Source organism: Beta vulgaris, chromosome 2 (genome assembly GCF_026745355.1).
Source record: "Beta vulgaris subsp. vulgaris cultivar EL10 chromosome 2, EL10.2, whole genome shotgun sequence".
Classification (NCBI taxonomy): Eukaryota; Viridiplantae; Streptophyta; class Magnoliopsida; order Caryophyllales; family Amaranthaceae; genus Beta; species Beta vulgaris.
This window is the reverse complement of record NC_079203.1, coordinates 55,138,003-55,424,980: the sequence shown is the minus strand read 5'-3', so window position 1 is coordinate 55,424,980 and position 286,978 is coordinate 55,138,003. Positions and strand designations below refer to the sequence as shown.

The following is a 286,978-nucleotide window of genomic DNA, read 5'->3' as shown; positions in this document are numbered from 1 at the left end:
TTTTGACTAATCAAAACTCTAAAAGTGGTCCAAACATCTTTTTTTGCTCCGAAACTCTAATTGCCAAACACTCCCATTATCTGTTACTCAATCTAATACTTTGTTCGTGATTTACTTGCCTACTACTTCCTCCGTTTCTTTTTACTTGCAACGTTTTGACTTTTACACTATTCACCAACTTTACTTCGTTTATGTTTGGTGATTTATAGGTAAGGAAAAACATATTCATGTGGGATCTTGTTAGATTCGTCTGAATGCATATTTTTCGAATATATACTTTTTATAATTTTTATTTATCGGTAATTAAACTTATTAATGGTTTAAATTATACATTGACAAGCGTGAAAGTCAAACTGTTGCAAGTAAAAAGAAATAGAGGATGTATTTGTTACTCAATCTAATACTTCCTCCGTTTCAAAATTAATACTCGCTATCAAATACGAAACGCAAGATTAGATTACCAAAACAACATGGTTAGCTACTTACAATAGCTTAGAACAGAATTCCAAAGCACATTTGATTATTTTAAAACATCTTCGTCCATGAAGTCTTACATAAGCAATATGATAATTGTGATTTGTTCTTCTTATTGAGGATTTACTTGTACTCTCAACTCTCGAGTACTTAGAATCAAAGGACTAAATCTTCCTAAGTAACATGATAATGGTGCAATGTTCAGCAAGTTCTCCATTCGCTAAATGCTGAAATGTAAGCTTGTTGAATTTCTCATACAATAAATCTAAAATGTCTTCTCCAAAATGACGCGAAATCAAGGATTCGGAAAAAGATCTCATGAATTTGCCTATGGCTTCAGCTCTCTCCCAATTGTCCTTAATTTCATTAGCAACATGATGTGCAATTGCACTTGTATTCTCGAGTTCAAATGAACCTTCAATTTTTAGTATGCTTTCAATTTCCTCTTTGCAAGGGCTATAATATGGGAAATTGAAGGTGTCTAGCTTCTCTTCCTTGATCAATCCCTGAATGATAAGCAAGAAAAATCGACGATTAGTTATACTTCTTCCGTTTCAATTTAGTTGTGACACTTTCGATTTCAAAAAGTTTCAATTTAGTTGTGACATTTTTATTTTGGGTAATAATTTTTCTTTATCTCTCTTCTAATAACGTAGGATTCTTTTATTTATTTTTTCTCTATTTCTCTCCTCTCCAAAAATGTATAAGAGTCCGTGATTTTAAAAGTGCTGCAATTAAATTGAACATAGGAAGGAAATTACTTGAGAAAGCAAAAGAGAAAAAAAATATTGTAGATGAAAATTAGCAACAATATCTCTACCCGTTTTGGCTATGATCGTAATGTTTTTTTAGTGCAAAATTGTGAAGGTATCTTCGTATCATTATTTATGATAATGCTACTTTATCCCAAGATACCTATTTTCTTGAAGGTGATATCTTTTGATATCAAAATTTGTAACCATAGATGTTAATTTGGTGTATCTTTACGAATGCACACCAAAAAAAAATTAACGTTGTCACCATTTAGTACTACTAACCAAACGGTACGAGATGCAATGGATTATATTCATACCTGAGAAACAAGACAAGTGATGGCTTGAGCAAAGATTTTGAGTTCCCATGGTTGCCAAGTTGTCCCGTTCGAGTCCGATGGCCGACCTCGAAAAGTCAAGAGCATACGACCCTTGGATAGTACTTCTTGAGAACGACACTTGAGGAATAAGGTGAAGTCTTGTTCGAATTGAGCCGAGTAAGCTTTTGCAACAATCTTAGGGCTTGTCTCGGATATGTAAATGTTCCCCTTGTTTATTGGTATACCTTCTTCACTATAGAGCTCTGATGGTGCCTTCACATGCCAAACATATTTCTCAGGTTTATAAAAGCAATGTGCACAGTACACACATGTTTTTTTTTTAAAAAAAACTATAAGGTAGAGTTTGAGCAATAAAAAATTAACGATTCATATATTCTCTATCCAAAATCCCTCATAATTTATCTCGTCAAAATCTACCCCTAAATTTTTTCTTTCACCAATATAAGCTCTTAATTTTAAAATGTATAGCTCATATACAAGTCTACCTTATAGAGTTTTAAACTCTAGAGAATCTGGACTTATCCAAGTAAGGGTGGCAAAATCATCTCCAAGGAAAGTAGATGTGGCAAACGAGTTGTTTGGATCGGATTTTAGTCCAAGTTAAATTGATTAGGAAAATTCAAAACAAATAATTGATTTTTGCCAATAATTATATATTTTTTAGGTATGGGTATAGTGATTCAAAAAAATATGATTTGGTTTCGCCAAATCTAAATTTAACTTATGTAGCTATAAATCTTCGTTTTACTTCAAATACTTTTGTCATGAGACATAGGTGGGAGTGGGACACCTGAACATTTCATTTTGATTTTTGTGTTAAAATTTGAAAAAGTTTTACGAATTAGTTGAGTTAGACACTTAGACACGATCGGACACAAGTACCTGAATGCGAGCAACATAGGATTTAACTAGACAAATATAAAACACCAAAAAGACCAATTAAGAAAACAAACCTGAGATAACCAGTGAAGGGTGTAATTTGCATGAACAAAATGCAAAGAATTCCTAGGAAAAAGTCTGCCATAATAAGATCCAGGAGTAGACATTAAGAAACAAAATGGTACACCATCTTTTCTTTTTAATTCCTCCATATTCAGCAAATCTTTAAACAACAAACCAAAATCATTTGAAGGAAGATCATTCAAGTAAATAATAATTTCAGGCACTTCACCATTTTCATCCCACTTTAATTCCTTGCATTTCTTTCCAACATTTTCTATCACCAATGCTACTAAAGCCAATGGAACAGGGCCCACTCCACAGCCCAAATCAGCCACTTTAAGGGCCTCATTTGGGCTTCCACCATCTGATATGAGAGATTGAATTCCACTTTCTAGCAAAGATTGGCCCATTAAACTCACTCCTTTCTGTTGCAGCAAGTTGATAAAATTAGGAAAATTTATAAAAAAAAACCTTTTAAATGTTCAATTTTGCGAGAATTTTTCTTTTTAAAGTATTTTTTGCGCAAAAAACCCACAAACTAGAATTTTATTACAACATGAAATATATTATCATTTTTCGCTGTGGTTTTTGAGATGCATAAGATAAGGGTGATGCTACCGTTAATGGAAATAGGGAGTTAAAAGAAAGATAGAAAGGTCATCGTTGGAATGTAGAAAAAATACACTACAAAATGGGAATAGGTCTCTTCTGACAAGAGAAAATTAAGTTTGTCGTTTCTTTTTACAAAAAAATGCTTCATAAGTTTTTTTTCGCAAAATTGAATCTTTAAAAGGTTTTTTTTTTGGCAAATTTTTATAAAATTAAGAAGTTAAATTGTTTTTCATAAGAATTTAATGTGAACGAAAAATAGTAAGTTTTTGTGTTACCTGTACGAAAGAATTCTGAGAATAGCTAAGTTCTCCATCACCTTCATTCATGTGAAGAAATTCTTGTAGCTCCATTCTTCTCTCTCTATTTTTTTTTTAGCCCCCCTTCAAGAGTTCAAGTATTTTGAAGTATTTTGGCCTTTGTTCAGCTAGAACTTCATCATTCATCATTCATAATTTATATCGACTATTTTCTGCTGCTACGTGTCACACAACAAAAGGAGAGATTTTGGAAAAAAATCAACTAACAAATCCTCCATTATGGTGATACTTTTCCTATTTGGTTCTTTGAAAATCAATTTTGTTGTTATGATTCAGCGATTAAGCTTACTGATCTAGACGAGATTCGATTCCAGATTTCGAATACGACTCCTATCGATTCCAGATTTCGAATATGACTCCTATAAAATTTTACTAATTAAGTTAGATGATATCTTGAAAATAAAAAATTGTAGTTGTACAATACATTTTCACAATGTATACTTCTAGAAAAAAATGTCACGTCAATCTCATTAGATAGGTCACACTCACATCACAATTGTGTATATAGTAGTATGTATTATGTATATATTTTTTTATTTTTATAAGGTAAGTTGAAATCTCGTGCAAGTATGGATGGAAATTGAGGTCCTCCTTGCATGGGATGGAACTTGATTTCAGGATCTCTTATATCATAGGTGATGTAAATTACACTAGGCTACTACGTGATGCTTAGTATATACGTATATATGTATGTATATATATGTATATGTGTATGTGACTATTTTAAATGGATAGTCTATCAACATACGGAATGATGTATATCTTGAGTGATACGACCAATTACTCATAAATAAACAAACAATTTTAAATATTTATTTATTAAATTCAATTCCTTCTCCTTTATAGGGTTTGTAATAGAGTTACATTAGCATATAGCATATTCATTGTAAATGTAATCTTTCGAGATTTGGATGTAAAAAAGGAAAACAATCAAAGAATCTTCATATATATTTGAGAAAGTAAGAAGAATTAAAGTAAAAGTATTTCAGGAGGGGAAGGAAGCAATAAATTTTTTATATATAAATACAAAGATATGTTAGGTCTTCGGGCCTGTTCTTCCTAGTTTATTTACAGTTCAGTTGTAATCAGTTCATTTCAGTTAAGCTCATTTCAATTCAGTTAAACTCCAATTATCATTTCTATTAATTATAATTTTAATTCATTTCAGTTGCAATCAGTTCGATTCAATTGTTTGATGTCGAGGAGAACATACCCTCCATTCTCTTACAACCGAAGCCCAAACAAACAAGTTGGTGAAGTTTGAACAATTGAACGCACGGTCGAACTTGGAAGTACATAGCTCTACATATTTTTGTGAGTATATGTGAGTCAAATTGTACAATTATATCGTCTATTGTAGACAGAGTATATAAAAAGGGAAATTTCGACAAATTATTGTATCTCAAAAAAAAGCAACATCCAAATTGCATAATTATTTTTATTATAAGAAGGGTAAAACTAATCACTTCATTTTCTTTTCTCATTTTAGAGAAACATTATGAAGTGTTGCTTTTTGTATGTGTTAGCCACTTCATTTTCTTTTCTAGTTTTGGGAAAACATTATAAATCAAAGTGATGTATTGTATATGTATGTACCTATTGATGGAACAGGGGTTCTAAGTGATAACGAGTATCAACTTGTCGAAGTGAAGCCCTCTAACTCTATATACAGTGACTACCAGTTAAATTTGTCTCATATACTACAAATCAGTTGATTATTACTTTATAAATAGAAAAATACTACATTAAGTATAAAAAATATATAATTTTAAAGAAAACAACATATGTAATTTCACATATAATAAAAAAAGTACTCCAATTACTCATATCCCACCTTTTCCTCTTGCTCCAATTACTCTTTTCGGTGTTGGTAAGCCCATTTTTTTTTAAAAAACTTTTATTTAGTTTTATTTACTAATTTGGGATTACTTATGAATAATCCTCAATATCTCTGTTCTTCCAGAGTTTTCTAATTTTGGGGTTCTTTATCTCCTTTTTTAGAGCTTGGTTGGAGTTCTTTCTCTCTCATTGGGAGAATATAGGGTTTGATTTCCATGAATTCTTCAAATGCCAAAATTTGTTGATTGTTTGTGATACAATTTTGCGACTAGTACAATTTACATGTGTACAAAGTGAGAGTGATATACTATGTCATATAAAAGGCAGTGTGATTTTACGAATAAATAAAGAGTACGCTACATCTTCAAAGTTATTCCATCATTATTGTGTCTTTTTTTCTCAGTCCAACATATATTGTACAGTAGATGTGGTATGTGTGACGTTCAAATAATAAAGTTTCATATCTTTCCTCTTGAAAAAAAATCATAATAAGGTTACGTTATTTTCGTTTAATCTGATATAAATTTTTATGATCTAATCTGATATAACATGATCTGTTCTTTTCTGATCTAATCTGAACTTTTCTAATTTGGTATGATCTAATTCGATCGACCTAGACTTTTTTAATGTGGTCTGATTCGATGTGAACTTTATTCTAATAAGGTAACTTATCAACAACGAAAGCAAAAACTAATATATATATATATAGCAAAATAAATAAAGTAAGATTGTGTTCTTCTCAACCTATTTAATTCAGCTAAAGCAAAAATAAGTTGACTTCAAGAAGGAAATTAAGTTTGATTATGCAAAAACAAGTTATGGACAAATAACACACCCACGCTAATAAAATTTCTTACTACATCTTAGACATCTATACTAATATATTAAAAGGCGTTCCTAAGAACGTATATGTGCCACGTGTCACCCTCCATCATCCAATAACATTATATCCACGTCTTTCTCATATAGTAAAAAAAAAAAGGAAAAAATTGTTTACGTAAAGATTCGAACCCATAACCTCAAGTATGAAAGTAAGAAATCCAACCATTACTCCACCATACCATTATTGATTTTGTAATCAAAATTAATGATGACATATGAATGGAAAACGTTTGAAATACATATAATGATGAATAAGATGACTTTTTTAAATGAGTATGAGAATACTTATTTAACTACTAATTAATTGTAGCAAAGAGAAAATCCGGGGCATCGCCCGTGCCTAAATACTAGTTATTTATATAAAACTTAGCCAACTAAGGCTATGTTCAGTTCACCTTATTTTTGCTTATTTCAGATCTAATCAGATCAGATCAGATCAGATCAGATCAGAAAAAATAAGTTCAGATCAGAAAAAATAAGTTCAGATCAGATCAGATCAGAAAAAATAAGTTCAGATCAGATCAGATCAGATCAGACCAGATCAGATAAGATCAGATCAGTTCAGATCATATCATGCTTATATTTAAAAACTCATTATTATTAAATATCTTTCACTACATATTAATAAAAATTATAATAATTGAATATTAATAAAGTACTCATTGAGACGAATCAAACAAGACCCCACATGACTATATTTTTTCTTATATATTGAGAAAAATCTAAAAGATTATCTCTAATTGTGAATAGTGTCAAGATTCTAAGTGAGAAAGATAAAAAAATACAAAGGGAGTATTATTATTTACTAGTACATTTGTTCAAAAGAATTATTATTGTTGTTGTTGTTGTACTTATTAATTATTAATATTGGTAATTATTATTAATCTTGTTGTTACCATTATAAATGTCATTGTTATTATTATATTAAGTTATTTTGTTGTTATTAAATAATAGAAAATTAAAAGCCACGTGTTAAGAACATAAGATTGATGCAAAAATAAGAAATATATAAAATATGATATCTCAAATTCATGACAACGAAACTACTAAGTTCGGATTACATTTCAAAATAAGCTAAGTGTGAGATACAAATTATAAATTTAGATTCGGTATACCTCTTCCTACCGAATTTCAAATCTCTCTAGCTATTTGAAGTTGCACGATATTTATTTATTTTTTGCTCAAGTCATAGTTTTTGTATATCTTATTCTATTTTATATGGAAAAAAAAGAGTTGAGTTTGCCGACTTCTCAAGTGTGAAACTTTTTTTTAAGGGAAAGTGTGAAAACATTGTATAAGTGCTCTTATAAAATAATGACTTGAGTTATATAATTATTTTTAGTAATACTAATAATTATGATTATAATTATTATTGGTGTGCTTATAATAATGATAATAATAATAATTATTATTATTAATAAAAGTTGTGTAAAAGTTGTAATAGAAATAAAATGATAATAATAGTAATACTATAAAGAAGATCTTATTAATGTATTGCATAATAATGATTTACAAAGTAATAATATAATAGTAATAATATATTTTATATAAGATAAGATCTTGTAAATCACATCAGTTCAGATCAAATCAGATCAGATCAGATCAGATCAGATCAGATCAGATCAGAAAAAATAAGTTCAGATCAGATCAGATCAGATCAGATAAGTTCAGATCAGAAAATTTCAGGTGAATCAAACATAGCCTAAATTAGATGACATACCACCACTCGAAATTAGTTAAACGAGAATCCTTTCAGAAAAATCAAAATTAACCTAGAAACCCTAATCCTTCCGATTCCCTTCCATCAAAAATCAAATTTAACCTAGTAACCCAAAAATTTTACCCGCCATAAATCTGAACTTCGAGGTTGGATAGATCACGTGAGTATCAGTGGCGGGAAGAAACCCTAAATCCTAATCTTTCCGATGACGTCTTTTCTCGACGAATTTCAAGCCAGTAAGTTTCGCTCTCTTCTTAGTTTTTCTTTTCAATCGAAACGTTTCTATTTCGTGTACGTATGAACCCTAATTCTTTTCTCGACGAATTTCAAGCTAGTAAGTTTTCTCTTTCTTTTCGTAGTTTGTTTCAATCGAAACGTTTTTATATATTTTTTATGAACCCTAGCTTTTTTGTTGAATTGTCCGATTGATCCCCGGAAATTCCATGTTCCTACTTTAATTCGTAAATTTGATGTGATTTATGGCGGATTTTTTCTAGAATGTTCAGAATTATGTGTAAATGTTTCCTGCGTTTGCTCGAAATTGATGGATTTTAAGGAAGATTGTTCATCTTGATTTAAGATTTATTATTGTGTTTTCTGTGTTGGATTACCAATTAACGGTTTGATGAATTGGCTGTTTCTCTTTACAAAGCTTTTGATGCAAAGAATTTGTGAGTGATATCTATTAGAAGTGTTGAGATTATTTTTCAACTGGTAGCTCACTAGTTTGATTCTACTTAATTGGGGAAAAATGAGATTGATTCTACTTCACGTGTTTAAAGAGATATATCAAGATAAATTGCTATTTCGAACAATTGTAGACTGGGGAATGGGGTTTGATTAATGATTAGTGCGGTGTGATATCTGCGAATAGGACTTTGCCTAAAAGAATGAAAATGATTTAAAAGATCAGAGGGGAGTGAGGAATTGAGGATTATCGGGAAGTGTGGGGGCGAAAACATGTATAACCCATCTGATGGACTGATTATTGAAAATAATATGACAGTTAGTAAAAAGAGAAGCTGCAAGTATTGCAATCAATACAACAAGTTAATTCTGTTCCAGCCCCAATTGAAGTTGAATGATATGTAAATGTAACCCTGTCCGACGCAAATTGACCAGATTTCTTAAGCGTTCTTTTAATTTAATGACAGTTAAATTGCTGGTGCTGCAATACCGCCTATGTGGATTTGGCTATTTACATACCACGCTCTGCAAAGATCTGTTTACTATTTGTATATGCTTTAAAATGTTGCTTGTGAACAAAATTAGCTTTAGGACAATTTATACCAGTTGCAGATTATGAATACAGGACAATTGAAACTTTACATAATCAGGTAATGCCTGTAGTATATCCCTAATCTCCCATCATTTGGTAAAATGTGTGTGTATCAGCTTATGTCCTTACCTGTCCGCATTATATCTTTCCCTTCTTTGTTATTTTATTGACATTGATATCTGTTCGTGGATTCTTTTGAATTAATTCCAACTTTTGTTTGTCCATTTTGAATATTTCAGATGTTTACCTAGTCACTAACCTGACTATATTTTTCCATACATTTACTTAGTCAAGTTCTTTGAATGATAGAGGAAATTAAAGCTCCATTATTCATGTTGTATCGGGGAAACTATAGTTGATTGAGCTTCATCTCTGGATCTAAACTTCAGTGGCTTCATATTCTGTTGCAGATCTTGAGTTGCTTCCAAATATTCTGCAAAAGAAGTATGCATTGCTACGTGATCTTGACAAAAGTTTACAAGGTGCATTTGCCAATTGTCTTTTTTTTTTTCATCGTCTTGCTTCTAGGCTTGAAATTATTGTCCCCTCTTCTCTAAAATAGTGTTTGCTCCATTTAGCACCCATGGTTTTTTTTCTGTGTGTTATGAGCACAACATCTCCTTTTCTTGAGCTAAGAAGATTTTTTTTCTTCTTTTTTTCCTTTTATTTGGGGGGATGGTTGTGGACTTGTCTTTACAGATATCCTGCGGCAGAATGGACAGCGCTTTGAGCAAGAATTAGACAATATCAAGCAGGGGTTGCTCTCTGGTTCTGTTACACCAGAGCCTTCTCGCATCAGATTCTCAGATGAAGCACTTGATGAGCAGAAGCACAGCATCAGGATTGCTGATGAAAAGGTTGCTTTAGCTATCCAGGCATATGATTTGGTATGGCACTAGGACTCATATCTCTTATCTTTCCCTTAATTAAGTGAAATAGTACATGCTATTGTTATGATGTTTGACTCTTTTGTCGATTTTCACACAATAGAACTAAAATTTTTCACTGCTTTCTTAACACCTTGATGTAGTTGGTTGCGTGAAAGTCTATTGTCATTCTGTAGAAAAGGATTGTTAGCTTCTATCTCAATTGACCGTTAGTAGGATCACATGACATATTAAGATTGCAGTTTGCAGGCACACTCAATGTCATATAGGTATGTGAAATTTATAACAATTAGTTTTTCCCTTTGGTATGTTCTCCTCCCCAAAAAGAACTTCTTCACTACTTTGTTAATATTTACTAATAAATTAGAATGATGTTCCTCTTAGTTGCCACATTTGCCTTTTGCAGTTCAGTTTTACAATCTTTGACCATATATTTTCACTAACCTATAGCATAAGAATATATTATCACGTGAAACTGAGTTCTCGCTAGATTCGTATCATTGTATATTTTCGTATAATCAACTAAAATTACAAAAGAAAACTATAATAATCTCTCCATATATCCATGATGATTTCTTCTCTTTTCTGATCTGCCTTATCAGTTATAACCCTATTTATAGAGAATCTGATTCAATTTCCCCCTCTCTTTACTCTAATTAGCTCTCTTGTCTTCCCCCTCAAACTACTACTAACTGAATCTACAATGCCCCTCCCCTTAGCCCAGCTCATTGCAAGATCCTATTAGCTTGTTGGTTTGGAGTTAAAATGCATACGTTCCTGATCAATATATGTCCAGCTGTTAACTAGGTTTTCTCTTTTTTGTGGATGACCTTTGGGGTAGTAGTTGAAAACATCTAGGATAGACGACGAAATGCAGGGCAATCCCCTTTATGTCTCATTTGTCATCTAAATATTTCTAATTTGGATGATCAAGATCCTTAAATAAGGGCGTTATCAGTTGCTCGAAACACAAGTATTCAGTTCTATCTCATCTTGTTTTAAATATATTTCAACTGAAAATTGTATTGTTTATATAATTTTATCTACTTTATTTCCTATAATCTCATATGCTATTAAATGTAAGGTAAATCTTTTTACAACCCCTACTTATTTTTCATTTTTGCAAGTTACTTGTCTAATGAAGTAGGATACTTTGTTATTATTATGTCTATCTATTAAATTAACTCATATCTTGTATTTATGTCGTTGAATAAATGAAGGGATAGCTGTCACTCAAGCAAAAAGCTAAATGTCAGAATAGGGGCACACGGTTAGTGTAAAGTTATACTTCCTCCGTTTTTTATTACTTTCATCGTTTCTTTTTCACGAGGACCAAGGTGAGGACTGAGGAGAGATAAAGAGAGATAAAGAGAGATAAAAAAGGAATCCCATGTGCTAGGAGAGAGAGAAAGGGAGAATATATTGCCAAAGATAGAAACGATGCAAGTAATAGAGAATTGCCTAAAATTGGAAATGATGCAAGTAAGAAAAAAACTGAGGAAGTATGTCAAGTGCGGTTGTTCTCCTCATGATTAAGGCTTTGTTCTCTTAACCTGGAATAATTCTAGATTTGTATGATGTGGTCTTGATTTGAACCTAGTTGTAGTTTTAAAATAGAACATTTGTCATAATTCGAGAAGAATAAGTAATACTGATCTGAAATAAGTTGAAGAGAAGAGGCCGTAAGGTGACATGAGGATTAATCTTTCCCATACACTTCATGTGAAGAATGTGAGAGCAAAGTGCAACTGGTGTAATCTCATCCTCTTGTTTGACGCATTCACATTGCTCTCTGAATCCTTTGAACTTGAAAGGGGGGGGGGGGGATTAATTTTCACAATGCAGAAGCAGTCTTTGTTCTTACTTCTCTCTGATGCTCACATGCCACTTTCCAATCTGACAATCCAAAATCTCGGACTTTGTCAAAGTCGAACATACAATTTTTAATGCTTGTCCATGACCCGGTGAACCTGATTCTAATACAAACTTTGTGCTTGAGAACGTTGTTATTTATTTTTGAATGGTAGCATTAAGGCTCTTTAGCCCATGTCCAAATTCCAGTCCAATTCAATGGGGAGATCGGAGACATAGCATCTTTCTCAATAAAAAAAATAAGAAGTTCCATTTTTAGGAACAGTAAATGAGAAAGGTGGTTGGTCCATTGAGAAATATTATTTTAGTTACTGCAACAACTATCCAACTTGGTTCCATTTATGGGCATTTATTAAAGCAATGACAACAAGGTGAACATGGAGATGTGGTAGTAATATTGATGTCTATTGTAAAAAGTTGAATTTACTGGAAGTTTTAGGCCTTTGGGGTACATAGTTTGCAAGACATTGCATAAGCCACCTATTCTCCACTTGTGCTAGAAGGGCAGCTAAAAGGCAGTAAAAGAAACCGAACAAATATTTGGTGAAGATGATGTCAATAAGTTAGTTATTGTAAAGGTTGTGTCAGTCAATTAGTTGTTAGAGCCCCTTAGTGGAATAGTTTTTGTAAAGCACATTCAGAAAAGAGAGAGAAATGAGTTATATGGAAGAGAAGTTCACCTCTCAAAAGTGAACCGTATCGTGCATTCAAACATTCAGTTACTAGAATCATCAATACAAACCTATTCTTAGCCTACTTTTGTTGTTATTGATTAATTGCTGTTCTAGTTGCTTGAATTGATAGCATAGTATAAATAGATGGGGGTGGAGTGGAGTGGGGATAGAAGGGGAAGAAGCACACGTGTCGACTAAGTAAAATGATACAAGGAGGGCCTCCTGCCTCTGCATGGAGAAGTGTGATGTTTTGCTACGGAAGGCCGTATCTTGAACTAGTTTTAAAGGGAATAAGTCTTTTCTGATTCCCTTACTCATTTTTGGCCTATTATTCTCTTGCTGTTTCCTTATGATCTTACAGCTTCTGACGTGCTTGTACCATCCAAGCCTCACCTCTCCATTCTTGTAAATGCCTTCTTTAGGTGGAGGCAAAGATTTTGAGAGCAGTATTTTGTGTCACATTTAGGCATGTTAGGGTCAGATTTACAAAGTACCCATCTTCTTAGTTCTGGAATTCTTTTTTGTACACCACTTTTTTTTCTGCCCTCATTCATAATCGCGATTTTGAACTGTATAATATAGGTGGATACACACATTCAACAGCTTGACCAATATCTAAAGACATCTGAAGAGGAGAGTCGACGTGGTACTCTGTTTTCCTTTTTCTCCCTTAGTAGATCTGGTAAATGTAGCATTCTCTGTGTTATTTCACTAGATTTACAAAAATGACCTTGCATTTTACAGAGAAAGAACTTGCATCTGCTGCTGCTTCATCTGATGCAAATGTTGATGGTAGCTCAAAATCTGGGAGGGGCAGTGAAGGTGGAAGGGGGGGACGTAAAAAGTAAACAACTTTACACTTAATGAATGTTCAATATATCTTGTTTTTAGCTAACTTTGAGTTTTTCTAACCTTCAGGCATTTCAGTTCCCCTTCGAAAAGTCAATTTCTTTTGCCTAAATGAGATGTCATCCATAACAGTGTTATTTTACCCTGAATCCCTGATGCCCTAAGATACACTGTATTTATTGTTTCTTTTTGTGAGATAAGTTTTTCCTCATGTTTTGTAGAGTTATTCTCTCTGAAAATAACTTTTCTTTGCAGAACTCGTCTTGCAGCATCAGCAGCTTCCACAGCTCCTGCAAATCCACCAAGCATGGACTTGGATGTACCAGTTGATCCCAATGAGCCCACTTATTGTCTCTGTAATCAAGTCAGCTATGGTGAAATGGTTGCTTGTGATCATCCTGATGTAAGTCTTTCTTCTTCCTTTTCTTTTTCCAAATATTATTAATTCTCGTGATATTCTTAACCATGATCTGACCAATGTTATTACGCTGCTCTTGCAGTGCAGGATCGAATGGTTCCATTTTGGGTGTGTTGGTTTGAAAGAGAAGCCAAAGGGGAAATGGTACTGTTCTGATTGTGCCGGAAAGCAGAAACGCCGTAAAGGTAAATAGTTGCTGCATTACACCAAAAAAACATGTGAACCCAGCATCAATGGTCATCATAAGTGATGAGAAACAGCAGATCTTATTTAAGGGATCTTGTACAGCTGTACTGGCTGATTAACTTGTAGGCTTAGCTTTTAGTTCAGGTATACTGGAAATCCTCTTCCCTACTCTCTATAGCTGCAATAGGCGATTCGTATTAATCTTATGAATGCTTAAAATCTTATTCTGTAATAATTTGTATCTTGACCCCCTTATGTAATCCTAATCTTGGTGGTTGTCACCTTGCTTTAGTGTATAAATTTTTTCTTCCAACTGTCACCTCTTTTATCAGTTGTAGTCTGATGTACACATTTGAGGGTTTTCTTTGAAAAAATTCCCAATAGCTTGTTCCTTGTGTAACTATTCGAGTTTGTATTGATACTATTTTGATCATTCAGAAGTTGGCATATACTACTAAGTACTAAGTGATAGTACTCTGAATTTTGATCGATGTATTAGATAGTCTTTCCGCGAGACTGTTTTATTATTTACTCCGTCCTAAAATATAATCCCTGTTTTTATTTTGGGAGTTAAAATTTAAATTTTTTGATTAAATACTCTCACTAATGTATATTAAAAAAACATACTCATGTTGGGTCTTGTTATATTCATCACAATGTGTATCATTATAATATCAATTTTTTTTTACTAATATGAAATAGAAGATATAATAGGTCAAAGGTACGTCTTGAAGATTGTGAAAAAAGAAACAGGAATTATATTTTGGGGGTGAAGGGAGTAGTATTTTAAAAGATATCTTTTTTTTATATATTTTATTTATGCTACTTCTTAAGTAATTTCACTAGCACATAGTGATTCAACTAGCACATAATAAGATAGACGGACTTTTGTAGATTAACTACATGTCCAATTAGAACCAACACTTCCTACAACTAATAGGTATTTTTCCCTTTTTTCAGGTAACCTATCAATAACGAACTGAGAAGTCTATGAGTTTTTTTGAACACGTGGAACATCTTTATATGATTTGAACTTTTTTTTTTTCCAAGTAAAGAAGAATTTTCGTAATACAATATTATACGATATATAAAAGAAATATGAAGACAAATCTAACTGAATGAAGCACATTTTTTTTTTCCAAGAATACTATGAAGTTCAATATATAATAATGTTGCACCCTCTGTTTACTAATGCTTTAACATATGGGCTTCAATGAGAGTATCTTTTAGAGGGTGTTTGGTATGAAAACTTTTGATGTAGGAAACGGATTCGAATAAGCGTTTCCATTTCTAATTGTTTGGTATGAGTGTTAAGTAACAAATACCGTTTCCAGAGGGAAACATAATCCCCCCATTTGTTAACCTTATCAAACTAGTGGAAACTGGAAACAAATCACGTTTCCTTCCTCAATCGTAAACCTCTCAATTGTTTCCATTCCACTAGGATACCAAACAACTATTAAAGGTAACGGTTATTATTTACATTTCTCCTCCTTATCAAAATCCTTTCCATTCCGTTTCCATTAGTCTTACCAAACACCCCCTTATTCTGCGAAAGTTTTGAAAAAGAATATCATGATTTGCTTTTGTAGACAACTCAAATGTAGTTTTTCACTATAAAAAAGAAAAATAATTTAGTAGTATTTTTTGTTTGGCTTTTTCATTTATTGTGGACTAAATTGGCAACACCAACCAAAATTTTTTATCGAACACTTTGTTAACAACCAATAGTTAAATAACCAATACAAATATCTAGTGTAACCGGGCAAGTAACATATTGCAGCTAATCGCTAACAACTAATTATCACACACCCCATAATCATGCAAACGACAAATTTTTTTGGTCCTACTACGAGGAGTTTCCCACCGCCTTAATTTAATTTCCTGCGGGAATTTGCATGGGTATCTCAAAAGGCAGCATCCCTTCCAGTTGAGATTTTTTCCATACCCAAGACTCGAATCCGAGACCTTGGTTAAGGAGCGAGAGACCCTTAACCACTCACGCGGTCACGCCAACCCCAATTGGTTTGCAAACAACAAAATTTGAGTGCATAGGCTACATTAAATATTAAAATATGTTTTCCCTCAAAAAAAAAAGTATTACAATATATTTAAGATTATAAAACTTCATTAACAATGCTAACCAAATTGTACCCAAAAGGTCACACAATAACAAGAAACCAATAATTTGTCACTAATTAACCAAATTATACATGCCATTAAGGTGGTATATCCTCCCAAATTAAGGACCTTTTTAGAGGCCCCCCCAAAATTCAGGATCCCACCAAGTGACGTTTATTACCCACTTAAGCTTATTATTAATGCATGCATTGCTGGATTTCCTTAATTAGACTTCAATTCTCATTTTAGTGCTCTTCTTTTTAGCCCCTTCTATTCTTCCTATATCTATTGAACAGTTTTTCTGTGCAACTTTTTAAGCTCATATTAGTTCCGATGAACCGACAGTTTTAGTGGCGACAACACATAAGACGACGGATTTTGAGGGCCGGCCTTGATTTCACGCGTGCCCTTAACAAGAGTATAACGCTAATTTACTCATAATATTTATATCCTTTATTGATAATCTAAGCTTTGTCCCCTCAAAAATAATCTAAGCCTTGTAGTATTTCATTGTCATTCTTATTGTGATTGTTATTACTACATAAAGTTGTTAGAACTGTTCCTTTTGGTGGTGGAACAAATTTGGGAGAACCACTTTCCTCGTGACGTGGCTTCTTATGTATTCATGGACAATTTGTCCCTTGATTAATCTAGCTTATGCTTTTCCCCTCAAAAAAAAAAAAGTTGTTAGAACTGTTAGTACAAAAAATGCTTCATCATGTGCTTGCAGTGACGGATCTTGAAAGATTTGCTATAGGGGGTCAGATTTTTCCACGATAACATATTATGATGCCGTGTAGCTTATTTTTGTATGCTGGGTTTTGGGCTTTGAACTACAGGGCTTAATCTTTTTTTAAAAAAAAACCTACAGGGTCAGGCCCAGGCCTGCCCAATGAAGATCTGCCATTGTGTGCTTGAGTCTAGGTAATTTTTTTGAGCGTATTTTGGGTGTAGCATGTTACTCCATAAGTTATTAAGTAACATGCGTAATGACATACGCTTCAACAACAAGAATGATATGGATTATATAAATAATGACATGAATCTCATGTTATTCTGTCATTTATTTCATGACATTTGAGTATTTTTTTTTTTTACAAAAGAAGCGGTGGTTTATAGGTTGTTACATCATAAATTATGGTGTAAACCGTGTAATAGTTACGCACAAAAATTTCTGGTTTTTTATTTATTAATTCACTTTAAAAACTTTTCCCTTTCTATTTATTTGGAGGCTTCTAGATGAGTAATGAAAAAGAAATATTCTTACAGATCCTTCAGGTAACAAATAGGCCTTAGATTACTATATTTAAGGTTCGTTCATTTGAACTTCTTTTGACTTATTTCATAAGTTCAGTTAGTTAAGAAGATAAACTTAGATAAATTCAGATAAAATAAGTTAATTTTTCATACAACTTATTAACAAGCAAATAAGATAAATTTCAAATAAAAGTAGTTTAAACATAATAAGCTTACATAAATTTAGATAAATTCAAATAGGTTTAGATAATTTGATTTCAAACAAAACCAGTTAAATTAAACTAATGTCATGCATGATAAAAGATTTATTAAAACCACATCTTAATCAATATGTAAAAATGGAGTTATTTATAGGGTACTCGATTACCTTGGAAGTTTAGCTTTCCTTTTATTTTGGATTGTTATGCTTGTTATGTTTTGGAGGTTCTGTTTTACACATCTACAAAAGGTAAAGGACAATGAGGAATCCGACACAGTGGCACTTTAACCAATTTGATTACGTCTATGGTGTACTATAATTCATGCTTATTGATGGTCATAATGAGATGAGAGAATTTAGCAAGACGTCTTATTTTTTCTACTAACGTTCTGTATTTTCATATCAAAATACTTCCGGTAAGGGTTGATACTTTATAGTATTTGTGCTGGTTGTGGGAGCACTGAGCAGCAGGTGATAGCCTAATGGTATTGGCATCACCTCCGATCCTAGAGGGGATCGAGTCTCACCCCTTGCAAGGAGGGATTCCCAATTTCCCTCCTTCCTTACAAGGGACTTCATCTTACCTTAACCAAAAAAAAAAATTGTACAGGTTGTGGAAAAGCTTTAATTTAATAATAATAGATAAAAGTATTTGTGCTAGTTGATACTTTTTTTTATACATATTTTTTGATACTTTTAAAATAACACGTTGTTATTAAACTAAGTAAGACTCGACCTAGACACCTAGTGTTAGTGGTTTCGTCTCAGGACTTCAAATTCATAAAATCAAATTTTTATTATGAGTCTATTTACCACGAGAGATAAATTTTAAAATTCACTGATCAAAAGATAAATTCATGACTCTTCAACTTGGTTATAGAAATCAAAATAGAAGTGTTGTTAATTAGGACTAAGGAATAGTATATTTGATTTTAAGATGAAAAGGACAAACAAGTCATGTGGGATCTTGTTAGATTCGTCTTGGTATGTATTTTATTAATATGTACTTTTTATAATTTTTACAAATACAAAACTAAAGATATATGTCCTTAAAATTTTACACTGACATGCGTAAAAAGTGTAAGGGCCTGTTCTCCCCGGCTTATTTTCAGTTCAGTTCAGTTCAATTCAGTTCAGTTCAGTTCAGTTCAGTTCAGCTCTTGACAATACTTTTACTCTCACATATCACTATTCATTTCAGTTCAGTTCAATTCAGTTCAGTTCAGATCAGTTCAGTTCAATTCATTTCAGTTCAGCTCAATTCAGTTTAGTTCAATTCAGTTCAGTTCAGTTCAATTCAGCTGTTTTATGCCGAAGAGAACAGACCCTAAATGTGTAGATTAAAATGAAACGGAAGGAGTATATAAGAGTCTCGAAGCAAAATTGCATAGGTTTAAGCAAACGTGAGTAGCCGCCGAGCATATAAAGCCAACATTACGCCTTGGAGTTGGAAGAAAAGGACAGTGGTCAAGCCAACTGCTAAGTGATAAAATCATCTTATTAGTGTCTACTAATTATCGTGATGTAAACAGAAAAAACAACTATGGGAATTGTGCGGTGTTCCTTATACTTTACCAGGAGTATGTATGAGGACCATAGCGTCAAAGTCTTAATCAAATGTATGAAATGAAATATTAATTTCTTGTTTTCGCTGATAATTTAGATAGATCATGTATCTCAGCATTAGGTGATAGCCTAATGGTATTGGTATCACTTTTGATTCCATAGATCCTATGATCGTGTTTCACCCTTGCAAGGAGAAATCCCCAATTTCCTCCTGCCCCTCCTTAAAAGGGAATTCATCTTACCTTTAAAAAATATATAGATCATGCATCTAGCAATTTTTCATATCATTCTCGACAGTCTATTGAAGTCACCTTAAGAATTTACGGCCTGTTTGGTTACTGGTCATAAACAGTGGTAATGGTAATTGAATTTAGTTTAAATTTGTAAAGAAGTTGTCATGTTAATGAGTAATGACCATGGGAATGAAACTTAATCACAAAACATGAGTTTTCCTTTCTAAATTTCCATTACCACCCAATACCATATTCTCAAGTGGTAATGTATAGTAATGAAATTTTAGGAAGAAAATTTTACCTGTTTGTGTTAACCTTAGTGGACATCAGGATTCCGCACTTGGAGGTAGTGAAATTTAATTTAAAGCAGTGGCGTCTATACCATTGTACAATTTCTCTGATTACACATCTTCAAAGAGTTTCATCTTTCTCGTAATTTTTCAGTATTATATATATCTTATTTGTTATTCTCAAGTACTTCAATTACACCCTATAATTCCAATAGTTGGCAAACCATAACTATATAATCCACACTTAAATCTCAAATGAAGATGTTACTTTTAAGAAGCTATATTCTTCATTAAAAAACTCTAGAAGCAAACATATTCATAATTTACTAAAATAATTAGTAAAACAAAAGACAACATAAATCTCAAGCATAAATCAAGATTATTTTATATATCATAAACAAAATGACAAGTTCCTAAATCCAAATAAATTCAACCACAAACATACTTTTTGTATCATCCTATAGTTAGTAGCTATATAGAGTGGCCTCCAATTACAATTGATTCCAAAAAGTGTTGGCTTTTTCTAAACTCTTAACATTAATTAATTAACAACCCAAAAAGAGATTAAGCATGCAAATTAATCATTATATTTTTAAGAGAATATGAATGAGATATGCTTAAAGACATGCGCCACACGACATAAGAAACTCCAATAAAAAGTTCTTTCCACAATACTCCCTCCGTTTTTTTAAATGTAACATATTGACTTTGGACACTATTCATCCAATATACTTTGATCATTAATTATTATTTATACATAAGAAAAAATATAATCATATGAGATCTTGTTTGATTCGTCACGATATACATTTTCCAAATAGATATTTTTTTATAATTTTTACTTTTTTTACAATTAGAGATATTATTAGTCAAAATTGTGCCTCGACGACAAATGTGAAAACTCCAATGTTACATCTAGAAAAACGGAGGGAGTATTTTATTTTTTTTCCTTTGCTTCCTTTTTGGTTGGTCATGAGTTGCTCCCTCTAAATCTTAGTTTGGTGGCTCCACTTTTCTCTCTTTTGTGTTCCCACACTCTTAAAAGAAGATATAATCCCCACAATATTTGACTAAGAAACACCAAACAGTCCCTTAAACCAAACTTCTCTATTTCACTGACAGTCAACCCGATCCATGTCAGTAATCGGATCATGAGATCATAACCGTCCAATTCATATCAGACACTGAAATTTTTGACTTTCACATAACTTACTTAATTACTTAATTTAATTAAGTACAATTAATAGTTTGTTTGCAATTTTGTTTACATTTTGTTGAAGAATTAAGCCAATTATCTTTCTCTTGGGGGCCACTTTTCTTGAGAGATAAACTCATGCTCACGAGTCATCATTCTGACAGACATGCTCTAGTAGTTTATGAACTAAACTTGGATTATATACATGTCCACACGATTACAAGATTGTTTTTGTATTATTTAATACATATGTTTAATTATTGTTTAATTTGGATTGAAGCAAACTGTTTTAAAACATATTAGTAAGAGTTACTAGATCTATACATAATTTACTACCTCTATCCAAAATCAGTTACGGCAAAATATAGTTCTCGTTTCTTTTTGTAGGTCTCCAATATGTATCTTTGACCATTGACGTCTCTAGTTATGCATTGATAAAATTATAAAAGTTGATATTATGAAACTACACATTGAGACGAATTTAAAAAGTTTTCGATTGAGTATTTTTTTTGTATATATCAATGAGAATATTTGGTCAAAGGTTTTAAAACTTGACCATGAAAAATGAAAAAGATACTATATATACTAGAGCGACAATCTATAATAACAAACCCTTATCCATACCAAGGATGTTTTCGTATAGTGGTTAAGATTGAGGTACTATGAAAGATATAGGTCACAAGTTCGAATCTCCCATCCCCTTCTTTGTACTACCTTGCCTCCGTTCCTATCTGTTCTTTTTATTTTGACTTTTTTCCTCTCTAAAAGAGATTTCAAATAGAAAGAACGAACTAATTAAAATATAGGGAATGTTTACTAATTTATATTTCAGTGAATGGATTGATTAGTGATTACCAAGTGTTGAGTTATACAATTTTCAAATTTTGTGTATATATATTTTTGTTTATCAGCTCTTCACATAGGAACAATTTCTTTTTCCAAATTAAGCAAATTAGTAGATACTTTGTTTCTGTTGTTATATACTTCCTCTATTTCTTTTTAAGTGACACATTTGCATAGTGTTTACTATTCACAGTTTAAACTTTAATTAGCTTTGGTGATTTACATTTTAGGAAAAACATAGTCATGTGAGATCTTGTTATCAACTTTTTATAATTTTTACTTATTAATAATTGAAGATATTAATGGTTAAAATAATGCATTGGCAAACGTGAAAACAAGAAATGTGTCACTTAAAAAGAAACGGAGGAAGTATACTTGTCTTGATGTTGGTAAATACTTCATTCGTCTATAAATAGTTGCACCATTTCATGTTTTCACGATTACCGATATATGTTTTCAATCATTCATATATTTGATTATCAATAAGTAAAAATTATTAAAAGTTGATATTAAGAAAAAATATGTTGAGACATATCTAACAAGATCCTACATGACCATATTTCTTCTACAATATAAATTACCGAAGACAATCAAAATGTAAAATATGAATAGTAAATACTATGCAAACTATGCAACTATTTTTCAACGGAGGAAGTATTAAATACTGACAATAAAGTTTGAAGAGATCACACATTACCACGTTAATCCAAGCAATCTCTCTATTTTGGTTAGACCCAAGACAATGGGTGTAGGAAAACAAGAGGATATATACTAATATCATGTACCCTAAGTCCCTAAGGTAAGCTATACCTAATATAATTATATCAAAAATTACTACTATTTTAATAATTTTATGTATAAATGTATATGCAATTCTAAGCACAAAGTGAAAAAATAATGCTAAAATGAAGGAACTTACCTTCTTGTCTGCTCGTAGACCAAAACGTTGAACACCGTCAACTAGCTTTTTTGTATGTCGCCGAATACACTTCCTACTTTCTCCATTTTTACCAAAAAAAAAGATGAACACAAAAAACCAAGGTGCATAAAATACAATAAACAACTTAGATCATGAGATCAAATCCCCATGAAAGCACTCACAGACTCACAGTCTTCTTTGCTCTTCTCTAAAATCAAAGTAGACTCATAATACTGTCTTGTCCTACCATAATTTTAGTATTATATTAAGTAACCCTTGTTATTATTTCATACATATTGTGTTAATTCCATCTTATTTATGCATCTTGTAACCTAAAGCTTGATAAAATCCTTTAGGTGAGGTTTATGATGGAAATTAGAGGAATAGCTAGGTAGCCGTTTGACTAAGGTTCTGTTTGGGAAAGCATTTTAGGTGACTTAATTGATAAGGTGCTACAATTTTAAGTCACCTTATCTGATTAGTGGTGTTTGGTGGAGGAACTTAAATAAAATTTAAGTCCAAAATTTGACTGAAATTGAGTTGGAGGAAAATATAGCGTCTGAGATCAGGTGCTAATTTTTTTTTTTTATCAGGTGCTAAATTTTTTTTATTTTTTTATTTTGTTTTTATCTTTTTAAGCCTAAAAAGATATTTCAGCTATAGTCATAAATAATTTTACCAAACAGGTTATGCAATCAACTAACTTATCAGTTTCAGCTGCTACCTAATCAATTTCAACTGCTACCTAATAAATTTCAGCCACCTTATCAGTTTCAACTCCATTTCAGTTAGTGTTGTCAAACATAGCCTAACATATTCTACCTTTTTATGCACGCGATACGTGCGACGATTATTTTGGACATGGACATGGCTGTTACTTAGTATTAGATCATATGTAATTGGCATATTATATGTAAGTAAAGCTTTTATTAGAGTTGTTTAATTGATAAAAATATAGAAATTTGTACTAAGAAGTTTTACTTTTCCTTGTACATGGTGTGATCGGTAAATTTACTTAATCTCTTTTAGATAAGTAGAAATATAAAACTCGAAAATTAGAGATCCTAATAGATATAGTCTGATCAACTAAACAATTTTCGTAATGAATGTAGTATCGACTTCAACAGCAAACGATTGCCTATAATATTTAGGAAAAAATCGAACCCATCAATGTCAATTATCAACCCATTTATTTTATAAGCTCTCAAAATTCGATAAATATAAACAGTTTCAACTTTGTAAAGTATCTTTCTATCAGTTCTTTAAACTTAGATTAACCTTACAAAGCAGTGAAAAGCGCCACATGATACAATTTTATCGACCATTTAGTTACTCCTTTTATTCTTAAAAAAATCATGTCCCTCACTACCTCCACCATCCCTATATAGAGGGATCTTAAGCCATTGGTAGCCTATTTTAAGGGGAACTCTTTATTAAAAAAAAAAAGTCGGAAAGACAATATACTAGTTGCATTGACATAAAGTTGTATTGCTTATTACACTATAAAAGCAAAACCCATGTAAGCCACCACTACCTATCTTACTTCTTTGGAGTTCAGAGCTGTCTAAACTAAAACTTAAAAGAGAGAAATCACCAAAAAGCTGAGAACAAGGATCAGAAAAATCTTTCTTGTTCCTTTTATATGCCCAAAAATAAACACACCCCTTAATAACTACTCCCTCCGTCTCATTTTATAGTTGTCGCGATAACATATTAACATGGAAGAGGGAATGCCAGGCTTTTGCATCCAAACAACACAAGCAACAAGGGCTAGGAGTGCTTCTTATGGTAGTGGTTGCGGCGGCGGTCCGCCTAGCAGCGGCACCAAGTGCGGACGGTGGAACCCGACGGCGGAACAAGTTAAGGTTCTTACAGACCTCTTTAGGGCGGGGCTCCGAACTCCAAGTACTGACCAGATTCAAAAGATATCAAATCAGTTGAGCTTTTATGGTAAGATTGAAAGTAAGAATGTTTTCTACTGGTTTCAAAACCATAAAGCTAGAGAAAGACAAAAACGACGTCGAGTTTCTAAGGATCATGATGCTCCTTGCTTTCAACTTGAGGAAGATCATCTTAAACCTGTTGCTCCTACTAAATGTAAGTTTTCTTAACATTAATAGACGGTCTAATTTTAATATAAAATAAATTAAACTAGTCATCGAAAAAAATTAACCTAGTCACTATTGAGCTAATTCTCTTTTTAATATTGGGCTTATCATAACCTAATTTTAATTTGAAAGTAGGTCGTCTCTTACGAGACAAAGTCTTTTTGTTTGATGCACTTATATGATCTTTGAAATAAACCTACTTTAGTTGGTCAACTATGGTAAAGTCCTTGTTAAAATTATAATTAATTACAACACGTAGCATTTTAACGCTATCAAAACTTCAACAAGATAGGAGTTTTGAACCATCATGAAATAAAGTGAAAAGTTATGAGTTGGTCAAGAATAATTTGGTTGTATCACGTAGGATTTACAATAGTTATTGCGAATCTCGCCTTAACTGAAAAAAAAATAATCATGCATAGTGTATGAGTATCACTTTAGGTCTAACTTGTATGCTATCAAACTTTTGCAGATTTTGGTGAGATAAATCAAATTCCATTTGAGCCTGAAAGAGCTATAGAAACACTTCAACTCTTCCCACTTCACTCATACCATGAACAAGAGTTCGATAAACTAAGGATGATCTCAGATGAATGCAAGGAGAATAATGCAACATTTGCTGCTTACACAATTGGAAGAGAAATAATGAATCACCCACCTTTAGATTTGCGCTTAAGTTTCTTTTAATTAGGCTAAGTTTACGTAGTTAATTGTTGTTATTAATTAGAATCACACTAACTAGCTAGCTAGATTAATGTTAATTAAAGAAATTAAGATATAAACATGAATATTTTCTTTAGAAAAAAGAGTAGCACCTATCCATATGATATGATCTGATATGATATGCTTTTTTTTTTTCCCTAAGTTTTAACTCGTGTATTATATTTAATATTTACCCACAATATTGTGATTAGTGCATGCATGCATGGTTATGGATTTTGGCGAAAAAGCGTGGACATTCTATATATCCTCTCTTTGATCCTATGACATTAACGAGTATACTTTTGTTCATTTATTGTTCTCTGTGTTTACTCTGTTGTTTGGATCATTTTTGGGTTTTGTATTTGATAGGTTGGGAATGCAAATTTGGTTTTTTCAAGAAGAAATGTTTTGTTTGGCTTGCATTTAAATATGTAGCTAGGTGCGCCAATCAATCATGGCCACTTAGGGGATGGTTTTATCAAACTTTGAACTTTTGACTTTCATGTATGAACATTGAACATGACATGAAGTAAACTTGAAAACAGTAACAACTTTATTTACATATGGGATACATAACTCATCATAGATAGATATTTATAAAGACTAATGAGTGAAAATAAGGCTATGTTTAGTTGACCTGAAATTTTCTGATCTGATCTTATCTGATCTGAACTTATTTTTGCTAATTTGATCTGATCTAAACTGATCTGATCTGATCTGATTTGATTTGATTACAAGATCTTATTTTTTAGATTTTTCTCAATATATAAGAAAAAATATAGTCATGTGGGGTCTTGTTTGATTCGTCTCAATGAGTACTTTATTAATATTCAATTATTATAATTTTTACTAATATGTTATGAAATATATTTAATAGTAATAATGATTTTTAAATATAAGCATGATCTGAACTGATCTGATCTGAACTTATTTTATCTGATCTGATCTGATCTGATCTGATTAGATCTGAAATAAGCAAAAATAAAGTGAATTGAACATATCCTAACTAGTATAATTTATCTATTTATATTACTTTTTGATAAGTTATTTCTAGTGAATTACTACAACTGTGTAGATATGTATTTTTTCTTGAAAATCGATTTGGATCACTTCACAGTGAACCATGTCTATAATAATTTATGAGCAACTGTTTTCTAAAAAAATTGTAGGAATTTTAATAATTATATCTGATAGAGTATAAACTATTCTTGGGACTCCAACCATCAGCTTAAACTTTTGGTTGAGTTGGTCCTTTGACATGGTATCAGAGCCGACATGACATAAAGGTCATGGGTTCAAATCTCATCCAACCCTCTTTTCTAAGTAAAATATTTAGCGCCAGGTATGAGGGAGTCATGTACTGCATCCACACTTCAAGTCTGGTGGGGTCTCGCGTGAAGGGGCGTGATAGAGTATAAAACTATTCTTGGGTTGAATTGGTCCTTTGACAATAATATCTATACTACCATTATATTCATGTTACGGATAATTCAAAATGATTGATTTAACTTGAGAACCTCTACAATGTTAGGAAAAGATATTAAACAACTCATAATTTTAATTATGATAGCAAAAAATTACAGAGACCAAATTAGTATGACTTCCAATTCAAGGTAAAAGGAAGGAAAATAGGGGTGTGAGTGCTATGTGTAAACTCAATTAATTATTGAAAACATAATTAATTCAATCGGGTTCAGTTAGGTTCAATTGATATTCTTTCAAGGTTCAACGCTTTGGTGACAGCTTGCTTTAAGGGACGGTCCATGAAGGATCGTTTTAGGTGCATATGTTCATTTGAAAGAAATTGATGATCTTTTATTTTGCATCTATTTACAGATACAAATATTTTATTAACTTTTACATGGATTTTGATTCATACGCATAATGTATAGAATGACAATTTCCTTTGTACCATCATAAGGATAGTGAAGGGAGAGGTTGGCAAGTCGCAAGTGACAGGTGAGACACACCACTATAAAGTAGCCATGAGGATGAGGAGGAAGGTACATGGGCAATGACAGCATTGGCTTGGGGGGTGCATCGGGTTGGCGAGAGGCGTGGGGTAGACGGATTGAAGGTGGAGGTCTTTGAAGGTTGGGAAGTTAGTGAGTGTATGTCCTTGGACATTAAACCACTTGCATCGACCCTTGAAAGGGTTTCGAGGATTTTGATTTGGCATGGGTGTTGCAGCGGGTTTGGGGTGTGAGGAGGTGCAAGGATAGTGAGAGCGGGCGTGGGTTGGGTTGGCTACAGCAGGGTAGATAGTAGGGGCAGGTGTGTGTTTGTCAAGATCAAGCTCACGAGGAATAAGTTTTTCATTAAGCTCCTCGAAGGTTAGGGGAACATCGTGAGCATGAATGGCTTCGATGATGGGCTTGTAATCTTTGTTGAGGCCATCAAGGAAATGGTCGGTAATATCTTCAGGGTCAAGGGGCACACCGAGGAGTGCAAGTTCATCTACAATGCATCAGATTTTGTGCATATGGTCCTTAATGGAACTAGAGCCTTTGGTGAGATTCTCATATTTGGGATTTGAGTTGTTTGATATGGTCTCGGGAAGGTTTAGCATAGGTGGGGGCAAGAATGTCCCAAGCTTCTTTTGAGGTGTAGGCACGAGATAAGAGAGCCAAATGATGGGGAGAGGGTGCCAACAAGAGCACGAAAAAGGAGTTTGTCTTGTCAAACCCACGTGATATAGGCGGGGTTGAGGATAGATTAACCACCATCATTGGTTATTTTGGAAGGGGAGGATTGGAGGAGCCATCCATAAATTGATGGAGGTCGTACCTTATGAGAAGGGCCTCAAGTTGAGCCTTCCAGATAATATAGTTTGTGGAGGTAAGGTTTTGTACAGGCGAGTGTGAGTCTTGTGCCATTGATTTTTCTTGTTTTAGTATAGATCTTGGTTTGTGATACCATGTAGAGAATGAATGAAGATAATCATATCATTGATGTACGGAAGCATTTAAATAGTACAACACTAGTAGAGCTACAAGATAGAAGTTGTTACAAAAGATAAGAAGAATAAAGAATAATATATACACTTTAGAGAATATGCTAACAACTAGTATAATGAGATAACTAGCAGTGGCAGATAATTAACAACATATAATATCTCATCTAAATAGTTACAAATGAGTATGGTTAACTCTTATCTTCACCACATAATACTTATCATATACCGTGCATATGATCTAATTTTCTAGAGTGACCTCGGGGCTAAAATTTAACACTAACTGGACCTCCATGAGAGCTTGGGGAGTTTGGGAGGTTGTGGTCGGAATGCTCAGGGTAGCTTGAAGGTGGTTGGAATTGAGTAGTACATATGGACATGGGTCGGATCTGGGACGAGTAAAACTAAGTGAGAACCAGTTCTAGATACATAAATGTTGATTTCAACTTAGACCCACTACATTTGAAAGAATATTAACACTTACCCAGGCCAAGTTAAATGGTAAGATTCTCTCTCCTTCTTTCTTTCGAACTTTGCTCTTAAGCCTGTTTTAACCGGAATTTTGAACAAAGGGCGTAAAGACGAGTCCACTAGATCCAGTGAGTGTCAAGGTTAAATTAGGTTTAGATTATTACTAGTATCCCATAATTTTATAACTCACGTCTTTTTCTGCGTCGACTTCTATAAATTATTAAGGGAAAATTCCTCAGGTACCCCTGAGGTTTGGCGTAATTCCCAAATTACCCCCCACATTTGGGGGATTCCTCAGATACCCCCGAGGTTTGTGTTTGTGCTCAAGATACCCTTACTATGGATGGAAACCTAACGTCGTTAGGTTTTCCTCTCCTTCTCTCCAGTTTTCTTTTTCTCTCTCCACCTATCATCCTCCATTGATGAACATGGAAGCTTTCTCTCTCCTCCCACCCCACTCTAAATCCCTAACCACCCAACCCCCACCACCGGGCTTCCCCCCACCACACCCCTCCCCTACCCCCGCAACCCCCTCCCCACCCTCCCATCACCCCAGCACCCCCCTCCCCCACCCCAGCCTGCCCCCTCCCCCAATCCGTCGCGAGAACCCCACCCCTCCCCCACCCCACCCCTCAAAATAGACGCCAGAACCCTGTCGAAATCGACCCCACCCCTTCCCCACCCAGTCGAACCTATGACCAGTTCACTTTGGTTGATGAGCAGTGGCGAAATCGATCTTCTTCAGTCGCAGATTTGGGATTTGCGAAAAAACAGAGGAGAGAGAGAGATTGCAAAAATGGGGGTTGCGACTGGCGGGGGTGGGGGCTGCGGGGGTGGGGGAGGGTGGGGGGAAGGGGAAGTGGTGGGGGTTGGGTGGTTAGGGCTTTAGAGTGGGTTGGGAGGAGAGAGAAAGCTTCCATGTTCATCAATGGAGGATGATGGGTGGAGAAGGAAAGGAAAACCTAACGGCGTTAGGTTTCCATCCATAGTAAGGGTATCTTGAGCACAAACACAAACCTCGGGGGTATCTGAGGAATTCCCCAAATGTGGGGGGTAATTTGGGAATTACGCCAAACCTCAGGGGTACCTGAGGAATTTTCCCAATTATTAAAGGAAAAGACAAAAAAAGGGACATTTTTTTATTGATAATCAAACCCTATATCAATTCGCAATCCCCAATCTCAGTCTCACGCATCTTCCACTTATATTCAACCAAGTACCTAATACATTTCTTATTCTAGCATTTGACGTTTAGCAATGTCGACATTACCAATTTCAACTTTTTGTAGTTCCTAAGACGAACAATAATTCGCTGAGAAAATTCTTTCAGATCGATTGACTTAATTTTGTTGCTTTTAAGTCATTGTCCGTCGATGTTAGGGTAAGATTAACTTGGATTCATAACCCTTAACAAATTGAATTTCGAGTTTTAGGTGATCTTGGGGTGCCAAAACACCAAGACCTCAAGTACATATACTAAAGTATTAAAGACTAGGCTAAATTGTATTGAGTATTTTTATCATAAAGTATTATATTAATAAATGATTTTTTTCTTACCCGGGACATAGTACGGGTCTAATAACTAGTTAAGAAAGAAAAGACGGAAAATTGGGAGGAAAACAATAAGTGAACCTTACAAGATGGAATATTTGACTATAACCATTGTGTAGCAGTATTTCGACTTCTAAAACAATATAGGTTATATTTTTTAAAAAAATTTAAAAGATAGTTAGTTCAATAAATTGGCAAAATAGAAAGAGTTCTTACGAAATTTTCAAATTTTTTATTTTCTGCATCTCCCTTATCAACCCATATATCTTTCATTCCAATAATATTAATTAGTCTTATATGCACGCGATGCGTTTGAAAACATGTAAAATTCTTCATATATAATAGATAAACATATGATTTTCTTGTTTTTATAGTTATAGCAGGTAGTTAACCTTCTTTTTTTTCTTTTTCTGTTTTTTTGTGTCCTCTATGTGTTACCTCATATAATAAAGATTTTTGGTTAATAATCCATTAATCTATAACTAATGGGTGAGTGGAGTATGTTGAAGCATTTTCTTCTGTAATGTTTAACCTTCTATCTAACCTCTAAACTGTTGTGCCCGGCACTCCGGCAGGCTAGTAACCTAGCAGAAGTTGGTATCCGTACCAATTACCTTTCCTAATTAAAAAAAACCTAATGGGTCAAATATATATGTTCGATTGCGCAAATCCCTCAATGGCTTGGGTCATTTTAAACAAGCCAATTTGCAATTAGGCTCAGCCCATCAATAAACATGTGGGTCAACCTCTTTACACATTTGAAAAAAAAGCTTCGAACCCAAAAACAATACTAAAAAGAGACGGAGAGAAAAAAAAGAACAGCAAAGCATCAACTCCAAAAACACGAACATCAAATCTGGGCAGAAAAAAAAGCACAGATTGTTGAACAAGAAAACCCCAGAAGAGAGAGAAAAAAGTGAGTTGCATATCAAAGAAGAATTAAAACTGCTGCTATTATCAGTGAAATTATAGTGTAAAAACTCGAAAAATGGATGTGATAAAAACGCAGCAAATATCTTCTAGAGCAATTGAGAAAGTGGTTGTTCATCCATTAGTGCTTCTTAGCATCGTCGATCACTACAATCGTGTTGCGCGTGATTCGAAGAAGCGTGTTGTCGGTGTTTTGCTTGGTAGCTCTTATAAAGGCACTGTCGATGTTACCAACAGTTATGCAGGTAATTTCTGGATCTATAGTTTTGATTTTAATTTGATTTATGTGCTGTTTTTGTAGTTTGCTGTATTCTAGGGTTTTGTATATTTAGGGTTTGAATTTTTGTGTGTTTCTATTTGTTAGGGTTTTAAGATACTTAACTGTGATGTTACGCGTCTGAATTTGATTTTGAAGTTTTGTTCGAGTGAGTTTTTAGTGGAATATGAATTTCGGAAGAAATTTTGATTTCTGTTTGCTCATGGTTTGATTGAGGAGTCTGAAAGGGATGGTATTGAGGTCTTGTTTGGTGAAATCCGTGTTAATTTTGGGGAGTTTGTGAAAGATGTGAGTTCAATTTGATGATATGAGGTGGTTGTTTCTAGTTTGTTAGGGTTTTAAGATACTGAACTGCGATGTATTGCGTCTGAATTTTTAGTCTTGATTTTGAAGTTTCGTTTGAGTGAGTTTTTGGTGGAATATGAATTCTTGAAGAAATTTTGATTTCTGTTCCTCTTGGTTGATTGAGGAGTTTGAAAGGGATGTTATTGAGCTCTCTTTGTATGGAATTCGTGATAATTTTGGGGAGTATGTGAAAGATGTGACTGTAATTTGATGGTATGATGTGGTTGTTTGTAGTTGACCATGTTTAGTTTGAGTAAAACTATCTTACTTCTAAAATTTGGATCGTAAGATTGTTAGCCAGCAGCTATAGATAAAACCTTATTAAGCATGAGAAACTGAGAACTATTCGGTGACAGTTATTCTATCAAAGCATATATCAGGCTATACTCACTTTGCTTGGTGTCTTGTGGGGTTGTATGATATGAGAAGTTTGGATCTCGTAGAGGTTTTAACCAAAGACCTTTATCCTTGGAATTGCAGTTTGGCGATGGAAAACAGTGTATGTAGAATTAATATTTCAAATGCTTATGCTGAATATCTTTGTGAAGTTAAAGCCATGTTTTCCTGAATCCTGATCTTAGATATTAGCACTTGACGAAGATTGCGAAGAGTATGTTTATGGTCTATCAGGAGTACCTAGGATTACAATTATGACGTACTTGGCTTGTGTCTTATGTGGCTCCATTATATGGTGGGCACTCATTGATTTTATTTGTTTAGTGAAGAATGCTTTTTCTCAAGGTCTTTATGGTACAGCCTCTTTACTTGTCAATAGGCATGTTTAATGACCTGTTGACATTCTGAATGCACACTGTCATCCTTTTAGTATCGCTGGTTGTTGTTGTCTCTGGGTAGATTTACTTGCCACATCTCAGGATGCTTGGATTGGTGTATATAGATGTGTCTGTGTGCATCTTGTTGCTTTAAAGCCTAAACTTTTAGGCTGATGAAAAAGATCCGTGTTTGGTTCAAAAAGTTGCACACACACACGCATGCAAGAAATCGTTCTCATCCTTCGTATATTAAGAATTTTATGCTCCTTCTGGTCAGAATATTCTCTAACTCATTAAGAGCGTTTCAGTTTTACATGCTTTCATTTGAGAGAGTCATGCCAAAACCTTTTGTTATCCAATTGTATTACATATATAGTGCACATCAGATACAGGTTATCTTTGTAAAAAGTAGTTGCGGTAGCATTCAGAATGTGTTAGTGGTTTTGCAGTATCAGCTGTTAACTTATTCATGTATGGTTTGTAACTCTGCTTGGTGAATTTGACCTCCCAAGGAGGAAGCGAGGTTGTGTTTTCTGCCTTAATTTTCCCGAGCTTATGTAACTTATTGGAACTTGTTTTGTAAGGTGTTAGAACTTATTGGAATCTATTTGAACTTACTAGAACTTATAAGATTTTATTGGAACTTATTGGACTTGAAGATCAAGAGAATGCCCCCTGAATCCGCTTCTCATCCCTCTCCTTTTTCTGTATGTCTTGCTCTGACATTTGAATGAAAATAATGCAGTTCCCTTTGAGGAAGAGGAGAAGGACCCTAGCATTTGGTTTCTTGACCACAACTATCACGAATCTATGTTTTCCATGTTCAGGAGGATAAACGGTAATGTTCTCTCAAGAAACATAACTTGCATCTCGTCTTCTAAGACTGTACAGTTTTAACTTAGTTTCATCTTTTTTTAATGTTCAGCAAAGGAGCATGTTGTGGGTTGGTATAGCACTGGTCCTAAGCTACGTGAGAATGATCTGGACGTTCATAGATTATTTACCGAGTAAGATGTTACTCCCTCTGCTCTCTTATAGTTGTTGTAGGTGCTTTCTGAATGCATTTTCAAGAGTATTATGTTAAGGGTGTCTTGATGAAAAGTAAGCCTATATGATTTACCCAAAAGTAACTGATGAATTGTCACTCAAATGATACCGGATGAGTATAGGAAATGACTAATTCCAAACCATCCAAGTTGGATTCTGGGAAAAGTATCTGATAAATGAGGGAGTATTTTGTTCTTGGAGCTCAAATTGATGTTCATAGTTAATTGGTTACGTAGAAAACATCTATTTGGATATCTGCTCTATAATTTTTTGTACGGGGCTTGCTCATACGTGGAAGCACCTTCTAAGCTAAGGATTTTATGGCTGATGCATAGTTGATTAGACGATGACTGAAATATCTTATGGTCAACGTGGCCATAATTAGATGAGTATTACACATACTTGAAAAGAATCTCTTCATGCAACTATTGGTAAGCATTAGTTCTCTTCTTAGTTGGCTGTAACACTGACATGCAAGCAGGGATAGGAATTTTGTATGGTTAAGCAACAGTTTCAGTGAATTAGCGTACTGCTGTATTATTGTACCCGTTTCACTAAGTCTTTTGGTTTTCATCCTGAGAAAGTGATCTACTTTTGCAATTAGGTATCCTTGCTTCTGTGGTGTCTTCGTGTTCTGTAAATGGACTGCAATATCATGCATGTGTCTTTGTACAATTTAATTAAGCAAGCTTTATCTGCTTCTCCTGATCTAACCCTAGCTCTACTTATTTATTGGGGTGTTATAGCTATGTTCCAAATCCTGTTTTGGTTATCATTGATGTACAACCAGAAGAGCTGGGAATACCAACCAAGGCTTATTATGCTGTTGAGGAGGTAAAAGAGGTAAGGTTTTAATTTTGCTTTCCGCTGCTGTCTGGTTGGCATTTGATCCTGATTCGTAACTGAGCCTAGAATTAGACATAAATTAGTGTCATATCATTCTTAGGAAAAAAATGGTAGGTATCTAATGTCAAAGTAGATAAATTTTCTCGGATGATATTTTAAATAGGAAATAGTTCTCACTTCTTAGAAGTATAATTAGCATGTTACATACGAACTTAAAATGGTACCTATATAGTGGATTCCAACGTTTTCATGGTTAAATGTTGAAAATCTGAATAATCCCCCAGTATCTAATTTAGAGTTAACATTTGCAGAATGCAACACAGAAGAGCCAGAAGGTATTTGTACATGTTCCCTCTGAAATTGCTGCCCATGAAGTAGAAGAAATAGGTATGTTCTCTCACTAGACATGTATGTTTGTTTTCTATAGCAACATTCTCGTGCTGGAGAAGAACGTTGCTTGTCATTTACAGCAAGAATTTGGAGTATCTGACTAATTTATGTGCTCTATTGTGTGCATAGACCTTGCCTTCATGTAACTTGTATATTCTTGCAGGAGTGGAGCACTTGCTTAGAGATGTGAAGGACACTACAATCAGTACTCTAGCGACAGAGGTAGTACTTTAACACTTGGCTATTTTTTGGCTTGCAATTTTCCTCGATTTGGATAAACGAAAGGGACTTATAAGTGTTCAGATAATAATATATATTTTTAATTTTTTGTTGGATAAAAAGTAACCCTTATTGTTTTATGTCCAGGTGACTGGTAAACTTGCAGCTCTCAAAGGGCTTGATGCCCGTCTGCGAGAGATCCGCAGTTATCTTGATCTTGTTATAGATGGGAAACTCCCACTCAACCATGAAATACTGTACCATTTGCAGGTTTGTTCATCTATAGTTTTATAATGATATTTATTTTGTCAATGATAATTGTGGTGCTTTCTGCCATTACTTATATGAAGGTTGTGGGTGTGTAGCTTTGTCGCTTGTCAAACTTTTAGAATATTAGAGACATAATCACAGATCGAAGGCTGGGGCCTGGGGTGGGGTTGCTAACATGTTGAGGCATGAGAAGTAATTATGAGGTTAAGTAATATGTGCCCACATTGAATAATTTTACTTGAAAAAGATTCTTTAAAATGAATCCCTTTTTGCTCAATAGGGAGCCAACTGCGTACTCTGCAAACAAAAATTGAGGAACATTCTCTAATCCTCTCCCATGGCAAGCTTCACAAGAAGAGTCAATGAACAATGAAAATGTCGTACCAAATATAGGGTTGCACATTGCTGTGATTCTACATTGTCTGAGGAGTGAGGACAACTGCCTACTATGATTTTATTTCAAATTTCTGTCCTCCAAGTCACGTTTTCACTCTCATGTTGTTTACCCTTGTTCAGTTTGTATTTCATATGTTAGTTATAAGCTTTTCTTGCTAGCAAATGTTATTAGTTTTCTGTAGGTTGTCTCCTACCTTCTCCTTAATTGAGTGTGTAGTCCTTCATTACTAAGTTTGATGCTATAAGATTTCTTGCTAACATAACTTATTGTTGTTTTTTGTGTAGGATGTGTTCAACCTTCTTCCTAACCTTAGTGTGCTTGAGTTAGTCAAGGCTTTTGCTGGTATGCAAAATAATCTTCTATGTCTTTCCTGGATTTTGTATGATTCTGTCCATTGTTTATGATTCTGTGTGTGCTTTTTTGCAGTCAAAACGAATGACATGATGCTGGTAATATATCTGTCTTCTCTTATCCGAAGTGTGATCGCCCTCCACAACTTGATCAACAACAAGGTGAGACTTATGTCCTAATGTCTACAGGAGAATATAGTATATGGCAATGTTTTTGGTGATTGTTTTATTAGTCTTTACTTCTAGCCAGATAGGAAATTGGTCTAATTAGTATATCCCCTAGAATATTACTGCAATACTAATAGCATCTCTCACTGTTGTTGGACACTGGATATCATCACTGTGCAAATATTGGTGGATTGAGAGAGGCGTTCCAAGTGGAGCCCTAGGCTTCTTTAAATATATTTTTAATTAAATATCTGGATGGTATACAGTATACACATAATTTTGGGAGTCCAAGCGGGTGTAAACTTAAACTCTCCTGCTCGGCATATTTGCACTTGGTGATGTCTAGCTTCTTGCTTGGTTGACTTTTTAAAGCAATTTACTTATTTTTCTAGAAAGCAAATGTTATGGACTCACTTGTTCCTGCCTTCGCAACTAATCAACAGGAAAATAACAACAGGAAAAGAGAGAGATAACAGAGAAAAACACCAACTTTTGTATTACTACAATAATGGAAATCACAGTATTCGAGTCACTGGATGAACTCCTTAAGGACTACAAGAGAATTACTTAACTTCTGGATTAAAAAAAAATGAGATTTCTCTCCCTCTTATTCATAGGATCACTAGATATTTTTACTGCCCAATAGTACTGTTCCTTCTGCCCAAAAGTACTGCCATCTCCCCTGCCCTTCTGCCATTCCCTGGTGCCTCTAACAGAAAATCTTCTAATCCCCAACGTTATTCTCCACGTCAGCCTTCTCCCCATCTTTTTCCACCTCATCATTTCCATTCTCTCCTCCTGTAGGTAATAACCCAGAATTACCCCTATTCTTCTGATTTCGTCTAGAATAGGTGAACAATATTGGTGGCCTAGGTGGATGTATGACAGCAAATTGAGATAGTGTAAGTCATTGTGGCTAATTTTGAATGTTTGCTGTTTGGGGAAGGACTAGTGGCTATTAATGAATCAAATTGTCTATGAAAACGTAGTGGATGATTAACTTACTTTATTTTATTTCCCTTCCCGGTAAGATGGTTTGGTTGGAATGAGATATTGCACCTCCAAATCCAACTACTGTTCGTGCTTTTATCATCAATTGTTTGCTGGGGGTCTCAAACTTCCAGCTGGGTTTATGACCTAGCACAGATGTTTCTTAGGTTTCTCATATTAAAAAGAGAAGCTGAGGGCATGGAGGTGTTGGAGGATAAGGTGTTGAGGATTGTTGCATCAAAAGTTAGTTTGTCTGCTTCTCTTAAGAAACCTTAGTTTACGATTAAGCTAGTTATGTGCCAGACACCAAGTTTGATTCCAATACACGACATTATGTAGAAGGGATTACACTTTGAGAATACACCTTATTGGGCTGCCACTAGCATACACTGATTGTGCTAAACATATCCTGAAACCACATTTCTGGGCAATCCTGTACATTCTCTGTTACCATTTAGCCTCAAAGCTCCAAGAATTGCATTATGATCAAAGCCAATTCATGTGAGTCAAACCTGTTTGCTGAATGAAAGAATAGATGTTCCATGTTTCCACCTTTACCTCACATAAAAGCACATTTCGGGTCACAATTGTTCAATGGAAAATCTACCATTTTTCAGTAACACTGCTCTCGGGCTAGCTTTATTGAAGCAATTCAAGTTTTCAACAGCATATAAGCTTGATTAATGGAAAATCTACCATTTTCAATAACTGCTGCTTCCCTGTTAAAGGCTCCCAATGATCTCGAATAACCACAATCGTCCTCATTACATATGACAAAGTATTTCAGATCTTGGGATCCCTCACATTCTGATGATTGATATAATAACAATGGACTGTTATATGAAAAGCCCATCTTTTTTCATTTCACATACCAATCAGAATAGCTTCACAATTGCAGCTCCATTCCAGGATTTTTTGAATGAGGTAAACTCAAACCTCCACTTCCAGCACCCTTAGGACTTCAAACAAACTCCCAACAAGTGGGGACGCTCTCTGAAACTTTATCCCCAGCCCAAAGAAAGACCCTACAAATGGTCGCCCTGTTTTTCAAGTCTCTCTGTAGGATAACAGATGAATGAGCCCAAAAGGAGTGAGTACAAAAGATAAAGGATTTTATCCACCTCTGCTCTGCATCATTTGGCATCAATCAGTTCAGTGAACTCAACACAAATGGAGTAACTAACAGCGTGAATACATGCTAAGATTCATGAAATGAACTCATCGGGAAATCTTGGTTTTCCTATCGCTGATAAGTCTTACCCTCTAAAGCTAGTTCGTCTACTTCTCTGTTCATAGATTGATCTTCTTGTCATCGTTGACAATTAATATCCTTAAAGTTTGTTTTTCTGCTCTCATATACAGTTTAGATCTTAGGGAATGGTGTGGTGAGGTGAGGTGAGAATGTGGTTTCTGCCTGGATGTCTCTGGTGAGTCATCTGGCTCTACAATGTCTAGTTTGACCATTATAGCTTTCTATCTACTTGATCTTTAGGGAATTAGTGCGTTGAGCTTCTGGCTTCACCTTGGATGTCTCCGAGTCATTGGCTCTGGCCCTACAGTGTGTTGGTTTGACTAGTTTTTGAGATGGTTAACTGTAGGTTGTTCCTAGTTCCAACTTTAGCTGGGCCAACTGGGAATTTGGGGTCTAGTATGAAAGCATTGCATGTGTCATCTGCTAGCCGAAATGTAATGAAGAGCAGAAACTATGTTTAGAGTTACTCATATCACATAAACCAAGATATATGGTGTGTTTCAGAATGCTCACTTAATCATATTATTTGTTTGCTGTGACAATGCAGATGCTTAACAAGGAGCACGAGAAGGCAGAAGACTCAAAACCAGTAGCTGTACCTGCTGCTGCAGGAAGCTAAGCTCAAGACTTGTAGCTTAGGTGATGGGCTTCAGGGAGGGTACAGATTTCGTGCATTAAAGCATTTTGTTTTCTCAATGTTTTCTTGCATTAATTGCTATATTTAGAATTTGGCATGAGAATTTGCTTTAATGCACCAAGCCTTTGCTTTGCAGAGTTTGGACTTTGTAAGGCAGTTCTATGCATTGCATTCGTTGAATTTGCTTTAAAGATGCCATTTTTTTTCGTTTATATCATTAGACCTAATACTCTTGATATCTTTGCATCTCATTCTGGGGAAGACGTGGTTGTTTGATTCAACATAGGAAGTGATATTTCCAAGGGGATTTTTTTTTGGCTGTGTTTATGTAGTTACATTTCCTTTAGAGTGAAAAAAAGGTTGTGGTGGATCCTGGAAAGTATTAAATTTCTTGAGGTTGGGGGTATAAGGTATTGAGCTTCCTTTATTTTGCAGAAAGTAGAACTTGCAACATAGTTTCTGTTTTCAGACTTCACTTGCTACTTTTCAACGACTTCCTCTCCTTCATTTTATAAGTTAACACAAATAAGCATCCCATTGTTAAGGATGGTTTCATAGAAGAAAGAGGGTTAAATGAATTTCATCGTATTATTACTACATATATTTTTTGTTAACTTAGAAACAGATGAGGTGTGATGTATGTCCTTGTTGGTCCACACAAATTGGTAGAATGTATTGCTACACTCTCCTATTGTGTGTGAGTTATATAAATGTGAACATTCATGAATATGTATGGAAGTAATTAACAGTCTGGAGATCATACGAAAAGAAAAATGAAATGAAAGAAGTATATGCTAAATAGGTGGAATGTGGGGATATGTACAAGAAACATAGTTTCGATTGGTATCAGCAGAATATGAACCTCCGAAGATGCCATTCTATGCCACTAGTGTGCTTTTAAATGGTATTTTATGGATCTGGGATGAATCCCATGGGATTGTTGGCTGATCCCTGAAGATAGCCTTAGAATGTTTATACAACTCGTTATATGTATTCCTTATTCCACTCTAATATAGGTACAAATAGCCATAATATGCCTGTTTTGATGCAAAACGACTTTCTAATGGTATTCTATTACCTTAAGATGCTTCTTGACGATTCTTTTCATCCAAGCTCCGAGAATGTTTGGAAGCGTGAATATTAACTTTCAAATTTTGCTATTTTAAGGTTTAATTATCGGCTTTTTTGGGCACGTTGATGTTTTTTGTCTGTCATTCTCAAGAGCCTCAAAATGCACTAAGATGAAAGTCAGGTATATGAGACTCCTTACATTGACTCAAAATAATTCTTACAGCTTGTTTTTACCGCTCAGCTCAAAAAAAGGTTATGAAGCCTTCCATATACCTGTTGTCCTGAATAATTAAGTTTCAGATAAGCTCTTATGAACCTTGTTAGCATTCCATGGGGTCTGTTTTTCGAGCTCGATAATGTGAAAGCGTGAATTATAACTTTCAAATTTGGCTATTTTTTAAGCTATTATTTTGATTTTTTTTAGGACTTTTAAAGGTGATATGGGAGGTCTTGGGATGATTCTCGGGTGGTTCGGACCTTTTAATTTTCCTTAACATGTCTTCTACACCAGATTTCGTATATCTCGCATTATGCTTCAAAAAATCCCTCAAAGCCACCACATGCTCGTTTGTATGCCCAATTTAGCTTCTAAATGGTCGTATATGAGCTATGATTCATCGCATGGAGATTTTCGTCGGCCGTTCAAATTGACTATTTTGGAGTTGTATTGGACTTCTCCTAGGCTTATGATGTATCTTGTGCGCGAGACATTTTCAAGGGTCTAGGTACGCATTATAGAGAAAAAAATTATATTCGTATGAGAATCTCAATAGATTCATCTTAATATGTATTTTACAAATCTAATTTTTATAATATGGAATCCGATGTACTTGCTAGTAAGTGATTGGAAATAAATAATAAAGAAAGTCTGATCTAGTATTCATTTTTCAACAAGAATAAGTAAGAAATAAGTTCCTAAAACAAGAGAACATAGCCAAAGTGTGGAAACAGATGATCCAATGACAAGCTGGTATTGTCGGTAGGACTTCACAGACGGCTGGTTTCCAACTTCCACTTCCTTCATTAGCTTCAGTCGCTTTCCCCATAACATATATGGAAAGCTAAATATTTTGGTACGATGAAATTATGATAATTTCACATCATCGAAAAAACCTTCTATGAGAAACTTTTTTTTTTGACAACGAGAAAGCGTACATAATTAAAAGAGGAAGTACAGTCTAATGCTAACATAATCCAAGAGGAAGCACAGTCTAATGCTAATACAATCCAAACTGAAACAAACGAGCAAATTTTTTTTCTTCTTTCTGGTGTATAGAGACCAAAGGTTTGATACTTTTAAGTTGGGTCAACAACCCAACAAGATAACTAATAATCCCTACAAATTCATAAGTGACCAAGGAAGCATAATAACTTGGAAAACTCCCATATAAGATTCTAAGTTAAGTTAAGATCTAACAAATTACAAAATCACATTGGAAACCTTTTTGTAAGGGGTGAGAATTGGACTCCTATCGATCACAGAAATTAAAAGAGGACCTTATAATATAGAACTACTAGGTCAACCTTTATTCTCAAGGAGTATTAATTTGTGAATACGCGTATAAGCAAATCTATTCTAAATTTAATACTTCTCTATTTCTTATTATAAATTAGTTTGTTGATTCTAATGATACCCGGCAAATTATGGATTACGCTTTGCGCGTTATATGTCCTATTCAAATAGGAGTAAACAATAGTAATGAAAAATTTAGTTATCAAAGCTAAAATCAAACTTAGTTCTCACTTAGACAATTATTTGCTACATGGATTGTTTCATGCAAAGAAAATATCAATTTCAATTTATACACTATTTCTGTTCTTTTTTGTTCTTTCCACTTTTCTTTTTGGGTTTTTTGTTGTTGTTATTCCCACTTTTACTTTTACCTTTCCTGTGCGATTCCAATCCTTGGTTCTCTCCGACAACAATAAGGAAGAACAATAAAATACAGATGAAACGAGGTAGTAAACTTTTAAAATAACGTTACGACTACATAACTTATTAATCAATTTCTCTCTCTAGTCAGTATGACCAAAAATTGCTCTAGTGAAAGAATTCTCTGTCCTTCTATCATCCCTACTTTTTTGTGAAAAAAATTCCCAATTTTTGAATAATACTTGTGAGTTCTAATAGACAATTAGCCTTTTCTTTTTATATTGAGAGTTTCATAATTGTAATGCAATAATAACATTTTGTTTGTGCATTATCATGAAAAACATTACTATCTTTCATTCACTCTCTCTCTATCATTCAACCGCAATGTTGGGCCTGAAAAGGATGAGCCATATCCCGAACCCACGTGCACCTCCCAGTCAGTGGGCCCTCCTTTGTCCAACATAACGCTAGAAAAGACATGGGCCCACCAGGCCCACTACCACTGCTAATTCATACCTTCTAAGATCTGCCAAAAACAAAGGCATAGGCCCATATTAATATATTATTGAATTGTATTAGCAATACTCAGATGCATAGATAGCTATTAGCTGGGAGTGTGGGACCTTTGAAATATGAGAGAGAGATAAAGACATGTGTGTTCCATAAAAATGGATGACATGGATCCCTGATTATTCACACGTTCAGAACCAAAACTTGAGGTTGACCAATTGAACATTAGAAATGAAATGATACTACTTTCTTTTTAGTATTCGCGTCATACTTCCTCCGTTTCGAAATACTCCTTCCGTTTGATAATATAATGCTTGGATTTTATTTTGAGTGTCTTAAAATATTGTTCTTATTTCTATTTTTAATTGCACAATAAAACTATATAGCTATCATTTATTTGCTCCTTAGAAATAGTTTTTTCTTTATTCATTGAACCTAAGGTTAAATCAGTCATATATTTAATGCTCTTTCACCTATTATGCACCATTCTTTCTCCTAGAATCAGTTTTTTTTTTTCCCACAACATCAATTGCTTATCATTCAGGTTTCACTTTTCTCAATTCTCGTAAAAAATGCGAAATAAACACTATAATATGGGACGAAGGGAGTACTTGACACGGTTTGACTTTTTTATTATTCACACTCTCTTTTGACTATGTTTTGTGAATTTTACGTAAAACAAATTATAGTTAGTAGGAATTGAGATCTTGTCATACTCGTCTCGGCATATACTTTCATGATATTACTTTTTATAATTTTCATTTATAGGTAATTAGAGTTATTAATGGTTAAAATCATGCATTCGAAATCATGTCGAGAGAAGCGTGTCAAGTATTTTGAAACAGACAAAATATGTGTTAAACATGTAATCTATGAAAGATAAATTATACTCTAATCGCTTAGTTGTCTAACCCGACGATCTGTGTAATAAAGAACGGAAGAAGTAGTATTAATAATGAGAATAAACCCTAATTTTAAATAAAAGACCAATACTAGAAAACAATCGAGTACACTTTCCCCAAGGCCTAACCTCCCTCAAAAAAAAAAATAGACGTTCCCTCCAAAATCCAATTACACTGGTAGTTTGTTTAATTAAAACGATCTGTGATTTATGCAAATTGAGTTTAGCAAGAAGATTAATTGGGCAACACTAGTACTTGATTGAAAGAATATACTACTCCTATTTTCTCTCTCCTCTGTTTCTTCTTCTTCTTCTTCCTTATAGCTCAAGCTCTCAACTTTCTCATCAATGGATCACTCAAAAACCTTTAATCGTTAAAACCCACTAATAAAATAAGCTTAATGAAACAATGCCCAGAAAAAATGAACCATCTTTACACTATTTTATTGCTTTTTTCTCTCTACCCACCATTACTTTCCTCTGTTTCAGCTGTTTTTCCTCCTTTGAATGGAAAAACTAAAGATGCCCACAAATTGTTGAGCTTCAAATTCTCTCTCCTCAACCCAGAAATCCTTGAAAATTGGCAAGAAAATTCTGACCCATGTCAATTTTCTGGTGTTATTTGCAACAATTCAAGGGTTTCTTCCTTAAATTTCACATCTTTCTCTCTTTCTACTAATTTTTCCTCTGTTTCAACTTACCTTTTCTCTATTGACCTTTTAACTTCTCTTTCTCTCTCCTCCTCTAATATTTCTGGTTCTCTTCAACCTTTCTCTCTCTGCTCTTCTTTTCTTTCAGAAATTGACCTTTCTTTGAACTTCATTTCTGGGTCTTTTTCTGATTTGTCTGAGTTTTCTTCATGTTCTTCACTCACAAGTTTGAATCTTTCCTACAATTTATTGGAATCTTCCAAGAATTTGGGGGATTCTCATTTTGGGATTTCACTCAAAACATTGGATGTTTCTGGAAATCACTTATCTGGAGATCAACTTCTTCCATGGATGTTATCTCAAGGTTGTGAGAAGTTGAGTCACTTGGGTTTGAAAAGGAACAAACTTGAGGGGAGTTTTTCTCTCTCAAACTGTTCAAATTTGGAGTATTTGGATGTTTCCTTCAATAATATCTCAAGTCCTATGCCTAATTTTGGGAAATTTTGCCCTAAATTGAAGCATCTTGATTTGTCTTCCAATAAATTTGTTGGAAACATTGAGATTGCATTTGTTGGATGTAACAGTTTGAGTTCCTTGAATGTGTCTAATAATCAGCTCACTGGTGAAATTCCCTCATTACCCTCTTCAAGTATGGAGTTTCTCTACTTGAGCAACAACCACTTTCAAGGTATGATCCCTCAGAGTTTTGCAGATGATGTTTGCTCAACTTTGGTGGAGTTGGATCTTTCTTTTAACAATCTATCTAGAATGATTCCCACTAGCTTTGAATCTTGCACCTTGTTAGAAGTTTTTGATGTTTCTAACAATGGTTTTTCTGGGGATTTGCCTGTTGATATGTTTTTGGAAATGAAGAACTTGAAGAGATTAAACCTGGGTTTTAATCAATTTGAGGGTACTTTGCCTGATTCTTTCTCTATGCTTAGTAGCTTAGAATCCTTGGATTTGAGCTCTAATAGCATTGCTGGGAAAATCCCATCTGGGATCTGTCGAACACCGGAAGGAAAACTCAGCAACTTGAAAGAACTTTACCTTCAAAACAACTTATTCATTGGCCATATACCACCCACTTTAGGTAATTGCTCTCAGCTTGTTTCTCTTGATCTTAGCTTCAATTACCTCACTGGCAGAATCCCAACTAGCTTGGGTTCTTTAACTCAGCTTAAAGACTTGATTATGTGGATGAACAAGCTTGATGGGGATATCCCATCCGAGCTTATGTACAATCAAGCACTTGAAAATTTGATTTTAGACTACAATGAGTTGACTGGTAGCATCCCCTCTGGCCTGTCCAACTGCACAAACTTGAACTGTATTTCGTTGTCGAGCAACAAGTTGGGTGGAACAATACCATCTTGGATTGGTAACTTGAATAATCTAGCCATTTTGAAGCTTTCAAACAACTCATTTCATGGCGAAATTCCACCTGAGTTGGGTGATTGCAAGAGCTTGTTATGGTTGGATTTGAATAGCAATTTGTTGAGTGGGAGTATTCCTCCTGCCTTACCCAAACATTCAGGCACTATTGGACTTGATGTTCGGAAGAAGTACTGGTACTTGAGGAATTATGGAGGAACCGGGTGCCAGGGCACTGGGAATTTGCTCGAATTTTCTGGGATAAGGCCGGATGCTGTTTATAGAATCCCTACCATGTGCAAATTCCAGCAAATCTACCTAGGTCATACTAGGCCAAACTTTAATAACAACGGGTCCATGATTTTCTTAGACCTGTCTTATAACAATCTCCAGGGTAGTATCCCAAAGGAGCTCGGCACAATGTTCTATCTGTGGATATTGAATTTGGGTCATAACAATCTGTCTGGTGAAATCCCTGAAGATCTTGCAGGGATGAAGAACATTGGTGTTATGTATCTTTCTCACAACCATCTGTCCGGCCCCATCCCGCCATCTTTGGGCAGCCTTTCTTCCTTGACGGATATGGATTTGTCATACAACGAGCTCTCCGGTATGATTCCTGCTACAGCACAATTCGAGACATTCCCGCCTTCTAGATTCCTCTATAACCCTGGCCTCTGTGGGTATCCCTTGCCAACTTGTGATAGACACGCAGGTGCGAATTCATCTCAGCATCAAAAACATGGGAAGAGGAAGGGTTTCCTTGCAGGGAGTGTAGCAATGGGGTTATTCTTCTCTCTTTTCTGCATATTTGGGTTGATCATAGTGGCCATTGAGGTGAAAAAAAGGAGGAAAAAGAACTTTTTGCAGGATAGTTATATGGATTATGGTACTCACTCACATTCAGGCAACTACACAACTTCTGCTTGGAAATTTACCAGTAAACGTGAGGCATTAAGCATCAACCTCGCAACATTTGAGAATCCCCTTCAGAAGCTAACTTTTGCTGATCTTCTAGAAGCCACAAATGGGTTCCATGATGACAGTTTGATAGGCCAGGGAGGGTTTGGTGATGTCTATAAAGCAGTGCTCAAAGATGGGACTGTGGTTGCTATCAAGAAGCTTATACAGATAAGTGGGCAAGGAGATAGAGAGTTCACTGCCGAAATGGAAACCATTGGTAAAATCAAGCACAGAAACCTAGTGCCTCTCTTAGGATACTGCAAAGTGGGAGAAGAACGATTGTTAGTTTACGACTTCATGAAATATGGATCCCTTGAAGATGTCTTACACGGGTCAAAAAAAGCTGGAATCAAGCTGAATTGGGCTACAAGGAGAAAAATTGCGATGGGGGCAGCTCGAGGTTTAGCATTTCTACATCATAATTGCATCCCACACATTATTCACCGGGATATGAAATCAAGTAATGTTTTGGTCGATGAAAAATTGGAAGCAAGGGTATCTGATTTCGGAATGGCTAGACTTATGAGTGCGATGGATACTCATTTGAGTGTTAGCACATTGGCTGGTACACCAGGATACGTCCCACCAGAGTACTACCAAAGCTTTAGATGTTCAGCCAAGGGAGACGTGTATAGTTATGGTGTTGTTTTGCTGGAGTTGCTTACAGGGAAACATCCTACACATTCACCTGATTTTGGTGAGCATAATAATCTTGTCGGGTGGGTCAAGATGCATGCTAAATTGAGAATAACTGATGTATTTGATCCTGAATTATTAAAGGAGGACCCAAATTTGGAAATGGAGCTCTTGCAGCATTTGAATGTTGCCTGTGCTTGCTTGGATGATAGATCATCAAAACGGCCTACAATGGTACAGGTCATGACGATGTTTAAGGAAATACAAGCTGGTTCGGGGATTGAATCTGTGTCCACCATTACTGCAGATGTTGGAAGTTTTAGCTCCTCTGTTGATGTGCTGGATATGAGTATAGAAGAAGTCCCTGAATCTGAAGGAAATTAGTAGTAAGTAGCAATGCCATTTTCTCCCCATAAATTCATTGTAAATTCGCCAAGGATCAGAAGAAAAGAAGGAAGGTGAAGGTGGTGTTGAGGTTTCACAAATCTTTCCTAATTCACTGTAAAATGTTGTAAGCAAAAGTTCTGTCTGTATCTTATAGTGTATGAAGTATATGTAAGTGTTTAGGGTTTTTTGCTTGTTAGTAGATCTGTGACCTTAGTTAGATAGTGATCAAGTGTAGCTTAGTATTTGGAAAAACATGTACACCCCAGTGGTTGGTATGGAGGGCAGATAGGTGGTTAGAATCCGGAAAAAGAAAAGAAAAAAATTTAATAAAATACTTATGTTCAGGTTGGTTTGGTTCATTTCGGATTTCAGGTAAATTTGTCATTTTCGGGTCAAAATCAATTCTCCGGTTGGATAATTCATATTAAATCGGAGAAATTTTTAGGTCTATTTATTTAGGTATAAGATTCCACCAAAAATACGTCTATAATGTGACACCGAAAGTCACATTCTAGAGTTTTAAGTATCTCTATTAGGGAAAGTGCTATTAATGACTAGTTAAAATTAAAATGATCTTCCAATTTAGTCTTAACTAAATTCGGAGTTGGTGAGCAAGCTTTGAAGACTTGCATTATCCCACTTTCATCCACTCAAACCAGCACCATAGTGAAGAGAGTGAAGTCAGAGAACATACTGTATTAATATTGGTAGTCGGATGGATCAAAAATCTGGGAAAGTATTGGTAAGAGCAAGCCATTCTCGCTGATCCTGCCAATTATAAGCTCATTGCCACTTTCGAGACTCGGGAGTAGAAATCATCCCAAGTACACTTCTCCTATTGCCAATTGGTTTTAGGATGGAGTACGATTAGTCATATGTGAAAATTGTCCCCTCCAGATTAAGGGAAAAGGAACACATATTCATACAAAACAACAAGCCAACCCTTAAACAATACTACTATAACAATATAAGCGAAACCCGAACACCAATTAGTCTTACGGAAATGTTGTAGGTAAAGAAGTTACATCATAATATCCCTTCCTCCTCCTTTGTGATTGATAATCAATTCTCCCTGAAAAACGCGTACTCGGCCTTATTTAACATCCTACTTGTAACATTTTGCACTTGAATGTCTGGAGAAGCCTAACGCCACCGAGACTTAAGTTTGTTCCGTGGCTTTTGTGGAAAGATAGGCTGCCAACAAATAGGATGTTGTGTATTGGGAAAATTCTTCCTCCCCCCCCCCCTGTGCAACAGTCATGAGGGATCCTCATTTCACGTAATAAGGGGTTGCTACCATGCTAATCTTGTGTGGAAAATGTCCGGCGTCTCCCATTGATTGGACGGACAATGAGCAGCAAGACTGGATTATAGACAGTAGCATGTGTAATGTGTTACACAAAGAATCAAGGCAGTGTTTGGGCTACTTTATTCCCCTTCATTTTGAAATATGGCAAAATAGAAACTGTTTCGTGTTTGAAAAGAAATCCATTCCACAACCGGATCATACTATTAGAAAAGCTATTTATGTAGCCCGTGATTTCTCCAATTCTTATAAGTCAGTTAATATCGAACCAAAGTAACTTGAACACCGTATCTTCAGAGGCCTCCACTTTTTTTAGATTCATGTTGATGCTTCTTTCCTTGCAAAGAGCTCTTTAACAGGAATGGAGGAGTAATGCGAAATTATATAGAACAGTGGATTGGGGGCACTCAAAAGGCCATATATGCAAAAGATGTCCTCATGGCTGAACTTCTAGCAATCTTGGAGGGATTACGTTATGCTCAGAAGGAATTTCTCAACAATATCATTATCGTTTCGGACAACAAACAGGCCATTTCTTTGATGAACAAGGATAGTGTTGCACGAGATTTCTACTGTCATGTGCTAAATGAACGCAGGGGAGTGGCAAAAGATGTTTCAACCTTTCCAGTTCGTGTTCGAGAAGGAGCAAAATAGGGTGGCAGACGAATTGGCGAAAGATTGTAGGAAAAATGCTAGTATGCTGAATGAAACTAGAGACATTCCCTTTACCCCTAGTTTTGTGAAACTCTTGTAGAGTTGATTGTATGAGGCTATTTCATGGCCATGACTGATTTGTTTTAATGTTAGCCTCTTTCACCTAAAAAAAAATATGCTCCTATATAGAATGAACTATGATTAGCAGAAGTAGTGTAGTTTAAAATATCAACCTCTTTCACCAAAAACTCAACCTCTTTCACCAAAAAAATCAACCTCGTTCACCAAAAAAAATCAACCTTTTTCTGGTTGCTGCCTTGCGTGGTGATGATATATGTATGATCATGAAACTTGGTGAAGGCATTCTAAAAAGTTGTGGTGGTTTCAGTTGCAGGAGTAGTGGGAGCAAATTTTGGGGGCATGGTGCAATCCACTGCAGGTCTCTTCGTAATGAAGGCTGAAAATAAACATTGAAAGTTGAAGCAGAAGGTATTGCACATACCTACATTGCCTGTAATTGCTTTGCCCGGTTTCTTCATCGCTGGTTTCAGGCAATAGCATGCCAGAGCTCCTCCTAGAGACAAAGTGGTAAGATTAGGAGATAAAAATGTCAAAGATAATCATCCAACCAAGCCTTCGTAAAATGCACACATTCACAAGTTTTGTACATAACTATGAGCAGATAACCATAGTAGTCTACTTAGCAGTTAGCTCAATGTAAAATAGTTTGCACGTTAGTCTTTCAAAAGCAATCTATAGTCTTGTATAGTTGGCAAGTCTCTGTCTCTTCACCTTATTTTTCATTTATTTCATGAAAGATAAGTTAAGATAATGGCTAAGAAAAATTCATACAAGGACTAAGAAGTTTAGATGAGGACTGGTAACTTCATATTAGAGAGATTCGGGCGACGAAAACACTATCTATTGTGGTCCTCTCCAGATTAGTATTGATCAGCAAAAATTGGATTATTTCTGTGACAATCAGTTGGAAAAAATAACGCCTTATTGAAGATTATAATAGGATTTTTATTGGAAATTGATCGTTTTGAAGGTATTTTCAACCATGGGAGTGACAGCCTATTATAATTAATTTCCATGGTTGAAAGTATTTGGCTGTCCATCAATGAGCTAGTTTCCTTGTGAGAGAAGAAGATTGGCAAAAACTTGAGAAAATTCACATTACAGAGGATGAAGTTCTTCAGAACATCCAAGGTCACTGGAGTGAGTTATACTATGCTTCCAATATGTTTAAAGTCCACAAAATAATTCTCTGACTTTTGTTATCTGTTGTGCAGAGTCACCATTTCCGCAAAATATACATTTCTCAGTCTGAGTCAAGGGGATGATTGGCTAGTTTTGAGAACGATTCTTCAATTGATGTAGATGTGGCCGAGCTTTACCCAGAAGTGAAGTACACCCCATTGGATGAATGTCTTGATCAATATGCTTGAGGGTTCTGCTAATCCATTTTCAGCTTGCTGAACACATTTTTTTTCCTTCTTTTTTTGGGTCTTTTCTAGTAGAAAGGATAGGGTTTGCTTATCCGAAACTTCCATTTAAATGATTGCTCAAACATTCATGTACGGTGAATGAGAATTAAAAAATTTATGCAAACTTTCTCCAGATTCTTACAGCAAACACAATTTTATACAACCGCCTTAACTCACTTAGCAGAAGCTGGTCTGATTGCTTAACTCTTCCTACTGGACAGAACAGTTTGTATTGACAGACATAATATAAGAATGTGACTTTCATCTGTAATATAAGCACCAGTTTCTTTTGGCATTGTAACTTCATAAAACCATTTTGATGAAACAGAGACGAATTGCAGGATCAGGAACATGCTGTTATTTAAGTTATAACCAAATATACTCAAAGCTCATTGAAACAGACAGTATTGAAGATATGAATATCAAATGCTTTTGTATTCCGGCGTATCAGTCAAAATTGCTGTATTTGTTCCTAAGATTACAACTGTTTTTCTGCCTTCTACGTACAATGTTACATACAACAAACTAGTAAGCCTATGCATTGCTTTGTTTGAGCTTGAATTAGGGTTCTTCATCTCCACTCTAGGCTGAACTACTACCGCAGATTGGCTCCAAAACTTGCAAACGATTTTATGAGTGTATAGGCTACAACCCAGCCAAATTGTGAAGCAAAACTCTTCTGAAAATCATACATCTACTCCCAAATTATCTAATGCAACCAATTTCACCATCTTCAACAATCCTATAACAATTATCCTTCCATTAAACTAACTCTGTAATGTAAAGTACACGAGAATCAAAATAAAAAATAACAACTAAATGGAGAACATCTTCATCGCTAAACAAGACAGAGAGATCGGTATAGGGGATTAGGGCCCAAACCCAGTGGATCTACCAAATCGCCCCCCTCTTACTGGTTTATCGATGAATTGTTTCTTCATTTAGCCTCACTCTAACTCTATAGACTTCAAATGTCATGTATGATGTATCCTCAACCAATAATCTCGATACCCTTTAAAACCCTAAAAAACAAAATCAACCATTACATTGGTAAAACCAAATCAATAATCATCTCAAAACTAAATATCCATAGTCATTTGATCTCCATCATCATTAGGAAGAACTGATTGCTCAAACTCAGCATCCATTATAACCCCATCCATTATATGCACCACCACCTTACCTTTCTTAATATCAATTCGTTCCGCCCTAACCCTATTAACAACCAAAACACCATCAAAACCCTTAGAAATATACAATGTAAACCCAGATACTGAATCATAAGATAAATCTTTCCCACGAGGAAGTAAACCTGCATAAATCTTTCGAGGAATCGCCGAAAAACCTAGTACATGAGAAACAGTTGCATACACATTATCCCACTCTTCCCTTGAAAAACTTTGATTTGCCCTTAATCTCAAATCACGTTCAAAGGCCTTTTCAGAGGGCACAAATACAGTAAATGCAAGATCATTAGGTAACATCTCAATCATCATTTCCCCAAATTTACCCAATTTTTCACCCTTTGAATATCTTCCCTCCATTTTTGAGGATTCAACAATTTTCCCAGTTGATAAATCAGGTAACGTAAACATTGACATAATCACAACAATCATACAACATAATGATACAAGCATTAGCATGATCAAAATTAACTGATTGAATACTTTCCCTATCTTCATATATCTTCAATGGGAACTAAAATCACCTCAATTACAGTAAAAATTAACTTAATTGAGTGCTAAAATTGGTAAATTTAAGCTCCTAAGAAAAATCACAATCAATAATAAACTGAAAAAAATGGTTTCTTTTTTGGATAAATAATACTATACCTGAGTTTGATACAGAAACTGAGCAAAAATAAGTCCAGTTTCTCTCTTCTCCTCGAATTTTGTGAAGGATTTGAAGCATGAAGAAGAGTTTAAAGACTTTGTCTTGAATTTCTGAAGAAAGTGATGTTAAACACGTTCTTCTTCATTATAATTCATAGTATGCGCCGCAAATAAGGAGAAGCAAGAACATCATAAGTTTAATTACATGGGCTTCTAACTCAAACCCAACTTTCTTAGCCATCTAAATTTGGGTACTTCATTTGGTTTTGACACAAAAGATTAGTTAAAAAGACCAAAAAGACTTGGGCTATAGGTTAATTATCCATGATAGCTTCATCAAGGAGATTAGAGGGTTTCATACATAACTAGTTTTTGGCTCGAAATAACTGACTCGGAGTCTTAGACCGTGTTAATATCTATACTAATATATTAAAAGATGTACATCAATAAGTAATTGTGTCATGTGGCGCTATCCTTTAAAGTGTTAACTTCATGTACTCCCCATAGAATAACAAAAGGTTAGAAAATGCATGGTATAAAATTTGATCCTATGACCTCAAGCTTGTATACTAAAGTCTTAACTACTAAACCAAATAATATTTGGTGTTATAATTTCAATGTAAAATAATATTAAATATGGTTGTTGTTTATTTTAGTAGTATGTAATATTGATTTTATGTTTTAAACTCATGTAATATACAAATTTAAAAAGTAACAAATTATGTAGATGATGTTACTTTTTAGTGAAAATTTAAATTATTCCCCGATATAAAGTACGTCTTACAATATTATTTTAGTTTTATCATGGCTTTTCACATTTGTTAATGAACATTTAATCCTTAAGATTTCTATGGTAAACTTTGTTAATAAACATGAGAGACTGAGGCAAAGTCCTATTATCAATTTATGGGGTATAAACTATTTGTTGATAGGCATAAGACTATTAATTTATGGGATTAAATTGATAAATATATGACTTAATTTGATACATGTTACTGGAAAATTTATATAATTTGAGTAACTGATAAATGCCTAAGTTAAACTAATTGATTACGAGGTTAGACTAATATTTGTCTCAAAAATATTTTGGACTGATACGGTTTTACACAAGATTTTTCCTATGATGTATTATCCCTTGAAGGTGTCGTATATTTGTGTGTATGAGGAAATTTCGGTAAGAAAGCTTCTTCATGTAATAAATGACAAAGTGTTGTAACTCTAATTTTCAAGTGAGCAAACAAAAGAGAGTTATATTCAATCTTTAATGCTTTTATATTGTGCCCCTTAAGCTTTTACAAGGTGACTTTAACTACTTCTTACTTCTCACCTAAACGAGTAATTCTTACCAAAAAAAAAAAATTTGACAATAAGTACACACAAGAAATAAAAAAATAACCCATGAATTTTTTAATTTTTTTTGAAAGGAAATAACCCATGAATTTTGACGAGTGACAACAAGTTATCTCATAGCATAGAACATACTTAGGGCCTGTTCTCTTCGGCATAAAACAACTGAACTGAACTGGACTGATTGGAGCTGAACTGAACTGAGCTGAACTGAATTGAATTGAATTGAATGTAATAAATATATAAATAATATTTAAACATAATAATATTTAAACAATAATAATAATACTTAATAGTAATGATATAAAAATAAATAATAATAATAATAATAATAAGAGTAATTAGTAAAATAAATTATACCAACATAATAATAATATTTAACAAAATGGTTATAAAAGAATGGGGCTGAACTGAACTGATTGGAGCTGAATTGAACTGAACTGAGCTGAACTGATTGGAGCTGAACTGAATTGAACTGAACTGAACTGAACTGAAAATAAGCTGGGGAGAACAGGCCCTAAGTGACATAACTATTTATCACTTCACACAAAACTCTTATCTTTATTTCAAAGAATCACAAGTCATAACTATTTACAAAAATTATTAAAAAGGACGGTCTAATTTTAATACTTCCTTCGTTTCATATTACTCGCTACACTTCTCAATTCAAGGACTCCTAGGCAATTTTTGGAGAAGAGAGAGGTAGAGAGTAAAAAGAAAAGGAACCCATGTGGAGGAGAGAGATAGAGAGAGTTTATTGCCCAAAAAAGAAGTGTAGCAAGTAATGTGAAACTTACCATAATGAAAAGTGTAGCGAGTATTGTGAAACAGGGGAAGTATGAACTACATTCGTGAGAATAGTGTGAACTACATTTAATAAGAAAACCTTGCACTTAAAAGGATATTTTAATTTTCTTTTAGACCAATAAGTAGGCAAGGGAAGGAGTTCAGGGAAAATTTCCACCTTTATAAATCACAACTGATGGTCAGAGTGAAATTTGTGAATAGTGTAATATATCAAAGTGTAACAATTAAAATAAAACGGAGGGAGTAGAAACCTAAAAGTTTGGGCACTTCCCGTAAAGATAATCCCTTGTTTCTAGATCATTTAAATTCGAAACGTTTTACAATCTATATGAAGTAGACAAAATAATCCACAAGGTTCTCCATTATGAAATTAGTCAGGACCATTTTGCTAAATCAATTACATCCATCTCCACCAATTCTAATTCCACTGCAATTAGTAAACAATTATTGTTTCCAACTTTCCATTTAATAACACTCGAAACATTCCTTTGAAAATACTAGGATGTTGCATGCCATTCTATTAAGTTTTGCAGGAGATGACAAGAACATACAATCAATAGAAACTGAATTTGTGCACGCGCTACATACAAAATTCGATGAGTTTTTCTATTTTAGATTATGTAACAGATTCTATCATTTTATATAGGTCTTATAGGTACCACCATAATTGCCAAAAAGAGAAACGAATGTATGTACTAAACACCAACGAGTTTGTAAGAACTTGGCTAGCTTTATTCAGGTAGTCTGCCACAGATGTTGAATTTGGACGGCCCAGATGAGATAACAAATGCACGTAACAAAAGTTCTAGAATCTCCAGAGTCATCTCTTGCTCTATTATCTCTTGATTCAGCGAGTTATCCATGACTAGCACAGTAATACCATAATGATACTTTCTTCTTTCTTGCTTGTGAATGAAATGCACCCTTAAGCTTTGTGAGTTTGTTCCTATGTTGTTGATCATCTCCTTTGTTTCTTGGAACAATATCCATCCACCTAAATAATAAAAAGAAAGAGAGGAGAAGAACATACGATTGAGCTGATTCACTTGGTTGCAGGGAAGCAACTTCAATCATAAAGAACAGAAATTTCTAGAAACATTTGAACACAAGAAGGTAACAAACAATTTGCAATTTTTACCTATTCGGAAGATTGCTGAAAAGGAAAGTCGAGTGCAGGAGATCATATGTCCGCAGATAAGTGTTAAAAGATTCACACCAATCATGATAAACTCCAATCAATCCTCGATCAAATATTATGGGAAGTGTATCCACAACATGGAATGGGACAACATTCATCACCCACAACGGCATATTAATAAGTATAATAAGAAAGAAAAGGCAAACAAGAATCTAGTAAGTACATTACATATAGAGGATGAACAACAACTATACTTGAGCACCAAGATATAAATTTTTGGCACTTTTTCTGTCAACTCAATGCAATTGATGCAAACAGCGTTCCAGTACCATAGCCTAGTTCTTCTTATATATGTACGGTGTACGCTAAGAATCGTACTTCATATGTTGAGAAATTAACTAAAATCTCTGCTGCTGTTTTGTGAAATACTCCATGTTGGCAAACATAAAATTAGGATTTATCATCCGCATCCAGAAAGGCAGTTTCATGTCCTCCAAAGTCCACTAACTGATGAGGACATTATCATTCAGCATCTGTGTCAAAAAAACAACTCAAATAATTTAAAGATGATTTTTTTCTAGAATCTTTAATTTGCGATTGAAACAAAGAAGTGAAATCAAGAAAATACCTTATTCTTCTCCTCAATTGAAATATGTTAATCAATAACCTTGCTGCCGTTTTCTCATCCACGACGGGAAGAAGGTGTAACGACCTGATAATGTAAAAGTTAGGCGGCTCGGTGAAGTTGTTTAATACAACCCGCATATTTAACTTCCCATTTTCCCAAGAAAATTCGACCGTGTCTCCTGGCGGTCGTTAACGAACCTTTTTCTAACCAACCCAAAACCACCGTCTGCACGCTATCGGTAGACGTGGCCTAAAGACGTAGGATATCACGTAATTTTTGTTATACTGCGGATCAAATCCTGGGATATCGAACGAACCATATTGATAGAATCTGTGGCGCACACGGAAGTTTTGATGGACCCGAATAGTATCATAAAATTGTATTTTCATTGATAATTAATTGTACAAGTGTGTTTGTGAGAACTCATGTCTCTAATTCACCTTGGTAGAACCCTTTGTTTCTACCTTTCCTAATATCGTGTGTGGAGGTCACTTGTTTGGCTCCCTTTTCAACTCATGCAAATATTACATATTTATAGTTGTTGTATCTTAGCTTCTAGGTTTTTCTTTCAAGTACAAATATATTAGATTTTTCACAAGTTAATTCTAAATACACCATTAGATATTTTTCTCACATTTTTCATCAAATATTTAGAATTTTCTAGATTAATTTCTAACACTACCCCTAATCTTGAAAATTCTTGTCCTTTATCATGCTTCTTCCAAAGGTATCTTCAAAGTCTTGTTGATGCACTTGTCATCAACTATCTCCAAACTTGATTCTTAAAATTTTATTCTCGTCCTCGTCGGTGCCTACGTCACCAACCACCTTGATCTTTCATTTACTACTTTAGTGGTGGTGTGGTACCCTTGTTACCAACTATCCTACCTTTGTTTCTTCATCACATTTTCTTGATCTTCAATATTTTGTGTTGGTACCATGTTACCAACTTACTCCCTACTCTGAACTTTTTCATTTTTCTTCCTCACGTATCTTTATCCAATTTCATTTTTAACTTTCTCTTTAACTTTTTTTTTTCTTCTATTTCTTTTCATTTTGTTTTTTCCTTCTTCTTCTTAATTCCCAACTATTGGTGCTCTTGTCACCAATATTCTCCAATTTTTTATTCTTTCCTTTTCATCCAATGTTAATTTCACTTGTTTATATTCATGTCATCAACCATCCAACTTATCGTACATTTTAATCTTCAACATTTCTCAAAAGTTATCTCATCCTTTTCTTTTCTTTTTCTTTTTCTTTTCTCTCCATGATCATATTTTAATTTCCGAACATATCTTTCATTTTTTTTGTTCTCCTAAAACTCTTTTATTTCATCTCCATACCTTTTGAATTATCTTCTTTGAAATTTTGTATTAGATACTTACATTGAGTCCTCCAAATCTCTTTTTACAAGCTTGATTTCCATCTCTCGGGCCTTCGATCTTCTTCGTAATCATTTTGTGTTGCTCCGATACCATGATAGAATCCGTGGCGCACACGAAAGTTTTGATGGACCCAAATAGTATCATAAAATTGTATTTTCATTGAAAAAAGGTTATATTATTTGTATTAATATATTAATACTTGATGATGATTATATAATAACAATAATATCTAAGAAGTAAATCAATATTACTATTTTAATAATTAGATTTAATAATATAATAATATTTAGTAACTAAAAATAATGATTGGATTAGACCGCGAAAATTGCATCATAAACCGTTTTTACGCGATTTGATTGGTTTATGGGCTAAAAAACGTGGGTTATTTGCGCTTTGACCTAAACCATGTTCCTCCTAATAATAATACTAATAATAATGAGTAAAGCTATAATAAACAAAATAATATATAATAATAATAATAATAATTAATAGTAATGATATAAAAATAAATAATAATAATAATAATAAGAGTAATTAGTAAAATAAATTATACCAACATAATAATAATATTTAACAAAATGGTTATAATAGAATGGAGCTGAACTGAACTGAACTGAGTTGAACTGAACTGAATTGAACTGATTGGAGCTGAACTGAATTGAACTGATTGGAGCTGAACTGAACTGAACTGAAAATAAGCTGGGGAGAACAGGTTCTTAGGGCTTGTTCTCTTCGGCATAAAATAGTTGAACTGAACTGAAATGAATAGTGATATATGAGAGTAAAAGTATTATCCAGAGTTGAAAGAAATTGAACTGAACTGAAAATAAGTTGGAGAGAACAGACCCTTATTCTATAAGACACCACATTAATAGTACGATTCTTAAAGGAGGAGGGAGTCACATATAAGAAAATTGATCCTAATAACTTGCCCTTACAACCAACACTAGGGGAACATGTTCTTACAAAATTTTGACTACCATGATTTTTTTTTTTTGGGATTTTTTTGAAAAAAAGGTGATGTATCGTCGAACTTTCCCAACGCCTTTTTTGCTTTGAGGATTTAAAACATGTAGACCATCACCATACATGCTGCAGGTTGTTGAGAAAGAAATGTAATTACTACCAGTGGATCATGCATCATGGACATGTTGTGGCCCATATTGAGGCTGTACGAACTTCTTGTCCTTTATTATTTTCCCCTCATTGGGTCAAACTGTTTGCTACCTAAGTGATATATAGTACTAACAGCTTTCTCTTTTTCATGGGCCAAAGCCCAATAAATAGTACATATAATAATAATTAAATGTAAAGGTATTATTATGTCCCCCAACTAACTAAATTGCAATTATATATCAATAATTACTCGTTTCTTTTGTTTTTAAAATGGAGAAATGGAAATTCAATAGTAGTTCTCACCTAATTTATTTCTTAATTTCTAAAATTGGCCCTCTCTCTCAATCTCGTAGGTGAGTGTGGTTGTTGCAATTTCTTTTGTGTAATCGTAATAAAAAAATTTGATAGAGTAAATATAATTTCGAAGAATAGATAAAAATAAAATCAATTTATTTATTTTTTCTCAATTGAAACTTACCTTGCCTATAATCTAAAATAATTTGCGAAAACATTATAAAACTTGTGTTAAGGGTGTTACGAGCCAAATTGAAACCGAGCATGGGGTTGCTCCGCTTGGCTCAACTCGTAATACTTTTACTCGAGCACAGTAATGAGCTTTTTTTATCTTATTTTTTTTAGTTCAACTTACTTTAAAACTCAACTTAAGTTAAAATATTATATTACATATGTTTTGAAAATAGGTTTAGACTAGTTACTTTGAGTTTTTCACAAGTATTATGCATAATTTAAGTATAACTTTTCATTTAATTTTTATAATATAAAAAATAATATAATTGAAACATATTTTGAGCCTGTTCACAAACTTTTTGAATCGTACTTTGCTATGTTCAACTCTAGAAAATTTCGAGTTGAGCTCGAATAGTTTTGCGAGCCACCTAGACTCACTTACTCAGTTGTGCACTACACCGATAGAGAAAAATAGATTGTTGTAATATTGACGCATTATACTCTTGGTGCAATACATGGGTAGAAAAAAGTTATTATAGGGGTTGTTTGGCAATTGGTTGTTGTCTGTTTTAGTTGGCTTGTTTGACTGACTAAAAGCATTGGCCATATGTATTGGCTTTTCGAGTTGGCTGTTCAAACCAACTGTTTGCAAAAGTATTTGGTAAAATTAGTTGTGTCTGTTGGCTGTTTATTAGATAGTTTGTGGGCCAACAAGCTAAAAGTTAACCCAAAAAGCTACTCCAGACAACTTTTTCATTTTGCCATAAAAGCCCGCTTTCAGCCAACTAAAAAGCCAATAACCTAACATTTTTTGACTGATTGTCCAAATTAAAAAAAGCCAAAAACCAACGGAAAAAATCATTTACCAAACATCACCATAATATTGATATATGATACTCTTGTTTCTATTGTAATTGGATTGAGTTTGGATGATGATTAAGTTGAGTGCAATGAGTTGACTCACAACTCTCATCCAAACCAACCATAAATTTATGAAGTTAGCCTACTTTTTCATCATCCTTAACAGTGAATTAAGCACATGGAAAACTCCTTTTAAAATTCGTATCATATTATTATTGGACATTTCTTTACAACTTTTTGATGGTATTGGACAATTCTTTATGATATGAAATCTAGCAAAAACTTTGGTCTAAATTGGAAGATCTGAATTTGTACATATATCTTTTCCACTATAGTATATAGTTAAATCCTATGGCGACAAGTTGCAATTTTTGGGCCCCCACAAACCCATAAAACACTATGATTAAATGCCCACCTTGACGGGTGGTGAAAGTCCAAGGCCCACCTCTTTCTCCCTCTCTTCCCAACCTTAGGGCCAAACTTTTTACTTAATTAAAATATCTATTGGTTGCTAAGGAAAAGTCCTATTTGTACGAAACATTTAATTGGATGACAAAAATAAAATAAAATTAATTGGATGACATAAGGTGAATCATATTAAAAGGATGAAATAAAAGGGGGAAATTTAGTGGATGTAGACTTATAATAATTTATTACAAAGAAGAGGTGCTTAATTAATGTTTTGTATTATGGGGTGAGTGGTGACATGCTTTTTTTTAATTAAATATCTATTCTTTAATAAATAATAATTAGCCTATTTGATTTTTTGGTCAAATTCATAAAAAAATTTAACCGTGAAATTCTCAATCGTATGAATATTAAATGAATTAACTCTCAACGGATCGTCTACGTGCTAGGCATATTTTTTCCATTCGTCTTATTGAATAGTTGTAATATTTTAAGTTTGTTAATTTTAACTAATACGTAAAAAAATATTCCTTTTCTCAGCAAAAGATTTGAACGTTCTTTGAGACATGTAGTTTAAGGTGATAATTGTGGTTATTAAATATTATTTTATTAAAAAAATAAATGTGATAGGTGTTGATAAAGTGTTTTTAATTAGAGGAGAAAAACAATTAAGTAACTTTTGCTAAAGGTAGGATAGGTCAAAGAAGTGTAATAACAATGAAACCATACTAAAATTCGAAGGGTTTTTGTTTAGATTATTCTAAGACAGAGAGAGTATTAATGGCCATACAGATGCATTCAAAAGTGTGAAGTTTACAATAATCTTAAAAATATATAGTAATTGCTATAAAATAACATATAGAATATTTTATAATTGTTATCTTTAATATATCTTTTATATAGTGGTGTAGCCCATAGCAATTCACAATCACACACCTCAAATCAAAACTTATTTTGTCGATAACATATAGTCATGACAATATATATGCATTGTACTTTTCCTGTAATTAAAAGCATCCATTTATTGTGGAAAACTGTAAAGCAAGCACTTCAAATGATCTAAAGAGGCTAGATTACTTTCACTAGAAATAATTATCGGATGATAGTCGTGACAGAATTCCCTAGATTTGGACCAAATCCAAGAAAAGGAAGCTTTATTTTTTTAATTTTTTGGTGCGAAAGCAAAAGGGGCTTTATGCGATACTTGCATTATCCATTTATTATTGTAATTACATATTTACAAAAGAAGAAGACACCCACCATAATGCTGTGTAATTATTGATTAGAATCAAATTTATATTTATCACGTGATTTTTATCATCAAGTGGGATTGAATGTATCCTTTTTTTTTTTTTTTTTTTGTCTTTCAACTTGTATAAGTTGATTATGTTAAGAGTGATAAGACTGCGCTTGTGTTTATTGGGAAATTTTGCTTATGTTGGTCTAGACTTGGAAGTAAGTTAGTTTCGTTTGTTGTTGTTGAGTATTGGTGGTGAATAAAGTTGTATCCTAATATTTTTATGAAAGATAACTTGAACAGAGAGATAGAGAGAAATTAATATCAAATAAAGTAATTAGATGAGTTTAATTAGTCCATGCATGTGGTCTCAAGATCAAGCCTTAGCTTATCATGAACTTTTTTTTTTTCCATCTATGTTGTATACGTTAGTCTAATCATAGCTTGTGAGTGACTACTGTGGTTTGAGGATGAAATGGATGAATGATGATATTCATGGCATGAGGTACAATGTGCCTGCGCCGCCCCACACATGCTCGCTAGAGGTCGGCCTGAGCGCATGTTGCTCACCCGGTCGTCGGCGATCCTGCGCCCCATCCCCTAGTTTAAAAAGTAGTTTAGGTCCCCCTTCCTCGGTTCGCATACTTCGTTGTCCCCTTCCCCAATCTCCCCAGTATCCCCTTCCCCAATTTGTGTTTGTCGGCCGAGAACGTCGTCCTCGCGCCGCCTCCGCTTGAGCGCCAGTACTGTCGTCGGAGTCCAAGGGCTTGTCGTGAGTGTTAGGCAGTGTCGTTGCTTGGAAGGAAGTCGTCATTTGAACCAGGTATCGTCTCGCGCGGCGGGGTAAGGTTTAGTGCTAGTTTATTTTGCCTTTGATTGTTAAGGTAAGTGAAAGTTGTCGAAGGCGTTGTGTTATGAATCTAGTGATCGATTCTTTAGCTTGTTTAGTGTTTGTTCTCTATTTTAGCCTCAGTTCAGGTTTATCCAGATCCAATTGTCTTTGTCATTTTGTATATGGTTGTGTTTGGGTGCTAGTTAGTGGAGATCGATGGGCATTAGAAGGTTCCTGGTTTCCTATGACAAGAAAAGATCTCGGGAACCTGGTCAATAGATCGAGACATTGCTCCTGGAGTTGGCCATAGTTTGGTTTATGTAGCTTTAGGAGGTTCGAGTGTTGTAGGGATGGTAGTAGGGAGGGTCAATTAGGAGACCCTCCCCATCCCCGATCAAGTGAGACGGGATGGGTCTAGGTTTGGCGGAGATGAGATCGGGATTAAAATCGTACCTGTAATGGGTGGTTGAGCAGGTATGAATTTTATGCTATACAACCCCCACACCCGCCCTCCCCATCCTGCCCCGCATATTTATTATTAAAATTTTATTTATATACTTATATTATTTATAATTTTATCTTGCAAAAGATAAATATGTGGGTATGACACGGGTATGAAAAGGGTACCCATGCGAGTGATAGGACATGGATGAATTAGGTACAACACGAGTATGAAACAAGTGCGGGTATCCATGCGGGTGGTGGAGCGGAGATGAGTTTAAATATGTAATTGGTGGGGCGGGGATGGGTCTGGAGATTTCCCCCGTAATGGGTGGTGGGGCAGGGGTGGAGATGAGAATTTTATGCGGGTGTGGGTGCGGGTGTGGAGGTACCATACTCCGCACCCGCCTCTCCCAATTTTCATCCCTAAGTGTTGGGTAAGATGAGAGGAGGTTCTCAATTTAGATATGTTGTGTGTCGATCTTCTAGTTTAGGGATTGCAAGGTTGGATCATCGGATCCGTTAGTTGGGTGAATTCCATCAATATAATTCACCTTAATTAAGTTCTCGTGATGATTTCAGGAGTCATCACATTTCAAAAATGCATCTTGTGGGATTGGGAGACCCTCCAATTTGATTTAGGATAAGTTTCAACCTCCATGCATTATGAGTTTCAGTCTAGTGCGACTAAAATTTGGATACCCTCGCAGCAGGGTCAAAAGTACTTCACCAAAGGACGTGACTTCTTTGTTAGTTAAATCAATAATATTCCAAGAGGATGTTTATGTTCAATTATCATGGGATTTATCATTTAGTGGACATTGGGGTCTACTAGATAAGTTGCGGCAATCTATCTCTGAAGATCGTATAGGTCTCGTATCTTAACATGTTCTCTCTCACATCAAGTTTTTTCTCTCCAAGACATATAACGCAACCGCACCCAGCATGCACCTACTGTCGCTAAAGACAAGTTTCACTTGGATTGGACAAATAATAGATTGTTTTAGTCGATCCAGCTAAAAGAGCTACAATTCAAAGCTTGAAAACATAACACCAGCTTCTTCAAAAGCAAAACTATGTAGTCTACCTCGAAAGCAAAGTGTGCATTTTACTTTAGAGGATAACGGCAAAAATCAGTACGTAAACTAAACAACAAAACTACAACATGAAGTACGTACAACATGATTTCAGCAAGCCAAACGCCAACTAGCTAAGCAAGTAGTACTTTGTCTTAGGCTGCTACTACAACAACAAAAACAAATCCGACATATATTCATGGGTCATCAGTCGATGAGACGTGCTGACAGCTGCTTCTGATCCACTAGCTGAGATATTGCTACGGTGCTGCAAGCTTGCATGCATGCATGTATCATGTATTTGCATTTTCCTGTACATTTACTCCATTTGTTTTTACCATTAACAACCATCTATGGTGGGTATATATACCAACTTTTGTTAATGGCTGCTATAATATGTGCTAAATTCGACTAACTTTGTTACTATAATTCTAATATGCCAACTACTTTTGTTAATTGCTAAAATATGTGCTAAATTCGATGGAAAGTTTGCATGATCGAGCAAACTTAGAATGGTTGCACAATTGTGCAAAGTTTTGAACGGTCATATGGAAACTTGAAACCGTCACAATGGTTGGCGATTTTGAGCTAGTTTTATATATTGTTATTTCTACCGGAGAAACTTAAATTGATAAAACCGTTAATTTATTCTATGACATGCATGCATGGATGTTACTTGTTAGGGTGTATTAATGAAGAGCACAACATTTCACTGTTTCTTTAAAAAGTAGAGACCATGAGGCATACGTGGAAAAGGATAGGAGTTAGCTTAAGTGGGTAGAGTGTTCCCCCTTGGCCCTTGAGGTCAGGGGTTCGATCCTTACCCCTGGCATTATGTTGGGGTATTTCTTTAATTTAGCATGCTATGCATGCCTTACCAGTGGGCTGACTTAATTTCCCAATCTAAAAAAAAATGAGGCATACGTGGAATTTGTGGAAAGAAGTATTTCGAACTCTCTTAACCTCATTAATTAGCTAAAAAATATTTCGAACCTCAACAAACTTATCAAGCCGAATTTAGCTATGCTTGGCTCATGAAGTTTTGAGGCGAAATTCATTAGCGAGATCAACTCATGAACACACCTAATTACATTTCTTGTTACTTACCAAATCTTTTGCCAAACACTTTTAGATGATCTAGTAAGTTTACACCTTCAACTTGCCAAAAAAGGATTAAAGTTTGATGTATTAGTATAGTCTTATCTATGGTCAGTAAGGAGTTCGATCAGATGCATGCCCCCACAGGCCATAGATGCTAAATTGGCTGGTTATATATGGCAGTGCCAGTGCATGTCCTCTAAGGTAAAATTATTGAGAAATTGAGATCGATAAAATGGGATAAGTACCAAGTGACATACACCCACAAACAATTGAAGAGAGAAAAAAAGTTATATGAAACTGAGAAGCAAAAATCATAGAAAGTAATTGCAGAAATCAGTTGTTGGAGTAACATCTGACCCCAGTTGATAAATGGTTTTTAGCATCATCATATATGGACCACTAATGTCATTTATCGGATGATAAGGTTGATGCATGCATAGTACATGCATGCACCTAAATATTTTGTTGTTGATGCCATTAGAGTAAGTAAAGGCCATACTTTAATGATTTGATATGGCATATGTATGTGTTTGGCATTATGTTCTAATGTCCAGTGATTTGTGTTCCTTTTGTCCTCTCAGTCTCTTGAGTACCAGAACTTTTTTCTACCTTAACTAACGAGTGTCAGAAATAACAGTTACTTTCTCCGTTTTTCTAATTGCTAGCTACATTGTGTTTTGTACAAGATTTTAGGTAAGGTATGTTACTATGAATTTTTTCGGATGGTACTTTTTAACCCATTTAATATATGAAGAGGAAAAGTGAAAAAAACAGTACTTGGTTGAAAAAGTGAAAAATAATAAAAAAAATTATTACTTTTTGGTGAGTCAAATACTCTGAATAAGAAATGTTTAAACAATATAGCAAATTAGCAATTATAAAGAAACAACAATTTAAAAAAATATAGCAATAAAAAAGCGGAGGGAGTACTACTTCATACTTTCCCGTCCTGTACACAATCTTTCTCTATATAAAAAAGGAATATTTGGTGATCAACATTGTCCACTGTAGGTTATAGTACTTTCGATTTTCCCACCACATGTTATTTTTGCACAATTTTCCCGCCTTGTTTTGGTTAACGTTTATAAATTTACCATCAAATCATGTCTTTTCCGTCAATTTTTTCTTATGGACGATTATACCCTTCGTTAATTCAACAACTATTTCCCAAATAACCACGTCCGATCCCCCCCCATATAAACTCAACAAACCCACATCTGCATCCAAATTTTATGGTTTACATATCAAATTGCATTTAATCTGAGGTTTGCAATAGGTAGATTTTGAGCTGTTTGATGAAGTTTGCAAGGAAAAAAAAAAATTGAATTTAAGAGTACGAATTGTGTTACTTATCACAATCTAGGTTTTTTTCTATGTAAATTGATGAATAATTGCAATTGAGTTGGAATTTTTACTTAATAAAAAGAATTTAAGCAACAAAAACTATAGTAAAAATTAGCTCACAAAAACTAAAAATATAAAAAATAATGCTCCTCATTTACAACTTTTTAGAAAATTAATATAACAATGATAATAATTAAAAAGGATCTTAGCATGTGGTTGAAAGTAGTAGTAGTAGTAACTAGTAATTATACTATTTTTGCCATTATCTTGATTATTGTTGTTGTTGTTCTCATTATTATTATTATTATTATTATTATTATTATTATTATTATTATTATTATTATTATTATTATTATTATTATTATTAAAAAAATATTCAACAATTCTTTTTCTCCCTTAATAAGGTTTTGCAATTGCAATCATGCATAAACATTGTTATCTCAAATTGACCATGTTAAAGAAAATGAGAAAAGAATGGAGCGTGTCCATATATTGATATATAATACCATGCATGGATACTTGAATGGATAGAATAGCCAAAGTTCTCCTCAAGTACAACCTAAAATATCACTATCTTATGATCATATACATAGTCAAATAGTCCAATATATTGGTGATTATTTCAAAATAGATTTTATTATCTTATTATCTTAGATAGATTAAGGTTCTCCCTTGAAATAAACTACTCTTAATTTTCTTTGTACTTTATAATATTTATATATATGAAATTTTTTGAAAACTTTGATGTTCAACCCTTTTGGTCAATATACTCATACTTAAAACAGATTATCCAAACTGCATTCCTGATCATATTCAGAGAAAGAAAAAGGAAAAATTGATTCCTAAAAAATTTGCATAGTATTTATATTCCATGCATGCATAGTCCGCATATAAGACTAGTTACATAAATGTTCGCATAATGGATATTTTACATAAAACATTTTCACGTCGCCACAAACATTAAAGGACCTTATGGTAGGTTTTTTCCCCTTGCTTAGGCCTTAGGTATCAACATCATTCTTTCCCTAATTGCGTCCATTGTACCTGCCATAGGAAAATTCCCTAATTGCCTTAGACCTTTCATCTATGTCAGGAGTTATGAGAAGATGTCAATACGTCGAATAATTTATACATAATAGGCAATTTGGAAAACAATAATTAAGAAAAGGGACAAACTAATCACACGTAGTGTTAGGTGACACTCGACTATCATGCTCGCTCATTCCTAGCTTGTTTAGTTTGTTTTTCCTTTGTTTTGATAATCACAGTTATAGTTACATTAAACAGGATTATGCAGCTCATTTAGTGTAGCTTACCATATATCCAAATGAACCATTCTGTCTTCAAGTGGCTATATAGTGATATATAATTAGTAAAATACATAAGACAAACTTACAATATATAGTAAGGTTGGGGTAGGATAGCTTTCCATTTTTTAACGGGTGACTCCTTACTATTCTTAAAATTACCTTTTAACGTCTTAAAATAAGTTATTGTAAATCAGCATCAACTAACTAACTGATATAATTAACATTTTTGGAAACTGACCTTGCGACAAGGGAATTATGTGGTACAAATTAAATACTCAATTAGATTCAAAAACCAATTTTTTTGCAAATTATTTTCTTCAAACCAATCCCCTATGAAGAACATCATCACTATATCTAGATTGGGTTAACTTGGATCGAGCAAGCTAATTCCACTTACATAATTTTGCGTCTGTTGATCTGCGTCGATTACAAACATGAATTTTGTCGTATAATATTCCCATAATTTTAAAAATAGGTTACTTCAAAGGATTTTTCTTATAAGTAGTGTGCCTTCGGACTCCTTTTCAAGTTTCTTGAACTTGAAAAAGGAGGAATCACGTCACGCTGCACAAGCCCTGTGCGCCACAAATTAGCTCAAGATGGGACTGAAAGGAAATGACACGTTCGTTTTTATGATGTCTCCCGTACTTCAAATATCTTGAGTGATCGATATGAGCAACATGTTATACGTATGTACCAGTACCATATTCTTTTCATTAAATTCGTATAGTTGTATGCTTATCTTATTATACTTGCATGTTCTTTCGAGCTAGCCTAACTAGAGGATATTGGACGTGAAAGGTGCAATTAGCTTGCTAAGAGAATTGCACGCACAGTCGATGTGGTGAACTAGAGCATTAGAGGGAATTGTGTGATTAACATTTTTCCTAGCTTTATGTTTAGGTATAAAAAATCCCTTAAAACTTAATGGACTGGTTTATAAATGGAATCTTATGCTATTATTGCGTTACCATAATATAAACAATAATTAGCTTAGACTAATTATCCCTAATCAGGAAAGAAGAGAATATGCCTGGCAATATAATTTACATGTATGATGTTTGGTCTAATTATTCTTATATATTGTACTAGATATCAATAAAAAGTAATGGAGGATATGGACTTATTATCAACTGGTTTATTATTGAGCATTTGAGCTCAGCATTTTGAAAATAAACTTTACGTTTGTTGAAATACTTCATAATTAATTCATATTTGTCTTTTAGTTCAACTAACAAGAAATGAAATTAGGAGCTTACAATAAATATTCATGACTTAACAATGCCAGGCCTAGTCAAACACATATTTTTCTTTCGTTTTCGAAGGACGACTATTCTCACTTTCATGTACACGTGAACACGTCTTTCAATACACATTTTTTAACTTAAATATCTTTCATTATTATATATTATTAAAAATTATAACGATTGAATATTGATAAAATACCAATTGAGACGAATCAAACAAAACCCTGCATTGAGAAGATTCTCTCTAATTATAAATAGTGTCAAGATTTCAAATGAGAAAGATTAAAAAAAAAGAAAAAAAGGGAGGGAGTACTGCTTATACTTGAAGCTAAAGCATAATTTCTAGAGCATATACTTCCAATTAAAGTGTACTGTCATCTTTAATTTTAAAGAAATTTTCTATCATCAAATACGATTAAGAGTGTGAGTGGAATTTCTTCTATTTCTTGGGTGAATATTGTGTATAATCTTTGAGGTGATATGTAACTCAAAAGTTTCTTTTTTCATGTTTCACCTCTATGTTCCTCTTTGTTTAACTTGTCCCTGTAACTTTTTATTAATTTAGGAAAATAAGGTGAGTAGCATTTATCTAATATGTCATTTTATTGGAAATGAACTAATTAGGGTCGGAAAAGATAATTTTCATTAATTGAAAGTCATAAGACATTTATAAATATTAAAGGAAAAGAAACAAATCTAGCTAGTTTGATGATCAAATACAATTATAAAAGGATCTTTTTGTTTTTCGAGGGGAATTATAAAAGGATCCTAGTAGAAAGCAAGCCTGAAATCCCAATTCATTTCAACTCCACATCTATCCAAAAATCCCTAGAAAAGCAGATATGTTGTCTCAGGTAGTCATTTTCTCTTCCAATACTTTTTTGGACTAATATTATATATATATATAAGCAATATAATATTTTTATCGATGAAAGTTGAATGACTTTTACTAATTGAAACTGATTTTTAATTATTAAACTAAATAATTAGTGGTTGTTGATTCTTTATATATTATTAATTATATGTGGTTAAATGACTTTTATTGATTAAAAGTGATTGAAACTGATTTTTGTTAAATAGAAATTTAGGATTCCAATCATCATATATCAATTTCAAAGAGAAATTCTAAATGAAAGGCTCATAATATAACCAAGGAGGATTTAGGGTGTGTTTGGTTGGAAGGAAAGTGTTTTCCAGCTAAAATATTTTTCCTCACTTTCTTCTATTAGCTTTGGATTGGATCAGGGAGGGAAAAACATGCGATGAACGCGCCATTTTCCAATCAAGGGTGGAACTAGTTTTACTTTCCCTAGAGAAGCAAGAGAAATCACACGTTAATTCCCTCATGTTATCAAATTAGAGGTGATCAACATGGACCGGGATAAAAAATGGACGAGTTTTGGGCACGATTTTCCGGCCCGCAATTCGAGCCTGACCCGATTTTGGGGGGAAATACTAGCAGCAACGAAATACTTAAATATGAAAAAATAGGCTAAATTTTGGCACAACACGAAAAGCCCGCTTGGCCTGTTCCGAATTAGCAAGAATTTCGACTCGAGACTCGGCACGGCCTGGCGCTCTTTTCGCTAAATTCCGGCCCGACTTGGTTCATAATCACCTCTATATTAAACCATACACATTGTAAACAAAGAAAAAACAAGATCCAAAAAAAGTTGCTTTTCTTGTAACCAATCAAAGGAAAATTATTCTAAATTTGAGTTTTTCTCTTAATTTTCATGGAAAAGCACTTTTCATCAGAAATGTTTTCCGTACAACTAATTGAGTTATATGACTCATTATCTCCAATCAAGCTAAGGTCGTTGGTCAAGTATAATCGTGTGTAAACCTAATGAAAACAGAGGTAATCGATCAGCTTGAATCACTTGTTATAAATTCATTTCAGTTAAAGAGAATGCACCCTCAACAGAAGAATGGTAGAACCTTATATATTCCACTACTAATATTATATCACACTTATATAGAAGTAATAAAATCAATTCCTAACAAGTAACCATTTTGTTTCTATTAGATCATAATACTTCTTTATGACTTCTCACTATTTTATCTTGTTTGAAAACCATGCAAACTCATAGGCTATTATACAACAACATGTTAGGCACAAAGAGTAATCACTAATGATAAGAAGATACTCCAAACAAAAAGACATAAAATTTTCCAAATGAAAGCCACTAAAAAGACTAGTTTTTTCAACAAAACATGCATGCAAAAACTACAAATTTTCCAACTTCCAAGAATAATAAGGAAGAAGTTGTTAAAGTAAAGCTATCACTATCATCCATCATCCATCATCCATCAGTAAGCAGCTTACCACATCTATGTAATTTGTAAGCATCTGGCCGGTGGGGATGACGAGCTACCAAGTACAGATGCTGCTAGCTACGTACCTAGCTAACTATCTAAAATTTAGTTCAAAGAATATGAAACCAAATACTATGAACATTGAACAATAATCCAAATTTTCTTTTACATAAACATGTACAAATTAACTTATTTTCCTTGTTTTTTTTTAGTGACTTAGGCCGTCATGCATGCAGGTAATTAAGATCGTGCAAGTAATGCTTTCAAACGTCAAAAAAAAAAAAAAATTACAGGTAAAAGCTAGCTAGTTTAGTAGTAGTATTAGTAGTTGATTAGAGAGTAATTAATATATTAGGTTCCACGAATGTGCTTGTCTTTGATTCTTCTCTAATTCACTGAATTGCTGGCTTAGCTACCTCGTTAGGTTCATCGTTCATTAATATATATAAATTTGTCTTAGGTCGTCAACCTATTTATTTTGTTTATTATATATAGGTGGGGGTATGAACCTGCTTTCCTACCAATATCAATATTAATTAATATAAGTGCGCTGTTAATTTTGTATATAATAGAGTATGTTGGAATGGACATCTTTTGTGGGGTTTGGTCTTGTTCTTCTGGACTTATTTTCCGTTCAGTTCAGTTCAAGTACTTTATGCAGTTCAGTTCAAGTACTCTCTGCAATTCAGTTTTTCTCAGAATCTTAGTCCAGTTTAATTTAGTTTAGTTTCTTTCAATAAAAAAAACGAAACCTTTGAAGTGATGGATATGGTTGAATTAGTTTTGCGCGCGGTGCATATTAATAATACATTGTGCAAAGTGGTATGAGATTTAGGGGCAAAAACATCTGTAAATGGCTATATTTAGACATCTTACAAATGGAGAATTAATCAAGTAGCATTGTCTTTTCATATGTAGACAACCCGCTTCCCCCTAAAAATGACAAAAACCACAATCATGAACAATAATGTGGATACCTTAGCTAAAGCGAAAAAATAAGGATTTCTTGGTCCTTTTGCAAGGCGTTCTAGCCATCTAACCTGACTTAAAATGAAAAAGGCATCGAAATTCCAGGTGCAATAGATAATACTAGAATTTTTTGCACGCGATGCGTGCTTGAATTTTTTTTCAAAACAGAAACTCGATTTTCTTCGGCATAAAAGTCAAAATTTGAACATTTTAGAAAAAAAAAGTTATATATCATTGTAGATTTCAGAAAATGTCATTGCGAACATAATAATATTCTAGAAATACGCGAATATTGTTAATCTAATCATGACCTATTAAGTTATTAGCGTTTTAAATTTATTTTAGTTTTTCCCTCTTTTGTGAGGAGCTTCTCTTCTGAGTTATAAAAAATTTATTAGATCGTAGTATTGTGTAGTTATAATCGAATCCGCGCAACCTGTATGATATATGGCACGAAAAATATTTTTTTTTCTTGATTGTGGCTGTGGGAACTGGATATCGTAACTTCTTTTTGAGGGAAAAAAAAGGAGGAATACAGTTTGCCAAATATATCCAGCTCTTAAATTTAGCAAAGTCAAAAATACAAACACTATTTTGTAATTTAGAAAGAGAAGGGGGCAAAATTGGCATTTCAAAAGAGGACACCATTGCTCCCCCCTTCCCTTATATAATAGAGATATGTTACAACCATGTTAGCTTTAAGCTTATTTAGAACTAAGCTTGTCTAGGTCTTTCATCGTGAGAGGTCAAAATGGTCTCTGATAAGGGCACGTTTGATATTTCGCACAAAAGACAAAATACATACGTTGAACTTTAGTACCAACTTATACCAAAATTTAGTAAAATTGGTATCAATACCAAAATGTCTCTTATTTTGGTACCTAGTGTAAATGAACTTTGGTATCAACTTTGAGTTTTGGTACTAATTATAATTACGTTGGCACCAATTATACTTACTTTGGTATCAACTTTGAACTTTGGTATCACTAATACCTCCTTTGGTATAGTAATTTAGTATCGACTTTAAATTTTGGTATCACTAATGCCGCCTTTGATACAATAACTCTAACTTTGGTACCTATGAGAGGTCATTTTGACCTCTAATGATGAGATGCCAAGTGTTTCTCTTTAGAACTCTCGCGTCGTACGTACTTAATAACTCATATGTATATACCTCCATATAAGAAAGGATGTTCACTACAAAAATTAGAGCATTATAGAAACAAATTATGGCAACAAAAATTTGAATTGTTGATAGATAGCAACATATATTATTTTTTTTGTTACCTATTATAAAGTGACCTTTTTTACTCTAATCTTTCAATAAATAAAAGCAACATATTTTTGATTTGTTGCTATTGGAAACTAATTTTTTTTTACTATTTGTTGCTAGATAGCATCGTATTTTCAATTTGTTATCATATAACAACAAACTACGACAACAAATATCTGGTTTGTTGTCATTAGAAACAATTAATTTTACTATTTGTTATTAGATGGCATCATATTTGCAATTTGTTGTCATTTAGAAACAAATTACGACAACCAACTATGGCTCTGTTGACATTAGGAACAATTAATTTTACTAACGGTTACTAGATGGTATCATATTTCCAATTTGTTGCCATTTAGCAACAAATTACGACAACCAATATTTCATTCGTTGATCACATTAGAAACAATTAATTTTATGATTTGTTGATAGATAACATCATATTTTCATTATTTTTCTATTTAGAAACAAATATGGAAATAGATATTTGATTTGTTATCGTTGGAAACAATATATTTTATTATTTATTGCTGAAATAACATCAGGTTTTCCTTAAAATATGTCCCACATCGAAGAAAGATTAGCCAAACTACCACTTTATATGTCAAGAAGTTTCATACACTATTATCAATTTCTACTAGTATCAGTATGCAAATATCATTCAGAATTATAAGTGGACTGATTCTCCTTCTCTTTATTGATTTGCATAAATGTATTTATCATATTATTAAACAATTAACAAAAAAATATAAGGTTAACCTACGTTGTATGACGAGTGCATTAGTCAAAGTGTAACTCTATAACAATTAAAAGTTTGTTTCTATTTTTAGCAACCAATATCAATAATTTGTTACTAATGTCTAGCAAAAAAACATTAATAATTTGTTGCGATATTAGCAACAATCATTTATAACTCGTTACTAGAGTTGGCAACAAATGTGCCAAATATAGAAACCAACATGGCAACAATATTTCAAGGGATGCTATGTGGCAACGAAAATGTTTTAGATTTTGTAGCTAAAATCATATGGAAACAAGCCTTTTAGCAACAACTATTTTTTGTTTCCAAATTGTTGCTAACGCGAGTTAGCAACAAATTTCTCATGAATAGCAACAAGTTTTAACTGTTGCTAAATTGATTTATTTTTGTAGTGGTTATTGCTATCAAGCTAAACATGGCCTAGTGGTAAGGAAAGAAACTTCTAACCTCAAGGTTGGGAGTTCGATCCCCACTAGGAGCACTTTAGGATTCCCCTTAACAGCATCCCTCACTCTCAAAGTGTTTCCCCGTAAACCTAGACCGACTTAACCTGCGAGAGGTTTCGATCTGGCAAGGTCCTTCATCTTAGTCAAGACTTAGGATTTGCTAAAGTCTCTAATTCTCGAAGATTAGTGATCCTTCTGTTTCATTGCCTATTAGCAAAATGATCATATAAATTCTTGGCTATCAATATGCCTCCAGTGTTACTCTGACCCCTCCATTTACCTCAAAAAAGGGGTGTCGTATCGTGTCGTGTCTGATACTATACTTTATTTGGATACTTCGTTTTAAACTAAGAACCTGACTTTTTTCTACAAAGTAGCCGAATCGGACACTTAGACACCCGTATCCGAGTAGACACTCAATCTGTGTCTGAGTAACATAGTATGCCTCTTACATATCAACTTTCTTTCTTTCAGTAGTAGAGAGCACTCTGAGATATTGCTTGGTAATATATCTAGAGAGCGTAGGATTTTATGTAAAGCTTAGCAACTTAGAGATACATTTATGTGTTTTAGGATTTTAGTTATTTTTACCAGAATGAAATAATTTCGAAAGAGCAGAGCCGACGTCATCACAAAAAAAAAATTAGCAGGTACCCGGTTGTCGGTTGACAATAATAATCGGAATGTGACCCGACCTGCTTTTTCAGAATTAGGTGACCGGCCCATCAAAATAATATTTTTAAGAAAAACTACCCGTTTTTTCCTAACTGGTCAACGAGACGGGGTAAGCGGGTTTTTTGAACAGTCGTATGACATAATTACTTTGTGCACAATTTTGACCATCAATAAATTTAAGTAAGTAATAGCAAAAATAACTAAAAGTTAATGTGTTAAATGTATGCCTTGAAACAAATTTAACAAGATATATAATTGTATATCTTTATATATACTTCCTCTAGTTTTTCTAATTGCACCATTTGATTTTTGCACAAATTTTGAGAAAATAGGAGAGTGAAGAAAATTAGACCAATTTATCCACTTATTTGTGTTAATTTTTAGATTATATGAAAATGGGCCTGGGTAACCAATAAGGAGGAGGAGTGTTAATTTTTAGATTATATGAAAATGGGCCTGGGTAACCAATAAGGAGGAGGAGAGTTTAGCCCACTTACAAGTTAGGAGGTTCCATCCCAAAACCAATTGGTGATAGGAGGGGTAACTTCCTAGTCTTATAAAGTGGTTTATTCTCTCCTCTTTTCTCCAATGTGGGACACTCACAAGTGGGCGTTTAATGGGTTTCAACACACCCCCTCACTTGTGAGTGTCTTTAGAATTTAGAGTTAACTGGAAAAGTAATCAGAAATAATCCTCTTAGGGGCTGGACATCTTGTCGAGGGAAACCTTTACCCAGTTACTTGATTAGAAGCCCAGTTTAGAAGAGACCCACAACCCGGGCTTTGTTACCATGTTAATTTTTAGATTATATGAAAATGGGTCTGGGTAACCCAATAAGGAGGAGGAGAGTTTAGCACACTTACAAGTTAGGAGGTTCCATCCTAAAACCAATTGGTGATAAGAGGAGTAACTCATAATCTTATGAAGTGGATTATTCTATCGTCTTTTTTCCAATGTGGGACACTCACAAGTGGGCATTCAATGGGTTTCAACAATTTGGCAATTTATTAGGTTGAGAGATAGGTAAAATGAGAGTTAAATGGTAAAATAGATCCAAAAACTTTGCCAAAAATAAAAATGGTGTAATTAAAAGAAAACACCCTAAACTGAAAATAGTGCAATTAGAGAAATACAGGAAGTATTATATTAGTGAGACTAATATAAAATCAAAAATTACAAGTTACACGTTGCAAAACGCAAATGAAAAGTGTAATTGGGGACGAGAGAGTATATTATTTCCTTTTAAGTTAAAACGAGACACTTTTAAAATCAAAAGAGATCGCTTTAAAACAAAAAAAAAAAAACTTTTTACTTTAAATAGATCACTTCTATATAAGTCAAAGTTGGCTCGTTTATGATAATTAGTTACCGTATCTAATAGGTAAATTTTTACCTTAAAGGATCTTATAACTTATTTAGGAAAAAATAAATTACTACACATTCGTCTCATATAGGAATTTGCATAATCTTTGCAATGTCATAATCTCCAATTGATACAAAACTCTATGCAACTTTTCTCTTTTATCTGTATATTATTAATTAAATAATTAATAAAATATTGCTGATGTCCAACCTAAGAGTATGTTTGGACAAAATGGCTGATCCAAACACCAAACTTGTCCTTATATTACTACTAGAAAAGGAAATCTATTTGAAACCTAAGAATTTTTCCTTTTTATACTTCCTTCGTTTTTTTTATATGTTACACTTTTCAAATCACGGACTCCTAGGTAATTTTTGGAGAGGAGAGAGATAGATAGAAAAAAAACAAAATGGTCTCATGTGAACATGTGATAGGAGAGAGATAGAGAGAAGTTATTACCTAAAACAAAAGTGTAACATCTAATTCAAAATTTCCTAAAATAGAAAATGTAACATCTAAAAAAAACAGAGGAAGTATATATATATATATATATATATATATATATATATATATATATATATATATATATATATATATATATATATATATATATATATAGGTTTAAGTTCATATGAGAACCACCCTTATGGTGAGAACCGTGAGAACCGCTTATTTTTCCTCATTTTACGAAGATTTTGATCATTTCATACCATTCTTGCTCATTTTTTGTTTCGTTTATTTTATGGTTTTGCTCATTTAACAATTTTGTGCTCACTCATTAACGTTTTTGCTCATTTTACGTTTTGCTCATTTTACTTTTTTTTTCATTGAACTTTTTTATGCTCATTTTACATTTTTGTACATTTTACGTTTTTGATAACTTAATGTGTTCTACTCATTTTATGTTTCTGCTCATTTATTACTTTTTTTTGCTCATTTTAGAATGTTTTTGCTCATTTTAAGTGGTTCTCACGGTTCTCACCATAAGAGGGTTCTCACTAGAACCCAACCCTATATATATATATATATATATATATATATATATATATATTTGTGCAATATATCTTTCCACAAGATGTATAGTTCACCCTACCTGCCTAGTGGCGGGATAAACTACCTATAACCAGGGTGCAGTTTTGGACGGGACAGGACCGGATCGAAAGGACCGGACCAGAAAATTCAGTCCGGTCTCCGGTCCATGAAAACTTAGGATTTTGAGATCGAACTGCATCGGAATTTCTTTTTTGTAAAATAGGTTTGAAGGTTAAAAAAAATTAAAACTTAGAAAAGTTAGAAAGTTATAACTCATCATTATTACTTTTAAGATTATTACTTTTAGTATTGTTAGTTTTTAATCATCGAATTTATTAATATATTTTTAAACCTTAGGAAAAAAAGATTTTTTGAATAAAAAAATACAAATTCCTGTCCAATCGGGCCAAAACTGGACTGGACCGGTGCACACCCTACCTATAAGACAAAAACATGTTATCTACATTTTTGAGTTAGAATTCAGTTATTACTAAAATTCACACACTTTACTTTGATCGTATTTTTTACTAAAAATAGTCGTAAAAATGTTGTTAAATTTATTTCAATAAATATTTTCATAATACCAGCTTTTTATAACTTTTACAAATACATAAATTAGAAATATCAGCAATCAAAATTACGCGTTAACAAATATAAAAATCAACGTGTTGCACTTACCTAGAACCCATCTTTGTAACTTTGTATAAAGATTTTCCTCCTCAAATTAAGTACTAGTACAATAATCCTTTATGTTGCCAAGTGCCAACAATTAGTCAACTATTCTCTCTAATTTGTTAAAGTTCCCGCTAAAAAAGGGGATATTGCTGGTCTTGAACTGTCATACAAGTGGCACACCTTAATCCAAAGTTTATAAGACTATTAAACCCAAAAATTCATTTCAATAAGTAACAAAGTCAAATAATAAATTAATCATATCCTCATAGTATTTGCAACATGATACTTAGATTGCTTACTACTGTATATTCTTTACTATAAACTTAAAAATTAAGGTCACGCCGACATATCAGAAATGGCGGTTTTTATGGGTATTTATAGAAAGATTCGATTAACCGACTTTTTTGAGACAAGATTTGCAATCTCTAAGTATAAGTTTAGCTAATAATTACTTCAACTTGAACATTGTTAATTCATCTTATAGTACAAGACAGTTAGGATTTAGAGATTAAATGAGGTTTAACTGTTAATAGATTCCAATAATACGGACATTTAATTTATGGGGATTTCAAGAATGACAACTAAGTTACAGAACGTATGTAAAATAGTCGGCGCAACTCATTTTTACCAGTATTTGGTCGTATACATATGTATGTAATATGTTCTGTCAAAATTAAACATTCATTGCATAAGAGAAATGTGTTGTTATTTTTGATACAGAGTATGTAGTTTGTACATTTTTCTTCAATTGTTGGAATATAGTAAAGATTTATACTAGGAGTAGTATATTTTATTTTGTCAAGCTTAAGAGAAAAAGTTAAAAGTGGTAGTTCATTGTATTTGAAGCTTTTAAATTCAATTCAAACTTGTCAAGCCGAAATTGAGTTTGAGTTCAAGATTATCAAGTGAACGTTGTGGTTGTTTGGTATATTGGAAATTATGTAGGTAATAGAAATTATGATGATTTTCGGATTTGGGTAGTTGTTTGATTGATAGAAAATGGGAAAAATTGGAGCAATGAAAATTTATGGGAATTTGGAATTCCTACAAAATATAGGAATTTATTTACCTATCCTTCTCTTGATCACTCACAATTCCTATATAAATTCATGTGAATTAAAACTTCCTTTATGACTAACAAACAATTTAGACTAATTTATAGGAATTTCATAAGGGAATTAATTCCCCCACAAATTATAAATTTCTATGGGAATTTAATTCCCATTGCGACCAAACAAGCACTTATTTAACAATTGTTATAGAATAATGTATATATTGTCATTGGTTTTTAGCCTATCTTACACAACAAACTCCTCTCATGCCAAAAAATTCAATATGATACTCTCATCAATTGTGTAAAATGTCACCTTATAAGTATACTCGGCCTTTAATCCTTTATGCTCACAAAACCATGTGCCTACAATATATTTCAACAGTTGAGCATCTTGTGATTGTCTAACTTCCTAATATATGGATTCCTCCTTCTACAAGGAACCTACTTTAGATATTGGGTATATACAGACTTTTTGTATCAAATTTGACATAGCTAATACCAAAAAAAAAAAAAAAAAATCACAAGAAAAACACATGTGCATCAGTGCATGTAAGTATTGTGCCACATTGAACATAAGTAGATGAATAAACAACTTAATAAGTTTGAGCAGTTACTCCTTCTATTGCCAATTTTAGGATATAACCTCCTTTAGGTTTGTAAGTCTTCCAAAGTAATCTCCATTAATGGGTGTTGCGGCTGCTGCCTATTTAACGTTTAACTAAATTTAACATAGTATTAAAGCCTAGGTTACACCAAACTATTCCGAGTTAAGATTATGGATAATTCACATGTGAGAGTGTGTGTTGAGCACCCATCAACAACATATATTTGCATGTAAGGGATGTACTACATTGAATATCGGGAAAAGAATAAACAACTAATTTATCATATATTACCTCCGTTTTTTTAAGCTACACATTTTTTACTTTAACATTGTTCATATACTTTTGATCATTATTTGTGATTTATACATAAATAAAGTTGTATAGCATCTTCTTATATTTTTTACGTGTATGTAATAATTAAAGATATTAATAGTCAAATTAAAGTTTTGTATTAGTAAGAGTGAAAGTCGAACTATGTAGATTAAAATTAAAAGAAACAAACTTCCTAAATTCCAAAACATTTACGTCCCGTTTGGTTCGTGATACTATATGGTAGTAATAGTAATGGTTTCTAGTATAAATTTGTGAAGGCATTCCTATGTCAACATCCATGGTAATGCTACTTTATTCCAAAATACCTATTTTCTTCCTAAAATTTCATTACCATCCATTACCACTCGAAAAGATGGTACTGAGTGCTAATGACAATTTATAAAAATAAAAATAAAAAAAAAATCGTGTTTTGACATCAAATTTCATTAATATGGATAATAACTTGGAAATATCTTCATAAATTTACACTAAAAACCATTACAATTACCACTATTTAATATCACTAATCAAACGAGTTGTTAGTGTCACAATCTCCTGTCTTTCCCTGAGTCAAATTCCTTGAAAGATAAAGATGAAGAATAGATTCAAAATATCAATATCACATTCCAATCATCAACACTATGAAGTATGAGTTATTCTAGTATTTGAACTCTATAAATATGACTCCTTGTTAGAAGATACACATGCTAGCTAGAAAGCCGCAAAACGAGCCACCATTTGAAGTACAAATGGGAACTCAATTTCAACATGTGGAAAAACACCTTAAAATTCTAAAACTACTCCCTAATTAAGCAAGTACAATACATATTTTTGTCACATCTACTAGAGCGAAAGTATCAAAGTTGATAACATTTCCTCTCAAAACCAAGTAGAACTCAGCCTAATGATAAATATTTGACCTCATGACTTTAAGATTATGGGATCAAATCTCACTATGGCTCTTTGGAATTGGAGGACACGGCCTAATTGAAATTGGAAGTTGGTTTTCCTTACCATCCCCTTTCCTTCCAAGAAATCTGACCTATGAACCTGGCTGGATGTATTTATAATTTATACGAAATACCTATTTAGTAGGATCCTTCATCTTTCCAACTTAAAAAAATGTTGATAATCTACACAAATCCCAAGTAAGGATACTATGGTATCTCGCAGATCACGTAGTATCGACGGCAAGTCGTGTGAAAGAGCGCGTATAAATCACGGTAAAAAGATAAAAACTGGAGTTAAACACAACCTTTTTGGTCCTATAAAGAAGAGAATGTAAGTCACGGTGTCTTCACGTGAGTGAGGTGAATCCTACTTACTTAGATTCGTTTGCATGGGGATTACTGAGATGGCGGATATCTGCGATATGCAGGGTGAGTAAGAAGAATTGCACAATCCCAAGAAATTGTTACTACTACTAATCTACTATACTAATACTACTTGAAATTTAATTTCTTTGGTCCAATAATATCTCCGTAAATGTATGAATACCATATCATATTAGTGAGAGATTTTTGGATTGAGTTTGACCAATGCCACGACTTGCAAATATTTTGACAAATCAAGATATTGGTGGTTTAGACTTTAGATGATACTATCTTATTTTGCACTACTTAATCTTCAAAGTATTAGCATATTGCAACGTTTTCTTTTGAGAGTTTTATATTGATCGTAACGATTTTATTTGATTATATATTTTATATCTATCCCTCTCTTAATTATCATACAGGTTCAAATTTTTTAAAATATGTGGGAGTCCAATGGTTGGAGCTTCCACCTCCTAACCTCATGGACGGGAGTTCGACTCTCATCAACCTCATATTTAGGGCGTTTGTGTGGATATTTGCTTCTGGGTATAAATTCCTAGTTTTCGAGGGATCGCCTTCTTACCCCCTAACTCATGAGGGTTGAACTTGCTTGGACTAGTAAATTACCGAATAAAAAATATACTTCCTCCGTTTCAAAATAGATGGTACATTGTTGACTAAAACGCTTGTCGAGGCACTACTTTGACTACTAATATCTTTAATTATGTATTAGAGTAAAGTATAAAATTTTGATTTTCTGAAAATATACATTAAGACAAATCCAACAACATATTACACTAAAACATTTGATTTTACCTAATAGTAAATAATGCATGGTCAAACCTCATTCATGAATAGTGGAAAAGTCAACTATGTAGCATCTATTTTGAAATGGAGGAAGTATAAAGATCCAATTTTTTTGATACAAACAAAATAATAATGACACTGACGACATTCTTACTGTCTTTTAAATAAAAAAGAAAAGTGAATGCTTCTCCAAAACATACATGTTGTATTTTTAAAAGAATATAAATTACTTTTTTTTTATACATGTCTTATTACTACAAAAGTTTGAGCATTATAGAAATTAATTTTGGCAACAAATTATAAATCTGCTGATTAATAGCAAAATAGATTATCTTTATGTTGCCTATTATAAAGTGACATTTTTTTCTGTAATTTTCGATCAAATAAAAAAGCAACATATTTTTGATTTGTTGCTATTAGGAACCAATTATTTTTACTATTTTTTGCTAGATGTCCACCAAAGTTTCAATTTGTTGCCATTTAACAACAAACTAAGACAACAAATATTTGATTTTTGACACGAGAAACAAGTAATTTTACTTTTGTTGCTAAGTGGCATCATATTTGCAATTTGTTGTCATTTAACAACAAACTACGACAACCAATATTTGATTATGTTGACGTTAGAAACAATTAATTTGACTGTTTGTTGGTAGATGACATCATATTTCTGATTTGTTGCCATTTAGCAACAAACTACAATAGCCTATATTTTATTTGTTGTCATTTACTATTTATTGATGGATGTCATCATATTTTAAATTTATTGCCATTTAGAAACAGATATGGACAAATATATATGATTTGTTACCATTTAAAACAATATATTTATTGTTTGTTGTTGAAATAACTTCATACTTCTTCTTGAATTGTGTCCCACATTGAATAAAGATGAGTCAAAATATAACCTTATAAGCTAAAGGAGTTTCACATACTATTATCAATTGTTATTAGTATGTAATATCTTTAAACTTGCAAGGGCCTGTTCTCATTACTATTAGTTATAATTTAATTCAATTCAGTTCAGTTGTTTTACGAGTGTGCGATATGAAAACAAAATAATTTTGAATTCTGTAGCTAAAATCATATGACCACAAACTTTTTAGCAACAACTATATATTTTTTTTTCTAATTCATTGCCAACTCAATTTGGCAACAAATTTCTTCTAAATAGCAACAATTTTTAACAGTTGCTAGATTGATTTATTTTTGTAATGTATTGTTGTTCATTCTTTGCAACTAGAAATTTAAATTTAATGCTTTTTTTATGGATATAAAAACTATCATCTTATACTCCTTCTGTCCCAAAATGTTACTACATTTGCTTTTTCACAGTTTACGAGATGCAAATTCAAACACTAATTATCTTAAGTTACATATATGAAAAAAAAATAAAAATTATATATTTGAAAAATACAAATTGGGACGAATCAAATAAGATCCAACAAAACTATGTTTTTTCTTATGTATATCAACTAACAAACAATCAAATTACCAAGTGAATAATACCAACGGTCAAAATGTAGCAATATTTTTGAAACAGAGGGAGTATGTCTCTATGCATCCCAGTGCATCTTAAAAAAAGAAGTGAAAGTATTGGGTCAGACCGTCTGACCAAATACTTTCTGTCAGACGGGCTGACCCAGTGACCTCAAAACACCCTCTCCTTTGGCCTTTCACAAAGCTCAATCATCACCATTTTCCCAACATTTTTCACCTCCCCAAAACCCCTAACTTTCCCACATTCTCTCTCCTCCATAACAACCCAAAAAAATGGGACTCAAAAAACGCAGCAAAAAACCCACCCTCACCGACGTCGGAGACTCGCCGTCGGTGGGCCCATTTCCTTATAATGTGCTAATTTCATAGAGTACTATATTTTCTTCACTTCACAAAACTGGAAAGGATGTTGTGAGATGGGTCGAGTCTTCTATGGCTTTGAACACTCCCTGATGCTCCTCGACCAATCAAAGCATTGAAGTTATCAGTCGCCAACTCAAGCTCTTTCTGTTAAAACTTTGTAGGAACACCTGTTGGGCCCACGTTTTGCAACTGGGCGCTGGAGTGCATATCATTTGAACGAAAACAGAAGTGGAGTTAGGCTGCCAAATTGGGGTTGACTAGTTCAAAGCAAATTGAAAAGTGGTGGTTAGACAGTTGAGAGATATGGGGGATTTTGCTGACATGGCCCTTATATAGAGGAACAACTCTAAATTCAGTTGGGAATATTTTCGGGTATAAATATGTAAACAATTGTAAACCTAGTTTCCTTATGCCAATTCTCTTCTCTCTCAGCACACAAAATACATTCAAACTCTCCCTCTACTATTCTCTCTCTTGTTGCTGCTAAGTAATATTAACTTCATATTGTACTTGATTATTGTATTGACGTCGTTGGCATACTAGTGGATTGGTGATCAAGAGCATCACCCGCGGTTTTTCCCATCATTTGGGTTTTCCGCGTCAACAATTCGTTTGTCTTTTTGTTGTTTTATTTATTTTACGTATTTCGTCTATTCATTAATATTGACCATCATAGTATAGAGATCTCGTTGTTGGTTCCCTTTTCCTTTTGCGTACTTAGTACAAAATTGGCATAAACAATTTGGCGCCCACCGTGGGGCCACAGCAAGATCTCTATACATCCTTTGGCAATCACGTTTTTTCGTTTCATCTTATCTACGTAAGTTTTCCGTACTTTTCCATCCTTTCGTGTTTTCAATGGCAGGACAATGGGTCACCACCCAAGAGGTCATCGATGAGCTCAACCGCGTCAAGGCGGAGATGGCGATATTGAAAGAAAGTTATGTCGCGTCCTGTATGGAGAATCAAAGCCTGAAATCTGCTCAAAAGTCCAAAGGCTCTAAGCGCCGCAACATAGACGACGCCGTCATCGGGCATGACGCCGTCATCGGGCGTGACGCCGACATCGAGCAGCGTCTTCAGCGACTAGAAGACATGATCGCCAAAATCCCCGGCGTCCCTCGTCCTATGGAGAAAGCGACGCCAGACAGCTATGCGGACTCACCTTTTGCTGATTTTATTGCCATGGTCGAGGTTCCAAAGCGGTTCTCCGTCCCAACCATGAAGATGTACGACGGCACTACAGATCCAAATGACCACGTCGCCCAATACAAACAACTGATGATGACCATCTCAATACCTCGTAGCATGCGCGAGGCATGCATGTGTAAAGGATTTGGATCGACGTTGACTGGGCCAGCCCTGCAGTGGTTCATCCACCTTGGCAACGTTTAACAGGGAAAAGGTGTCGATTCCAAATTGCGACGTTAAGACGGCTATTGAAGCTTTTCGACGGGGACTGGATGAAGACTCAGATTTGTACAAAGAGCTTACCAAGTATCCCTGTCCAACGTTCGAGGATGCTCAAGCCAAAGCTTCGGCCCAGATCCGATTGGAGGAAGACATGCAGTCAAGAAAGGAATTTTATGACGTCGACAGCAGGAAGTCGACGCCAAACGAAGAAAGTTTGTGGCGTCCAAAGCCTTATGATCGTCCACAACAAGTTTATAGCGTCCGTCAAATTCATCAAGCCAACGATTGGAAAAACGATCCTAACTGGACGTCGTCCAAAAAGTGACGTCGACGACTCGACGTCAACAATTGCGACGGCGTCTGGCAAGTGGACGTCGTCAATTATTTCATATCTCAAGGAGACAGGTACAGGGACGAGGATTAGTTGACAATTAACTTTGACACAATCGAACACCACAATGTTCACATTCACCTGACGCCATCATCAGCGTCAATGACGCCATCATCAGCGTCAATGACGCCATCATCAGCGTCAATGACGCCATCATCAGCGTCAATGACGCCATCATCAGCGTCAATGACGCCATCATCAGCGTCAATAACGCCATCGTCGGCGTCGACGACGTCATCACAGTTGACACCGACCCTTATTATGACGGTGACAGTTTTAAGCTGGGGCATCAAGGTTCGACGGCGTTCAGGTGAATACGACGTGACTTCTATACAAAAAGGGACACACACCTTAAGAAGTCATCACAACAACATACAAAACACCACACGCAATTAATTAGAAGAGGCAATTTAGCCCTTCTTAACAATTAACACTGCAAGTGGTTTCAAACATCAAAGGTACCTACACACATACGTATACACATTCATACAAACATAAGGGCCCTACACTTGACGACATATCCTGGATGACAACGTTTGGTTTTAAAACTAAACCTCTAGTCACGATGGAAAAGTCATACACATACGTACATACATACTTACAAACATACATTTGGATTACACACAATAAACATATGCAACGACTTTTACACACAAAAACTAACGCTGAAAACGAATTTATCTCCATGGCATCTTTGTTCTTTACAACAGGGGCATATTCAGCAGTTGTCGCCGTCTCAGCAGCGACAGTGACGCCGTCATGAAGCAGGTCGTCGAGAGTTTTTAACATCCCGGAGTTTATGAACGTCGTCTTCTGGCGTCCATGACGCCGTCTCACGTCCCCTTGACGATTTTGGCGTCATCAAGGATGACGTCGGCAGTAGTTATCGCAACAGCAGCGACGACGACAGACGACATGGTGTTCTCTAATGACGACGTCGACGTCCAAAATGAACAAACATGAAGTCTTGGGGCATGTAATTGTTGCCACTTCCTCAAGCGGTTGGGCAAGTGTCATCAATTAGGGGCAATTGTTGGGCCCACGTTTTGCAACTGGGCGCTGGAGTGCATATCATTTGAACGAAAACAGAAGTGGAGTTAGGCTGCCAAATTGGGGTTGACTAGTTCAAAGCAAATTGAAAAGTGGTGGTTAGACAGTTGAGAGATATGGGGGATTTTGCTGACATGGCCCTTATATAGAGGAACAACTCTAAATTCAGTTGGGAATATTTTCGGGTATAAATATGTAAACAATTGTAAACCTAGTTTCCTTATGCCAATTCTCTTCTCTCTCAGCACACAAAATACATTCAAACTCTCCCTCTACTATTCTCTCTCTTGTTGCTGCTAAGTAATATTAACTTCATATTGTACTTGATTATTGTATTGACGTCGTTGGCATACTAGTGGATTGGTGATCAAGAGCATCACCCGCGGTTTTTCCCATCATTTGGGTTTTCCGCGTCAACAATTCGTTTGTCTTTTTGTTGTTTTATTTATTTTACGTATTTCGTCTATTCATTAATATTGACCATCATAGTATAGAGATCTCGTTGTTGGTTCCCTTTTCCTTTTGCGTACTTAGTACAAAATTGGCATAAACAACACCTGCCACTTTTCGTAGGAAGCTGCAGGGGACTGATAGTTCCCTTGACATCACATGTTTCTGTGGCAAGATATGAGCTGATCCTTTGGATCGTCTTCTGATTAGCCATATGAAGATGGCAAAGATAAAAGAACTCCCAGGTGCGTCCAAGGTATAACGCAGATACAGTAATCAAGGACTTTGTGGCAGAAGAGGAATGAAGAAGAAGGAGAAAGTGAGAGAAAGCAGAGGTTAGTGTTGTCTTTACTGTTGTTTTGACTTTGTTTTTCTCATTGGACTTTGTTTTCTTCTTCAGTGACTTTGTTTTTTTTTTTTTTTTTCAGTTGGACTTTGTTTTCTTTCAGTTGGACTTTGTTTTTTTTCAGTTGGACTACCTGAAAAAAATGAAGACTACCTGAAAAAGAATGAAGACTACCTGAAAAAGAATGAAGACTACCTGAAAAAGAATAAAGACCAACTGAAATCTAAAGTAAGTCTAACTGAAGTACAAAAACCAACTTAAAAAAAAAGAAGACTAACTGAAAAAAAACAAAGACTACCTGAAAAAAAATTAAGACTAACTGAAAAAAAATTAGAACCACCTGAAAGTCGTCCGACCAAAGATTATGGTCGGATGAGTCCGACACAATACGTTCTAAAAAAAAAAGACAAAACAACTCCATCCAATACCCAAAAATAAAAAACTAACAAAAAAAATGATTGAAAGAAAACCTGTCAAATATAGAGAGTATTAACTCAAAGAGTCAGCTCCTTCAACTCTAAACAACAAATCAAAATTCATCTACCGCGTCAGCAACACAAGGGACCCACACATTATACCTCTCCATCATCCCTATAAATACCATACTCTACTCTTCTTCATTTCCTCACTTCTCACTCACTTCCTCTCTCTACTCCATAAAACCCCCTTTTTTTTCCCACAAAAAAATAAAATAAAAATGACTTGCTCAGAATTATTACAATCTTCATCTTCAACCTCTGTCAAAATCATCTCAAAATCAACTGTTTTTCCTGCAATTCCTTCCACCATGGAAGACCTTAAACTTTCAGTTTCAGACCTTCCTATGCTTTCATGTCATTACATTCAAAAAGGAAATTTATTCACTCGTCCAAATCTTAATTCATCAACTTTAATCTCTCTCCTCAAAGATTCTTTGTCTACAACTTTAACTCATTTTCCTGCACTTGCTGGTAGATTTATAACTGATTCACTCGGTTATATTTATATCACTTGTAATGATTCTGGAGTTGACTTCGTTCATGCTGTTGCGAAGAATGTTTATATCCGTGATATTCTCTCTCCTACTGACGTTCCTAACGTCGTTAAAGAGTTTTTCACTTATGATCGTGTTGTTAGTTATAAAGGTCATTTTCAACCGTTAATGGCGGTTCAGGTTACTGAGCTTGGTGATGGTGTTTTTATTAGTTGTTCTGTTAATCATTCTGTTACTGATGGAACTTCTTTCTGGAATTTCTTCAATACTTTTGCTGAAGTTTGTAGAGGAGTTAAAAGAATTACGAAATCGCCGGATTTTTGCCGGAATTCGGTGATTATTTCGCCGGCGATTTTGAAGGTTCCAGAAGGTGGACCTGTGGTTACGTTTGATACAAAAGCGCCGATTAGAGAGAGAATTTTCAGTTTTAGTAGAGAAGCGATTTTGGAATTGAAATCGAAGGTGAATAATCGGAAATTCTCGATTTCTGCGGTTGAATTGATCGGAAAACAGAGTAATGATCCATGGAATAGTAACAAAGACGCGAAAATGGCGTCGAAACTTGAGAATTGGATACGAAACGCCGTTGCCGTTTCGAAACCTCAAAGCTTAATCGAAACGGAATCAATGGCGGCAGTTGAGATTTCCTCATTTCAATCCCTAAGCGCGTTGCTTTGGCGGTGTGTTACACGCGCTAGGAAATTGAACCCGGAGAAAACGACGACGTTTCGGATGGCGGTTAATTGTCGTCATAGGTTAGAACCGAAGCTAAATCCACTTTACTTCGGAAATGCGATCCAAAGCATACCAACATTTGCTTCGGCAGATGATGTTTTATCTAATGACTTAAGGTGGGCCGCGGAGCAATTGAATAAAAATGTGAAGGATCATGGAAACGACACCGTTAGGAAGTATGTGGCTGAGTGGGAGAGTAACCCGAGGACTTTTCCTTTGGGTAATTTTGATGGGGCGATGATTACAATGGGTAGTTCGCCCCGTTTTCCGATGTTTGATAATGATTTCGGGTGGGGGAGACCCGTTGCAGTGCGAAGTGGGTGGGCGAATAAATTTGACGGTAAGATATCCGCCTTCCCGGGTCGGGAAGGCGGAGGAAGTGTTGATCTTGAGGTAGTTTTGGCACCCGAGACGATGGCGGGTCTTGAATCCGACCCGGAATTTATGCAATATGTATCAAGTTATTAGGCCTATATAATGGAACAATATAGTGTGGTGGGGTTGTAAATTTGATTTGACCTTGAAGACCATGATCGCCAATGGGTCAATTGGTGGTGAGAAATTGAGAGATGAGGCCTTTTTAATTTTTACTTAATTTTTTTTTTACCTTATTTAAGTTCTTCTTTCTTAACTTTCTATTGTGCTATAATTCTAATTCTAATTGCAATCTTACTTTTACCATGTGTTACTCTCTTCGTTTTTTTTCAATTACGAAATTGTGTTTTACACAAGATTTTAGACGATGTTACTATTAAGCTATTTGAATGATTTTTTTTTTACCCCTTTAATATAAAATAAGGGAAAAGTGAAAAAAAAAATGTTATTTTTTTTGTCGGAGTTAAGTACTCCAAATACAGAAAGGTTAAATAATGTAACAATTAAAATGAAACAGTCGTTTTCCCTACCCTTAGTTATTGTATGGATTCTTATATGACGGTTTGTATGAGCGTTTAATATGGTAATTTCAACCATCTTATTCACCAAAAAAATAAAATAATCATTTAGTTTAAGAAAAATGTAGCAATTTACAAAAAGAACAGAGGAATTATTTATTTACTAAATTATACTTTTTTTAGTTTCTTTAAAACTTGTATTGATCAACCTTGATCATGGTTAAATTTTGAAGATTTGATTACTTTAATTTCATGTCATTAGATAAAGTTGACTTAATACTTTCTGTAATGATTGAGACTTTATTATTACTAATTTGGAAAGATAGTGGAAGAGGAGAAAATGTGCGAAATTGTTTGACAAACGGACAAAACCTATGATTATTTAAGGTCAGAATATATAATCAATCATGAGATGATTGATTTACAGTTGAAAATTAAAGAAAATAAATTTGTTCCCTCTTAAATTGGAGCTGTCAGTTGAAAATATGAGTATTTAATACACGTTGCTAATAACAAAAACACTGATTTAGTGATAACTTTAGTCTGTCAGATGCTCTATGTTTAAGATATGATATAGAATTTGATTATTTGCCAACATAAATTTATGCTGGAAAAATGTAATAATGCTATAATTATAGTCAACACAACATAGGAATTTAGATAATGGAGGGAGTTAATGGAATAATGAATGCCACACTGTCTCCCTAAATCAAGAATCAGTACCTAATACCTTCCTCCATTAAAAAGATAACAAAGGACAATCACTACCTTCCTATTATTTATAATTAGAGTTATTAGATAATTGTCAACAATAAACAATCAAATTGATCTACAGCAAATATTAACATAAATTCTACATACAATCTATTAATTAAACCTGATACACACCACTCCAATAATATAGTGATGTGAGGAAAAGTTGGTAGCTCAATGGAGTACCGTCCCGAATTCCAGGATATTGCCATGGTTCGAATTCTCATCCCAACAATATATTAGGTAATTTACTTCTGCGTTATTTAGCGTTTTACCCAGCCTCTGAGCTAGTGTACCTTGCAGACTAGTAGTTTAACAGGAGTTGGTCTTCAGACCAATTATCTTTCCTAATATAAAAAATAAAAAAAAAAGTGGTGTGATGGTGTCCCGATTATAATTATATTTTTTTTAATAAGATAAGGGGAAACCTTGACAAATTAAGGGGAATAAATGAAATCCCAACTTGCCAAGGGTGAAAATCAATCCCAAAGCTTCCCAAGTAGGATAAGGAGCAGACACAAGCACACGTTGTATACACTAGAAATTGGAAAATATGACACTCACGATGAAGAGATTCACATTTATCCTTTGATGAATCAATCGCCTCCGCCCTCCACTTAGGAAGTGTCATTCTATTTCTACCCATCTTAACCATCTAGAGCACCATTAGAACCACTGCAGCTAGATGAGAACCATCGAAACCACTACAACGATTCGACGTACGAGCCTGAGTACGAACCATTATAACCATATGCGATGTCGATAAAAACTATCTCATCGCTACCGAGGATTGGAATGTTCAACAACTCCCAGATATTTTGTGTTACATTCCTGTAGGGCTCATGCAGTAGAGTTAGTAACTACCATCAGGTAACAGGTTAGTGCCAAAAATAAATTGAGGGGACCAACTTGTCCATATGTGCAATAAAATCAAGTGATCAGACTGATCACTTTGTCAAGACTTCCTAAGTTCTCAAGACCTAAACAAAAGCCTTTAATATTGGAGTTACATGTCTTAATTAATTGAAAATGATGTCATGTCGTGCATCTAAGAATATAGGATGTGAACCCAAACAAGGGTTCACATGGCACCGAACCAGGTGGATGCTTCAACCTGGCACAGAAAAAACACACCACAACACGAATACAATGCAGGCACTCATGAAATTTAATCTTATACATGCCTGATACACATTTTTGGATGGTCAAAATCATGAAATTTAATCCTATACACGACGGCGCAGCACAATAGAACTTAGAGGTTAGAGCCGGCCTAGCATAGGCACGAGCCAGTAAGTGCCCGACTGCCTGGACCATGTCATGGCTCCGCCTGGCACAAGCACAATACAATGCCATCTTTACTGCTTACTAGGTGATGCTCACCTATTATTCGCCTAAAAACAACTTGGAAGCACATACTGACTACTGAGCTGGAACAAAGATCATGCTTCATATATGTTAGAAAATTGGCCTGTAAACACTACATTATGCATAAGAGGATGGCACATTCAAGCAACAAATGCTGAAGATTCACATTAACAATAATAAAGAACGACTACATTCAAGCAATGTGTAAAAAGAAAAAAAAAGGTCTCTATATCTACACTTCCAAATTACAGAAAGAGCGTAAATTCTTGACGATAATTTGCATCTCACAATAATGTAATATAAGACTGCAATGACTCTTCCTATTAAGAGGGTGACTTCTAACGTGACTCTTCTCATATAGGAGTGTGATTGTTTTACCTCGAAACTTATTCTTTAAATCTATCTCAATTAGACGCTTACAAATCATGTATAAATCCCAAGACATCAAGAATTTTCCAAGATGAAACATCTCTTCATTAGATCCAGAGTTGTTGTCAATTCATATTAGACGACTAGACAGTAATCACATAGGAGTATGGACAAGCCACAGAAAAACAACATCCCTAAAGTTTACATCTGTCAAGTGAAACTGACATGCATGTATAACCACTTTCAGTTGAGGAAGTTTCAAAGTAACTCTTGTTCATAAAAGCACAAGGAAAATCAGTGCAACAAACCTGTGCACTATGTATGAAGTTCTGTTTCTCACAGCAATTTTACTTCTGAATTGACAAAGCATGTTCCACTTGAAAGAGGCCCACCATCCACATAAAGAGACCTCAGAGCCAGCAGCGCACAAATCCAAACAGAAAAACTCCACACTCCAACCATTTAAAGATAAAGTAGGAAAAAATGCATGTTCTCTGGACTCTAATAATATGATGATAGATACTACTAATGTAGAAAAGGATAAACTGAAAGAAGTAAATTAGTAACAGTCAAAGAGTAGCATTCATGCATTTCATGACATTTAGCTCTGAGTTAGTGTGTTGTAAGCAACTAAGAACTTGTGACTTTTGAGAGTGAAGTGTCTAAACTTCAACTGTTCAACATGCAGATCCCATTTCTAATCCCCAATTCATTGTTACCACGAGTATCTAAACTAGAAAGCAACTCATCTATTGAGAGCGGCTAGGTTCATCGCTTGGATCAACTTAATAGAGCGTTTGAATTGACGGAAAACATAGGTTTTTTCATTTTCCTTACTTTGTAAAGGGTGGAATATAAAGGGTGAAAAAATTGTTCTCCTAAGGATGGAAAATATTTTCCGTTTAAAGGACGGAATGTTGTTTTCTTCTCGATTCCTTACCTTTCCTTATCCTAATTATCCTCTTGCAACATTTCTATCTTTCTCTTCCTCTCTGACTTTCTTGTGAGCAACTAAACAAAGAAAAACAAATTCACAATAGAGTTTTCCTTTAGAAAAGCATTCTCCACTAGAAACATGTTCTAGTTAAGCCAAACAAACCTCAATCTACATATCTCAACGCTTTTAATTGTATATCCAACAACTTTAACAGTATATAGAACTTCAGCTGTTTTTTGAAATATGGATCTCATTATCGATCCATCAGTATACTGAACTACTTTTAATTGTATATACGATGATTTAACTATATTTTTAAAGTATGATTTATGCTTGTTTCACATATACAGTTGATCAACTTAATCTTACTAGGGAAAATTTAAGTTTATATGCAAATATCAAATACCAAAAATTATCCATTATTAGTAACCCCTAGTTTATATGTGAATATCAAATACCAAAAATTATCCATTATTAGTAACCCCTCTCCCCCCTCTCTCTCTAAGTCCGATGCATGAGGCCATAAACTGACCCTGCCTCCCCCTCCCCCCCCCCCCCCCCCCCCTTTTTCTTTTTTGCAAGGGGAAGGTAATGTGGGGATCTGGATTTCCTACCTAAGTTCACCATCACAAGGCTGGGCAGAATGTTTAAAGGGTCACAACATATATTGAGAGATAGGAAATGTCTCATTTCTATGTTTGGTTTATCCTACCATCATTATCTCACCCTCTTGGTAAAGGGATATGGACTCTCTGCAGTGAGGTCTCTTTCTACAGTTTCTTCACGTTTTCAAGCTACACTTGGTCCTTCCTACCATTTTTACATTTTCCCAATAACCTAGCACAAACCTCACATCACAGAGTCCATTGCCCTTCACCATAAGGCCAAGTGCTAAGTCCAAATCACCTTTCAATTGTTTACCTCTTGCCTGTGGGCAAGGGACTCTGTGCTGTAATGTCGTTTTCTTTGCTCAACACTTCAACACCCAAAAAGATCCGATAACAACTATGAGCAGGAAGTAGGAAAGTCCAGGGAACAACCTTCAAGATGTGGCTCCATATATAACTAACTTGATAGTAAGGTTCTCACTACAACAAATTCCAATATAAAGTGTTCACATGAACCATTTCCTTGGAAAAAGAGACAGCTTCTATTTCAGGCCCCACCTTGAAACAGAAAAAGCTGATTGAATAGAACCAACAAAAGTAGATTTTGGTCTTAATTTAGGGTCCATACTCCATAGTTCGATCGCAAATCACGGTTAATAAAATCATCAACAGCAAATCAATCACAACTAGGAAACTGGTTTAGAGAACCTCACTGGAGCCACACTAAACGAGAGATTCATTTTCAAACTTTAAGAGCAAGTTCATAAACACACTGCAAGAGACACAGCATATTAGTAGAGCCACCTTCAAATGAGAATCACAATCAATGAAGGAGCATGAAAATCAAGAGTCGAATGATTGTAAGTATCCTGCATGTTCTCGCTAAAAATCTACTCACAGCATGTCCCCCCTCTTAACTTCAACTCTACCTCCACGTGCTACTCTACTCCCAAAAGAACAATTCAATCGAGCGAATTTCAAGAGTTATAGCTTCATAATTTGCATGTTAAGGAAATTAAATTTTAGGCAATTCAGAATAGCCCAATCCTCTCTTCCCTTCATCGAAACTTTATAATCAAGTTTATGCAACAAAGTAGTGCTTTAAAGCCCAAACGTAGAACCAATTAGCAAGGCCCGTCAACTTATTTGCTTCAACTACAATAATGAAAATCTGAAATCATTTAAAACAGAAGAAAATTCTTCCCCATGCTTTTAGCCATGCTGAGAGCCAATTCAGACATAATAAAGCTAATATGAGCAAACAAGATGTTCGTAATTTCACTCACCAATCGAAGAAAAAGAATTAAAAGCCCAAGCTCATACACTAACACAAGCCCCATTTTATGCTGTTAAACCATCAGTCCGACCTTGATCAATATGCTCATTCAATCAACCCTTTTATCATAAGACACAATAAATGCCTGAAAGACCTTGAGCTCCTAAAGATACATACAATATCTACCCACTAAATCCTGCTAGCCAACAAGCATCAAAATCATGATGAATGTAGTTTCATTTAATCACCACAATACCCTATGAATTAGACGGAATCAATTCACATTGTACACTGAAAATTCAGTGCACATTTCATAATCCCATCATAGTACTCAATAACTGATAAACATTTCCATTCTCCATCAACACATTCAACAACCACAAATCCTTTCAAATACATCAAACACATTGTTAATACTTAATAGCATATCAAAATTGAAAACTTTGGCATACATTACACTACACTAAATACAACTAGATGATAAAACAAGATTTCTTTGATTAATATTATCATTAAGACAACACATACAAGTAAAACTATGTACAATGTACATACATATAAGGTCCCATAAACACCTTCAATTGTTTCATACAACATACTCAAAGCAGTAAAACAACAACAACAAAACAACAACAACAACAATAATATTAATAATAACTAGCTAGTATTGAACAAGCAAACTTACCCATATAATAACTCTAAAATTCACCACGGTAATCACTGAAATCATCTTTAGGAGTATTACTAAGATAATTATCCTCAACTCTCTCAGCTATCTTTTGTTCTTCATACTTCAACCCTTCATCTAAAGCAATCCCACCAAGCACCCCAGCAATCGCACCAACTCCCAACCCGGTACCGAAACCGGCACCCGGCCTCATCCTCTGCTCGTACTGATTAAACTCCACCGGAGCAGACGGTGCCCCGTAAACCCGGGCCCCACTTGGAGGCGGGTAATACCCTGAATAATAACCCGTAGAAGAATACGGGTACGCCGGAGGAACAGGCGATGCTGACCTGGAATTATTGTACGGAAAAGGAGGGGCAGAAGAGTAATAATACCCATGATCAAGGGTATGTTGTGGTAGAAGTTGTTCTTTGATAGAAAGTTTTAATCGGATCTTACCCTGAACCCGACCCGAAGGACGGAGAAGCTCAAAAGTTCGGGTTAAGTTTGGATTTTCGGGTTCGGGTAAGGTTGCGAGACGAACTTGAAGAGAACCCACAAAAGGTTTGGGGGTTTCCGACGTTATAGAGTGGAAGATTTCTAGAGAGAGAAAAGCGTCGGAAAGAGAGGAGTTTATTGGGAGGATGAAACGTTGGTTCCAAACGGGTTTAGTGTTGCATGAATCGTCGGATTTGGTTGTGAGTTTGTTGTCTGGGTTAACCCAGAAAATGACGTAGGGTTTGAGATTGCCGTTTTTCCAGTTGACGTTTTTGAGGTGTTTGCCGGAAATAATGGTGATTTCGAGGTTGAAACTTGATGACGGTGGTGGCGCTGGTGGTGGTGGTAGGTGGGAGTGGGAGGGAGAAGGACGTGACATCGCCATGAGTGGAAGAGATTTTGGAGGAGAGAGAAAGTGACGTGGGATTGGGGTCAACGAAATGATGAATGACTAATGTTGAGTTTTTGGATAAAGAGGAACACGTTGTGGAATTTGAGGATCGTAGATTCGTAGGCCGTCCCCGAGCTGATCAAATGAGTCCGGCGCAAATTTTTCCCGGGTTTGGACAGAATTTTTTGGCTCGGTTTTGGTCCCACAAGTAAGCCGAGTAAATGCACTAAAAGTTCGACTCTGTCCGGTGGGTGAAAGCCCGGGTTGCATACCTGATCTGAATTTATTGGTTTTGATACGGGTTTTGGATAATTAAAAAAGACTTTTTAGTCAAAATTTCGATCGGTCTCGATTTCTGGCCCAAAATACTTGTTTTTTACTCGAAATGATGGGTTTTGGCACAAAAAATTGCACAAAATTTTGGCTCAGCTCGACGCGTTATCACCTCTGACAGTATATATGTTCGATTGATCGATGATAATTATAGAGTCATTTTGTTTGGATTGCTAAGATGAATTCCCCTATCGGATCGGAACTTCGCACAGGTCAATTCGACTTGGATTAACAGATTAGAAAACATTGAGAGTAATAGGGGAGGATGGAAAATCTTTCCTCAAAGTGCCCCTGGTGGTTGAAGGTACAATTTTTACGAGTAGGTCAAGCTTAACTTGGGAAGTATGAAGTAAGTACAAGTAGTATTTTGGTAACTATTTTTCCTAGTCGTGTGCTTCATAGGTTAGCTAGTTGTATTGAGGTGAAGTTAACGGATGTCAAGTCCACACGAGACTTTTCTATTTTTTTATTATTTTTAATCAACACATTGCCTCACAAAATCACATGATCAACGTCTGTGGACTAATCAATAAGCTCAACCGTAAAGACGAACAACATCTAGTACATAATTAACATAAACCTGAAGCACAAGGACAAACTAGAATATATACACGAGAAAATCAAGCAGCAAGTTCTTTGAGAGATGTTAACCGTATACCAGATAATTAGTCGAAATATTGATGCAACATCAATCAAGCACCTAACAACACCAAGTAAAGTAAATGCACTGTCTCGAATAAAATTCCTCATATGAGAGACATCCAGTAGACAATTTAAGTTCATGTCCATCTCTAATCTATAAGAAATTTTCGAATTCTCAGACTATTCACCTATCTTTTGCTACTGATAATCTCTTTTGGAACTTAGTATCTATTATGAATTTGAAGGGGTAATATTATTGAGTAATAAGGGACATTTTAAAACAATAGCTTATGAACAATAGAAATTGACTTATTATTTCAAGAGTATCCATAATCAAAGTGGTCTATTTCAGAACAAAGAGACTAACCCCCTCGACTTGATTAAGAACATCAGCATGGTTCACTATGCGCGCAAACTATTGCTTTCGTTAGAGAAAAGTCATACGAATACAAACTTAGTGAAGATTCATCGTAAAACCCACTGTCAATAGGTGGTGAGTTAAGTAGCTCAGTACCATGTCTTTTCATTCTCCAACCTCTCGAATATTGAAATATACACTAGGATACTAATATGGAAAATGACTCGCTGGAATCCATAAAACCCAATTGCTACACAATTACACAAATATAGGATATTCATACAAAAAAAGTTTACAAGTAACAAAAAAAAAGTAGCTTAACACGACATACAACATGAACTGGACACGAAACTATGTTATCCTCCTCGACAATATTTCAACACGTTAAATTAAACGAGTCAACACAACAAATATATATATGACACAAACACGAACTTTATCAACTCACATGAACTTTTCTTATAAAATAAATTGCCTATCCAGAGTGGATCAACGGTGGACAGGAGGAAAAAATTAGAAATTAACGAGCGAAGCAAATCAATGGAGAATACCTCACTTCCAGTTCCAGATACCTCTCATCCAGGCCCGTTTATGAGATTTCGGAGCCTAAGGGAGAACCTACATATTAGGGCCCTAATTAGGTCCAAGTTTTTTGAAGGTTTGATTTTTGGTTCAGACAAAAAAAAAAAAAATTGGTCTGTATTTTTAAAATTTTTGATTTTTAGTCCAAATCGCGAATAATTTCGTTTTTCGGCTTTTACATAATTTTTATGGAAAATTAATTTTACAATATTTTTATGTATTTTTTATGGATATTATATCAAAAAAATATTTTTATATTATTAATAGCTATATTTTTTATATATTAGAGATAATGGAGAGGTGACAGAGGAATATAGATTTGGTGTAGAAGATGAAGGCAGTGCCGGACCCATTCAAATATACGAGTAACAAATTGAAGGTACTATTGGAGCTCGAACCCGAAAACTCAAACCCGAATTACTGCAACAACTCTTCGACGAACGCAAAAGCTTCAAATATAATCACACAAGAGGAGAGAGAAAAATGATTAGAGTCAAAGTCTAAATTTGATCATGTGTCGAGAAAATCACTAATCGCACCTCACTAATCGCTCCATCATAAACCGAATTATGCTTCTTCGATGAGCCATAAATCTTCAAGAAATAAGCACAGGTTAAAATCAATAGATCAAAATCATCCGACGAGTTTTACGCATTAAATTAAACCAGATCATAGAATTATGCTTCGATAATTCTCCCAAGACTTATAGTCACAAGGTTAAAAACAATAGATCAAACTCATCGGACGAAAAATATCTTTGGGCATCAAATCATAGAAGAATCGTTCCCCCAAATCATCAACAAGCGAGCGAATTTATGCAGTAGTAGAACTCGAACATCGACATCGAAATTCACTCAACGCATAAATTATTGAAAAACCCTATAACAGTGAAACACAAAAATCCAACACGAAGAGATAAGAGCACGAGGGGGCCGGGGTCGTATTTATAGTAGCGTAAAGTCGGTTATTTGACGCGTTTTTTTTTTTTTGCCAGCTACACATTTTTTTTTTGTTTCTCTTCTTTTTTAGTTTGACACGTTTAGTCGTTAAGAATAATACTTCATATATATTTGACGTGATTTCGGTGACTTAAATAGTTTTAAAACCGACTTTTGTATTTTTATTTTCAAGGTGTCTTTTATTTTTTATTTATTTTTATTACTAGCTTACAAGATGTGGGCCCACTGAGCTGTCGTTTTGGACTTTGATGGTATTAACTAGTAACTAGTGCGTGGCAAGGACATTGCTTCGGGTTGAAAGTAGAGAACTTCGGAAGCTTACTTAAGGCCTCAGAATGCTTCAAACTAGGGATAAGGAAAAAGCTTGGGAATAGGAGAAATATTAATATCTTCTATATTATAGGTACTTCTTTAAAATAATAAGCATGGTTGGAACCTTTTTTTCATATTATATACATATTATTTATTTATACCACTCAGCCTCGTCGATGTCAAACACCGGCCACCGACTCCGACATCGACGCAACCAGCCTCGAGCCTCGCGCAATCCCATGCACGCTCGAACAACGCCGACCTTTTCGCACCACACCGTTGCACCTCGCGCGACCACATCGACCGTCGAACGTTCGCACACTACGCTCGCACACACCACGTTCGCACACCTTGGCCGACCTTGCCCTCGACTTCGCACAACCCCCTGCTCGAACAACGCACACAACACACACCCCAATCATCGTCGAAGGCTCACACAATTCGCTCGCTCGCACAACACACTCAAAGCCACATGCCACGCTCGTCGCACAACACACTCGACTTCGAACCCTTGCTCGCGCAAACCTCGTCGCACAAGCCCTCGACGCTCGCGCTCGATCTGCCGGCTCGCCTCGAACACTGCACGCATACACTCGAGCACTCAGTGCTTGCTTGCACAACCTTCTCGCACGTCTCGCACACCCAACCTCGTCGAAGGCGAAGTAATTCAGATGGAAGACAAGGGAGAAGGAGAGAGAGGAGAGAGAATTTGAGAGGGAAAAAGAAAAACGGTTGAGAGAAAGAGAATAGGGTTTCTAATTTTTTTAATCTTTCCTTTTTCTTCTTTCCTATTTATAGGGTGGCCTTCCTAAGTCTAATAGGATTTGATTTAATTTATTTATTCCAAAATTAAAATAAAGCAAACTATAATATAACACAAATTATTATAATAGACGGTCTAATTTTAATATAAAATTAGACAATGCAAACCTACGTTCTCCTAAGAAGCCCATTCAATTTCTCTCTAACCTAACACTTTTTTAGGTATCTTGCACCATCCTAGTCGTCCATTCTCTTCTCCTTCTTTTATTTCCCTTCTAAATTTTGAATTAGAACAAACAATTTTTAAAAATAGTCCGTCAGTCTTACAAAATGGATTAAGCTAGTCACTAAATGGATTAAATCAGTCACTAAATGAATTAAAGAATGTTATTATTGAATAGATTAAACTGGTCACTAAATAGATTAAAATGGTCACTAAATAGATTAAAGTAGTCACTATATTAAGAAAAATGATCTATTCTCTTCTTAATATTGGGCTTGGGCCGCGCCTACTTTTAAATTAAAAGTAGACGGTCTCTTACAAGACCAACTGATAATATAATTAGATATACTAAATAGGTTGCATAATTCAGTTATAATTGCGAGCTTCCCAAACTATATTTTTTATTTTTTGTAAATAATACTAAAATACTTTTCGATTATATTCTGGATATTTTCTTATTTATAAAGAATACTAACTCCAAAAATACGGAGTATTACAGTTTTTTTTACAAAGGTATATTTTTAATAATAATATAACGACGAACACATGTTATCTATAGTTATTTAAAGACGAATTGCAAAATACTTTAATAATAATGATTATTACTGTTAACCTTATTTGACCATGATTATAATATTTTTAAATAATAATATAATCACCAGCTAATAATAATATGAATAATCAAATAATAGACAATAATACAAGTATAATATTGAAGTACTTTTATTAAAAATTGTAATAATAATATAATCATCTAATAGTAATATGAATAATAAAATAATAGACAATAATACAAGTATAATACGAATCATTGTGGTACTTTAATTAAAATTCTAATAATAACATAATCAGCTAATAGTGATATGAATAATAAAATAATGGACAATAATACAAATATTTATCGATCATTGACTATTTGGACCTTATTATACCTTATTGAAACTTATTGGACCTTATTAGGCCTGGTTGGAACTTATTGCACCTAATTGGACCTTATTAGACCTGATTGGAACTTATTGCCCTGATTGGACCTGATTGCAACTTATTTGAAATACTAAGTATTCTTATTCTTTTTCTTTTTCTTCTTCTTCTTCTTCTTCTTATTATTATTATTATTATTATTATTGTTTCTATATATTATTTTGTTTATTATTATAGCTTTACTCATTATTATTACTATTATTATTAAGAGGAACATGATTTAGGTCAAAGCACAAATAAACCCACGTTTTTTAGCCCATAACCAATCAAATCGCGTCAAAACGATTTATGATGCAATTTTCGCGGTCCGACCCAATCATTATTTTTATTACTAAATATTACTCCCTCTGTTTTTTTTATCATTCTCACTTTTCTATGCGCGTCTCCCAATGCACCTCTTTGAGCTTAAATATCTTTCATTATATATTAGTAAAAATTATAACGATTGAATATTAATAATGTACTAATTGAGACGAATCAAACAAGACCCCACATGACTATGTTTTTTCTTATAAATTGTGAAATAATTAGAAGATTCTCTCTAAGTATGAATAGTGCCAAGATTCTAAGTGAGAAAGATAAAAAAACAGAGGGAGTATTATATTATTAAATCTAATTATTAAAATAGTAATATTAATTTAATTCTTAGATATTATTGTTATTATATCATCATCAAGTATTAATATATTAATACAAATAATATAAAATAATAATTATTAATTATCATTATTATTATTAATTTATGATTATTAATATTATTTATTTATAACTATCATTTAAAAATATCAAAAATAGTATTTTTTTTATTATTATTTATTATTATTACTTATCATTATAATTATTATTTAATATTCATATTAAAATTATTTAAATATTATATATTTATTACCTTCTATTCAATTCAATTTAATTCAATTCAATTCAGTTCAGTTCAGCTCCAATCAGTTCAGTTTAATTCATCTCCAATCAATTTAGTTTAATTCATCTCCAATCAATTCAGTTCAGTTCAATTCAGTTATTTTATGCCGAAGAGAAGAGACCATTATTCATAAACATTCGGACGCCTTAAAGACAATTCTTCAATCGTGTATAAAATACAAATAGTATCTCAAAATATCTTAGGAGAATGGGGCACTTTACCCAAGACGATATACACTTTTACTTGAACGCAACAAACACGCGCGCTCTCTCTCTCTCTCCTCCAATCTCCATCCAAAATTATAGAATTGACGCAGAAATGCAACTACCGAAAGCGAACTTCATTTCGCTACATCCAAAGTCAAGATCTTAGTCCTTCTTCAGTCCCCCATTTTTTCTTCTCTTCTCTTCTCACCTGATCAATCAATAATCTCTTTCTCTCCGATCATAATTTCTCGATCATGTCTGATGCTCTCATCAATGGCCTCGCCGGCGCCGGCGGTGGTATCATCGCTCAACTCATCACTTATCCCTTACAAACTGTACTTTCTCTCTCCTCTTTTCTCTAATTTTTACTCTTTTTTCTCTCGATTAATTTTGAAGTATCGTTGTTTTGTTTGAATTTTGAAATTAGGTTAATACTCGGCAGCAAACGGATCGAGATCCTAACAACGCGAAGACTAAAATTGGAACTCTTGAACAAATGTGTCAGGTGAAAACCTAAGTACTTTATTCGTTTCGAATTACTCGTTACACTTTTTAATTATGTAGTTTTCTGGAGATGTATACATTAAGACAAATTTAACAATATACTACCTCCGTTTCTTACCTAATGCAACCCTTTTCTTATTTGGAATAGTTACAATAAGTGCAAACAAGCGCTAAATGGTATAAAAAGTTTAATATTATTACAAATATGTCATAAAAAAGCAAGGAGGGACCTGAGACCATAACTTTTTTATTTCATCACTTGAATTACTCTACCTGATTATCTGAAAATATATAGTGAGATGAATGCAATATTATATTACATTATAACATTTGATTATCTAAGTAGTAAATAATGCATGGTCAAATCTTATAGATGAATGGTAACGAGTAATTTGAAACGGAGGAAGTATATCTTTTCGTATTTTTTTTTTTTTTAATTTTTGTTGTGATGAGATTTGGTGATGGTTTAGGTTGTGAAACATGAAGGATGGGGGAGACTGTATGGAGGATTAACTCCGTCTTTAGTTGGTACTGCCGCTTCTCAGGTGATTTTTCTTGTTTTTTTTTTGTTTTGTTTCTGTTGGTAGTAGTTGCTGGTACTGTGAGATAGTGAAATTGCGTTCTGATATTGTTTTGATGCAATAGTGATACAAATTTGGCTTGTTGAAGAACTAATTTGTTTGTATTACTTGAAAAATCTATGCACAACAATTACTCTTTTCGTCCGAATGTGATGGTTATATTGCTTCATATCCTTTCAAGCAAGAATTGTCTGTTGAAATATTACCTGCTCATAAATTGGTTCATTGATCCACACACACTCTCTCTAGTATTAGTGCATTATTCCCTTCGTTTCAAAATAATTGAAAGAGATCATTTTGGTGCAAGTTTTTGGGAACGTGGGTGGGTGCTCATGTGGTATAGGGCTCAATTGAAGTGAAAAGGTAGAGAGCAAAAGATGTCCAAATAAATTGGGACAGAAGGAGAATAGGATAGTGACTAACTAATAGACAAGGTAGACACATACATTATGAAAAAGGCTTAATAGAGCTGGCCTTAGTACAATACTGAATAAAATGGTACCAAGCATAATTTTTAATAGGCTGGACTTAGTTGGAAATTGGAATGGACTCGGGCTGGAATCATCCTTCAACAGAAATAAAAGCTAGATATTAACTGTATTATTATTTGCGAATGTATGGAGTATATGGAATTGCTGTAGCAGTTTGTGGCACTCGGTTTGTCGTGAACTTTCCATGAATGGAGATTGCTTATGTGCGGAATAACATTATCTCAGGCACCTATTTTCTACCTCTCTTTTTCCGATTTTGGGTTCTGGGTTGGGGCTAGTGAAAATTTACTGGGCTCAAATCTGTTACCTGCATTCCAAAACCGAACCTAGAAAATTAATAGAGAGTCTTGTAATTGATTATATCTCATCAGCTGATTCTTGGAAGTTTGATTTGTCTCAACTCCAGAGCTTTTGTCCCCAGTGGTTAATCATAATCTTATATGACCCATATGCTAGTTAAGAGCGGTTGTTACTTGTTGTTCTTTTAATATGCAAAGCATCTTTAATCGAATTAGTGACTATGATATGCATTCTGGCTACTTACCCCTTCATTTAACGGGATTAGTCTACAACCTTTGCAGGGAAATCAGCTAGCTTTGAGGTCATTTTGTATCTTGTTGACTCCTTTTTCTGTAATTGAGTTTAGAGAAGTACTTCTGTTGCCGGTTGTTTAATGATACTCATGAAAATCTTTCTAATACGAAAACTTGGCTCAATCTGGAATATGTGGGGCAACTAGCAAGTACTTGTGGAATTATTCAAGAGACTACAAAACCTTTGCCGAACTTTTGAGTTAGCTATTCTTTATGAGTTTAAGATAAAATATGAGAAAGCATAAAGATTCAACTGTTTGAGAAATGTTTAAGTTCTGTAGGGCTTTTTCCCCTCAAAAAAAAAAAAAAAAAAGTTATGTAGGGCTTTAGCCGTTTGACTTTTTACATAGACTGTGGTCTGATGGGTGATTTACTCAAAATCTATATCATTTGTAGAACCTGCAAGTCTGCAACTTAAACATTTAATGGAGTATGGCAGTAATTACTTCTTTATGGCTGAAATCAATGAATCTATTAGAAAGTAGAATTACCAACTTTTACACGAATTTTCAAGTGGATGAGATCGGTCGTTCCAGGGTAATTGAGAAAAATATGTTTGCACTTAGAAGTGAATATAGCAAATTGGTACTCGCGGTTGGTTCCATTTATATCTCCTGTTGGCCTCTTCAACCATATATGTAATTGAATAAAACCATCATACCCCTAAAATCTCCTCCTTGCCTCTTTAAGCCAGCCTTGTGCGCAAAGTTATTCCTGTAGGGGTAGAAGGTAATGTTGGAGAAAAGTTAGTGAACCTGGTACTTAAGCTTGTCTAACGGGTTTCATTTGGTCTTTGACTTTTGTTTTGGATGGTTATGAAGTTGTTTGTTGATTTGTTTTCTGGATCCTCATTTGATATTTTTATGATACAGGGTGTTTATTATTATTTCTATCAAATATTCAGGAACAAGGCTGAAGGTATTGCACTTGAACGCAGGAAGAGAGGGCTTGGGGATGGCTCAGTTGGCATGTTCTCATCATTGGTCGTGGCGGCTATGTCTGGGTGATTACTTCTCCAATTTTTTTATTCTGTTGCAGTTATTAACTTTTTTGTGTTGTTTTTGTTCTTTGAGGCATAGTCAGAGTATTAGTTGTCCAATCTAAGTAAAGGCTCTCTATTCTTTTAGGATACGTTACAGTTTGCTTTTGGAGCATTTATTTTCGTTTCTACCATGTTATGGTTGTGGCCATTTGCAAGTAACTAGATAGAAGATTTGGTTATAACGAATATCAGAAATCAGGTGGTATCTTATATTTGACATCTCCAAGATTTTAATGGGAAGTCGTTGAAGAGTTGAGTCTTTTGATGATTACCTTTACATTCTAGAGGCTCAATGGCTCTTGACTCTTGAGCACTTTCTGCTTTACTGGAATTAAATGCAAGGCTTGCATAGGTGGCTAGTTGTAAGGAGGGAAGATTAAGCTGAGTGAAACACAAAGGTTGATAAAAAGATGATAGCACTTGGTACCAATAATCAATTGGACATGCATATCTCATGGTATCTTCATGCTTATACTCTATAAAATATTCTGTTGGAAACTTAAGTTAAATCAGTACCTTTGACTTGGGGGTGTTTGATACGGAAGTAGTTTAATGATTAGCCAGATGAACTTAACTTTACTCTTCTGACGATAGTGATTTTTATTTAGACCTAATATCGAACGAACTACCCATTAGAGAAGCCTCAGTATGAAGCATTATTGGTGGAAGTTCTTATTGACGACTTAGCCTAGGAATTGTGTGGGAACTGGCAATTATCTAAGAAAGAAGGGTTCATAGATGATCTTTTTGTATCATTAACTCATTTATACTCACACACACACACTATAATTTCATTGTTTTTGTTGTGTTGTATGGCAGGTTCTCTTCACCTTATTTTTTCTTAACTTTTCTTATTTATTCTGAACTTTTCTTTCTTAGCTTTCTTATTTTTTCTGAACTTTTCTTATTTTCTTTTGAACGTTTTTCTGAAATTAAGCAAAAATAAGGTGAAGAGAATAGTCAATTAGGTTTTGCATTTTGTTCTTGTCTTTTTTTTTCCTGTCATCTTGTACGTATATATCTGCCTATGGCCTCAGCATGCCCTATTGCCCTCACCATCTCTACTTTACTACAATAAGGTGCACTACATATTTCTTTCGGAGAGCTTACCTTTGTTAGATAATAACTAGTTGGTTGTTTTTGACTTAGGTTGTCTGTGCTAGTTATATAATAATATAATAAGCTAATTAATGCTGTATTACAGTTTATACAATTAGTGTAATTTTAATTTCTATATACTTAGTTGTTTGATAGAGCTTGATTTATTACTCCTATTCTTTTACCCATACTTACTGTATTTCATCTTTTGTTTCTTTTTGTCTCCATGCTTTTAGGTGTACGAATGTGTTGTTGACAAATCCCATATGGTTAGTTGTAACCCGCATGCAGGTAAGAAGCTGGGAATCGACAAGCAATAAGAAAGGTTATTTTATCTGCTACTTAGTGCATAGTTCCTTTTTTAATTTTTTTTCTTCACTCACATTTTTGTTTGGCCCACCAGCTAATTTGGTGGTGGTATTGCTTTTGTTTTTATGGTGAACCTGTTCTGCTACTTCTAAAATTCCTCTTCTACTGGAACAGACCTGTTCATTTGGACATTTTGATATATTTGGTTACTAGTAAATGATTAATGGGCTCTGGACCTGGTACTGCTGCAGTGCTGCTCCATTTCTGTTGTCTTGGTTTGGTGAAAACAAAATCTGCTGATTCAGTTTTGAAAACCGAACACTCTTTTCTAAGGATCCCATTTCTTTGCCAGAGGGCTTAGTTACAGCTCTGAGTAACTCCTTGTCTCATCGATCCGACAAGTAAGGCACAAGTCCCACAAATATTAATCCCTTTCTTTATTATACTTATTCCACCCTTCTAACAGTTCCAGATTTCAGTCCGCTCAAATCCACTAATCCACTTTGAAGATCAAATTTTGATTCTGTTGTATGCTCTCCCTCATTCTCTTTCCCCTCTTGTATGTAACTGAGGTCCCATCAGGTCTGGCAACTATGTACACCCATCAGTTTTTATATTAAGCCAGCTGCTCAATAAGCTCCGTTTCATACTTTAGATTTTTGAACGTCAAAAATGAGTGGAGAAATGACCCTTCAACACGTAGACAATAATCTGCTTACTTGTTTTCCGAATGTTATGGCTTAATTTTTGGGAATGTTTCTTTGTCAATCTGTGGCATGCTGCTGTTATAGCTTTTCATTACCCCTTTTTCCGTTTTTCTCCACCTCTTTTGCCGACTGTCAACGAGTGCACTATATGATAACCAACTTCAAGTGTTTAACTTGAGGCACATTTTGAGGTGGTGTGGGACGAGGGAATTTATGATCACTTTCTTGGACGGGAAGGTTATATAAGTGAGAGAATGGAGGAAATAAGAGAGAGAAGAATTAGAAAAAGGATAAAACCAAAAAATGATAGGGGAAAATAGGCAAATAAGTGAAGATTAGGGTATTGAACCCGCCACCTCTCAGGTCACGTCAAAGAGAGGGATATTATGTGAACACCACCATTGAACGATGTGTATCTCTCAAGAAACTATAGACAGACATTTATATTTATAGCTCAATTTTGGTTACCTTGTGTTTTATAAAAACTTGTTTGGGTGCAGCTTAGTTCAGTGTGGATCTGGTATTACTGTTAACTCTTTTCATAAATCATACTCCAGCAACTTTCGAAACTCAAGTTGAACGAATGATATTTTGATTATGGAGATTCTGGATTAAAATGTTTTGATATACATGATGCTAATCTTCCCAGTTTTGTTTTACTTTCCACAGACGCATACTAAGGTTTCCAAGAAAGGACATCCCAGTCAAGCTATAAGATCTTCTGAAGACAATCTAGTAGCAATTGAGCCACCTGCGTATGGAACTAGCAATGCAGTATTTAATTTCCATCCTTAGTTACTCTCTTATTTTCTTTATTTGTACTTCTATTAATTATGTTAAATCCTATAATTGTCATGTGATTATGTATTTGGTCAAGTTTGAACGACTGAAATTTAACTTTTACTAAGAGTGTTATTGTTCTTAAGGCACCTTATGCCATGCAAAGTTAAAGTTCTCTCATCAATCATCATTGGGCATGCATCTGATAGCCTTTTGTTTTAATTTCGGGAAACTTGAGGAGCCTTGGTTCCAAGTGAATCATAGAGAAATGTATTTACAATTTTGCATCTTTGTTAGAGAACTTCCAAAATATCGTATATTTTCGTGCCATACCCTTGTTAGACTTCCTAGAATGACGCATGATCCATGTTTGATGCTGCACATTGTATTTGTAGGGTCAGTTGAGTAAATATTCTGGACATTGCTTTTGGTCTTTGTTCTTTATGTGCTCTTGGAAGTATTAGGTACACTTGATCAAGTTTTATGGAACATTTCATGGAACAGTCTTGGAAAGTTCACCTACTGGAGATGATGTGAATAGCTGCATAAGAGAATTTATCTGTTAGCAATACTTGGTAGAAGGCATAAAGATGAGAGAAGTAAATTCTAGATAAGGTTGTGTGAGTGTCAAATATTGAGTTGTCTAATATGCTAGGAACTTCATTTTCTTTTTCTTAGTTCCCAACCTGAAACTGGACCATGTAGCTAATCTTGGTCTACTCAGCTGTTGTCTTAGGAGTGTATATAATAATTCAAATATAATTACTTATTGCTCATACATGGCTTGATAAACATTAAATCAAGAGGACCATGTGCTTAATGACTGGAATTTATCATGTCAATGGTGACTTCGTCTTTGTGACCACACTCAGCGAAGTAGACTAGAACATTGTTTTAATATCTGAATGTCTAAATCTTAAATAACTTCTTCAGTGTAAGTTTTTGCATGAAACCTTTGTGGATAATAACAATCTCAGTTCCCATGGACGGCATAGGATAACAGAGAATGGTAAACTTGCCAAGTACAGGGGACGTAAATTTTAATTGTAGACACACATAAATCCCAGGCTTCGTTTTATCATTTGCTTGCCAGAAAGCTTCTTCCAAGTTGATATGTTCTGGGAGTGTAAATATATGAAATGGTTATTGTATCGTTTTTCTAAGTAGGACTGACCTCATGTTCAGGCTCCTTGTTTCTATCTCTAACTAGCAGTGTTTTTAGATACAAGAAGTGTTCGATGAAGCTGGGTTCTTAGGCTTCTGGAAAGGCGTGGTTCCAACATTGATTATGGTATGTACTCTCAAGCGTGTTGATTCTTTAATAAGGTATATAATTGATTATCTGTAACATGTCTGCAGGTAAGTAATCCCTCCATACAGTTCATGCTGTATGAGACCCTATTGAAAAAGCTGAGGCAGAGGCGCGCGATGAACAAAAATGGTAGCAATGGAGTCACTGCTCTAGAGGTTCGTACTTAAATGAGTTTAGAAGTTTTGCATCACCATCTTCTGAGCATCAAATTCCTTGACATGCTCTCTTCATGCTTGTTTTGAAACATGTATACCTCCTCTTCCAGGCTCCAGCCTTTCTTGTTTTCTGGTATTTTCTTTAACTTAGTCAAATTGTTTGTCTTTGCGCTGGTAGATATTTTTACTCGGGGCTCTAGCAAAGCTTGGAGCTACTGTCGTGACATACCCTCTTTTGGTGGTGAAGGTAAGCATCTGTGAAAAGCTGTAACTTAGAAAGTTGTTGCCAGTGAATCATGTATTGTATCTTCTACTTTCTAAGTTTATATTAAATATATTTTGAGCTAGTTGGAAGTACCAGAGTACAATATTTGTATTGAACACTCTATGTAGCTTCATTTATAGTGGGTTCCCTAGAATTCAACCTGAGTGGTTTGTGAATAATATTCAGAATTGATCTTTTGATCCATATGTTTTACAATCAGCTTATACACAGAAATAAGTGCCCATCTTTGTTGATTTTGGCTGTATCTTAAGTTTGGCATTATTCAAACCACCCTTCATATAGTAGTTTGATTTTATCCTTTAACGTGATATACAATTTCTTGAGATGCGACTTTATTTCGCTTGTCTCTGCTGGGAACTGGATATGTATAGCTTTCAAGTCCTAGATATAGATCAGTTTGAAGCAAGATAATTAGGGTTTTGCAAGGAGTTTTGCTCAGATTGCAAGCAGAAGTTTCAATATACGAACATAAATTGCAGGAAAGAAAGTGATGTAGTTGCTTTTGACTGTAGAATGCAGCCTGTTTGTTAGAGCAAATGTGATGATCAGGCGGCTATGCCTGATCCCTCCATTTCCTTTCCCTACTATGGACCTTGCTGTATTATGATATTATGCCCCAGATCTCGAGTTGTTTATAAATGTTATTAATTGTCTATTTTATCCTTCTTGCAGTCAAGGCTTCAAGCAAAGCAAGTTGCTGGCACAGACAAGAAGCATCACTATAAAGGTATGCAGACAAGTTCTTGGGTTGAAGTGCCCAATTACCAGTGTAAATAGCTAGTGTTTCTTGTGGGATGAGATCCCGATATCCCCTCATCTCACAGGGGATGTGCCTAAAGGCCAGTAAATCTCTTAACCATAAAAAATTCACCTAAGGTGCTGTATATCAAGCAAGGAGATCCAGAAAGTTCTGATGTACCATGTTTGTAGCCTCTCTCCTAAACCAACCTATGTTGCTCTGGCTTTGTGCCATAGCATGGGTATGTCTGTATGTGTTCAAGGTGTCCGTATCCCCTTGAGATAGAGTTTCTTCAATCACGACCATGTATAATTGTTATTGGAATGAATAGCTTTGACGGGAATTACAAAGAAGTGAAAAAATTTAAGAAAATGGAGTGTTTTATCAGCAACCAGGTGTCATTCTCCGGCTTCCAGTGATCCTCAGTCAAACATTGTCACATCATTTGATTTTCTCTTTTACCTCATTGCACTCACCTACCTTCACTTGCCACACCGCACAGGCGCACTTCAGCCGCATCCTCTCCCTTTGAGCGAAGAATCGTTTGGTCTAATTGAAGTCGATAAAGACAATTCCTTTCCTTAGTTTGTTCTCACCAACAAAAGCTGGATAAAAAGATAGCAATGATACTGTCGCCACACACTGGGAAAATTTTATAGATCTTTTAATTGTAGACCTGACCCCCCTCTTAACTTTTCCCATGTAACTATGTGATTCTCATTATGGTCATACCTTTGTCATAAATTAAAACTGTTGTGGGGAGGGGGGAGGAAGGGATTGGTGTGGTGGTGGTGGCTGTGAGGGTTGTCTTGTTAGGGAAAGGCTTTTATTGCATTAGGGTTGGGGAGGGAAAGGAAGGTGACCTTGTGGGAGATGGGAGTTTGGATGTTTAGAAGCTCTTACTCTGCATGCTCCCCCTTGGCTGGTGGTATGGTTTAATTGGTAGAGTGGTGAACTGGTGATCTTAGTATTGGGTCATTGCGATTACAGGTTGGATGTCTTGTTGCTTAAACAGTATGATAGTATCTTGTGCCTGGACCGGTGGCTCACTTCTTCAAATTCGTGGAAAATAGGACCAGAACATGCTACTGAAAGGCTATTGAGACACAACTAAACCAAACATAGATGGTCTGTCAAAAATGTACAGTGGGTAGGTTGGGCAGTTCTATTGATCTAGTATGCATCATTCGTGGACATTAGTTTAGTTGGTGGCTCTCCTAGGGTTCCCAAATTTAGTAATATTGCATCCTCGAAAACAATGTACAGTTGGGGGAAAAAAGCTCCCATACTCGATCAGGCCAATCCAACTTGGAAGGCTTTTTTATAACCATAAAATCACCATATAGCAACGGTTACCATATTTGCTTGACATCACTTCCACAACCTTTCTGTACCAAAGAACAAATATTGCAGTGTTACCTCTTAAGGTAATATTCCTGTGTCCACTTGTAAACATCCTTAACTCCTCAATGAAATGGTAGCATACTAGCAGCCAACAGTGACCATTGGGACTTTATATTCCAGCTAAATACACCATGTAAAGCCACGCTCGCTTGGAACTCCTAGTTTATATTGACTGATAAAGATCTGCACAATGAAAGAGGTAGCGCTGTAATCGTAAATATATGCAGAGTAGTTTCAAGCGCCATAGTAGATTCACGTCAACGTTGAAGATTTATGTGTGAGGTCTAGTTTAGCAGTGCATGATACGTACATAATATACCTTATATTTATGAAGATGCTTATTGAGTGCCGACTTCATTGCACCCATTGGACATCAAGTCAACAATAGGGAGGGAATTCAATTAACACAATTTCGAAACTTTTTGAGTCTTGCATTTTGGATTATATCCTTGATTCCTTGTCTATAATAGGGAAAAAAAGACAAGTAGTATTGACTATTGATATTTCATTTTTTTACTCAAGGCCACCAGCATAGCAATGCTTGGGGAGGCGTACTTTGTTATGCCTCGATAATTGCTTTCCCCTTTTGCATTTACGACTGCGTTGCTAGTTCAGGCTAAGGCCACATTATAATTGTATTGCCTTACCTCTAATATCTCAGGTACCGTTGACGCAATCATGAAGATAATTCATTTTGAGGGTTTGTACGGATTTTACAAAGGGATGAGCACAAAGATTGTACAAAGTGTTCTTGGAGCTGCTATTCTTTTTATGATTAAGGAGGAACTTGTGAAAGGAGCACGCCTATTACTTTCAAGAAATGATTCTTTGTTAAAGGCTCGTCAATTATAGGTTTGATTCTTTTTCACCATATAAGTGTATCTTTCTGGTGGCAAATAAAAAAGTGAAGTCAAGTTCATTGTTGAGCTGAGCGAAAGTATGGCTTTAACCATGAGATGTACTCCAATGGAGGATGCAAGTCTTCAGAAGTGCAGTTTCTCTCTTTAATGGCCGACTATTCTGTTTAACCAATATGGCAAACAGGCTATTACTCGTAGAAGTGTTTTAAATTTAGATGGCAGGGATTATCGAAAATGATTCGTGTTCCTTGCCATTGTCGACGCCAATTCTAAATTGCTGATCACTGGAGTAGCAAGACGATGACCTCGGTGCCAAAATCTGCTGTTCCTCTACCTTATCTGAAAGCAAAACTCAAAAGTTACAATCGTGATTCGTGTATGTAATGTGAATCCTTCTTAACTTTGTCTTAGTCGCTTCATAGAACTTTGATTGTAATTAAAGACACGGTCTATAGTTTCCATTATGATTTCTGATTACTCCATATATCGTCAATTGACTCCTCTCATTACTTCAATAGTTCAATTGCAGCTATACATTCAGTTCTACTCCAACTTAGCCTAAAACTTCGACATTCTAGCGATAACCTCATCACTCCTAGTTTTGAGTTTTTGACTAATATAAGCCTCAACTCTAGTCCAGTCTTGTCCACCAATACAATATCATCCGTAAACCAATGTACATCACATAATCTCATCATGGATAGGTCCAGGGGCGGATCTAGCGTGGGTTCAGTGGGTTCAACTGAACCCACGCAAAATCCTGAAAAAAAAAAAGAAAGAAAAACTAGCGAAAAATCGAAAAACAATATTAATATATAAATATTCTGCGCGCTGATTTTTTGATTGGAAATATTTGGCTCAATGGTCAGATAGCCGCATTTAGATTCCTGCTACTATGTGGACGCGGGATCGATTTCTGTCAAGAGCATTTTTCTTCATCTCTTTCTTATTTTTCTTTTCTTGTTTTAGTGGGCAGCTCCTGCATTTGCCTCCTACTGCTTTTCATTCATGCGACTTTAATTTTTGTAGGTTTTTTTCTTTTTTCTTTTTTTTTTAATTTGAGTTTTCCTTTAAGGGCATGTTTGGCAAAACTAGCGGTTCTAGTAGCTGTTAGCGGTTGTAGTAGCTGTAGCTGTTGGGGGTAGCTGCTAGCTGTCTACTAGTAGCTGTCAGCGGTCAGTGATTAAATTAGTTGTTTAATTAGAAGTGTTTGGCAAAAGTAGCTGTTGGAATTATAAAAGATAAAAAAAAACATTGGTTAATAATTCTACCTTATGCTATTATATAGGGTTTATTTCGTAGACCGCTACCTCTAAACCTCAAACGTTACTTGTAGTAACGTTCCACAACCGCTACTTATAATCTACTTCAACTGCTACCCGCTACTACAACCACTACCTTACCAAACACTCATAATTTTCTTAAGTAGCGTTTCAATCTTGTCCAACCGCTAACCGCTACCTCAAACGCTATTGCCAAACAGGGCCTAAGTCTTATGAAATATATTTTTCTCATTTTGTTCATTTTATGTTATGAAAATCTAGCTAAACAATCTCAACTTTTACCTATCATTTGAAAATAATTTCGACTTTGAATTGTTACGAGAAATTCCCAAAAAAAATATGTTATCTTGTCAAACAATTTGGACTCTTTATTGAAACTTAATATGTCTAACCGCTATAAGTAGCTTTTACATTTCTTACACTATTTTTACAAGTTATAACAGCTAGAAGTGTGTTATTCCTCCTTTATTTTTCTACACAAAACATATCCAAAATGGTTAAAGAATGCAAGAAAAGTAAGGGCATGGATTATTTTTGAGAAAGTTCCTGGATAAAACAATGTTGGGATTATTTTCAAAAAGTGTTTGAAAGTTGAGAAGTTGGGTTAGTGTTAATTACTAATATTGCATGGGATAACTTTTCCATTTAACGAATGGATGATAAACAAATTATAATGAGTCATAATTGATTTTACTACTTTTAAAATGTAATTTTTGATTGTAATTTAAATTTTGGACAAGTGTAATGCAACTTTTAACTAATTTATCTTGTTTTTTTTTCGAATGATTTCGAACCCACGTGGGTCAATTCCTGGATCCGCCACTGGATAGGTCTCTTTAATTTATAATTATTGCAAATAAGATATGACGTAATGCAAATATTTGATTTAGTCCTCTATATCGAGATTATCTTTTATTCCTCCACATATATTGACGTTTGTTTTCACATTCCTGTATATTAATAGCTGTGTGATTTAGTAAATACAATAGGTTGTGTCTTGTGTTGTATGGCTTATTTTGATTTGTCTGATTATATATCGTTTTCTGTAATACTTTTTGTAAATGTCGTTTAGCCTTTAATTAATGAAATTTCTCTTTAAAAAAAAACTAGCAGATAGCTGATGCCGAGCCATACTCTCTCTAATCTCGCCGGGCCGGACCTAGCCTAGCCTGACTAGTGGCTAACGGACTACTAGGCTTTTTTTTGCATTTTCTTTTGATATGGGTTTGTTTTCTTTTGAAATGTCTAGATATTCCCTCAAAAAAAAGAAATGTCTAGATATTTTTTTTTTGGAAAAAAAAACAGAAATAAGAAAATAGTAATAATCCTGTCTAAAAATAAACAAATAGTAATAATATTTTTTTTGGGACCGACTCCGTTAACGTGTGCTTAGGTAATCGAAACGCGCCGGATTTAACCCTCTGTAAATGAACCCTAATTCACAACAATTTCGCGTCCGCATCCTTTTTTTTTGTCTTGTATAAATATAGTAGCAGTCTCTATCCACCTCTTATCATCTCATTTTGGAATTCGGAAACGGCTGCGGTCTGAATGCAAATTTCTCATTTTCTCTCTCCAATCACTTCCTCTCCATCTGAGCTTTCTTTTGGATAATTTTCGGCGATTTCCCCTTATACGAATTTCTCAATCTTGAACATCATTTCGAAGATTTTTCTGGAAAATTTATTACAATTTGACATTTGTTATCTCACCTCTTCATCTAGGGATTTGGATTTGTTAATTTACCAATCGATTGACTTTTTATCGCCATTTTTTGGTTAAATTTCCAAGAAATCGATTGTTAGGGTTTCGTTTTCGAATATTTGATAATTGTGTAAGCGATGGAGAACTCTAAGAGGCAAGAATCGATGAATTACGACAATATTAACGGCGACGACGATTTTTTCCGACGATCTAACGACGATGAGATCGTTGATTCGGAAGAAGCGAGTACAACCGTCGGATCTATCACTGGAAATCAAACGGCTAATGGTGAGAGTAGCGGATCGTCAAGTTTGGCGGATCGATTGAGCGAGATATTAGTAGATGAAGGAAATGGCGATCTTCTGCTTCAACAAAGTGACAGGGAGAACAATTTTTTGCAGTGGCTTCAGGCTTTAGATGTGCAACACATGGGAGCTTGTCGTGCCGACGAACGATTGAAGCCTTTGTTGAAGGCGAATGCTTCAACTGGTGCTGCTGAAGATCGCCTTCTTTCTCATCTTAGTCAGGTGCTGTTTTTTTTTCAATTGAAATGTAAGAGTATGGTAATAATTGCTGGATTTTTTAATTTTGTTTAGTTTGCTAAATGTTGTTGTATTTTTTGATGAACAGCACTTTGAAACTTCTGAAGTTGGACTGCTTGCGAGGTGTTTATGTGTTCCGCTTGTGTCCATTCGTGTGGGGAAGGTGGTCAAGCAAGGGTCAATGCTGTGTCCGACTTCTAATAGGTATATTGATTAAGTTATAGAAATATTGATGTTGTTGATTTGTGACATTGTGTGACTGAGATTAAGAGTGTTGAAAATTTGCTTGACTTTTTGGTTCTTGTTATTTTATCTTCTTGTTAGTTGAATTTCGCTGATAATTTGACTGAAATAATGATTTTGATTTTGACTGGATATTACCTAGAAGTGATAACAAAGTAAGGAAGGTGGAGAACATTGAGATGATATCTATGGAGTGGTCTTTGGATTATATATTTGATTCGGATTGTATGATTTTGCGTAATGATTCTTGAACATGTATGTCATATTTGTTTCGTACTTTCATTTTGTAATGGATGTTTTCTAGGCTTTTTTTTTGTTGTTACATTTGGTCTAATATAATGGTAGTATATGTGTCCTGTTAAAAACATGCTCAATTTCATGATCTAGGTTGTCTAGTATAACCAACGTATGGAGTGTGTTTGTCTTAAGTGTGATGATGTTATTTTGTGTAGAACCAACGTCTGGAGTGTGTTTGTCTTTGTTTATGTTCATATGTTTGATGTCTATGGATGCATGTGGAAGTTTTCATGTTTTTACAGGATTCTTGAGGTTTTCATGGGATCAACATGTTCGAATTACGCCCATGTATAAGTTGAAATCCAGGTTTAGTAGTGTCTTTGAGATTGTATTCCTACATGCTCTTTATCAATCGACAGGAACTGTAAATAGTAAAGTAATTTGTAATGCAGGGCTGTTTTTGATTGTATCTTGAATAGCTGGGTGTTTTTTTTTTTGTGAAATAAGTTTTTAGAATCAAGTTGTTTGTTAGGCATATGGACCAATGCCTTCTCATTAGCATAGGGGTTTTGGCATAGTATTGTTTGTGATTATACACAGTGGCTTAGTAATTTTTGGTCCAAACTTTTAAGTGTGAGATTTTGAAAAACCAGAGGTGGATGCTTGGATGGTCACTATATGTAAACTAACGCATCTAATAGTATCTGAAATTGATATACTATGCTACTTTATATGTTTGGTACTTTTTTTTTTAATCTTTCGTAATCATTTTATGCACGTCTCATGATCATTTGGTTTCTATCTTAATGACTTTACTTCTTGTGTTTGTATGATGCAAATGGTGTCTATGCCTGCAAGAACAGGGGTTGATAAATTGACTCCCCCTACCCTACCCCGCCCAAACTATACCCTTATCTGAGGTATTGGTGCAATAATTATGATCTGATAGAACTTTGGCCAGTTGGTGTGGTTGGGAATGATTTTATATGGTTATATAATATACGTGGGGATTCTAATCCTATATTTTATTGATGATGACAATGTTCATCCTTCCAAATGAAAATGTCTTTTCGCTTGTAGGTAAATTGGACGTTCTATATTGATCTCTGAATTAAGAAGAAATGAAGGTAGTTTCATACCCTGACGTTATATATAATATGCTTCGTCTGCACTCCGTATCAGGACCCTTTTTTCTTTTGATCCTGTATCATCTTTGAGATTCTTGTTTTCTTTTGGGCAATTTTGTGGAATTGTCTTATATATAGTATCAATTATTAATTTTATCAATTTCGGTTTCTTTATTGATATTACAAACTTTTACAATTACCTTGGTGTCCTTGATACTGTCTACCAGGTGTTATTGCCTGTAGACCTTGTGCGCTCTTGAATTTGTCAATGTTGCTTTAGAGAGCATTGATAGTTGTAGCCTTGTAGGTAATTTTGAAGTGTCCCTGGATTAATCTCTTAGGAACTAATCGTAGTAAGCCTTTTTCTACTATTTATATGAGAAAAATTGCAATTAGTAACCGCTGGTCTGTTTTATTTTTAAGCTCATTTTGTCAGCGTTGTTTTCATAATTTCTTTTAGTCTCCTATGAAGACCAGAGATTACGTCACATTATACATAAGACTACTTTCCGTGTCACATCTATCTCTTGCTAGAACATTTTTTTTTGCTGTGCATGAAGTCCCAATATTAGCAATAGTAAATAGTGGATAAGTAGCAGTAGTAATTGCTGGTTGAATTAATATGAAATTTCACAATTTTATCGTATTAAAATGGGTAATATTCTGATTCAGTTTGATAAAAATCTTGTACTTCTTGACGCATAGCGAATACTTTCATTTTCCATGCTGTGATTATGTATCAGAATCTACTTGTTATAATGTTCATTTGTCTCGTGTTTGATTTTACTGTCTGGATTCTTGGTCTTGTGTTATCTGTGTCTTTTTTTCTAGATCTGGAACTTTTTTTTATTGAAGCTCAGTATGCTTTACCTTGTCACAGGGGAAGTTTAAACCTTACTCTTCTTCCATCATCTGATTTGCGTCTCTCATTTGTTGGGGACAATGGGGAGACTGAAAGACTAGCAACTTTGAGTGATACTTCTGAGTGTTCTGCTGTGATAGTTGAGGAAATATCTGCAGATCAGTCTGGTCGTTCGTTTATAATGAAGCTTCCTGATGGAGAAGCCTTCTATTTCTGGTGCTCTGAGAAATCAATGCTACTTGGAAATGACTTGCTTTTGAAGGTATTTTGGATTGCTTTTGTTTGGTTTTTGTTGTTCAGAATTTGTGCAACTATAGTATTAAATTCATAAAGGATGAAGATTTTTTTTTCGTTCGTTAAATGCTCTGTTCCAATGCGGATAATATGGTTTCCCATTTCATTGCCGAATCAGATGAAGGATTTGCTGAAGGGGAAACCAACATTGGCTGAACTAACTGGCATTAGTGAATCACGTCTTGAATGCTTTGCAACTCATCTACGTTCCTATCTTGTTGGATCAAGTGTCAACAATTTTAGAGCTTCTTCCAAGGCTTTGTCTACTCCCTGGGCCGACACAAGAGCAGATAATGATGAAATAGGTCAAAACACCGAGTCTTCCTCAACATCTGTGAGGCTAATGCGTACCAGACAGTGTAGTGGTCCAATGAAAGGGCACACACAGTATCAAGGCAGCCTTAGTCCACGGCCCAGTTTATTCAAAGAAGGCTCACCAAGGGTTCTTACATCCATGAGGAGTACCTCGAGAGAGAAAATAAGGCGACGTGGCGATCTCTTTCTTCCTGTTGGCAGCTCATTGGTGACTGAAGCTGTGCTAGATATTTCTGAGAAGGGCATGCTGACAGAATCTTTCACGACCAACACAGCATCTCCATTGGGCTTTTTGGAATCACTTGGGAACAGCAGCTTTCCGGAGTCTCTAAATGTAACTGCACAAATCCCTCCCATTGGGTCTTTTTTCTCTCCGTACTACTGTTGGTGCCCTCCTCGCACCTCTCCAACTGTGGCATCGATTGCAAATCTCCCCACCTCATTTTCTGAACCTTTCTCCCTACCGCCGCTCTCCACTCTTTTACCTGCGACAGGAACCCACAGCATGCTTCCACAATTTCCCCCACTTGACCTGGTAAGTGGGTCGTCTCTAGAATTTCCTTCCTTGCTGTCCGATCCTTTGACACGGCTTTCCTTCTCCAAGCAAAGCACGCAGCTTCCAACCTTTACGCCGCTAATGTGTGACCCCATTGTGCACATTCCTGTTGTTGACTTTTGCTCTTCAGGCCAAGGCTACTTGGTGAGTGCTGGGCCTGGTATTGCCTCCAGCATTCCGCCATTATATCCCAATTTGGTGGGCCCGATAATGACTGAGAATGAATCAATGTTGGAGAAAGGTGCCAGAGAGACCTTGAGGCTGTTGATTGGAGGCTCAAGCAGCCAACCCTCTGCCTCACTAATGAGTGTTTTCCCTTCTGTTCTGAATGACAAGGAAAATCAAGGTGTCGTAGTTACTGGAAGCCGAGGTCTCTACAGTGGAATCAGCGATGTCAATGCCATGGTTAACAGCTTTGCAGCGGTGGGATTATCTTCAGTTTCTGGAAGATCGTCAAGAGCTGTTAGCTTGAAGATCAACTCCACTTCTTCAGGTGCTGTTGAGCATACATATGGCAGTCTAGATCTTCAGGATTCTGCTTTCATGTCCACTGAGGAGGAAAATGATTGATTATGGTCCATTTTGCTTTATTTCTTTTGTATTCCTTTTTTCCTGGCCAAGAAAATATGGTTAAAAGAAAAAAAGACCTGTAGATATAACTAGCAGCTGTTAGGTTTTGCCGATCTACAATGTAAGTATGTAAGTCTCTTGTTCAACCCATTTTGTTGGCAATCATTAATGTGAATGAATGTATATCATTTTGTACTTCAATTTTGTGTTCTGTTCTCTGATTTTGCATCACCTCTCAATATTTTTGTGAAGATTATATAGAATGTTTTCGCCCTTGAAAAATTATGAAGTACTACAAATTATGTTACATGACTGCCCATAATATTTAGACCTAAGCTGTTATTTTTCAGTAATTACATATGTTAATAGAACTATGAATGTGATAGGTTTACATGATTATTGATAAAAGATGGTAGCCACGAAGACATAAAGGTGGTGAGCAAGAGTGTATAAATATATAAGAAGTAATAAACTATTTGTTAAATAAAATTTAATCGGGCTATTTTTAGATATGGGGGTTCAAAATAGAGGGGTGAAAAGAGGGTGTATATATTAATTTTGAAAATTGAAAATCTGACAATTACTCAATAAATGATAAATGAAGTGGATTTTTCGAGTCAAAATTGAAGCAGGCCAAATTCAAAACTATAATTTCAATTTCAGGTGTCCAAAACCCATCACAAAAAACTAAAAATCGAAGTAGACCCGAAAAAGTTGGCCGAGCTTTCATACGGTTTTTCGGGGTAAATCAACCTTAATTAGCCCTAGTGATTTGAATGAGAGCTGTTAGTAAACCATTTTCAGTCTTCTAATGGAGTATTGAATTTCAATAGAAAAGAATAGTAAACATTTCTTCCATTGATAATTGATTGGTTGTACTTGTATGATGCTTTAAATCTATGTATTAGTGCTTAGAATTAAATATAGTGCTTCTTAGTAACGCAATATAGCACTACCATGCCGTCATGCGTGGTGGATTCGTAGTCCATTGTCTTGTTAGTTCAGATCCTTCCGTAAGCAAACTTGCACATAAATATGTTCCGATACTCGGGATAGATTTGTTTATGTCACAATTATTTAGCAAAATTTACTCCAAAACAACCCCATTGTCCCTTTGTTGAACAATTAAATATGCTTGCTCTTTAGCAGGGGCGAAGCTAGTCTTGGTTGTGGAGAGGTGCAAGCTTAACAAAGAATTCTTAACACGATTGTGGAGAGGAGCTAGATTACCAATAAAAAAATATACCATTGATTAATTTCCTACGCTTCATAGGAATTGTCATTACCTTGAAAATTCTATTTCTCGTGAATTTCCTATTTCCTGCATACTAAACAACTATTCTATTTTATACTTCCTAAAAAATTTCAATGTAATTTTAGGTGAATCAAACGAGCTCGTATTCTTGCAAAAAGTTGCAACATTGCACACTCAATTACCGGTATAAATGCGAATCATTATATATATTGGACCATTCTCCTAATTAACTTCTTTTTTTTGGTGAGTACCATACTCCTAACTCAGTGTGAACAATTATGATTGTTGAAAGTTCTGTTGTGAATCCCTTTCTATAGCACACTTGTAAATTTTAATTATAGATGGGAGACCTCTTTTATAGATGTAAAGATAAAAGGTCCTTATTATTGACAATAGCTCATTGTGCAAGTACAAATTTACATTATTGATTTATGTAGTGCATAACACATTAATACTACATACTCATTAGAGATACTTGGTAATTAAGAAAAAAATTCTGAGTTGGATTTCATTTAGCATCAAAATATGCTTATAACGGTATTTTATTCAATAAGTTTATAAAGCTTTTTCTAGTATCTTGCTTTGCTCCTTTATTTTTACTAATCTAAGTATTGGTTTATTTCGAAAGCTACTTCAACAAATAAGTTTTAGCAATTTATATCGGACAACTAGTCGTGATAAAAAAAAAAAACTTCTAACATATACTTTTGCCGAACAAACACTTTCATTTTCTATCGTTGTCTTTCATTAGCATGTATAAAAGTAAAACAATCCTAAGTATTGTTCTATCATTCATACCAATTGTGACTTGTAAAAATGGATGTACAATATTTACCACCATTGTTGACTAATGCTGTATATACTCTCTTTGTCCACAAGAGAATTGATTGATTATTTTTTAAAGTCTCCATAAAACACATGTTACCATTAATAATCTAAATAAAAAAATCATATTTTGAAAATACACATCGAAATATATTATGAAAATTGAATTAAAAAAACCAAGGAACTTTTTTATAATTTATTTGAAAACGGAGGAAAAAAGAATGTAGTGATGATGGTATTTTTGTTGAATTCATATGTATAGCATATCAATCAACTATATCACGAACGAATTGTGAGATAAAATTTACGAAAATTTAAGATCAAGCTAATATTTAAATTCTAGCTGCCTTTCTCTCGCTAATAAACCCCTAGTCTTTCTTTAGCTAGGTAAGGACTGCCACAAATTATACTTCTATGTACTATTTTTCCTAGTTTTCGTCAATTATAATCCTCTTTTTTATCTTCGTGTTGGAGAGTTTTTTACTCAATTATTAGGGTTTTTTGTCTCCACTAGTGGGAGTTTAGAGTTTGATCTGTTATTCTCCTCTTATGGGAGTTTGAAATTCAGTTTTTACGGGTTGTTGCAAAGATATAGTTTATTGATGGTTTGTTGTACAAATTTGCAATGACTATTGAATTTCCGTACGCTATCTAATCTACCCAGACTAATAAAGAGATTCCTTCTCAAAACTATGTCAGAATGATAGACACTCCCACAGAAAGCTGCATAATTCAGCAAACATAAGGGGAGGTATGTTGTATTGTCAAATATGATTTATTACTGTCGTAGATGAACTTTATTTAATTAAATTAGGTTTTGTTTCAACTTTTTATATTATTGACTATAGATGTCGTATGTCTTTCAATTAATAAAAACTATCTTTTTCATTAGAGAAAAAAAAGACTATATTTGTCACGTTTTTATGATTTCAAAAGCTTTATTACTATGTACTACTCGTCTACCCCCGGTCTTCATTAGTTTAGCCGTATTCCTTTTAAGATGTCCCTTATTAGTTTATTCATTTCTTTAGTTTCTATTTTTGGAATGAGACCACTAGCTTTCCATTAAACATATATTCAATTTTAACATAAAATAATAATTTCTCTTTTTTTTTATACCCCACAACATGCTAAAACGTTATTAAAAAGACGAATAAACTAATAAAAATCGGAGGGAATATAAGCGATAAACAAATCCCTCACCTCCTTTCATGCAAAGCTTAGTATACGATAGTCGATACCAAGGAAAGGATAGCCATTGTCAGCTGCAGCCTCGCTGCCTCAGGCTATGTTATGTTATCCAGTGATAATTGTCAGCTGTTGCCTCTCTGCTCTTACCCATATGATACTTGATTAATTAATAAATGTCAGATAAACAATTTGTTAGTGGCAGATTCCGATGATATAATTTTGGGGGAACTACAAATAAGGTTGTTACTGTATTATAAAAACCATTTGTGTTCATCTATACTAATATATTAAAAGGCGTGCGTAAATCAGGAACGGTGTCACGTGGCGCTTTCTCTAGAGCGTTTTAGTTCATGTAATCCATGTACAATGAAAAAAATTAGAAATTGCATAGTATAGGTTTTGATCCCATGACCTCAAGTTCATGTACTAAAGTTTTAACCACTAGACCAAGTTGTACTTAGTGATATCATATCAAAGTACAATATTAATAAATGAATTTTTTCTTACCCGGGGCATAGCCCGGGCCTAATAACTAGTTTATTTTTAATTAGTTGTCATCTAAGGATAGTTTTGTAGGTAAAGTATCTATATCCATAAAATTGATTAAAAGATTAGCATAAGAAGTTTTGGTTCTGTGACCTCTTACTTATAATGTCATGATATTATCAATTTATTACCAAGCTAAGCTACATTTCTTATACTTCCTCCATTGCATAATACATGCATCATTTTTCATTTTGGCACTTTTCATCAACCAACTTCGATAATCTTTTTCTCAAAATTATGTAAGAAGAAATATAGTCAAGTGAGATCTTGTTAAATTCGTCTCAATGCAAGGATTTCAAATATCAATCTTTCTACAATTTTAACCTATACACAATCAAAGATATTATTGTCGAAAGAAGAGTATTGAAGTGCGTGAAAAAACAAATAGTGCATGTATTGTGAGGCGGAAATAGTGTGTAACACTATAACAACCAAGTTTCAATTTCTTAGTCTCTATGCCTTTGTTTGATTTCTAAATAATAAAATGTGAGCAAGAATATTTTTTAAAGGAAAAGGGACAATATTAAGACACCTTTTGATTTTTCGGACAAAGCTAACACCTATTCGTTAGGTAAGTTATCCATATGAAACACAAAGTATTATTAAAGTCTACTTTATATGAGTAAATACTTAGTGGATATATAAATTTTTTTTCATTGCAACAAAAAGATACAAATTTTTCCTAAGTCTTCCATATTATCTCCTAAACGACTCAAAAATATAATCATTTCCAACCATCAATCTTTATCATCCTCCTATATATTTTTTTTTTTTTGTCCTACTACGAAATATTTCCCACCGCTTTGGACGAGTGGACTAATCTTTCGTAACAGTTTGCATGGGTACCTCAAAGGACAACATCCCTCCCAACTAAGATTTTTGTCATACCCAAGACTCGAACACGAAATATTAGTTAAGAAGCGAGAGAACCTTAACCACTCACGCCAAGTCCAGTCGGTAAACTCCTTCCCAAACATCAATCTTTATCATCCTCCTATATAGAAGTATTACTACTTACCTTTGTATTGTTGGTTTCAAGAAGGGTGCAGGTGCTTTATAATCATCACTATACTTAACAAACTCTTTTACACTTTATGCTTTGAAAAAGGAAGCAAGTTGCTAACTTCTCAGTTTTAATTAATTAATCTTATTACTGTCCTTAAGATGCTTATAATCTAAGCGTTGTTTGTTGACTTGTGGAACAAAACCTGATATTGCTGAACCCACCCACCCCCTGTTTTCTTCCAAATTTAGTAGGAGAATTTTTAAGGTACTTTTAGCAGAAACAATGTTTTTATTTTGTTTAATAGATGAAAAACAAATTTAACTTGTACAAATAATTAGTGACGCATGTGCATAAATTAATGGAGTAATGGACTAATGCACAAACACCAAAATGAAAGAACAAATAATGGACTATACATGACTTATATGTATTTTTGTGAAATGCTATTTTTTAAAATATTAAATCTCTATGTACGAATTATAACAACCAACAACCTCATTTGTCTTATATATATCAATTTTTCCAAAAAGACATAGATTCTTTGGATTAGGATAAGTTTCAGTTTTCCATTTTCCTTGTTTAATTAGATTCCAAAACTTCACTATAACAAAAATAAGTTCACAAAATGTACCCTTATTTTTTTTTCCAAGATGCTAATCTAACTGTTAAATTGAGAATTGGAAATTCCAATAATTCCTAAATTAACTTGATAGTAGTGGCTTGGGATCTAAATGATTTTCTTTAAATCACACACTATCCTAACTTGGTATAATAATCGAGGTGAAAGTTTATAGTTTGATGAAATAAAAAGGAAAAACGTCTCAGTCGTTATAATGACCTAAATAAGTTTCGTTCTATTACATTTTTTATGTCAGTTTAAGGCTTGTTTGTATTATTCTAAGGTATCAAAATATGCATATGTTTCATCAGTTTATGTTTGTTTATATATCAGCTTATGCCTTTTTTTTGCAGTAGCTTAATTAGGAGTTTAAGACATATATTTAGACTCGTTAATGGAAGAAAGATTTGACAACTTACAAATCCAATGGAGGTTCCATCTTAAAACAATTAGCCATAAGAGGAATAACTTCTCAAACTTGTTAAGTTGTTTATTCCGATCCCCTTCTTATGTACATTATAGGACAATACTTACACCAGGGCCAGATTTTGGCATGTTGCATAAATGTATACAGCATAGGGCCACGTTTTGTAGGGGCCAATATTGAGCTTAATCCCGGCCGGAAAACATGTGATTTTTTTCTCAGTTACAATGAATATTGTTTTTTCTCTCTTATGTTATTTATACCTCTTTACCAAAATTTCCCAAATCACGCTTTCACTTACAATAGAAACCTCATTTTATTATAAGAACAGGACCACGAGAATCTAAAAAACCACCTTGCTTACACCAATATATATTTGTTGCTACTTGCTCGTGGGATCTCAATAAGTCATAGACCGTTTCCCAACTTTCTCGCATTACGAAAATGGGGTTGAGTTGGATCGTGAATCTCTATGGTCCAAAAACTTTACAATATTTGTATTCAACTCGAGCGATTTAATTTAAACATCAACTGCAATGATCGATGTCGGATGAACGTGGAACAACATTAAAATAGATTACAACAATTAGCATTAGATAAAGGTTAATTGTTCAACTCATAAAAAAACATGGGTTGCGCTGATACAAGCTTAGTACTAAATTAAAGTGTACGATTTTAAATTGCTTATTAATGGTGGTTTGTATATTGCAATGTCATTGATCAACCACTGCATAATCCTCGGACAAGAATACGTTATTGTAGACCATATAACTTATTTCTGCATAAATTTTTAAACAAGATAGTTAGGAGCGCAATTTTTAAGAAAATAAGAAGACGGACAAAATAAGAGGGATTCAATAATAAGGAAAAAATTAAGGTATCTGGTGAATGACTTTTATGTGGATTTATCAACAAAAAACTGGTAAATAATGGATCTTTGATTACTTGAAACCTAAATTTTCAATCTAAAATTGGGTTTAGTAGCTTTTTTTTTGTTTGCTTTTAACTTTTACATTCAATTTGCTTCCATTGACAACCATTACTAACAAATATTTTAGCAAATACTCCTTCCGTTTCCTAAAGATCTTCCCTCTTTCCGTTTAAGGGTGTTTCCAAAAGATTTTCCCTCTTTTGCTTTATTCCTTATTTGGCAAAACAAATTTTCCTATTTACCCTCTCATGTCACTATCATATGGTCTACCATTACATTATTAATTCAATTTTACTCCCCTTCTCTCTCCTACTTTAACACCTTTTTATTTGTTTATTTATCTTCACCCCTTTCTCTCTCCTACTTTACTCACACCATGCCCCACACAACTTGATTTTCCTTGGTATCTGTAGGAACAGTAAGTTGGAAGATCTTTAGGAAATGGAGGGAGTACTTTTTTGGACAAAAAATAATTAAACAACCAATAAACCAGCTGAATGAATTAGGGAATTTAAATAGCCCACAGTAAATTGCCGAACACCCCCCACAAATAGCATCCATTGCCCGATAAGTAATTAATTATGTGAAACTGACAAATAAGACAACTTTCATTATTTATGAAACGATACAAGTATATATTCAGAACCTAAGTTATGGCAACCAAAGTTTGGTCTTATAGTAGTTTGTATCTCACAACAACTTTGAACTTGACTACACTTAGGCTATGTTAAGTTCACCTTATTTTTGCTTATTTCAGATCTAATCAGATCAGATCAGATCAGTTCAGATTATGCTTATATTTAAAAATCACTATATCTTTCATTACATATTAGTAAAAATTATAGTAATTGAATATTAATAAAGTACTCATTGAGACGATCAAACAAGACCCACATGACTATATTTTTCTTATATATTGAGAAAAATCTAAAAGATAAGATCTTGTTATCAGATCAGTTCAGATCAGATCAGATCAGAAAAAATAAGTTCAGATCAGATCAGATAAGTTCAGATCAGAAAATTTCAGGTGAACTAAACATAGCCTTATTAAACTAAGCTAGAAGACTTAAATGAGACTTCTCTTTACCCTTACCTAAAACATCACCGGATTGATAACCTATGCGAATTTCTAATCCAACGTACCACTTCTTCTTATTAAACAAAAAGAAGTTGGAACCAAAAATTATATATGTAAGAGCTAGGAAATACAATATTACTCCCTTCGTCTCATAATATAGTGATTACTTCATTTTTGGTAGTTCAAACTTCAAACATAATATAGTACGTACTTCATTTTTACTCCCTCCGTCACATAGTATTACAAACCTACAATGTTCGATGTAAAACAACCACTTACAAGCAAGCTATTATTTTCAAGAATTCCTAATAAAAAGTGCAAACTTTCAGTTTTTATTTATAAAATCATTAAACTCACAACAAATCCTAAGGACAACATAAGTTCTGATGTCTAGAGAGAGAGAGAGAGAGAGGAGAGGAGAGAGACCAAGAACATCAATGGACTGTTGTTTCAAGGAGAAAATCCAAACCCCATCAACCCATAGCCTTAAGAACCTGCTTCGTGAAATTCTGCCATTGTCAATCACCATCTCCGACATTGCACAAGTCTTCAGAAGTCATGGAGCCATAGCAAATGTAAGCATACCAACCTTCCAAAAATACCCAACTCACAAATTTGCCTTTGTCCAATTTTATTTCCCTCAATCCTTAGCAACAGCAGTAAGAGATGAAAATGGGAGAATAATAGAAAACAAAGCCATCTCTGTCTTCCCAGCCAAGAAAGATATGGGTACCAGTCAAACCAAACAAAGCTATTCATTCCCACATGCTTCAAACAAACATCATGCAAAGCCACTGTATGTGAAACAAAATGCACAAAGAGAAGCCCAAATGTCACTACGTGACAATCGTTCCTTCAAGGAAATAGCATCATCACCTAACCCAACAACAGATCAAGCCAAAACCAAAACCACAAACAACCACCCACAACCAACCTTGAACCAAGCCACTCTCAACAACAGCCAACCAAAACCAATCACCTCCATACCTAAACCATCAAAATTCAGAATTATGAACTCAAGAGCACTGGGAGAAGACACAGAAAACATACGCAAGTCATTAAAAGAAATAGAAATTGACAGTGACATTGCTGCAGCATTGAAAGGAAGCAAATGCGAGGAAAATGTTGAAATGTTGCAAAGAAGCGCAATTGCAATAGCAGCATCATCACAAACCTCAGAGTCACTTCTCAACACAATTTTATCTGAGGGGGTCAATTGCCTCACAATCAAACCAATGGGTGGCATGCAACACCTTCTGATTTTCGAAACATTTGAGGATAAAAAAAGAATGATGGAAAGCAAATGGCTCATGCAATGGTTTATGGTCATTACAAATGTCAATGATCAAAGCGCCACACTATGGAGAGAAACATGGGTAACTATTTACGGGGTCCCTCTCATAGCGTGGGGCTATGAAAACTTTTATAACATTGGATGTGTGCTTGGGAGAGTCATTTCAGTTGATTATAAAGGTTTTGAATATGCACAAGTCCTCATATATACTGATTGTCTATTCGACATAAGCTGTAAATTATCCATGGAGATAGATGGGAAAAACTATGAAGTGTTTGTCTCCGAAAAAAAGATGCAATGGCATGGAGTGCATCAAGATGGAAGGTCAAAGCCCAGTTACAACACTCAGCAAAATCCAAAAGCCACATCACCAGGTACGCCCACATCTAACGAAAAATCACCTCCACATGACGATACAAACAAAAATCATCCTGTCTCTAACGGCAAAAATCAGCCAGATGAACAGTCACTCTTGGGTGAAAATGTTTCTTTTCCCTATGAATTGCCCCCACATGTGACCTTTCCAACCACCCCAATAATGAGTGGGGGATTTAATGACGCAATACCCAATGTCAGCCCTTGGTATCCCAATCATTTAATGTCAGAAAGGTCAAATCCCAATCCATCATCCCCCCATCCTATCCAGCCGCCTTTCACAATCACCAGTGAAAACACATGTCAAAAAAACCCACCAAAAAGGCCTACCCACATTAGCCCAATAAACAATTACAACACTACCAACATTCAGATCAATCTCTCACCCTCAAAACAAAACACATCAAGCCCTATCCCTCTAAAAAACAATTTTGGACCCTTGATGCGCCACAAGAGGCCCAACTCTTCATCCACTTCCACTGGAGATTCATCAATTAGCTCTGGCCCGCTCTTCCCTCCTGGATTCGAGGATCGCATACCCATTCAGTTCAAAGTAGCCCAAATTCAAAAAAGAAAAAAGAAGCTGCAAAAAAAGAGAAAATTGAAACACATGGCGAAATGCAAAAAGTGTGAACCACTCACCACATCTCCCACAGAAAGCAACACTAATTCCATACAATCTGATGATATTATTGCAATGGCTAAGGTTCTTGGCCTATCATACAACGGTACTATGAGTGAACTGAGAGAAAGAATTGAGCAGATCCTTGAGAGTCAAAAGCAAAATTGGGCAACCAATAATGCTTAATTTCACTTGCGCTCACTTCAAAACAAAACATATAATGTCTGCGATCTCTTGGAATATAAGGGGACTTGGAGCCCGAGTTAAAAAAACCGCTCTCAGGAAACTAATCTCAACTCATGATCCAGCCTTCATATTTATTCAAGAATCAAAATTGGAGGATGTATCAACAAAGACCATCCAAACCTTCTGGAAGTCTCCTGAGATCAACTGGACCTTTTCTCCTTCAATGGGGAACTCAGGTGGACTAATATCGATATGGAACTCCAAGCAGTTCACTGTTCACTCAGTGTCAACCCATCGCCACTGGATAGCCCTAAAGGGCTTCTTTCCAAAGCTAAATTTTGATTGCATACTAATCAATGTCTACTGCCCATGCTCAATCAACGAAAGAGCTACTGTTTGGGAAGAGATCTCAGAACACTGGTCCGCAAATTCACTCCCATCTCTCATCATGGGAGACTTTAATGATATATTAAAGCCATCCGAAAGAGGGAGCTATTCAATCTCCTCTTGTAGCTCTGACAATTTCTGGAAATTTGTGCAGGATTTACACCTAATGGAAATCAAATCTTCGACAGGTGGATTCACATGGTTCAGGGGAAATTCAAAGAGTATCCTCGATAGAGTCTTCATCAATCCGGAATGGCTCTCAATCTTTCCATCACTAAATGTAACCCTCCTCCGTCGTGGTATCTCAGACCACTGCCCATTACTTGTGAACTCCAAGCAGAAAAATGGAGGCCCGAAACCTTTTAGGTTTCAAAACTGCTGGCTCTCTGATCCAAAGTGTCTGAATATTGTGAAAGACTCATGGCCCAAATCCTCCATCTCAATGGTCGAAAAACTGAGAGTAATCAAACAAAAATTAAAGCAGTGGAATTGTGAAAGCTTTGGGAATATTGACTCCAACATAGCAAGGCTGGAATCAACTATTCAAGGCTTTGATGATAAAGCCAATCAGAGAAATCTGAACTCAGATGAACTAGACGAGAAGAAAGTGGCACAATCAGACCTCTGGCTATGGATGAAGAGGAAGGAAATGTATTGGGCTCAACACTCCAGAATCTCATGGCTGAAATATGGAGATCGAAATACGAAATACTTCCACATTATAGCTTCAAACAAAAGAAGGAAAAACTCAATATCATCTGTCGAAGTCGATGGCTGCACTGTAGATGAACCCTCAAAAATCAGAGCAGAAGCTAGAGAGTTTTTCAAGAAAATCTTCGAAGAAGAGTGCGTAAACAGACCGGTTTTCGAGGGGCTCAATTTCAAGCATCTCTCAAAGGACCAAGCCTCATCATTGATACAGCCATTCTCAAACAATGAAATAGATGAAGCGGTGTCATCATGCGACGCAGACAAAGCTCCCGGTCCCGACGGCTTCAACTTCAAGTTTGTCAAAAGCGCATGGGATGTGATTAAAAGTGATATGTATGAAATGGTCAATGAATTCTACACATCGTCGCTGCTCCCTCAAGGATGCAATACAGCATATATAGCCTTGATTCCCAAAATTGACGAGCCAAAAGAATTCAAACACTACCGACCAATCAGCATGGTTGGCTGCATATATAAAGTAATAGCCAAATTGATGGCTAAGAGGCTCCAAAGTGTCATGAGTACTCTTGTTGGCCCCCTTCAATCAAGTTACATCAAAGATAGGCAGATTCTCGACGGAGCAATGATCGCCAGTGAATTAATTGATTCTTGCAAAAGCAAGAACATTGAAGCTGCTCTTCTAAAACTTGATTTTCACAAGGCATACGACAGTGTTTCTTGGAGTTTCCTTGAATGGATACTGGTTCAAATGAAATTCCCCCTTAAGTGGCGCACTTGGATCATGTCGTGTATCACTACTGCATCAGCGTCTATATTGGTGAACGGAACTCCTAGCAAGCCATTCAAACTTCATCGAGGATTGCGTCAAGGTGACCCATTGTCCCCATTCTTATTTGTGCTTGTGAGTGAAGCACTAAACTTGATCATCGAGAAGGCAACAAGTCTGAAACTATGGAATGGTGTCGGCATTCCTCAAAGTGATGTCAAAATCACTCACTTACAATATGCAGACGATACGCTCATTTTTTGTGACGCCAATCTCTCATCGCTCATGAATATAAAAAGAATGCTAATACTATTTCAATTAGCTTCGGGGCTTCATGTGAACTTTCATAAAAGTTCTCTCATTGGATTGAACACTTCACAATCATGGATTCAAGATTCGGCCGCATCTCTTCTTTGCAAAATTGGATCAATTCCTTTCACATATTTGGGTTTTCCTATTGGTGGGAAGATAGCGAGTGCTCATCTTTGGGATCCTATTCTCACTAAAATCTCAAAAAGGCTTGCCTCATGGAAGGGAAAGATGCTATCAATTGGGGGAAGGCTCACTCTTATCAAGTCATCACTTACAAGTCTCCCACTTTACTACATGTCAATATATCCCATCCCCAAAGGTGTAATCCAAAAAATCATTGCACTCGCTAGAAGATTTCTATGGAACGGTGATGAAAACAAAAAAGGGCTCCCCTTGGTTTCGTGGCAAACAATGCAGCTCCCCAAGAGCCTAGGTGGTCTAAGCATTGGTAACTTGGCCCACAAAAACTTGGCATTATTATTCAAGTGGATATGGAGGCTTCTTGATAACCCCTCTCAGCTTTGGTGCAAAGTTATTCGATCCAAGTACAAATACTCTCCTCATTTCACCATAGCGAATCTTTCCATCCCTACAAAAGGTGGTCCGTGGAAGCATCTTTGTGCAGCTCTCCTGAAGCATCCGGGTGCAAAGTCAGTGGCTCTGAAAGGCGTTAGAAAAACTGTGGGCAGTGGAGTAAATTGTTATTTCTGGCACGACACTTGGTTGGGGTCATCACCTCTAAAGATTATCTTCCCAAGACTCTTCCTTCTGGCAATTTCTCCGGATGCAAAAGTAGACTCGCAAGGTTTTTGGGAGGGCATCACCTGGGTATGGACTTTCATGTGGAAGCGAGAGTTGAGGACTCGTGACTATCTTGAAAAATCTCAATTAGATAAAATGTTGTTGGATGTGTGCCTTGCATATAATGGGGAGGACAGATTAGCATGGGCTTTTAATTCATCGGGTAAATTCTCGACAAAATCTTTCTCGTATGAGTTAGATAAACTAAGCCCGATCCCCCATAACGATGCAATAAAGGGTGTGTGGAAAGGGCTGGTTCCACATAGAATTGAAGTTTTTGTATGGATGGCGTTGATGGAGAAACTAAACACTCGGCAAAAGCTAACTCACCTTGGCATAATTTCGGAAAGTCAAAACATATGCCCTCTATGCTCGAGCTCTTCTGAATGCTCCAATCACCTATTACTTCACTGCCCTTTTGCAAGCACTATATGGAATTGGTGGTGCGGACTATGGAGTGTGAAATGGGTATTCCCATACTCATTGAAAGAAGCATTCACTCAATGGCATTGTCCCAAGAGAGGCTCCTTCTTCAAAAAGGTATGGCTTTCATGCTTTTTTATTATTGCATGGTCGATTTGGAAAGAGCGTAATGCTCGAATATTTGAGAATGTCTCGTGCTCACTTGAAAACATTCAAGATATGATTCTGTTAAGGCTTGGATGGTGGATAAAAGGATGGTGTGATAAGTTTCCACACAATCCAAATGAGATTCAACGAAACCCACAATGCCTTGAATGGAATGAAAATCTCTCGGATGTGCGTGCCCCCTCAACCTCCTTATCTGCGTGTGAATGGTGTCCTCCAGCAGTGAACCACCTTAAGTGGAATGTTGATGCATCAGTAAACCCTCACCTCTCGTCTTCAGCTATTGGTGGTGTTCTTCGTAATCACAAAGGCATTTTTCTATGTGTCTTCTCCTCCCCCATTCCTCATATGGAAATAAACTGCGCTGAAATTCTGGCCATTCACCGTGCCTTAAAAATCTCAATGGCATGTGAGATCACGAAGAAAAGCAAGCTTATTCTGGAATCGGACTCATGCAATGCCGTGAATTGGTGCAACAGCGATGTAGGGGGACCTTGGAACTTGAGCCATCACCTGAACTTCATCCGAAACGCGCGTATGAAAGACCTTGATATTCAGATAACTCACAAGAAAAGGGAATCAAACGTAGTGGCTGATGCCCTAGCCAAGCAAGGCCTTATCAGACAAAACGAATTCATCGCTTGGCTATAGAGAGTAAAATGGCTGGCAGGAAGACAATCAAGAGTCATAAAGCCCCATGGCTGTACTCGAGAATCAATGGAAGCCGCTAGATGGTTGATCCCCTCTCTCTGTAACAGTATTGAAATCACACTCATATTCATGCTGAGCACCTTTTAATATGTCCATGCAGTAGCTAGTTGATGTATTCTTAAAGTGGAACTTGGTACGGTATTTCTCTAGATTATTGATGTAATAGCCAGAGGTGTAGAGCATTCCTTTAAATCGGGTGTACCTAGTACTATAAAAGTTTCCCTTTCTGAAGGGAATACCTGGTTTATTGATAGAGGGCTCTTACCTCTTTTATTAATGAAATGAATCTCTGAATTATCAAAAAAAAAAATCCTAAGGACAACACTATTGGGTTAAAAATTCTAATTAAAACCTTAAATGGTTAATAATTCTAATTACAAATAAACCTTATTGAATAGGTAAAAGATTCTCAATAGATTGATCCTGCAGTATGTAATAATCATTTTTTTAGGGCAAAATTCCTTAAGTGGTTTGTATAATCAAGTGGTCCTTCACCTAATAGCTAATGATATTGATAATTAATAAAATAACATGGTTCTGTTTAAGAATAATTAGGAGCAGCCTCCAATAGATCTACTACTAATTAATACCGTATAGATTCCATATTAGATGCTTTGTTTCGCTTTCGTGCATGTCTCATTTGTTTCGGTTCTTTCTTTGTCCTAGATTTGGCGCAGATTAGGCCTTACTCCTTACATAGTTACATAACTTACATTAGATCATTAGGGACATTTGGGACAATACTAAGCAATTAATTAAATAATTCACTTTAGTTTGTTTCATTTTTTAATTGCAACATAGTGTTCCATTTAACTTTTTTGACTTTCTTCAAAAAAGCTGTGTTTAAATAACTAAATAAGCTAAGATAAACTAATTAAGACAAACGATAAAAGCAAATTTCAATGGGAGTTTTTGGCAATTAAAGTTTTGGAGCAAAAAGAGAGTTTTAGACCATTTTTAGAGTTTTGACTAGTCAAAAACTCTTAAAAGAGTGTTTGGTAAAATAGAGTTTTAGAGAGGGTTTTGGAATGAAAACTCTCAAAATGAAAAAGCTCCTAACAGGAGCTTATGACTTTTTTTGCCTCTAGTAATACTACTACACATTGTATTAAAATGTCTATGAATGTCATTTTACTCAAACAAATGGCAATAAACTTTTAGCAACCAGTTAATTGTTACCAATCTATTATGCATGCCTTGTCAAAAGAAGCAAGAAGTTGTTGGCTAAACATTGAAGCGGGCACATACAACTTTTATCATACACAAGTCTACCTTGATCATAGCACATCGAAGGCTTTTTTTTTTTCTCATTTCAAATAAGACTTCTTCATTTCTTGTTTAAAACTTTAACGTTTTAGGGTCTAAAGTTTCCTTTTCTTTCTTTTTAAAAGAAAAAACGGAAAGTATGGATCGAATATGGTTTACATGGCTCATTCGAGCACTATCATTTTTGAAAAAGAGAAAGGGTGAAATTGGATTTCTAATAATAGTCATAAGTACCTGAATTTCCAAACCATATATCAAAAGTAATTAAAGTCATGACAAATGTAGTACATAAAGGTTATACTCTTTTTAACTTCCTCAAATAAGTTTCAGCGAAAAGAAGTTAATTTTAAGAAAGATGAGTTGAATTCAACAAAAATAAATTGAGGGAAATATGATATAAATTATATTTATCTGGCTAACATTTATTTTAAGGATAAAATAAACTCGCAGAAATCCTGAAATTTCAAATCCTTTTGCAAAATAAAACATATACTATTAAGAAAGTATATAGTATTATGAAGGGGAAAGTGTAGCAGAATTATTATTATTATTATTATTGGCTTAGTAAGTGTGTATACTATTAATACTCAATTTCTATTTTATAAGGGAAGAGGAGGAGGATTGCAAACCCCCCAAAAGAAAAACAATTCTCAACTTCACTAAAAAAACACACAAAAAAAAACAACATTATCAAGTTTATAATTTTTCAAATCCCTATTTTTTTTTTGGAAAATTGGAATTTAATAATCCAACCTTTAACCGATCTTCTTAAAACAGTCCCACATATAAGTTATTTTTGAATAACCCAACCTTTTGATGATATCTTCTCAAAATGGTCCCAGGTGACTTGTGACCTGAACATCAGGTAATTTTTACCCCCTCCTCCTACTCATTTCTCTCTCTTCCCCCTTCACCTCCTTGGTTCAGTTTGACCCCTCAGATCTCTTCCACCGGCCGCCGCGCTATCGACCCTTTCCCTCTTCGTCGCCGCTTTTCTGTTTCTCCAGTCTCTCTCCTTCTCGAGATTCGTCCGTCTTCGTCGGTCGTTCAATCACCTGCATCCTTCCACTCGACCCCGCACTAGCCACTAGGCTCCGGCCCAGCCACCAGGCCCCTACCCCATCTCTCTCTTTGTCGTCGCTTCTCTCTCTTTGTCATCGCTTCTCTCTCTTCTCGAATTGCGTGTACGATCGTCGTCAATAGTGGTGGTGTCTGGAAACCTCAGGGAGAGGAGAGGGTATAAAAGAGATGTAGGGAGAGAAAAGGGGAGGGATGTCGGGGGTACGGGGCAAAGGGAAAGGGGGGAGGGTGGCGGGTAGGCTACCAGCGAAGGGTGGGGGATTACAGGGGGTTTATGTGGGGGTGGGAATCGGGTGGGGGCTGGGGTGGGGGTGGATTCAGGGTTTGCAGCAGGCTGGGTTAGGGTGGGAACAGGTGGGGGCTGGGGTGGGGGTGGATTTAGGATTTGCAGCGGGCTGGGTGGGGGTGGGTTGCTGCGAACTAGGGTGCGGGTGGCAGTGGGGCTGCAATGACTTAGGGTGGTGGGGTGGGTGGGTGGGGATGCAGCGGCTTTGGGTGGGGTGGGGATGCAGCGGCTTTGGGTGGGGTGGGGCTGCATCGGCTTGGGATGGGGTGGATGTAAGGGGGTGGGGTGGGGTGGGGTCGCAGGAGGTAGGGTAAGGGGTGGGAGTAATGGTGACTAGGTGGTGGTGGTTGTGGAGGAGAAGAGGTATAGGTGGGAGAAATTGGAATGACCAACGAGAGTGTGACACGTGTTATAATTGACCTGTTATACAGGTTCCAACAGGTCAAGGACCATTATGAGAAGATAGCACCAAAAGATTGGATCGTTCAAAAATAACTCATAAGTGGGACTGTTTTAAGAAGACCGCTTAAAGGTTGGATTATTAAAATCTAATTTTCCTTTTTTTTTTTTGTAAAATACGGAAACATAAATTAAACGTTAATGGCTATAAGCCTTAGTACAATTTCGCCCCATAAGTTCATAGGTTTCTATAACTAGATTTCCATCGCAACAACAATATTTAATTTACCTTAGGACCCCTCTCCTTAGTGAACCCATTTTGGTTCGTTGAAATCCAATCAGGGATGATAGGCTTTAGTCTTTGGACAATGATTTTTGCGACAACTTTATTGATCGTGTTACAAAGGTTAATTGGTCTTAATTGCTTAATTGTGACAACTTTATCTATAGATTGTATTAAATCCCTAATTTAATAGCACAACTCCTTCTCTATGATTAACTATTACACATAATTTTGTAATTTTTTTGAATAAAGTACAGAACACCCTAGACAAACTAAGGGTTTCGTCTTCTCTCTTCCATAACCTTTTTCCTCTTTTACCTGCTTCCAATTTACCTATTGTATGTTTATGCAAAACTTTATATGCTTTTACACGTTTCACGTGTATGTACACAATTAAAACAAGAGTTATGAGTTTTTTCTCACTAAAAACCGATATTAGTTTGTTTTGGTAGGTATTAATAAGTAAAATTAGCATTTGCACTAATAAGAAAACACTAGGATCTTTGGGAATAAAAATTGAACTTGTGAGATTAGCATCAATAAGTAAGAATAAGTTCTAAAGCAAAACCAGTAATGTTTACTTAAGATTAATATGATTTTAGATTGAAAATAATAGGACCATAAAGTATCCAATTTATTCGAACATCTTAAAAGCAGATAGAGTATAATCTATTAAATTATGTCTATAACATTCGCCAGTAAGTACACAACAATTGCTCCCCATTTGCACCAAGGTGCATTTCGTATTGATAAATGATAAGAGTCCATATGCCTGACTGACATAATATTCGCAATTTCCAAGCAAATATTTCCACTCTAAAAGAAATAAAATATTTCCCACTAGTAATAATAATCTAAAATTTGTTGACTTTTTTGTTTATTCACTTAATTACGCCATTATGGACCTAGCTAATTGCTTGTTCAATCGTCACTATCTACTTCACAGACTGTAATCATATTCATTTTTAAGTGTGTGAACTATATGAAGTTTTCCTCTTCTGCTATGCATGGCTTTAATTATGAAGAATAATGGTAAACATCTTACGGTAGATGTGTTGGATATAAGTTTTCGTGTAATAAATGTGACGTAGGAAGGTTAGCGGATAAGTTCGATAAGGAAGTTCGACAAAAAAGCCTGAAATGATTTCCACTAATTGGGCCGATGGAGTCCGATTGCTTATTGTGATACCTTTTTGGAAGCGGAACGGCCCAACGAGTCAAACTCACCGCTATGCCATGACCTACCTATAGACTTTTTAAGCCATCTGAGTTCGTTTAAGGCCCGACATCAGCATTTTAATTATTTTCGAATTTTATTATTTCCTTAAGTTCGTATTAGGGTTTTGTTTTAAGTATTTAAACATTATTAGGTCATTGTTAGGAGGCAGTTTTTTGACTTTTAATAATGTTACGGAATTTATACTCTTTTTTGGTGGATTCCGAAATTTTTACAGATTTATTGCTTGTAAATCTGCCTGTTTTTGATCGAGATTAGCGCTTGTTTTTTTTCCATAATTTCCGACTGCGTCAAAATGGTATTTGTATATATGATATACATATTGTTTGTGTTTTTTTCCTCTGATTTGTTATACGAAAAACAAACAATGTTTTTACATACACAAACAATATTTGTTACACAAAAACTTATACCTAACTTATCTACTCGTTAGATTTTTATCAAACGTCCATAATTTTGGTAAAAACATCTGCACCACGACTTTATGATGTGATCACCAGCGGAATTATTTCGGACCAGTTGTTTTTTTTTTCATGTACTTATAAAGTTAGGCTATTTGGATTTTGGAGCATTGGAAATTTTAAAAGTCATTATTCCATAGCATATTCTCCCTGTTTGGCACTTTTTTAAATAAGAGTAATGTTTTAATTTTGGTTTTTGTTTCCAACAAAAAAAGTAAAATTTTGCAACCTTTTAATTGTCAACATTCACTTTCTAGGTTAATTAGGATATAAAATTTTCACTTAGTAAACATATTTTTTATGAATTAGATACTATTTGCAAATATTCGAGTTGTTCTTCTTAAAAAAGAAAGAAAAATCTAAGGAAGAGATAAGACAGTAAAATTCATTTTAGAATATCACTAAGTAAACAAAACTAATCAAAATAAAAGTTGAAGTTTTTAAGTTATTACTAACCAGACAATTATACTTATCACATGTTCCTTTTAGTCACTTGAGAATGTTCAATTTTAAGATCTTTAATGCTCCTGTCAAAAAAAAAAAAAAAAGATCTTTAATGCTAAATAAACACCAAAAATATAAGTTTAACTAAGTTTCAATATATTGTAACCATAACCATGTCTTGGCCTAATGGTTAAGATTGAAGTGCTATGAACGATAGGTCACAGGTTCGAATCCTCCCTTCCCTTTTTTGTACTTTGTACTGCCTGATTCTCAGTAATAATAGCCTGTAGGATTAGTAATATTTAGTTTGTCCTACTTGAATTTCGATAGAGATACCAACCAAAATCCTTTCGTTTTGTGATTGCAAATTAAATAAAGAAAAAGAAGAAAGTTCCAAAATGGTTAAATTCATCACCCTAGTTTACACCTCCACCTTCACCAGGACCCACTGCTTAATTCCACCAAAACCATGACCAATAATGCATCTGAACATATCTTTCGCTATTGAAGTCTAAATTCTTAAACATGAAACCCAAAATTTGGAACCTTAGACATAAAGTACAAAACTTGACATATATTTTTGTTGAAATCTCATACAAAATCTAAGACTTCAAGTCCACTATTTAAGACTTGTGAGTCGTGACACTAGTAGCAGGTGGGAAAGTATTCTCTCATATCCCGGTATTAGACAACTTGTCTCGTATCATGATATTTGCAATTAAATACAATATAATATAAGATAATATTCAATTGATATGATAAGATGCAACAAATATGAGTCCGGATCCTTTACAATGGAAACTCTAGGGTCCGGATCCTCTAGAGTTTTATGAAAACTCTACAAAGTAGAGTTGAATCCTGATCATATATTATAAAATCAAGGGCTCATGATTAGTGGGAAAGGAAAAGATATGGGCAGGATATTCGGGGGAAAATAGGGGGGATTTTTGGGAAAGAAAATACAAGCCTTTGATTTCTTAATCAACGACTGATATTTCACGAACTCTACCGTGTAGAGTTATTTTCAAACTCTAGAGGATCTCAACACGAAACTCTACAAGGTAGAATTGTATATGAACCATACATTTTAAAATCAAAAGCTCATATTGGTGGAAGGAAAAGATTTAGAAGTGGATTTCAATGAGATAAAATAGGGGGAATTTTGGAAAGAGGATATATGAATCATTGATTTTTTATTCAATGGTTAATATTGCTTAAACTCTACCTTGTAGAGTTATTTTACAACTCTAGAGGATCCAAACACAGCAGGTATATGATATATTAGTCAATCAATATGATTAGATTATGTCAAGATATGATATACTAGTCATCTAATATATCAACCAACTTTCAAGTAACAAACCCCGAGCAAAAATATATAATTTTTTTATATATAATTTAGACAATTTCTCCAATATCGAATATGGGAATATCAGTGCTCGTTTATTGGTACGACGCCTCACCCCATATCTTTACCATTATAAGCTCTAATAAATTAAAATAAGTAAAAATCAGTTATCGATATGTTAGCATAATTCTATGTAGTTTTCACTTCATCTACAGAAAAAAAAAAACAAAAGTAGTTTTCACTATTTACTTTATAGCAATGATTAGAGTATATCATAATTTTCAAAATTTTCTATATTTTAACTAATTTAGTACATAAGTGGTCCCTATTTACTATATTCTGGACTATTGACCACCCAAAAACCCCTTCAATACTATAATTAGTCGGAGTTTGTTAAACGTCGTCTCCAAATTACTTAAAATCGCTCCAACTACCATGTGAATGTATCATTATGTCCTTACTTTTATTTTTTTGGTTTTTACTTTAACTCCTCCCACCTACCATCCTCACCATTAATCATCTTCTCTCTCATCTTCACCATTCATTCACTTTTCAGTTTTCATCATTCTCATCCTTCACTCTCAATCACACACAAGAGCCACCACCACCACCTAAACCTAAAAAATGTCAGACGACTCGTCGGAAAATCCAAGGCCACATAAGAAGTTTGTCCTCAAGCCTCATACGGCGGCAACAGTTTACAGGGCTACGAAGGCAATACGCCGACAAGAAGTTGAGGAGGCAGAGGCGGCGACAGTTATAGGTGTGCATGGGACGGGCCAGCACGATTTGGGCCTGTTCCGGTCCGACCCGTTGTCCGCGGGGTCTGTCACGGTTAAGAAATTTTATTTCAGGCTCGCACCGGCACGAGCCCACGTGGGCGGGCCCGCGGGTCGAAAGCCTTTCCTTTCTTTTTTAGCCTAAAACTGTCAATAATACAAAAAAACCACATAAAACATGGGCTAGACCCGTAGGAGGCACGAGCCCGTCCCGCGGACAAAATTTGAAAATTTTAAGCCCGACTCGGCACGACCCGCCATTTCTCCAAGCCCGCGGGCCGAGCCCGTGAACAGGCCCCGCCCATGCCTAGGTTTAGCGGCAGCAACGGAGACGACGACAACAAAGGCAGCGACAACGTCTCAGTAATTTTTTTTTTTTAAAAAGGCTTGAACGCGTGGGATAACGCGTGACCTGCACGTTTGTATCAAGGACACAATGCTGGCTTAGATGTTGTGTCAACGTCTGAGCCAAACATTTTCCCCATGGACATAAAATCCAGGCCAGACGTTGTGTCCTTGGGACAAACGTGCATGCCACACGTTAGGCCCGTGAAATTCGTAATTTTTTTTTTACCTATTCCGAGGATATTGTAGTCGTTGGTGGCGATGGCGTCGGGTTGGAGGTACTGATGGGTGGTTAGTGATTTTAGGTAATGGAGAGATAGTGTGTTGTAAAATGATAAAGTGAAAACTAGAAATCCTAAAATTAAGTAAAATGGTAAAATCAATCCAAGATATAATGATACATTTAAGAAGAGTCGGGACGATTTTAAGTAATTTCTAAACAACAAATAAAAGTTTAGTAATTAGCCACGTCTTTCGAGCAGGACAAAATAAATAAGTAATGACTCTCTTCGTTTTATCTTTTTCTTTCTTTCTTTCCCTTCTTCCTCCTCCTTATTTTGCGAGAAATCTGAAATACTTCCTCCGTTTCTTTTTACTTGCAACGGTTTGACTTTTACACTATTCACCAACTCTACTTAGTTTATGTTTGGTGATTTATAGTTAAGGAAAAACATATTCATGTGGGATCTTGTTAGATTCGTGTGAATGTATATTTTCCGAATATATACTTTTTATAATTTGTATTTATCGGTAATTAAAGTTATTGATGGTTAAAATTATGCATTGGCAAGCGTGAAAGTCAAACTGTTGCAAGTAAAAAGAAACAGAGGAAGTATATAAGTATTCGATACTAAGAATAAATTTGAAAAAAGATCTAAATTTTAGAATGCAAAAATATTTCTCCAGATAGAGAGAGAAAGTGAAAGAGAGAGACAGAAATTTAATAGTGTGTGACTACCACTACTACCAGTCTACCACCACTAGCTCAAGCTACGTCTCTTTCATCATCCATTTTTCTGGAAAATCTATGCTTAACTTCTTCAATTTTCTCTCTCCTCTCTATCCTTTTCTCTCTCATCTTCAACCTCTCTTCATCATCTTCATCTTCTTCATCATCTTAACTTTACTCTGAATCTACTTGTTTTTTGTTTTTTATGAGTAAGTTCAGAAGTTGTGGTTATGAGCTTTAGTACAAATTCGTCCCAAATATTCAAGAGGTAACTAGACGGAGTGGAGATAATTCTAGCGAATTCATTCCAATTCGATTTCTCTGTTTCAATTGAAAAAATTTCTAGGGTTTTGATTTCAAATCTTACTTTTTAGGTAATTTGATTGATTTGTTGTTGTTGTTGTTGTAACTTCGATTCTATATGTTGAATAATCGAAGAAGTATGTCAGATGAAATATTGGAATGCATCTTACCGTATATTCAGGATCCTCGTGATCGTGCTTCAATTTCATCAGTTTGTAGGCAATGGTTTGAGTTAGATCGATTGACGAGACGTCATGTAACAATTGCTCTTTGTTATACAACTACACCTCAACGACTCCATGATCGATTTCCGAACATTGAGTCGTTGAAGCTCAAGGGAAAACCAAGAGCTGCTATGTTTAATTTGATACCAGAAGATTGGGGAGGTTATGTTAGACCTTGGATTGATATATTGGCGAGTTTTCCTCGGCTTAAATCGCTTCATTTTAGACGAATGATTGTTACAGATGCAGATCTTGAGATGATTGCGTCTATTAAAGGTCAGATGTTGCAATCATTGAAGCTCGATAAGTGTTCTAACTTCTCTACAGATGGTCTTTTGCACATTACTCGGTCTTGTTGGTATATTTCTCATCTTTGCTGCTTTTGGTTTAATTTGTTAATTTATATATTTGTATTGTGAAATTGGAATTTAAATCTGAATTAGTTGTGATTGTGAATGAGAAGAATGCGGGTTTTGACTTTGGATGGGAGCAGGTTGTGGTTCTTAAGTGTATTATACTTTTTGAGAAAATGGTTTGTTATTTCCTCCGTAACATAATAATTGCAGCGGATTAATATTTTATAGCTCACAAATAATACCCATTTGTTGCCGTTATTATGTTACGGAGGAAGTAACATTTTAGTTTGGTGTGTGCCTTGTTTTAGGAAGAAATGGATGACTGTCAATTTGTTTGGGTATTGGCAAGTCTTTTTGATGGTCTGAGTTTGCTAGATGGAGTTGTATTGGGGAAACTCTGCATAAGTCTTAGCAATATACATATGTCGTCTATTAGGGCTCAGCTTGTTTTTGTAATTATGGATCATAGTATCTCAATTATTAAGTTGAAATAGTCAAGAACTTATTGTTAATCTTGTGAAGGAAATATCTTGCCGATATCGATGAGAATGCTTAATTGCTTATCTATTCCCTACTTAACTTTATTTTCTTCATCAATTTTTATTGCCATCCAAAACTAATTTAGAGGTGACATTGAGTAGTAATGAAAATCTAGGAAGAAAAATCCATGTTTTAAGATCCAGCTCATTATTATGGGCATTGGTGTGAGACTTCCTTACAATTTTATAAATTTATTACTCCCATCATTTATTACCGGCTACCAAATAAGTCGTAAAGTCTTGATACATATTATGTATATTGATCAAAAAACTATTAGGCCACAAATTTGGCAATATACACACACGTAGGGCACGTTGATCTCCAAGATTAGCCTATCATCCCTCTTTCTTGTGTTGTTGGAGTGCTGAATTTAAAATTGTTCCTTTTGCGACTCATTATATATATTTTTTTCTTTTCCTTTTTTTTCCTTGGGGGGGGGGGGAGACTATTTCTGTAACTGCTTCAGGCTATTGTTTGGTAGCTGTGTTTTAGCACTTTGTATGCAAAACATGCATTTTAATCGTATTGTGATTGTTTTGATAAGTTCAATAGTCAGGTTGCATTCACAAGGGATTTTAGCTTATGTGGATGTTCCCTCATTTTTTGCTCAAGCCAATATGCTATTTAACTGTAATCAAAGGCCAAGCAAAGGTGAAAGGAGAGTTCTAGGATAACTAGTGAACTTATGCTTTCACGAAAGCGATCTATTGGCTGGGGGTAATAGAAAGTTAAAACTATGATGATGAGTATTCACTTAGTAGAACCTAAAGGGTTTAGGTTATTGGCAAGAACCCACATAAATTTCTGCTGTCATGTGTTGATTATAGCTGTAGATCTTGGGCAGATAATTTGATCTTTAGGTCATTCTTGTTAGTGAGAAATTGATTAGTTGAGAGGATGCCTTTTGGTGACTAGATAGGAATCTACTGTTCTTATTTGATTTGAGACATTTGCAAGGTTGTTCTGATCGCCACTCCCTTTTTTTCTCTCCTAACTTGTATGCTTTATAAAATAGGTGAATCCCCAGCCTATATCAAAGCTTTGGTCATTCAACACCAAGAAACAATATAAGTTCAGTTCAATAGTATTGATTATGATATCTAGAGGATGATAGATTTGGTTCATAGAATGACCAGGGTGCGAGAGTTAAAAGCCTAGGACCAAAGAACGATGGGAGACGGCTTTCTGTAGATTGTAATTGCTTCTTTTAAAGGTCATAACTCAGAAGTAATTGATTAAGATGTTGCCCTTTCTTTCACCATGCTATACTTTATGGAAAAAGGATTAGATAGTGGACAGTAGAGCTATAAATGCTTTGCTCAGAATATTCTATTTATAGTTTGTGGTTCCTTCCTGGATTTGTTTTCTCTTTTATATTTATGTACCTATTTTATTCCCATGAAAAAATGTTAAGACCATGGTTACATTCCCATATTTTTACGTTTTCTTTTTGTAAGATGTTATTTTTTGGGGCAGTTTAAAGTGCAATCTTTGATTACTTTTATCCTATCTAAACTTCCTCCACTCGATTATATTGCAATTGGGGTTTGGCACACACATTAAGGAGCCCATACGATGAGGAGAGAGATAGGAGAGCTAAAGAAGAATTTTTTGCCAAATGTAGCCCTTTAAAGTGGTCACTTTGTTAATTGCAGCCCTTTCATTTCAATCTCTTCCATTGCAACCTCAAATAATCCACACACTTTTAAGTTGCAGCCCAAATCCAACCTATCTTCACGCCTTTTGGGCTGCAACTCAAAAGTGTTTGGTCTATTTGAGGCTGCAATTGAAAATATTGAAATGAAAGAGCTGCAGTTAACAAAGTGGACACTTTAAAGGGCTGCATTTGGCAAAAGATCCGCTAAAGAAAGAGAAACAAAAGAGACCTGCCTGATAGGATAGAGAGAACCTATTACCAAATAAGCTAATGATGCAATTATTATGGAACTTCTTAAAATGGAAATTGATGCAATCATAATGGCACGTAGGAAGTATGCTATGTAATATGTACCTGTCGTCGTGTCTAATTGCTTCTTTCTGAAATTGTTACTTTTTGCTGACCTTGAGACCGATGAGTTGTATGAACTTATTGCTTTACCTCCGATGTAGGAATCTGAGAACTCTATTTCTTGAAGACAGTACTGTCGCTGAATTAAATAGTGAATGGCTTCATCAGCTGGCGCTACACAACAAGGTTCTTGAAACTTTGAACTTCTATGTGACTTTTATGGAGAAAATCAAAGTTGAAGATCTTGAACTACTTGCCAGAAATTGTCCTTTAGTTTCTGCAAAAATTGGCGAAACAGATCTCTCCCATCTTGGAAACTTCTTTCGTACAGCGACAAGATTGCAAGAGTTCTCTGGTGGTTCTTTCAATGAAGATTTAAGTCACTACAGTAACATTGTATTCCCTGCGCAGATGACCTCATTGGGTCCCATGTTCTTGGTAGAAACTCATGTGCCTGTACTTTATCCTGTTTCGAAGTTGTTGCGGAAGTTGGATCTTGTTTACGCATCACTTAATTGTGAGGGACATTGTGATCTTATACGTAGATGTCAAAGTTTAGAAGTTCTGGAGGTATAATAATCTACATTTTTGGTGTTTTTACGCATGCTTTTATACTAGAACTTTCTGATGGACTTATTCTTGTTTCTCCTAGTTGATTTTATATAGGACTTTTTTGGTTTCTTGTCATTTAGTTGACTTCTTTCTGAGGAGTGTTTCATATCTTGGTATTCAGATTGTGCATTCATAATTTGAAATCCCTGACTTTTTGTTAACTAGTTGGAATAAGTGTCGAGAAGTTCTGAAATCGATACACACATATGTGCTCTGACTCTGACTAAACAGAACTTTATTTTCGCTCCCAAGTTCCTGGCTCTTACTATTTCTTCTTCTCACGTGCTCTTTGTTTTGCTTAACAGACAACAAATGCTATTGGTGATGAGGGTTTGGAGGTTGTATCTTTGACGTGCAAGAGACTGAAGAGACTTCGTATTGAACGAGGGATAGAAGAACAAGGCAACGCCGATTCAGGCGTGGTTACACAAACGGGATTAATTGCTGTGGCACAGGGATGCCCCGACTTAGAATATCTAGCAGTTTATGTGACCGATATAACAAATGAAGCCCTGGAATGTGTCGGCACAAACTTAAAGTTTCTGAAGGATTTCCGTCTTGTATTGCTTGACAGAGAAGAGATAATTACTGATCTTCCACTTGATAATGGAGTGCGAGCTCTTCTACGTGGTTGTCATAACATGCAACGGTTTGCCTTATACCTCCGACAGGGTGGTTTGACAGACATTGGTCTCAGTTATATTGGACAGTTTGGTCGAAATGTAAGGTGGATGCTTTTAGGTTTTGCTGGAGAAACTGATGCCGGCCTTTTGGAATTCTCTAGGGGCTGCCCTAGCCTTGAGAAACTTGAAATGCGGGCTTGTTGCTTTACAGAACGTGCACTGGCAACTGCTGCAACACAACTAACTTCTTTGAGGTACATGTGGGTGCAAGGTTACCGAGCATCACAAATTGGCATCGTTGATATCCTAGCAATGGCTCGACCATATTGGAATATTGAGCTGATTCCAGGAGACCAATATGATCAAAATAGTGAAAATGATGGCGAGCCTGCTAGGGTTGACCATCCGTCTCACATTGTTGCTTATTACTCCCTTGCCGGGCAGAGAACAGACCATCCAGAGACAGTTTACCCTTTGGCACTGCCGGATCTCTAGAGCTTGTATATATTTCCACCTCTTCTTTACGATCGGGATCTTCTTCTCTTACACACACTCTGTTCCACCTCTTGTCCATACAGTTTTGATATTCTTTATTTGGAGATTGGAAGACAGGTTTTGGTTGTTCAGACCTTTCGTTTTTTTTCAATTACATTTTTCGGACAATAAGGTTGTTTCTGAGCTTTGTATTCTTGTTGGTTGGCTTCTTGTAGTTTCTAGGTCTCGTATACACTTTGTCTTGCATCCCCTGGTTTGGCATGTTGCCTTGGACCTTGGTCGAGCAAATAATGTTGAAGTTGCCTCTTGTATGCCAGATGATCATAAAAGTGCCATTGAGATGTTGCAGCTTCTTCATGTATACTTGGTGAAACTCGTCATACATATACTTGGGATGGTTTGACCTTTTTATCATTTACACATTCATACAAATACCCCAAGGTTCAAATATGAGGATGATGAGAGTCGAATTTCCGACAATAAGGTTGGAAGGGGAGAGTTCCAATGATTGGGCTCTCCCATGATTCTCCCCTTACGATGTTTGACAGAAATTAAAACGATTCCGCAAATATCCTTAGTCTTGTAGGAACCTAATGAGAATGAGAATATAACCTATGCCTCAAACCTATGAAATCAAGGGAAAGCTGAGACACTAAAATGTAGGGAAATTCGTCCTCATTCGGTTTGTTTTGGTCAGCTTTCTACGTCTTATTATTTCTGAGGTTGATGATCCTCCCGCCTAGAAAAAGGAGCCATATGTGAATCGAACAATGTTTCACCTCAAAGATTGGGAACTACTATTCTTCCCTCTCGATTATTCTCTTCTTTTCTGGTTATTGCCAATTGTTTGTCATATGAGACGAGTCACTCTTTCTATCTTACACTATGAGCTTTGCTGGTGGGATGTCTGACATCTCGAAATATTAAGCATCTAATCACCCACATAATGGGGAAGTTGAAACTGTAAGTTGGCTGGTGAAAAAGACAAGAAACAGCATAATGCTTCTAGTAACTAAATCTCGAGAAAGTGTTGGTAACTTATAGAGTTATAGTGAGATGTCAAAATAATATCGCATAAGGATATCAAAGTCATTTCATAAGTTGGAGAGGTATCAAAGTAACTACAAGATGGTATCAAAGCTCGGTTAAATTGCTAACAATTTGGTATCAAGTAAGAGTTACTTTGGTATTGGTCTCATGGGAACTCTATTTTGGAACCAATTTGACTGAGCTTTGGTATTAGTTTATACTTACTTTGGTACCTTCAGCTTATAAAATTACCTTGGTACTCTTGTGAGATCCATTTTTGGCATCTCACTATGAGACGCCAATCCAAGCTCCTAAATTTCATAGCTTTAACTTTCACTTGCATCGAAATCAAGAACGAACAGCATACTGCTGAATTAGAAGCTTCTCAAACCCTAGCCTTTTTCTTTTTTTACTCTAGAGACCATAGTCTCGAGCTAATTTAGTAGTTCAAGGACCTATTGTTTGGTAAAAGACGACTATTTGGAGAATAGTTCTCCAACAAACAAGTGGAAAGGAGACGATAAGCAGTTTACTTGGATGTGATCCATACTATTCCTCTTCTATGATCAATCATTAGAGAACAAGTTCTCTATTTAAGTTATGTTCTCTCTAACTCGTTTATAAACTTGTTATTATATATATAATATGAATTTTTAAGTTAGATTAGACTAAATGTTTTATTTAAAAATTACTGTCTTATAAAAGATTCACACAAAGACGAGTATTTAAAGCTTCTCCTTCAGAGGAAGTTATCTTTAAGGGAGAAACTATGCGGTGTTTTGGATTTGTGTTGTACTCCCTAGTTAGAGACCCTATGGGAGTATGTTAATCAAGAGGCATTTTCTTCACCCTATTTTTCTACTAGACTTATTTAATTTGAACTCATATAAATCTATTGAAACTAAACTTTACTTTTATTGAATCTCATAGGGAGTAGGGACTTATCTTATGAGGTATTAGAATATGTTGAAACTTATTTGAACAAATCTGAACTTGTCGGAATATGTTTGAACCTTAATCTTATCTTTTCAAATTGAAAAAAAAGCACCTCAGTAAAGCTGAAATACTATTAACTCTAAGGTAGATAAGTAATTATAAAGTACATCATATATGGGTATGGCTGTTCAGAAAATGTAGGAGCAAACATCTTAAAATGATATGAAAGCATGTTTAGATTAAATGTTATAACAGACGTGAGAAAGAAACAAATAATCGAACGTAAAACAAAAAAAAAACCGCATAACAGATTTATATGGTCCACCAATTGGCTATGTCTATGGGGAGAGAGAATATTTTATTATGTGAGGAAAACCAGATTACAGAAGAAATAAGACTTAATTCGTGGTATGATACAACTAAGTTTAAAAACCTAATTATACCCCGCATCAGAAAACACGTTTCTGCGTAAAATCGGCCACCGTCCGATCGAGTGGTACTTTTCCCAAACTCAATTTGCACGCGGGCCCGATTCGGCAACCACGCCCGATCGTAGTTCGCTAAGGTGCCTGATTGGGCTCCCCACAAATACAAACTGCTGAGACTTTTGTCTCGGGCCCGATCGGGCGGCCCTGCGAACACCCCTACTTCGTCCTCATTTCGTTGAACAGATTCACGTTCCAAAAAGGAAAATATATAGATAAAAAAAGAAACCAAGGAGTTTTACTTGAAATTAACTGAATACATACACTTGTGCACAAGTTTTCCTGTGTATTTGTAATGAAAATCAGAGTTTAGTATTTCATACAGCTGTTGTTTCATGCCTTCATCCAATGATTTAAGTATGCACTTATATTATTTGGAGACAGTATGGACCAAGAATAGGGTAAACCCTGCCTAAATGAGGAAACCTTTATTCAAACTTCTTTTAAGTAATGAATTTGATTTGATATCTATTGTCTAAAAGCGTATCTAGAAGTTGTTGGACTTGAAATTTCCAGGGTGTAACCATGTTAGCAATAATATAATTGTCAATTATTGCTCAACTATATATTTTGTGTATTTTGTTGAGAGTTAGTTGCTACCTCCATTAACATTATTAAGCTTTTTTGAGATAATATTTATACTAGTCAACCAACAATGTAATTGGTTGCTTAGATATTGGGACCAATCAACAAACACTAATTTTGTGATTAGTGCTTGATTAGGACATAATTACTCTGCTTCAACAACGTGCATTGCAGGTTGTACACATCCAACTTCAATAAGTTGACTTACTATTAAGGTTGTAATTAAACTTAATTCACTAGGTGTAAGTGTTTTAATGAACATTTTTATTAACTATTGTCATAACAAGTGTAGAAAGTACTTTTAACTATTATCATAACTATTGTCATAAAAGTACCCAGATTAGCAGAATTAAAAAAAAAGAAAGAACTAGTGTTTTAGTTTATTCTTTGTTTAGAAAGAGCATAATCGATTTTCCATTAAGTGTGTTCTTGAAAGCTTATGTATAGTCATAGTCTACTTTAAAAAGTTTTCATCAATGTTAGAATAAAGTTTAAAGATGGGTGACATTTTGTGCTTTATTATTTTCCCATGTATGTGCAATTCACAATTACATGAATTATTAAAAGAACAGAAGAGCCATATAAATTAAGCAGGTGTCTGGCAATTAGAGTTTTGGAGTAAAAAGAGAGTTTTGGATCACTTTTAGAGTTTTGACTAATCAAAAAGTCTAAAAGGAGCGTTTGGTAAAAGAGAGTTTTGGAATAAAAACTATCAAAATGAAAAAAGCTTCTAATAGGAGCTTTTTCTTTAAGGATTAGGTAAAAATATGTTTAATGACTTTTATGCCTCTAATAATAATAATACCCATGTGTATTAAAATGTCTATAAATGTCACTTCACACAAACAAATGGCAATAAACTTTTAACAATCAGTTAATTTTTACCAAACACATTTATAAAAAGAAGTTGTCAAATCAGCAGTCAAATCTGTTTAACAAAAAATTAAAATTCTAATCTCTAACCGCTAAACTCTGAATTCTATTTGCCAAACATGACTGTAAACTATAAAGTGGGAGTTTTGTCCTTTACCTTGGAAAAAAAGTTGATGAGAAATAGAATAAACTGTACTGGATTAGTTTGTAATGGGGAACTTTAAAGTTCACCAAAAAAAAAAGTTCACCAAAAAAAAAAAAAAAAGTTCACCAAAAAAAATGGGGAACTTTAATCTCTTAGCTTGTTTTGCAGAAAAATCAAATCTTTTTGTCTATACCTTTTTTCTTTCTTTTTTCTCCTCCTATTGTTTGAGTCTTTGAGGATTTTAATGCTCTTTTTATTTTGGCTGCTTACTTGAAAAGTGAATCACATGAACATTATAATGAAGTCATATTGCTGTTATAATATGTGATGGCAACTTCAATAACAACACTCACAGCATCCAAAAACTCATGCAATATTGACAGTAGTGGCACCTTAGGGAACATAGTAGGATTCCAATTATTTGTAATTCTAGAATAACTTCGACTATGAGGATGTCTTCTTTTTTTTTTTTGATAATTTTTGCATTACTATTGAACTCAAGTCCATGGCCAGAGGCTCATAATACATTCATATTCAGGCTCGAATAGTCATTGCCCACTACTAAAAAATACCAAAATACAATCAAATACAGTGAGATCATACCAAGTACACTAACATTCATCTGGGCTTAGAGCCACGCTACAAAATCTGAGCCTCTTGAGAGTCCTTGCTTCGCTAGCGCATCTGCAACGAAGTTGGTGCTCCTTTTTTTGTGCGCAATTGAGATAGAAAGGCCTCGCTCCGCGGCAGATCTGATGAAGTTTAAGATAAAGTTGAGATTCCAAGGCCCACCCTGATCTTCCGAGCACCACTTGACTGCGTTATGGGAGTCTGATTCAATCTCAATGTGATGGTGCTTGAAACTATTATTGTTGAGTGAGATCTGAATGGCACGGTGAATGGCTAGGACCTCGGCGGAATTGATTTCCATGGGAGGAATTGGACAGGAGAATACGCACACAAAATTACCTTGCTCATTGCGAAGAACTCCCCCTATTGCCGATCTTGAAATCCTTGGATTATAGGAGGCATCTACATTCCATTTTAAGATGGATGGAGGTGGGGGAGTCCAGAGGGGTGCAGTCTTTGGAACCGCTCGCGAAATAGGGTTGGTCTCATGCCACATAAGACATGATGGGTTCCTTAGGACTTCATTCACAGAGTATGGGAAGGGCATACCCCAAGGCTTAATCCACCAACACAGCCGAACAAGAATGAGGTTTTGGATTTCTGAGGAGGAGCACGAAATTTGGTTAAAAGTTCTTTCATTTCTTTCTTTCCACAAGGACCATATGATTACCATGAAACTTGCTTGCCAAACATTCTTGAAGAATTTATTTTTTGTTGGGAAGGCCCATTGTGTGAGAGCCGGCTCAAGGTGTGTCGGCCATACCCATTTGAGGTTCCATAAGTTGCACCACCATTGCCAAATAGACTTTGAGAAGGGGCAGTGGATTAGTAGGTGGGACACATTTTCCTGTGAAGAGTTGCATAGTGAGCAAATATTTTGTTCATGTGGGATGATATTCCTGCGAACTAGCTGATCCTTTGTGTTTATCTTCCCTAAAAGAGCGAGCCACACGAAAATTTCGATTCGGTGTGGAACCAGATTTTTCCAGATTTTTTTTGCGACCAAAGCAAGACGAGGCTCATGAACTTTTGCCAATTCTTCATAAACTGATTTGACAGAAAAAATTCCAGCTTTGTGGGGGGTCCATATCAGTGTGTCTTTAGAGTGAGGTGAGAGAGAAACTTGGCGGAGGAGGTGTGAGAGGGAGGTCCATTCAACCTCATCTTGTGGTCTGAAGGATCTAGCCCACGGTAGATCCCATTGCCATATATCATCAATCCAGAAGCCCATTGAGGCGATAGTAGCTAGAGGGCGGCCCGAAATCCGAAAAAGCCTTGGGAAAATTGTTTTTAGGGGAGCATTTGATAACCATACACTGTGCCAGAAGTAAGTGATGTCGCCGCTGCCCACTTTGACTCTCGACCCAGTTTTTAAGAGCTTCATAACAGATGGGTTTTTAAGAAGGTGGTTACAGATCGCTTTCCAAGGCCCTCCGTGACTGATTGGCTGGATGTCAACCATGGAGGTGGTGAGAGGATATTTGTATTTCTCCTGAATAAGAGATCTCCAGAGGGAGTTGGGCTCGCAGCAATAACGCCAAACCCATTTGAGGAGTAGGCCCAGATTCCGGTCACGCAGATTGCTCACATTAAGACCTCCAAATAACTTCGGGAGTTGTACCACCTCCCATTTGACCAAAGCTCCTCCTTTCTTTTCCATACCACCCTGCCATAGGAATTTCCTTTGGATTCTATTGATTTTCTCTACTACCCCGGATGGAATGGGGAATAGGGACATATAGTACATTGGAAGACTTGACAATGAAGATTTGATCAATGTGAGCCTACCCCCGATTGATAGGAGCTTACCTTTCCACGTGGCTAATTTCGCATTCATTCTCTCAATTAGAGGATCCCATAATCTGAGTCAAGATGTACCTCCACCCACAGGGAGACCTAAGTAAGTGAGTGGAAACTTGCCCACTTTGCAAAATAAGCTTGCTGCCGCCATGTTCAACCACGATTCATGGATGTTGATTCCGAGAATCTCACTTTTATGGAAGTTTATTTTTAACCCCGAGGCTAATTGAAATAGTAGCAAGGTATTTCGGATGTTGAGAAGGGATTCCATGTTAGGAGAGGAGAAGATAATTGTGTCGTCAGCGTATTGGAGGTGAGTCAAGGTGGAACCTCCATTAGAGATTTCGATCCCCTTCCACTTATTCAGTTCCGTGGATTTCTTTATCATCAAATTCAGCACCTCCACAACTAGTACAAAGAGGAAAGGAGAGAGGGGATCTCCTTGTCGGAGACCCCTCTGCAGTTTGAAAGGAGTCGTCGGGCTGCCGTTGAGTAGTACCGAGGCCGCTGCTGAGGTGACACAAGCAGAGATCCATGAACACCAACGAGGGGGAAAGCCCATTTGCTTGAGAGTCCATTCCAGAAAAGCCCAAGACACACTATCGAAAGCCTTGTGGAAATCAATTTTGAGAAAGATTGCTTTTTTGTTTAAGCGCTTGCACGAGTCGAAGAGTTCTCCTGCAATCAGAGCGCCATCCAGTATTTGTCGATCTTCGATAAAAGAGGATTGGTAAGGGCTCACCAGGAGGCTCATCACCTGTTTCAATCTCTGAGTTAAGAGTTTTGCAATTATCTTGTAGATACTCCCCACCATGGATATGGGCCTATAATCCTTAAACCCTTTAGGGTTTTTTATCTTTGCAATCAGTGTGATGAATGCCATATTGCTTCCTTTGGGAAGTTTCCCTGATTTCCAAAATTCCTGCACAATTGAGAAAATGTCAGTTTTAATAATATCCCATGCTGCCTTTATGAAACCGAAGTTGTAACCGTCAGGCCCAGGGGCCTTTTTGGAACTACAAGCTGCCACTGCACTCTCAATTTCCTCAAGGGAGAAAGGAGCAATAAGCTTTTCCGCATGGACCACTGTAAGTTTAGGAAAATCGAGGCCTGAGAAAACAGGTTTAGGAAAAGGATCTTCTTTAAAAAGAGCTTTAAAGAAGTCGACTGCTTCTTTTTTTATTGATTCTGGATTGGAAATTTTTTCGCCATTGAGAAGAAGTGAGGATATGTTGTTTTTACACCTCCTGACAGATGCACACATATGAAAGAATTTGGTATTTTTATCCCCGAGCTTTAACCATTGAGTGCGGGATTTTTGTGCCCAAAGTGACTCCTTCTTTTTATGCCATTCCCATAGATCCCATTGGGCCCGAGCTCTTTCCTTTATTTCAAGTTCTGACAGATCACGCGAATTGGCTATGTTGTCCCACTTATGAACCTCCAGCTCAAGGGAAGAAATATTGTCATCTATGTTGCCGAAGACCTGTTTATTCCATAAAACAAGCTCTTTCTTCACTGCTTTGAGTTTATCCATTATGGGCTGTCCTTTTCCATCATTCCAAGTCTTCCCAACTAGCTCCAAACATCCTTTATGAGAAATCCAGGCATCAATAAATCTAAAGGGTTTGGGCCCCCAATCGGTTTCATGAGAACGGGCAAGAATTGGGCAATGATCGGACAAGGTTCTTTTGAGTATGGAAATTTTCAAGTTTGGAAATATTGTAACCCATTCAGTTTGGACAAAACACCTATCTAGTTTACTCTTTGATGCCCCTCTAAACCAAGTAAACCATCCATCAATTTCCATCAGTTGCAGGTCTGAGATGAAAGTTTTGAAAGCTAGGGATCCGATAGGATCAATGATTTTGCTTCCTCTATCATTCCTGTCCAGTACTTCATTAAAATCTCCCATGATTAAGCATGGGAGGTTTGTATTTGAGCAATGATTTGCAATGTCTTTCCAGGTCTCCGCCCTCATAGCTCCATCACATGGGTTGTAGACATTTACTAGCATACAATGAAAATTTTCAGTAATAAGGGTGCCTTCTATTGCAATCCAACTTCTTTCCACCCGAGAATTCAATTTGGTAAAGAGGGAAAAAACATATGAGGATGTCTTCTTAAATGATCTTAAATGACTGATTATTTGTTTAATAGGTTATTTTTCCAGTTTCTTTTTCTTTCCCAATTTTCGTTTGTTCTTTCTGGCTAACTAAGTCTAAGTAGAAGCTTGACGCATTCTGTTTCAACCTTGTTAAATTATATTGAGAAGACACTCCCAACGACCCGTACTTGAGTAATGGATACGATCAAAAAAAGAGTAAGGGCATTTTTTTTTTCGACATAAAACAACTGAACTGAATTGAACCGAAATGAATTAAATTATAACTAATAGAAATGATAATTGGAGCTGAACTAAACTGAATTGATTGCAATTCAACTGAACTGTATTGAATTGAATTGAACTGATTGCAACTTAACTGAACTAAATTAAACTGAACTTAATTAAAAATAAGATGGGGAGAACACACTCTAATTCATAAATCATAATGATATTTATATGAGACAACCATATATAGTTGGAATTATTCCTTTTAAGTGAGTGATAAAACTTCCATATATGATTTGAGTGGAGAGGGAAGCTACCAATAGTCAAATAAAGACCACTTTCTTTTTATCCCATTCTTAGCCTTAGATTGTCAGAATAACTCTTATATCAGCTTTTTAACACACACAGCTCTTAGAAAGTATAGCATTTCCCATAACTTTTAACATATAATTAAGTCCACAAATCTATAGCTTAGATGCCTATATCTTTCTTTTTTGTTTTTGATACTAATACATGATTCTCTTCCAAGAACCGTGACATTTAATTCAACATATGAATCTTAACCCTTTTGATAGTCATGAAATAGTAATAAGGTTTTGCTCTCTTCGACATAAAACATCTTAACAAAACCGAGTTGAGCTGAAATGAATAGTGATATGTGAGAGTAAAAACATTGTCCAAAGCTGAACTGGACTGAATTAAACTTGTTAGAACAGACAGTACACAATGACAGAAGAGAAAGATTTCAAGACTGTGCCGTCGTAGGAGACCACTGACTTGAAAACAATTACGGCCCGACAACGATGGTAATCGATCTGGCCGGAACGCTCCCCAAGGTTAACACAGTAGCTTAGACTGCCACCACTAGCAGAATAAGCTATGGAGAAAAATACGAAACCCAGGAAAGAGAAGGAAGAGAAGAGAGTGTTTTTTTTTGTGTCTCTTAAACCGATCAGAAGCACTGATTTTATAGGAGAAAATCAGGCCAAAACGGAAGATTTTAATTGAGCGCGGTCCAGGTGGGCGGCGCACATGTTATAGCAAGCTCAAACCAAACATGACATCCAACCACAAAAGCATCTCAAGTACCAACTCAATAATAGGAAGGAGGGAATATATAAACAAGGAGACATTCCCTCCCACAAGCAATGTGCGACAATAGAATAAAAGAAGCTAAGGCTTCTCAAGTCTTAACTCTAACAAAAATGAACTAAACTGAACTAAACTAAACTGAACTGAAAATAAGTTGGGAGAACATATCCTAACTTGAATAAGAATCTTGAAGAAATCGAATGTTTTTTTATTATCTTGTCGGGGGATCAACCCAAGTAATTTCTTTTATTATGTGAAAAAAGATAAATTAATTTTCATGCCGAAAGTTGTTGTAATAAGATTCAATTCTTTCCTTATCTCTATCTTGCACCTTATAATTCTTGAATGCGACATTACTAGATATTCAGAGTGCAAAGAGATGAAATTATTCCAATTTCCATGCCCAAAGTAGGAATCAATAAGGTACAATTCAAGATAATGGAATATATATATACTACTACTATTAAGCTTCCTAGGCCATTTGAAAAGAATAGTCAAGATCTCATTCTATATATAATGGAGATAATGGAGATGCTTTGTTCCTACAATAGTGTCAAATGTGTAGACTTGATTTATTTGCTAAATATTATAAATGTGCAATATTTTTTAACAAGAATATAGAAAGCAATTCATTATGTTCTCATAAACCATTTTATGGGTTATAGAATAAAATTTATAATTAGGTTGTGGTGGGGGTGTAAAGTGAGTATGTTTTGACCATTCTCTATAAATGGATTTGATCTAATCTTTAAATTTGTTCCTAAACTGCCCCTTTTTAGTAAAGAAAGCTCCATAATACCTCTAAATTTTATTTTGACTAGGTATAAGATTATTGCATGTGGGTAAAAATCAAAAACAAAAAAAGTTGTCTTTTCGAGAGGTGGGAAAATCATATCCTTATCTCTAGAATGTAAAAAAAAAAAAAGTGCACTTCGAATAAGCTTGTGATTCTCTTGTCATGGAAGAAACTCTTCTTTGTGTATGATTAATCTATGGTAAAAACATGGCAAATTACTTGATTGTTATCCTTCATGTTACTTTAGAGTTAATATATATTTTTTATTTTTTTGATTAGGAAATTAAGTCAGTCCAAAGGCTAACTTCTACAAGGCTACTAGCCTGTAGAAAACACCAACTCATTGGCTGGTAAGGCATGCATATCATGCTAAGGAAATATGCCAGCATAATGCCGGGGGTAAGGATCGAAATACTGACCTCAAGGCCAAGGGGAGCGCTCTACCCACTTGAGCTAACTCCTATCCTTTTAGAGTTAATATATTGGCTTATTATCATTATTATTAATAGAGCTGGTTGGTAAAAAGGTAAAAAATAATTAGGGATCTTTTGGGATGTCCTTGCTATAAGAACTTCTATTTACCAAGGTGCTTTGGTTTATAGTGGAATTCAGAGTCACCCCAATGACTAAGTGATGCTGATGAAGGTGTTTGGTCACTTTGGCCATGTTAGATCCACTGAAATCTAATGAATGGCTGAAAGGTTTTTTACACCTAGTAGAAGAGAAAAAGCAAGCAATCAGATTCAAAGGAATTACTCTTGAAGGTGACTTCCTTTAGTCAGCTAATTTGGCTGCAGCTTTTTTGGTGTGACATGGCTGATTATCCTACTTGTCTAGATTCTTCTTTATAAGAAGAAAAAAAAAAAAAAAGAAGCATATCCACCTTAAACCATGTCCATATGGCGAACAAGCACTTTAAAATTTATATAGGTGCATGATAATATTTGTGATTTGCGAAATATGACTCGTATTATAGGCAACGGTAGAATATAGGGATATTTTGAAAAGTTTAGCGATGATTTTAACTGTTAAGTTTCTTTCGAACAAAATTACCTGTGATATTCACTGTTTACATATGACAATGATAAAATAGGAGTTTTACACAAGTAGTATACCTTTTTTTTAGTGAAACATAAGTAGTATACTATCTGTGGTTATTGCTTCATTTGGTAGGGTATATATCAATATAATATAATGATTGGTGGAAACTTAGTCACCTTGGTTCTTGTTGATATGTTAGTATTCTACCCTACTAATTGTGGATAAGTTTTCAAATCTAAGGATTGATTAAGAAAATATGGAGAATGATAAAACACTAATTAAACTAAGCATGATTAGTATAACAAATTTAGCTTTGCAGGTGAATGGATTTTCAGAAGCTGAAGAAAACTGAGTTATTCATTCTCACAAGACAACCCATCTAAGGATTGATAATATAACACTCAGAAATATCAACTTTCATACTGAGTAATGACCTAAGATCACTAGATTATCATAACTAAGTAACCTTCAAAAGGAAATCATAATTCAAAATATACATTGTACCCTTCAAAAGATTCAGATTGTTTTCACATTCTGTTAAAATGTCTACAAACTATATAATATACTGGATTGAGTTTGAGACATGATGATGCACTACCACACAAGAACCATGAGAGAATAGCTTAGCTTAGTTTAGCTTAGCTTAGCTTAGCGCGCTTACTCTAATGTGATCCTACATAGGCCGAGGCTCCTTGGTAGCTGTTGCTGTACAGATTCTGGCGTCCATGAGTGGAATCAAATACCATAAATGCTTCACCATTATTCGAGTTACTCCAATCTAGTAACATCTTCGGCATGATATTGAATGATTTTTGAAGCAATGGAAATGAAGCTGTGGAGTGTTCTAAGATCGATCTAGGCTTTTGATCATCGGATTCTGAAATGGGTAGCACAGTATTATCTGAAAGATTATCAGTTGTTATATCATGAATGCTAGGTCTTCTTTTATCCTTTCCTCCAGAACTCTGCCTTAAGAAGTACTTTTGAGCATGGCTAGCAACTTGAGTTGGTGTCTTTGAAATCACAAAATTTCGCGATATGTTTCTCCAATCCCCTTTGCCATGTTTCTGAAGACCAAGTAGAAATCGCCTGTAAAATTTCAAGTTAATTCAACTTTACAATTGCAATCTTATACAACTAAAAACACTAAAAACCCATAAGTTCATATAATTATCTAGCTAAGAATAATGCTATACAATTAAGGTCAATTTTATTACACTATCATTAGAACATCACCTACTACTCTTAGTAATCTTACAATCTCAGAGTACTCAGTAAAAGGTCTTATATCCTAACAAATTATTTCATACCCTGCACACGCCTAGATAGTGCACACGCCTAGATAGTGCACACGCCTAGATAGTGCACACGCCAGTACATACAGCATGATTCTCATCATACAGACGTGTAACAGTTAATGAACAAACATCAGCAAACATAAACAAACAATGATATACATCAATCAAAAACTATATTCATGAAACAGAAATCTTACTTGTGTTCATCTTCAGTCCAAGGAACACCCTTCTTCCTTTCTTGCTCGTGAGGCCTGACCATAGAAGCAGACCTTTTGCGAAAGTGGTCTAATCGTGTATTATCAACCCACTCCAATGTGAAAGGAGAGGCAAGATAACCAGGTATAGGAACTAATCCAGCTTCAATATCAGTAACATCTTCTAACAACTCTTGATATTGTTTCACTACATCTAACACAGATTTACCAGGTATCATATCAGCAATTCTTGAAAATCTATCTGGTGTATGATCATCAAATATTGCAAGTGCTTTCTCAAATTGCTTGTTTTCATCTTTAGTCCATATTACACTTTTACACTCACCAGGAAATAACCAATTATAACTTGAGTTTGAGAATAATGAAGTTGGATATATTGCACCCATTTCTCTTACTAAAGAACAAAAAAAAAAAAAAACTTGAGTTTTTTTTTTTTTTTTAGATTATTGAGAGAATTCTCATGAATGGGTGAATTTAAAGGAGAGGATAAAAAATAGGAACAGAGGAGAAGAAGAAAATGAAGTTTCAGAAAGACCCAAATTGAAAAAATATTGGAATCAATTTAGAGAGAATCAGAATAATCTTCATTAAATCAAATTGAAGAATCATATATACATACTACTAGTTTTTACTACTATAAAGACCTAAACTTTATTAAGTTTTTAAGAGAAGAATCAAAGAGAACCCATAAAATAAAATTCGAAAAAGCCACCGACTTTGTCCTTCACAGCACTAAAAAAAAAATGTACGAGCTAGTGCAGACCCTACCAATTACTGCTACCTTACAACTTGCACTTCCCACTGGAGGATTTGAGGAAGAAAAAAAAGCAAAGAGAAGAACAATAATCCAGAACCCAGAATTTTTGTTTTTATTCTTGGGTGATAATTTATGAGGAAAGTTATTATTGTTATCAAATTTTAGTGGGTGTTTTTAGAGAGTATAATTAATTGGAGTGTTAGAAAGAAGTGGGAGATAGAAAGCTTTGACCTTTGTTTTTGGGGGTTGAAAATGAGGATGATAGGGAGGAAAGGCCGAAAGGGTAAGGGAGAACAGTTGGTTAAATAGAGAAGATATAGTTCGTGTGTTTCTTGTTAATTTACTCACTTCATTTGGGAGAGAATCGAAGAGGAAGTGCGGAATTATAATAGATAAATTGAAAAAAAAGATAGAGAAACTTAGATGTGAAAGAGATAAAATAGAAAATGGATTAAAATATTTAAATGTGGATGTTATTGGTGGAAAAAGAGGATATTACGTGTTGGTTTATCTGGTGTAATAGAAATGGAGTGATTTTTCGTCAAGAATTTTGCTCTCATGCTAAGGTTAGTATGATGGTTAGAGCTTATGTTCACAAAGTTAGGCTTCAAGGAGCCACGATTGATGATTATGATGCTTATTTTTTGCTGCGTCATTCTCAAAATTTAATTTGGATATTTCTTCTCCTAAGTCAAATTAAAGGCTAGAGATAAGATTCGTAGGTGCTCTCCTCCGCCGAATTATTATAAAGTTAATTTTGATGGTTCGACAAGTTTCTTTTGGTTTTGTTATTCATGATTCTTAAGGAAAGGTTTTGTTATATATGTTGTGTTGGTGCTCTTGATATGCCAGTCTCTATTTTTGTTGCTGAAGCGAGGGGGTTGAGAGAAAGTATTAGAGGGCCATTTCTTTGGGGATTAGGAATATCATCATTGAGCCTGAGGGTGATAATTTGGTTGCCATTCAATCTATCAAATATATTTGGAAAATTCTTTGGCCTATTAATGCTATTATTTTAGATGCAGATGAAGATTTGAAGATGTTCGAAGATGTTCAAATTTGGCATGTGTTTCGAGAGGCTAATACTGCTGCGGATTGGTTGGCTCATATGAGTCACTCGACGACTAATTTTACTTATCGGTTTGATGTTTCTAATATCCCTTTCTTTTTAATCATCCGACATGATGCTTTAGTGTGGCTCATCTCTTGGAAACCACCCTAGTTATTTATTAGAGAATAGATAGAACAAGTTACCAAGAGTAGAAAAAGCAACAACGTGTAAAATTACATGCAACATCATCTGCCTACCCATTATTCAATGCACTACTTTGTTTCTTACTACCTCAGTTTCTTTTAATGGTTACACTTGACATTTTATACTATTCACAAATTTCACACGCACTTTGACCATCGTTTGTGACTTATACGTGAATAAAAACATAATCGTGTGGGATCTTGTTATATTCATATTAACATGTATTTTGTTAATATATATGTACTTTTTATAATTTTTACAAATACAAAAATAAAGATATATGTTCTCAAAGTTTCATATTGACATGCGTGAAAAGTGTAAGTGTAACAATTAAAAAGAAACGAAGGGAGTAATATTTTTAATTATATATAAGTCAAAATTATAAAATTTTGATATTATGAAATTATGCGTTAAAACGAATCAAGTTTTCTACATTTATAAGAGAATATGAGAAGCGATTGGTATATGAATAATGGATCTCTTATAAATTGAACCTTAATTAGATTAATGATCGGAATTCGGTATAAGGTTTATTCTCACAAAATAATTGTTTAAGGTTTGTTTTCTTATATTTCATCGCTTCTTAATACATGCAACATATTTATTTTTGTATCGACAAATTCTTATACAAAAAAGGTTTATTTTATTATTTTAAACACATGGGTTACGTTTCTTTCACACTCTCTCAAATTATATGTCATTTGTCAATGTTGCATGTACTAAAAAATAAATGGAGAGCGAGCATATAACAAAAATATCAATGGTACAAAGAACTTGGTTTAGAAATCATGAAACCGTAGAAACTAATGTTCGACTATTATTACAGTGAAGAGTTTCTCAATATCTTCATACCAAACAACCAAACCTGCTTCGTGGAGGTAGTTGCGAACTCACATTGTGACTTGGAGTCATAAATTCGAACCCTATTATTTACTTGTGTTTAGGATCAGGGTTTTATATCCCCCTACTATCAAACATTGACCTGTATAGTTGGATTGAATGATCTTAACGAGATGTTCGTTCAGTAGAATTCTTCTTCTCATCAAGGGTTACCAATAGGGCCCAAAAATTAATATCTTTCATACCAAACATAAAGGAGAGAGGGGAAGTGGGGGGAGGGTTTGGGAAAGGAAAAAAGATTAATTGCTGATTGGGTTGTAGAAAAAGAAGCTGACATGTTACCTATAAAAGAAAAGGGTGTGAAAACTGTGGACTCTATGGTGGCTTATTGGCTCATCATGATTGGTGGCTTCAGTTTCAGTAGGTCTGTAATATTTACCGAAAGACAACTCCCCACTAAATCCAACTTGCAAGCAGTGCGGTTTCCTTAACGATGGTCGATGGCTAGATCTACAAGCTTGAGATATTTATAAACTTGATTTTTTTTAAAGGATTTATAAACTTGTTTGATTATAGTAAAATATTTTAATAAAAAAAACTCGTATATAAAAGAAGAGAAGTATTTTAGTTATTTCAGGATCAAAGAAAATAGAAAATACATTAAATAAATTATTGTGATTTTTTTATTTCACTTAGAGTGAAGGTATTATTTTTCTAATTTTCATTTACGATACGTTATATTATCACGAGGGAGATAAGTTCTAAGGATGATCATGTTCAACAATACAAAAATTATACTTAAAATAAAACTAAGAGTTAAGACTAATCAAATTCAATAAGTTAAGTTCAAATTGGCATTCCTAAATATTTTACTCTATGGAACTCACAACTCATGTCGCTTTAGAAGAGAATTAATGGCTAGATCATTATTAGTTACTTCCTCGATTTACATGCATGTGTTTTATTTACCTTATTTCTCTCATAGTCTCATGTGAAGTTATTTATATTCAGCTTAACTTATTATCAGAACTTATTAGCTTTAAAAATTATTAACTCTAATACTAAATATCATTATTTTGAATTTATTGACCCTGGACTTATTGGCCTTTTTTCTTTAGGATTTCCATCACTCAAAAAATTACTCTTCAGTTATGGAAAAACAATTTTTCAGCTTTCTACAAATCAGACCAAAGGAAGAAATATAACAAATCTTATTAACTAGGCAAAATTAGACCTCAACACCACAAACTATGGCTCTAACTTTGACTAATAGTCAAACACCGTAAACTATAGGTCAGGATGCAATGCATGTCACAAATGATGTTGTAGCCTGTAGGTACCTTTTCACGATACCCTTTAACCATTCTCAGAACAATCTTCAGATCAGATTTCTTCGTGAAGAAGAAGAGTTTTAGAGAAATAAATCTTGATATTGGCTACTAGTTACCAGCGTGAAAAAGTAACTCCAACGTCATTAATGATACGCACTGCACCAGGTCAATAAGTTCACATTGTTTTAATTTGACTACTAGTCGAAGTTTGTAGGATTGAGGGTTTGTTCTCCCCAGCTTATTTTCAGTTCAGTTCAATCCAGTTCAGTTCAATCCAGTTTTGGAGAATATTACTATTCATTTCAATTCAGTCCAATTCAGTTGTTTTATACCGAAGAGAATAGGAGTGCACCCGACTCATAATTAATGTTAATGAGATTAATTTTGCCTATATTATATAGAAGAAATATCTTTCCTCTCACATCTCAATTAAATAGTGTCTTAACATGAACAGTACATGTGTCATGTTATAACTAATGACAATTCGACAACTCAACCAGCATGCCACTATGCTAATACTCTTTAACAGGTAATTAAGCTGACCCATGGTTCTTGGTCGGTCCACATTAAACAAGCAGTTGTTTGTCATTATAGTTGCAAGACCTACTAATTTAATCTATTTAACTATTAATACAACTTTTAGCGATGTTTGATGCATGCTATTGCCACTCTTTCTCTCACTTAGAATTGAGATTTCAGCCAATCCATGCAATTCCTCCAATGAATAATTACAAGGTTTATTATTTTAAGAAAATTTTATACTTTTATATACTTTTTTCCCCTTTTTTACGGAATTAAAAACTAACAAACTTTCATACTTTATTCTTAAAATAGATTGGTCCCTCCATTTATGATTCCTAACCTAATACTATTTGATTGTTCAGCCACATGCATGCAGTATAAAATTAACTCATAATACAAACATCAATGTTCATGTAATTTTGTTTTACTAAATTTTTCTCATTTTTTAAAGTTCATCTTTTCTTGTTGTGACCTGTTTCTGACTCCTTATTCGTCTCTAATTGTACGGAAGTTATAGTCGTTCATGGCATATTCTTTGATTCTAGGTCACTTTCTGTTAAGTGTAGTATATTAACAGTTTTATATCTTTATTTATATTGTTTTTCTATTGGATAATGCTCTCTCTGTTTCAAAATATAATGCACGTACGATGTCGGGGGTCGAACTTTAACCGTTAATTACTCTCAATATATATTGATAGAAATTTTTTAAAAATAATTTTATTATAGTATTTTTCAAGACGAATCCAATGGTATAATTTTTATAATTTTTATTTATCGTATTTGAGTATATTTGTAGTCAAAGTAAATTTTCGTAAAGCGTGAAATTCATGCAATGGTTATCTATTAATTAAGAATCACAATTATTCTATTAGAGTTTATATGTCTCATAAGTGATAACCACGTCTCTAAATGGCATTCACATTGTTTTTTAATTATTAGATAAACTTCTAACTTCTAAGCAATGTAATAAAGTTGGTAGTAGGGTATCTTCCAAATTTTAATGCATTAAAAAAGTAAAAGGTACTGTCAGTTATTTTTCACCATAAAACTGATCAACTTGGACTATTGGACCAAAACTACGAACACCAATCAATTATTCTTTCTCTTCGATTTGTTGTTTTAGAAGGTGTTCTAGAGGTATGATTGTCGTGATTATTGTAGGTGTTTGATTATATCTTTTGCCTCAAATTGGGTCATTTTAGATCTGCCATAATACGTGGAGGTGAAGTTGAGCGCTAATTCTCAAATCTAAGGTGAAAGGTCCATTGTAGATAGGGATGGAAATGGATCGGGTTCGGAGAAGGTGGAGCTTCACCCGCATCCGTCCGGTCCACCCACATCCATCCATCATCCGCTAAGCCATCACCCACATCCATCCATCCGTCATTCACGGGGTGAACGGGTGGGTCGGGTGGTTAGTGTTAGATGTGTGATCAAAGAGAGAACCGGATATCCACTCCAAGGCACGGAAACTACGCTTTCCTATTAGTTTAATTTCGCCCCTCTAGGATCACCGGGTTAACACGAAATAACTAATGAGATACAATGGAGAGAAACAATCCACTTAGATGATCTTCTAAGTGGATCAACAAGAACTTGTGTTTTTGTGTTTGTGAAGAACACTCTAGAGAAGATTGCAAGTTTTCTCTAAAGCTAAGCAAGAAGTATTTGAGAGAGTATAGAATAGAAAATTCTGATTTTCTTCTAACCCTTCACTCATAGGAATCCCAAGGTTTATATAGGAAGAATAAACCTTTCATTGACTAGAGTAGTTAATCCCATAACCCCCATGTTAATCACCCATCAAAGGCCTTTAATCAGCTGATTTAAGGACCTTAAAGGTCATTAAAATGAGGCCATAACATCACAACGGACATAAAACCGTCAAGGCATCTTTTCGCATTCCAAGGCAGAAGACACGTCGCGACTCGCGAAAAAGCTCGCGAGTCGCGAGGCGCTGGTCGCGACCCGCGACACCTGTCGCGACTCGCGACGGTCCACTGGTCGCGACTCGCGACTCCTGTCGCGACTCGCGGCCAGTCTTCTGTCTCCCTTGGTTTATCAATGCGTTTTGCCACTTGATGCACTCTAGTCTTTTGCATACTAGACCTCCTCCTCTTCTAGTACATACCCTTATGAGTTTCAAACCCATTACCCTATAAATGTTCCAACAATCCTCCTCCCATTTATAGGGTAATGTTGAAAAATTTTTCAACTTGCTATAAATCGCAAACACACATGTTCATGCATCATGGAAATATCTAACGATTGAATTTCCATTTAGTAAAAGTAATCTTTACAATAATTTAGATCATAATGATAGACAAAGCTTTGAATCATATAACCATTACAAATTATTGAAGTTACTAATACACATAAACATAAACTAGGTTCTTAAAACCTCCGACACCTATGAAGCCTTGGTGTCCATATCCATTCATAAGCATTCCAAGTCAAGCCTAAGACTTGATGAAGCGGCCAAACTTCTAGCTTACATAGGTAAATCTTTCCGGACATGCTCCTACAATTGAGCACCTTATCAAAGATTTATTAAGAATAAAATTCAACCTCTTTATCATTGTAGCAACAAGCACTAACCTCGGGATGTATTAAACAAGTGCTCCCAACCTCTTAGAGAAGTACTATCCTCCTTGAATTTGAGATCTAACGTTGTATTAGACATCAAATGGAGTTTTCCTTCACCATAGGTTGATCAATAGGCTTAAGACCCATCCCTTTGTTCATTTTGTTCACTAGTTCCCTTGACAACGGTTTTGTAAACGTATCCGCCAAGTTCAAACTAGACCGAACAAAATTAATAGTTATACAACTATTCCTTATCATTTCCCGCACATAGCTATGTCTAACTCCAATGTGCCTTGACTTGCCATTGTAGACTTCACTATATGCTTTAGCTATGGTTGATGCACTATCACAATGGATAGCAAGCGGTGACATTGGTTTCACCCATAAGTCCACCTCACTCAACACATTCCTTAGCCATTCCGCTTCTTGGCAACAAGAAGCCAAAGCAATGAATTCCGATGCCATAGTGGAATCCGTTATACATGTTTGCTTCTTGGAAGCCCATGAAATGGCACCTCCTCCAAGAAGAAACACCCAACCACTAGTGGATGAATAATCTTCCTTATTCGAAATCCAACTAGCATCCGAGTAACCTTCTAAGATAGAAGGTTCTCTATTGTATGTTATGACATAATCCAAGGTCTTATTCAAGTACCTTAACACTCTTCTCAATGCTTGCCAATGCAACATACTAGGATTACTAGTATACCTACTGAGCTTGCCAATAGCAAAGGCTATATCCGGCCGAGTGCTAGTCATAGCATACATCAAGCTTCCAATTAAGCTTGCATACTCCAATTTCGAGTGCTAGTCATAGCATACATCAAGCTTCCAATTAAGCTTGCATACTCCAATTGTGAAATTGGAGTACCACTACTCGGAACCAAGTGAATACTAGGATCCATAGGAGTAGCAAAATGAGTCGAATTTGACTCATTATACCTCTTGACCACTTTCTCAATATAATGAGATTGTGATAAAGAAAACGACCCTTTCCCTCTTATTATTCTAATACCTAGAATAACATCCGCTTCACCCAAATCTTTCATGGAGAAGCTAGAGGAAAGGAAGACTTTGGTCTTTTCCACTTGTTCCAAATCAGTCCCAAAAATAAGCATATCATCAACATATAAGCAAATTATAACTCCTTTACCGTTATTATCAAATTTGCTATATACACACTTATCGGACTGATTTATTTTGAACCCACTAGACAACACAACTTCATCAAATTTTTGATGCCATTGCTTAGGTGCTTGTTTAAGACCATACAAAGATCTAACCAATTTACAAACTTTAGTTTCTTGACCTTTAACCACAAACCCTTCAGGTTGATTCATGTACACTTCCTCCTCCAATTCACCATTAAGAAAAGCAGTTTTTACATCCATTTGGTGAATTACTAGACCATGAATCGCAGCTAATGCTATCAATAGTCTAATAGTAGCTATTCTAGCTACTGGAGCATAAGTATCAAAGTAATCGATACCATATCTTTGCCTAAAACCTTGGACCACTAACCGGGCCTTATGTTTTAGTATGGTTCCATCGATTTTCTTTTTCCTTACAAAAATCCATTTACAACCTAGGGGTTTGCAACCGGGAGGTAAATTAGCTAAAATCCAAGTGTGATTACCCATTATAGAATCCATTTCATCATTCACTGCCTCTTTCCAGAAAGCAGAATCATGAGACTTCATAGCCTCATCAAAGGACCTAGGATCCTCCTCCATATTGTAACAATATGAAATTTGAGTCGAAATTGACTCCCTTGACCCTTCAACTAAATATAGTTGAAAATCCGGTCCAAAAGATTTCTCTTTTCTAATTCGTTTACTTTTCCTAATTTCCGGTGTTGTAGTATCATGATCATTTGCAATGTCATCTACAACATTGGAACTAGTACTAGGTAACATGTCCTTTGGTCTTGGAATCGATGAGAATCTAGTCTCATCAAATATTGCATCCCTTGACTCTATCACGGAGTGAATAGAGACAAAGTCATTGGGCTCAATGACATAAAACCTATAGGCTTTGCTATGTACCGCATAGCCTATAAAAATGCAATCAATTCCTTTTTCACCTAAAGTTTTCCTTTTAGGTTCCGTCAATTTGACAATTGCCCTACAACCCCATACCTTAAGGTAATTGAGATTAGGCTTTTTATTACACCAAAGTTCATAAGGGGTAGTCTTATTCCTTTTATTAGGAACTCGATTTAAATGTAACATGCAGTTAAAATTGCATCACCCCAAAAACCGTCATTAAGACCCGAATTAGAAAGCATGGTATTAACCATTTCTTTTAGGACCCTATTTTTCCTTTCCGCTATACCATTACTTTGAGGTGAGTATGGGGCGGTTGTTTCATGAATTACACCAATGGAACTAAAATAACTTGGATTATAATATTCACCACCCCTATCCGTTCGAAGTCTTTTAATCTTTTGATTAAGTTGGAGTTCCACTTCGATTTTAAAGGTCTTAAACTTTTCTAGTGCTTCATCTTTAGTAAATAATAAATATATGTAACAAAACCTTGAAAAATCATCAATAAAAGTTACAATATATTTTTTATTTCCTAAAGAAGGTGAACTATGAAAGTCACACAAGTCACTATGCACCAATTCAAGCAATACCGTTTGTCTAGTCACACTAGGATAAGGATTTTTTGTAATTTTATTTAGCACGCAAGTGTGACACTTCTCTAACTTTAAATCGAAAGGAGGTATCAACCCCATTTTAGACATGTCATATAATCTACGATAATTCACATGACATAAACGATTGTGCCATAGAGAAGAAACATCAAGCATGTAAATAGAACTAGTACCAATTTTATTATCAATACTAAATTTAAACATTCCATTACAAAAGAAACCTTGTCCAACAAAAATACCACCCTTGGAAAGTACAAATTTATCCGACTCAAAAACAACTTTAAAACCATACTTATTCAAGAGACCTCCTGACACAAGATTCTTCCTAACTTCCGGTACATACACAACATCCCGGAGAGTTAAAGTCTTTCCCGAGGTTAACAATATTCTACTTGGCCTATCCTCTAGCCTTTACCGTAGAATCATTCCCCATATACAAGATTGGACCATCATCCAAATCTTTCAAAGACTTGAAGAAATCCTTGTTATTGCACACATGTCTAGAGGCTCCCGAATCTATCCACCAAGAATCATCAACCTGCACACACATAATTTCAGAAATCATAGCAACAAAATGCATTTCTTCAATTACATTAACATGTGCATTGTTACCTTGGTTTTGAACAACACTAGGTTGTGTGTTCTTTGTCTTCTTCTTGTTGTTAGAAGGACAATCCCTCTTAAGATGAGGACCATTGCATATCCAACAAGAGAGGGTCTTCCTCTTCTTGTTTGCAACATTGGTTTTGTTATTGTTGTTGTTGTTGTTGTTGGATTTCTTGGTCTTACTAGACCCACCAACCTCTACCAAATTAACGGTAGATTTAGGAATACTAGGAGTAGTATCCTTAACCCCATCTTGAGCCCGGATCCCCTCTTCAATACGAAGATGAGTTCCTAATTGCTCCATGGACATGTCTTCCTTTTTATGTTTTAAAAGATGTTTTGTATCTTTCCAAGAATTTGGTAATTTGTCAATGATTGAGGCAACCGCAATTGCCTCATCCATCACCATACCATGTGATCTTATTTGGTTCAAAATATGATGAACCTCATGGAATTGCTCCATAATAGGCCGATCATTAGTCATTTTAAAAGAATTAAAATTACTAACAAGGAATTTCTTACTTGAAGCATCTTCCGAAATGTACTTGGCCTCAAGAGTATCCCAAAGTTCCTTTGCACTCTCCACATTTTGGTAGAGATCAAACAACGGGTCGGTGAGAGAGTTGAGAATATGACCACGACAAATGTAGTCATCATTCTCCCACTTGATCCTCTTCCTAGTAGTCTCAAGAGGCTCTTCCTCTCCATCTTCCGGGAGTGGTGGCATAGGAGTTGATAAACATACACCACATTCAAGCGGTCAACAAGAAGTGCATCTTCTTTTGCCACCTCGATACCACCCCTCGAACTTATCCAACTTTTGGAAGTTCATAGTCATGTCCTTGAGTGATTGAGCCATATCCGAAAAAGGGAAATTTAAACTAATAGATTGTTAGATGTGTGATCAAAGAGAAAACCGGATATCCACTCCAAGGCACGGAAACTACGCTTTCCTATTAGTTTAATTTCGCCCCTCTAGGATCACCGGGTTAACACGAAATAACTAATGAGATACAATGGAGAGAAACAATCCACTTAGATGATCTTCTAAGTGAATCAACAAGAACTTGTGTTTTGTGTTTGTGAAGAACACTCAAGAGAAGATTGCAAGTTTTCTCTAAGCTAAGCAAGAAGTATTTGAGAGAGTATAGAATAGAAAATTCTGATTTTCTTCTAACCCTTCACTCATAGGAATCCCAAGGTTTATATAGGAAGAATAAACCTTTCATTGACTAGAGTAGTTAATCCATAACCCCATGTTAATCACCCATCAAAGGCCTTTAATCAGCTGATTTAAGGACCTTAAAGGTCATTAAAATGAGGCCATAACATCACAACGGACATAAAACCGTCAAGGCATCTTTTCGCATTCCAAGGCAGAAGACACGTCGCGACTCGCGAAAAACTCGCGAGTCGCGAGGCGCTGGTCGCGACCCGCGACACCTGTCGCGACTCGCGACGGTCCACTGGTCGCGACTCGCGACTCTGTCGCGACTCGCGGCCAGTCTTCTGTCTCCCTTGGTTTATCAATGCGTTTTGCCACTTGATGCACTCTAGTCTTTTGCATACTAGACCTCCTCCTCTTCTAGTACATACCCTTATGAGTTTCAAACCCATTACCCTATAAATGTTCCAACAGTTAGCGGGTAAGGAGTTATTTAACAACTTTTACAAAAAAATTATGCCATAAAATACATAGTTGTATAAATTTTTCAACTAAAAAAATTTAATAAAGTAAGTAAATAAACATGTGTAATTGACAAAATGGATGATGGATGGGTGTTAAGCGGGTGATGGGTCAGTTGACGAATGGAAAAAATCTCACCCGCCACCCACTTTTCATCTGTTTATTTCAGGTTTTCACCCACTTAATAAAAGCGAGTTATATTAAGCGGATAATGGATGATCCATCATCCATTTTCATCCCTACTTGTAGAGTTTGATACTACTTGATATCTTGATATCGTTACCTCTAAGTCATGGTATACAAAGCTTACTACTAGACTAAGTATATGACTTGATTCGTAGACTAAGTCTATGACTTGATTCGTCGGGATCATAATAGATAAAATGATTGTTTGGTACTACTATATATTATGAGATAGTATACGACTATCACAAGTTATATAGATGGTATTACCACAAGTGAAGCGATGCAATGATGGTGGAGGAAATGTGGTAATTAGGGTAATGAGTAAAGGTGGTTGGTGGTTGGTGGTTGATGTGTGGTGTGCGGGTGGTGATAGTTGATAGGCTTGCTGTTAATATGGTGTTAGACGTGGTGAAAGTAATTAACTATGTATTGTAAGTGAAAATATAATATTAAGAGTCTGTTTAAGTAGCCAACTTAAGATATGATGAAGGAAGCTGAGTTCTAATATAATAATAGTCGTGTATGTGGGTACGGTTGAGTTTTGACTTTAGAAGTAATGGTCAAATATTTGAACGTTTGACATACGGAACATTTATTATGAAGTTTCAAACAATTTCATTTATTGGAGAGATATGTAGCAAACTTTATGCCTATACAAAAGCAAACAAAACAGAACCAAAAGGGATGGGGTTGTGTTGTTTTGTCCTAAAACATTGCACAAATTTACATAACTTAGAAGAAAATCTAGAAATAAAAAAAAATAAAGCACTGCCATATTATCTTCTTTCAGTTTTCTTCTCCTAATGATGCACTTTGAAGCTGCTTTGCAGTTTGAAGTTGGGAAACCAAACTTCTCCCAAGAAATTAAATCACTCATATAGTAAATTATTTTATAATAATACTCCCTCTCTTTTGTTGTGTAACAACACAAAAAGTTGAAACCCAAAGTTTTTTTAATAAAGAATCTCCAAAGAATCTTCTCTCTCCATTGAGCATAAGCCAATGGAATCTATGCAAGGATGTCTTTTTTTATTGAACTTTTAACATTTAGGTAGGTCTTTTGGAGGTGGCATGATAGACTTATTTGGTCCATCACCATTCTCTATTAAAAATGCCATCTTTAGTCCCCATGAAGTGTGTACCTCCAGATGACAATGCATAAACCAAACACCTGCACTCACCATTAACAATATTTTGTCAAAACAACCACATTAAATTGTGATTTTGTCATGGTTAATTGTGTCAATGTTTGTGTCTCATATATAATGTGTCCTACTTTAGCATCCACAAAGACAAATCAAACAAGATTCATGGTTCGGCTTGAACAGTATCATATCATGATGACATACTTTTTTCATGTTGAATCGTGTGGTGCTACAAACGTGTACAATTTATGCTTTGACAATTTTTTAAATCTTGTTTTATATTTTTATCTAAATTTTATTGATTTCCTACGTATTAATTAAATTGTTGACGTGAGATTTATATCTCGAGGCAAACATTTTAGACCATCAGTTTAATTAGGTTCCGTTTGGTTGGGCGTAAAACATTTTCAGTGTAAAATAATTTTCATGGAAAACAATTTACAATGAAAAATACAATTTCAAAATTAGTTTTACGTTGTTTGGTTCCATATAAGAAAAATGATGACATGAAAGGAAAATGAAAGAGAAAGTAAGCAGGTAGTAAGAGGAGTGTACAAGAGAGATAAAGAAAAGAAAGGAAAACAGTTTTTCCTTCATTTGGAAAGAAAAATGGTTTTCCCTCATTGAGGTAGCAATTTTACTCCAAGGGAAAATGTTCTTACACTCCTTTGCAAACCAAATAATGTATAATTGAAAACAGAAGAAGACAGTTTTCCAGGAAAATGTTTTACGCCCTACCAAATAGACCCTTAATCATGTTTGATAGAGTATAAATCTATTCATGGGGCCTCAACCAAAAGCTTAAGCTGATGGTTGAGGCTCCATGAATAGATTTATACTCTAAAGCTTAAGCTAATGGTTGAGGCCTCATAAATAGATTTATACTCTATCAACGTTAGCTGATAGAACTCTATTAGATAGTTGTCATGTTACTATACCTGGATTATCAGCTCGAAATCTGATAGCAGTCCATCCACCAGTAGGTACATCGATTGTATTGCGCTCAACCGGATCGACGAGATTGAAGTTTTTAAAATCCTTAGTAGCATTATAATTGCCTGTACCCATACCAACAACGAAGAAATTAGTCCCATGTAGGTGTAGCGGATGGCTTTCGGGCGCAATGATGGACGTATCTTGTAGCACAACTTGTACCGTCGCATTATAACTTAACCTGTAAACCTTAGTACCATTCATAGTAGCCAAACCTCCAGTATAATTTGCAATAGTATAATCGAAATTAGTAGGAGGCTTCGATGGAAAATCATCTGTAAAAACTCCACTAATGTTGTAGTAATAAGCCTGAAGCAATGCAATACTTGGCATAACAAACGTAACATTGTTAATGTTACCTACGAGTTTACTACCATTTAGACATGTTGCACAAGGGTTAACACCAACACCCGTGGTGAATAGTAGAGAATGATCAATGGTTAAGGGGACTTGCGCGGGATATTTTTTCGAGTTTAGACTTCGAAGTGCATTGCTAAAATTTAATTGAGCTTTGGTTGCGTTGATTGGAGGCATTGTGGTTAAGACAAGGCGCGAGCCAAGTGGACCGCCATTGTAGCGCAATAGGCCATAGTTTGTTGTGTTATCGACAGCTACTGATGGCGCATCCATGAAGGAAGACATGCCAATTAAGTATTTCTTGGAAGGGGATTGATCAGCCTTAAGAAGTGCATTTGTAGTTTGTCCAGGGGCTATGTAGATAGTGTCTGTTACAAATGGTTTTGTGTAGCTTGCATCAACTTCTACCACAGTAAATTTGTGACCAGCAATTCTGAAAAAAATCTCGTCATTGATTGCAGCATTGATAATGCGTAGAAGATAGGTTTTGTTATGCTCAACATGTAGGGTATAAGTACCTGTAAATTATATGAGCAAGGTGATTATGCTGATGTAAATGTTTGAAGAAATTATTTATACTTAGGCAAATTTTAGGGTAGTTGAAAGTAAATTGTTAGTACCCTGAGAAGAGATTGAACAATTCCGAATTGGTCCAGTATATCCATTCATGGTATGTGCATCTGATACATTTGGTGGCATACCAGACAGTGTACCTTGATTAATCACTGCTTCTGTATCTGCTTTCCACCATTCCGCTGCAATAGTTGATAGAAGCAGCAAAATTTAGTTTTTATGAAGTATACGATTATGTTACTTCCTCCGTAACAAAATAGATGCAACACTTTGGCTTTCATGCACGCTTGCTGATGCAGTATTTTGACTATTAATAACTTTGATTGTGTATTAGTAAAAATTATGAGAAGTTTATATTATGAAAGTATATATTGAGACGAATCCAACAAGATAGCATATAGTAACGGTTGATTTTGCCTAAAACTAAAAAATGCATGGTCGAATATAGTAGGTAAATAGTGCAATTTTTTAAGACGAATCCAACCTCTATTATAAAGGGACAGGGAGAATACTAACATCATACAGCATGCAGCATGGTTGTTGTTGGGATATTGGGAAGGTTTAGCAGGTCGAAGGTCATTTTCCAAATTCCATGGAGTATGTATAAAAAAAATGTCAAGTAGTATAATTGTATAAAGATAATGATATCTATCAATATATATTTAGAAACTACTTGCGTGGGGCTATATTGATTCGTACAAAAGGAAGTCTAAAAAATTGAGTGATACTACTAAAAGTAGCTAGTAATATAGAAGATGTGTAAGTCCAAAAATAATAATGTGTTGAAGAGTACTCACCTAACACAATAATTTTTTCTTTGACAGGCTGTGGGAAAGGGTATGGGGTGCCTTTCTTAGGCAGAATAACAATGGCTCCATGCATAGTGGCCCTTAGCCAAGATATATGTGCGTGCCAGAAAAGTGTGCCTCTTTGCCCTATGATGCTGAAGTTGTAAAGATAGCTTTGTCCCGGTTGTATAGGGCATTGTGCTATGTATGCCGGACCATCTGACCATCCTGTTCTAAGCTGCCGTATGCCATGCCTAAAACACGCAGATGTAATACGACGTTAATTATTATATCACAGGCGACATGTTAAAGGGTGCAAATGAGACGAGATAATTAACAAGATACTTGTGTTCAACTCTATCCAAGTTCGACTCGAGTGATCTCGAATCTAACTCGACTGAAATGTTGGCAAGCCGAGTTGAGCAACTTGATACTCGACTTTAAAACTCGTGAAAAGTTCGAATACCTAATTATATACCGCAAAGTACCTAAACTCGACGTGTTTTCTAACTTAGAGTTACTTTTAACCCAAAACATTTGCAAGTTACTCGAAATCTACTCAGTCAAAGCTCAACTAGGTCAAAACTTGATTCGACTCAACTCAAGCTCGACTCGAAATACTAACGAGTAATGAGTCGAGCTAGCCTAAACATGAACTCAACCTGCATCACTTACTCTAATGTGATAGATTTAACTTTGGTAGCATGAAAAAACGATTGTTAGCCTTATTTCAAAGATTTAAAGTCTCACCAATGTATAGTGACATTGTAACTGACATCATTGATGACCTTGACTAGAACATTGTCACCTTCCCTTGCTCGAAGGGTTGGCCCTGGAAATTTGCCGTTGACAGTAGCAATGGGCTTGGTGGAACAAAGCTTTGTGTAGTTCTTCATGACCACCTGTATATGCGTCCACTTGAATTAGTGAGTTACAGAGAGCTTGTTAAATGTTAATTACTTGTATGATACGGCCTTGTTCATTGGGAATTGCTAGAATCTAGAATCAGCACTTAGATATGCTTGAAGAGTATGAAATTTCGTAAAAAGAGTTGTTTTAGATGGATAAATACTACCTCGTGTTTGATATATAGCTGATATTAAATGGTGGTAAGTGACATGAAAATCATATGAAATATTTCAAGGAAAATCCCCTACTCATTAGTCATTATCATAGACAGTATTAGATTTCCCGTCCACAAATATGTGACTTACTTCACGACGAATCGTTCCCACTCAATATATACCACCACTAAAGTGGTGAATGACTTTTATTAAAAGACTTAATTTTTAGGATATATAGACAAGAATTACCATGGTCCATAGACATTGACATAAATATTATCTACGGAAAACTACATATGAATCTACCACCTTACACGAGGGCATAATTAAGTACTATAGCTAGAATTATTATGCATACAAATCCTACTTCCAAGTTCAACAAAAACCTAATTTAGGTGTTGCACTATGTACTCTATCTCGATTTAATTGCTCTAGCCAACATCTACACCATGCCAAATCCAAAAAAAGATGTACTCTTAACTTAAAATTTATTCCTCTTAGTGGCAATGAGATATTTGATGTGCATCACATAGTTAAATGACGTTATGACACTGCTCCACTATAAGCCCCGAATACTCGAGCTACATAATCAACATTTAACAACGAACCGTCTAATATTAATTTCAACATAAATGATCACAATCCAAATTAACAAGTATCAACTTACTCTTAAATTAATTTTAATGCTTTCTTATATTACTACTATTAATACTATTGAGTCCGGGATTATATTTTCTCCACTTCCCCTAGTTATTGTAATACACTAATACTCAATATTATTAAGGGTTGTAACAAACTCTTTGAAGTTATAATGATGCTTTGTTCAACAAAAAAAGACTATATATTTTCTCGTTCTACGACCTGATAACGGGATGAGTCCGAATCTCTAAAAATAAATTGACCATTCCTTTATTAAAGAGAAACCAAAATGGACTAATTCCTTGAAGTAGGAAGTTTCATGAAATTTTGGCTCATTATAATTTCTTATTTTGACAAACACCTATAAAAATAAAACGAATAATTTAATCGCGAAAATCTTTTATCGATGTTATTGTCATCTTATTATGGATGTCACGTACCTTGAAGTTGTAGTGCCTAACCTTGGCCTCTGCCAATGCTGGAAACAATACCATTACTAGAAAAACAGCACGTATCCAAGGTTCCATTGTTGTTTCCCTCAGCATTCCTGTGTTATTGATCCTTCACTCTATATTTTTCTGAACTATAAGCTAAGTTCCTTAATAAGATTTATTTGGTTGATTTAATTATATTGTCTTCAGCACATTTTAAGACTTACTATCTATATACGACCAACCATTAGTGCACTTAATAAGCTGAATGCAATGGTCTGATTCCACGGCATCGTACCATAGATTACTACTGATGAGATGCAATGTCATTTTAATTGGGTAGGTGAATGAATTGCCAATTGTGGTGTGTGCATGTGTGTTTGGTTCTTACTAGACTTGTATAGTTTTCTGCCATTGAGGATTCTTGCATGTTACACAAAGTTGGTATACATCCATAGTATTACCTTTTCTTTAATCGATGTTTACAATCTAAGATTTACTCTACATGCTATCTTGTTGCTATCTAAGCTCCTTTTCTTTTCAGTTTTCGGTTTTCAGTTTATTTTCTTATTTTGTTGAATAAATTAGTCTTTCTTTATGAGAGTTTCTCGAGCCCTGCTATTATGAGGATTTCTGTCTCTTTTAGTGGATGGTATCTTCTCCCTATGAGAATTGTGAGTCTTGTGCGTTTGTTTGTAGGTATGAGAAATTGATTTCATTGGTTGAAGTCCAAGACTATCGACATGAAGGTATTGAAGTTATGATGCGATTAACATTATGAGATCAAGAATTATGTCAAAATAATAGTCAGTTCCATAAATAAGCCGTAAGATTCAGTAAATACAAGGGGTTCGCGCTACTTTGGTCGATCTGGCTCATTTAGTTTTTATATCCAAGTGTACGACTATTCCATTGTATATCCAATGTTATTTTTTTTTTTCATTTAGAACTCTCCATATCGTGCAAATCTTACGCATTTAGAGGTTTCAAATAAGTAATAAGCATTAAGCAAAAAAAAAAGAAGGGTAATGCTATATGCAGCCCTTAGAGTTGTATATAAGCATTAAATACATTTCCTAAAATGGTATAAATTCTTACATTTATGATAAAATCACACATAAATCGATGTAATCAATGCTTTATTTTTCAAAAAAATTCCCTTTTAAGCCTCTTATGTGCAGCCCTTAGGGTTGCGTATAGCTTTTTTTTTTAAAAAAAATAGCTACGAACTTCATACAATTGTTTCTTAGCATGCACACAAATAGCATGCATTTTTTTTCTCACATTTAACAATTTTCTTATGTCTTAGCTTCTTGTCATATCACATTTCGCAATTATAATATGCGCACACATTTAACATTGGAAAAACTGGGAAAGCTTTGCAGTAAAACTATCAAGAATCAATCTCTTCTAGATGTAAGGGTAAACTAAATTAGTTGATCATTGAATTAGTTAAAATTCATAAAAATCCAGAAGTATAATAGTGTAAATTTTAAGTTTCATCACTATAGCACTAAATATTATTGGTGTACGAAAACTGTTTTGTTTGCACTGTTTGTTGAACTGCTTATTTCATGATGTGTACGTTAATTTTACCAATTTGAAGGTTAATTAAACATTCAGATGAGCTAATTAACAGCTTATCTCTTGATTGATCTCTCAAAGCTTCTTAGGTGTTTAATCTTATGTGGCTTGACCTTCTCAATCACTGGTCATAATTCACATTTTTTGTTGTGCAGTTATTTTCAAGAATCAATACTAAGATGGAATTTTCCTAAATTAAGTTAATTTTTAGTAGGATTTTTCAATTGTGTCTCAATCGATTTTGCTTGAATTCTTTGAAGTTAACAGCTTATCTTCCTCGTAATCTGGTTTTCAATTTTCATATGATCTCTTTGGTGTTCATGTATGTACTACTACGAAAGTAACAAGTTAGTGTTAAATTTGTTGAACATAAAACAAGTGGTCGGGGAGGAAAGTTTAAGCAATAGAACTCGCCTATGTTGCTCGGACTCGGGTATCCATGTTCGACACGAGTACGTGTCCAAGTTTTAGACTCGGTTATATTTTGGAACTTTTTCAATTTTTTTGGCCCCCAATGAATTGTCCAAGTGTCCCACCCATGTCCGAGTGTCGAAGATCCGACAAGGGTACTTGAGGTTAAAATGAATTTTTAAGGGTACTTTAAAATACACAAAAAGATAATGGTTTGATTGAGCTAGACAGTCTGACTGAATATCATATGTTGGCAATATAGCTTTACAAATCACAAGTCACAACAACAACTACAATGCATTTCTTTTTCTTTTTCTGGAAAAGAAGTATAGTAATTGTACATGAACTCATTTCCTTCAAGAAAAATGTATTTTTACTTCGTTTTTTCATTATCATGAATATGATCCATATGCAATAAGAAATTAAGCAAAGCTGCAATGCAAATAGCCATATAATTAAGGCTAAATTATAGACAAAAAGGGGATATTATTAATAATAGAACATTTAACTTAGTTAAACAGCTGCTCCAACAGGAACTGGCTCCTCTAGCCTAGAAGATCCATATAGTGTCTTCTCGAACCGAATGATCTCGTTCTTGGACCCGTAAGCAACTTGGGTTCGGTCGTCGAGGTTTTCGATCACCTTGTCCAAGATAGATTGGGTTCCATCACTGCTGTAACCACCAGCCTTCTCAATCAGAAGTCCTAGGGGAGCTACTTCAAACAACAGCCTTAGTTTTGCCTTGGCTGAAGGTGATGCTACATTGGTGAATATACCTTTCTCCTTCACTATGAGCTACACACATGAATATTAGTTACATGTTAGATAGCTCCTGTGACACATTAGGAGTAAGGTTATAAGTGTGCTTGGAAGTTGTCATATTAATCTACATCAAAGATCATTAGAGAATTTGAGGGAAATAAGTGTCTAAATAACAATATTGACCTTTACTTATATGAAAAGGCTAGATGGAAAAGTTCATTGCGCATAAGAGAGGGGATTGGTGATTTGGTGTGACCATGTGAGGCCCACATCAACGTCTAGATGGTGCACACACTTGTACATAGAGCATGGTGCACACATGACATTTATATGGCTAACAAGTCAAATATGGATGAATATCAAGCCAAATGAACACATGTACATGGATAACAAGCTAAATGAACATATGTACATCTGGGTTGGTACATATTCATTGGTATTGGTCTTTTTGTTTATAATTTAGTCCTTCATGTTTATCTCGTGTATGGTTCTCATCCTAGTGACGCATGTATGTACTAATTTGGGCAAATCCCTCCCCCCTAACCTGACGTGGATAATTGTTTTTCATTTACCCTCGCTCTTCCCTAAACAATTAAACAGAAACTACTATTATTTGGTGGATGTAAACTTACTAATTTGATTGAAAGTAATGTGAGAAATTACATCCAAATCATACTACTTTTGCCAACCTACTTAGTTAAATGTCTTCCTTTTCTTTCCAATACTCTTCACAATCTGACTAGCTAGTTGTAGTAAATATAATTCAGATGTCAACATAGTAAGTACTACTAGTAATTATAATTTTCAAATTTTTTTGTTGTTACTACCTTTTCAAATTTTAGTTGTCTATGTAAGTTTAAATTACACTATCAACGTGACACTTAATTCCCGACAGAAGGAGTTCCAACAAAGATCATGCGTAATTTAAACTCACACTCCGAGCACACTTCAATAATTGGAAGGAAAAGGATTAGTCCAAAACCTGGTTAACATCAGGAACCATTCCTCCTGTGTATCTCAATGTGTATTTCTCTCTCACATAATATTGGATCAGCTGAAAAAATAAATAACAACATTAGGTCATAAAATGAACACATTTAAGAACATGATCAATTGATGATAAATCCAAATGAAAAAAAAAAGTCAGGATAGATCAAAAACCTTGTCATATTCAGCATTATCAGAAGTGGCTCTCAAATTTCCAGGGCAGAACAATTTTCCTTCATTAATTTCTGTTGTTTCCTTTACATGTTGCCACTTTCCTAATCACCAACAAATATGTTACAAAGATATAACCAAAAACAGGGGATTTGAAACAGAACAAAAAAACAGGGGTAACATTAATCTTAGACACCAAAACATAGTACTAGTTACTAGTAAAACAAATGATAGAAATAGTAATGGCCCGTTCGGCATCATCGGTATTATGAATATAAAAGTCATATGATATAAGAACTGAACATAGCCTAAAAACTGGAAACTACTTTTTCTGATTTCCATATTTTTGTTTTTGATTTTTAGAAAAAATTGAAAACTGAAAACAAAAAACGATAACGAACGAGAGCTCTTTCTTTCAATTGGTTTTTATGAAAAAGGCTAACCTTCATCAAGTAGAAGAAACTCATGGGTGCCAGGGAAGTCTTTAAGTGCCAAGACATAAGTTGTCCTAGGACCATAAATACCCATAGCAGCTGCCACTTGATCTCTGCCTGTTACACCAGTTAGCTTGTCACCTGGCCAAACCCCAAATATGGTGCCTACTGAGAAATTTGTATCGACGATGCTCGAGCCATCGAGGGGATCGAATGCTACGCTAAATCCGCCTGTTTTGTTTCGAAGTATCATGAAGTAGAAGTTCAGACTTTTTTTTTTTACTATGAAGCAAATTAATTCAATGAAATACTTGAAATGGTTGATGACTAGCTAGGCTAAATAACCTTCAACTGGGCCTCCCATTTCTTGAAGCTCAGGGACTTCTTCCGAGCAAGCATACTTGCAGACATGTGAGTAATTTAGTGCCTGCATTGGAAGATATATATTCTATTAGTTTCATCCAGGATATTCTTCAAGTGTAACCTATCATCTTTATCTAAACTGATAGAGTATAGATCTATTCCTGGGGCCTCAACCAAAAGCTTAAGCTGATCGTTGAAAGCTTAAGCTGGTGGTTGAAAGCTTAAGCTGATGGTTGAGGTCATCATAAACCATTAGACCACAATCTCTAAGTGTAAAATTTGTATGAGTAAATCTCAAATTAGATGGTGTTACACTAACTTATTGTTTTGTTCTTTGGTATTTAGATAGCCGAAAATGAGTAAGATGTACATAATATTACACCCGAAATACTAAATCACAACCACAATAAACTTTACTAGACGGTCTCATTCAAGATTTTGCCATTTTACATGTAGATTAAGAACTTCCCTCTGATAATTTCTCATTTGCAAGTATCTCATTTGATCATCATTAAGCTTGCTTCAATCTAAGTTCATAAAACTAATAAGGACATGGCGAAAATGAGTGAAAATTTCGAAAGGCTAATAACCTCGAAAAGGAGTTTATCAGCAAGCACATCAATAGCAAGTTGTTCATCCCCAAAAGTGTTAATACATTGAGTTCCTCCACATGAAGCTGTCCTGACTTTAAAGCCAATAGTCCTTAATGCTTCTCCCATGCACATCAGCAATCTAATTAGTCCTTTGTCTGGGGTTGCCTTTGCTAAGAACTCTTCCTGCATTCATCATTATATAGTCCATTGCGAAAACAAAAGAACCATTAATCAATCTCAAGTTTCAAGATACATCTGATTTAACTACATAAACTAGTTCGCACGCATAGCGTGCATATAAAGCTAGTGTAAATTAATTCAAACTTACCAAACTGTCACCAAGTTCACATTTGGTTACAAGGGAAGAGTTCTTTGCCTTGATCACCTTGAATGATGACTTGGTATTCATCCGCAATGAGTCTCCAAAGAGTGAGCTTGATTTTAGACTCTACATAAAACATTAGATATGAGTTCCTGCAATTTCTATATAGGTCTATATTTAATGCAGTAGCCAAAAATAAAAGTGTAAGTTCATCCAACTGCTTGAGACTAAGTTCAGATAAGGGCCAGTAATTCAGTAAAAGCATATGAGAGCTACAGAACTTCGATTTCTAATGGTTGAAGTATGCCTTGTATTATCTGGCGCTAGGATTAACCAAGCACGGAGTCTCGCTTTTTGGTATATGTAGTTCAGTATACAGTTTCTATTTTGGGTTTGATTTTCGCCCATTCTGTTTAGGATGATTAGAAGGGCATTATATAAACCGTATAATTAACTTCTACCTTTATTATTATGTAATTTGTATTCTCCTCCTAAAGATTATAAAATATTTCTCATCTGCATTAAATGGAGCTAACACATTGTTAATGAATCACGTTAATTCTTGTGTCGGGTTGTTCTTTAATTCTTCATTGCTTTATTGCATCTATTATAACACTAACTAAAATGAATGTTCAATATTGAGCCCGGCTATTCGGAGAATTGTTCACCACTAACCATGTAAAGAGGGGTATTTTGGTAAATTCAACCTAAAATGGCGCTACTAATTTTTCATCCGGTCGAAAACAAGTTCTCTAATTCACCTTTTTCTTCTCACTGAGAGCTAATAAATTATTCAGAAGATTATTCAAGTGAAAAGAACGACATACTTTACTAAAACCCTATTACATGAGCACACACATTTATATATATCTTTCTCCGTTTCATAATACTCGCTGCATTTTTCATTATCACATTACTTGCTATACTTCCTTTTTGGGCAATAAACTCTCTCTATTTCTCTCCTCTCACATGGGTCCCTTTTCTTTTTACTCTCTACTTCTCTCTTCTCCAATTGCCTAGTAATCCGTAAATTGAGAAGTGTAGCGAGTAATATAAAACGGAGGAAGTATATCTGTATATGTATGTATATAATTGTAACATAAATCTTGTGCCATCGCATACCTTGAGGTTGAAAGATGAAGGCAAAAGGGCAGATGAGTGCTGAGATGAAACTTTAGGGAGCAACATGCTCCTAGAACAACAAGCAATGCTAGTCTCCATAGTTTGTTGCGTGCTGTGAATTGTGATGTGCGAGAGAATTTGCGTTATTTTTTGGTAGCACGAACTAAGGAAGGGAATGATAGTGTGAGTGAAGTGAACAAGTAAGATTGTAGATAAGCAGTTAATGGGTTTTTGCCACGTGGCAACCTTCTAAAAAAGATAGATTAAAAAGCTGAAGGATTGAGTGAATAACCATCTCTCAAATTTTATGTGGTTATGGCCATATGTTTAGATGTGTGATCTTAGTTTTCATGTTCAAGGTGGACCCTTATGAGTTTCATTTCAGATCTTTCTGATCCATATGATTGAGGTCCAATTTTTGTTTGTTTATGTATGATCTTTATGTAAATATCCTTGGGATTTTGATTTCATAATTTGCTATTCATTTTATTGGAAAACGAGTAAAATGAAAAATATAATCTATATAAATATATTAAAAGACGTTTCTAAACAAGGAACGGTGTCACGTGACGCTTTTTTTAAAGGAATTTTAGTTCGTGTAAGTATCGAATCCATGTACAAGAAAAAAAAATTAGAAATTGCATTGTATAGGTTGTGATTCCATGCAAGTTCATATACTAAAATTCTTACCACTCGACCAAGTTGTATTTTGTGTTATCATTTTATGTATAATATTAATAAATGAAAATTTTCCTTATTCGGAGCATAGCCCGAACCTAATAACTAGTTATTATTTTTAAAATGGTAATTGATGGTGATGGAAATTTATGAACAGTTAGGACTTGTAGTATTTGAGAATGGACATGTTTTACTATAAATAGTGTTGGTAAGACTTGTTTTACAAAGTTACCTATCCAATAGGTTATATAATTGAACAAAAATTTACTTTTACGGCACGTAATTAGTTAATCTGTATTGTTTAGGATGTTATATGGAAATCTATATATTGAATCACAAATTGAAACCAACATTTATTTCTAAATGCTCAATTTTCAAAGTTATAGACATTAGTTTGCAAGACCCCTTTATTTTATTATCGATGATAGTGGAGTACTTATCGTTCAAAAAAATTTGGCTTAGATAAAGAACCATAAGACTTGTAAGATATATTACTATATTCTTTTTCAAGATGTACGCAAATCTCATTTGCCAACGCTTTTTAAGTACCTTGGGCTTTCAAGGACTTGACCATGGACAAAGGACTCAAATTGGATTTGGGCTAAACTTTAAGTCCACATGTTTATTATGGACAATTGGACATGAGCATGAGTTGGATAAGTCTTTCTTTTCTGTTTGAACTATGGCCCAACATTCTAAAATCCAATCTATCTACACTCCCTCTATCTGTCTATCTATACTAAAATATTAAAAAGAGTTATTAAACAAGTAATTATTACGTAGCACTATCTGTTAAAGTATTTAGTTTATCTAAAACACATACAATAAAAAACTAGAAATGTACTGTACAAGATTTGATCTCGTGACTTCAAATTATATACTAAAATATTAACCATTAAAACAAGTAATGTTTGGTGTTATAATACACGCTTTCGTACTTTCTCGTGGCCCTAGATCCGGACGACACGTGGTGCCATCTAGGGACATGGGATGTCATTGGAAAGGAGTCAAGTGGCTTGAAACAAATATATGGATGTATTTACGTTAATTTTGAGACAATTTTAGGTTTCATTAGAAATTAACAAATGCGATGTTCAAAGGCATTTCGAGGCAATGCAAATGGTGCGAAATGCCCGCGCAACGTTACAAGTCACGTCAACTTCCCTACGAACGTTTCGGGAGAAAATGTGATTATGTCCGGAGAAGACTAAAAATGCCCCAAAAACAGCCAATATTGAAGGTCATAAATACACGCTTTCGAACTTTTCCAAGGCCAGAGCTCCAAACGCCACGAGATGCCTCCTAGGGACCTGGGAGGTCATTGGAAAGGAGTCATGTGGCTTGGAACGAATATGTGGATGCCTTTACGTTCATTTCGAGACAGATTAAGGTTTCACGAAAAAATGAACAAATTGGGTGTTTAAAGGCTTTCGAAGCAAAACAATGATGTCAAGCACCAGCGCAACGTTACAAGTCAATTCGGCTTTCCTAAGAACGTTTCGAGGGAAAATATTGTGAGGCCCGGAGAAGTCCAAAAATGTCCCAAAACAACCAAAATAGAAGGTTATAATACACGCTTTCAGACTTTCCCGGGGTTCGAGCTCCGGATGCCGCGATATGACTCCTACGGACACGGGAGGTCAAGTTTAAGGAGTCATGTGGCTTGGAACGAATATGTGAATAATTTTATGTTCATTTCGAGTCAGTTTTAGGTTTCATTAGAAATGAACAAATGGGGTGTTTAAAGGCTTTTCGAGGCAATTCAAATGGTACCAAGCACATGTGCAACCCTACAAGTCACGTCGGCACTCCTAGGAATGTTTCCGGAGAAAATCTGACCAGGCTCGGAAAAGTCCAAAAATGTCGCAAAAACAACCAAAATTGAAGGTTATAATACACGCTTTCGGACTTTCCCGGGGTCTGAGCTCCGAATGTCACGAGATGACTCTTACGGACACGGGAGGTCATTGGTAAGGAGTCATGTGGCTTGGAACGAAAATGTGGATGTCTTTACGTTCATTTCGAGGCAATTTCGGGTTTCCCGAGAAATGAAGAAATGGGGTGTTAAGAGGTTTTTCGAGGCAACGCTAATTGTGCCAAGTACACGCACAATCTTACAAGTCACGTCGGCACTCCTAGGAATATTTCGGGAGAAAATATGATCAGGCCCGAAAAAGTAAAAAAAAGTCCCAAAAACAGCCAAAATTGAAGGTTATAATACACGCTTTCGAACTTTTCTGGGGTCCGAGTTCCGAACGCCAGGAGATGCCTCCTAGGGACATGGGAGGTCATTGGAAGGGAGTCATATGGCTTGGAACGAATATATGGATGCCTTTACGTTCATTGCGAGGTACTTTTGGGTTTCACGAGAAATGAGCAATTGGGGTGTTCATGTCGACTTTCCTAGTAATGTTTCGGGAGAAATATGACGAGGTCCGGAGAAGTCCAAAAATGTCCCTAAAAAAAGCCAAAATTGAAGGTTATAAGTAGTAAAAACTAAATATGAACTCATACTACATCCGTTCTTTTTCTATTACAACAATGTGTTTAGACACATTTTTTAAGTATTTGGAACAAATGAGTAGTTTAGCATAAAAGTAACTCTTTAATTAAATAGAGTAGGAGAGAAATCATCCTTAGAAAATAAAAGCAATTTTATAAGGCAAAATGAGTAATTATTGATGGTTTTAATAAGATAAAATAAGGGCAATATTGTCAATTAAAGTTGTTTTTTATACCAAAATTGAAATTGTTGCAATAGATGTGAAACTACCCAACATAGTAATTATTATAATATAAAAAGAACGGAGGAAAACCTCGTCTCATGTACGAATCTATAATATGTAAACTTTTGTGTATTATAGGAGTTTTAGTGCTTTACCATTTAATACTACCATACATCATCTATTCTAAAATAAGTAAGATGTTGACAGAGACTGTGGAATTAAAGAAAGCAGAGAGATAGAAGCAAATAATTGTGACCTATGTGCAGAAAGAGTCAGTCTTATAAGAGATAGGGGATTCACTTGAGGGAGAATATGGGAAATTACTCAAATGTGTCCTATGAGGTTTGATCTCTATACCTCAGGGATAACATATGAGAATCGATACCACTACCTTTTGAATTCAGTGAATAGTTTAAGTTATGTCGATTAACAAAAGTAAAATTAGCTTGTAACAAGATTTGAACCCGAGACCTCTTGATATTATTTCATGACACAATTACTATCTCAACCAACTTTAAATCATGCTTTAGGTGTCCACATTATTATATTTGTATCTTTTAAATATTGATTTTTCCTTAATATATTAAAATGTGAATGGAAAAAAATGCATATCAAGTTCGAAAATACAATACCAACCTAGGACAACGCCCAAGCCCAAATACTAGTTTAAGTTTATCGAATAGAGTTTAATACACTATTAATTAATAAAAGTACTCCATTCAAACAATTCCTCAAACCCTAACACAATTAATAAGTAACGGTTATTTAAGGCATGACATTCCAATATCATGTTATATTTAGTGGTATAGCGTATAGGTAGATTTCATCATTACTTGAAATTGATAGTGGGGCGGGTAACACGGTACAAGTGGGTAATCGAAAGATGGGCTGTGCGGTGAATAATATGATCATCTTAATGTTCGTCAAGGGAATATGGTTGTTCACGTTTGTATTCGCTATTGGTAGGCATGGTAGCAAGTAGACCTGATTATTTGACAAATCGGGTCAGGGTCGGTGCAACTCAAAACGGATCGGGTCATGAAAGGATCAGCTCATGCAGGGTCGTAGTGGGCTGGGTCGATGGTGGCCCGATAATGGGCAGGCTGATAGACGGACAAGAAAAATAGTGAACGGAGAAAGAGAAAAGTGAGTATAATTGAATACAAATTCGTACATGTAATTTTTTTTTACAATATCTATTTTATTTCCCCAAATTATTGAATTATTTTATTGGCCCCATAATGACCTTGTTCAATAATAACTAACACGGTCCAATAAAGCCTTGTCCCTTGTGTAAGAAAAGCTCTATAAAATTAACCTTAATCCTTCCGCTATTGGACTACATATGAAAATAAAAATATGAGTACGACATATGGGAAAGGAAACCATCAATCCATCCATTGTGTATCCCAGTTGACATTCCTAGCACATCTTGTATTGAACTTTACAATCATCTAAATTGTTGGTTGCATAATAAGCTACACCTTTCTTTTTGTTAGTTTTTGCATGTATACACATAATTTGATCATGAATTCATGATTCATGTGTACAGTTCTTATGTGTTGCAAATGAGCGTGCCAAACATAGGATTGAGGAGTATTGGTGAACGTATTAATACTATTTTGAATATTTTATTTTATAACACTAGACCCATTAAAAGGTTTTTAAATACCAACTAATATTTTAAAATTTTATGGTACCAATATTTTTCCAATTACAATGCATTATATAGGCCAAGTCCATCTAGAAATGTCTTTACAATTCCTAGAAGATTGCCCCATGTTGTATTTTAGCTTTTCTCTAAAAAATATTAGCATTTTCTTAAAAGGTAAATGTCATTTTCATCATCTTTCTCTATTTTTTTTTCTATCCCATATAGTCACTGAAGGACAAAACTACCTAACTATTCAATGTAATTCTAAAAAAAAAGTAAAAAATAATTAGAAAGAGACAATCTTTAAAGTGAAAGTATTGGGTCAGACCGTCTGACCCAATATTCTCGTCAGACGGGCTGAGCCCAGTACTATACAATTTTAGTTTCGACTTCCCTCCACAAAACCAACACCTCAATCTTCTGAAACAGCCCGGGTATATTAAAATGGAGGCGACGTCGTCGACAACATCAACCTCGGTGGTTTCCGGTGACGGATCAACAGCAGATTCAAGCATGAACTGGGTAACATTAGGTGCCTTGCCCTGGAGAAGGTGGATGCATCACTCAAACACCACGGCGGCTCCGTCACTACTGAGTACCACCACGGCACCACCTTTTTCACTGACAACACGCCGTTGGTACTTACGCACACATTGGCTCCGTCAGGTTCTGCGAGTATTTTGGGCTGCTGCGACTTAAGCTGCGACTACGAGTCTAATAGTCAACGAAGAATAAGAGGAGAAAAAGTAGAAGGATTGAAATGGTCAATAAAACATGTGATGAATTTGTGCTACTGTGTGCCATACATTACCAGCAATCCAACATGAATCCATTTACAATAGTTGCTGACTTGCTGTAATAATTGTTTGAGGGGTTAATAATAATTTTTATAAGCTGGTATAAATTAGCTAAGAGGAATGAAAAAGAAGGAGAAAGTGAGAGAAAGCAGAGGTTAGTGTTTTGTTTTCTTTTCAGTTGGTCTTTGTTTTCTTTCAATTGGACTTTCTTTTCTTTCAGTTGGACTTTGTTTTCTTTCAGTTGGACTTCCTTTTCTTTCAGTTGGACTTTCTTGTCTTTCAGTTAGACTTTCTTTTCTTTCAGTTGGACCAACTGAAAGAAATAATGGACTAACTGAAACAAAATGAAGACTACCTGAAGAAAAATGTAGACTACCTGAAAAAGAATAAAGATCAACTGAAATCCAAGTAAGTCTAACTGAAGCACAAAAACCCACTGAAAAACAAAGAAGACTAACTGAAAACAAAATGAAGACTACCTGAAAAAAATTGGAACCACCAGAAAAAAAATGAAGACTACCTGAAAAAAAATTGGAACCACCTGAAAGTCGTCCGACCAAGATTATGGTCGGACGAGTCCGACACAATACGTTATCATCTTTAAAATACAAAGTCACCGAGAGACTAGGCAATTCGTCCTGCCTCTTGGGCTACATTGATAGTTGGCCCTTAGGTTTCTTGGACTTATTGGTCAATTTTTATGCCACGTTGGTTAGTCCTCTAACACACAAATTTTAGGTTTTTTTGTTGGTACACACAAATTTTAGGCACTAAGACTCTAGGAGTACGATTCTGCAAGTAATTAGGTTAACAAGTAGTAACCTCCTCTAATATGTTTAAGCGCTAGTGTACCGATATATAATGTTGAAAGTATTAATTTCCTTGCAAAGATAACAAATATAACTAGCTCCATAAACTTTTTCAAAATCATAGAAGTATTTGATACCCTAGAAAATAGAATACAAAAACTTGGCGTAGAGCATGAACTATCCAAATAAAAGCAAAGTATAAACAACTTATAACATGACTTGATTAATTGATGATTAACATAATAATACACAACCCACAAAGAAATACTTTAAGAGGGAGTAAAATCTCCCCCCATCAATTTATCCATCTTTAATTTTTCCCTCCCAATTGTTAACAAAAAATGGAAGGTTTAGCAAAATAAGAAGAAGAAAAAAAAAAAATTAAGCAGTAAGCTCCTCCTCCTTGTGAGTCTCAATAGTAACATCACTAGAAGGGTAAGCAGCACAAGTAAGAACCCATCCTTCTTCAATTTGATCATCATCCAAAAAACTTTGGTCTGATTGATCCAGACTACCAGTTTTAAGTTTACCGGCGCATGAGCTGCACGAGCCAGCCCTGCATGAGTAGGGCAAATCAAGGCCCTGCTCTTCAGCAGCATCTAAGACATATACATCATCAGGGCACTCAAACTCTTGAGTGCCCGATGGTGTAATAAGTGTCACTTTGTATGTTGCCATTGCAACTACTCTCCCACCACGAGACCCGGCCTTAAGCCCGAACACGGCTCGGCCGGTGTTGGTGGAGAGTGCACCCATCATTGGTAATTGAGGTTTTGGCACAAAGGTGGCTGCCATGCCCATCATTGTTGTTGTTGTTGCTGCCATTACTACTATTTTTAGTAGGTCTAGTAGTTGTAGTAGTTGTAGTTTTGGTGCTTTTTTTTTAATAGTGGAAAGGTTGTGTTGGGAGAAAATATGTGAATGGGTGAAGGGTATGATATAGAGGAAGTTTGTGGTGATACCTTATCTGCCACATGGCAAGTTTATGTGGAATTTGTTATCTGATTTGCTTATCTTGAGAAGGTTGTGGAGTTGTGGTAGGAAATTTATAGTCGTTGGTTGTATAGTTGTATTTGGGGTGAGCATTGTGTTTGCCACACGATGGTTATTGGCATCTTAAGAGCATCATTGAAGATGACAAGAAATTATTGTTTGGTCATCTCTTGTTTTCCTTTACCATACATAATTAAATACTCCATCCGTCTCATAATATAGTGTTTGTTTCTTTTTTTACACGGTCTCCAAGACGTAACTTTGATCTTTAATATCTTCGATTCCGTATTAATAAAAAAAATATAAAAAGTTGATATTATGAAACTACACAGTGAGACGAATCTAACAAGATCCCACATGAATATGTTTTTTTTTATATATACAAATGAGAATATTTGGTCAAAGATTTTAAAGTTTGACTCACAAGAAATGAAGTAGGCACTCTATTATGGGACGGAGGGAGTATTTTTATGAGCCCGTAAATATAAAAATAATACGGACATTACTACACCTATTCAATGGGTAGACAACACACTACTAATAGAGTATTAAAAAATAATAATTATGCTGAATTGGATTTCACTGCTATAACCCTAAATAAGTCTTTATTAATGGTGGGTAGTCTGACCAGTAGGTATACAAAGTTTTTTCCAGATGATATTCCCTCTGTTTAAATGAAATGTTTGCTTTGTTATGTAATCCAGCACGCTTTTTTGATAATTAATATCTTTAGTTGTGCATATGTAAAAAATATAAAAAAAAAAGTTATAATTTGGTAGTATATATCGAGACGAATCCAATAATATCTCACTTGACTATGTTTTTCTTTATATAATGGCGATAAATTGGAGTCAAAATTAATTAATGAATAGTGTCATTTGTCCCAATGTTTCTTTTGAAACAAAACGGATGAGATTTTGAGTTTAGGACCACACGGTGAATGTGATGTGTACTACACAAAATGAAGTATTAGCTAAATTTATAGTTATCGACATCGTCAGAAAATAATAGTGATTTTAGAATATGTAAAGACATTCATGTGGCAAATTTCTACCGATAATACAAACCCACGTCCCACCCTACGATCTTACCTTAGTAGTATAAAATGACAATTAATCTTACATTATACATTGGTATTACTATAAAATACCTTATATGGTAAAACAAATTGTTTTGAGCAAAATGCTTTATAATTAGAAACAGAGCGACTATGATCAACTCACTTGGACCCGGTCTCTGGACCTCAAAAGGGTCTTGGGTTGCACATTTGTGCACACATGAGCTTGTATGTTGGAAGTACCACTATTCACCAAAAAAAAAAAATTGTATGTTGTATTTACTATTTAGGGGTGTTACTGTTAATGAACCTAGCTGGCTCGCAAACTATTCGAGCTCGGGTCAAAATTTTATAGAGCCGAGCTATTTTATTTTCCATATTATAGGATTTAAATATAAAATTATACTTAAATTATGGACGATACTTATGAAAAACTCAAAATAAGTAGTCTAAACATATTTATATTAAGTTGAATTTTAAGGTAAGTTGAACTAAAAAATTTAAACTCAAAAAAATTCGAAGAACCTATCAAGCCTCGGTCTCGATTCGACTCGTTAACCCATAGTTGTGTTAATAGTCTACTCTTAAGTCTTAATACGCTAGTCTTCCGGAAGAACAGAGTAAGTGCCAAAATGTCGAAAACCTTCGCAACATTTGATCTCCAACAACTCACACAGTAAGTTCCAACTCGTGTTTCTTCTTCTTCCTTACGCCTGTAAATTCATAGTTTTAGTGATTTTTCTTTGCAATTATCATTCAATTTAACAGGTTATCTCAACCAATTCGTGAATTACTTTCAACAACACCTTACAATCCCTCAGAATCTCACGATGTTTGTATCAAAACTTTCCTCGAATCACTTCTTCCTCCCAAAACCTTCGATAACAGCAATATCCGATCGAAAATTAGGGATTTCTCTCTCTGTTGCGCATTACTCTCCTCTTCAAACCCTAAAAATTCATCTCACATTAGCTGGATTTCTAATAAACTCTCAATCGCTGCGAATTCGGCTTTTCGAGCTCTTTCGGAATCCATTTACGGCGATTCTGATGATATTTTGAGTTCGGAGAAGAAATTGGTGATCGAATTGATGCCAGATGTACTCCCTTTGATTAAGAATATCATCAAGGAGAGTTCCATCAATGGTGACAGTGATGAAATATCTGCTGCGTCTGCTAGGACTCCTCTTGCGTACGCCATTGTTGCTGCTTATCAGCTTAGATGGTTTGTCTCACAGGTTTCTTGTTTTAGATATCTATTTGATGAAATTTCTATTATATGATTAGTAATTTGAAGTTTGAATAAAAAGAAGATTGTGGTGTTGTTGCTTTCAGGTTGAGCATCCGCATTTGGGTGAAATGTGTGCTTTGATTATTCCGTGTGCGCTTACAGCTCTTGATCATTGGTCTTCTGAAGTTAAAGTATGCTTTTCATATTGGTTGTTTTGTTATTTGGTTGGCATGTGTTGGTACTTGGTATGATATTATTTGTTTTAGTTGTAAGGTGAAACTACATTTTTTGTGGCATTATCTGTGTTTAAATTTTCTTGGATTGATGTAGTATGAGCATTTAGTTGTCATATGCATAGGTTCACTTGAAAGTCTTTTATGGATATGTGGGGTAATACTTTGTAAATGTTTTGGAACTTTCCTGAATCTTATTTGGGGTCTTGTATGTTTACATGAGGTAGAGGGAACAAGCTCAGAGCGGCAAAATTTCCGTAGAAAGAGGACTCTTTTTGTATAAATGTGTATGTTGAAGAGGAACATCTCTCTTGCCTTTACAAGACTTTGAAGAACACAATTGGATTAAAAGAGGGTGCGACGTGGAGAGGGTATTTTGTTCATGCAAGGAAAAACATTCATACAAAATAATCGCTTTGCGTGATTTGTGCTTAACATTGTCAATTATTGTAATTTCTGTTATGAACTTTCTGTATGTAGGGCAAAATGTAGTCCTTGCAAGTTGTTTCTGTTCAATTGTTGCTTAGGATGCAGCCTGCTTCTATGATCTTTGCTATTTGAGATGTTTTTCGTTTTCTAATGTTAACTTGATTTGTTTTTGTTGAATCTAGGGGAAGGGTATGTTGAGCTTCATACATATAGCTAAAAATGTTAATGCTGCTGAGCTTGGTGGATATGGAGAAGTGATTCTTGATGCATGTTGTCAAATATCGTTTCCAGTGATGAAAATTGGCAATATGGTGTTGAGATGTCTGTACTTCTTGTGACTTGTTTGCAGAGAAATAACCCCCGTAGCCCCTGGTATGTATTCCTTTAGTCTGGAACTGTGATATTATACACTGTTTAGATGGAGAGTTACGCAGAATAATGTTATGAAGCACGGAAAAACATGTGATCAGCTGTAATAGACTAGCCTAGGGGGCAGGGGTATTTTAGTAATATACTCTAGTTAATATGTTAGCTTGTGTAAGAAGTAAAGTAGACTATAAATAGAGGAAATTAGGGAGAGAAAAGGGCATCAAGAAAATATTGGAAAGTTCATTTTAGTTGATTAGCTTTGGGAGTGTGACCAAGTCACTCGAAAACTTGGCAATTATCCTTTTATTTTCTGTAATTTGCGTTTCCATCTATCAATATCTTCATCTTCTTCCTTTATTCTTCTGCACAAATCATCAGTTCATTACATCAGCAGACCTGGATCCACATAATATTGATACCACTGATTGTTATTCTGTATGTGGGATTATCTTTTTGGACTTGATGTTCATTTGGATAGAAATCCATGTAGTTTTCTGCTCCGTTTAACTAAAAAGACATTGTTTTTCTTTTGCGTTGGTTTCTCATTTTTAACTTTGATGCTGCTTTCATGTTGAAATTGGCCTTGCTCCTAAGTATGTTACACAATGTCTGCCTTGTATATTAATTTCAATTAGTTGCTCACTTTCTCATACAGAGTACTTTATATGCTTGAGTCTCCAAATAAGCTGGTTGCTTTGTGACTATGAGGGAAATAATCAAATTGACCTTTGGGCATAGTATGTAGTATGTAGCCATACGCTATAGCTATGAGGGCATATACAGTACAACCAAGAGCTGGATTTTTTATCTTTTTTCCCTAAGAAAAAGACTGTTAATTTAACAGCATTGCCTCTTATTCTTAGTTATGGACTTACGGTCATTTGTACAGGTTTGAGAAGCTTTTAAACGAGATGCTAGGTCATTTGGAGCGCCATCCTAGGAATAAGGATCACCGTATTGCATGGCTGGAACTCATTGAACCATTCTTTTGCTGTGTCGGGCTTTTTCTGCTAGCTCACTTCAGACGTTTGTTTCCCCTATTCTTCAAATGGATGCATGCAGATGACGATGAAACTGTTTTGTTGGTATGGAACTAAGGACATAAGCTCTGATTTACTGCACTTTAGTTTAAACATCAATTTTTCTCTGTTAGCCCATTAAGTAGCCCTGACCTGACAGTTTATTAGCTATGGTGAATTAGGGTGTTATTCTCTTTTCCAGCTAATATCTTATCTATTATGTTTTTCTAGCAGTAGAATTAGTGATGATGTGTAATTTGCTCTTCTTATTTTGACCTATCACTTGGAAGTTAGTTTTGATGTCTCCATGTGGGGGAAAGTGTTTTCTGTGACGAAAGTACTCATTTTCTTCCTTTCTCATCTACTTTGCTCCCACAATCTGCTATTAGATTGCTTAAAGATGTTCATGATGACAAATGAAAGTTTGAAATGATCTTGGAATTGATATAGGTTCTTTCAAGGATCCGTGCAGTTGTAAAGTTGACATGGATAAGGAGCAGTCCGTACACTGTAAGGTGAGCTTTGATGATTGTCCTACATGATAATGTGTGCATGCATGTTTAATCCGTGTATATATTATATGTCATATATAGGTGTAAATTGTTCCTCTGTCCTTTATTGGCCATGAAATCATGGTGAATTTTAAGACTACTTGGCTCCTCATTGTCCTAGTGTGTGATTGGGAACCATCTGGTTTTGATTTCTTTAATCTTTTAGCAATTTGTATGCTCTGAATTGCAGATTAGTGGATGAACTGGCCAATTTATTCAAGGAGGCTGCTACGAAAAGTGCTCGAGAGGAGATAAGATTATGTATATGTCAGATATTAATCCTGCTTCAGCGGTAATGACTGATTCTAGGTTATTTGTTTCCCCTTTGCTTATTGTTTTGTCTTGGAGGTGATTAATCCTTGTTTTTTCTGCTGTAACTTTTAGATGCAAAGGACTACAATTTGAATTGACTTGGGAAAAGCACAAGGATGATCCAAACTTGACGAGTCTTGTTCAGTCCATTGGTGGAAAGGCCACATCAGTAAGGATTCTAGCTACTTCACTTTGTCTCAGTCTTATGGAAAATATACTGTTCCCTGTCAAATAAATTTGTATACTAAGATGAATTTGCTGTGCTGGTCTGGAAATATTCTTTATGCATATTGTCTTTAGGAAATCATTGTCATGAAGTAATGGAGAGCTGGGAAGTTGAAGTCGAGAAGAGAAAATTGCTATGCGTACGAGAGTGTTCTTATATTTGATATTTGCTATGACTTCAAGATTGTTTATTTAAATGAAATTTCAGGGGAAGAGGTGCAGTTTTCTAGTTTAGTCTAGGTAAACTGTTACTTTTCTGCTGTAACTTTTAGATGCAAAGGGTTACAATCTAAAGGTTTTCTAGGTAAACTGTTGATGACAAGTGTGAAAATTATCTTTTACAAGGAGCAGCTGAACCTGAAACTGATCTATCTTCTTTAACAAACTGGTAAATGAGGCCCCATTACAGTTGTGATGAGTAGATGATAAAAGGGGTTAGGTTATCGAAAGTGCTATGATGAGAAGGGGTTTTCTGCTTTGCAGAAAGCTTGTGTTTTTGCTGTAAGTCTGTACTTGCCATTAAGCCTCATCTCTAACCAATATGTTTTTCTGCTCTTTTTGGTGCATTTTTGGCTTCAAATGGATCTGATACTGAAGCTACTATGGTGTAATGCAGGTCATCCAATGAATATGAAAGTTCCTTTGCACTCAGGGGGATGAAGCATTTTTAAGAAAACATGGTAACACAAAGGCACGGCCAAGGCTTCGTATATTGGAGCCCTGGAGAAGTTGGCACATAAGTCAGATAGGGTTTGCAATATAAAGAGGCTGGTTAGATTGGCGGACTGCGTTCAGGATATGCTATGTCTCGTACTCGAGTACCATCTACATGCTCTAGTTAGTTAGCTAAATTCCAGGAGGGCTATCTCCCTTTTATTTTCTTTGACATCTAAGGGACATGGATATCTTTCGTTCGTGCTGGCGTTAGTTGTGCTGGTGTTTAGCTGCTTAGCCTCCAAACATTTTGCTTTGTTATAGTAGTAGTTTTGTAGATATGCAGTACTCATTCAGATTGGATGATGTTTAATTGTAGAGCTAATTTAGTATGAAGTATAAACAATGACATTTCTCATTTTCTCTTGAACCAGTTACCTTTTGAAAATTTGAAATTGACAGTTTGGACTCTTTTCATGTTATCAACAGTGTGATATGACATTAATTTTAATAGGTATAATCCTACTACGTATTTCTATCACACTACTAGAACGTAAAATATTCATAAAATAAATATAAATGTAGAATAAGTTGTCCATTACTTCATTTAATAGGTTTTCTATGCATGTAATGCATATATAATACACATACAATTTTTTAAAAAAAATATTAAATGCATTTTACAAGATTTGATCCCCTGACATCAAGCAACTCTATTCTAGTATAAGGCAACAGGGATGGGACATCGAAAAATTAAAAAAAAAACTGCTTCATTTAAAAATAGGTAAAAAAAAAAAACTGGCCAATTCATCAATTTCTACAATTTTGATCTGATTTTTTATTTTAAAAAAATCCCTTAGTATAGGAAAAGAGTAATCGCAACAACAACATTACAATAAACTTCCTTGATCTTCCTCCTCTTCTGATATCAGTCTAGCGAATATCTATTTTTTTGCTTAAAGCCTCAAACTAATACTACTATACCTAAATATATCGCTAACTAATTTAATTTTGATATTCGGTATTACTATTTCAAACAAATATTAATCAATAAAAAACATAATCACCCAAGGTATAGCCTAAACCTAAAAACTCTTAGTGTATTAAAGGGCGGATGTTACGATAATAATAGAATGAAGTATTTTTAAAGCTTGGTAAAAAAAAAAAAAAAATATCTTTTAAAGCTTTATTTATTCAACAAACTTTACCGCCAAAACCACTAAACTACCTTCATTCCTTCTTCTTCTCTCTCCTCACACTCTGTAACAAACGCTTTCTTTCTCTCTCTCTAACATAAACCCAGAAATAATTATCTGTCCAACAAGTAAAACTACAACTAGGGGTGATAATGAGCCTGACAAGCTCGGGCTCGGCTCGGTCAAACCTCGGCTCGTTGAAGCTCGGCTCGAGCTCGGGCTCGGCTCGAGACTTAAACGAGTCGAGCCGAGCTAGGCAAAGCTCGGCTCGTAAAGCTCGTGAGTAGCTCGTTTATTATTTTATATTAAAAAAAATATTTATATTAAAAAATATTTTATATTAAAAAAATTTAATACTAACTTATATTTTAATTTAGATTACAAATTATATATTTTAATTTGTGATCCAACTTCACCTCTACTCCACTAGGCACTAAAGTCCCACATTGGTTAGGAAAACAAGGATCAACCTTATTTTTTTTATAAATAGCTACTATTCCTTACTTCAGCTTAAAGTTTAATTTTGTATCTCCTTGGTTGGAAAACAAAAACTATAATTTATTTTCTTCATAGAGGGAATGAAGTATAATTTTAAATAGTTGATTATTTAATACTTAAAATATTTGATAATTTTTTCTTTAGCAAAACATGGAGTCCAAGTTATAAAAGCATATGTAAACAAAACAAGGGTATAATGAGTTTTTTTTATTAACAAAACATGGAGTCCCACATTGAAATTTTAGCAATGCTAAGAGGGATTCCAAGTTATATAAGCTAAGCATATGTAGAATGAGTTTGTTTATCTTAAACAAAACATAAAGTTCCACGTTGAAATGGGTATAGTGACTTTGTTTTTCTTTAACAAAACATGAAGTCCCACATTGAAATCTTAGCAATGCTAAGAGGGAAATCAAGTTATAAAAGCATATGATGGGTGAGTGAACAAGCTCACCTACTTCGAGCCAAGCCAAGCTCATTAGTCGAGCCTAAGCGAGCTCGCGAGGCGAGCCTAAACGAGCTCGCGAGGCGAGCCTAAACGAGCTCGCGAGCCGAGCTCGAGCCCCAAAATTCCATCACGAGCCGAGCTCAAGCTCGGCTCTCCCAAGCTCGGCGAGCTCACGAGCCGAGCGGAGCCGAGCCTGGAAAATTTTAAACGAGCTCGAGCCGAGCCCAGTGCTATTCGGGCTCGGCTCGCTCGATAAGCACCCCTAACTACAACAATGGTCGTTATACGGAAAGTCTTGATGCGACAAGATATAATTTCTTCCTTTTACGTAGATGTTGATATGCATCAACGGCTGATATGGCCGAATCTTTCTGACCAACAACAAGGTCTGTGCAATAATGCCGGTTCTTTTGACATCCCAGCAATAGATCTTAACTCTAATCAGCAATATGTCATGTCTTATGCCACCGCGTGAAGACTCGAAGGGATGAGAAGATGGCTTAGAAATGGTTCGAGATTATTCGTCCGAGATCGCCGTCTCCAAATTGGAGACATTGTTGATTTTTCTTGGGAGGGCACTCACCTCACAATGCGGGTCTTGGATTATGACATTGGCAAAACATTTAATATCAGACGTCCCTCGGATCTCTTGATAGAAATTTTTGACAGGCGCATGCGGAAGGTTAATGGACCAATTTTGTAATTTATGAATTTTTATTGATTGGAATAATTTGTTACAAACTTGGGGAGATACATATGTTATGTGGTATGCAAGGTTCCATAAGAGAACTCTTGCTTATGAATGTGGGAGGAGGTACATAATATGACTCCACTCCTACATACAATGCTAACACATATTTATAGGAGTGGTATGTCTAAATCTAGAATATTCTACACTATTCTTATATGATCTAATAATATCTCAGGCTAGTTTATTCTAGATTCTTCATTCCTAGATTTTTCTATAATATGTTTTAATTTCAATAGATATTTGTTTACATAACTCTAGAATTCATCTTTATTATTACATTAGATTTTTCTAGATTACTATTTCTAACACTCCCCTTAATCTTGAAAAATCTGACTTTCATACTTGTAAATAATTTTGCTCAACTCTCCCATAATTGTATCCTTGTTGGGTCCTCCTTGAATTTGCAAAGATCAAAAGTTGCGCACTTATTTGGTGTTCTTGATGTCCTTGTGACCTTGTTAATGCTCCCCGGCCTTTATCTTATTGTTTACTCCTCCACTTTTGCTTCCCTGGTATTCTTTGTGTATTTTTTTATTTGCTTGATTCATTGTTGGTAAACTCCATGCTCCTTGTTTCCTTCCATTTTCAGCATTTTGATTGTTGATCCGACTTATGATGTCTTCTTGCTTCAATATGTATTTTGGGTCTTTGCCAATCACATGCACTGTTGTTGGGTCTATTGCCCATGTTGTGCTTGGGTCTTGCCCAGCTTGTTGTATTAGGGTCTAATGCCCTTTTGTGCTCGAGTCTTTTTGCCCGGCACATATTTGGGGTCTTTTTCTTTGCCCCTTGATGAATAGGGTTGACATTTTTTTCAGTCACCCTTAAATACATAGGGCTAATTTTCCATGAAAATCATTTTACACTGAAAATGTTTTATATCCCACCAAACGGAACCTTAATTTTGTTTTAAAACCAAACATTAGACAATAAGAGATTTCCATCCACTCCGTTTCTACCAAACAAGCTGTCAGTCTTCAGTAAGTTGCATCTTATGTTTCTTCTTCTTCCTTACGCCTGTAAATTCATAGTTTTAGTGATTTTTCTTTGCAATTATCATTCAATTTAACAGGTTATTTCAACCAATTCGTGAATTACTTTCAACAACACCTTACAATCCCTCAGAATCTCACGATGTTTGTATCAAATCTTTCCTCGAATCACTTCTTCCTCCCAAAACCTTCGATAGCAGCAATATACGATCGCAAATTAGGGATTTCTCTCTCTGTTGCGCATTACTCTCCTATTCAAACCCTAAAAATTCATCTCACATTAGCTGGATATCTAATAAACTCTCAATAGCTGCGAATTCGGCTTTTCGAGCTCTTTCGGAAGCCATTTACGGCGATTCTGATGAGTTTTTGAATTCGGAGAAGAAATTGGTGATCGAATTGATGCTAGATGTGCTCACTGCTCCCTTTGATTAAGAATATCATAAAGGAGAGCTCCATTCATGGTGACGTTGATGAAATATCTGCTGCGTCTGCTAGGACTCCTCTTGCGTACGCCATTGTTGCTACTTATCAGCTTAGATGGTTTGTCTCACAGGTTTCTCGTTTTAGATATCTATTTGATGAAATTTCTATTATATGATTAGTAATTTGAAGTTTGAATAGAAAGAATATTGTGGTGTTGTTGGTTTCAGGTTGAGCATCCGCATTTGGGTGAAATGTGTGCTTTGATTATTCCATGTGCGCTTACAGCTCTTGATCATTGGTCTTCTGAAGTTAAAGTATGCTTTTCATATTGGTTGTTTTGTTATTTCGTTGCCATGTGTTGGTACTTGGTATGATATTATTTGTTTTAGTTGTAAGGTGAAATTACATTTTTTGTGGCATTATCTGTGCTTAAATTTTCTTGGATTGAAGTATGAGCATTTAGTTGTCATATGCAAATAGGTTCACTTGAAAGTCTTTTATAGATATATGGGGTAATACTTTGTAAATGTTTTGGAACTTTCCTGAATCTTATTTGGAGTCTTGTATGTTTACATGGAGGGAACAAGTTCATAGCGACAAAATTTCCGTAGAAAGAGGACTCTTTTTGTATAAATGTGTATGTTGAAGAGGAACATCTCTCTTGCCTTTACAAGACTTTGAAGAACACAATTGCATTAAAAAAGGGTGCGACGTGGAGAGGGTATTTTGCTCATGCAAGGAAAAACATTCATACAATATAATCGATTTGCATGATTTGTGCTTAACATTGTCAATTATTGTGATTTCTGTTATGAACTTTTTGTATGTAGGACACAATGTAGTCCTTGCAAGTTGTTTCTGTTCAATTGTTGCTTAGGATGCAGCCTGCTTCTATGATCTTTGCTATTTGAGATGTTTCTCGATTTCTAATGTTAACTTGATTTGTTTTTGTTGAATATAGGGGCAGGGTATGTTGAGCTTCATACATATAGCTAAAAATGTTAATGCTGCTGAGCTTGGTGGATATGGAGAAGTGATTCTTGATGCATGTTGTCACAATATCGTTTCCAGTGATGAAAATTGGCAATATGGTGTTGAGATGTCTGTACTTCTTGTGACTTGTTTGCAAAGAAATAACCCTCGTAGCCCCTGGTATGTATTCCTTTAGTCTGGAACTGTGATATTATACACTGTTTAGATGGAGACGCAGAATAATGTTATGAAGCACGGAAAAACATGTGATCAGCAGACCTGGATCCACATAATATTGATACCACTGATTGTTATTCTGTACGTGGGATTATCTTTTTGGACTTGATGTTCATTTGGATAGAAATCCATGTAGTTTTCTGCTCCGTTTAACTATAAAAACATTGTTTTTCTTTTGCGTTGGTTTCTCATTTTTAACTTTGATGCTGCTTTCTTGTTGAAATTGGCCTTGCTCCGAAGTATGTTACACAACGTCTGCCTTGTATATTAATTTCAATTAGTTGTTCACTTTCTCATACAGAGTACTTTATATGCTTGAGTCTCCAAATAAGCTGGTTGCTTTGTGACTATGAGGGAATAATCAAATTGACCTTTGGACATAGTATGTAGTATGTAGCTATACGCCTATACCTATGAGGGAATATACAGTACAACCAATAGCTGGATTTTTTATCTTTTTTCCCTAAGAAAAAGACTGTTAATTTAACAGCATTGCCTCTTATTCTTAGTTATGGACTTACGGTCATTTGTACAGGTTTGAGAAGCTTTTAAACGAGATGCTAGGTCATTTGGAGCGCCATCCTAGGAATAAGGAGCACCGTATTGCATGGCTGGAACTCATTGAACCATTCTTTTGCTGTGTCGGGTTTTTCTGCTAGCTCACTTCAGACGTTTGTTTCCCCTATTCTTCAAATGGATGCATGCAGATGACGATGAAACTGTTTTGTTGGTATGGAAACTAAGGACATAAGCTCTGATTTACTGCAGTTTAGTTTAAACATCAATTTTTCTCTGTTAGGCCACCCATTAAGTAGCCCTGACCTGACAATTTATTAGCTATGGTGAATTAGGGTGTTATTCTCTTTTCCAGCTAATATCTTATCTATTATGTTTTTCTAGCAGTAGAATTAGTGATGATGTGTAATTTGCTCTTCTTGTTTTGACCTATCACTTGGAAGTTAGTTTTGATGTCTCCATGTGGGGGAAAGTGTTTTCTGTGACGAAAGTACTCATTTTCTTCCTTTCTCGTCTACTTTGCTCCCACAATCTGCTATTAGATTGCTTAAAGATGTTCATGATGACAAATGAAAGTTTGAAATGATCTTGTAATTGATATAGGTTCTTTCAAGGATCCGTGCAGTTGTAAAGTTGACATGGATAAGGAGCAGTGCGTACACGGTAAGGTGAGCTTTGATGATTGTCCTACATGATAATGTGTGCATGCATGTTTAATCCGTGTATGTATTATATGTCATATATAGGTGTTCCTCTGTCCTTTATTGGCCATGAAATCATGGTGAATTTTAAGACTACTTGGCTCCTCATTGTCCTAGTGTGTGATTGGGAACCATCTGGTTTTGATTTCTTTAATCTTTTAGCAACTTGTATGCTCTGAATTGCAGATTAGTGGATGAACTGGTCAATTTATTCAAGGAGGCTGCTACGAAAAGTGCTCGAGAGGAGATAAGATTATGTATATGTCAGATATTAATCCTGCTTCAGCGGTAATGACTGATTCTAGGTTATTTGTTTTCCCTTGCTTATTGTTTTGTCTTGGAGGTGATTAATCCTTGTTTTTTCTGCTGTAACTTTTAGATGCAAAGGGCTACAATTTGAATTGACTTGGGAAAAGCACAAGGATGATCCAAACTTGACGAGTCTTGTTCAGTCCATTGGTGGAAATGCCACATCAGTAAGGATTCTAGCTACTTCACTTTGTCTGTCTTATGGAAAATATACTGTTCCCTGTCAAATAAATTTTTATACTAAGATGAATTTGCTGTGCTGGTCTGGAAATATTCTTTATGCATATTGTCTTTAGGAAATCATTGTCATGAAGTAATGGAGAGCTGGGAAGTTGAAGTCGAGAAGAGAAAATTGCTATGCATACGAGAGTGTCCTTATATTTGATATTTGCTATGACTTCAAGATTGTTTATTTAAATGAAATTTCAGGGGAAGAGGTGCAGTTTTCTAGTTTAGTCTAGGTAAACTGTTATTTTTCTGCTGTAACTTTTAGATGCAAAGGGTTACAATTTAAAGGTTTTCTAGGTAAACTGTTGATGACAAGTGTGAAAATTATCTTTTACAAGGAGCAGTAACCTGAACTGATCTATTTTCTTTAACAAACTGGTAAATGAGGCCCCATTACAGTTGTGATGAGTAGATGATAAAAGGGGTAGGTTATCGAAAGTGCTATGATGAGAAGGGGTTTTCTGCTTTGCAGAAAGCTTGTGTTTTTGCTGTAATTCTGTACTTGTCATTAAGCCTCATCTCTAACCAATATGTTTTTCTGCTCTTTTTGGTGCATTTTTGGCTTCAAATGGATCTGATACTGAAGCTACTATGGTGTAATGCAGGTCATCCAATGAATATGAAAGTTCCTTTGCACTCAGGGGGATTTTAAGAAAACATGGTAACACAAAGGCACGGCCAAGGCTTCGTATAATGGATCCCTGGAGAAGTTGGCACATAAGTCGATAGGGTTTGCAATATAAAGAGGCTGGTTAGATCGGCGGACTGCGTTCAGGATATGCTATTTCTCGTGCTCGAGTACCATCTACATGCTCTAGTTGGCTGGCAAAATTCCAGGAGGATCATCTCCCTTTTATTTTCTTTGACGTCTAACGGACATGGATATCTTCAGTTAGTGCTGGCGTTAGTTGTGCTGGTGTTTAGCTGCTTAGCCTCCAAACATTTTGCTTTGTTATTGTAGTAGTTTTGTAGATATGAAGTACTCATTCAGATTGGATGATGTTTAATTGTAGAGCTAATTTAGTATGAAGTATAAACAATGACATTTCTCATTTTCTCTTGAACCAGTTACCTTTTGAAAATTTGAAATTGACAGTTTGGACTCTTTTCATGTTATCAACAGTGTGATATGACATTAATTTTAATAGGTATAATCCTACTACGTATTTCTATCACACTATTAGAACGTAAAATATTCATAAAATAAATATAAATGTAGAATAAGTTGTCCATTACTTCATTTAATAGGTTTTCTATGCATGTAATGCATATAAATGCTGTACTCATTCAGATTGTATGATGTTTAATTGTAGATCGAGCTAATTTAGTATCAAGTATAAACAATGACATTTCTCATTTTCTCTTGAACCATTTACCTTTTGAAAATTTGAAATTGACAGTTTGGACTCGTTTCATGTTATCAACAGTGTGATATGACATTAAATTTAATAGGGTGTAATCCTACTACGTATTTCTATCACACTACTAGAAACGCAAAATATTCATAAAATAAATATAAATGTAGGAGAATTCAAATTAGAATAAGTTGTCCATTACTACATTTAATAGGTTTTTTTATGCATGTAATGCATATATAATACGCATACTATTTTTTTAAAAAATAGTAAATGTATTTTACAAGATTTGATCCCGTGACATTAAGCAACTCTATCTCTATTATATAAGGCAACACATGGGGGACACCAAAAAATAGAAAAAGGAAAAAAAAAAAATTAGAGGATAACTAACTATTTCATCTGAATGAAAAAAGGGGGGGAAAGTATGACATTTAAACTGAATATCAGTTTTTTGAAAAAATAAAATCTAAAGACGGTTTTTCTACCCACTTATTTTTATTTTCTACTTCATTTGTTATCACACATTATCGCACGCATTGCGTGCATGTAAGACTAGTTCTAGTATAAGGCAACAAGGGTGGGACACCGAAAAATAAAAAAAAAGAAAACAACCTGCTTCATTTAAAAATAGGTAAAACAAAAAAAAAAAAAACTGGCCAATTCATCAATTTCTACAATTTTTATCTGATTTTTTATTTTAAAAAAAATCCCTTAGTATAGGAAAAGAGTAATCGCAACCACAACATTACAGTAAACTTCCTTGATCTTCCCCCTCTTCTGATATCAGTCTAGCGAATATCCATTTTTTTTTGCTTAAAGCCTCAAACTAATACTACTAGATGTAAATATGTTACTAACTAATTTAATTTTGATATTCGGTATTACTATTTCAAAACAAAATAGTAATCAATAAAAAACATAATCACCCAAGGACCAAGGTATAGCCTAAACCTAAAAACTCGTAAATGTATTAAAGGGAGATGTCACAATAATAATAGAATTAAGAAAGTATCTTTTAAAGCTTCACTTCCTCAACAAACTTTACCGCCAAAACCAACTAAACTACCTTCATTCCTTCTTCTTCTTCTCTCTCCTCACACTCTGTAAGTCTGTAACAAACACTTTCTCTCTCTCTCTCTCTCATAAACCCAGAAATAATTCTCTCGTAAAACTACAACAATGGCTTCTTTCTCTCTCCTCCTCTTCCTCTTCATCACCATCACCTTCACATTCATCTCTACCTCTCTTCAAACCCCAAATATCGGCATAACAATCAACCACATTCCTCCATCCACAACACCTGAACAAATCGCCGCCATTATCAACCGCCATAACATAACCTCCGTTAGACTCACAAACCCAAACCCAAATCTAATCCGAGCTTTCTCATACTCTTCAGTCTCTCTCCTTCTATCAATCCCCAACTCCTTCGTCTCCTCCCTCGCCTCGAATCGATCAAACGCCGTCGTTTGGGTCTACACCAACGTTATTCCTTTCTACCCTCGTGCAAATATCACAACAATTTCAGTGGGCACTGATATTCTGACATTTCCTTCTGATCTTTCCGATGATCTTCTTCCCGCCATTAGAAACATTCATTTAGTCCTTCATCAAGTTGGTATTAGTAAAATCTCTGTTTCATCAACTTTCTCTCTCATCCCACTTATAACATCTGCTTTCCCACCTTCTACCGCTGAGTTTTCTGAACCTGCAATTGATGTTGTTATTAAACCCTTGCTTGATTTCTTGGAAGAGTCGAATTCGTCTTTCTTGGTTAATCTTTACCCTTGTGATTTATTTGGGTTAAACCGTGAGATTGTGCTTGGTTTTGCTCTGTTTCAAGAGGGTCCTTTTCTTTTTATGGATGATTATACTACCGGGGTTCGATACCGGAATCTTTTTGATACTATGGTTGATGCGGTGGTTTCCGCCATGGCTGTTGCTGGTCATGAGAATATTCCTATCATTGTTACAGAAACCGGGTGGCCGAGCTCACCTGGGAGTGATCTTAAGGAGGAGAGTTATGCTAATCAGGTTTTTGCTCAAATGTATTTGAAAGGGTTGGTTGATCACTTGAAATTTGAGGGTGGTGCTACACCATTGAAGAAAGATGGAGTTTCTGAAGTTTATATCTATGAGTTGTTTGATAAAGAGATAACTCATAATAGTTCTTCAATGATGCAATGGGGGATTTTGTACTCTAATCTTACTAGTAAGTACAAGCTTGATTTTAGTGGATATTCTAGAGTTTCTGGGTGTAAAGGTTTCTTGCTGAATCTTGCGTTTTCTTTGTTGATTTCTACTTTACTGTAAGAAAAACTTATGATTTCATAAAAATCTGACTTTTAGTTGGATTTAGATTGGATTTTGATCATTTTTTGTGTTCTGTTTTTGTTGGTTAGATGTTAGGGAAAGATGTAAGTTGTTTAGGAGGATTACTATAGTGTAGTGTATGTTGAGGAGCAATTATTGTTGCTGTGATTTTGATTGTTTGGGGGTAAGCAAGCAATTGTGGATTAGCCTTACATTTTTACACTGATTACTGTAATGATTTTGATACACAGTGAAATGAATAACTGAAGTATAATGTTGTTGAATGTATAGTGTTTTCTGTTAGTGGGTAAATTTTGTTATATTTGCAAGCATTTGAAAGATAAATCTAGAGTTTATTGCATATATGTTACTTATTTTGAGTAATTGATTGATTTCATCTGATGTTAGTTTGATTTGAGTTTTATGATAGTACTATAATTAGGGATTAATTGAAGTACATATTATATTGTTGCAGAGAATGGATTTAGAATTAGGGTTTGATATTACTCAGATGGTAGTATAAACAAGGTACTTTGTGATGATATTATGTTGTTTCTGTGTCCTTGTTAAAATCAAAGGCAAGCCCTGCACTTTCCTGAATTCCACTATACAACCTCAGCATAAGCATAAGTATAAGCATAAGCATAAGCATAAGCATGGCCTCTTACATACTATCTCCACACACAACTCCTCAATACCTCAGGTGGTCGTCGATTGATGAGTGACGAAGGGATGACACGAGTGACCAAATTCGCCGCCTCTTTCTTTCAAGTGGTAGTGACAAGCTATGTTACTCAGACACGGATTGAGTGGTGTCCAAGTGTCCGACTAAGTTAAGGTTCACTAGAAAATAATACCCCTCAAAGGAGGGACTGGGACTGCCCACGAATAAACTTTAGGTGGGTTTATTATCTTCAGACCACCAAAAGATGGGATTTTCAAATTAATTGTTTACCTGACATCTAATTTGAGATGGAGGAGTAAATTTTACATACTGCATGAACACGTTGATGCGTGCTCACAAACAGACATGAATTATTAAACTTCAATTGCCTGATTTTCTACTGATCATCAATAACTTTCACAACAGTCAATTAATATCACAAACAGACATGAATTAGTTAAACTTAAATGGCCTGATCTTACTGATTATCAATTTATATCACAAAAATCAATTAATATCACAAACACACATGAATTTCTTCAACTTTCTGCAAGAATGCAGTAAATCAAACACAACAATACTGAATTTGTGAAACATTAACCGCCTTACTTGTAGTTACTAGACATTATCCAAAATCCTAATTTTGCAATAATAAACGAACACAATTCACAGACTTTCAGCTAAATTTATAAGTTAAAGAGGTTGCATTATGCACATGACATTAAACGGACGTTTCACAAGACATTCAGGATTCGTTGGTTCAGCAAATCTGGCGGATTGCGCAGGAAAGCCTCCAGTAATACAAATAACAAAATGTTTCAGAAACATAAGATTATCAATTAATATCATTGTTTTGCATTACAAAATAATCACAATATAAATTCACACCTATTTATTTAGGTGTATAATAGTTTAACTAACCTAAATTATAAGAGCACATGGAATAATAACTAATGGCCAACGGGCATAAATAAGAAATTAATTTTAACATCCTAAAATTACCAGTAAGCAACTTCTCATCAAGCTCAGCACCCAACTTCTCAGCTTCTCAGCTTTTCGATTTATTGCATAATCTTAATGAAAACACTTGTGCTCTTATCATGATTTAAGACTAAAGGTAATAATCCAGCACTAATTCAACTCAATAACGCAACCACACTCCTGCTCAACTCTAGTATGTTATCAGCCAAAATCCGCCAATCATGATTAGAGCAGAGCAGATCACAACACCTGAATTGAACAGTTGGCAGAGGCCCTTTGTAACATCTTCAAAGTGCTCTCAGCTGACTTCTTGTCTACCCTTGAAATTGATTTTGGAAGCCAGACCGAGTCTCCCCGTATGACTAATTCCTCTAGAACCAATGCATGTCGCAACATAAACTCGATCAAATCTACTTCCTGTCTTAGTCCATAGAAAATCTTTATCTCAATTCTTTTGAGATGAGACTTGCAACATGAAGGAATTGCTTGAGCACTTCTGCAGAACTCTTGATTCAGCTCAAATCGATTCCTATCATCATCGTCACAACCTTCAATACTAACGCTTCCGAGGCCCTACAAAGTAGACACCAATCAATAACATAGTTTATATTTCAGACTTACAATATCTCCTAATATCATTTCATGCACGTAAAATACAAGTATATCAAATAGAAGAAACCACACACAAACCCGTGGAAAAACAAGTGTTTCTAAGACAGGTGAGCTATTAAGAAACGCCAACAGCGACCGATCCAAAACGCTATCAACATCAATATCAAGGCTTAGATTTTTCAAATTAGGAAACAGGGGCAGTTGATCCTTCACCTCAACAAAGTCTAGATCCTTCAATCAAAACGTTAAAAGTCAGTCAGTCAATTTGTCAGTTCATGCAATACAGATAAACATTAGTTTTAAAAAAAAAAAACAAGAAAACGGTAATTGATCAATCATTCAAAGCCTTAATCCCAATGATGGGGACGGCTAAATGAACCAAAATGTTACTCCGTGCAATCAACAACAAAAATCCTCCTCCTCCATTCTCTGCTATAAAAACGGTAATTGAGCGAGAAATAAAATTAGAGTTTGAGACAAACCTTCATGCATGAGCCGTGCAGATATAAATGCTGGACATTAGACAAAGGTCGGAGCAGGTTAAGCATTTGCTGGAAACTAATGTCTGACTCTTCATTTAATAAGCGATTCCCAATTGAGATGACTGCCATAACAAGAGATTGCATGCTTGGAACAGAGTAGTGTAATGCCAAGTTATCAGCATAATACAGATGCTCCAAGTTAGGAGTTTGGATAAGAACAAAATCAGGGTTATCGAGTTCGCATGTGTCTCGCTCAATTGTTAAAGCCAATCTCCGAAGAGAAGGTGAAGAGATAATAGTGGATTGGCCATCCTTCCACCAGCCCTCAGCGGTGAGGTCTTCAAGCAAAGGGCAGCTTGAAACTAGCCTGGACACTAAGCCATCATCAGGAAACAGAGACGCACTCAAGTGGAGTTTTTTCAAGTTTGGAAGATTGAAGGATGGCATGGTGGAAACTTGATCAAGACCTAGGTTGACATCAATCTTCAACACCTCCAATGTTTCACAAGTGAAAATTTCCGTGGGTAGCTGACAATCATCTGATTGCCTCAGATGAATGTGGAGGTCAAGCTCCCTTAGCCCATAACGGGCTATTGGAAAACAGATCCAAGCTTTAACTAGAGTGAAATTCAAGTCCGGGAAACAATCTTTTTGACCACCGCAACAACCAGGCAAGTAACCAGCAGAGAAATCACTTGCCAATCCAAGTCTAAACCTGGTGAGATATGGCGACTGGTGTACTCCGAGAACAGTATCCACAAATGCCACAAAATTGGGGAAACGTTGGATTGCATATGGATGTTTCAAACAATGAACTATAGGTGAATCATCCAAGTCAAGGGTAGTAATCCAAGGAAAAACAGGCATCAATCGCCTCGACAAGGAGCAGATAGCAGCAACATCTTTGGTGGGAAGCAATGAAAGTATCCTAATTAACAATTCATCCGGTAAACTGCTAAGCATATCAACCGAAACTAACCTACCAATGCAATTGCGTGCATATGATGGAGCAGTAGTACATAAATTTAAGCTCAAATCTTTGCCAATGTGTCCGGAGCCCCGATAGGAGGGAGAAACAGGTCTATGTTCATTTTCATAAATTGATCCTAACATTGAATTGTTATAAATAAGGTCTGCAATCACATTACAATTAATCATCCATTAATTTCTCAGCTTCAGACTCAAAAATCACATGAAAATTAGAATGATCAACAAATGTCACTTAATTATTCATCTTCAGACCCGAAAATCACATGAATACAAATCAACAAAATTCAATTCAATTCAACCAAACATATCGCCCATTATAATTATAATTCAAGAATATAAAGATAACCTATTGAACTTAGAAAAACAAACCTTAGAAATTAGATGATTAAAAATTAATAAATAAATACATAATTAATAATCTTACCTTAGAAGCTGCTTCAATGGAGGAAAAAGAAAGAGCAGAAGACGCTTAAATTACGGGGAGACATTGCCAGATCGATGTAGTCATGTAGATAGGTTAAATGCCTTATACTTAGAAACAGATCGACTACGTTCATGGGCCATGATTTGTGGACCTCAATAGGGTCTTCGGTTGTACACATGAACTTGTGTGTTGTGTTAATTGTCTTAAACTCTTAGGTCTCGTTTGGTTCACATGGGAAGTAATTTCCCATGGGAATTTACATTTCATGGGAAATTCTTTCCCTTGTTAATTTCCTAGGAATTAGAAAAAATTATTTGGTTGACACCATAGGAAATTGCATTTCCTAGGAAATTACTCATCAAGGGGGGCTTGGTGAGTTATTTCCCATGTTTCATGGGAAATTCTATTTCCCTTGGAATTTGTATTTCCTATGCTTCTCCCATTTCCCTCCAACCAAACACAATACCCATAATGCATTTCCTAGGAATTTGTATTTCCAAGGAAAATAGCTTCCAACCAAACAACACCTTATACGCTCAGGGTGTAATCTCCTTAGCTTAAAAAAATAAGTTCCAGGTTCAATAAGTTCAGATAAGTTGCAATAAGGTCCAATTAGGGCAATAAGTTTCAATCAGGTCTAATAAGGTCCAATAAGTTTCAATCAGGTGCAATAAGTTCCAATCATGTCTAATAAGGTCCAATAAGTTCCAATCAGGTCCAATAAGGTCCAAATAGTCAATGTTCAATAAATATTTGTATTATTGTACCAAGGATATCTTGGCCCAATGGTTAAGATTGAGGTGCTGTGAACGATAGGTCACAGGTTCGAATCCCCCCTCCCCTTCTTTGTACTTTGTACTACCTTCATGGCTCATATGCATCAAAAAGAAAATATTTGTATTAGTGTCTATTATTTTATTAAATATTTGTATTATTGTTTATTATTATTTTATTATTCATATTACTATTAGTTAATTATGTTATTATTAGAATTTTTTTTATTAAAGTACCACAATTTATAGTATTATATACTTGTATTATTGCCTAAGTAAAAAAAATCCAACCCACCACTACGTTCAAGCAAATTCTCGGTAAAACCCTAGAAATCTTCAATATAATTACAATTTCTCAGCCATTAAAATTTGCAAGAATTCTAATTTACACCTCTTCCAATTACATCAAAAGAACAATCTTCATAAAACAAATTAATTTAACATCAAAGAAAGGAAAGCATAAATCTTTCTGCAGAAGAGCAATTCCGCAAAAGTTTCACAGTAAAACATTCAATAAATTCAATCGAAACCCTAATTTTATCCTTCATAACAAACAAACAAACATTCAATAAATTCAATCGAAACCCTAATTTTATCCTTCATAACAAACAATCAAAAAGAGTACAACAAAAAATTAATGCATCAAAAAATTAGAGAGTAGAAAGAGAAGCAAAACCTTGAAAATGTCTTGGATTTGAATTTGCATCTGTTTGTTCGAGAAGGGCCAAAAAGCTAAATTGCATGTAGCAGGAAAATTTTGAAGTGTGTGAAGTTTGAACTTTGTAGTAGAAAGTGAGTGACTGTGACTCTGTGAGTGAGGTGATAACAAGCGCAGAGCGTGCGTGGAACTGGAAACTATGTGCTCAACTGCTCATCGTACTGTTCAAATCTTCGCATATACACTTGACTACTCCTATATGCACCCGATACGTGCGAAAACAAACAAAAGGTCAATTGTATAATAATATATACAAAAAATTATTCATAAAGTTTATTGTATATATTTTTTTCTGTTTTTTGAAAGCCAATAAATCAATGATGATCTAAATATTTTGTTAATTGAGGATATAATGATAAAAGATGGTGAATATATATTTTATTACTTAAGGGTATAAAAAGAATTACCATTTTTGATGTCCCCCTCCTCTTCCCTTATATAATAGAGATAATAGTATTAATAATGAGTAAAGCTATAATAAACAAAATAATATATTGAAATAACAATAATAATAATACTTAATAATAATGATATAAAAATAAATAATAATAATAATAAGAGTAATTAGTAAAACAAATGAGACCAACATAATAATAATATTTAACAAAATAGTTATAAAAAAATGAAACTGAACTGAGCTGAAAATAAGCCGGGGAGAACAGACTAAGGCTATGTTTAGTTCACCTGAAATTTTCTGATCTGATTTGAACTTAATTTTTCTGATCTGATCCAAACTGATCTGATCTGAAGTAAGATCTTATCTTTTAGATTTTTCTCGATATATAAGAAAAAATATAGTCATGTGGGGTTTTGTGTGATTCGGCTCAATGTTTTATTAATATTCAATTATTATATTTTTTTACTAATATGTAATGAAAGATATTTAATAATAATAATAATGAGTTTTTAAATATAAGCATGATATGATCTGAACTTATTTTTTCTGATTTGATCTGATCTGAAATAAGAAAAATAAGGTGAACTGAATATAGCCTAAGTTGAGCAGTGATCTCTGGACCCCACCAAACAAGGTCGTCTCGTCTCCGCTAAAAGTAAACTTAGTTCCCAGATCTTGCAATTTTCCTAAACAGAGAAACAGGCAGAGGAGAAAATTTGCACTCTCAGAAAAGGTATTATCTTTGTTTCCGACTATATTTTTTTTAGGGTTTCTAAATTTTTCCTAATTTTTTGAATGTAAAACGTAGGTTTGAATCGAATTATTCCAAATTCAGTTGTTGATTGCTTGATTGAAACTATTATGGGGGAATTAACGTATGAAATCGGACAAAATGCGTATATAAAGCTAGTGCTACACGCTTTAAAGCATAAATCAAGCTCCGTTAATGGAGTTTTAGTTGGTCGATTTGATGCCAGCAAAGAAGTTGTTCAAATTTCTGATGCTGTCCCTCTTTTTCATTCCAACATTGGTCTCCTACCTCCTCTCGAAATCGCCTTGATGCAAGTCTGTACTTTCTCTCTCCTCTATTTTATGAATAATTGTTTTCAATTTGTGAAATTGTGCATCTTTACTTATAATTATTGCTGTGATGTTTACCATCTTTAGATGATAGTGAAACTTTCTATGTAAGTGTTTGAAATAGATTGGGAAAGTACTTGTTGAGATTGAAGCCGGACTTCAATGATTATAGCTATTTGCTTGATGAGGGTCGATTTTCGGTTGGGGCGAGTTTTGTAGGTTACCATTGATTTAGATTGGGGTGTTGAATAAAGACAAGAAGTTCAATAACATTTCTGATCCAAACAAATAGTTCTAAGGGGAATGAAAATACCAGGGCAATGATTTTTGTAGTTAGTTCATAACTTTTGGAAAATTCACTAGTGTATTTTTTTTTTTTACTAGTATGGTTAGATTATTCAACAGAACTGTGGCTTTTGTGGGCAGCTCAAGTAGTTGTTGATGATTGGTTATTAGGTCTAGCATTCTGCATTACCACGGAGTATAAGCAAACCCCATCTCCCATAGTTGTTTTCCATAATTGAATACTCTACATTTGCAAACAACATTGGGTCATACGAATTTGATACGCTTGACATGTAAGCATGTGGGCAGATCTTTTAGTATGATGTTTTTTCATGAGTTTTGACTCTATTTTTTATTAGTACATTTGTGGGGGTTTAGTTGGTGTTTTCTTCAAGGAGCACTATGTTCAGGAATCGGGAGGTACTTTGATATACTTCATTATTATTGTCCTGGCACTTGTTATGAACTGAAAATCTGGAAAATAGATTTTGAGAATGAAATGGGCAGACTTGAAGAAGGACAAAGGTGAATTTTTGATTGATAAACTATGAAATATAGAGATTAGTGATAGACTAATTAGCATTCAAGAAGCTTGAATCTTTAACTATCTAAGATGATGAATACATAAATATAAAACCGATCTCTGATGCTTTTCCCTTCCGGCCTTCCCTAATTCCCTCCATGTATAATACCGAGACTCTTTTCTTCATCTCTCTTTGCTCTTACTAACTCTCTACCCTCCGTCACAAGCTCTCATAACTAACCTATATTGTGCTTCCTACTGTGCCCCTCCTTTAGGGCAGCTCAGTACAGCACTCAGCATTCTATTACAAAGAGTGTAGTCAGTTTAGATGAGGATTGCATTCTTTTAGTGCTATCCATGATGGACATGCATCTTGTTAGCAAAATATATTCAAGGCCTACTGAGTTAAGTATGGAGATAAATAAAGACAATAAGTGCTACATCTTTTAGGGTAAAATATATTTCAAGTCCTGCCAAGCTAGATATTTCAATCTTTACCCTGCCAGTGTGTTTGTTTGGCTACTCTGTGGATGTTGTGGCCGGATAGGAATGGAAATATTTTTAAAGTAGGAACCCCTCTCATGCCTAATTGTCTCCTTTGTACCCTGTTTGATAACTTGCATCAGTGTCTTTTAGCGATTATCTCTCTGTGATTTTTAGGGATTGTGAGCTCTTCTTTCCTGTAATCTCTAGATGATATTTACTTTTGTTTCCTTTGGTACAGAGCTGTTTCTTTTGATGAAGTTTTTTCTGCATAAAGGAAAATGTACATGTACTGATCTGTTGTCTATGTTATTAGATAGAAGAGCATTATTCTAGTCAAGGTTTGAGCTTGGTGGGTTACTTCCATGCAAATGAAAGGGCTGATGATTCTGATCTCAATAACGTGGCTAAGAACATTGGAGATCATTTGTGCCGATACTTTCCCCAGGCGGGAGTTCTTTTGGTATGCTTAGTTGCAAGATGTTGACTGACTTTCCATATCCTTTTTTCCCTTATTGTTTAGGGTTTAATCAGTGCTTTAATATTCTATCACTGCTTATGTATCTACTGTTTGATTCCGTAGTTGGACAACAAAAAGCTGGAAGCTTTACCCAAAGTGAAAGATCGCACTCCCGTAATGCAGGTAGCTTTATGTTCCATCCTTTTATTTTATGGAACACTGGTAGCTCTTGTTTTTGTACTTTATTTTCCTTCAAAGCTGTAGGAGTTGTTATGTATGTTTGTAACTCTATGTACCAATTTCTTCCTCTGGCTCTAGTGAACCTCAACTTTGGCTGATAATTTGATGCTTGGCCGCTTGACGTTGCACAGTAAATTGAGGCGGTGGTCTGATCTGTAAACACGCATGCTTCCTGCATTTCACTTTGACAGTCTTACCTTGTGTTTTGGTCTGTTTTCAAAATGATTGTCCTAATTATTTAACATCTCTGTATTTGACTGTTACAACTTTTGTTCAATTTTGAGTGTTCCTTGTTTTTTGGCAAGTAGAAGGGACCCGACTGAGGGTAATATAGAGAAAAATGTCAAAATTGCATCTAAAGTGGTTATCTTGTCATGTTCTTTGTTGCTTTGCTTGTTTATGTTTTAGGAGTCCTGCCTTCATTTTGTTAATTTGTAATTGCAAAATGCAATTTGGGCGGGGAAACGGATTAGGGCCAAACTGGAATAGGCCGGGTCCGTCGATTCAGGTGTGTTCTCCAATCTTAGAAAATCAGTTTTCTGGATTTCAGAGTCCGGAGTCGTGATTTTTTGGTCAGGACCGGTAGACTTTTTATATTGAAACAAGAAAATTGATACTCCACTGGGAAATTCTAAAGGTAGTGCCTGAGCACTACTTTGGGATATCCAAATGCCACATACTACAGTCCCTTCTACCTTGCCCTGTTCCTTTTCTTTCTCCCTCAACCTCAATCCTTCAAGGTGTTCACTATGATGTATGGTCCCTCCAATCTCAGTCTCTCTCTTCTGTAACCTCTTTGATTGGTTTCCTCGCTGCCCTGCACAGTCTTCTTTCTGCTACTTCTCTTTGGTCAGTCTGATGCTACTGCAAGTTTACCTCTCAGCTGATCCGCGCATTGGAAATTCCACTTTATTACTTTATTTGCTTTGGGGCTTATTTGACTGGGAATCTTCGAATTATTTGATTTGGGATCTTTGATTTGCTGTTCTGAACATCTTCAGCTAAAAATAGTAATGTTTTGTGTGAGACTTTGAGATAAATTTTGTCTTATGTTATGAATTTAGGCCTTACATTTTCTAGTCAACTACTGGGGGTTCCTGATTCTTTATTTCTTTTTTTGAAGATTAAGATGCCTGTAACTGGGTTCGTCATTAATTATGTTTTGATTTTGAAGTCGAAGATAACGAAATTGTTGGACATCTTGTACTAGTTGGACATATTTTAGCTTATATGAAAAATATGCAATCCATGTAATTATTTAATACCTGTAGCTTTCTATAAAATGGGTCCAAATTGGTCTATACCCAGACTTAATTTGTTGTGATGTTGAATCTGGTCCAAACCGGCTCTGTCATGGTTTTGGACCGGTGCACATCGTTTGTAAGTCTGTAGTGACTGACTTTGAGCTTTCTTTGAAGTTTGATAATTCTCTCTTATAACATTGTCTTTCATTTGATCAGCTGTATTCAAGAGATGGTTCCAAATGGAAAGTAGAGGACAGTGGTCGGCTAGTAATGAAGGAGCCATCAGCAAACATAATATTATTGGACTATGTATCTACTCAGAAATGGGAGGACATTGTAGACTTTGACGATCACCTCGACAACATTAGCGAGTAAGTCGAAGTGTTATTTTACTCTTGCAATATGGAAATTGCTTAGAATGATAGTATGATCTTAACTTGAAATGAAATTCTTCTTGTAGGGACTGGCTTAATGTTGAATTATTCAAGTGAGATTTGAGCTAGACAGAATTCATCTGAAGCTTGATCTGGTTGATTTTTGAATATGCAACTTGGGAGTTGGGCAAAGAAAAAAGAACTGACAGATGAATTGATAGGTTCAGATCTCATGAATTTCCTTTTTGATTTCCTCATTATTTTCGAAGTTTTGGTAATTCTAATTTATTAGCTTTCTTTACCCTTACCAAGAACTAATCAGGATTTTGAAGCATCCATGTTTGTGGGGGTGAAAATCTTAGGTCATATTGTATGACTTGAAAATCTACTAATCTAGTACTCTGGAAGATTTATATAAAAAATATGTGGGTCTAGAATCATTTTGAATTGCTAGATTTTTATGGGCGTATTTAATATCGCTACCTAAGAACCATCCATTTGCGAGCACGTTCATTCCTTCATTTTTCATTACTCGTCTTTATCCTTTTTGTTGCTTTTTGATGCCCCAGGAATTCCTAGAATAGTAGTTGAATTTTGAATCCAAACCCAGCAACCAAACTTCTGAAACCTCAGTCCTTATGTTGTAACTTGTAACCATCCCCTCAACTTATGGTACCACAGTCACCCTATGACATACCATTACTACCAGGACTCCGCCATCATCAACTGTTACCCTGAACATTGAAAATGCATCCTTCGCACCACCAGCCACCATCGCTTGTTGTAGACCCACTGTTCCACCATTCACCATCAAAAGCTGTAAACCCACCACCCATGGCCACCAGGCACTGGCCACCTCTATTAGCCATCCGCAAGATCCATGACTCACCACCATAAGTCCATAATTGCTCATGAAGATCCACCACCTATTTACAATAACCTATATTAGACGTGAGTCTGGAAGAGCGAGAGGTAGTGTAGCGAGCAGAGCAGATTTGGACGTTGAGCCGAAAGATGAAACTCATCGTTATTATTGCAACACATGAAATTGGGCCACCAAATAGTGTCTCTCCAGCGATAACTTGAACTCGTATTTGGAGTTCTCCAGCAATAATCACGGCAACAAATGAGTATGGGACTCATATGTTATGTGCTGAGATATTTAACTTATCAAAATATGGGGCTGAGTTTAGGGATAATTATTGCACTTTTCACAAATTAAAATTAATACATTAATTAAAAGTCATATGGTATATACACTCGTGATCAAATCGTAGAACACATATTAAATGGAATCGTATAAAACTCTTCCAGAAAAACTATGATCGTTGTAGATGAGATTTGACTAATTCATGTCGTATTTGACGATGGTTTTTTATATAGCATTTTTTAGGGGTTTCATCAATGTGTTAGTTTTGACATTGATCTTGAAGTGCAGTGGTTTAACACATTGCAGAGAAATATCTGAAATTTGCTACATGATACTACAAATTTCCATCACTAAATCAATTCGTAGAAAAATATGAAAAATGGCTTCTGAATTCTCACAAAGATGGAGACAAAATCAATGTATATAATATATATATATAGGAATAGGATTTTGTGAAAACCACTCTTAGGCTGAAAACTGAAAACAAGATATCTGAACCGTTGATTTTGATCGTACGGTTTATATCTCAATTTCCTCTCTCCCACTCTAACACTCCCTCTCACTCATCAAACTCCACCCCACTCTCTCCTCTAAAGATCAACCCAGATTTTGATCTTAACCCTTCCATTTTTTTTTCTCTCTCCTCCATCAATGGCAGAAAAGATTTGCATCTCTATTTCTCTCTTTACTCCTCTGCTCTGATGCAGCCCAAAACAACAACTCCAGCAACCATACCACCACCAACAACAACAATGCAACACACAACACATGGAAGGGAAATTCCTTTTATTACTTTGCCGGACCACCACAAGGCGGCATCAACAACGCCAACACGTGGGGATCGGAGCAATACCACAAAACAATTCAACTAACATATATTGTTATTAAAATCTAATAATCGAAACAATACACAATTCCCCTCTTTGCTTGCTTCAGAAGGATTACAATATTTTCATGCTTATACTACCTCCGTTTCTTTTTAATTGTTACACTTACACTTTTCACGCATGCCGATGCACTACTTTGAGCCTTTATATCTCTAATTTTGTATTTGTAAAAAATATAAAAATTACATATTAATAAAATACATACTAATCGAATCTAACAAGATCCCACATGACTATGTTTTTATTCATGTATAAATCACAAACGAGGGTCAAAGTGCAATTTGTGAATAGTGTAAAATGTCAAAGTGTAACAATTAAAAAGAAACGGAGGTAGTATATAGCAGGGAACTGAACATTAATCCACGAAAGGTATACGTACTGTAGTAGAAATTTCATAGTCATTGCGATTCCTTCGTTAAAGGTATTATTCGTCTTCTTTGTGCTCTAATTTGTTGTCTTTGATTATGGGGTTTTTTAGGGTTCTTTTTTTTTTTGCAATTTTTGATTGGTATTTGATGATTAAATTGTCAAATTTGACGCAGTTTAGGTCAAATTGATTGTGTGGAAGGTTTTGGAATTAGTTTGGTTATGTCATCATCGTCTAATTTGAGGAGTATGGTGATAGACATCGGGAGGTGAATTTAGTTTTTCTTGTAATTTGTTGTTCGTATCGATTAGTGGGATTCATTGTGCATTGTTGATTATGGTTTTATGTCTAATTTTGGTGTTGATTTTGGTGTAGATTTGTTGAAAACTTAAAAGTTACCTTATATCAAGTTTTTTTATTAGTTTCCAAAGTATTGTTATTAGTTGCTGTTTTAAAGCTATTTGTTACCCCCTCTTACTAACATGGAAATTCATACAAAGTATTGTTATTAGTTGCCAAAGTATTGTGATTAGTTGCTGTTTTAAAGCTATTTGTTACCCCCCTCTCACTAACATATATTTCAAGGTAAAAAGTTACCTTAAAAGTGGTAATAGTTACTCTTATAATAAATAAAGTTACCCTTGAAATATATAGAACTATCCTTAATATAATAAAGTTACCCCAAAACTGACAAAAGTTACCCTAAAAGTGTTAAAAGTTACCCTAAAGGGGTTAAAAGTTACTTTGTTTTCAGTTTTCAGCCTAAGAGTGGTTTTTAGCGGATCCTTTCCCCTTGTAAAGAGAGATTAGCTGGACATGATAAGGAAGAGAAATCTAGATCAACTATTGTAGACTCACTCTTACTGTATTTCATTGTAATAATCTTTTTTCTAGCTTCCTCTTACACCCTCCATCTCGTTAATTCAATTATTACCCAGTTTTTGACACTTGGCTACTTTTTGTTACAACGCTGGAGGATTAGAAACTCGAGGATCAGAAACTCGATGATCAGATATACTCTCTTTGTTTTTTTTTTTTTTTTTTTAAGATGTAACATTGGATTTTTTACATTTGTCGAGGCACAGTATTGACTGATAATATCTCTAATTATATAAAAGTAAAAGTTATAAAAAATGTATATTTGGAAAGTGTATACCATGACGAATTTAACAAGATTCCACATAGCTATTTTTTTTTCTTATGTATAAATAACAATTAATGGTTAAAGTGTATTGGATGAATAGCGCCCAAAGTCAATATGTTACATCTAAAAAAAACGAATGGGGTATCTTTTAAGCACACAATCAAACATTTTCCTTCGACCCTATGTGAATATACAATTGGGTTACATGATATATCTATTGGGTACAAGAAAGAAAGTATTTAATTCAGGTTGTAGTCCTAACTCTATCTTAAGTTTTTTTTTTCAAAGAGAAATACTATTAATTGAAGGTTAAAGGGCATTTACAATAGATATTAAAGAAAAAGAAGATACAATTAAACAAGTTTAAATCAAATTCGTCTTCGAAAAAACTACAATGAACCAGATCGAGCAATACGGTGCAACCCCCTTGTATTTGCTGAATCAAGCAATTATCAATGAAGAAGTCTATCATTCTGACATTGTTTGGGAAGAGCATTCTTGATCGAGTCATGTTAACCGCATCCGAGTTTCAAATACCTTTATGTTGAGTCTCGAACTTCAACTAATGAGAACAATTTCATACCTAAATCATACTCACAAATCCCATAGGGGAGAAAGAGGTCTCCACAACAGAAACTAAAAACCCCATAACAGGGTTTGAAAAAATCTCATAAAAAGATGCTACTTTATTCAAAAAACAAGAAAATGAACTAAAAACTGAAAATAACAAGGGCTTACCATGAATGAATCATCCATAACATTCCCTAATTGATGAAGAAGGGATAGGGGAGGCTAGGGTTTTAGAGAGATAATAAGTTCTAAGTGTTTTGTTTTGGTGATATGGATGTCTCTAACTCATAAGTTAATCAACTTAAAGTTTGTGTTTCATGCTTGTCAAATGACTCAATAATAGATATCATTGTTTTTTTTTTTTTTTGGCTAAAGTGAAACACACTAAAACCGGCCTCTAGGATAAGATCAGCCTACAACATTCTTTTGAATGAATGTATATCATTGTATTTGTCTCAAGAAATATAGAGGAAATGATATTCTTATCTTCTTTTTATCTTTTATCACGTAAATATCGTCTATATCGATAGAAATGTTTGTGAAGATATGTCTTTAATCCCAAAAGAAGTGTTTTTTTACTCGGACTATATGCTTTTTTAAATAAGACTTTACTAACTAATATATTCTTTTTTTATTATTCGATAATTTACTGACCCAAGCATGCTCAACCTTCATGAGTTAGGGGATCCCAACTCATAAAAAGAACTTCTGGAGACTGAAACTGGTGATTTATACCCGGAAGCAAATATCCACACAAACATCCCATGATCCCAAATATGGGGTTGTTGAGAACCGAACTCCCGACCATAAAATTGGAAGATGGAAGCTCCAATCATTGAACTCCCACATGATTCTCCTACAATATTTTTTTTGGTGCATACTAATTAACATTACAAGTTAGTATAACATTATATTCACAAAATATGATCTGAGACATTAATTTGGGATTCAGTTTACAGGGTCAAAAATTGCAAAATCTGAATATGAATATTGACAGCTGGTTATTACAATCATACAAATATGTTATCGTGGCTTCACGTAAATATAGAAGGGACTTAATAATAAGTGGAACAATACTAAGATAATCCGGCCCAATATGCTCTGCCAAAAAGAAAAAGTATATAATAATATTCCCTACTTACTACTATCAATCATGGAGCTTGGTGCCAAGCACAAGCATGCATGCAATATAATGCCATTGACAACACAATTTTTTTTTAACTTGTTCGATTATATCATTTGATGTGTTATTGATATGGACCATATGGTATCAGAAGCGAAGTCAGGCTTGGTTGTGGAGGGACCCAGTTTAATAGATAATTTTAAACATGGTTGTTGAGGGAGACAATATACCTATAAAACAAGATATAACTATTAATTACCATTGATTTTCTTCAAAGTTAGGTTGGGGTTGCAGGAGCCATGGCCCTCTTAAGCCCCAACATAGCTTCGCCCCCTATATAGTATGAAAGTATAGCACTTCTTCGTTATAAAATAAATGAAACACTTATCATATTAAGCCGTTTTAAAATAAATTTTTTTTTTTTTTTTATACAAGAAAGAAAAAACTAGGGAGGAACCCAAGAACTAGGCCACCCTAAAGCATCCTTGCGGATGATTGTAGAAAAAGATAGATCAGAAATCTCAAACCAGTATGTAATATTATTTGATAAGTGACCACGATGAGCCATCCAGTCTGCTGCCGCATTTGCTTCCCTAAAAACATGATCAATTTGAACTTCCGCAAACCGACCCATATCCTGAATCGCATCAAGAATGATTGAATGAATCGACCAAGGAATCTTCCAGAGACGCTTGATAGCGTTGATGACAGACAGATTATCCCCTTCCACAATAAGATTATCAATATCAAGAGACAAAGCCCCACGCAACCCTTCCCTGAGACCCCTAGCCTCAGCTTCGAGAATAGAAGACGCTACCCCAAGAGCCCCCGCCCCACACAACTGGACAGCACCAGACGAATCTCGGATAACAAAGCCAAAAGCCGCTTGACCATTAGCCAATTTAGAGCCATCAAAATTTAATTTGAAGCAGCCGAGGCGGGGAGGGGACCACACCACCTGCTCTCTAATTCTCACCTTAGCCTTCTTGCGATCAATAAAGGAAACGCAAGAATCCACACCTGCCACTACCGCACCAGAAATGGAAAGATTGAGAGCAAACGCTTTAATCATATGACTAACCTTTTGCGGGGACAACGCCTCTTGCCTGAAAATAACCCCATTCCTCGCATACCACACAAACCACCAAACAATGGCCATACATTCCACTTGGGGCACAGAGAAGGAGGATTTTACCAAAAATAGAAAACTATGGAAAGAGGATCCTTCCTCATAGGGCGGCGGAATGGGCCAATTTAACATCACCTGGAGATTGGCAAAAACATCGCACGTAAAAGGGCACCTAGAAAACAGATGAGCAGCGTCCTCCGAATGATGATTACAAAACACACATTCCAGGGGAAGAAAAACATGGCTTAGCTCTAATCTCTTCTTTGTAGGAAGCCCATTAAGGGATAACTTCCACAGGAAAAATTTTATCTTTGGGGGGATGCTCAACTTCCAAATCCAACCAAAGGGAACAAGAGGAACCTGCTGATTTCTATGGCCTTGGAGAAGGTCTACACCCGACTTGACAGAATAAATTCCATCCGGTGCTAAACCCCACACCCTTTTATCAGAGGAGCTATTACTGGGAAGGAAATATTTCGATATCGCAGTAACAACCTCAGACGGAACAACCTGCCTAAGCAAATCAGAATCCCACTGATGATTGCGGTCAATAAAATGACAGACTTTTAAATCCTCCGAACCTCTAGGGACACTACAACTATCCGCCAGGGCATTATCAAATATCCAATTATCAAACCAAAAAGAAATATTCTCCCCATTCCCTACTATCCACCTTAGCCCCTTCCGAAAAACACTACGTAAACTCATCAATCGTCTCCATTGCCAGGAAACATTGGCTTTAACTTTATAAGTGAATAAATCCTCATTCTTAAGATATTTTCTGTTGACCAACTGAACCCATAAATTATCTGGAGACTCCAGAATCTTCCATAGGAGCTTAAATTGCAACGCATTATTAGTAGTCTTTGCCTTCCTAAGGCCTAGACCCCCTAATTTTTTCGGTCTACAGACTTTATCCCACCCTATCAAATTTGGGGACTTAGCATCAGGAACTTTATTCCAAAAGAAATTACGGTAACTTGTCCAGAGAGGAAAGGATAGTAGGCGGAAGAGAAAAACTTTGCATTAGATAATTAGCTTTCGTAGCTAAATTAGATTGAACTAAAACAGTTCTCCCTGCTTGAGATAATGAGTTAGCTTTCCATTTAGTCAACTGAGAAGTAACTTTTTCCTGCAAATCAGCAAATGTAGCGTTTGTAACTTTTGAGTCGATAATTGGACAGCCTAGATACTTACCCAAAGAAAAAGATTTTTCCATCTGCAAAATAGCGGCAAAGTTTGCGGAAAAAACTTCCGTCACATTAGCCGTACATTGAAAAGCCGATTTATGAAAATTCACAAGTTGACCGGACATTGTACAGTACTTATCTAGAATCGCTTTGATAGTATTACAGCTTTCTTCCGAAGCTTTGGCAAAAATCATTGTATCATCAGCAAAAGTTAAAAAAGGAATTCTCACTCCTGAGTGTCCTAGAGTGACTCCTACAGCCTTAGACCCATAAAGACTAGCCTGCTGTAACTGTCTAGCCAAAATTTCCGCACATAAAATGAAGATGTACGGAGATAAAGGATCACCTTGCCGAATTCCTCTTTGAGGAAAGAAAGTTTGACCCGGGATACCATTCACCAAAACTGAAAAAGAAACCGTTGTAATACACTGCCTTAGCCATTCTACCCATTGATCACAGAAACCTAACTTGGTGAAAGTGGCAAAAATATAATTCCACTCTAACCTATCATACGCTTTCTCCATATCCAATTTAATAGCCAACCACCCTGAAATCCCTTTCTTATTCCTAAACGAGTGGAAAACTTCATGTGCTAGAAGAATATTGTCTTGAATCAATCTCTCCGGGACAAAAGCCCCTTGCAAAGGGTGGATAATCTTACCTAAGACTACCTTTAATCTATTAGCTAGAATTTTAGCAATAATCTTATAAATAGTTGAACACAAACTAATTGGTCTAAAATGATTAGGATTAGACGGGTTATCTATTTTAGGAATCAAAGTGATAAAAGTATGATTAATTTCCTTAAGCAATTTCCCTGAATGAAAGAAAGCTCTTGTTGCTCTAAAAACCGAGTTACCGACTAGGGACCAATACTTTAGAAAGAAAAAGGGTGGGAAACCATCCGGCCCAGGAGCTTTATCAGGCGCTAAATCAAACGTAGCTTCCTTAACTTCCTCATATAAAACCTCTTGACACAAAAAAACGTTATCTTCTTCGCTTATAATTTCATCTAGAAGGGCAAAATCTTGATTAATATCAAAAGCACACCTAGAATTAGCAGTAAAACGTTGTTTAAAAGCTTCGGTAAAACACTCTTCAATTCTTGCCGGATGCGAAAGTACTATCCCGTGAGGGTCTTGAATGGAAGTAAGGAGATTTCTATTTCGCCTAATAGAAGCACACGAATGATAATACTTAGTATTGGCATCACTCAATTTAATATGATTAGCTTTGGCCTTAACCTTTCAATGTATATCTTGAAAATGGAGTAGTTTAGCTTGCTTTAATAGGAACTTAGTTTGAAGAGATATAAGTTGGGGACACTCCTCATTGAGAACTAAAGCACTTTGAATGGTCTGCAACCTATTTTCCACATTTCTAAGTTGACGGAATATATTGCCAAACCTCGTGGTCGACCATTTTTTAGCCCTTTCCTTTAGAAGCTTACACTTCTTAGTAAAACAATACATAAACGATCCTTGAAAACGTGTACACCAAGTTTTCTTTACTAAGCAATCAAAATCTTTTCGAGTAGTCCATAATTTGTTAAACTTGAAAGGGGGAGCTTTTCTAACTTGTCTAATTTTTAGAGATAGGGAGACCTGACAATGATCAGATGAGGAGAAGTTATGATGAACCAGTTTTGCATCTGGGAACAAACTTAGCCAATCAATACTTACTACCCCTTTATCTAGTCGTTCTAGTATATTATTGGGCCCGTGAGATTTTTTCCTCCACGTAAATCTACTACCATTAAACGGGAGCTCAGTGCACTCTAGAGAATTTAATAAAAGATTCATAAATGTTAGGCGGGAAAAAAGGAAAGATGAACCTCCTTGCTTATCATCTTGTGAACTAAGTTCATTAAAATCTCCTAAAATTACATATGGACTATCTAACAACTTAATGTACTCAATTAATTCATCCCAAAAAACTTGTTTAAGCGCGAAATTTGGAGGTGCATAAATAAAAATGGCCACAAAAGAACATTCCATATCTAATAAGCTAATATTGCAAGCAATGAATCTATCACTCTTATGAATTACTGACAAAAGAAACGGATTGGACGCATTGTCTTTCCATAAGAGCCAAATATCCCCCGCCAAACCTATAGAAGGAATATAGTCAGAGTGATGGAAACCACAATGTCTAACACAACCATCACTTGGGGGAACTTGAGATTTAGTTTCACATAACATCATAATTTGAGTTTGTTGTGACAAACTAAAATCCTTAACCTCTTCCATTGCCAGATGTCTTCTACTCCCCCTTATGTTCCAAAAACTTTGGATAAAACTAACAAGAACCGAGCTATGCTTCCTAATAACCCAAACCAGATTCGGACAAACCTTGCAACCAAAAAAACTACCCAACTGAAAATAGTCAAGACAAATGTCAATACTAAAATGATATAAAAAAACTACAGCAGCAGGTATCTTAACAATTACCTTAACAATTAACCAGCGCCTACTAAACAACAAATCACATGATTGATAAAAACAACAAACCATCATTAAGGATCTGACTAAAATAATTACAATAGAAGAGCTGCAACAAATTACAACCATGAACAACTCAATAAACCTGATCAGCAGAATTACAATAAACCATGGCCACAGCCAACTACAGTTCAAAATACAAATAAACCGGATGTCACAGACCCAAATGACAATATGGAAGATTACAAAATATGTGAAACCTAAATTCAAGCTTCTCACTCGACTAGAAAGAGATGAAAAACAGGTTTCCCATGGCATTAACATTACCAAGCTATTCACAATCCACCAGCAATGGAGCAAAACTAATGCCTTCACGTCACCAACTTCCACAATAAACCAACACAAATAAAGAACCAGCTGAAACCACAATGACATCCCAAAAAACAAACTACCAGAGTTCATAAAACATATTAGGCCTTTGATCTCTTCAGACCTGAAGAGGCAGAATCATCCTCACTATTACCTTTCCTCCTCTTAGCTGCACTAGAAAGAGAGGTGGGTTCCATAGGGAGGTCCTGCTCAACACCCAAAGTACTAATATGCTTAACAATAGAACTAGCTGAATCAATAGAGTGAAAGGAGGATTCATGATTCACAGCCACATCATCACAGCCCTTCTCATCATGCAGAATCATTGTATCATTCTCCACATCAGACTCAAACATAGAATAGCCACCAAACTGAGATTCATCTAAATGAATCAAGGGACCAAACTGATTACCTTGTAAATACTCACCTGGGTAGATAACTTGCAGCGGGATAGGAGAGAGCTCAACATTAGTACCCATGGGTGGAGCAAGATCACAGCCTACACCCTCACCAGCCTCCTGAGAGGAGTAATCCATCAAGGCAGCTTGGAAATCAACAGAGGAAGGTAATATAGGAGGGAATGCCACAATGTCAGGATCATCATCAGAGTCAGAACCACAACCACACTGAGGAGCAGCAGCAAAAACAAGGGCCTTACCCTTCCCTTTACCATGAATAGGAGCTTTAACAGAAGTAGCATTCAATGAAACAGTATCCTTAAACACAATACCCACTTCTTTTTTCTTAACAAACTTAGGACCAGATTTATTAAATCCACCATCTTTAACAGGAGCAGAATACTTAGCATTCCTATAAACTGACTTAGGCTTAGCTTGCACCACATTGGCTTCCACAGCCCTGGTAGCATGATTAACTTGCCTGTTAGCCAGAGAAAGGATCTCAATCAAGTGCTTTTGCTTTGGACTTTTCAGTAGAGAAACAGTGACTTCTTTTTTTGGGGCATTCAACAGATAGCAAGTATCAATAGTGTGATCTTCAAGACCACAAAATGAACAACCAGCACTAAAATCCTCATACCATATCACATAACCACATTTGTGCCCCCCAGCTCGAGTTAACTCAGCATATTCTAACAAGGGCTCAGTAATATCAACCCTAATACAAGCTCTTGCAAACCTAATCTTGTTTCTTAACAAAGAATTCGAATCCAACTTAACTAGCACCCCCACATTATTAGCAGCAAACAGATTAGCCAAGCATTCAAAATTTAAAAGCTCAGTTGGAAATCTAGGGATACACACCCACAAGTCCACCCATTTGATCTCTTCAAGGAAGGGATCAAAATTAGGTCTCCAAGCTTGAAGAACAAACAAATCACCTTGGACATGCCAAGGTCTATCAGCCCACACTAAAGCAACATCATTAGGGTTTGCAAACTTTAGAAGGATCCAATGATTACCCATTTCTAGGAAATCAATGTCACCCTTAACAAATTTCCACTCAGACTTGGTGCGAGAAATGATAGTACGAACATCTAAGGGCTCACCTAGCATCTTACCGATCAAACAGGACTGAGAAAGCTCCTTAATATCTTCCTGCACCTGGGCTAAATGATCCACCACCACTGACTCTGGGAAAGCAGAATCAGACGGAGGATCAGCAGCCTCATCATTCATCAAACCAACATTAGTAACATGATTAGGAGAGGAGCTCTCGTCAGGAACTCGAGAAAACTCCTGAGACTGAGTCTCAGTCGTCATAGAGATTCCTGGCTCAAGTATAGCAGCCTTAAAGTTTAAAACCATAATAAGAAAAGAGACTTGAAAGGAAAATTTATAAAGCTAAAAATGTAAGAAACTATAGAACCAAACTGAGAGAGGGGAGTGAAAAAGATTTGTGGTTAAACAACTCACCTTCTGAAGACTTATATAGTGATGAATATTGGAAACCTCATCAAGGAAATACTGCTGAGAAATTTGATAAATGTTACTTACCATCGCCATAAATGCAAAATTGCCACTCTGGAGGGAGTTTCTGAGATCTTGATGAGCAGCACGCCAAAAATCAACAAGATTAAGGAGGAACCCAACAAGGACAATGAATGACAACACCCCAAAAGACTCCCTAAACTCACTCATCACTCCACTTCTCTGCAGCTTATTAAATGCACTGCAAAACCTCACCCAATTAAAAGCCCCAAATCTCATAGAAAACCCTAGAATGAAACAAATCAGAAGGAGAAAATAGATTCCAGCCTGGATATCATCATTAGAGGCTATAAAACATAGCTCTAATTGCGAACTAACCCTATAAACATAGGGTAGAGATGAATTAACACACTTGATTACCGTAGCTTTCATAGCCCTAATCAACGAGACTAGGCTAATATAACTACACGCTTCACACTTAAAACAACAGAATCGACTCTTTGGTGAATAAATTTGTGAAATCACACTCGAATTGCAGCATTTAGCAGTGAAGGACAATTGATGCAGAGACTTTAGAGAAAAAACTAGGGTTTCCCTCTGAACAGAATGGGGCTTTTTTTTCCTTTCGCTCTTTTTTTTCTTTCGCTTTCGCTTTCTCTTCCTCTCTCTAACTTTCTCTCTCTTCATCTTTTTTTTCTGTGGCTTTTGTGTTACCGTTTTAAAATAAATGAAACATTGCTTTATTTGATATCCACTTTTCTCTTTATCACATGGGTCCTTCATTTTCCCCCTCTATTTCTTTCCTTTTATAAATCCCCGTGTCAAAATATTACACGTTTCATCTAAAATAAAACGGAGAAAGTATATATTAATATATACAATTGAATAATGTTTTATTCTTTTACTTGTTACCTGATCTATAGAATATCATTTCAAAAGACGAAATAGTCCTCTTTATGTAATTAGAAAATTCTTCCTGACAATGTCATTGTGGCATTTGCTTCAGTCGTCAGACATTCCTCGTTTCTTCAGCCTGCAAATATCTTGGGCTCGGATTTTCTTTCCTCAAAATCTTTGTGATTCTACATTAAATTATGTTAGCTTCCTCAACAAATTGGCATAGTTTAAAAGGGACTTGTGTAATCTTGTTGTTCGGAATTTGTTAGGATAATAATGTACATGTGAGTTGGGATTCTTGTCTCAAAAAATTGTAGAAGAATAATCAATTTATAAGAATATTATGCTACTTCTCTATTAAGAAGATAATGCTTCCAATTTGTTTCTCGGATTCATATCGAAATTTATATAGAATCTTTGAAAAAGGCTTTTCTTTATAAGTAAGAAAGAAAAGACTTATTATCTTTGGGATTTGATCCTACACCGTCGTCGCTCAATACCTTAGTCTTAGTGGATCGACTCTACTACATAAGTTAATTCCTAACTTTTATTCATGTAACAAGAGTTTGATTTCTCGCTGGGTAGAGGGATGAGTAATATGATAGCCAAATGGGTGAGATGTATCATGAAGTTATATGAGACAATTTAGAAGTATATCTAGAGGCCTTGATGTTTTTTCTAGCTATTTCAGGATGGAACTCAAAAGATCAACATATAAGCCATTAGCCACATAAGGCAGTTTGAGAAAATGTACAAAGTTACAACGATCCGAGAGTTATTATCTCAAGACATGCATATTAATAACTTAAGATGGTACAGGATAAGTTTAAAAAAAAAAAACTATTAACAGTCTCAAAAAAGTCTAAAAATACCCTTTAACTAGCCAAATTTGAAGACAAGTATACATACTTTCAAACATTTTATGGGCTGAATAATGGATCTCATGGGATACATGCATCTTGGGATATATAGGAGGCCTTTTTGGGGGTATTCCTGATGAAACTCAATAGAAGAAGCAAAATAAGCCTTACAAGGTAGTGTAAGGCCATATAAAGGCTCCGATTTAACCACCCTAAAGTCACACTAAGGCACCCGGTGTACCTCACAAAAGCGCATGATATAAAAACAATGTCATGTTCAAAAAAGTTCGGAAAGAGAACAAAAATGACAGATTTACCAAGGATGTCTTGGCCTAGTGGTTAAGATTGAGGTGCTGTGAACGATAGGTCACAGGTTCGAATCCCCCCTCCTCTTCTTTGTATTTTGTACCGCCTTCGTGGCTCATATGGATAAAAAAAATGACTGAATTTAAAAAGTTTGTAACACGCTTTGGACAAATCTCGGCTCGCAACAAACTTCATAAGATGTATCTTGGGGTCGTATGAGGCCATTTGGGAGCATATCAATGCTTAAGAATAAGTAAGAACAATGCATGACGACTTTGAAGCTATTTCTAGAGTGGAATTTGCAAAATAAGTCGTATGAGGCAGTTTAATATGACACAATAAGAGGTTACAATCACCTAGGAGTCATCCTATGACATCCCGAGCCCCTCAAAAAGGTTCCTGATAACAAATATTTGTGGAAGGTGAAAAGGTCTAAAAATGGCCTAAAATAACAAAATTTGAAGGTTATAATACACGCTTTCTGACATTCGCAAGGGCCAGACAACAAATCTCATGGGTACATCATGGAGCCATATGAGGCCATTTAAAAGCATATGCAGCTTGAGAACAGGTATATAATGACTCTTGGAGCTATTTTGAGGGTAGAACTGAAAAGAAACAAAATAAACTGTATAAGGCAGTTTGAGGCAACGTAGAGATATCTAACCATTCAAAGGCATCCTAAGGCGTTCAAGATCCTCCGAATTAAAGGTCTTAGATGAAAAATTTTATCAGGACCTGAAAAGTCCCTATATTGTTGGACTCGAAAATTTTTGCATATTATTGGACCCTCAAATTTTGCAAATTGTTGGACCCAAAAAAGTCTACATATGAAAATTGAACAATATTGTCAAACTCCTGGGGACACATTTTGGTTATAGGAGGTCATTTGAAAGCATTCCAATGCCTAAGAACGGACAATGGCTTTTACAATAATATTCGGAGTTCCAAACCACCCGAGAGTCATCTCAAGGCGTCTCGAGTCCCTCAAAAAGATTACAAAGAAAAATTATTCTCGGGCACGAAAAAGTCCTTAGATTCCCTCAAATAGCAAAAATTGAAGGTTATAATACATGTTTTTAGACATGTTTGTAGCTCTAGCCATGGGCCTCATGAGATGCTTCCTAGGGTCATAGGAGGCCATTCAAAAGCATATACATGACTGAGAACGAAATATTGTAGCTCTCACAACTAGTTCGAGATGGAACCGGAAAGATGCAACATCAACCACATAAGTCAGTTTGAGGCAGTGTAAAGGGCCTCAAGACTCTCAACCACCCGAGAGCCATCACAAGTCATCAAGAGTCCCTTAGAATAACCCTAGATAAATAAATTTATAGGAGGATTGTTGATGCTTTAGATTTATATATAATGAAGCTAGCGTATTTCCTTGCTTAAAAAGTTAATCTAGTATTTGTGTTGATAAAGCTATCGCAAGTCATCAAACGTCCCTTAGAATAATCCTAGATAAATAAATTTATAGGAGGGTTGTTGATGCGTTAGATTTATATATAATGAAGCTAGCGTATTTCCTTGCTTAAAAAGTTAATCTAGTATTTGTGAAAATGTTATTAGCAATCTTAAAAATTTTGTTTTCATGAAGTACAAATAAAGATTTATTTTTAACTTGAAGTATTTGATCAAATTAAACCTTATTTACAACATCATTCTAAATTAAATAATACTTATAATGAATAAAAGGACGCAACAAAAAAAAGTAAATATACCATAGTACATGCATGCATCATTAGATATTACTACTAGTTGATAGTAGTACATTTAATTAATTATTGAGCCTAGATATTAACGTTTACTCATCTATTTCATCCAACTACTATGCATGCAGCATGTTGAATTATTACTGTTAAAAATATCACCTTTCATGAAGTACAACTGTAGAAGGTAGTGACTTTGTTCTCACTGGAAAGCCGTTAATTTTGGTTAAAATCATGCCATTTGATTTATTAGAAACTACTAGTTGAAAGGTTGGGTTAAATTGTGAATACTTCCTCCGTTCCATAATAAGTGAAACACTTACTATTTTAGAACGTTTCAAAATAAGTGAAACATACCTTAAATGGAAAAAAGAAAGTTATAAAATGACAAGAATACCCATCACAAACTTGTGTAGTTTGCTTTTCTCTCTCCTCCTTTTGATAATGAAAAGGGTATTTTATGACTTTTTGGCTTTTAAAAGTGATGTTTATTAAATTTTGTGCCCAATCCCTATGTTTCACTTATTATGGAACGGAGGAAGTATATTGTTATGGACATGATTCACTGGCACTTTAATTAACTAGGTCCTAGTTGATTATTGCATGTGAAATGAATAGTTGATTCAATTCTTATTCATCATAGTTGTTCGGTTGTTGATGTTCTAATCAAATACTATGCTCATTGGCTTGATTCGTGATAGAGCTTTCAATGTAGTTGAAATCTTTCTACTTGAGAGAAACAGTTGGATCCTCGGGTTATTTGCGCCAAAAAAATATTGATCCTAAATTAACCAAGCAAAAAATATCATAAACGTCCTCATTAGTCATTATATAGTACTAAATAACTATGACAGTATATACAAGATTTGCGATTGCATATATATGTGCTTCTACGATCTTCCTCCTCCGTTCTAGTGGCTTGGAAGCCAACACCACTCAACCCTTTCAAACTAAATTTCAATGGCTCGACCGTTCGACAACATTCAGTAGTAGCAAGTATCATAATCAGAGACCACAAAAGAGACCTACATTCGATGATAAGCTACAACCTCGAACAAGCTCAAGTTTTAGTGGTTGAAGCTACTGCATTGCATAAAGATAGTCTCGTTGCAATTCAACAAGGCATTAAGGATATTCACATCGAGGGCGACAATTTTCTAGTCATCAACACCGTCAATAACATTATTTGGTCTCCTCCATGGCAAATTGCATAGATCATCAACGACATCAAAATACTTCTACAGTCCTTCAACAATTGACTATCAATCACATCTCCAGAGAGGCAAATAAGGCAGCAAATTGGATATTAAAGGTTGTACATTTAATTCAGTCTTCTTTTAGTGTTGATAATTGTAATAGTTCAGCTCTTCAAAAAATCATTGTAAAGGATGCGTTAGGAATTTTCCTCGAGAGTCTTATAACCTTTTTTTTCTCCTTACCTTATTAAAAAGCAGAGAGGATTATTACGACTTTAAAGACATTGTGTACAATCATGTTAACTGCATATACTCCCCCATGTGATCAAGGACATCAACTAAGCATTACTTGAAAGTGTACATCTAAATATGTTAATAAATCAATATTATATCTTACCTAAATAGCTAACAATTGTTCAAGCTGTTATACTTCATCCCTTCCAAACTAATTGCATTATTCTAACCATCATGCTTACTAATGTATTAAAACATGCTACTAAATTTATAGTATGAAAAAATATCATGTAACTTTTTTTATTAGGAAAGATAATTAACACGAAGACCAACCCCTGCCAGATTACTAGCGTATAAGTCAAACCATATCAAAGATTGGGTACAAGGCTAAACAACTCAGAAGAAAATCTCCGACATATTATTGGGATGAAGATTCGAATCCTGAGCAATGCCCTATATTTTGGGTAGTACTCACTAAACTACCACATCTCTCTAAAAAATATCATGTGATGAAATAAATCATTTTTACCATTCATGTTAAGCTTATAAGTTATAACTAAAAGTTGAAACAATTCCAAACAAACTCACTAAGGGCATGTTCTTTTCGGTATAAAACAGCTGAACTGAATTGAATTGAACTGAATAGTAATGTGTGAGAGTAAAAGTACTGTCCAGAGCTGAACTGAACTGAACTTAAAATAAGCTGGGAAGAACATACCTTAACAGACCCTAATAGTAGTAGTTGAGAGTCGAGACTGGTAACGTCAAATTTTCTAGCATCTTTAATTGATAATGAAGTTTATCTTCCTCATCATCATTATTCATGATTTCATTCCCTAAACAAAAATTAACACTAAAAGCCTTAAGATAGTGGTGGTGGACCCAGCAGTCAGTCAGAACTCAAAACTCAGAACCTTGCCAGGTTTTATTTATCTATCTTCCCGTCTTTTTCCCTTTTCTCTCTTTCTCTTCCTTCTGTTATCTCTCTCTTATTTCACCCAACTCTTCATCATAATAATCTCCATAATCCCATCTTTTCTGTAACTTCTTCTTCATTTCCATCTTCTTCTCTTTCTCTCTCCTCCATTTCTTCTCTTCAGATCCCTTCATTCAAGGTCTGCTTTTTTTTTTTTTTTGTCTAAACACATTAAAGTTACAAACTTTTACTTTTTCACATCATTTTTTTAGTGAAAAGATTCAATTTTTTTGAGTTGACCCATGTTTTATTTTTGATTTTCAGATCGGTGATTGCAGCTTCTTCTTTGTTGGTGGAGGAGAGAGAAAAGTGGGGAGAGTTGAGACTGGCAAAAGAGGGAATTCTTAGATCTGTTTAAGAGAAAAAAAGAGGGAGGAAGAAAGGTAAAAACGATGTCGTTTACAGGAACTCAACAGAAATGCAAGGTTTGTGATAAGACTGTTTATCTGATGGATCAGCTTTCTGCTGATGGTGTTGCTTATCACAAGTCTTGCTTCAAATGCAACCATTGCAAAAACAAGCTTCAGGTATACTTTTTTACTTTATTTATGGATCAAATTTTGTCTCCTTTTTTTGTCATCTTGATTAATAAGTTTTATTAGATGGTTATGAAAAAAAATTCTTAAACTTTCTTTCAATTTCCAACTTTAAATTGAATTGGGTGTTCTGGGTAATTGCTATATGTTGCTTATGATGATATAATTTATGGGTTTTTATGGGTTTGGGTAATTTGGTCTGATTTAAGATGTTATGTGGTAATTTGTAAGAACTTAAAGCTTTGGGTAATCTTGTGCATGTGGGTAGTTTGTATTTAGCACTAATAAATTCATATGATTTATGTTCTGTGCATTTTTTGTGTGTAAATGTCAGCTAAGTTATTCTCAAGTGATTGTATCTGTACTATAGACATGGGTTCCTGGACCCTTCAGCATCTGTTGTTCTTTCTGCCTCTTTTGCACCAAAAGAGAAGGGCATTTTGCTGCGTTGTGTGTTAGTGGATTGATGCTGAGTGTTGTTTGAATATAAAATTGTTGGTTCTGCAAAATGATTGCTTGTCTAGGTTGTGATATGCAACATTCTATTCGTTGACAATACTTAAAACATACTGGGAGAAATTAAATGGAGAACTGGAGGACCACTGGACTCCTTTGGGACCTGTATATAAGAATAAGGATTCGTTGTCGAATTTAGACCTTTTACAAGTAGGAGTTGGAGGGATTACGTTTCCGAAACCTGGCCTTTCTCTTTGATTTGTACGCCTGTGAGGATTGTTCTCTTCCTTTATGGTTTATCCTACAAGCCTTTGTGTATATAAATGTGTATGATATATTGCTGAAGCCTTGGTGTAGATGACTGAGCTATTACTCTTATCAGAAACTTGGGAATAAAATATTTTGGATTAATGTCACGTATGCACTGAGCGATTGGTCTTATTGTGATTCCGGTTTGTACTAGAAATTGTTATGGTGGCCTATTATGTGGGCTAATGTAGCTGCTATCTTGCTTGCAGCTGCACAGTTTTTCTTCAATGGATGGTGCACTGTACTGCAAGCCTCACTTTGAGCAGTTGTTCAAAGAAACAGGGAACTTCAACAAGAATTTTCAGTCCCGTACTAACCCCTTTCACATCTTTAATCCTAAGAATAAGATCTTTTTGCTTTCTGACCATGGAACAAAGCTATAAATTTTTTACCATTTAACTCAGCTACACATATTTTTCTTAACAGCTACAAGACTACTTGCTGAAAAGTCCCCTGACGTGAAGCCTGAGTTGGTAAAAATCTACTCCACTACCATGCTCCTTTGGTAGTTTGGTTACATCTCGACCTATTGCTTCTTCTCTGACATTCAATTATGCAATTTTGTCTCAGACAAGATCGCCAAGCAAAGCCGCGCGCATGTTTTCTGGAACTCAAGAAAAATGTACAACTTGTTCCAAAACTGTTTATCCAATTGAGAAGGTACTTTGTTTGACTAAGTATTACTAGTTTGTGCTTAACTTGGGTCCGGGATGGCTTTAAGTTTGTTTCCAGAATTTGGTAGTACACTCCCCCCTAAAAAAAGGTACAGGGAATCAAATCTAAGAAAAACTGAAAGAAAAGGAAGTGATCAATTCACATGTATGTCATCAGTCGATTGATGGTGTTAATCTTGTGCAAATTTTATTTTCAATAAAAGCCTTGAAAAGCTTACAAACAATAGATGTCAGCCAATTGAAGTTCGATAGTTGAGGTTATTCCTATTTTCTGTGGACACTTCGTAGCACTTACCTAAGTACCAATGTCAGATTTTTTTCGTGTCTGTTTTGATTACCATTCCTTTTTACTGATGTTCTTATTTGCAAAACACTCAACAGGTGACAGTGGAAAATCTATTCTATCACAAGTTTTGTTTCAAGTGCTCCCATGGTGGCTGCTCTATTACCCCTTCAAACTATGCTGCCCTTGATGGAATCCTCTACTGTAAACATCATTTCTCACAGCTTTTCAGAGAGAAAGGAAGCTATGCTCATATTAAAAAGTCTGCTTCGATCAAGCGAGGATCTGCTCTGGTTCCTGAAGCCGTTGCAGCTGCAGTTCCAGCTCCAGAAACTTGAATTCCTGATTCTTTTTTTTCTCTTGAAGTATTTGGATAGTATTGCCTTCTTCCTGTGTGAGTACTGTGATAACTGATAAGAAGTTAACTAAAGCTTCTCTGTTTTGTTGTATCTATCATTTATATTGACTGGTGTTTGCTTAAAGTGTGAGTTCTCTAATGTTTTGGGATGAATTCGCTCATAAAGTTCCCTATTAACTATTGTCAACTTTCAGATTTTACATTAGAAAGTAACATGCTTCCAACTGCATCTTCTTTTCACTACACCTACATGTTCTTTTGTTTGTTCAATTTAAAAGAACATAGAGATATCATGAAGAGAAGATGCATATGGCAAACAAAAGAAACAAAAAGGAATTAAGATTAGTACCAAAGACTTGGGATCAAATTACATGACACCACTGTCTTATATGACTATTTAGTATTTACACACCATAAAAACCCACCAACTAAGGGTCTGTTCTCCCCAGCTTATTTCATTTCAGTTCAATTCAATTCAGTTCAGCTGTGGACAATAATTTTACTCTTACATATCACTATTCATTTTAGTTCAATTCAATTCAATTCAGTTCAATTCAACTTTTTTACGCCGAAGAGAACAGTCCCTAATTACGTCTAGGAATTAAGGAAAGTCCGTTGATCAGGCAGATGAGCAATAATAGAATTTATTAAGGGTTATCTACTTTTGTTGCTTTTGGGCAATGAGAGATTTGTTAAGCCATCCAAAGCAAAATCATGCACAACATTAGAAAGATTTGCTTACCTAAACTTGTTGGACTTAATCTGAGCTTATCTTTTAGTAAACTTTGTTGAAACTTACATGAGCTTATAGGCTATGAACAAAACTTGAATTACTTGTGATTGATATATTTAGGTGAAGAGAACAAAGTTCAAGTACTGGTAACAACACAAGGACATTCAGAAATGAGTACTCTTAATACTAAGAACAGTCTACAAGCTACAACCAAACAGTGGTTCTATTGAATAAATAGAGGAAGTTCATCTAATTAGGTTCGTTTCTATATCTCTGGAAGTTAATCTTGAAAAGAAATAACCACCAGGTCAGATGGATAGTAATTAGATTAGCAGAAATGAATACCTCAAAACATTATAATAAATTTTCCAGTGGCCAACATAACATTATATAGCGCTGTCTAAATTAAACAGTTGCTTTCCATCATATCTGATCCACTTCACATCTTCAAATTTTGGCTGGTGTGTGAGAAAAGTGTTCTTGTTCTGTCAAGAACATATTATCCATCGTCCCACATTACAACCAGTTCATCATACTTCATACATGTAAGATAACGCTCTCCAAGTACATTCCAAGTGATTGAATTCAGTGGCAAACGCCACGCAAAAAATAAGACAGAAGAACAAGCCAAGCCCAAATAAGAAGATATGCCAGAGTCGAGCTGAAAAGGTCTCAAACATCACATATACCCAAACAAGCTCTCATCTTAACAAAGGACAACTTCCTCTGTTTTCCGAGAGGCAGCTGTTGCTGTAACTTGTACTGCCTTCGCTTGTTCCTTCATAAGAACTTAAAACAGCTTTCAGGTTATTTTTACCTGCCTGAATAATACTCTCTAATTCTTTCACCACTTCTCCCATTGTAGGCCGCTTGTGTCCTGAGTCCTCAACACACTTCAGTGCCAATTCTATGAATTCTTCCACGCCAATTAGATTGCCAGAACGAATTTCAGGGTCTACAAGGTTGTAAATGTACCCTGTCTCGTCCATAGTGGCCTTAACCTCTCTTACAATGTACACCTTGTTCTCTATGGGCAATCTTCCACTTACCAACTCCAACATCACCACTCCAAAGCTATAGACGTCACTCTTTTCAGTTAGCCGTTGGGTGATTAAGTATTCAGGATCCAAGTATCCCTGGAAGAGGATACATTTAAACACAAAAAGAAACGCACAAGAAAGTCAGATGATAGAAAAAGTTGCAGTACAAATTGTTGGGAAGCAAACTACTTGCATGTATAAATAGATTCTGAAAACTGGATTCTTTGGCCATCAGTGCAGAAAAATAATTCTGCTACTACACCATATGTGTATGGATATGGACTATGGAGTGATAAAACCACATGACAAGTCTCATTTCAAAACCGTTTGAGAGAGAAAGAGGGGCCCGAACCATCCACAGGTCCACCCTTTCTCCCTTCCTTTACCATTTACATCCACCCCCCCCCCCCCCCTTCTGAATTGAAATCTGAACAAAATATTTAAGTGTAGGCATGATAACTAACCACTGTTCCCTTAATATAAGAAGTAAGATGATCTCGATCATTACTAAAAGGCTTGGACAAACCAAAATCGCCCACTTTGGCATTCAAATGACCATCAAGAAGTATATTTTCTGATTTAATGTCCCTGTGTATGATGGGTGGCTCAGCAAACTCATGCATATACGCCAGACCTCTGGCTGCCCCAAGGGAAACCTTTAATCTCCTCGTCCACTTCAATCTCACTCCAGATCTCCCTGTCGCAACTCATCAGTAATTAATTAGTATCTACATCCAAGATAGTATAAATTCAAAATTATGGTAATAGCATCCACAATGAAGTGGTCACATACAGCAGCTAATCACAATCCAAATATCCACCCAATCCCTGGAAAGAGGGAGCTGTCTCGTTGGGGTCGGACCTGGGGAGTGGATAGATGAGACATCCCATTACATTTACTAGTCTGTTTAAATATAACAAGATTGAATGCTATAATTAAGAAAAAAAGTTGGTCCCGAGTTTTATCCTATGATAAGCATTTGACCAGAAGCCATTTTGGAGCCTAAAAAGAGCAAGAGAATATTTTTAGCCAACTGGTTTGACAATATATATGGTTTCTTGAATCAGTCAGTCACTCGGATCCAGTGAGAGGTTCTTCATGATATGTTCAAGGAAATGGGCAAGGTAAAATGTAAGATGATATAATTATATTATTGAGATGTATGCATTCGAAGAGAAAAGTTTCTTATCATCAAATGTTTCACTAAGTATCAAAGCTTGATACTCCCTCCAATCCTAAAAAAGTGTCTTCTACCATGTTTATGCTTAAGCATTGGAATTCAAAACTTAAGTGATATTGCATTAGTAAATTATAGTGACAAGTACAAAGGTACAATAATATTTAAGAAAGGTTAGTTAAGTGGACTAATTAGTCTAGATGGAGAATAATTTTATTGCTACTCCCTTCATTTATAAATTAGTGTCTTTTACCATGATTATGCTTATGCATTGGATTTCAAAAGTGAAGTAATATTGCATTAGTGTGTTAAAATGACAAGTACAAAATGATTTAAGGAAGTTTCGTTTAAGTGGGCCCAGGACTGATTAGTTAAATGGAGGGAGTATTTGGCAGTTGGTAAATGAGTAGGTTGTTGGAGATCATAGCTAGGCATTGAGGAAGGTCATACTCGGCTGAAGAATTAGAATACCAGATCGCAGTAGAAGTCTTCAGACAACAGAACAGCGATCTCATGGCTATATGTATAAGAAGTCTAGTGGATTATAAACCAATAGTGGGTAATGAATGTATCAAGAAGGTTGTGTTTTTCTTATTCTTTTTCTTTTTTGCTGAATGAAGGTTGTGTATTTCTAGATAGGAGTTGTTAACTTGTTATTGAGTAGTTCATAAGTTTGTTATTAAAAAAGTATGTTCAGCACGTTTGGTGCTTAAAAAAAGAAGCTGTGCATCCAGTCAAGATGGTTGACCTAGTAATTTCAGCTAGCAGGATTGAGAGGCTTCAACTATATATTCGTACAATGAGAAACATTATCATTTCAATTGCTACATAAATGATGAGAAAGAACTAGTGTTAAATTCTTCTCTATCACCGTTATATCTTAGCCTGAGCATTTGAAAGATGAGCAAATTACTGAAGTACCTGAAAGACTTGCCCTTAGGCTGCCATTTCGAACATATTCATAAATCAGCATCTGTTCTCCTTTATCGTAACAGAAGCCAACTAAATTGACTATATTTTTGTGGTGAACCCTTGACAAAAGCTCAATCTCAGTTTTGAACTCAATGGCACCCTGTAATGAGCCTTCCTGAGCTTTTTTGATCGCAACTAATTGTCCATTGTCAAGTTTTCCCTTATAAACCTGATCCACAAAAATTTCAACAAAAAAGCTTTAGAGAGTGCAAGCTGTGCTGATAGAGGATATAAGAAGAACAGAATAACATCAGATAGCTAATACTGGCCCTGAAGAAATGTTATAAAAAAAAAAAAAGCGGCATATCATTCTGTACAAAACTACAAACACCAAAGGGTCAAATCATCATAAAAGGAAACTTCAAGAAAATATAAATAAAATATTTAGAAAGTATTGAAGTTACAAGACTGCTGACAAGGTCATAATGTGAAGTTGATGACTTAAGGAACACGGACTTCTGCTAAGAACTAGCTTAGCTTAGGACAGATTTTAGCAAGGAAATAAGTGAAAAGATTGATGATTAACTGGAAAATAACGATAATAAAGGATATCCAAACTTTTGAGTTTTGAGAGGCTTGATTCTCTCCCAATTAACTCTTAAAAGTTAAACAGAACACCACAATATTCGACATGGCTTTCCTTTCCTATTTGCTCTATTTATAGTCATTCTCTAATTGTCTTCCTAACTTATTCGTCAAGCTAGCTATAAGGATAAGGCCTAAACTAGTTCATTGCAAATTCCTACAGAGAACAAGTCAGCAGTTTGTGAAACATACATATGCATACATTAGGCTACGTGCCTACAAGCAGCACCAAGAGAAAGTATTCTTGTGTTAGTTGGGCAATGATAGAGCATCCCATATCATTCATGGTAAATATGTTCTGATAGAAAATTACAATATTGAAGTTAACAATTTTTTTAAACATATGTGGAGTATATATTAGACTATTAGCAAATCCAAGCGCAGGTATAATTTTGTTGCTTGAAAATGATAATTGCATTCCATGTCACTCGTGACATACTTTTTTTGAAGTAAAAGTTTACAATGTTACAACAAAAGTTGTGAGTAGATTGGAAATCATAAATTGTGAATTGAATAGGTCCAAGTTCTAATTTTCCAGTTCTGGCTTCAGCAGCAGACCATAAAAGGTCCTACTTTGCTGTGAATCCTAGTAACCAATGGGAAAATCTAAGGAAATCAACAATCCAAGTCGAATCCTGATGAGTTGAGCCAATCCACTCTTTGAATATATTCTAAAATAGAAGATCAGGAACTTACCTTCCCATAACCTCCAACTCCAATCTCATTTAAGTGTGTAAAGTTATTGGTACACTGTTTGACATCTTCAAATGAGAAACATCTAATTCCATTCAATTGAGGAAGGTCACCATGACTCCAGGATGCTGCAATTGCAAAATAAGAGTCAACAACTAATCTTAAAGATACAGGCAAAGTAAACTAATACCAAATAAGATTAACTCAGCATTGACTACCAATCTTACAGAAAGGATTGTTTAATCTATACACTTTTCGAGCTATCTTTCTTTGACGATAGGCATATGCTCCGGCAAAAATTATTAGTACAATAAGCACAAATCCGAATGTAGAGAGCCCAATAATGAGAGAGATATGATGGCTTCGTTCTTCTGGTGTCCATTTTGCAAGAGAAGTAAGAGGGAAAAAATTAGATAAAAAAACTAAAAATTGCGAAACCTTCAATATAGTACTACTCAATGAGAGAAACTTTTAAAATGACCTGAAAAGTTGTAAGGAACCGGAAAGAAGTGATAAGGCCCATATGGTGTTTCAAAAATATGGTCGTTCAGGATATTCCCAATTCTCGAAATTACTGTTCGATCAAAATGAATGCCAGCAGGAGGGAAATATGCTATTTCCAACACAAGATAATCATTTTTAGTTTCTACCATTGAACTAGCCAAACATATTTTTGTTACAAGGAGGGACTGATTGTTAATATCATTCTTTAGATTGCCATCCAAAAAGTTGTAGTAGGTCAAGTTCTCCAGATTTGAGAAGTTAAATGATAGAAAGGCCAGGCGACCGAGATACGGACGTCTACAATCCGATCCTGTAAAGTCGCTATAGCAAGATAGAGAAACACAATTAACTTCGGGTATGAACTTTGAATTATCTAATGGTTTGACATTCATGCAAATTCCCCTTCCCTCTGCCCTGTCGCAGAACGGATTATCATCGAGTCTGCCACAAATTACACAAGTTTTGAACTCATTTCAGCAAAAAAATGATTATAGATATCAACTACTTAGACGGACCAAGAGCATCATAAAGAAGAACTAGAATTCTTACAGAATGTTGTGAGTTCTATGACTGAAGTCTTCTGAAATAAATTCATCAATGAAATTATTTCGCAAATCTATAAGGTGGAGATTGCTGCCAGGTCTGATCCGAATATCAACAGTGCCATTGAGTCTATTGTTTCTTAGTAACCTATTGCCACAGGCTCAGATGTATAAGGTATTATATAATATGAACACTTAGTTGACAAGTTCATATACATTTTCTGAGACATGGAGTAACTTCACAAAAAGAAGCAGAATGTGATTAAATGACAAGAGAAATCTTACACCATTTGCAGATTGGATTGGTTGAACAATGCTACCGGTACTTGGCCGGTTAAGCTAGTATTTTCCATCCTTCTGTGAGGGAACTATCAATATATTAGGTTGAATGGAAAGCCGAGACAGTAATATTAATGTCATGTAAAATACAAGCTACACCTATGGTCATGGTATTCATGTAGCTTCATGACACAGGGAGAAAATATTTTGGCAGTCGTTACATTAAGAAGCAGCGGTAGACATTCTACCAGAAGAAACAAGAAAAAAAAGATGATGAATTCGGAATCTGCAGAAGAAGCCTCTGCAGTGGAAAGTATTTTCATCTCTAGACTGACAATTTAAAAGACCGAGATTACAAGCTTGTTCAATAATTCCTGAAAAAACGCCCAATTCTCTTTGCTGCTCATAATCTTACTTTTTTCAAAATGAAATAACAAGAAAAGGTTCAAGCAAGGAAAAAAACGCGGTCGCGGTCGTGGGAACGGCTTGTAACGGGGAAATAGAATGTTTCGCGGCCGACGCAGCGTGATATTTACATTAATATGTTCTAACCTTATATATATTATTTTAGTTTATGAAGCATTATTACAACATAATATAATCAAATCTACCAGAATATCATGTTTCATCAGCTATATAATTAAATGATAAAATATTTTTGGCCAATGATGGAAAAGAACGGATGTAACAGGATAAAAGTGTTCTAACGCGGTGAGTTCGGGTTACGGAAAGGACAACGCGGTGAGAATTATGTGCTTTTTATTACGCCGTTCCGTAACGGGATTTCGCGGAACGGTAAATCCAAAATCCGTTACAGAACGGGTGAGTTTTATTTCCATGGGTTCAAGTGCAAATTCATATAAAACCCATCAACCCTATCTTATTTATAATTCTTGTATACAACTGATCCTTCTCTGTTTGGTCTTCAGACACAAAATCTAAATCCATTAAGATATTCTAAATTATAAGCCACTTGGCTTTCTTGTAAGAAGATAATCTTGTATTCTATAAGAAGCTCCAGGGTGGCAGAACGGTATGTATACCACACATTCTCCTATTTCCAAATTTGGCACAGGTATTGTCCTAGAAAAAAGAAGTCTAAGTAATTGCACTAGTGACAAGATAGACTCAAACTATCCCGTCCCAGTAACAAAGTTTGTATGGTGCATTTCACAAGCTAACAGAATCATTATGTTTCCCATATTCACTTGCCAGTGTGAATCGCAAGTTAATATCTTTGGTAATGTCCTCTCAATTTATTTTCATTGTTTCTAGTGTTTGGATGGGGTACAAAAGATGATGGCAAGAAACTTACATTGTAGTTAAATATGGAGAAGTGGTGAACCACAGAGGAATATTTGACGCGTCAAAATTATTATTACTAAGATCTCTGCAAAACAAGGGATTGGCAAATTAAATTCATTAGAAAGATCTATAATTGCACATGAATTACATGACGAATAGAAAGTCACAATCAGGATCATTGTCATATCAGAGTAACTGCATGATAGTATGCTCCATTGCATAAATCATAACATGGAAAACGAGATACTCACATATATGTAAGGCGAATCATTCCAAAAAGATTAGGGATTGGACCACTCAAGTTGTTGTTTGATAAGTAGCTGGAAAGACATCAGCGTTGGCACATTACCAAAGTACAATGGACTTTTCAACTATAGCTTACAATGAAGTAGGTGAGTTTATATTGGATGATCTACTTACAGCTCACTCACGTTTATGAGAAATTTCAAACTCCGCGGAACCAAGCCACTAAGTGAGTTCCTGTCCAAGCGTCTGCAATCAGGTTGCAAATGGTTAATGGTTTAGCAAAATTCACTTCACCATGATATACTTCAAAGATATTATACTCACATGACTTCTAGAGCCTCCACAAGTCCTAATGTTTCTGGAATATTTCCATTCAGCAGGTTGTCATTTAAAATACTGCAAATCGTATAGTATATCATCGAGCTCACATACATAATTGCATTGTAAAAGGGAAAAAAAAAAAAAAGGAAACATCATATTAGGTTGTTAGTTGAACAATTTAGTTGATTTGGTTCAATGATGCTAGCTTAGAGAGTTATGTTGATGTAGATTAACTTTAGATCTCTTGGCTGTTTGTTAAATTGGCCTGATTAAATTTTCAGTCAGATTCTGGAATGGACCTCAACTAATTGTTAAAAAAAAAAAGGGGCAAGGTGGAGGCTGAAAGGTTAGCTTAATTGCAAGAATTTCGACTGCTGTTGAATAAGAATTTCCCTGAGGTTCATAGCTGACCCTTGCTGTAGACTTTGTCTTGAGCAAGAGCACAACTTGAGATCAGATGAATTTTTGTTTAGACCTATCACACGTTCCAATCCATAGAAATGAATGATCTGTGAAGCCACCAAAGGTATTACTTTGTTGATCAGCATAACATAAGGGAGGGAATGTAACTGTTTTTCATTCTAGTTTTGTGATCTTCCTTAATTATCATCAGTCGACAAACAGCACATTCTCCTAATAATTACTTGAAAAATCATACAGATGCCTCAAAGCCATATCTGAGCGGAAAAGTCCAAGTGGGATTTCACCAGAGAGCTTGTTCTGTCCAAGATGACTGCATGAAATGAAAACACTGTTATTGTTTCATCTTCAGTAAGATGGAAAGAAAGCATCAGAATACTCTGTAACAACAAATCATACAAGTGCTCGGCTTTAGACAGGTTATCCAGGCCAGGCATAGTTTTGTTGGAAACTGGTATATTTCCATCCAGCTGGTTCTCAGTTAGATCAAGCCATATGAGATTTTGGAGATTACCAATGGAATGTGGTATCGGTCCACTGAAGTTATTTGAATTGAGAAACCTAGAAAATACCACAAAACTTGAGTCAGAAGAAAAGTAATGATGGTGAACTGACTGACACTGCTTATATAGTTTGAAGCTCAGCACTCAGCAGTACGATAGCCAACATATGGGGAATGAAGCTAACACCTATTGAGGGGACATCCATTTAGAGATCAATGATAGCCATACAGCTCAATTTTCCATGACAGAAGTGCCGAGAAAAAACTACCTCCTCCTAAGAGAGACAGAGAGATTGGAGGGATAATAGAGAAAACTATAAGGGAAGACAGAAAAAAGAACAAGGAAATCCTTACAAACGCTCAAGTTGGAGGAGAGATCCAATTGATTCAGGAATTGGGCCAGAAAAATTACAACCTGAAAGAACACTTCAATAAGAAAACACAGTGAGGTTAATTTTGTCAAACTAACTGTTGCCTTGATAGTAGTTGTGGTGTCAGAAAGGAGTTTCTTACAGCCGTGCTAAATTCTTCAGCCTGCCAAAATTCAATGGAAGTGGGCCATGCAACCCTTTGTTGTCTGATAGATCTCTACATACAGAAAGCACTCATCATAAAGCAGATATTGACACTGTAGAGGGAGATGAACAGGAATAGATGGGAGATAGATCATGGAGGTCGTGAGGGAAATTATGCATTTATGCTTGTATTGCGGCACCATGTGTCTTTATAATATTGGCCACAGTATCGAGCCTTGAATTAGCAAATCTTAAAACAATAATGTTTGCTAGAAAGTATATGGTATATGACACTTCCATTGCAGCTTAATTGATTAAATGAAAGCAACAAAACTTTGATCAAGTGAATATCTTAAAGTTTCATCAATTAGGATATTATATGATAATCAAGCACTTTACAATGTTAAATCATATAAATTCCAGAGAATATGTCGGGTTGTTTCTGAATATTCGACCTAGCTATTATAAGCCACAGATCCCTCTCTTCTTATTCACAAAGATGTTGCATACTTTCACTCTGCCAATATTTTAGCTCATACGTATCTAAGATCTCTAAATACCTTATAGTGGATATATACGATAAAATCAAGACATGCCTCGTGAATTTCTTAGGAGTTTTCTGTAAGACATAAGGATGAGTGTGGTGACAGTAGCAACTTTTCTTAGTACTACTTACAGCTGCTTCAGCTCAGAGAATAACATGATTTCTTCCGGCAGTGAACCTATCAGATTTATGCCTGATAATAAGCTGCAATGTAAAGTGAAGAAGCTTAGTTGAAAAAACTAGTGTTTATCCAGGAATTGAATGAAAAAGACTGATTGCTGCAAGTCGTGGAACAATTCATCAGCATACTAACATAGCAGTCACACGCGGGCCATTGCAGAAAATGCCATCCCATCTTCTACCACATGGATCATGCCTGACCCAGTTGGGCGGCGTGTTTTGCCATTGTGTTTTGAGATGTTTCAACACAGCCACTGCATCAGTAAAACTCAATCAGAAAGAACTTCAGTCAATTCTTTTTGAGAAGGAAATATGCGGACAACAGATGAATCAAGATCATAAACATTTTCTTCTTCTGAAAATACTAAGCAGTAAGGAGGGCCTCCACAGCCTACAACCCCTCCTTTAAAGTCTGAAGCCTAGAGTTGGATTTGAAAAGAGCCAGATTCCAAACATGGAAGGTCTGCAAACTTAAGTTACTTATATCAACCATCACACAGAAATTAGCCAACATGTCTTTAGGTTTCTTCTTTATACGCAAGCACAGATTACAGATTAACCCAGTTCCTTTACTTTTCCTCAACAAGTAGCTATTATAAGTCCCAGCAGCCATAGCCCAGAGAGACGCGTGATATGTAATCTATCCTAAAGCAAATCACTCAGTGAAGTACTCTGAAGAAGATGCGCACAACCACACACCCAATTCAATCGTAAACACGACATATTCTTATCCTCGGCTCCTCCAAAGCCCAGAAAAAGTATTCATAACACTCCAACACAGTGAAAGACACAGAACTGCCTATGAACAGGAAATAGCCTCCTGTAAAGATAAGGATCTACGGATCTACCTGACAGTCTGAAACTAAAGGAAAACATGTTGACATAGCATGATTCATAATTGACTCACTATTGTCTCCTCTTCCAGCATTCTGCTTACGCCAAAGTGACATTATACAGACTGGAGACATGTAACTATACCTTGAGATCTATAATGACAATTATGTGCAAAAATCCCTTAACTGTGGTTGGGGAATGAGAAAGGCTACATATCAGTGTAGACCTGACACCTGATTGATGAGGATATGCGACTGGGAACGAGTAAAAAAGCGTGAACTTGGCCTTATTAAAAGAAAGAGAACAAGTTGGCCTCATTAAAAAGAAAATTGAAAGGTACGTGTATTACGTATACAAGGAAATTATAATCGAAGAAGGAAGAAAAGTGCAACAAGGAGGAGTTTGAAAAGCTTCAGACAGGGTTTAACAGCATAGGACTATACTATGACTTCTACACGCAAGCAAAAAGTTCAATGAAACGACAACATACAAGAAGACATTTATTTCTGAAAGTACCAAAAGGCTTTTCCTGTAGAGCTAATTTCTTATACCTACTATGGAGCGCCATCATATAACAAATATCCCTGCTGGTGTTTGTTTTTGCTATGACACCCACGAACTATGAGTGTATAAAGCAGCCACCAAAATGGTTGCAAGAACTGCTTCCCAATTAATTGAGCCAGGTACTTGTTATTTCTTACATAAACCTCACGTGTCTTTTTCTTTTCTCTACACAAAGCATTGATTAACACTCATGTCTCATATTATTTCTTTTCAGGAGTATTTATATAACTAACTAGTACAGATTTCAGATAAAAATTGTTGGTGGAGGCAATGGATAAAATCAGTGAATAACAATAGTATAAGGTTGATTTTGAAATAAACCTCCTGATGAATAATAATCAAGCAGTAGCCTGTAAAAACCCAATAAGCAGATATATAGAAGTGAAATGAAATATTAGTTAAAACAGATTTTCTTTATAAAGATTTTAGAAGTTGAAGAGCACAAGGGCAAATACAGTTCAAATAACTTCTTCCAAATTAGAAATTGTATCCATTTCCAAAAAAATCTTCTTCAATGCATCAACATTTTTTAGTAATTGATGTGATCTTATTAAATTATTATCAGCTTCCCAGAAATCTTCTTCAATGCATCAATAGTTTTTAGTAATTGATTTGATCTCATTGAGTTATTATCAGCTTCCCCCCCCCCCAAACGGTCTCGTGCCATATGACCTGCTCTATTCTAGGCCCTCCCTCCTCCCCTCTCTTCCTCCCTCCCTTTCTCTCTATATCAATCTGTCTATCTATCTATGTATCTATCAGTAAGATAGTTCACGCTGCAAAACAGACATAGATAGCAATCCCTCCAAACTTCGTAACTAGGAACTGGTCCGATTTTCTCCAAGCGAGAATGCAACTCCATAAAAATTGAATTGGGAAAAGTCTCTCAAATGAAAAGAAACTAAAACACCAAGAGATATGGACTCCCATTAAAGATTACAATAAATTAATGGTAGGAAATGTTTTCCCTTCATAATTAAAAAAGAAAAGCTTTTCTTCCAGCTATATATTTTTTTTTCATAAAAGAAGCATGAAAATGAAGTGAAAGCATTATTCTCTTGACAGCTTCCTTGGCCAAGGTCAAACACATTATAATGAAAATAATGAAAGCGTGAAGCTTCTACAAGAATATCCTTAATCTAAAGCTAAACATGAAGCAGCTCAACTATGTATCATGGTCCATGGAAGCATAAGAAAAAGTCTCGAATCGAAACTTTTAGATAATGATCCAAACTGCAATGAAGTTACATTAAAAATCACAAGCATATTTACAAGAATAAAGAAAATGAAACGAGACAACATAATTTGAAACAACTCACAATCTCCAGAATTTGTTTCTGCTGACACAATCCTGCAGTGCAAAATTATGAGCAGAAGATTGACTGAGATCCTGAAATTCATAACTAAATAATGAACACTTTTGGTGCTTCCCAATTAACACCCACATTCAAGAAAAATACAATTTTCTCCTAAATTAGCACAAAGTTTGCTGAATTTTATCTTTCCCTCTTCAAGAACTATATAAATAAGAAGAAATATAACAATGGTAATTAATAATCTGGACATTCCAAGTATCTGAATCATTCAAACTTTTGTGGGTTTCAGATAATACTTGTTAATTAATAGTAACAAAAGTGACATCAATCCATTTGCACAAAATTCTAATGTAAACAAATGAACTCATAATTAATAACTAATTTAAGCCTACCATCAAAGTTAAAAGCTGAAAAGTTCAAAGAAAATGACAATAATCCACTAATTAAAAACATCACCCATTATGTGAAACCCTCAAATTAAAAAAATGGGTTTACCGGGATTTTATAATTACAAAAATTCTGATGAAGAAAATTTCAATATTAAACTGACTGAGACTTAAATAATTACCTGCTAAGAAAGTGGGAGAAACAACGAAGAAGATAGCAAATTGCAAAAAATTCAAACATGTAATTAACGGAGTGCAAGCATCATCTTACAGTACTCTTCTCTGCACTCTTACACTCTTCAACAGTTCTACGTGCGTACATCATCAATGGTGCCACGAATTCCATGGTGATATACTAGAAAATTAGATTCGTAAATCCCAATACCAACTCTAAATTTTAAGTTTTTGTAATGGTTTAAACTTTTAGGGGTCTCTATCTTTTGGTTTCTTTTGATCTGCACTCTAACTATTTCTACGCTATTCACATACCAGCCAGCTGCATGTTCACGCAAGATTTGGGGGTAGGCGAGTAGCTTTTAGTGTTTTCACTATTTATAGAAAATATTAGTGTTCGGTAAAGTAGCTTTTGTGACAGTCGTTGAGCTTGTTCAGGGCATTTATCGTAAGAGGTTAAAATGATCTCTTACAATTAGGGGAGTTCATAAAAAATCGAAATCGAAATCGAAAAACTATATTGAAATACCAAAAAAAGTTCTAAATGGATGGTTACCGTACCGAAAAAAAAACTTTTAACAGTACGGTTACCAAACCGATAAAAATAACGGTTAAACGGTTACGGTTATGATTTTTGAGCGAATAGTTAACCGAGATACCAAAATATTACTTTTCTCTATTTAATTGTTGTCAAACATCTTCAAACAATTGCATTAATTCTAATATTTGTTACTAGGTTACAACAATTTGAAAATGTATGTAATCATTTAGAAACTCTAGTACTAATATAAACATTATAATTAGGAAATGAAGTGAATTCTTAGTGTTAGTTATGTTTTCCAATGGATTTATTATCCACTTTAATACATTTTATATTAGAGTATATATGATGCTAAAATATATGCACAAAAAATTGAAAATATATAGTAGATCAAGTAAAACATAATAGCATAAATTAAATAATGGTTAACAATAACTAACCGGTCTAAACGGTTACGGTTCACAAAAAGAGCGAACCCAAACTTTCGATTACCGAACCGAAATGTTGTTTTGGAGCGGTTAACCACCCATGAACACCCCTAATTTTAGGTACTAGTGTTAAAATATTTTAGGTGCTAAAATAATTATAAGCTTTTGGGAAGTATGGTGGTTAAAATGACTAAAATTGATAAGTTAAATATTTTAACTTATCAGTTTCAGTCATTTTAACCACCATACTTCCCAAAAGCTTAAAATTATTTTAAATATTTTAACTTATAAAAATCAGGTGATTGAAAATTTTGATAACTAATTTTGTCAAAATAGCTTATCAACTTAAGCAACTAATTTTGTCAAACAATTAAACTAATTAGCTATCAGTTAAACTAAATAGTTTATCAATTCCAATTTCAGCTAACTTATCACCTTAAACTCCTTTTCAATTAGTATTGCCAAACAGACCACCATACTTTTGGTATATAACATGTCACATGTATCCACGTATATACAGTTTGATCCAAGTAATCAAATTTCCAATAGATATATGTTCAATTACATATTCTATAGTCTATACTTCTATTTTAAACATCCATCACTGGCATCTATTTGTCATATACTCATATATAAAGAGTGCATTCTCCTTGCATGAGTTTAGTAAATTGGAATTAATCTAAACTCTATTGTTGTCCTGGATTAGCCTTGGTTAAACTCTCTTATTCTATTCACCTCGTCTCATAAAAGAGTATTTGTTTCTCTAATGCACATATATAAGATAAAATTTGAGATAGGTATTTTATTAGGGACAAAAGGGGTACTTTTTAACACTTATTATTAAATTACTAGGGATGTCAGATTGGATGGGGATAAGTGCAGAGGGCTTCCATACCCGCACCCACCTAAAAATCTCATCCACATCCTCGTCCCACCACTCATCGCAAGAAAATTTACCAAATATGTTCTCGCCATAACGGGCACATACTTACATTTGTCCTCACGTCCCCACTCGCGAGTTGCATGAGTACCCACACCCACTTCATACCCACTCGCATGGCTTTTCTTCCAATTTTGTCGAAATCTTATACAGTATACTTCTATGTTTAATTTCGCATTATTATTCTGGTATACTTTCATAATTTGAGAACCACAAAACCTAACAATTAAATATAGGTTTTAGACGAGGGGGATTTTATTAAAGCAAACTCATAATTCTAACAAGTACTGCAACTAAAGTCGAAGCTCTTATCTACAACTAACGCAAAATTAATGAAATTTTTCAAGAGTGAACCAACTATTGAATCACCGAATACTACAAATACGTAAGCTATTGCTATGTGCTAATCACTATAAAAAAAAGTTCTTAAAACGTCACACATTTTAACATTCCCAAATCCCAAAAAAAAATGATCAATAGATAAGATCTCCTAAAGTGAAAAAATAGCACATCTGTGGTGAGACCAAATGCAATTTAGACGTCTCACCCATAGGCAACAACAAACGCTAGGCAAAATCATTAAACATTAAACACAATTCTCCAAAATATCTGCTCATTAAACCATAGATAGTAGTGTTGATCTAGCAACATTTTGATTGTATCATGCTACATAAACTTCACCACAACCAAAACCAGTAAACATAGTTGTGTAAAATTTACGTGTTAAACCAGAGTAAAGTCCGAGTGATATTCCTTAGTATGCTAAAGTCGTTAGCAACTATTGTCCTTCAAGTACTACTACTAATTATTTGTGCACCCTTGCGTTGCTCTCCTTAGGTGAAAATATTTTCTTGGACCTCAGCTGTACGTAAAAAAATAACAAGATAAAACACACCATGAGATTTGAATTAAAACGACCTATATATAGCTAGAAAGGGAAGTTACTTTTAACTGATGTCCAAGAAAAGAATGTTATTGTATGTAGTACCTGATTAGTGTGTCCACACTTCTTCTTGCGACAGTTTGTAGCCCTCAATGGCAGGCGAGCATAGCACCTGAATACATTAAATATATCAATTCAAAATCAGAAATGCTGAAAATCCCATTATTGATGACTGAATTTATCACAAGGTGACCAGTAGGTTGAATATACTCCTACAAGAAAGGAAAAGTCTAAGCTATCATATTAATTAATTGCGTGACAAAAGTTAAAATAATTTTTTTATCCGTATGCGCCACGAATGCAGTACAAAATACAAAGAAGGATAAGGGGAAGGGGATTAGAACCTATGACCTATTGTGCACAGCACCTCGATCTTAACCATTATTTCAGAACATCCTTGATAGATCGCATACATGATACATATATTTAATGTTTTTGTTAGTTGGTTCATAATTTGGACTCTTAACGATATTATTAGTCCAATTTAATCAGTATGTCAAACTATTCGGAATGAGGGAAGACGTCGTAGGAGATCTCACCCCAAGGAACTTGTAGATGATGAGATCCGAATGATTAGTAGCTTAGTACGGGTACATACTAATATTAGTTGCTGAATAGATTTTGAGCTTGGCTATATGTCCTCGAAAAAACTCTCCTAAGCTGCCAAATTTTTGTAACTCCTAAAGTTGCATTATATATTATACTGTTAACTGTGTCATAACTACGCAAAAAAAAAAAAAAAAAATTGAAGCACCATCGATCTATATCTATGTGACATTTAACCTATTTTTTTTTGTTAAAGGGGTAAATAAAATAAACCTTAAGTCCTTAACAATCCAAAATTACAAGTTTGAAACCAAAGTAGCAAGGGGACTAATGGTCCCTATATTACAACATCGACACAAATATTCAAAGCTAATATCCTCTAATATTATATTAAGCTCCGCCTAAGGTGGTTTGGAAAATTCGCGAAATACATTATCATAAAAGCAATAATTATCAAAACGCCACCAAATAGCATGCAATTATAGATAACATTACGTATATATTAGCCACATTGCTAAACAGTAGTATAAATCTGTGAATAATTATCAAACCAGAAAAAAATGCACTACCCTTCTTCAAGGTATATTATGATCCAACTTCAAAGTTCATCATATATCAACGGAAACGTGAAATAAGATCCAAGTTCATCAACGAGCCAAATCATTTGATTTATTTAAGATGCAGCAACAACATCAAAAAAGCTGGGATGAAAGGTGAAGGGAAAGAAAAATCATACCTGCGGCAAATCTGCTTGTATTGCTTGTACTTACGAGCCAATTCCAGCAAATCCGGTGCAATTCTGAACGAGCCGCATCCTCCTCCTCTCAGCCTCAGCACCAGAAGAAGAGTTGATTCTACAAACAACGTGCAGATTAACAATGATAATCAACCGATTAAAAAAACACGAAACGTAATCGTTGTTTACAAATTACAACAATCAAACGGCAAATTCAGAGATTTCGCAGAAAAAAGAACGAGCAAACGAAGTAACGAACAACAACAAAGCGAAAAATGAAAATCACAAAAATGTATTAACAAGTCAATATTAGCAGCAAGAACATGGAAATATTGCTGTAACTTGTAAAACAGTCGTCATGAACTCATGATGATTACTTATAACTAAAATCAGTAAAAAAAAAAAAGCAAAAAAAAAAAAAAGCAAAAAAAAAAGCAAAAAGAAAAGATTATTTCAAAATCAAAAGCAACAAGGAGAAACAACTGCATTTGTAAAAGGACAAGAAAAAGGAGACACTGCAGAATATTTGAAAAGCAGAGGTTGATATATATATAGAAACAAAACCGCACTCATCGTAGAAAAAGAAGTGCAGAACTGCTGTAAGAGCAGTAACAGCTGAAAATCATCAAATGCGGAAAATAAAATCACAACAAAATCAACAATAAATAGCAATTTCAGGAAAAATAAAAGAGAAATGGCGAAAAATAACAGATATAAAGAGAAACTACAAGATGAAGTGTCACCACAGCAACAAAAACAAAAACGCAGAAATCACCACCAAAAATATCATTCAACATCATCATCTTCACCACCTGAAAACTGTAATCATGGAAAAAGAAACAGTACAGAACTGCACTAAGAGCAGTAAAATCTGAAAATCATCAACTGCAGAAAATAAAATCACGAAAAAACAACAATAAATAGCAATTTCAGGAAAAACAAAAGAGAGAAATGGCGTAAAATGACAGATATAAAGAGAAACTACAAGATGAAGTGTCACCACATCAAAATTTACGCAGAAATCACCACCAAAAATATCATTCAAATCATCATCTTCATCACCGGAAAAACTGTAATCAAGAAAAAACTGAGAAAAAAACAGAGCACAAACAGAAATACACCTTTCAGGATGTTGTAATCGGCGATAGTATTATCATCACTGAGCTGCTTTCCAGCGTAAATCAGACGCTGCTCTTGAGGAACAATGCCTTCAATAAAACACGGAAAAAATCACGTCGCGAAATTTCGATTGAAAATGCAAGCGTAAAATCACGAAGAACAAAGTAAAATCAGCGGAAAATGTTGAAGAAGCTTATAAAAAGAGAGAGATAAAACCTTCTTTGTAGTAGATTTTGTCCATGATAGTGGTAATGGAATCGCCGCCTTGAGCGTCAAGGGTGATGGTTTTGCCTGACAGAGTTTTAACGAATATCTGCATTTTCTCTCTCCTCGTTTTTCAGATAAAAGTTGTAGTGAAATCAGAAATGGAAACTGTAATTCTTTCAGGGAGGGATAATGCGTGCATTTATAGTGCAGTGAAGATCCCTAGGTTTTCGCCTTTTTGGGAGGGTAGGGTAAAAAAAAGTGACACCTCATCAAACTTGTTTTTTTTTTTACAGGAAACTTATTGTTGATTGGCTGCTTAGAAAAGTTTAATACTCCCCCCGTTTCACAATTCGTGCACTTTGACCGTTAATTACTCTCAATTTATGATGATAAAAAAAATTTAAAAATAATATTATTATAGTATTTTTCAAGACGAATCCAACAGTATAATTTTTATAATTTTTATTTATCGTATTTGAGAGATATTTGTGGTCAAAGCAAATTTTCGTAAAGCGTGAATGCCTTATGTTTTAAAACAAAGGGAGTAAAAATAGAGCGACCATAAAAACCTGGCCCCAAGACACCCCCGTTTGTTTATTACATGGATTATTAAGATTTTTTCACAGAGATATATCAAGAAGGCATTTTGTAAGGATATACACTAATTTTTTTAGTAGAGATATATGAATTTAAATTTAAGTTTTGTTAAAAGGTATTAAAGATATTATTTTCGGTGAAAAAGTCAAATTTCCGATCTTTGACTTGGTAGGTAGCGCGCGAGCCACAAAGTGACAGTGAGGAATTGAAGGAAAATGAATGTAATAGAAGCAATTGAATATCATGCATTATACAAAGAGTAATTAAGCAAGTCAAAGGTCGGAAATTTGACTTTCTCGCCATAAATATTGTTTTTGGTACGTTTTAACAAAATTCAAATTTAGGTTGATACATCCCGACAAAAAAAATTAGTGAGTATATCCCCCATAAAATGCACTATTAACCCGATATATCTTCGTAAAAAAACTCGATTAATAAATCAAAATTTCAAAAATCTTGTTAAATTTTAGCTAGTTGGAGGTGAAAATTTACCCTACTCCTTTGAGCTAAGCTAAGTTTTACTTTCTCTTTTTAGTAGTATTACTGTTTGGTGGTTACTAATCACTTAACAAAATGTAAACATGTTTTTATTAATACTTCGTTTCTTATGAAACTAATGCACTTTTCACTTTTCACACTTATCATTTTGACTAAGATTTTTAGATTTGTGATTTATACATAATGTAAGTCATAGTCAATTGGAATCTTGCTAGATTTATTTCGTGACATACTTTCATGATATGTAATTTTTATAATCTTTAGTTATATGTAATTATAGATATTTGTGGTCAGAGTAATGCCTCGAGATGCCTAAAAGTGCATTTATTGCATTTAAAAAGAAACAAAAGAAGTAATAAAAAAAAATTAAAGTCATGTATTGGATGTTGTTAATATACTCCTATTTCTTTGAATGTGCGTTTTCAAGATATCTATTAACTTTTTTATAATATTCCTAACATATAACAAAGTTATATATTTCATAAATTATTGGGTGTACGTGTTCCACAATAATTTATATCTATCAACAAATCATCACTTTTTCTTTAAAAAGAATTCAAATGACATAAAATAAATCATAAAATGACATAAGATTCATATCATTATTTGTATATTTTATGTCATTCTTGTTAGTTTATATCATTATGTATGTTACACAATAAATTATGATGTAATATGTTACAGACAAAACACACTCAAGTTATTCAGAGACCATAAAAAATGCAAATCGTTCAAAAACATAGAGTGACTTGAGGTTTTAGGGTTTCTTAAGAATTGTTAATAGTGATATTCAATGACATACCATCGCGAAGCACTAGAAAAATATGAACATATATATATATACAACTCTAGGTTACAACCTAAAGCTAGTCCTAACTAGGAAACCTATCTATATATTAGATTTTTATCTATACAAACTACAAAATATATCACATAATCAATAATGTTTTATATTCTAACACACTCCCGCAATCACAATAGGAGGAGGGCGAACACTAAGACTGGTTCCTCGTCTGTACATAATATTTTGTTTGACAATACTACTCATTCTAATCTAACTTTTCTGTGAAAATAGAAAAAATCAATTTCATTTACACAACGTCTAAAGATAGAGTTTCTACTTAATTAAAGGTTTTACTCGATCAAACTACTAACCGTTTCGTCTATAATTTAGGCATAACTTAAACTTAGATCAGAAGTCTTGAAACTCCCTGTCCTTTATCCTGAATTCAGATCCCAAAAAACCTATTTATCATATTTTTTCTTCCCACTTCACCAGATTTCCATGGATTCCATGACAATGTTATGTACAGCTGGTCTTCTACTTGGTGGCATCTACTGGTTCATCTACATCCATGGCGCAGCTGAACAAAAAGGCAAGCGTATTACTAATCTAACAGGCGGCTCAATCTCCGCTGAAAAGATCAATGATAAGTACCATCAATACTGGAGTTTCTTTCGACGTCCAAAAGAAATCGAAACCGTCGACGAAGTCCCTGACTTCGTCGACACATTCTACAACCTCGTTACTGATATTTACGAGTGGGGTTGGGGTCAGAGTTTCCATTTCTCACCTCCTATCCCCGGGAAATCACATCGAGACTCAACTCGTCTCCACGAAGAAATGGCTGTTAATTTTATCAAGGTTTCACCTGGGCAAAAAATACTCGATGTTGGGTGTGGCGTGGGTGGACCTATGCGAGCTATTGCCGCACATTCGAAAGCGAATGTAGTTGGGATTACTATCAATGATTATCAAGTTAAACGTGCAAATTTGCATAATAAAAAAGGTGGATTAACTTCACTTTGTGAAGTAGTGCATGGTAATTTCCTCGATATGCCCTTCGATGATAATACCTTCGATGGTGCGTATTCTATCGAAGCAACATGCCATGCACCTAAATTAGAAGATGTATACGCGGAGATCTTCCGTGTTATGAAACCCGGAACACTCTACGTCTCTTACGAATGGGTTACGACTGAGAAATACAACGACGACGATAGCGAACACAAGGAGATCATTCGAGGGATCGAAAGAGGGGATGCATTGCCTGGTCTTAGAAACTACACTGACATTGCGAATGCAGCTAAGAAGGTGGGTTTCGAAGTGGTGGAAGAGAGAGATTTAGCGATAGGGAATGTGAATCCATGGTGGAAAAGGCTTAAAATGGGTCGGATTGCGTATTGGAGGAATCATGTTATGGTTAAGGTTCTTGCTGCACTAGGAATTGCTCCTAAAGGAACTGTGGATGTTCATGATATGTTGTGTAGAACTGCTGATTATCTTACATGTGGTGGTGAGACTGGTATTTTTAGTCCCATGCATATGATCCTTTGCAGGAAGCCTATTGATGCGGTCAAGTGGGATGCTTGATGTGATTTGTTTGATCTTGTCTTCTTTTTTCATTAGGTGTTTAGAAGAAATAAGAAAAATAGTACTCCCTTCGTTTCACAATATAAGACACGTACGAAATTTGAGGTCGAACTTCGACTGTTAATTACTCTCAATTTATATTTATAGTCAAAGCAAATTTTTATAAAACGTGAATGTCTTATATTTTGAAACAGATAAAGCAAATGATAATTGAATGATCAATATTGGCTCTTATTTTAAGTTATTCATCTAGATATGAGGAAAAAAATTGAGATGTGGCATATAGTCTAACATTAAGTACTTTTCTAAAAGTAATTTCAAATTACCGATATTCTATCAGGAATATGGGAAAATATAAGAATATACTACCTTCAGTCTTTATTAGTTTATCTGTATTTATTTTGGGATGTCCCTTATTACTTATTAGTTTACTCATTTCTTTTGTTTTTGTTTTTTGGAGTAGGACCACTAACTTTCCATTACACACATCCAACTTCAATATAAATTTTTTTTTTCTTTCTTTTTATATTCCACAACATCATTTCGACTCGAGGGAGTAGTTGAGAAACAATTCCAACTTCATCAAACATTTTTAACTACAGAAGTTCAAAATAATGACCAATGAGCTTTATTTGCATTAATTAAATCATATACCAATCTATTTTTATACCAAGTTGTCAAATACTCCTCTCTTTTCTTATACTCTAATTAATTTAGCAATTAGGCCGTCAAATACATAAACTACAATGACTAATGTTGCTTATTATAAATGTATACATATGCACATTGATCAATATATATGTGTTAAAAGTGATCATGGGTCGGGCCGAGCTGCATCGTAAAAATTCTCATTGATCGGGCTGGGCCAAAATTTTGTGCCCAAAACAAAAAAAATCAGGCCAGGCTTAGCACGACCGTGGGCCAAAAATTTCCGAAAATTCGAACCAGACTGATTTGATCTAATCTAATATGTCTACCTTCCTCCTATATACACAACAATATATTTTATCCATATATATGGATGGTAAAAATAAAATAAAAAAAAAGTCTAGAGGACTCCAATACAAAGATGAAAGTGACCATAGGAAAATTTGGAGTAAGGTTTGCTCATCTAAAACCCTGTTCCGTTGAACTTATTTTCAATTCAATTCAGTTAAATAGTTCGTTGAGATGGTGGTTGATTCAACCTCATCAATCATATTACTAGCTTCAATCATTTTCTCAATCTCTTTAAGCACTTCACTCATTGACGTAGTTCATCTCCCATGTCTTGAAGACACTCCATTGCCAGTTTCACAAATTTCTTGGGGACATTCTTTCTATGTGTAATGCTTTTTCTTCTGTGTCTTTTTCTCATGTTAGAAGGGATGGGGATTATGTTGCCCATAACCTCGCTAAAGTAGTGCCGTTTGGTGTTGAGCAATGTTGGGAGCGTCATTGCCCTAGTATTGTAATGCCTTATGTACTTATGGACACATTGTCCCTTTGATTAATGCACTTCTCTTTCCCCTCAAAAAAAAAAAAGAAAATGGCTGGATCAGCAAGGTCGTATACATGTCATGTCTCCATCACCGCCTCCCTTGTAATCTAACGACGTACTTCCTCCGTTTAGAAATAGTTGCACCAATTCTAACTTTTACACATGCCGATGTCTGATTTCAACCATTAATAGCTTTAATTATCAACAAATAAAATTTATAAAAAAATTATATTAAAGAATTTACATCGACACAAATCTAACAAGACCCCACGTGTATGTTTTTCCTTAAATATAAATCACCAAAGACAATCTAAGTGTAAGATGTGAATAATGCACAAAATAGAAATGGTGCAACTATTTCAAAGCGGAGGAAGTATTTGTTAATATAGTCTTGAACTTCTGTAGTTTTTACGGAAAACTATATGAAACTTATATTTTCCCTACACGGGGATAGTCAAAAGGAAGAAGTCTATATATAGAACTCAAATACAAAGAAGAAAGTGACCAGATGAGCATTTGTACAAAAGTTTGCTCATCTAAGAAAAGGACTGCTTGCTCTGCTATCAAAGGAGACATTGCTGTTGCTGCTATACATATGACTATAAGGATGACCACCTTCTCTTGCTCCATCGTAGCTCGCTGAAGTGGTTGTTGATTCAATTTCATCAATCAAATCATTTGCTTCGATCATTTTCTCAATCTCTTTCACCACCTCGCTCATTGAAGGCCGTTCATCTCCCATGTCTTGAAGACACCTAATTGCCAATTTCACAAATATCTCCATGCCAACCAGAGTGTCTGAAGAAAGGGCAGGATCAACAAGGTCGTATGCATGTCCTGCCTCCATCATCGCCTCCCTTACTAATCTAACGACGTATTTGTTTTTCTCTAAAGGCATCTTTCCAGTCACTAGCTCGAGCATCACCACTCCAAAACTATAGACATCACTCTTCTCGGTTAATATTTGGGTCATGTAGTATTCTGGATCCAAGTAACCCTGCATAGCATAAAACAAATGATTTTAGTTTTTATTTAACAAAAAAAAAAAAGCAATGCTAACTATGGGACTATAGATAGTTTTCTCATCATAATCAAACTATGGAGCATTCCATAATAATGTCAACTATGAGGGATGCCTTTCAGAAAATGATAATAGTGACCTTAACAAATAATCAGTAACCAAGTCACCGGTTATTTAGGATCATTTCGAGAAGGCGCCCCCTAGTTGGGTTATTCTAGAATGACCTATAGTTTCAGATTATAATAGATTAATGGGAAGAACGCCAAAAGAACATCTTCTTCTCTGATCTCCCGCCAAAGCGAAGATATGATCAGGACTAACCATTGTTCCTTTAACTTGGGTGACCTGACCCTTATCCTCATTCAAAAGTCTGGACAAACCAAAATCTGCCACTTTTGCATTCAAGTTATCACCCAGAAGAATATTGTCTGATTTAATGTCCCTGTGTATGATGGGTGGATCAGCAAGCTCATGCAAGTATGTCAGACCTCTAGCTGCGCCAACAGCTATTTTTAGCCTCCTCATCCAATTTAGTTGAACTCCAGATTTCCCTGTCATTGGCTCATCAACGTGTTAGTACCTTCATGCAGGACAAAGTATATGCAAGCATTACCCATTTCTCAAGAGTACCTAATTGAACAATATGCAAGAAAATCTGGCTCAGCAAGAAATGCCATTCTCAGTTTTTTGAGTTCACATCATGATCAAAGATTAGCATTAGCATATGCTTCTAACTTTCTGTTCAAATTTGTCTTAGGTGAAGCAAAGTAGGTACCTGAGAGAGCTTCCCTCAGGCTGCCATTTGGGACGTATTCATAAACCAGCATCTGTTCACCTTTATCATAACAGAAACCAATTAGATTTACAACATTCTTGTGGTGAACCCTTGATAATAGTTCAATCTCGGTCTTGAACTCCAGGGCGCCCTGCAGTGATCCTTGTTGAGCTCTCTTGATCGCTACTAGTTCTCCAGTGCTAAGTTTTCCCTTATAAACCTACTCAGAGTCAAATGTTAAGTGAGTTTATCAACCACGGAATGTACTATAACCAAATATTGACACTTTCATCTAGAAAAATCAAAACTAATGCAAATTAACAGAAATGGAAAATTGCTTAATCAAGGCATTGAAGAGCTACTTGGGATACTAGATTGCGTAGTTAGATAATACAAAATTCAATTTTCTACCCTGTAAAGTTCCTCTAAATTTATTCGACAATAGTGATAAAGAATCTGTCAGTTAGCAGCTGATTACCAGACAAACCATTTTTTTGAATGTCCTTGGACTTAATGAACTCTACATTTCTTTACCCCTACGATTTCACAGTTTTCTTAAAAAAAGGAAATACTAATTCATGGAGAGTTTAAGCCAAGAGCACGCGACAAACTTACCATTCTAGTGGGTAAAGCAGACAAAATCTTGCTTTCATGTATGAAAAAGGCTATCATAGGAACTGTTGCAAGCGATATGGAAAGAGTTGCTTCTTGCTGGATCAGTATTAGTGTAGATTCTCTAATGTTACAAGATATATATGCACTGTCAATTAACATTTTCATTCATAGCCAAGCCAAACTGTATAATGAAAAGACCACAGAAGTCCGTGTCTATCTAATGGTATTTTAGCTTTAATATATGAACTCACCTTCTTCTAATTTTGATACTGAATGTTAAACGAAAGTAGGTGCAAGTAAGAAGATCCTAGAACCATGTAGGGAGATTTTTTGACATAATTGAAGCTTGAATGTCACACGGCATCCAAAAATGAAAATGGTAGAGGACTACAGCACTTACCTTTCCGTAACCCCCAACTCCAATCTGACTTTCATGTGAAAAAAATCTGGTGCACTGCTGAACATCTTCAAAGGAGAACCATTTAGCCCCCTTCAACTGAGGAACATTACCTTCGTTCCAAGATGCTGCATTTACATGAAATGGAGAGAGAGTGACCAGTAAACTCAAATAAATGGAAGCAAGGTAGAACATTTAAAATGACTCCAGAAAGGATTGTTGATCTTACAGAAAGGATTGTTTAATTTAGCAGCTCTCTGAGCTATCTTTCTTTGACGATAGGCATAAACTCCAGAAGCGATTGTTAGCACCACAAGCACAAAGCCACCTACCGCTAGTCCAACAATAAGTCCAGTATTTATGGTTCGTTCTGCAGATTTTTCCAGATGAGCATGCCAGCAGGAAAACAGGAGAATAAAAACTACAATTCTGAAAGAATATCCGTATCTTAGATAAAGTTGTGATTTGTAATCACCTGGAAAGGCAGTATAAGGCAGATCAGTGTAGTAATAAGGCCCATAAGGTGATTCATATAAATGGTTGTTGAGGACATTCCCAACAGTAGATATTCCTGTTCGATTAAAGTAAGCTCCACCCGGAGGAAAGAATGATACATTCAATACAAGGAACCCATTTACATCTATCATTGCACTCGTTAAACACACTCTATCTAATGGTACTCGATCAGCAAGAAAAGGTTGCAAAGAGTCTGCCAAAAAGGCATAGTACAGCATGTTCTCCAGATCAGAAAAGTTGAATGATCTGAATACCAGGTTACCAAGGTAAGGTCGAGTGCACTCAGATTCAGATGTTGGGTCTGAAAAGCAGGGTAGAGGAGCACAATTCTCTAGGGGTATGAAATAATTTAAAGGTTGGCTAGTATTGCAGATTCCTGCTGCTTCTGGCGTCAGACAAAATCGATTTTCATCCAGCCTGTAGAAAAAATACAATATTCGTCAGATATCAAAAGTTAAAGACAGCCATATTTTCAAATGAAGGGTAGAGACAAATGCATACATAATGCTAAGCCTGCTCCTGTTGTATACTCCGAACCTAAACCCATCAATGGAATTATTCCGTAGATCTATTAGGCGGAGACTGCTGCTGATGTTTGCAGGAAGTTCCAAATTGCCATTAAGCTGGTTGTTTCTTAGTACACTATGGTCCAGTCAAATACAAAAGTTCAGGATTCATATTAATTTATATAGCAAATTATATCTTTGGTACATCTAGCACCCACTGATTTTGAGAAAATTATCAAGGTGAGCAGAGGAAAAAGAAAATCAGAAAGATAATGTAAACCATACACAGTTTGTAGTTGAGGTAAGCTCAACATTGCTGTTGATATATTCCCTTCTAATCTAGTGTTCTCCATCATTCTGCAAATTAAAAACCAATAAATTAGTCAGACAAAGAAGGCTAACTATTGGTTAAAGCAATGAACATATCAGGCCAACAATACCACTAATCTTGTATCCATGACTACGATATCCTTCAATGATGCACAAAGAAAAAAGGGTCTCATGAATTATCACTCTAGATTGGCGTAAATCCTCTCTGTTGCAAAACCTAGGACAGGAGTTAGGTTGAGTCTCCAGACATTTGTAATAAAGCTGCAGTTTCATTGAATTTGGAGAGTGAAGGCCTAGAACCCTCAAAAATTGCTTGACAACTCAGAAGAGAAAAATTGAGAAGGTTATTCATTCTTTCAGAGGATAGAGACTTTTCCCTTTACTGTTTAACGTCTTCCTTTTATGGAAAGAAACTCTCCTAATAATTATGAATATGAAGCTGTGAAAATTAATATATACTCCTTGTACTGAAATGATTCCGCTCTTCTTGATCTTCTGGAAACATATATAGCCCCTACTGCTATTCAAAAGTTACATGTTTCCTCAGTTTTTGAAATTGAACATATATTAGCTTTCTCATAAAAACTTCTCACCAGTACCAGAACTTCAGTGCACAGTGCCTCCCTTGAGGCTCCTGCAGAAGATTGGTGAGTGTTCAAATCTACAACTTCAAGAGCTCCAGTGACAAGAAGTGTGTTCGCAAGTAGACACTCAAAAAAAGTGCTTCCAAAGAAGTAAGAAGCTAAAAATAGCTAAGTGACATTTTTTATTATCTGCAACATTATAAAGGCTACAGAAATAGCTTGATGAGACTCAGAACTATCTATTCAACTACAAAAGAAATAAGAGTATTGCCTGCTCATTATCAGACAACCACTTGTTCACAAACCTCATGTGGGGCTAATAAGTTTCATTGCCCATCTCATGAAAAACTCTTTCGCTAATGTATTTATGATATGAAGTTTTCTACACCCATAAAGCCTTCTTAGAATCATAATATCTTCCCATGTAAGGACTTTTTGCAAGTTTTGCAATTTAATCACATCTGCCAAGACTGCTGGACTTGTGCTTTGACCAAATCACTGGGAAAACAGAAGGACAAGGCTGGAGAAACTTACAATGTTGTTAAATTTGGCAAAGTCTCAAACCATTGAGGACCAGCCGCTACGTCGAAGCTATTATTACTCAAGTCTCTGCAAAACACCAGGGGTGGGAATATATAAACAATGGTTAGGACAGTAAATGATGTTATTCACAGTTACGATTACAACTTACAGTATTGCTGGTACTCACACATATGTAAGGAGATTCATGTCTGTAAGATCAGGGATTGGCCCGCTCAAGTTGTTGTTTGCCAAGTAGCTGCAATACAGTATCATCAACAGAAAATATGTAAAAACAATATGCATTACAAGTTTGAACATTATGTTCTAAAGTGGGTTTTGAAGTTTTTGTTGGTCTACTTACAGCTGATTCAAACTAGTGAGCATGCTTAAATTTTGGGGAACAGACCCACTAAGGGAGTTTCTGTCCAACCGACTGCAAGCGAGAGCAATATATTTAGTCGCAGAACTGGTGAATTTTTTTCTCAGCGAAGTATACTTTAAATAGAGATAAAATGCACTCACATGACTGTTAGAGTCCGTATATCTCCCAGTGTGTCTGGAATACTTCCATTAAGCTGGTTCTCATTTAAGATGCTGTTAAAATCAATAACTAATCAATCAATCATGAAGCATGGGACAGGTTCTTCTGAGTAAAACTACAATTGAGCATATGAGTGTCTTTTATAAGACTGACAGTTTACTATGGATTGAACACCAGACTGTCAGCATATGGTTAATGTGGAATGAGTCAAAAAGACATTCAATGGTAAATGAAACTTGTCGGATAGTCTTCAAATTTGAGAAAAGAAAAAAGAGCGACAGATTTGCCAAGTTCAAGAAACTTGACAGCTAACTCTGCTACTTTACGTGGCTTTCATATTTAGAGAAAAATCTTGCAAGGTTGTTTTTCTTGAACCATCTTTATCTTGTCACGTAGAACAGACTCAGCGATTTGAATAGCATCTGCTTTGGCCTATAATCTATAATTTGACTAAATCAGAGGCTAATACGTTTGACTTTGTATTCCGGGTGTCCAAACTTACATTCCCTTTTATTTGTCAGGAACATTCCTGTTTTAAACTTTGTTGTATGATCCTCTTTGGCAGGTTATTTCTTAGAACATGGCATTTCTGGAAGATAGTTATTTTGACACAGAGGCAAATTGTATTGTGGTAAAGACTCAAAAGGGTGTGTATATCATTTAGTCATATAGTTAAGTTCCAGCTATCACTTTCAAAAGAACTTACATATGTATCAGAGTCATCCTTGAACTGAAAAGTTCTGCTGGAAGTTCACCGGAGAACCTATTCTGTCCAAGATGACTGCACACAGAATACATAGTTAATTGTTCACCCATCAAAAGGAAGGTGAAAGAATTGTTAAGAAGTGGACTTTGCAGCAAACATGGCATACAAGTGATGGGCATTAAGCAGCATGTCCAGGCCAGGGGTAGTCGTGTTGGAAATTGGTAATGTTCCATCCAGCTCGTTTTCGCTAAGATCAAGCCAGATAAGATTTCTGAGGTTACCAATGGAATGTGGTATGTTTCCACTAAAGTGATTTATGTTCAGGAACCTGTAAAGGATCACATAACCAGGTTAAATAAGAAATAAAGTTGTAATGTTTTTATCATAATAACTTATTGACAATTCTTTTGAAGCTTGGTTACAAAGATAAGCATCCATAGTAGAACCCATACACCAAATTGATTCAAGTCTAATAAACAAGAGCTGGAAAAAAGGGCGCCATTTTCCATGAAGATAATTTGCACACAAAAACATTTGTTTCTTCAAATAGATTGGAGAAGTTAATTATCAAAGAATAAAAAAAAACGATGGGACACTGAGAGATCCTTACAAATGAGTAAGCCTCTGAAGAGATCCTATAGACTCTGGAATTGGACCAGAGAAATTACAGCCCACAAGAACACTGTAACAACAGAAGGCAATGAGACTAATCACATTAATATAATAGTAAACAGGTGATACTCTATAAAGATGGAGGGAATGTATATCTTACAGGCTCACTAAGTTACTCAGATTGCCGATACTTGATGGAAGTGGGCCTGTCAAACCTCTGTTGTTCGATAGATCTCTGAAAAAAAATAAGTGTTGCTCATTACCAAATTGGGAGAAAAGGAAGGGAAGTCGAGAAACGATGAAAAATAAGAACAAGAAAGGAATCCGACGTTTGAAACAGCATATATTACCATATTAATATTAGGTAGAACGGTATAAAAATGTAGTTACATGAAACTGAGCATATAATTGATCAAAGACCATGTTGAAGCTGCAAGTCCCAAGGCCATGTGTCTTTGGGACAAAGTACAATTGCCTTGTTTGGGTAAATCAACATTCTATGGCACAACCTACAGTGCTAATATTAAGAAGGAATCTAAAGCTACTGGTCTTCAGTTAAGTACACAAATATAATCTCAATATGTGATTTTTGGCTTGTTTTGGCCACAGTAGAGGAAATCTTTAACTTCAGTTAAACAAAGTAGTTTTTTCTGAAAAATTATCATTCGCTATACTGCCTCACACTAAATACACTTGTTTAAAAGATCAGCATGACTGTTCCATATGTTATAACTTATAAGTGCCGTAAGTAAATCTGATTTCGAAGTGTAATTTTCAAGTAAATCCATTTATTGGAGTGTAAATATATATCCAATTTTCAGTGTCTCTTTAAGAATGGATACATATACACTAGTGATTAACATCTAAACCTACGTTGAACCAAATACAAGTGCCTTCTTTCAATATAAGATGTTCATTTCTTGCATACAACAAGATCAGGGATTGAAAGCACTGTCAGATGCTTTAGAAACTGTGGATCTTAAAAAAAATGGATAGACTTTAAAGATCAAGAGATCCCTTGCAATAAGATAGGAGAGTTAGCCTAGTGATTTAACTTCATCAGACATGCAACTTACAAAGTCTGTAGTTCAGATAATGATAAGATTTCTTCAGGCAATGGACCAGCTAAATTCGTTCCTGGCAATATACTGCAATGTCATATGAATAGAGTTAGTTGGTAAGTTGGCCATATCTAAGCATCAGACTAATAATCACTTTCTTAGAGTTTCCAAGAACAATAGACTCACATCTCAATTACACGTGATTCATTACAATAAATTCCCTCCCATCTCCGACCACATGGATCACGTCTGACCCAGTTGGGTGGTGTGTTTTGCCATTGTTCCTGGAGCGATCTCAATGCAGTCACTGCATTCATTAGAATCAATATCTCACATCAATACATATAAATAAAAGATTGCAGTCAACCCCATATGAAAGAGAAGTACCGAGACACCATAAGAAAACATAGATGTCTGATGTCTCCTCTTCCAAAATACTCAGCTTAACCAAAGCTGGAATGGTACAGTCCATAGGAAATGCAACTATATTCATGTATCTTGAAAAATGGAGACACTGCAAGGAGACTCTGTAGTAACTTGTGAGTTTCAACGCCACACATCTGTGAAGGGTGCTTTCACCTCAGGAAATATTGGCCCAAAGAGCATCCAAATTTTAAGTACATCGAACTCAGAACTCAAGGACTTGTTATCACATATAAAAAGACCTTTAGAACAAGAGCCATAAGTTCTTAGCAGCTATTAACTAAAGGCTCTATACAATTCCAGATGAGTGTTGCTTCTAGCTGCTTATTAAGATATATGGTTTGTACAAGAAGGATAGAAGGAAGGATTTTGGAAGAATTATGCAAAACAAGAATCTAATTTCCTTGCATCGTCCTTTTAAACCAAGAGGAAGAGGTCCATGTACATCAAACTGATCTTTAACAATGTTATCATAAATCTATCACTCCATTGGCTAATATAATTTTTACGAACTACTGTTGTTTGTCAGCTCGATTTTGCTAAGTTACCCATTTCCTCTACAACAAATGGATGATGATTTCTATTTTATTTGATTTCCTTAAGAAGAACCAAAACTATTACACAACTCAGCCTAGACATAGCTTTTTTAGAACTAAATGCATAATTGACTAACATGATCATCTTTCAACCAAGAAACCTGAATGGATTATGCGCGTAAGGCATCATCTAAATCAGGGCATGCCAGTGAGTAGTTGCACAATTATCATCAAAATCTGATTCCTAATATTTAATATTTATAGAATCATTGACCACACAAGGCGAAGCATGCATTGAAATGTGATGGCTAACCCATACTGTAGAAGTCGTTTCTTGAAAAATAAAATCCTGAATCTCCACCTAAAAGCATAGGGGCCAGAGATCATGACACTGCCAATATTAACAAGTAAATCTCTAGTAGGAGCCTCTTCCAACTAACTTCAAAGCACCCTCCTCTCAAATCCCTACTCAATATCCTAAGTAGTTACTAATGACTAATGAGCAAGTAAAATCAACTCTAAAACAAGTAAACACTAAAAGCCACAAACTAAATCACAACACTGAGGCCCCTTTCATTGAAAGAATATCACTTTCGATCACGATCAGCTAGCACGAATACCCCAATTGGTAACCACATGTGACAAACAGTATAGAAGTAGCAAAAATCAGCTTTAAGTGGTAAACCAGCTTTTAATCAATACAGATCAATTTCAATCACTATAAAACAGTTTCACCAGTAAAAATAAGTTAAGTTCAAAAAAAGTAAGTTGAAGAGCATATTGAAACATAATAAATGCCTAGATGGGGAAAAAAAGACATAAACTTTGGATCAACTTACAATCATTAGGATCTGTTCTTGCTACCACAACCCAACAATATGAGTATATAAGCAACAAATTGACCAAGATGCTTGAATTCATCCCTATAAAGTATAACCTAGATTATTTGTTGCTTCTTCCTAATTAAACAATACCCTCAAAAATTGCCATTAAAAAGGAAACTGTAAAAGTTTCCACTTCTATTACAATTTACTGGTACTTTTTGATGAAGAACATACTCCAATACTCCAAATATTATGTAGTTCTACAAAAAAAAAGTGCTCAAATGAAGACTTAGGCAAACAAATGAACATAATTTCTTCATTGGTATTAAACAAATACCAACCACCCAGATGAAAAAAAAAGTTTAAATTTGACTTCGTCAATAGCCATTGCAAGAAAGATTCAAAACTATATGGAGTTTTACTTTGATTATAGAACAAAATAAACTTTGACATGATGTAATCTTAGTTGACAATGTTTGCATATTCAAAATTAATGTTAATAAGTTACTAATAATGAAAATAATCAAAGATTAAGACTTTGATAAGATATTCATATAGAAATAGTGGGTGAAGCATGGGTTGAATAGAGTTACAAAAGTCTGAAACTTTTACATACCTGAAACGCGGGTAAGAATAAGGTCATTTTGACAATGTCAGCTGCTGCATTATTCTTCCAACTAACGCCGTAATTTACTAATTTGGTGTTGTAATTAATCAAATCTTATGACATTAATCCATCCCACGCACACATTTAGCAGTTAAGACTTAAGAGGTGAGTTGTTTATCTGAGATTAGCAGACAACAATTTCATCAGCAGATAAAACATTGAGAAAAATCTTAGTTTCTTTTTTCTTTTGAAATATCCATACTTTAAAAAAAAAATTAGTATTTGGTTAGGAGAAATTTTGACAAATTAGGGGAATAAAGGAAATCCCGGCTTGTAGAGGATGAGATTTGAGAATCGAACTAAGTGAGAAGTCCACAAATAGCGAGAAAGTACCCTAATAGCGTCTAGGTATATAAAGTTCCCTTGTGATTTGTGAATTATGGTATGGTTTAACGTTTTTACATCATACCCTAATGTTTTTTTCTTGTAGCTTACCTTAGACTTTTTATTTGTTCTATATTGTTGTCCTTAATTAAGTCCACGTTAATTTTTTTATTATTAATTTTCATTTTTCTACAATTACATTGCGAGATAAGTTTTCTCACAAAACATTTACCATATGTCCCTGTTGTTTTGTATAGATCTCTAGAAGATGAAGAATTTCACTAACTTATACTCCCTCCGTCCCAAGATATAGTTCTCATTTCCCTTTTTTCATGGTAATTTATGCAAGTAGAATATAAGAGGAATATTAAAGATTTTTTGTTTATTTAAATAAATGTTGTATGGGAAAAGATGATTTTAGAAGAGAGAATGGAAAATAATTGGTGAAAGAGCATTAATTGTAACATTTTGGTTGAATAAAAAAAAGGAAAAAACATAATTCAAGAAGCAAATAAATTACGGGACACGGTTTTCTAGAAAAATTACGGAAAAATGTGAAAATAAATATGGAAATAGGAACTATATTTTGGGACGGAGGGAGTAATATAAGTTCAAAAAGCTGATAATAAGAAACAGACAAAAAATACGTTGTTCACTTCAACAAATGAGTATGACGTTGGACAAATAAAGCATTTAAGAGTATAACTTAGAAAATAAAAAACACTAGAGGTACATTACAGCGTAAAAAACACTAAAATCACAAGAGTACCTTATAAAAAAGTTCAAATATCAAAATGAATCACTCAAAATTTCATATAGTGTCTAGAGCCTAGAGGTATAATAAAGTAAAAAAGCTTAGCAACAACGAAATATATTGTTTAGTAAGGTAGTTTTTAGTGTTATCTATTACAAAACTTGTCTAATTCACAATAATTAGTGATATGTGAATAGTAGCATATAACATGGTTTTTTTATGTAATTATAGAACAAATTATGGAGATTTGTAGTTTTCCAAATTAATGACCTAAACTTGACATTTGTAATTTGTTAATAAACTTCATCAACCATTCACAAACAACAAGAAGGAAAAAAACACAAAGATAACGTTTAATAAGGTAGTAGTTTTTAGTGGTCGTCGTTATTTATTACAAAACTTGTTTAATTCATAATGGTTGCTGATATGTGAATAGTAGCATATAACAGGGTGTTTTATATAATTATATAACAAATCATGGGGAGTTGTAGTTTTCCAAATTAATGACCTAAATATGACATTTGTCAATAAACTTCATCAACCATTCACAAACAACAAGAAAAGAAAAAAAAAAAAAAAAACACCCCACAATTACCCAATACGACACCGTTTAAACCTTTTAGCAAATCTTTTGGCGGGAATCATTTCCCGCCATTTCACCACTCTCCCTCATAAATAGAACCCACAATACAGAATCACCACCCCACTTCCTACACTCTCCATCTTCTCATTTCATCCTCTAAAAATTAACAAACAAAAACCCTAAATCAAAAGAGGGCAAAAATCAAAATCACAGAAAAACAATGTTTGAATTAAGGTTAGTACAAGGAAGTCTATTAAAGAGGTTAATAGACGCCATTAAAGACCTTGTAAATGACGCAAATTTCGACTGTTCTTCCACTGGATTCTCTCTCCAAGCCATGGATTCTAGCCACGTGGCACTTGTCTCTCTCCTCCTTCGATCAGAGGGATTTGAGCATTTCCGGTGTGATCGTACCTTTTCTATGGGTATGAGTATTGCTAATATGGCTAAGATGCTAAGATGCGCTTCTAATGATGATATTATTACTATCAAAGCTGATGATGGTACCGATACCGTCACCTTCATGTTCGAGAGTCCTTGTATGTATTACTATCAATTCTTATACTTCCTTCGTTTCTATATTTTGATATTTTGCGCTATTCACAAATTTCACCCCGTGTTTGCTATTTATACGTGAATAAATATATAGTCATGTAGAGTCGTTAGTATGTACTCTTTATAAATTGGAATGCGTGAAGAGTGAAAGTGTCATATTAATTAAATTTTGTGTTTTGCTGTAATTGTTTATAGTTTGGGGGAAAAAGGGGTTTTTAGTTTGATTGGGGAAATGAGAAATTGATTTTTGATTGATTGTTGGGGTTGAATTGAATTGCTTATTCTGCTGTTGCATTTTGTGAGATTTGTATGAGTTTTTTTTAGTATAATAGTATGGGTTATTGTATCTGGGTAGAAAGTGATAAATGGAATTAGGGTTTTGTACTTTTGTTCAATCATTCATCTTTGTGGTGTAATTATATAGAATATACTTCCTTTGTTATAGTGAATGTTGTTAGTGTGATGCAGTGAAATAAAGTTAGTTGTATGTTAAATTTTGTTTGATAAATTTGGTAAGAAGTATTCTGGAGTCTGGACTTGAAGCTTGTCATTTAATTAGCTAAGTTATGAAGCTTACCTATTTAAGTTGCCATGGATATTATAAGAGTACTGCTTTGTGATAGACTTCTGACATTGACATTGATATGTGAGTTCGCCGGAAGTGGGAGATGGGAGAGGTGAGGAGGTATGGGAATGGTAGTATAAATACATGGAAGTGAGGCTATGTATCAGTACGTATTTTGGTGTATTTAGTACGTTACTAGGAAAAACTAGGGCGTCGTTTAGCAACTCATTTTCTATATGATATGGGGATATGATTTGGAGTTAATGAATTTCTGATTCTATTACTGTAACGATGAAGTTGTTTGCCCAATATATGATGGTTTGGTGTACTTCATTGTGTTGGAATTCATGTCGGATATACCTTTTGCTGGTCCTGGTCGTTCATATCATAATAATTTGTACTGCAAATAAGCATTTGATGGCAATGTGATGGATGTTCAAGTTTATATGTATTATTGATGTTGTACTGTGATCAAGATTGTCTGTCTACTTGCTGATCTCTGGTGGAGTACTGGGTAAAACAGTGCTAGACTCGCAGTAGCTAGTGCAATAGTTTGGGCTCTTATCTGTGATTTACTCTAAAACTAATAGTAAGTCTTTGTTATTATGTTTGATATGAAGCACAAGATAAGATATCGGACATTGAGATGAAGCTGATGGACATTGATAGCGATCACCTTGGGATCCCGGATGCTGAATATGATGCAATTGTTCGAATGCCATCAACGGAGTTTGCTAATATATGTACGAGTCTGTCCTCAATTGGTGATACTGGTAAGATGCTCGATCAAAACTTCTGTTAGTGTGATACTGGTGGACATAAAGAGTTGTGGTTTAGCTAACTTGAAGCAACTCAATTTGGCAGTTACTATTGCTGTTTCAAAGCAAGGCGTAACTTTCTCTACCAAAGGTGACATTGGATCTGGAAACATTACCTGCAGACAGAATTCATCAACAGAGAAGGTTAGCTCTTTCTCAAGAAGTTACTAAATTATGTTTAAAATAACGAGAGAAGGTATAATCCCTGTCTTCAATTTCATAACCCATTTGGTTCGTCATAAGTAAATAAAGACAGATGGAGTATACTTTATTACTATGATCAACAACGCCTAGCAGCTCTTGCTTATGTGATGATATTCATTGTTTGATTGGTAATATGGCAGCCAGAGGAGGCCACCATTGTTGAGATGAAAGAGCCAGTTGTGTTGACCTTTGCCCTCAAGTATATGACTACCTTCACCAAAGCAACCTCGCTATCTAGTCAAGTTACCATCAGCTTATCCTCAGATATGCCTGTGGTCGTGGAATACAAGATTGCGGAAATAGGCTACATCAGGTACTACCTAGCTCCCAAGATTGAAGAAGAGGAGTTAGAGACCAACCCTCAACCCTCAACCAGGCCTAGAACAGAGCCGCGAGAAGAAAACCATGCTAAACCTGTGCCTGTGCCTGAGGCTGAGCCTGAGCCTGTCCCTGAGCCTGAGCCTGAGCCTGAGCGAGCTGTGCCTCTAGCGATAATGGGGACAAAGGAAGAGAATGGAGCTGAAGCTGACATTGTAGAGGATTCTCGGGTTAAAATGGAAACTGAAAGTGCAGCAGATGTTAAACCTGAAAAGGAGGAAAAGCCGGTGAAAGCAGAACTACACGCTTTGGAGCCTGACTTCAAGATGGAAACCGATTCTGAAGCTGAGATCAAGCCTACGGCAGAGACAACGCAACCTAAGGCTGAAGTTGAAGTTATGGAAGTAGAGTAGTCTCTTTTGAACTAACAATCATCAACTATTTCTTGATTTCATGAAGCATGTTCATAGTAGTATTAGTTGAGATTTGAGCAGCACTTTAATCTGGTTGGGTAGATTCAGGACCATTTTGGCATTTGATTATTTTCGGTCCTGAATTCAATTTGATGTAAATCAGTAATTGGGTAGCAGTAATTCAGGGCTTTCTTCCAAGAGTTTCTTTCACTTTTGTAGTTGCTCAATGCAAAACATGCAAGAAATTGGTGCAGGAGGGTGTTCTAGCTTCAGTGAACTTCAATATATTTTTTCTCTATATTTTTTTTCTCCTAATTCTGATTTCTTTGTTTGATGAACAAAATATAATATTTTAGGTTTACAGTTATAGCCTCGGAGCCAGGTTTGTGCATAACCCTCAATTGCTAACTTGAATCTTGATCACTAACTCCTTCAATTGTTGCTTGCTTTCAATGAGTAAATGAGCACCTCAAAATAAAAAGATGATACATGTAACATTTTATTGGGATTTTGTTTTCAAATACTTTGTATTAATTCTAGTAGAAGTATTATTATAAACAATGATCTTAATCTTATATAATCTTAATATTATTTATAAGATTGGAATATTAAATATTATTATTTATTGATAATTTTGATATTAATAGTTTATTATGTTATAAAAATTATTCCCTTTGTTTTTTTTTTATCTTTCTCACCTGGAATTTTTTCAATGTATAAGAAAAAATATAGCCATGTGGTGTCTTATTTAATTCGTCTCAATTAGTACATTATTAATATCCAATCGTCATAATTTTTGTAAATAAATAATGAAAGATATTTAAGATTAAAATAGTGCAGTGGGAGACGCG

The 286,978-nt window shown here is 35.2% G+C and overlaps 25 protein-coding genes and 3 long non-coding RNA genes across 49 annotated transcripts; 16 read left to right on the top strand and 12 right to left on the bottom strand.

Annotated features, from left to right (window-relative positions):
* Positions 1–498: 498 nt before the first annotated feature.
* On the bottom strand, positions 499–3,534 carry LOC104903607 (probable caffeine synthase 4). Its single transcript, XM_010691676.4, has 4 exons — positions 3,397–3,534; positions 2,521–2,934; positions 1,547–1,819; positions 499–980 (listed from the first exon to the last, which is right to left on the bottom strand). Exons 1-4 carry the CDS (start codon positions 3,469–3,471, stop codon positions 639–641), a joined length of 1,104 nt encoding a protein of 367 aa, XP_010689978.1. The 5' UTR covers positions 3,472–3,534; the 3' UTR covers positions 499–638.
* Positions 3,535–7,890: 4,356 nt separating this feature from the next.
* LOC104903617 (PHD finger protein ING1) lies at positions 7,891–14,357 on the top strand. 2 transcript variants are annotated; one of them, XM_010691686.4, is made up of 7 exons: positions 7,891–8,213; positions 9,569–9,640; positions 9,858–10,045; positions 13,174–13,237; positions 13,336–13,435; positions 13,696–13,843; positions 13,941–14,357. In XM_010691686.4, exons 1-7 carry the CDS (start codon positions 8,177–8,179, stop codon positions 14,049–14,051), a joined length of 720 nt encoding a protein of 239 aa, XP_010689988.1. In that variant the 5' UTR covers positions 7,891–8,176; the 3' UTR covers positions 14,052–14,357. The 2 variants fall into 2 exon arrangements, with proteins under 2 accessions (XP_010689988.1, XP_010689994.1); XM_010691692.4 differs by having other exon boundaries at positions 7,892–8,115.
* Positions 14,358–24,019: 9,662 nt separating this feature from the next.
* On the top strand, positions 24,020–25,714 carry LOC104903627 (WUSCHEL-related homeobox 5). Its single transcript, XM_010691696.4, has 2 exons — positions 24,020–24,764; positions 25,248–25,714. Exons 1-2 carry the CDS (start codon positions 24,386–24,388, stop codon positions 25,460–25,462), a joined length of 594 nt encoding a protein of 197 aa, XP_010689998.1. The 5' UTR covers positions 24,020–24,385; the 3' UTR covers positions 25,463–25,714.
* A 5,524-nt stretch (positions 25,715–31,238) lies between these two features.
* Positions 31,239–39,555, top strand: LOC104903631 (26S proteasome non-ATPase regulatory subunit 7 homolog A). Its single transcript, XM_010691702.4, has 10 exons — positions 31,239–31,627; positions 33,523–33,615; positions 33,703–33,784; positions 34,571–34,667; positions 34,982–35,057; positions 35,224–35,282; positions 35,427–35,549; positions 36,231–36,288; positions 36,373–36,458; positions 39,254–39,555. The coding sequence occupies exons 1-10, from the start codon at positions 31,441–31,443 to the stop codon at positions 39,323–39,325; spliced, it is 933 nt and encodes a 310-aa protein (XP_010690004.1). The 5' UTR covers positions 31,239–31,440; the 3' UTR covers positions 39,326–39,555.
* A 2,974-nt stretch (positions 39,556–42,529) lies between these two features.
* LOC109134463 (uncharacterized) lies at positions 42,530–53,247 on the bottom strand. 2 transcript variants are annotated; one of them, XR_008968358.1, is made up of 4 exons: positions 52,991–53,247; positions 50,171–50,242; positions 48,403–48,543; positions 42,530–42,813 (listed from the first exon to the last, which is right to left on the bottom strand). It is a non-coding gene; the product is annotated as an uncharacterized LOC109134463 (long non-coding RNA). The 2 variants fall into 2 exon arrangements; XR_002039352.3 differs by lacking the exon at positions 48,403–48,543 and having other exon boundaries at positions 52,991–53,244.
* Positions 51,566–52,991, bottom strand: LOC104903636 (uncharacterized). The gene has a single exon (XM_010691707.4). It carries the CDS (start codon positions 52,838–52,840, stop codon positions 52,238–52,240), a length of 603 nt encoding a protein of 200 aa, XP_010690009.1. The 5' UTR covers positions 52,841–52,991; the 3' UTR covers positions 51,566–52,237.
* Positions 53,248–89,465: 36,218 nt separating the features above from the next.
* On the top strand, positions 89,466–91,241 carry LOC104903644 (hypothetical protein). The gene has a single exon (XM_010691718.4). It carries the CDS (start codon positions 89,550–89,552, stop codon positions 91,026–91,028), a length of 1,479 nt encoding a protein of 492 aa, XP_010690020.1. The 5' UTR covers positions 89,466–89,549; the 3' UTR covers positions 91,029–91,241.
* Positions 91,242–92,208: 967 nt separating this feature from the next.
* Positions 92,209–98,482, bottom strand: LOC104903656 (hypothetical protein). 2 transcript variants are annotated; one of them, XM_010691737.4, is made up of 2 exons: positions 97,450–98,482; positions 92,209–93,037 (listed from the first exon to the last, which is right to left on the bottom strand). In XM_010691737.4, exon 1 carries the CDS (start codon positions 98,312–98,314, stop codon positions 97,463–97,465), a length of 852 nt encoding a protein of 283 aa, XP_010690039.1. In that variant the 5' UTR covers positions 98,315–98,482; the 3' UTR covers positions 92,209–93,037; positions 97,450–97,462. The 2 variants fall into 2 exon arrangements, with proteins under 2 accessions (XP_010690039.1, XP_010690030.1); XM_010691728.4 differs by lacking the exon at positions 92,209–93,037 and adding an exon at positions 93,078–93,636.
* A 6,135-nt stretch (positions 98,483–104,617) lies between these two features.
* LOC104903668 (peroxisomal nicotinamide adenine dinucleotide carrier) lies at positions 104,618–115,942 on the top strand. The gene is made up of 11 exons (XM_010691750.4): positions 104,618–104,932; positions 105,025–105,102; positions 105,572–105,646; positions 107,639–107,769; positions 109,143–109,197; positions 110,592–110,696; positions 111,925–111,993; positions 112,062–112,169; positions 112,348–112,416; positions 113,128–113,182; positions 115,260–115,942. The coding sequence occupies exons 1-11, from the start codon at positions 104,852–104,854 to the stop codon at positions 115,448–115,450; spliced, it is 1,017 nt and encodes a 338-aa protein (XP_010690052.1). The 5' UTR covers positions 104,618–104,851; the 3' UTR covers positions 115,451–115,942.
* A 2,306-nt stretch (positions 115,943–118,248) lies between these two features.
* On the top strand, positions 118,249–123,392 carry LOC104903675 (hypothetical protein). Of its 2 annotated transcripts, XM_010691759.3 has the most exons (4): positions 118,249–118,972; positions 119,076–119,191; positions 121,475–121,718; positions 121,869–123,392. In XM_010691759.3, the coding sequence occupies exons 1-4, from the start codon at positions 118,583–118,585 to the stop codon at positions 123,189–123,191; spliced, it is 2,073 nt and encodes a 690-aa protein (XP_010690061.1). In that variant the 5' UTR covers positions 118,249–118,582; the 3' UTR covers positions 123,192–123,392. The 2 variants fall into 2 exon arrangements, with proteins under 2 accessions (XP_010690061.1, XP_048495581.1); XM_048639624.2 differs by lacking the exon at positions 118,249–118,972 and having other exon boundaries at positions 120,548–121,718.
* A 23,178-nt stretch (positions 123,393–146,570) lies between these two features.
* On the top strand, positions 146,571–152,179 carry LOC104903682 (coronatine-insensitive protein 1). The gene is made up of 3 exons (XM_010691772.4): positions 146,571–147,542; positions 150,190–150,658; positions 151,006–152,179. The coding sequence occupies exons 1-3, from the start codon at positions 147,079–147,081 to the stop codon at positions 151,816–151,818; spliced, it is 1,746 nt and encodes a 581-aa protein (XP_010690074.1). The 5' UTR covers positions 146,571–147,078; the 3' UTR covers positions 151,819–152,179.
* Positions 152,180–163,985: 11,806 nt separating this feature from the next.
* LOC104903689 (transcription factor DIVARICATA) lies at positions 163,986–166,103 on the bottom strand. Its single transcript, XM_010691783.4, has 2 exons — positions 165,058–166,103; positions 163,986–164,651 (listed from the first exon to the last, which is right to left on the bottom strand). The coding sequence occupies exons 1-2, from the start codon at positions 165,459–165,461 to the stop codon at positions 164,225–164,227; spliced, it is 831 nt and encodes a 276-aa protein (XP_010690085.1). The 5' UTR covers positions 165,462–166,103; the 3' UTR covers positions 163,986–164,224.
* Positions 166,104–178,097: 11,994 nt separating this feature from the next.
* Positions 178,098–183,744, bottom strand: LOC104903698 (laccase-4). Its single transcript, XM_010691796.4, has 6 exons — positions 183,506–183,744; positions 182,113–182,264; positions 181,372–181,616; positions 180,622–180,756; positions 179,590–180,519; positions 178,098–178,677 (listed from the first exon to the last, which is right to left on the bottom strand). The coding sequence occupies exons 1-6, from the start codon at positions 183,608–183,610 to the stop codon at positions 178,547–178,549; spliced, it is 1,698 nt and encodes a 565-aa protein (XP_010690098.1). The 5' UTR covers positions 183,611–183,744; the 3' UTR covers positions 178,098–178,546.
* Positions 183,745–185,769: 2,025 nt separating this feature from the next.
* On the bottom strand, positions 185,770–190,446 carry LOC104903703 (sedoheptulose-1,7-bisphosphatase, chloroplastic). The gene is made up of 8 exons (XM_010691809.3): positions 190,246–190,446; positions 189,130–189,249; positions 188,799–188,984; positions 188,191–188,272; positions 187,855–188,076; positions 187,415–187,515; positions 187,236–187,307; positions 185,770–186,286 (listed from the first exon to the last, which is right to left on the bottom strand). The coding sequence occupies exons 1-8, from the start codon at positions 190,342–190,344 to the stop codon at positions 186,005–186,007; spliced, it is 1,164 nt and encodes a 387-aa protein (XP_010690111.1). The 5' UTR covers positions 190,345–190,446; the 3' UTR covers positions 185,770–186,004.
* A 6,662-nt stretch (positions 190,447–197,108) lies between these two features.
* On the bottom strand, positions 197,109–197,829 carry LOC104903711 (ferredoxin-1, chloroplastic). The gene has a single exon (XM_010691819.4). The coding sequence runs from the start codon at positions 197,732–197,734 to the stop codon at positions 197,291–197,293; it is 444 nt and encodes a 147-aa protein (XP_010690121.1). The 5' UTR covers positions 197,735–197,829; the 3' UTR covers positions 197,109–197,290.
* Positions 197,830–199,476: 1,647 nt separating this feature from the next.
* Positions 199,477–204,463, top strand: LOC104903721 (uncharacterized protein At2g39910). Its single transcript, XM_010691855.4, is given in 10 exon segments — positions 199,477–199,635; positions 199,728–200,196; positions 200,294–200,380; positions 201,034–201,124; positions 201,127–201,223; positions 202,110–202,305; positions 202,690–202,754; positions 202,981–203,082; positions 203,175–203,271; positions 203,944–204,463. Coding segments are annotated over 10 exon segments (1,260 nt in total). The 5' UTR covers positions 199,477–199,591; the 3' UTR covers positions 203,956–204,463.
* Positions 204,464–207,766: 3,303 nt separating this feature from the next.
* Positions 207,767–208,112, top strand: LOC130590421 (uncharacterized). Its single transcript, XR_008968357.1, has 2 exons — positions 207,767–207,854; positions 207,947–208,112. It is a non-coding gene; the product is annotated as an uncharacterized LOC130590421 (long non-coding RNA).
* Positions 208,113–208,134: 22 nt separating this feature from the next.
* LOC104883411 (hypothetical protein) lies at positions 208,135–212,319 on the top strand. The gene is given in 9 exon segments (XM_019248221.3): positions 208,135–208,422; positions 208,520–208,606; positions 209,254–209,444; positions 210,037–210,146; positions 210,149–210,231; positions 210,621–210,685; positions 210,905–211,006; positions 211,098–211,194; positions 211,861–212,319. Coding segments are annotated over 9 exon segments (894 nt in total). The 5' UTR covers positions 208,135–208,275; the 3' UTR covers positions 211,873–212,319.
* Positions 212,320–213,150: 831 nt separating this feature from the next.
* Positions 213,151–214,926, top strand: LOC104883418 (glucan endo-1,3-beta-glucosidase 12). Its single transcript, XM_010667945.3, has one exon. The coding sequence runs from the start codon at positions 213,793–213,795 to the stop codon at positions 214,924–214,926; it is 1,134 nt and encodes a 377-aa protein (XP_010666247.2). The 5' UTR covers positions 213,151–213,792.
* A 1,480-nt stretch (positions 214,927–216,406) lies between these two features.
* Positions 216,407–220,740, bottom strand: LOC104903762 (F-box/LRR-repeat protein At4g14103). 4 transcript variants are annotated; one of them, XM_010691884.4, is made up of 4 exons: positions 220,529–220,738; positions 217,666–218,798; positions 217,262–217,414; positions 216,407–217,144 (listed from the first exon to the last, which is right to left on the bottom strand). In XM_010691884.4, exons 1-4 carry the CDS (start codon positions 220,593–220,595, stop codon positions 216,812–216,814), a joined length of 1,686 nt encoding a protein of 561 aa, XP_010690186.2. In that variant the 5' UTR covers positions 220,596–220,738; the 3' UTR covers positions 216,407–216,811. The 4 variants fall into 4 exon arrangements, with proteins under 4 accessions (XP_010690186.2, XP_048495578.1, XP_048495579.1 ...); XM_048639621.2 differs by lacking the exon at positions 220,529–220,738 and adding an exon at positions 219,080–220,505; XM_057392828.1 differs by having other exon boundaries at positions 216,957–217,144; positions 217,258–217,414; positions 220,529–220,740.
* Positions 220,741–221,580: 840 nt separating this feature from the next.
* On the top strand, positions 221,581–226,103 carry LOC104903779 (ER membrane protein complex subunit 8/9 homolog). The gene is made up of 6 exons (XM_010691890.4): positions 221,581–221,700; positions 221,776–222,032; positions 223,655–223,801; positions 223,922–223,981; positions 225,499–225,653; positions 225,743–226,103. The coding sequence occupies exons 2-6, from the start codon at positions 221,829–221,831 to the stop codon at positions 225,771–225,773; spliced, it is 597 nt and encodes a 198-aa protein (XP_010690192.1). The 5' UTR covers positions 221,581–221,700; positions 221,776–221,828; the 3' UTR covers positions 225,774–226,103.
* A 1,673-nt stretch (positions 226,104–227,776) lies between these two features.
* On the top strand, positions 227,777–228,490 carry LOC125495058 (uncharacterized). Its single transcript, XR_007271687.2, has 2 exons — positions 227,777–228,114; positions 228,236–228,490. It is a non-coding gene; the product is annotated as an uncharacterized LOC125495058 (long non-coding RNA).
* Positions 228,491–244,045: 15,555 nt separating this feature from the next.
* On the top strand, positions 244,046–246,839 carry LOC104903783 (LIM domain-containing protein WLIM2b). The gene is made up of 6 exons (XM_010691893.4): positions 244,046–244,238; positions 244,364–244,626; positions 245,610–245,709; positions 245,827–245,873; positions 245,971–246,060; positions 246,456–246,839. Exons 2-6 carry the CDS (start codon positions 244,492–244,494, stop codon positions 246,693–246,695), a joined length of 612 nt encoding a protein of 203 aa, XP_010690195.1. The 5' UTR covers positions 244,046–244,238; positions 244,364–244,491; the 3' UTR covers positions 246,696–246,839.
* Positions 246,840–247,611: 772 nt separating this feature from the next.
* Positions 247,612–260,906, bottom strand: LOC104903812 (leucine-rich repeat receptor protein kinase HPCA1). 14 transcript variants are annotated; one of them, XM_048639609.2, is made up of 21 exons: positions 260,646–260,906; positions 259,992–260,062; positions 257,408–257,542; positions 257,227–257,298; positions 256,549–256,623; positions 256,390–256,461; positions 255,933–256,094; positions 255,772–255,846; positions 255,117–255,188; positions 254,967–255,038; positions 254,798–254,866; positions 254,557–254,631; positions 253,248–253,319; positions 252,970–253,110; positions 252,398–252,861; positions 252,144–252,284; positions 251,920–252,044; positions 250,588–250,807; positions 249,282–249,350; positions 248,953–249,185; positions 247,612–248,584 (listed from the first exon to the last, which is right to left on the bottom strand). In XM_048639609.2, the coding sequence occupies exons 1-21, from the start codon at positions 260,718–260,720 to the stop codon at positions 248,150–248,152; spliced, it is 2,925 nt and encodes a 974-aa protein (XP_048495566.1). In that variant the 5' UTR covers positions 260,721–260,906; the 3' UTR covers positions 247,612–248,149. The 14 variants fall into 14 exon arrangements, with proteins under 14 accessions (XP_048495566.1, XP_010690246.1, XP_048495569.1 ...); XM_010691944.4 differs by having other exon boundaries at positions 252,144–252,287; positions 257,408–257,528; positions 260,557–260,905; XM_048639612.2 differs by having other exon boundaries at positions 252,144–252,287; positions 257,408–257,528; positions 259,992–260,023; positions 260,557–260,905.
* A 2,147-nt stretch (positions 260,907–263,053) lies between these two features.
* On the bottom strand, positions 263,054–266,198 carry LOC104903804 (ubiquitin). Its single transcript, XM_010691923.4, has 5 exons — positions 266,018–266,198; positions 265,804–265,890; positions 264,683–264,800; positions 263,446–263,512; positions 263,054–263,319 (listed from the first exon to the last, which is right to left on the bottom strand). The coding sequence occupies exons 1-5, from the start codon at positions 266,118–266,120 to the stop codon at positions 263,263–263,265; spliced, it is 432 nt and encodes a 143-aa protein (XP_010690225.1). The 5' UTR covers positions 266,121–266,198; the 3' UTR covers positions 263,054–263,262.
* A 2,190-nt stretch (positions 266,199–268,388) lies between these two features.
* On the top strand, positions 268,389–270,782 carry LOC104903798 (24-methylenesterol C-methyltransferase 3). The gene has a single exon (XM_010691911.3). The coding sequence runs from the start codon at positions 268,389–268,391 to the stop codon at positions 269,475–269,477; it is 1,089 nt and encodes a 362-aa protein (XP_010690213.2). The 3' UTR covers positions 269,478–270,782.
* Positions 270,783–271,171: 389 nt separating this feature from the next.
* LOC104903789 (leucine-rich repeat receptor protein kinase HPCA1) lies at positions 271,172–281,506 on the bottom strand. 2 transcript variants are annotated; one of them, XM_010691901.4, is made up of 19 exons: positions 279,531–281,506; positions 279,330–279,450; positions 279,159–279,230; positions 278,243–278,317; positions 278,081–278,152; positions 277,637–277,798; positions 277,471–277,545; positions 276,746–276,817; positions 276,585–276,656; positions 276,411–276,479; positions 276,236–276,310; positions 275,073–275,144; positions 274,783–274,923; positions 274,241–274,698; positions 273,995–274,135; positions 273,769–273,893; positions 272,754–272,973; positions 272,300–272,529; positions 271,172–271,954 (listed from the first exon to the last, which is right to left on the bottom strand). In XM_010691901.4, exons 1-19 carry the CDS (start codon positions 279,634–279,636, stop codon positions 271,490–271,492), a joined length of 2,823 nt encoding a protein of 940 aa, XP_010690203.2. In that variant the 5' UTR covers positions 279,637–281,506; the 3' UTR covers positions 271,172–271,489. The 2 variants fall into 2 exon arrangements, with proteins under 2 accessions (XP_010690203.2, XP_048495564.1); XM_048639607.2 differs by having other exon boundaries at positions 280,942–281,506.
* A 1,599-nt stretch (positions 281,507–283,105) lies between these two features.
* On the top strand, positions 283,106–286,427 carry LOC104903846 (proliferating cell nuclear antigen). Its single transcript, XM_010691975.4, has 4 exons — positions 283,106–283,793; positions 284,995–285,147; positions 285,239–285,336; positions 285,537–286,427. Exons 1-4 carry the CDS (start codon positions 283,475–283,477, stop codon positions 286,125–286,127), a joined length of 1,161 nt encoding a protein of 386 aa, XP_010690277.1. The 5' UTR covers positions 283,106–283,474; the 3' UTR covers positions 286,128–286,427.
* The last annotated feature ends 551 nt before the right edge of the window (positions 286,428–286,978 follow it).

Bases quoted from the DNA above. Each gene is read 5' to 3' on its own strand.
- LOC104903607 (XM_010691676.4), bottom strand. From the start codon at position 3,471: ATGGAGCTACAAGAATTTCTTCACATGAATGAAGGTGATGGAGAACTT. The intron at 1,820-2,520 runs GTTTGTTTTCTT...TGGCATGTGAAG, and splicing joins CCCTTCACTGGTTATCTCAG to GCACCATCAGAGCTCTATAG. The intron at 981-1,546 runs GTATGAATATAA...CTTATCATTCAG, and splicing joins TCACTTGTCTTGTTTCTCAG to GGATTGATCAAGGAAGAGAA.
- LOC104903617 (XM_010691686.4), top strand. From the start codon at position 8,177: ATGAACCCTAATTCTTTTCTCGACGAATTTCAAGCTA. The intron at 8,214-9,568 runs GTAAGTTTTCTC...ATTCTGTTGCAG, and splicing joins TCTCGACGAATTTCAAGCTA to ATCTTGAGTTGCTTCCAAAT. The intron at 10,046-13,173 runs GTATGGCACTAG...TGTATAATATAG, and splicing joins CTATCCAGGCATATGATTTG to GTGGATACACACATTCAACA.
- LOC104903627 (XM_010691696.4), top strand. From the start codon at position 24,386: ATGGAAGAGGGAATGCCAGGCTTTTGCATCCAAACAACACAAGCAACA. The intron at 24,765-25,247 runs GTAAGTTTTCTT...AAACTTTTGCAG, and splicing joins ACCTGTTGCTCCTACTAAAT to ATTTTGGTGAGATAAATCAA.
- LOC104903631 (XM_010691702.4), top strand. From the start codon at position 31,441: ATGGATGTGATAAAAACGCAGCAAATATCTTCTAGAGCAATTGAGAAA. The intron at 34,668-34,981 runs GTAAGGTTTTAA...TAACATTTGCAG, and splicing joins CTGTTGAGGAGGTAAAAGAG to AATGCAACACAGAAGAGCCA. The intron at 35,283-35,426 runs GTAGTACTTTAA...TTTTATGTCCAG, and splicing joins TCAGTACTCTAGCGACAGAG to GTGACTGGTAAACTTGCAGC.
- LOC104903636 (XM_010691707.4), bottom strand. From the start codon at position 52,840: ATGAAGATAGGGAAAGTATTCAATCAGTTAATTTTGATCATGCTAATG.
- LOC104903644 (XM_010691718.4), top strand. From the start codon at position 89,550: ATGACTTGCTCAGAATTATTACAATCTTCATCTTCAACCTCTGTCAAA.
- LOC104903656 (XM_010691737.4), bottom strand. From the start codon at position 98,314: ATGGCGATGTCACGTCCTTCTCCCTCCCACTCCCACCTACCACCACCA.
- LOC104903668 (XM_010691750.4), top strand. From the start codon at position 104,852: ATGTCTGATGCTCTCATCAATGGCCTCGCCGGCGCCGGCGGTGGTATC. The intron at 111,994-112,061 runs GTATGTACTCTC...ACATGTCTGCAG, and splicing joins TGGTTCCAACATTGATTATG to GTAAGTAATCCCTCCATACA. The intron at 112,417-113,127 runs GTAAGCATCTGT...TCCTTCTTGCAG, and splicing joins ACCCTCTTTTGGTGGTGAAG to TCAAGGCTTCAAGCAAAGCA.
- LOC104903675 (XM_010691759.3), top strand. From the start codon at position 118,583: ATGGAGAACTCTAAGAGGCAAGAATCGATGAATTACGACAATATTAAC. The intron at 118,973-119,075 runs GTGCTGTTTTTT...TTTGATGAACAG, and splicing joins TTCTTTCTCATCTTAGTCAG to CACTTTGAAACTTCTGAAGT. The intron at 119,192-121,474 runs GTATATTGATTA...ACCTTGTCACAG, and splicing joins CTGTGTCCGACTTCTAATAG to GGGAAGTTTAAACCTTACTC.
- LOC104903682 (XM_010691772.4), top strand. From the start codon at position 147,079: ATGTTGAATAATCGAAGAAGTATGTCAGATGAAATATTGGAATGCATC. The intron at 147,543-150,189 runs GTATATTTCTCA...CCTCCGATGTAG, and splicing joins CACATTACTCGGTCTTGTTG to GAATCTGAGAACTCTATTTC. The intron at 150,659-151,005 runs GTATAATAATCT...TTTGCTTAACAG, and splicing joins AAAGTTTAGAAGTTCTGGAG to ACAACAAATGCTATTGGTGA.
- LOC104903689 (XM_010691783.4), bottom strand. From the start codon at position 165,461: ATGGGTGCAATATATCCAACTTCATTATTCTCAAACTCAAGTTATAAT. The intron at 164,652-165,057 runs GTAAGATTTCTG...GAAATTTTACAG, and splicing joins TGGACTGAAGATGAACACAA to GCGATTTCTACTTGGTCTTC.
- LOC104903698 (XM_010691796.4), bottom strand. From the start codon at position 183,610: ATGCTGAGGGAAACAACAATGGAACCTTGGATACGTGCTGTTTTTCTA. The intron at 182,265-183,505 runs GTACGTGACATC...ACGCATATACAG, and splicing joins TTAGGCACTACAACTTCAAG to GTGGTCATGAAGAACTACAC. The intron at 180,520-180,621 runs GTACTAACAATT...TATAATTTACAG, and splicing joins TTGTTCAATCTCTTCTCAGG to GTACTTATACCCTACATGTT.
- LOC104903703 (XM_010691809.3), bottom strand. From the start codon at position 190,344: ATGGAGACTAGCATTGCTTGTTGTTCTAGGAGCATGTTGCTCCCTAAA. The intron at 189,250-190,245 runs GTATGCGATGGC...TGTTTTATGTAG, and splicing joins CTTCATCTTTCAACCTCAAG to AGTCTAAAATCAAGCTCACT. The intron at 186,287-187,235 runs GTTTTGGACTAA...TCATGTGTGTAG, and splicing joins TGGTTCCTGATGTTAACCAG to CTCATAGTGAAGGAGAAAGG.
- LOC104903711 (XM_010691819.4), bottom strand. From the start codon at position 197,734: ATGGCAGCAACAACAACAACAATGATGGGCATGGCAGCCACCTTTGTG.
- LOC104883418 (XM_010667945.3), top strand. From the start codon at position 213,793: ATGGCTTCTTTCTCTCTCCTCCTCTTCCTCTTCATCACCATCACCTTC.
- LOC104903762 (XM_010691884.4), bottom strand. From the start codon at position 220,595: ATGCAATTTAGCTTTTTGGCCCTTCTCGAACAAACAGATGCAAATTCA. The intron at 218,799-220,528 runs GTTTTGCTTCTC...ATGTGATTGCAG, and splicing joins AAATCCAAGACATTTTCAAG to ACCTTATTTATAACAATTCA. The intron at 217,145-217,261 runs GTTTGTGTGTGG...TCTACTTTGTAG, and splicing joins AAACACTTGTTTTTCCACGG to GGCCTCGGAAGCGTTAGTAT.
- LOC104903779 (XM_010691890.4), top strand. From the start codon at position 221,829: ATGGGGGAATTAACGTATGAAATCGGACAAAATGCGTATATAAAGCTA. The intron at 222,033-223,654 runs GTCTGTACTTTC...CTATGTTATTAG, and splicing joins TCGAAATCGCCTTGATGCAA to ATAGAAGAGCATTATTCTAG. The intron at 223,982-225,498 runs GTAGCTTTATGT...TCATTTGATCAG, and splicing joins ATCGCACTCCCGTAATGCAG to CTGTATTCAAGAGATGGTTC.
- LOC104903783 (XM_010691893.4), top strand. From the start codon at position 244,492: ATGTCGTTTACAGGAACTCAACAGAAATGCAAGGTTTGTGATAAGACT. The intron at 244,627-245,609 runs GTATACTTTTTT...TCTTGCTTGCAG, and splicing joins ATTGCAAAAACAAGCTTCAG to CTGCACAGTTTTTCTTCAAT. The intron at 246,061-246,455 runs GTACTTTGTTTG...AACACTCAACAG, and splicing joins CTGTTTATCCAATTGAGAAG to GTGACAGTGGAAAATCTATT.
- LOC104903812 (XM_048639608.2), bottom strand. From the start codon at position 260,720: ATGGAATTCGTGGCACCATTGATGATGTACGCACGTAGAACTGTTGAA. The intron at 256,095-256,389 runs GTAAGGATTTCC...GGTATTTTCTAG, and splicing joins CTCCTCCAACTTGAGCGTTT to GTTTCTCAATTCAAATAACT. The intron at 255,847-255,932 runs GTATGATTTGTT...CATTTCATGCAG, and splicing joins CTGTCTAAAGCCGAGCACTT to TCATCTTGGACAGAACAAGC.
- LOC104903804 (XM_010691923.4), bottom strand. From the start codon at position 266,120: ATGCAGATATTCGTTAAAACTCTGTCAGGCAAAACCATCACCCTTGAC. The intron at 265,891-266,017 runs GTTTTATCTCTC...GTTTTATTGAAG, and splicing joins CAAAATCTACTACAAAGAAG to GCATTGTTCCTCAAGAGCAG. The intron at 263,320-263,445 runs GTACTACATACA...TTTTACGTACAG, and splicing joins AGTGTGGACACACTAATCAG to CTGAGGTCCAAGAAAATATT.
- LOC104903798 (XM_010691911.3), top strand. From the start codon at position 268,389: ATGGATTCCATGACAATGTTATGTACAGCTGGTCTTCTACTTGGTGGC.
- LOC104903789 (XM_010691901.4), bottom strand. From the start codon at position 279,636: ATGAATATAGTTGCATTTCCTATGGACTGTACCATTCCAGCTTTGGTT. The intron at 278,318-279,158 runs GTAAGTTGCATG...ATTTTTTTTCAG, and splicing joins TTATCTGAACTACAGACTTT to AGATCTATCGAACAACAGAG. The intron at 271,955-272,299 runs GTTAGTCCTGAT...TATGCTATGCAG, and splicing joins CCCAAGTTAAAGGAACAATG to GGTTACTTGGATCCAGAATA.
- LOC104903846 (XM_010691975.4), top strand. From the start codon at position 283,475: ATGTTTGAATTAAGGTTAGTACAAGGAAGTCTATTAAAGAGGTTAATA. The intron at 283,794-284,994 runs GTATGTATTACT...TTTGATATGAAG, and splicing joins CTTCATGTTCGAGAGTCCTT to CACAAGATAAGATATCGGAC. The intron at 285,337-285,536 runs GTTAGCTCTTTC...GTAATATGGCAG, and splicing joins AGAATTCATCAACAGAGAAG to CCAGAGGAGGCCACCATTGT.